Source organism: Hemiscyllium ocellatum, chromosome 5, assembly GCF_020745735.1.
Source record: "Hemiscyllium ocellatum isolate sHemOce1 chromosome 5, sHemOce1.pat.X.cur, whole genome shotgun sequence".
Lineage (NCBI taxonomy): Eukaryota > Metazoa > Chordata > Chondrichthyes > Orectolobiformes > Hemiscylliidae > Hemiscyllium > Hemiscyllium ocellatum.
This window is the reverse complement of record NC_083405.1, coordinates 89952104-90240461: the sequence shown is the minus strand read 5'-3', so window position 1 is coordinate 90240461 and position 288358 is coordinate 89952104. Positions and strand designations below refer to the sequence as shown.

At 41.0% G+C, this 288358-nt stretch overlaps 2 protein-coding genes across 2 annotated transcripts; both read right to left on the bottom strand.

Moving 5' to 3' along the window:
• Window positions 1-19657: 19657 nt before the first annotated feature.
• LOC132816213 (zinc transporter ZIP12-like) lies at window positions 19658-99666 on the bottom strand. The gene is made up of 14 exons (XM_060825708.1): window positions 99439-99666; window positions 73097-73384; window positions 71193-71400; window positions 69822-70012; window positions 66846-67023; window positions 62406-62578; window positions 60561-60698; window positions 59957-59968; window positions 58669-58687; window positions 57406-57497; window positions 55855-55930; window positions 50859-51017; window positions 45111-45298; window positions 19658-19786 (listed from the first exon to the last, which is right to left on the bottom strand). Exons 1-14 carry the CDS (start codon window positions 99664-99666, stop codon window positions 19658-19660), a joined length of 2079 nt encoding a protein of 692 aa, XP_060681691.1.
• A 22241-nt stretch (window positions 99667-121907) lies between these two features.
• Window positions 121908-276476, bottom strand: mrc1a (mannose receptor, C type 1a). The gene is made up of 30 exons (XM_060824977.1): window positions 276319-276476; window positions 274273-274674; window positions 269237-269407; window positions 238088-238252; window positions 233072-233185; window positions 230280-230426; window positions 222891-223073; window positions 216651-216808; window positions 208249-208362; window positions 202186-202301; window positions 198430-198581; window positions 197083-197282; window positions 193170-193297; window positions 188815-188899; window positions 186240-186384; window positions 181719-181760; window positions 178807-178964; window positions 178638-178702; window positions 169968-170068; window positions 167598-167740; window positions 158389-158503; window positions 151890-152053; window positions 150375-150480; window positions 145058-145293; window positions 140879-141044; window positions 138904-139056; window positions 135351-135467; window positions 131250-131417; window positions 131126-131161; window positions 121908-123198 (listed from the first exon to the last, which is right to left on the bottom strand). The coding sequence occupies exons 1-30, from the start codon at window positions 276383-276385 to the stop codon at window positions 122957-122959; spliced, it is 4359 nt and encodes a 1452-aa protein (XP_060680960.1). The 5' UTR covers window positions 276386-276476; the 3' UTR covers window positions 121908-122956.
• Between the last annotated feature and the right edge of the window lie 11882 nt (window positions 276477-288358).

Below are 288358 nucleotides of genomic sequence, written 5' to 3'. Positions count from 1 at the left end.
TTAATCGGGTACCTGGTGATTTCCGGTAACCGCTGGCTGTGAGGAGCCGTCATGTTGCTCAGCACCAAACTGTATCTGAGCACACCAGTCACTTGCACCTCTCGCCCACAGACATTGACATCCGACATCATGACTGTGAAGGCATCTCTCCAATCCACTGTCAGGATAATCGGGAAAAAGTGGTTTGTGTTGCAGGGTGTACCAACAACTAGCATTGGAATGTTGCTGTAGGGGCACTGTAAGCTCAGGGATAGGCACCCAGCTCATGGATTGGTCCTTGCTCTATCTCAGGACTGCTTGCTTGCTCTGTTAGTGCTCATACACTTAATGCCTATCTGCTTCTTGCAGTTTCCCTGTCTTGTCTTGTCGTGCCAGTTAGTGCAGTCACCCACAACCAGACAGTTTACCTACTGGTCAGTAATCCTCAGTTAAAGGGGTGTACATCTTGCTGTGTGGCACAGAGCTCCGACAATCTCACATCTACACCATGTTTGTTTTGTAAGCTGCTGGAACAGACCAGCCATTGCAGGAAGCAAGCAACCTTCTCTCATTGTCTTACCGGAATAGGTCTCACTAAAGTCTGCGGAATCACCTGTCAGTCAGGGGGTCCTGGCATAGTAAGTGAATGGCAGCCTCCAATACTGCTGTAAGTGATTGGCCACAGCCAGGCATCTGTTCAGGGCATTCTCAGTCAGAAGGTCCATGTCTCTGCAGACTGGGGTGTGGGTCACAATCAGTCTGAGTGGGTCGAGCTAATCCATTCAGGGAGATGATGTAACCATCAGTGAGGGACATGGACATTTCTTATCCTTGAATGTCCTATGGACCATGGTCAGTCCATCAGGTCTGTCCACGAGAGGAAAGTGGGAATAGGTGATGGAAGGTAACAAGAGCTGCTGCTGTGAGGAGGAAGCAGGGTAACCTATTAGAGTCATAGGGCAACAAATTGAAAGAGTAACAAATGAGAAAGGAAGACAATAGTATTTGTAAAGAAAGAGATAAGAGAAAGCATGGGTGGGAAGGGGAAGGGGATCATGCAGGAGAGGGGTTCCTATGCAGTCAGGAGCACGCTGACAGAGTATGGCCAGGTGAAGACAGTTTGGATGGGAACCTGGGAAGGTGCAAAGGCTATGGTGTTCACAGGAAGTACTGTCAGGAATGAGATATAGATGTTCGGGGTCCTACTGACACATAGTAGAAAAGACAGGCAACTACTTCCTGAAGAGAACTTACTGTCACCTACCGTCATGCTGGAAATCAAAAGTGCACAATATGGAAGAAAATAGCTACAAAGACATTCTGAGTGGGTAGAGTAAACTGATTCAGTCTGTGAGGGAAGACCTGCAGAACCCATTGATGTGAAACCTTTCAATGGGAAACGGCATATGCAGATCCACTCTACAAGACACAGACTCCTGTGGTGTCCCTAAGTTTTTGCAATCCGAATGCATTGGCTCCTTCTATGCTGTGCACCTTGCTGCCCCAGATGTCACTGATCACCTTAGTCACACCAACACAATTGGATACAGAGGCCAGGGAAACAATAGGGATGTTGCAGGATGTGGAACAGCGGTTTCAACATGACCTATTTTCCTTTACATTCCTGGTTCATCATGCTTCCACAAGCCGTAGCAGGCTCTCAATGCAGACATTAATCCATGGTATGTCCTGTATGGACATGCTATTAGACACTGTATTGGCATGGGTACATTCAGAATCACACAGGAACTTGAACATATGGACAAAACAATGATTTTGCATAAATGTGAAATTAACGTCCAATTCTACAAAAGTGCCCTCAAAAACTTTCCTTCTTTCTCTCCCTCCCTCTTGGTCTTCGACAATAAGATCATAAGACATAGCAACAGAAAGAGGTCATTCTGTCCATTGAGCTTGTTCCACCATTGAATAAGATTATGGTTCATTGATAACCCTCAACTCCATTTTGCTGCCTTTCCCCCATAACCCTTGATTACCTTACTGATTAAAAATTTGTCTTTTTCAGTCTTGAATACACTCAATGACCCAGCCTCAACAGTTCTTTATGGTAGAGAATTCCACAGATTCGCTATCCTCACAGAGAATAAATTCCTCTCCGTCACTGTTTTAAATGTGTGACCTCTTCTTCTGAGACAATGGCTTTGGTTCTAGACTCTTCCACAAGGGGAAGTGAACTTTCCACATCCACCCTTCAGACCTCTAAGGACCTTCTGATGAAGAGTCACTGGACTTGAAACATTAATTCTGCTTCCTCTGCACAAATGATGTCAGACCAACTGAGTTTCACAGGCAATTTGGTTTTGCTACTAAGGATCTTGTGTACTTCAATAAGACCACCTTTCAATCTTCAAAACTGAAGTAAGTACAAGTTCAACATATTCAACCTCACCTCATAAAACAGTCTCTCCATAACTGGTATCAACTTAATTAACCTTCTCTGGACTGCCTCCAATACTCATGTAGCTTTCCCTGGATAAGATGTCCAAAACTATTCACAGCATTTGAGCTGTAGTGTGACTAGTGCCTTGCATAGATTTAGCAAAGCCTCCCCACTTTTGTACTTCATTCCCTTTGAAATAAAAGTCAACATTCTATTTGCCTTCCCTATTATCTGCTGAACTTGATGCTGTCTTTTTGTGATTCACAAATGCGGATCTCAAAATTCCTCTATTCTGTAGCTTTCTGCAATTTTTCGCAATGTAAATAATATACAGCTCCTTTATTTTTCCTGCCAAAATGCATCATTTCTCATGTTATATTCCATCTGCCAAGAATTTGCCCACTCACTTAACGTATCCCTGTCCCTCTGCAGACACTAGATACTTGCTTTCCTACTTACTTTTGTGTCAACTGCAAATTTGGCTCTTGTATGTTCTGCGCGAGATCATTAATGTGTATATTGTAAGTAATTGTGGCCCCAAGGATTGATCCTGAGCCATTCCACTAGTTATAGGTAAAAACAATGACTGCAGATGCTGGAAACCAGAGTTTAGATTAGAGTGGTACTGGACAAACACAGCAGTTCAGGCAGCATCCGAGGAGCAGTAAAATCAACGTTTCGGGCAAAAGCCCTTCATCAGGAATACAGGCAGAGTGCCTGAAGAGTGGAAAGATAAATGAGAGGAGGGTGGGGGTGGGGAGAAAGTAGCATAGAGTACAATAGGTGAGTGGGCGAGGAGATGAAGGTGATAGGTCAGGGAGGAGGGTGGAGTGGATAGGTGGAAAGGAAGATAGGCAGGTAGGACAAGTCATGGGGACAGTGCTGAGCTGGAAGTTTGGAGTTGGGGTGAGGTGGAGGAAGGGGAAATGAGGAAACTGGTGAAGTCCACATAGATACCCTGGGGTTGAAGTGTTCCGAGGCAGAAGATGAGGCGTTCTTCCTCCAGGCATCGGGTGGTGAGGGAGCGGCAGTGAAGGAGGCCCAAGATCTCCATGTCCTCGGCAGAGTGGGAGGGGGAGTTGAAATGTTGGACCACAGGGCAGTGTGGCTGATTGGTGTGGGTGTCCCAGAGATGTTCCCTAAAGCGCTCTGCTAGGAGGCATCCAGTCTCCCCAATGTAGAGGAGACCGCATCAAGAGCAACGGATACAATAAATGATATTGGTGGATGTGTAGGTGAAACCTTGATGGATGTGGAAGGCTCCTTTATGGCCTTGGATGGAGGTGAGGGAGGAGGTGTGGGCGCAGGTTTTGCAATTCCTGCGATGGAAGGGGAAAGTGCCAGGACGGGAGGGTGGATTATTGGAGGGCATGGACCTGAATAGGTAGACACGAAGGGAACGGTCTTTGTGGAAGGCGGAAAGGGGTGGGGAGGGAAATATATCCCTGGTGGTGGGGTCCGTTTGGAGGTGGCAGAAATGTCAACGGATGATTTGGTTTATGCGAAGGTTTGTAGGGTGGAAGGTGAGCACCAGGGGGTTCTGTCCTTGTTACGATTGGAGGGGTTTGGCCTGAGGGCGGAGGTGTGGGATGTGGACGAGATGTGTTGGAGGGCATCTTTAACCACTTGGGAAGGGAAATTGTGATCTCTAAAGAAGGAGGCCATCTGGTGTGTTCTGTGGTGGAACTGGTCCTCCTGGGAGCAAATACGGTGGAGGCGGAGGAATTGGGAATACAGGATGGCATTTTTGCAGGAGGTATGGTGGGAAGAGGTGTAATCCAGGTAGCTGTGGGAGTTGGTGGGTTTGTAAAAAATGTCGGTGTCAAGTCGGTCGTCATTAATGGAGATGGAGAGGCCCAGGAAGGGGAGGGAGGTGTCAGAGATAGTCCAGGTAAATTTAAGGTCAGGGTGGAATATATTGGTGAAGTTGATGAATTGCTCAACCTCCTCGCGGGAGCACGAGGTGGCGCCAATACAGTCATCAATGTAGCGGAGGAAGATGTGGGGAGTGGTGCCGGTGTAATTACGGAAGATGGACTGTTCTACGTAGCCAACAAAGAGTCAGGCATAGCTGGGGCCCATACGTGTGCCCATGGCTACCCCTTTGGTCTGGAGGAAATGGGAGGATTCGAAGGAGAAATTGTTAAGGGTGAGGACCAGTTCGGCCAAACGAATGAGAGTGTCCCCTTTCCCCACCTCACCCCAGCTCCAAGCTTCCAGCTCAGCATTGTCCCCATGACTTGTCTTACCTGCCTATATTCCTTTCCACCTATCCACTCCACCCTCGTCCCTGACCTATTATCTTCATCCCTTCCCCCATTCACCTATTGTACTCTATGCTACTTTCTCCCCACCCCCACCCTCCTCTCATTTATCTTTCCACCCTTCAGGCACTCTGCCTGTATTCCTGATGAAGGGCTTTTGCCCGAAACGTTGATTTTACTGCTTCTCGGATGCTGCCTGAACTGCTGTGCTTTACCAGCACCACTCTAATCTAAACACTAGTCATAGGTTACCATCCTGAAAATACTTCCCTTTATCTCACACTTTGTCCTCAGTTAGTTAATCAATCTTCCATCCACACTAATTGTTGTGTGTAAATCTCCACAAATTATCTTTAATTTGGCTACTTATTAAGAAATCTCACAAATACTGAAACAATTATATAAACCTTATTGCATGTAGAACCAAAATAAAACACTTCAAGTAAGCAAGTTAAGCCTCACAACTCAACTTGGGTATTATCTGATTAATGGTGGAATTAAGCAATGATTCTACCAATAGAGTCCATCTCTGGATGCGTCCAAGATTCGATCCTTGTGCAGTGTTGTTCTTTGAAGTTCTGTCACTGAATTGTTCTGGTGTTGGTCCCCAAAATTGATTACACTTTTGGAGACATCAGGACTGTTGCTTCTTTCTGATTAGAAATAGCTCCCCCGTTCCTTGTTACATTTGGGATTAGCTGTCTGTTTGAAACACAGCTTTTTCTGCAATTAACCTCTTTACTTCAGGACATTCCTTCTGCAGGCAGACTTAATTGCCCATTTGTCATGAGGTTATTGAGCAATGTTATCTCCTCTCTCCCAGGAAACAGTTCGTTTATGTTCCTTCTTCCTAGGGATGGTTAATTTGCAAGTTGCTCTTAATTCCTTTATAACAATTTCTCCTTGTCCCTTGCATCTTTAGAAACAGTTTATTCCCAATGGAATAATTGTTGATTCTTTCAAAGCACAGATTCATTAAAGTTTTGAAGTTTTTAATACTACATACTACCTCCAACACCATGAACTCTTATCTTATTAAATAACCTTATGTGTAGTACCTTATCAAACCCATTCTGAAAATGCAATTGGTCAAATCCCTTTATTATTGGGCCTGATTCCACAACTGGAGTAAATGATGTCTGCTCAGTAGTGGAGCCCATTGACCCTGCAGGTTCAATTGGGTGACTCCAGGGAGGTTGTGTCTGGACAGTCCTGATATTCTGAGGGTCTTTGTCAAAGCCAAGTGAACCCTCCTAAGCTTGAACCTCCACAGGTCAGATAGGAGCAGCAAGGTGCAGGTGAAGGGCACAGGCATCTCTGGAGAGTTCTGAGAGGGGACACTCTCTTTGTGGTTCCTCCTCCAACTGGATGTCTCCTGCAGTTGCCCTGATTCCCTGTGAGTGCTCACCAGACTCCCCACAGCCCCGTCACATGGCTTCAGTCCTGATGACCACAGGCTAGGGCAGCAGAGTGCTGGTATGTGGGCCTCTCCAGCAGGCCCTGAGGGTGCCAGGCTCCAAACTGTCCAGGCAGCCAGACAGTCACATGACTTGCTGCACTGCTGCAGCTTCTGGGCAATGAAGGCCATTGTATCCTACACATCGATCTGCCTCTCCTGTTTTCCCTTGTGCAAGTAGACATATTCCCTTGTTGTTGCCACTACAGGCTCCTCTTCTGCATGCAGCTGAGTTGATGTCTAATCTCTGACAGACCTCTGAGAGGCTGTGGCCTGGGTATTTCTTCCTTGGACAGTTGTGGATTGTCACAGTGAGGTGCTTACTAGATTGAGCTCCCAAATGTTCTGATGCTAACATTCCCACTCAAGTGTGCAATACTGAGCTGATCCAAGGTTCTAGAGGTAGCCTTGCCAATTCTTACTCTGAGGCCACCAAACTCTCATCCTCAGAGGTTGTGGAGCTGGTTTCTGAGTGTAGTGGAAATCCCACTGGTATCTGTAAGTCACAAGGGAAAAAAGACATGACGGCTAGTTATTGGCAGTAGAGATGCCATGACTGAGAATGACAGCATGGCTACTGTGAGGGTAGCAGTGATTACAATGGGACATGGATACCATGCCATCACCACAACGGTAGTTCCAGTCTTTTTTCTGCAAGGGCCGGGATTCCCTCCTCAGCAGTGAGAGCCGAATGTTGGGCACCCCTCCATCTGTCCAAGTCCGTTCTGCCCCATTGTGGCTATTTTCTTCTGGATTGAGGGAAAGAGAGGAATTCATGATGTTAAAGGAGGTGGTGCAACTATTTCTGCTGGTGCAGATGGTCAGTAGGTGTTGAGAAGTGTTACAGACGAGGCCAGACCCCCTCAAAACATGTCAAGAAGATAGCCCAGACCCTAACCTTGCTAGTTGTTTTAAGGTGTAATACAGATATTCCAGGAGGGATGCAGCTGGTCAAACCACTTAGTTTTAAACAAGCGTTTTCAACATAGCAGAATTTATTTACAAGACAACTGAATGAAAGAGAACAGAATACAGAATACTCATCCTCTCCGAAAACCCAACAGATTCTACCAACTTAATGATGCTGTTCCAAATATCTGCAACAATCCCCATAAACACCCCTTGGCACAAAAGTAAAAGCAAACCCGGGGTCTTACAGAAGAGAAGCCAGAGAGAGAGGAGAATTAGTCTCGTTCTGCTCTTTTGGGGTCCAGCAACTTTTTCAACTCTCCTATGCTAAAACCAAGCCAAACCAGAGAACAGTTAAGCTGGGAGAACTGGCCACTCCCTTCTGTCTGAGGCAGTGTCTGCCAGCTATGTTCAAATTGGCCCTAAAACCCTTCAACTTAGACTTTTTGGAGTCTGTGTCTTTTACAACCTCTCTGAAAAACAAACCAAGGACGACATAACCTTGTTGAAGGAGCAGCATTGTCACACCTCCTCCTTTAAAATAAAGAACTATCAATATCCAAAGTTGGCTTCATTTTATAACCCTTTAATGCTAAATTGTTAGCACTTTACAACATACATATACAATACATTAACTATAAACCTGCAAACATGCACAACTACGTTCTGCTTCAGTCTGCTTTACTCCTGTCGCTGAACACCTCCATTTCTCATTCAAGCTTTGACAATGCATTGGCAATCATGTTTTCGCGACCTGCCACATGCACAAATTTCAAATTGAATGGCTGTAACAACAAGCTCCATCTAAACAGTCAGGCATTTTTGCCTTTAAATTTCTCCACAAATTTCAGTGGGTTATGGTCAGTGTATATGATTGTCTCAGATCCATTACTGGTAACATCAACATTGAAATATTGTAATGCCAACACTAACCGCAAAGTCTCCTTTTCACCTATCAAATATTTCTGTTGATGAACATTCAATTTCCTGGAGAAATATCTAATAGGTCTTTCTATTTTCTCGTCATCTTCCTGCAAGAGCACAGCACCGACACCCACATCACTAGCATTGATAGCCACCATGAATGACTTTGCATAATTAGGTGTAGCTAATACTAGGGCAGTGGTTAACACAGCTTTCAGACTGCCAAATGCCTTCTGACTGTCTGCTGTCCACTGAAACATCTTGCCTGTCTTTAGCAAATCAGTAAGTGGAGCAGCCACACCACTAACATTTGGTGCGAATTTTCGATAAAGTCCACTCAATTCCAGGAATTGTAGCACTGCTCTTTATATCGATGGAATGTGAAATTCCACAATGACCTTTGTTTTTGCATCCCGTGGGGCCATCTGATTGTGTCCAAAAAAATGGCCCAGGAAGGTGACTTTGCCTTTGACAAATTCACATTTAGCCAGGTTTATTACCAAGCCTGCATTCTGAAGTCGATCGAACAAGTCTGATAAACATTGCAAATGATCCTTCCGTATGTAAATAAAAATCATCAGGCCATCAATGTATCTGACACAGTTGAGTAATCCAGCAATGACCTTATTAGTTAGTCTCTGAAACGTGGCTGGTGCATTTTTCATACCATATGGCATTACTTTAAACTGATACAGTCCATTTGGCATTACAAAAGCCGAAATTGCCATCACTCTTTCTGACAAAGGTATCTGCCAATATCCTCTGAGCAATTCCAATTAGAAATATAAGTTGCTTGTCCCACTTTTCCAACACAGTCATCCGAACACAGAATTGGATATGCATCAGTCCTTGTACTTATGCAATATTCCACACATAACCGTTGGGTATAATCTGATTTTGGCACCATTATTATGGGTGAGCTCCATTCACTGGAACTCACTTCAATTATGCCATCTTAGAGCATGTGATCCATCTCATTTTGAACTTGTGCCAACTTTAGAGGGCTATGCCAATAAGGATGTTGCTTAATCAGAACAGCATCTCCTATATCTACATCATGCACAATTAGGTTAGTACTTCCCAGCTTATTTCCACATATCTCCCTACGCGATAGTAATAACTCTTTCAGGTCATTTCAGTTTTCCTCTGGAAGGAAACTCAACAATTTATCCCAATTTTTGACAACTTTCTCATTGTCTAAAATAATTTGAGGAATGTCCAAATCAGAAACCTCTGAACATGATTCTTCCTTCTGTGTTGTAACCAATAACACATTCTCCTTTGGTTTTCCTTCCCTAACAAAATACCTTTGAGCATATTCACATGACACACCGTGAGATTTCTTTCTGTCTGAAGTCCTTATCAAATAGTTCAACTCACTCAATTTCCTTTTGACTTAATAAGGTCCACTAAACCTTGCTTTTAAAGGTTCACTTACCACTGGAAGTAACATTAACACCTTACCTCCGATAGCAAAACTGCGAGTTTTGATTTCTTGTCTGCTTCTTGTTTCATTGTATGTTGTGATACTTTTAAATGCTGTCTTGCCAATTCCCCTGCTCTATTTAATCGTTCCCAAAAATTTGACACATAGTCCAAATGTATGGTCTCTCCTTACCAATTTCTCCTTAATCAATTTTAATGGCCCTCTCATTTTATGCCCAAAAATTAATTCCAATGGACGGAATTTGGTTGATTCATTTGGTGCATCTCTGATGGTAAAAAGTACAAATGGAATTCCCTTATCCCAAGCATCTGGAGAGTCTTGACGATAAGCCCTCAACATGGTCTTTAATGTTTGATACAACCTTTCTAGCATTCCCTGTCACTGTGGATAGTACACTGTCGATTTGAATTGTTCTATTCCTAAGCTGTCCATAACTTCTTTGAATAATTTTGATGTGAAATTTGACCCTTGATCTGATTGAATCTCTGTGGGTAATCCATATCTAGTGAAACATTTGAGTGACTCCTCTGCAATCCTTTCAGCTATGATATTGCATAATGGGATAGACTCTGGAAATCTAGTGGACATATCCATTATTGTTAATAAATACTGATTCCCACTTTTTGTTTTAGATAGGGGTCCTGCATAATCAATTAAGACTCTTGTAAAAGATTCCTCAAATGCAGGGATAGGTATTAATGGTGCATGTTTTATTACTGCCTTTGGTTTTCCATTTACCTGACATGTATGATATGTCTGGCAAAATTCAACTGTATCCTTATGCAGTCCAGGCCAGTAAAAATGTTTTTGTATTTCAGCTTGAGATCTTCTCACTCCAAAATGACCATCTAGAGGTAGTTCATGCATCACTCGTAACACCCTCCTTTCTATAACCAACTGGTAATATGACTTGATGAACTTCTGCTCATTTCTCATCTGCTTGAATCGGTGATGGTCTCCATTTCCTCATTAAGATATCATTTTTTTAAGATAATAACATTCAGGAATGCATTCTGTGTATTCAGGGATTCTTTTTCTGTGTATGCCTTTTTATACAATTTTTATCTTTCTGCTGTAACTCGGTTAATTTATCAGAGCTAAAGATGTCTGCTGTGTCATCTATCTGCTCCTGCTTTGTGTCAACCATTTGACCAAACAGGGTCGCTGCTAATTCTACTTCAACTCTCTCATCTGTACTCCTTGACTTTTCCTGTCTCAACTGGTGACTGGGTGACCTCGTTACCTCACAGTCTGGAAAAATTCCAGAATACATGTCCCCCAATAGTTCAGTTGTCTGGCTTTTCAACCACAGTAGACAGCACTCCTACCTGTGAACCTGCTACACGATTAGCAAGAACATATTTTATTCCTGGAGCTGAGACTTTGTCCAGTACTCCCACCATGACTTCTCCACTCTTCATTGGACACTCTGACCTCACTTTATGTAACTAAGCACTTCTTGTCTCACCCTGAATTCCCATTATCAGCACTTTTTTTCTGAGAATAGTCTTTCAGAAGTACATATCTTCTCACCTTTCAACATCACAGATTGACAGGATCCTATATCTCTTAATATTGTAACTTCTTGACCTGATGCCCCTGACCTATATAAGTAAACTTTACCTTCACAGGGATATGGTTTAAAAAAATCTGACACTTCCTCTTTAACCAACCTCTGACCAGCTTGTACATTCTGGCACAGCGTCTAGCCTCCATGATGCTTTCCATTACCATGCCAACAAAATTCGCTGACTTATCCTGTTTTCCTCCATCTGGCTTCACAGTGCTTTTCTAAACCCACCAAAACTGTGATTTTATGTGACCTACTGTATTGTAGTGAAAACACTAGTGCTTCTTAAATTGTCTTTCCCCTTTTTACCCTGTGGTAAGTTATCCTTTTGACCCTTCACTGAGATCTATCTTTCCGTTTCCACACAAGGATTTCTCTTTTCCCCAATCTCTCATGGAGTGAAGTTGATTTTGGAAACTAAACTTTCACTTATGGAGCAACTCATAATCGTCAGCCATTTCAGCTACTAGTCTTGCCATTTTAACTCTCTGCTTTTTCACATGAGTTCTCACTACTTCAGGAAGTGAATTTGTGAACTCCCGTCTAAGTGCCAATTTCTGAAGTTCAAACTCTCTCTTTTTCGTGCTTTCCTCTCTCTCCTTATCTCTCTCTTTCTCTCTCTTTTCTCTCTGTTTTTCTCTGCTTTTAATCACAATTCAAACAATACCATTTCTGTTGCCCTTTCCTTGTCTTTTGTCTCTAACTCAAGCTGCTTCATTTTCGAATGATTTTTAGCCATTTCTAAAGATTCTGATGGCGTTTCCAGCAAATTCAAACGCTGAGCTATTGCTGTAATTATCTCTTCCATTTCTCACGGAAGGAGACAGCTCCAACTCCAGCTTGGTCTGCTAATTCCAGCAGCTTGGCCTTAATTACCTTTTGTGAAACCCCCAAGATCATTTCTTCCACCACCAGAAACTTCTTGGTGTTTGGAAGCGCCATTGCTATCCCAAGCACAGTTTAAACCAACAGAATTCAACTCTCGGAACAAAAGACACTAACACCTGCCCTTTGGTTCCAACAACTCTAATCACAAATAGGAACTATAGAAAAAGTCCCTGAAAGAGCCCTCAATCTGTTATGGACCAGGCCAGACCCCCTCAAAACATTTCAAGAAGTTAGCCCAGACCCTTAGTTTGCTAGTTGTTTTAAGCAGGGGTAAGTTGAAAAGTGTGATGCTGGAAAAGCGCAGCAGGCCAGCAGCATCCAAGGAGCAGGAGAATCGACATTTCGGGCAAAAGCCCTTCTTCAGGAATGACGCTGGTGAGCCAAGCGGGTGGTGGTGGGGGGGTGGATTTGGGGGAGGGGCGCTGGGAATACGATAGGTGGAAGGAGCTAAAGGTGAGGGTGATAGGTCAGAGAGGGGGTGGGGGCAGAGAGGTCAGGAAGAAGATTGCAGGTCAAGAGGGCGATGCTGATTCTAGGGGTTGAGACTGAGATAAGGTGGAGGGAGAGGAAATGAGGAAATTGGAGAAATCTACATTCATCCCGTGTGGTTGGAGGGTTCCTAGGCGGAAGATGAGGCACTCTTCCTCCAGGTGTCGTGTGGCCAGGGTCTGGCGATGGAGGAGGCCAAGGACCTGCATGTCCTTGGCTGAGTGGGAGTGGGAGTTAAAGTGTTCAGCCACGGGGTAGTTGGGTTGGTTGGTGCAGGTGTCCCAGAGGTGTTCCCTGAAACATTCCGCAAGTAGGCGGCCTGTCTCCCAATGTAGAGGAGACCACATCGGGTGTAGCGGATGCAGTAAATGATGTGTGTGGAGATGCAGGTGAACTTGCAATGGATATGGAAGGATCCCTTGGGGCCTTGGAGGGAGGTAAGGGGGGAGGTGTGGGCGCAAGTTTTGCACTTTTTGCTGTTGCAGGGGAAGGTACCGGGAGTGGAGGTTGGATTGGTTGGGGGTGTGGACCTAATGAGGGAATTGCGGAGGCAGTGGTCTCTCCGGAATGCTGATAGAGGTGGGGAGGGAAATACATCCCTGGTGGTGAGATCTGTTTGGAGGTGGCGGAAATGACGAAGGATGATATGATGTATCCGGATGTTGGTGGGGTGGAAGGTAAGGACCAGTGCAGTTCTGTCCTGGTGGCGATTGGAAGGGCGGGTTTCAAGGGTGGAGGTGCGGGAAGTGGAGGAGATGCGGTGGAGAGCAACGTCAACCACGTCAGAGGGGAAATTGTGGTCTTTGAAGAAGGAGGCCATTTGGGCTGTCCGGTAGTGGAATTGGTCCTCCTGGGAGCAGATGCGGCAGAGGCAAAGGAATTGGGAATATGGGATGGCGTTTTTACAGGGAGCAGATTGGGAGAAGGACTGACTATGGGAGTTGGTCGGTTTGTAGTAAATGTCTGTGTTGAGTCGGTGGCCTGAGATAGAAATGGAGAGGTCTAGGAAGGGGAGGGAGGAGTCTGAGATGTTCCAGGTAAATTTGAGGTCGGGGTGGAAGGTGTTAGTAAAGTGGATGAACTGTTCAACTTCCTCATGGGAGCACAAGGTAGCGCCAATACAATCATTGATGTAGTGGAGGAAAAGATGGGGGATAGTGCCAGTGTAGCTGCGGAAGATGGAAAAGTTGCTGGACTCCAAAAGGGCAGATCCAAGCTACACTGGCACCATCCCCCACTTTTTCCTCCATTACATCAATGATTGTATTGGCGCTACCTTGTGCTCCCATGAGGAAGTTGAACAGTTCATCCACTTTACTAACACCTTCCACCCCGACCTCAAATTTACCTGGACCGTCTCAGACTCCTCCCTCCCCTTCCTAGACTCTCCATTTCTATCTCAGGCGACCGACTCAACACAGACATTTCCCACAAACCGACCGACTCCCACAGTCAGTCCTCCTCCCAACCTGCCCCCTGTAAAAATGCCATCCCATATTCCCAATTCCTTTGCCTCCACCGCATCTGCTCCCAGGAGGACCAATTCCACTACCGGACAGCCCAAATGGCCTCCTTCTTCAAAGACCACAATTTCCCCTCCGACGTGGTTGATGATGCTCTCCACTGCATGTCCTCCACTTCCTGCACCTCCACCCTTAAACCCCGCCCCTCCAATCACCACCAGGACAGAACCCCACTGGTCCTCACCTTCCAACCCACCAACCTCCAGATATATCGTATCATCCGTCGTCATTTCTGCCACTTCCAAACAGACCCCACCACCAGGGATATATTTCCCTCGCCACCCCTATCAGCATTCCAGAGAGACCACTCCCTCCGCAATTCCCTCATCAGGTCCACACCCCCCACCAACCCAACCTCCACTCCCGGCACCTTCCCCTGCAACAGCAAGAAGTGCAAAACTTGCGTCCACACCTCCCCCATTACCTCCCTCCAAGGCCCCAAGGGATCCTTCGATATCCGTTGCAAATTCACCTGCACCTCCACACACATCATTCACTGCATCCGTTACACCCGATGTGGTCTCCTCTACATTGGGGAGACAGGCCGCCTACTTGTGGAACTTTTCTGGGACACCCGCACCAACCAACCCAACTGCCCTGTGGCTGAACACTTTAACTCTCACTCCCACTCAGCCAAGGACATGCAGGTCCTTGGCCTCCTCCATCAGCAGACCCTGACCACACGACACCTGGAGGAAAAGCGCCTCATCTTCCGCTTAGGAACCCTCCAACCACACGGGATGAATGTAGATTTCTCCAACTTCCTCATTTCCCCCCCCCCCCCACATTATCTCAGTCCCAATCCCTGGATTTAGCATCACCCTCTTGACCTGCAATCTTCTTCCCGACCTCTCTGCCCCCACCCCCTCCTCGGCCTATCACCCTCACCCTCACCTCCTTCCACCTATCGTATTCCCCGCACCCCCCCCCCAAAACCACCCCCCCCCCCCCCCACCTTTTATCTCAGCCCGTTTGGCACACCAGCCTCATTCCTGAAGAAGGGCTTATGCCCGAAATGTCGATTCTCCTGCTCCTCAGATGCTGCCTGGCCTGCTGCGCTTTTCCAGCACCACAGTTATCAACTCTGGTCTCCAGCATCTGCAGTCCTCACTTTCTCCTACATAAGCAGGTGTAACACAGATATTCCAGGAGTGATATAGCTGGTCAAACCACTTAGTTTTAAACAAAACAGAATTTATTTACAAGATTACCAAATGAGAAACAAACAAAAGAGAACAGAATGCAGCGTAACTTAACCTCTCCTAAAATCAAACATCCAAATATCTGCAACAATCCCCATAAACACTTCTTGGCACAAAAGGTAAAAGCAAACCCAGGGTCTTACAGAAGAGACGCCGGAGAGAGAGGAGGATCAGCCTGGATTTGCTCTTTCAGGGTCCAGCAGCTTTTTCAACTCTCCTGTACTAAATTCAAACCAAACCAGAGGTAGGCTAAGCTGAGAGAACTGGCCAGTCCCCTTCTGCCCGAGGCAGTATATGCTGGCAATGCTCAAATTGGCCCTAAAGCCCTTCAACTTAGACTTTTTTTTGGAGTTTATGCCTTTTATAACCTCTCTGAAAAACAAACCAAGGATGACATAACCTTGTTAAAGGAGCAGCATCATCACAGGTGGCCCAAATGAATGAGTAGGTGGCATAGAGACTATGCAGGTCTAGTTGCCTGGGAGATTATAGCAGCCGAGAGTGTGGAGAGTGAGCAATAATGAGAGTGAAAGAGCATAGGATATGGTGGGATATCAGTGCAGGAGTAGATATAGAATGTGTACGGGGTAGAAGAGGAAAGGAGTGTGGCATTTACCTTGGAGAAGCAGAGAAGATCATTGATCTTCCTACAGCATGGCTGGGCGCACCTCCAGACTGTTGAGGTGGCACTGACCTGATGGTGACCTTGGACCAAGTCAGTGGCTGCCAGGGCCTGGCAACATAGCCTCCTCTGCCAGCCTTTTAGGAAGAAGCAGCCATTCTATGTGCCACCCCATTCACCACACTCTCCATGACGAGGCTGTTGGAAAATCACAGTGCTGTCTTCTGTCTGAATGCGAGTAGAGTAGCTGCACAATGTCACCGCTTCTTCAGGTGTACAGTGTCTTTTAAATATGGTGCAGACACCAGGGATGCTGGTCTTTCAGCTAATATCCAGTGAGTGGTGACTTGTACTGGGAAGGGCATGTGGTACAACAGGGCTAGAATCAGATGTAAGAGCCTCGTAGTGAGAGTCTCTCTAAAAATGCAACTTGCACTTAGCCAAAATAGTGTATTATTTATCTCACCATTGCCACTGAAGAGATAGTAGCTAGATCTGTGTTATATGAATGTTGACAGTAACACTGATGACAAATTAACAGGAAAACTGACTAGCTCCCCCAAGATTCTGGATTACTGGTGCTGGGACAGCACAGCAGTTCAGGCAGCATCCAAGGAGCAGCGAAATCGACGTTTCGGGCAAAAGCCCTTCATCAGGAATAAAGGCAGTGAGCCTGAAGCGTGGAGAGATAAGCTAGAGGAGGGTGGGGGTGGGGAGAAAGTAGCATAGAGTACAATGGATGAGTGGGGGAGGGGATGAAGGTGATAGGTCAGGGAGGAGAGGGTGGAGTGGATAGGTGGAAAAGGAGATAGGCAGGTAGGACAAGTCCGGACAAGTCATGGGGACAGTGCTGAGCTGGAAGCCTCTCTCTATAAACCCTAGTTCCAAACTTGCAGTTCAGCACTGTCCCCATGACTTGTCCGGACTTGTCCTACCTGCCTATCTCCTTTTCCACCTATCCACTCCACCCTCTCCTCCCTGACCTATCACCTTCATCCCCTCCCCCACTCATCCATTGTACTCTATGCTACTTTCTCCCCACCCCCACCCTCCTCTAGCTTATCTCTCCACGCTTCAGGCTCACTGCCTTTATTCCTGATGAACGGCTTTTGCCCGAAATGTCGATTTCACTGCCTCTTGGATGCTGCCTGAACTGCTGTGCTCTTTCAGCACCACTAATCCAGAATCTGGTTTCCAGCATCTGCAGTCATTGTTTTTACCTACCTGAGCTCCCCCAAGAGGCAGCATTTATATAATTGTGGACGGATCTGTTCCAAAACTTGAGTTAACCTTTTCAGGCCGATTGACTTGTTCAACAGTTTTAATGGGAGGTAACTACCTCTTGCTGATTTCTTTTGACTGGGAGATTGGACAGCTGGGTGGTTATGACTCGAGGCCATTACCTACTTGATTTCTTACTGACCCTGGATGCTGCTCCTGGCAGTATTGGCCTAGCAGGGAAGCCAGTGTGCAGGCTTTAGATTTGAAAAATAGAGTGGACACTAACAATATCACAGACATTTCAAGAGCGGGGCTCAGCTGACTTGGGATGGAATCCCTTTCTGTGTATAAGTTAAAATTGCAATTAGCCAAGTAAAGAGGGAAATAGTCATTCGCCTGCTCATGGATTTTGTTCACAAGTACATGATGCACAGATCTTCGAGATAAAGAGGGAGAAATATACTCAGCATCAGCCTCCATCCTGATTGATGCTACATGCAGACCACACCTTAAGACGTTACATGCACACTTTTCTGGACAGAGTTTTGCAAGAGTGTTAGGTGGTACAACACAATTCAGCTGCTTGGAGCGTCTCGTGGTAATGTGGCCAGACCCATCCTTTGCAACATTGGGCGCCGAGAGAGCCTCAGCACTGAATGACACTTGGTGTTTGTGCATCGACAGTCTGTGCACAGTTTGATACAGCCACACAAAAAAGGTACCAATCAGGATGGAGGCTGAGGATGGGCCTCAGAGTGAGGAGATCCTTGTTAGATGACTCCCTGACTATCAAAATGATTTTGCAGAATGTATCAGCAGCAGAATTTTTAAACAGACACCAAGACATAGCTGAGCTGGTGATGAGAAAAAAAAACCCATCAGATCTTTTTTGCAAATCCAGAGTCTCACCCTTTCGTGTATTGACCATGAGGTTGTTATGGTGAGCAAGAGGCCATTAATTACCTCTTTCTGGAATGTGTATTTGCAAGGAAGGTCTGGATGGAGGCACAGTGTTTCTTTTCAAAGTTTATCTTCACATGGAGCAGCCCTCTGACACATTACATTCTGCTCAATGGGCTGTCCCCAGGGTCCCACCCAGATATAAAATGACCAGCAATTCAGAAAGAACGTTTTTGGTTTGGCTGAAACTTGCTGTTCTTCCACTGCAAAGATTTCTGCAGACTGGCACATTCCAGGTCCAGGACTGTGTGCTCAGGGTTCCAATAAAGCTTGGGGCCTTACAACAGAGGGGCATAGGGAAAGGCCACTGATGAAGGCCTTTCAGCTGTAACAACACTAAATGGTTAGAAAATGTGTAAACTTGAAATTGTTTGCCTGACAAGGAATATTATGTGAACATCAACAATATTAAACTTGCACTGAGATACCTCAGACTGAAACGTGCTGCATGGAAAAATAAAAGTTGAATTCTATTATTTTTCACCAATATTCAATTTGAAAACTTTCATCCTTGCACCATGGACTTGATATTATTATCACTATCAAGACTGCTACAATTGTTTTGATGCATCTTACAGTATGGGACACGCTATATAAGTGGGCGGCACGATGGTTAGCACTGCTGCCTCACAGCGCCAGAGACCCGGGTTCAATTCCCGCCTCAGGCGACTGACTGTGTGGAGTTTGCACATTCTTCCCGTGTCTGCATGGGTTTCCTCCGGGTACCCTGGTTTCCTCCCACAGTCCAAAAATGTGCAGGTTAGGTGAATTGGCCACGCTAAATTGCCTGTAGTGTTAGGTGCAGAGGTAAATGTGGGAGAATGGGTCTGGGTGGGTGCGCGTCAGTGTGGATTTGTTGGGCCAAGGGCCTGTTTCCACACTGTAAGTAATCTAATCTAATCCTCTTTGAATATGGAGAAAAGTTGAATTTTATTGCACATTCCATTTGAAATCTTTGTAATGGCCTTTTACAACAGTTTTGGAAAGAAAGCAATATTCCCACCTCAGTTTAACTGACCTTACTTCCTGTTTCTAATTGTTGAAATTTCCACAAGATTTCTAATTTAATTCGATGATAAATTCACTGGATAAATTTTCAAAGCACTTGCAGTCATCTTGCCTGGTGCCAGCAAATCTCAAAAGTGGCAAATGGCACTGCTTGTAATTTTCTGATGTGCATTGGCAATCAGCAAGGTCTTTCACTGCCAATGCATTTTGGAAAATTAAATCCTGTTCGTTGGTGTAAAGAAGTGTGTTCCTTTTTGTTTCCAAGAGGGTGCAAAACCTCTACTGAGACAAATACACTTAATTGCAACCTTATAGCAAAAGTAAGATTTAAGTTTTAATAACATTTCTTAACATTACATGATTAGTCCAAATCCATTTGGTAACTAATGGAATAGAAGTTGATGTGAACTTGAATTTAAAAATATATTACTGACAGATGTCAAAATGCTACTCTGTTATTTTTGGAAGCAAATTAATTCTTAAAAACAGTAAGTAAATTATTTTGTTCAATTATGATTTTTCTCTTGTTCTTACAATGAATTTTGATAAACACATCGACCAAATGATATTTTCCAGTAAAAATGCTTCAGATTTGAGTGGTTAAAAACATGAATAAACACTGCAAAGTAATATTAAATATTAGTAATGATTTGTACGTCTTTCTTGATCTGAGCTTCCCAGTGCCTCTAAGAGCAATTTTTATTTTCAAATGTTCAGTGCAATACGTGAAATTGTAGTCAATTTTCTGTGCAGGCAGCTTTCGCGTCTTGCTGGGGATAGGACTGGAGTACATTTTATATGGTAAGCCTGTGTTCAAACAGGGCAAGAAGCAGTAGGAAAGACCAACCCAGAAGCAGTCCAATGTTCTGAAAGGTGAACATTAACCAGGGTTTTGTTGTTTTCACATGTGCCATTTCAGGAAGCTGTTACAAAGAGAAAAAAGATGAGATTAGGCTCTTATTATAAATGGTAAGCTTGGTTAAAAGATGTCTCCCATGTATCATTTCTCAGCTAGTGAGATGGAACAGTTAAAGATTAATTGTCATCCAATGGTTTGTCACCATTCTTTGAAACAATTGTCTAGATTTACTCTGGACAGCACCAAACACGGGGAGGATCTTGCACTCACACCCTTCATGGGTTTGGTGAAAGCTGTTGTCATTTACAGAGAAGAGTAATGGGTGGAAAGCAGCTCCATCCCATAAAACGTTTGTGGTGAGTGGTTTGTGGATAGCTCCTGGGGAGGCAGGAGCTTGTCACCAAAAGAGATGAGACAGGTTGCTGGCCACTCTGAGAGCTTGGAATGCAGGGAGGTATTTTCATGATGATAACCCATTGACATCAAATGCTTCGAAGAAAAAGAAAGAGCAAAGGCCGGAGGAGACTCCCAGTTTCATTGCATGTAGGATGCCTAGAAATAAGCCTAGTCAATATACAGCCAAAGTAAGGGACAAACTATTGCTCTCATGCAATGTATGATGTTTTGTTATTAAGACAAGTAAGTTCTTGTTGAGAATTATTAGGAGTTCATATTTTCTATCATTGCTACTGAACAGGTCCTTACAGCTGAATCGAAAGGAGAACTAATGGCAGTAATTCCCCCCCATTATTGAATGGAAGTAGTTTGTTCTGCAACAATAGACTACAAACTCCTTCCATCACTCATGCAATCAAAATGTTCTGAGGATTTACATGGGATCCAATGATGATCCTTAGCCTCAGGCAATTGTTGTATCAGCAGCACCACTTCCAACCCTGTGGTGCCATTGTGCAATACAGTTGCTGGCCTTTGATTTGCCAGTATGCCAACATTCATGGTTCATTTCTTTGATAATTCCTATCTGGCATAAAAACAAAATGGGAAAGATGGCCTGATCATGGACAACAAATGATATTAGGGATAGTGTATAAGATCTCAGGAGGGGGCATACAAACTGGCCAAGAAAAAAATCATGCCGAGGATTAGGCATTAGGATTAGGATTCTGAGGATTAGGAGCAGTTTAAATTTTAGCAAAGGAAGACAAAGATAAAATAGAGCATGAGAGTAAGCTTTCAGGGAACAGACAAACTGATTGTAAAAGGTTCTATAAATAGGTGAAAATAAGATTAGTGGTTCGCATCCAGCCTTGGGCAACTGCCTGTGTGGAGTTTGCACATTCTCCCCGTATCTCTGTGTTTCCTCTGGGTGCTCCAGTTTTCTCCCACAGTCCAAAAAGATGTGCAGATCAGGTCAATTGGCCATGCCAAATTGCCCATAGTTTTTGGTGCATTAGTTAAAGGGAAATGGGTCTGGATGGGTTGCTTTTTGGACTTGTTGGGCCGAAGGGCCTGTTTCCACACTGTAGGGAATGGAATCTAATCTAATGTAATCTAAATATAGGTCCCATGCATTTAGAAACAGGGTAAGTAATAATGGGGAACTGAGAGATAGTAGACTAATTAAATAAATCCTTCACAAAGGCAGACAAAAATACCATTCTAGAAGTACTGGGGAACACATCGTCTAGTGAGAAGGAGGAACTGAAAGAAATTAGTATTAGTTAAGAAATGGGGTTGAGAAAATTGATGGAATTAAAGGCCGATAAATCCACATACCACAGTCTTTAAGGAAGTGGACCTAGAAATATTGGATGCATTTGTGGTCATGAATCCATTTAAGATTCTGTAAATCCCTTTTTTAGAAATATAATTAATCTGAACATTGGGGCGCAGACTGCCTCACACATGGCGCCTCACACCTTCAATGCATTATGTGAGCTGACCTGACACCTATTGTTAAAGTTCACTTGAGAATGTAACTTTAAAAAAATTGTTCTGAGGATTTACATATGAAAGAACTGATACCAACATGGTCATTCTAAAAGACGAGAGACTCAACAAACAATCAGTTACATCACACTGTGGGCTTTTGCTATAAATGCTGTGTCTTACAATCTTATGCTCCACAACCACCTGATGAAGGAACAGCGCTCCGAAAGCTAGTGCTTCCAAATAAACTTTTTGGAGTATAACTTGGTGTTATGTGATTTAACTTTGTACCCCCTAGTCCAACACCAGCATCTCCAAATTATTATAAAGGATATATTAGTAGAACATTTGGAAAACAGTGCAGGACTGGACAGAGTCCAATCTGTGAATTAGAATCCTGCCTATCAAGTCCACATTTTTTGAGGATGTACCGAATAAAGTTGATCAGGGGTGCAGCAGATTTACCTGAACATTCAGAAGGCTTTTAATAACATCCCAATTAAGAGATCAATATGGAAAAATCAAACACATGGTAGAGGGGGTAGTGTATGGACTTGGATAGTCAACTGGTTGGCAGAGAGGAAAAAAAAGAGTAGGAACAAATAAGTCTTTTACCGAGTGGCAGGCAGTGATTAGTGGGATATCATGGGGATCAGTGCTTGGACCACAGGTATATATTAATGATTTAGGGTGGGTATTTAATTTAGTAGCTCAGGTTTGCAGATGACACAAAGCTGAGTGGAAGGCTAAACTGTTGGGAGGATGCAGGAATGCTTCAGTGTGAGATGAACGAGTTAGGTGAGGGGGCTAATGCAATACAATGTGGATAAATGTGAGGTTGTCCGTGTCGGTAGTGAAAGCAGGAAGGCAGATTATTATCTGAATGATGGCAGATTGGGAGAGGAATAAATGCAATGAAACCTGGATGTTGCTTGTATATCAGTCACTGAAAGTAAACATGTAGAGATGCAGCAGGCAGTGAAGTGCCAAATGGGCTTCATAATGAAAGGCTTCGCAGACAGGAGCAGGAATATCTTGCTACAATTTTACAGAGCATTTGTGAGACCACACTTGGAGTATTGTGTGTAGTTTTGGTCTCCTTATCTGAAGGAGGATGTTCTGGCTATGGAGGGAGTGCAATAAAGATTCACCAGATTGATTCCTGGGTTGGCAAGGCTGAAATATGACTGAATTGGTTAGGATGAATTTACTGGAGTTTGGAGGAATGTGGGGGATCTCACAAAAAACTATAAAATATGAAGAGACTGGGTAAATTCAGGATGGATGTTCCCAATGACTGGGGAGACCAGAACCAGGGATCTGAATTTAAGGATGTGGGTAGCACATTTAGGGTGGAGACGAGGAGACATTTCTTCACTCAGAGTGATGAGCCTCTGGAATCCTCTCCCACAGAAAATAGTTGATACCAAAACATTGAATTTTTCCAAAAAGAAGTTAGGTATAATTAGAGTCATAGAGATATCCAGCATAGAAAGACACACTTGGGTCCAACTTTTCCATGCCCACCAGATATCCCAACCCAATCTAGTCCCACCTGCCAGCACCTGGCCCATATCCCTCCAAACCCTTCCTATTCATATACCCATCTAGTTGCCTTTTAAATGTTGCAACTGTACTAGCCTCTACCACTTGCTCTGGCAGCTCGTTTTATATAGGTACCACCCTCTGCATGAGAAAGTTGCTCTTTGGGTTTCTTTTATATCCTTCCCCTCTCACCCTAAACTTATGCCCTCTAGTTCTGGACTCCCCCATGCCAGGAAAAAGACTTTGTCTATTTATCCTATTCATGCCCCTCATGATTTTATAAACCTCTACAAGTTCACCCCTCAGCCTCTGACGCTCCAGGGAAACCATCCCAGTCTATTCAACCTCTCCTTATATCTCAGATCCTCCAGCCCTGGCAACATCCTTGTAAATCTTTTCTGAACCCTTTCAAGTTTCGCAACATCCTTCCAATAGGAAGGAGACCAGAATTGCACGCAATATTCCATCAGTGCCCTAACTAACGTCCTGTACAGCCGCAACATGACCTCCCAACCCCTGTACTCAATACTCTGACCAATAAAGAAAAGCATACCCAATGCCTTCTTCACTATCCTATCTACCTGCAACTCCACTTTCAAGGAGCTATGAACCTGCACTCCAGGGTCTCTTTGTTCAGTAACACTCCCTAGGATCTTACCATTAAGTGTATAAGTCCTGCTATGATTTGCTTTCCTAAAATGCAGCACCTTGCATTTATCTAAATTAAACCCCATTTGCCACTTCTCAACCCATCTGATCAAGAGCTTAAAAATGTATTGCTGGAAAAGCGCAGCAGGTCAGGCAGCATCAAAGGAACAGGAAAATTGACGTTTCGGGCATAAGCCAGCAGCACATTTTTAAGCTCTGATCTCCAGCATCTGCAGTCCTCACTTTCTCCCATCTGATCAAGATCCCATTATGGTCTGAAGTAACCTTCTTCATTGTCCACTACACTTCCAATTTTAGTGTCATCTGCAAACTTACTAACTATACGTCTTACGGTTACATTCAAATCATTCATGTAAATAACAAAAAGTAGATCCTTGTGGCACTCCAGTGGTCATAGGCCTCCAGTCTGAAAAACAACCCTTCACCACCACACTCTCTCTTCTACCTTTGAGGCAGTTCTGTATCCAAATGGCTAGTTCTCCCTGTATTCCATCTAACCTTGCTAACTAATCTCCCATGGGGATTCTTATCAAATGCCTTACTGAAGTCCATATAGATCACGTCCACCATTCTGCCCTCATCAATCTTCTTTGTTACTTCTTCAAAAAACTCAATCAAGTTTGTGAGACATGATTTCCCATGCACAAAGCCATGTTGACTATCCCTAATCAGTCCTTGCCTTTCCAAATACATGTACATCCTGTCCCTCAGGATTCCCTCCAACAACTTGCCCACCACTGAAGTCAGCCTCACTGGTCTATAGTTCCCTGACTTGTCCTTACCACCTTTCTTAAACAGTGGCACCACGTTAGCCAACCTCCAGTCTTCCGGCATCTCACCTGTGACTCTTGATGATCTAAATATCTCAACAAAAGGCCCAGCAATCACTTCCCTAGCTTCACAGAGTTCTAGAGTACACCTGATCAGGTCCTGGGGATTTATCCATTTTTCTTAGATTAGATTTGATTAGATTCTCTACAGTGTGGAAGCAGGCCCTTTGGCCCAACAAGTCCACACTGACCCTCTGAAGAGTAACCCACCCAGACCCATTTCCCTCTGACTAATGTACCTAATACTATGGGCAATTTAACAATTCACCTGACCTGCACATTTTTGGACTGTGGGAGGAAACCGGAACACCCGGAGGAAACCCACGCAGACACAGGGAGAATGTGCAAACTCCATACAGACAGTCTCCTGAGGCTGGAATCAAACCCAGGTCCCTGGCACTGTGAGGCAGCAGTGCTAACTACTGAGCCACTGTGCCGCCCCAATTCTAATTCTAATTCTTAAATCTAAAGGAATCAAAGGGTATGGTGAGAAAGTGGGAACTGAGCATTGGGTTGGATGATCAGCCAAAGTCATATTGAATAGGAAAGCAGGTTTGAAGGGCTGAGTGGCTGCTATTTGCTATGTTTGTGTGTATCTATACCAATGCCAGCATATCCAGCAGGCAGGAGATCTTCCTCAGGAATTTGATCCGAGGCACTTTCCTGTCATTGACCTGTCGCGTGCTGGAATATGGGCCTTCCCTAAAGGTAATCTGGAGTTCTTAGCAGTTCTTCAGCCTCCACAAATGCCACTGTTGTTTCCACTCTTGTCACTTACATACAACAATACATTCTAGCTTGTCTAATGCAAAAAAAAGTCTGTCTCCAAACTGATGAGGTTGGGAAAGGCAAAAGTGAGCATTTTCAGTTGTGTGGTGGCAAGAATGTAGGGGTGACTCTAGATTTTAAAAAATTTCGAATGAAATGTTAAGAATTTAATCACACATATTCTTTATATATTATGATTGCATATCACAACGTAGCAGCTCACAGTAACAACATGCTTCTTAAAAAGTTACAGTGCAAATTTTTTCTTAATTAATTGTCAGTTTTGTCCCTCAACATTTTGATGATTATTTGGAGACATCGGCTGCAGTCCTGGAAGGTCTTCATGACAATATTACCATAACTAAGGGATACCATTAGGTGGTGCTAATATTGTATTCCTCTACTATGTTATTAGGAACTGATAAGGACCTAATTGGAAGCAAGCATAACATTGCAACTCTGCTGAAAGAATTGAGTTTTTCTTATGTTTTGTCCAAACTTACTCACAAACTGCTAACCCTGTCCCTATAGTGGCCCTCATGTCTGATATTAACCCAATTTTCCTGCTTGCCAAAGCTCGAAGTTCTCACTATCACTTGGGTATCTCAGGTACACTAGCATCTCTGGCACTAGTGCCATATTAAAAAGGCTGCTATACAAGTGGTTGAGCATTGACATTCTGGAGTGGCCTTGCATGGTTTCTGATATCTTTCCCAGTGAGCTCTGACGATGTAGAAATGGTGCTGTGACCCTCCTACAGGAACCTGTTCAGAAGTGCTCGTGAATGGGTGGTGCAGACGATGGCTGACTATTTCCCCAGGAACAACAGAGCAGGCCATGACATGAGATCCTGCCAACCTGGTCTGAGGACATTACCTGAGTCAGTGTTGCCTGCACAGCCTGGAGGAATACAGAGTAGTGCAGGAAGAAGATCAATAAGCTTCTCTGCTCCACCAGGGTAAGTGCAAGCTTCTGCTGTCTCCTATCTCACACTCTCTTCTACTGCACACACCTCACGCCAAGCTCATGCTCTGTCATTCTCACTGTTACATATAATATCCTTCCTCATTCCTCCTTATCCAATCAGTTCCACCAGCAAACCAATACTGCCTTGTTTCTACATTACCTACTCAGGCATTCAGGATAACTTTATCACCAGCACTAGTTATAGCAGCAGTGCCTCCACTTCCATCAGACTCAATTCCTCACCATGTCTCATTACAAATCTAAACAGTCTATAATAGGGCAGAAAGAGCTAGAAAGAGGATTCTGGCGTTTGCACATTGGGATGAGGTGTTGAGATATGCTTGTCCTACCAAATGAGTAAGTACCATTCCCTATTCCAGTTGAACTCTCATGTTAACCCTATTGTCAATGTTATTCATGGTACACAACTTCAAAGTCATGGCCACCATGTCTTTTGTGCATCGCATGTACCAAAGCTGGAGTCCACCCTGTTGTCAGGGAAGTGGCCCACTCCACAAGAGGATTCCCCAGGATCCCTGAGGGGGAGAGTTCAGCAGTTCCTTACAAAGCTGCACCCCAAACCCCAACTCAGGTTCCAATACATCAATAGGAACCTGAGCTAGAATTGCAAACTCCAGCAGGTAAGCACTTCACAGGGAAGTCTCCACAGATGGCTGAGCAAGAAACACTCCAGGTTGCTGGCATTTGGAATACCATCAGAGATCAGGCACACGCTCAGCCCCTGGCAGGAAAAGATTCTGTGCTGTCTGCAATCAGGGACTTCGTTTACATGCATAAGGAGACACAGAGGCACTAGTGATAGGGTTATGTTGGGTGGAATACAGTAGCCCTCATAGTGCAGAGGCTGCAGAATTGCAGCAACATTATGAGGATTCTACTGCCTTAAGTATGTGATTATCTTTCTATTTCCATGGACAGGATGAGAGTTGTCATTGAGAATCAAACAAAATCGGCTCAGGGTCTGCTGGATAAATGCCTAAAGCAGCACTCCTTTACCATAGTTATTGATATTTAGTATTAGCAGCAAGGTGACAGGGGACAGGAGGAATTAGAACTCACTCCAGGTTCTTTTTCCTCACAAATAGACAGGGCAGTGCCTTTGAGGAGTCAGTCAGAAGAAGAACTATTCAGAATAGGGCGGCACGGTGGCACAGTGGTTAGCACTGCTGCCTCACAGCGCCAGGGACCTGGGTTCGATTCTCGCCTCAGGCGACTGACTGTGTGGAGTTTGCACATTCTCCCCGTGTCTGCGTGGGTTTCCTCCTGGGTGCTCCGGTTTCCTCCCACAGTCCAAAAGATGTGCGGGTCAGGTGAATTGGCCATGCTAAATTGCCCGTAGAGTTAGGTAAGGAGTATATGTAGGGGTATGGATGGGTTGCGCTTCGGCAGGTCGGTGTGGACTTGTTGGGCCGAATGGCCTGTTTCCACACTGTAAGTAATCTAATCTAATCTAAAAAAAGTGTACTGTCAGGATATTCCAAAGTTGGCAAGGCCCTCCACCTTCAGGTTACCTAGCACCATCAGGCACGGGAGGGTACACCTGCCTCTGGCATGTCTGCCTCTTATTGACACAAATGTCCCCAGAGTCACTTGGCCAAACTCGACTAAACAGGCTTCACTGTAGGGCAGGCTCCCTCCACCTCAACTGCAGAAAACAGAACTATACTGAAACACAGTGAGAGGGAAAGAAAAAAAAGAAAGTCTCTTGAGGACACATTGGTAGCATGGGTGACACTGCACTGTACAATTGTAAGTATGTATGCATTGTTCCCAATTGTCTGTTTGCTAGAGCACTGCGTAACCCTTACTGTAACTGTCAAGCAAAGAGGGCAAACATCCTATTCCATACATGATGTACCATGGACCAATGTCTGACTTAACAATTTGCTGCCCCACATGCAGGTAAGGTCTACTTGCATTTACAAGGGACTTGGGTAACTGGGCAGGTGGACATACATTGTTATTGCATCATAGGCTTTACTGGGCAATGGTGTTGGTTTTGCATAAAATGTTCAGCAGTGTTTGAGGTGGGAGATGCATCACATATAATGAGATAATACAACAGGGACTGGGTATCCAGAGGGGTGTTTCCATGACAGTGTATGGTATAGAGATCTGTGTGAAATATTGCTGCCTTTTGAAGATCCTCCCATCAACTGGCTTTGAAGACCCTTCCCTCATATGTTGAGGCACCTTTGCACTCTGGGCAAATTTTGGCAGATGGAGTTTACAGTGGATAAGTGTGAGGTTATCCATTTTGGTCAGAAGAATAGAAGGCAGACTTATTATTTTAATGGAGGGAAAAAACAGAGTGTCTCGGTGCAGAGGGATTTGGATGTCCTTATGCATGAATGTCAGAAAATTGGTATGCAGGTACATCAAGTAAGAAAGAAGTCAAATAGAATTTTGGTATTCATTGCTAATGCAATGAAAGTAGCAAAGTGTTGCACCAACTGTACAAGGCTTTAATGAAATTACACTTGGGGTAATGTATACAGTGTACAGAATTATTTGAGGATGGACGGAATTATATTGGATGCAGTTCAGAGGACGTTCACTAAATTGATTCCAAAGATGAGGGGTGTGTCTTATGAAGAGAGATTGAGTAGTTTAGGCCTATACTCCCTAGAGTTGAGAAGAACAAGAAGAGATCTAATTGATATAAGATGTTAAAGAGGCAGACATAGAAAGAATGTTTCACCTTGTGGGACACTGTAGAACCAGAGGTCATAGCTTTAGGATAAGGTGTAGCACATTTAAATTTGAGATGAGAAGAAATTACTTACCTCAAAGGGCCATGAATCTGTGGAATTCTTTACCCTATTGAGGAGTGGATTGAGTAACTTTAAAGAGAAGGTAGACAGATTTTTATTTAATAAGAGGTTGAAGATTATGAGGAAAGGGCAGGAGAATTATCGAGGCTATGATGAGATCAGTCATGATAGTATTAAAGGCTGAGCAAGTTTGTGGGGCTGAACTGCCTACTCCTGCTCCTAGTTCTTATGTTTTTATGTTCTTCAGATCTGGTATACTAATGAGCCAAGGACCACTGTATGACCAAGCAGCCTGTACAATGCAGCAGAGGCGTGATGGAGGAAGTTGCATAAACAGTTATTGTTGGCTGAAAGTTAAGTTATGAGTGATTAAATAAACCAGTCTGGGTCATCTACAAGTTTGCTGATGACACCACTGTGGTAGATCAGATATCAAACAGTGACGAGTCAGACTACAGAAAGGAGATAGAGAGCTTGGTAATATAGTGCAAAGATACCAACCTCTCTCTCAATGGTGGCAAAACAAAAGAACTGATCATTAATTTCAGAAAGAAAGGAGGAGAATACGAACACATCTACATCAACAGAGTGAAGGTTAAGAGCACTGAGAGGGTCAAGTTTCTGGGAGTGAGGATAATCAACAACCTGTCCTGGACTTCCCATGTAAGTGTGTTGGCCAAGATGGCACAACAATGCCACTTTTTCCTCAGGTGGCTCAGAATATTCAGCATGTCCAGAAGGACCCTCACAAAATTTAACAGATGCACCATAGAAAGCATACCATCCGTCTGCATAACGGCTCGATATGGCAACTGCTCTGCCCAGGACCATGAGAAATTACAGATGGTGGTATGTACAGCCCAGACTATCAAAGAAGCCACCCTTCCATTCATGGACTCCATTTACCCTTGTTGCTGCAGACAGGCTGCGAAAATCAAAGACCCATTGCATCCCAGTAATGCTCTCCTATAACCGCTCCTGTCAGGCAGAAGATTCAGAAGCTTGAACACATGCACCAGCAGGTACAAGAACACCTTCTTCCCTGCTGCTATTAGATTGATGGATGGACTGTCTAACTTCAAACAATGCTGATCTCATTAATGTTGCTCTTGCCTCTCACACGTCCTATGCAGTGTAACCAGTATGCCTCAATCTGTCCAAGTTTTTCATCCTTAGATCTGTATGTCCTTGCTTATTATGATCTGCACGTACCACTTGGAAACAAAGTTTTTCACTATACTTAGGTACATATGACAATAAATCATCATCATCATCAGATTCAGAGCCAGAAGAAGCTTTAAATTTGCTGCTATATTATACTTCAGATAATTAGATTAGATTAGATTAGATTACTTACAGTGTGGAAACAGGCCCTTCGGCCCAACAAGTCCACACCGACCTGCCGAAGCGCAACCCACCCATACCCCTACATTTACCCCTTATCTAACACTACGGGCAATTTAGCATGGCCAATTCACCTGACCATATAATATGCAATTCCATGAATCGAATGTCCCAGCAAGGGCAATACTCACATACAAGAGAAATCTAAGAGTGAATGGGACAATGTAGAACATAATGACAAAATTCACTGTAGTTACATTATGCAAGCTCAAGAAAGGTGGCACAATCGGTGTATGTTTGGACTCTAAAACTTTAAACCTTTCTCTTAAGACATACCCACACTAAACTAAAACATTAGAGAATTGAATACCAAGTTCACAGGAGCAAAGTTCTTCTTCAAGCTGAATGCTAAACATAGTCAGTTCACTTAGGATAAGGGCTAGCAAATTTAAAACAGAGTTGAGGAGGAACTACTTCTCCCAAAGGGCTGTGAATCTGTAGAATTTGCTACCCCAAAGTGCAGTGGATGCTGGGACAGTGAGTAAATTTAAGGCGGAGTAAGACCAAGTTTTAATTGGTAATCAGTTGAAGGGTTATGGGGAGAAGGCAGGAAAATGGGGGTGAGGCAGCACATCAGCCACAATTGAATGGTGGAGCAGACTCGATGGGCCAAATGGCCTAAATCTACTCCTATACCTTATGAACTTGGCAAGGGAATCTCAAGAAATCATTACTTTCAGATCATTTGGGATGTGTCACTTCAGAGACAATGTTTTGGTCTATGTGTTAGTCAGAGTCTGTTACAACATCATATTGACAGAATTACAGAAAATATTCTTGGATATAAATATGTGCTGCTGATAATGTGGTGATGTGCAAAACTAAAGAACAGCACAACTGAAGTCTACATTGACTCATGGCTGCTGTTCATTATGAAGAACTCATCAGCAACAACAGAAAGTGCCAGGTGAATGTAAGTCAGATCAATGTTTTCAACTCTATCTATTCATGTTATGCCTATACACCAAGACAAGGACGGCTTTCAGAGATGTTTTGGATCTTTTTTAACTTCCCATCACTATTCATACCAAACCTCTCTGAAAAAGCTTAAGTGAATTGTTTAGGAAAGATATACCATATGTAAGGCAGGAGGATCATCAATACATGTTCAATCACTCAAATATGCACAGCAGCGGAACCTTGCTTCATATAGTGTAGAGCATGTATCATATAAAAATGACAAACCAATTGCATAAGTCTATTCACAAATGCAATCCAATTACTCTACCACTTCCTCTCGTATCTGATAACACAAAAGTCACTTTTATTTTTGTGTGCCATAATTGTATCTTGCAAAAAGAGAGTATAGTGTTTTTGCTTTAAGACCTATGATGTTCTAAGAGGTGTGTATGTAGCTGTTCAAGAAGGCAACTCATCATCATCTTCTCAAGTGCTGTTAGGTAGACAATAAATGCAGCAATAGTCTGCAACACCCATGTCATATGAATGTATTTACAAATATGCTGATGAGCTGAGGACTAGGCTGAAACCATGTGATTAATTAGTGTAGCCTCGCAAAAGCAAGCCAGAAGCATATTTGTTACTTGTACTCAGCTGTAACTAAAAGGTATAGTCGGACCTGTTAGATGATTATTTTCAAATAAACTGAATTCATGTTATTTAATCTTTCATTTATAAATAATGTAACCAAATGACAGATTGCTTGTGATCTTTTTTAAAGCTTTGAATACAAACTTATTCTCCTTCATAAATAATACACCAAAGAGTGGAGGTCATTTTAAAATTTGAAGTCAAGATATTTCAAAGTGAAATATGTTTTCAATATGTCCATTCCGTCAAAAATAGAATGTGATTTCTGAACTCTTCCATCATTCTACCATTTGCTACCCTGGATATAATTTGCAAATCAGCACAGCTTTTATAATGCTAGCTTCACTCTTTCTCAGTGAAGATTATATTGTCAAAGTGAGACAGCCTGCAGCCTTCACATTTAGTGGGGAGCTGTATCTAATTTTTCAACCAACAACCAAGGTTACTGCAGGCTTTAGTTGTCCAGAAGCCTAATCAAATTGAATTTGGCCATTTTATGAAAAATAAGCTTTAGTTTGCTCCATCCAATTTGGCACTAGTGTTGCCACTATATACTTGCACTGTTCAACATTTGTGTAATTGGAGAATTTGTTTATGAGGGCATACTGTAGGGTAATATTATTGATGTGATGCAGTTAGTTATGTATATAATTTTTAATTGGCATATTGTGCAATCTGAGTGACATAAATACAAGACTAGAACTTAAATGTAACAAATTATTGTAAGTGACATCAAGTCATAGAGATATACAGCATGGAAACAGACCCTTCAGTCCAATTCATTTATGCTAACTAGATCTCCTAAATTGATCCAGTTCCATTTGTCAACATTTGGCTCACATTGCCCTAAATGCTTCCTATTTATGTACCCTTCTAGACACCTTTTTAAAAGTTGTGATTGTACCAGGCGCCACCACTTCCACTGGCAGCTCATTCAATACACACACTACCCTTTGCATGAAAGGTTGTCCCTCAGGCCCCTTTCAAATCTTGCCACCCTCACCTTAAACCTATGTCCTCTAGTTTTGGATTTGCCTACTGTGGAAAAAAAGACTCTGGCTATTCATCCTATCCATGCCCCCTAATGACTTTATAAACATCCAGAAGGTCACCCCTCAGCCTTCGACGCTTCAGGGAAAATAGTCCCAGTCTATTCAGCCTTTCCCTATAGCTCAATCCCTACAATTCCGGCAACATCCTTGTAAATCTTTTCTGAACTCTTTCATGTTTAACAACATCCTTCCAACAGGAGGGAGACCAGAACTGAACACAATATTCCAAAAGTGGCCTCAACAATGCCCTGTACAGCCATAACATGACATCCATTCTCTGTGCACTGACTAATGAAAGCAAGCATGCCAAATGCTTACTGGGATACACATCAAACTGAAATACCAGACACAAACCTCCATCTTGTGTTTTACTTTGAAAGTGCTGCTGAAGCAAAATGTTCATGTGGAGAAGTTGCATTGTCCACTTTTACCATTCAGTGGAACATTATGCAGGTAACTTAGCTAGCTGTGATAAAGCGTTAGTGGAAATTCTCAGTTCAATTTTTTTTCCCATTTTTATTCAAAGACTTCTTTTCATCATGGTTATTTTATAAATAGTTTTACCTGAAAAATGCCTTTGTAACAGATTATCAGATTATCTTAATTACCCAGGTACATTCCCATAAAATTCAATAGGGATTCTTGTGGCTAATAATGTATCAAAATATTATTTTAGATTATAAAAATTACTGTTACTGAAATACTGTACCAATATTTGTAAGATTAAGCGTACTTTCTTGTGAACATAATAAGTATATCAATCTAAATATTTTAAGATGTAAGTTTGATTTAAGACTTTCAGATCAATTGCCTAGCAATATAACTACACTATAAAGGACTTTTTGTGCAATGATTTGCAGCAAGGAATTTTTGCCGGATTAAACCTGAAATAATAAAACTGACCTTGCTTTATTGCCTTGAAATTCCATTTCCCATTTAAACTGCCTATTAGTTAAATGAGGGTCACAAAATGTGACAATGTACATTTGAATTTATTTCATGTTGGAGTTTAATTTGGATAAATGCAAGGTATTGCATTTTGGTAAAACAAACAAGGGCAGTACTTATACAATTAAAGATAGAGTGTTGTGTAGTTTGCATCATGTATAGATAAGATGGTTATGAAAGCATTTAGCATGCTTGGCTTCATTGCTCAGACCTTTAAGTATCAGAGTTGAGATGTTGGGATGAGGTTGTACAGGATGTTGATGAGGCCTCTTCTGAAGTACTGTATCCAGTTCTGGTCACCCCCGTTGTAGGAACGGTAGTATTAAGCTGGAAAGGATTCAGAAGAGATTTACCAGGATGTTACTGGGAATGTGGATTTGAGTTATGAGGACAGGTTGGATTGACTGGGACTTCTTTCTCTGGAGCATAGGAGGTTGAGGAGTGACCTTATAGAGGCTTATAAAATCAGGATGGGATAGATAAGGTGAATAGCAAGACTTTTCCCTTGAAATTCCTAACATTTCAAAACTACTAAGCCCTATTTTTTAAAGTGAGAGGAGAAAGATTTAAATCTAAGTCATGAGCGGCAATGTTTTTAGACAGAGAGTGGTTCGTGTGTGGATTGAACTTCCAGAGAAAGTGATGGATGCAGAAACAGTTGCAATGTTTAAAAGACATCTGGATAAGTACATAAATAAGAAATGTTAGGAAGGAATTGGGCCAAGTGCAAGCAGGTGAGACTAGCTTAGTCAGGGATTATATTCGGCATAGTTGGACTGAAGAGTCTGTTTCCGTGCTGTATGACTCTATGTTCGAATTCCATTTTTACTTTGATTAAAAGCAATTATTGCCACTTCAAGTCAATAGCCAAAAGTAAAAGATTGCAGTTGAGAAATTTGGCTCAATCACTCTATTTTGTGGGCCTCACATGAGCATTTAGTCCTTCAAAATGCCATTGGCACCTTGCATGAGTACTTATGGGTGATATCATGGCAGATGCTTTGCTGATGTAAGGGTTAGCATATGTACAGCAGATAGCCACAGACCAGGCAGGACATTCGTCAGTCAGCATGCAACGTTAGTTTGAAGCCAGTTTTGACATTTTTGAGCTCAGTCGTTCATCCAGCACCTGTCCTAACCCATACACACCCATATACTTTACAAAAGGATCATCATCTGCATTCAGATTAGTTCCTGATTGATTTAATTTGTCTGTAACTTTGATTGTAAAGATGTTTTGGTGTTTTGTTACAGTTGTTTCAAGTTGCACTAATCTATAGGGAGTGTTGTGGTGGTTGATGATTTCAAGGCTTCAGTTGTTCCCAAATGAGGCAGCTCTCATAGCCATTTCTCTTTGACTTGAATAAAGGTCACAGAGGACAGGACAAACTGTAAACATTAGGGAAGAGGAATGGCATATCCACTCAGGGTAGTCAGAGAGCTATTCTACTGTGTGAACCTCAGTCAGGAACAACCTGTGAGATGTTTGCTTTTCAGTAAAGATGTCGCCTCTGAAATCTACCTTCTCCTGACAAAACATTGACCTCGGAAAGAGACAGGAATCAGTTCGCCGAGCTGGAAGTTTTTGCTGCAAACGTTTCGTTCCCTGGCTAGGGAACATCATCAGTGCTATTGGAGCCTCCTGTGAAGCACTGCTTTGATGTTTCTTCCGGTATTTATAGTGGTTTGTTCTTGCTGCTTCCGGGTGTCAGTTTCAGCTGTAGTAGTTTGTGTGTGGGGTCCAGGTCGATGTGTCTGTTGATGGATGTTCTTGCCGTTTCCGGGTGTCAGTTTCAGCTGTAGTGGTTTGTATATGGGGTCCAGGTCCATGTGTCTGTTAATGGAGTTTGTGAATGAATGCCATGCCTCTAGGAATTCCCTGGCTGTTCTCTGTCTGGCTTGTCCTATGATGGTAGTGTTTTCCCTATCGACCTGGACCCAATATACCAACCACTACAGCGGACAGCTGAAACTGACAACCGGAAGCGGCAAGGACAGACCACTATAAATACCGGAAGAAACATCAAAGAAGCGCTTCGCAGGAGGCTCCACAGCACTGATGATGTCGCCTAGCCAGGGGACGAAACGTTTGCAACAAAAACTTCCAGCTCGACGAACAGAACCACAACAACGAGCACCCGAGCTACAAATCTTCGCACAAATTTTCAGGTTGGAGCTAATGTCACATAATTTACCATCCACCGATATATTAGGAGAGGTCACTGAGACGTATTCAATGAAAACTCATTTTATTCTCTCTTGTCGGTGCCCAGCTGACAGAGTGAGCATACTGCTTTACTAGGACTGTAGGATCCCACTTGGTACAGGATGCCATTGAATGCAGACATTGGGCAGATTTAACACAGGCCTTCAATACAGGACACATGGTGAGAGAGATCATGCAAGCACGCAGGAGAGATGAGTCAGAATCCTCGTGATGAAAACTGATGGCCAAGTGAAACAGCTGGTAAAAACAGCAAAGCAACATATTCACATCAGCATAATGGGAAGCCAATTAAAATTGTGAAGAAGACAGTTAAGACATATTTGGATGCTGTTGAATGCAGCTCAACAGATCTTTTGGGACTAAGTGAGGAGTGATCACATGGAACTTGGATCTGTAGAGCTGTAGGTAAGATGTCCTCTCTTTTCATCCTGGTACATGGTTATGTTGAACAAGGCCTGCTGCTGTTGACCCGGAATTTCACATTATTACAAAGGGGCAATTGTCACCAGACGTTGTGATACATTGCAGTTTCTATTGTGATGTCTTGTCTGACAAGAATAGCAATGGCTCTACTGCCAATTATGTGCAACTTGATTCTCGCCTGAAATATAAAAAAGAACTGGAGAGAAAATGTATCATTCGTGGATAAATGGAATAGCAGCAACATGGAGACAAAGATGGCCAAGTGACAGGAAACAAATTGGTTAACAGCTGGATGATCTTTTGGGCTGGAAGAAGGTTTGTAGTGGAGGTGCCAGGGGTTGGTATTGGAACCCCTGCTTTTCTAGATTTATACTCACGATCTGGAACTTGACGCACAGAGGGAATTTTTAAAGTTTGTAGATGGTATAAAACTTGGAAGCAGTAGAAGTTCATTTAAGAACTGGTGGAGAAACAATAGGCCAAATGACCTCCTTATATGTTTAACTGGAAAGAAACAAAGCAAGCCTATAAAGGTGACACTGGAAAGAGTGACTTGTATGAATCAATGGCTGACATCTTTCCAGCTGTCACCTATTATAGGTTTGTTTTCTTTCCAGTTAAACACTTGCAATCAAAACAATTCAAATTCTTGCATTTAGAGCATAGCTTTCAAAATGCTGAATATGCTACATGTTCCTTTGTGGGGTACGTTCCACATGCTGTCCTCCAGTTTTGCTTTAACTCTCTGATGGCTTTTCTGCAAAATGTTTTTTTCTCTCTCTCCAGGTTGTTCTCATTCAGTCTGGAAGGCAAAATGTTAGCATATTGCAAAGCCTTATTTGGTGTCTTATTAATACACCCTAACTGATGATTGACAACCTCAGTTTCTGCACATGTTGATAGTGTTTTTGAGAGTAAGTTTTTGCTTTGTTGATAGATGTATTCTCATGGCAGGATCTCATGTCAAAGAAAATCTTTTCTCTGGTCAGTTATCCAAGCTCACAGCATTCAATTAGATTTATCAGGTCTAACAAATAGTAACTGACAATCTCCCATTCCTACTCGGCACTGATGGTGAACACTAGACCATATATGATCAACATGAAAATTGACTTTGCATATCTCCAAAGCCTTTTAAAATTTCTCTTGTATGTGCTCTCAGCTCCTCAGTGAGATGTAGGTACATTACAGCTTGTGACACTCTTTCCTCAGCACAGAACAAGAAAGGTAATGGTATGTCACCCTTATAACGGTTGCAGCCTGTGTGGTGCTGTTCAAAAGGCATTCTAGGATATTCATTCAGTTACAGTAAAGGAAGAGTAACATATTTCCAAGTCAGAATGGTGTTTGACTTGGAACTGACATTTGGTGATGATCCCATGTCTCTGCTACCCTTGTCCTTCTATGTAATAGGTATCATCATGGATTTCTTAGGATCTGTCGGAGGAACATTGGTGAGTTGCTGACATACATCTTGTAGATGGTATACACTACGGCCACTGTGCATCAGTGGTGGATGGAGTGAAAGTTTAAGGTGGTAAATGTGGTGCCAATCAAATGGGCTACTTCACTTTTAGGTTAACCCATTAACATCATCAATAGAACTGGCACCTATACCATTCATTTGCATTGGTCTGGTTGCAGGCCACTTGTGCACATTGTCTTAACATATGCAGAGCTTGGTTTTTTTTTGCTCGTGTCCACATTAGATGCAGTATCAGTATCTGAGCTGATTACTAGGGGTGTGAAATTGAATGATGCTCCCAGCATGCATTCTCACATTGATTTTATTGTTCTTCTGCCTGACAAGGTTGCACCTATTGGGCATCTGAAGTAAGAAAGATCCAAGGGTGAATTTACAGCCTGGGGAGTGAATGAACAAAAGGTGCAAATAGGTGCATGATCTGCAGAAGATTTGGCATGGATATAGTGAAATGTGAGAAGGAAGATTAGGTACAATGATGCCATCATCTTTGATGGCTTCATCTCCACAGCCACAGCAGTGGGCATGCCAATAAAGACCAGCATCTTCTCCATTGTGGCGAGGACATACAGGTTTAATTCAAATGCAAACAGGTACATGATCTGCAGAAGAATGTTTGGCATGGATGTGGTGAAATGTGAAAAGGAAGATTCGGTACATGAGGAAGTGCTGGATGTCTTGAAACGCATAAAGGTGGATACATCCCCAGGACCTGATCAGGTGTACCCTAGAACTCTGTGAGAAGCTAGAGAAGTGATTGCTGGGACTCTTACTGAGATATTTGTACCATTGATAGTCACAGGTGAGGTGCCAGAAGACTGGAGGTTAGCAAACATGATGCACTGTTTAAGAAGGGTAGTAAGGGCAAAGCAGGTAACTGTAGACCAGTGAGCCTGACGTCGGTGGTGGGCAATTTGTTGGAGGGAATCCTGAGGGACAGGATGTACATGTATTTGGAAAGGCAAGGACTGACTAGGCATAGTCAATATGGCTTTGTGCATGAGAAATCATGTCTCACAAACTTGATTGTGTTTTTGAAGAAGAATCAAAAAGGATTGATGAGGGCAGAGCAGTAGATGTGGTCTATATGGACTTCAGTAAGGCGTTCAACAAGGTTCCCCATGGGAGACTGATTAGCAACGTTAGATCTCATGGAATACAGGGAGAACTAGCCATTTGGATACAGAACTAGCTCAAAGGAAGAAGACAGAGGATGGTGGTGGAGGGTTGTTTTTCAGACTGGAGGCCTGTGACCAATGGAGTGCCACAAGGATCGGTGCTGGGTCCTCATTTTTTTGTCATTTACATAAATGATTTGGATGCGAGCATAAGAGGTACAGTTAGTAAGTTTGCAGATGACACCAAAATTGGAGGTGTAGTGGACAGCGAAGAAGGTTACCTCTGATTACAACAGGTACTTGATCAGATGGGCCAATGGGCTGAGAAGTGGCAGGTGGAGTTTAATTTGGATAATGCGAGGTGCTGAATTTTGGGAAAGTAAATCTTAACAGGACTTATACACTTAATGGTAAAGTCCTAGGGAGTGTTGCTGAACAAAGAGACCTTGGAGTGCAGGTTCATAGCTCCTTGAAAGTGGAGTCGCAGGTAGATAGGATAGTGAAGAAAGCATTTGGTATGCTTTTCTTTATAGGTCAAAGTATTGAGTACAGGGGTTGGGAGGTCATGTTGCGGCTGTACAGGACATTGGTTAGGCCACTGTTGGAATATTGCGTGGTCTGGTTTCCTTCCTATTGGGAGAATGTTGTGAAACTTGAAAAGGTTCAGAAAGGATTTACAAGGATGTTGCCAGGGTTGGAGAATTTGAGCTATAGGGAGAGGCTGAACAGGCTGGGGCTGTTTTTCCTGGAGCGTGGAGGCTGATAGAGGTTTACAAAGGGGCATGGATAGGATAAATAGATAAAGTCTTTTCCCTGGGGTCGGAGAGTCCACAACTAGAGGGCATAGGTTTAGAGTGAGAGGGGAAAGATATAAAAGAGACCTAAGGGACAACTCTTTCACACAGAGAGTGATCCGTGTATGGGATGAGCTGCCAGAGGAAGTGGTGGAGGCTGGTACAATTGCAATATTTAAAAGACATTTGGATGGGTATGTGAAAAGGAAGGGTTTGGAAGGATATGGACTGGGTGCTGGCAAGTGGGACTAGATTGTGTTGGGATATCTGGTCGGCATTGACGACTTGGACCAAAGGGTCTGTTTCCATGCTGTACATCTCTGACTCTATGACTCTTTATTTGCTCCATCTCCCCCTCGGGTTAGCTCCAGCTGTCACCAGTTGTGCATCATCCTGACCTGGAAGACACAGGAAGTGTGTTAATGGTCTTTGTACCAAGTGCTTGGCTCACGCAGTTGCCATGCATGAATAGCAGTTGGTGGGAATGTTTTGTGACATGATAATGTGATGTTTATTAAAAGTGCTGGATGATTGTAGTTGTTTAGCATGAGGTTTGTTTGACAGTGATTGTTGATAGTGATTGATGAGGGTGTGCTGAATTGAACAGTAAATGAGCACAATGGTCCCATTTGCATCCCCGAATGCTATATGATGCCTTCACTGATCTTGACTAGTCGTATGAGGTTACGATCCTTCTTGCAGCACTCCATCCAAGTCCGTGGGGCTTGATTCGTGGTTTGAACACCCATAACTATTTGCTGCCCTTGCATCCAACAATGTAGAGTTTGTATCTGTAAAGATCTCTATCACCCCTCAGAATAAAGGATGTTGTTCCTCCTCTCCCTGTCTTCAACCAAAAGCACCAAGCAGCTAATGCATCCAGCCAATGAATAGCATGGTTCGAGCCAGCTGGATTCAGAGATCATTCAAATGAGCGACTTGAAGCCTGCAGTGCAGTCAACAGGCAGAAGTTAATCATACATCATAATTCCCATGCCTGTTTTCAGGCACTATCCAATTCATCCCCTTTTATTTTTGCAATATATAAAATGTCATTCAAAACAAGTAATTAAAGTGCGTTTGTGGGAGGGAGTGTGGTTAAGTGACCTGTGTCAGTGTTTTCAAAAGCAGTGTGTGATGAAACAACAAAATCCTGTCACTGCAATATGAATCATCTTTGTGTTTGGTTTATTCATTCATGGGATGTGGGTGTTGCTGGCTCGGTCAGTGTTTATTGCACATCCCTTTGAGAAGGTGGTAGTGAGCTTCCTCCTTGAACTGCCACAGTCAAAGTGGTGAGGTTAGGAAGGGACTTTCAGGACTTCAATCCAGTGACAGTAAAGGACTGCTGGTGTACTTTCAAGTCAAGATGGTGAATGGTTTGGAGGGGAACATGCAGATAGTGGTGTATCCATGTTTCTGCTGAACCTGCCTACTGGGTGGCAGAGATTGTATGTTTACAAGGTGCTGTCAAAGGGCTTTTTATAAGCTATATATAGATAGCGTAAGTACTACACACTGCTGCGACTATGCCTTGAAGGTAAAGGAATGAAAGATGGTGACGTGGTACCAATCAAGCAGGCCATTTCATCCTGGGTGGTATCAAACATCTTGAGTTCCTTGAAGTTGCTCTCTTCCAGACAAGTGAGGAATATTCTATCATAACACTGACTTGTGTATTTTAGATAGTAGATAGACTTTGGAGAGTCAGGAAGTGAATTACTTGCAATGGAATTCCCAGCCTCTGACTCATTATAGAACATAAAACAATACAGCACAGAACATGCCCTTCGGCCCTCAATGTTGCGCCGACCTGTTAATTGTTCTCAGCTCATCCCCTACACTAGCCCATCATCATTGATATGCTTATCCAAGGATTGTTCAAATCTCCCTAATGTGGCTGAGTTAACTACATTGGCAGATTGGGCATTCTACACCCTTACCACTCTCTGGGTAAAGAACCTGCCTCTGACATCTGTCTTAAATCTATTACCCCTCAATTTGTAGTTATGCACCTTGGTACAAGCTGACATCATCATCCTAGGAAAAAGACTTCCATTGTTTACTCTATCTAATCCTCTGATCATCTTGTATGTCTCTATCAAATCCCTTCTTAGCCTCCTTCTTTCCAATGAGAACAGACCCAAGTCTCTGAGCTGTTCCTCATAAGACCTTCCCTTCAAACCAGGCAGCATCCTGGTAAATCTTCACTGCACCTTTTCCAATGCTTCCACATCCTTCCCGAAATATGGCAACCAGAACTGGACACAATATTTCAAGTGTGGCTGCACTAGCGTTTTGTATAATTGTAGCATGATATTGCGGCTCCGGAACTCAATCCCTCTACCAATGAAACCTAACACACTATATGCTGTCTTAACAGCACTATCAACCTGGGTGGAAAATTTCAGGGATCTATGTACATGGACTCCAAGATCTCTCTGCACATCCACACTACCAAGAATCTTTCCATTGACCCAGTACTCTGCCTTCTTGTTATTCTTCCCAAAGTGCATCACCTCACATTTAGGTGCATTGAACTCTATTTACCACCTCTCAGTCCAATTCTACAGTTTATCCAAGTCCCCCTGCAACCTGTAACATTCTTCCACGCTGTCTACTACTCCACCGACTTTAGTGTCATCTGCAAATTTACTAATCCATCCACCTATGCCTGCGTCTAAGTTGTTCATAAAAATGACAATCAGCAGTGGTCCCAAAACAGATCCTTGTGGCACACCACTAGTAACCGGACTCCAGGCTGAATATTTTCCATCAACCACCACTCGCTGCCTTCTTTCAGAAAGTCAATTTCTAATCCAAACTGCTAAATCACCCTCAATCCCATGCCTTTGCATTTTCTCCAACAGCCTACCATGTGGAACCTTATCAAAGGCTTTACTGAAGTCCATGTATACCACGTCAACTGCCCTACCCTCATCTACATGCTTGGTCACCTTCTCAAAAAACTCAATGAGGTTTGTGAGACACGACCTGCCCTTGATGAAACCATGTTAACCATCTGAAATCAAATTGTTGCTTGCTAGATGGTTATAAATCCTATCTTTTTTAATTCTTTCCAAAACCTTTCCTAAAACAGAATTAAGGCTCACTGGTCTATATAACTATCTGGTTCAGCTCTACTGCCCTTCTTGAACAAGGGCACAACATTTGCAATCCTCCAGTTCACTGGTACTAAACATGTAGACAATGACGACTCAAATATCAAAGCCAAAGGCTCTGCTATCTCCTCCCTAGCTTCCCAGAGAATCCTCAAATAAATCCCATCCAGTCCAGGGGACTTGTCTACTTTCACTCCTTCTAGAATCGATAACACCTCTTCGTAACTAACCTCAATCCTTTCTAGTCTAATATTTCATATCTCATTCTTCTCTTCTACAATATTCTCCTTTTCCTGAGTGAAAACCAATGAGAAATGTTAATTTAGCACCTCTCCAATCTCCACAGGGTCCACGCTCAACTTCCCAAATCTGTCTTTGACTGGCCAAATTCTTACCCTAGTCATTCCTTTATTCCTCACATACCTATAGAAGGCTTTATGGTTCTCCTTTATTCTATTTGCTGATGTTTGCTCATGTCCTCTCTTTGCTCTTCTTAACTCTCTCCTTAAATCCTTCCTAGCTGATCTGTAACTCTCCATCTCCTCATCTGAACCTCTTGTCTTGTTAACACACAAGCCCCCTTCTTCTGCTTAACAAGAGATGCAATTTCTGTAGTAAACTACGGTTTCCTTACCCTTATCACTTCCTCCCTGCCTGACAGGGACATACCTATCAAGGACATGCAATATCTGTTCCTTAAACCAGCTCCACATTTCCATTGTCTGCATCCCCTGCATTTTGCTACCCATTCTATGCATTCTAATACTTGCCTAATCGCATTATAATTGCCCTTGCCCCATTGATAACTCCTTACCTGTGGTATGCACTTATCCCTTTCCATCACTCAACTAAATGTAACTGAATTATGGTCACTCTCTGCAAAGTGCTCACCTACAACTAAATCGTACACCTGGCCTGGTTCATTACCAAGCACCAAATCCAGTGTGGCCTCGCCTCTTGTCAGCCATTCGACATACTGTACACATTGGACAAAAACTGATCCATCCGATGTACTAGAGTTAGAGCAATTCTAGTCTCAGTATTTATATAGCTGGTCCAATTCAGTTTCTGATCAATGGCAACTACTGGAATGTTTTCTGTGGGGCTTCTGTGATGGTATTGCCATTGAATGTCAAAGTGACTTGGACATATTCTTTCACACTGGAGAAGGTCTGTACCTACTTGTGTAGCACAAATGTTACTTGCTACTTATTAGCCTGAATCTGGATGTTGCTGAATCATGCTGCATATGGTTGATATATATTTACAAAGTAAGCATAATCTTCATGGCAGCATCTCTTGCTGTACATGACTTGCTTGCTCATCTTTTCTCATTTATGCCCACTTTCTTGAAATCTTCTCCTCTGTACTTTAACTGTAAAACCCAGTATATCCAGCTTAAACTATTAAGAAGGAGGTCCTGATGTCATTGTTATGTAACATATGATAATGTTTGACTCCACCCATGCTCCGTTGACTGAAATAGACCACAAACAATAGAAATACTAGAAACACCTAGGGCCAAACGTTTTGAAACCTCTCTAGGCTCTCAACAGATATTTTTCTTCAAGGAATTACTTTTGCCTCCTGTAAAAATCATCCAAAAGCTCATCTCTAGAAACAAACTTTTGATAGCTGCAAATATTCTCTCCTTCACCAGTTAGGAAATGTCTTGGAATTTTGTTTCAGGTTAAATCTACCAGAGTACAATTTATTGTTGGTCCTAAATAGGGTGCTAAAATACAATGCATCTCTCAAAGTTTTAATGAAGTTGGTAATAGATATTGGATGTCTTCTACTCACCATTTCCACCAGCGAAAGGTAAAGGAACATGCCTGCGGTTACGGTAAAAATCCACTGTTGAATATTAAGATCAGCTGACAGAGACAGACCAATGTAGAGTCCAACAAAAGCTGTTAGTGCACTTAATAAATTCATCAGCATGGCTAGCTTAATGGATAATCCAGAATTCAGAAGTACAGCAAAGTCCCCTGCATGAAAATAAGAAGCATCATGATTGGAAAATGCAGGCAATATAATGTACTTACTGCACAGAATCAATGGCCCAGAAATTCTGATAGTTGGTGAGATATAACATTACTAAATGTATTCAATGTGGTAATAGCAAGCTAGGGACAAAGAAAAGCTGCTCTGTCCACAGAAATAAACTGAACCTTCTAGTTGCTTCCAGTTCCATTATCTCTTTGATAGGGGGAGGTAACAGAGGACTCCTGCAGTGCCTTGCCACACTTACTCATCTTCCTGGTGGTCCCCAATGCTTTTCCATCTGTGTGGTCCTAACTGGTAGTGTGACTAGCTTGCCAAATGTGCTAACCACAATGTCCTCAATATCATTGATGTTCCATATTGAGTCCATTTGCACCTCCAGCTACTTTAAGAGGTCAATCAGGAACTTCAGATCACCATAGTTCCTACATACATGGATTTCCCACATATTGCAGGAGAACATTCTACAACAACAAGTTCTCCTGCTATTGTGTTCCTTGCTAACTACACACAATAACGTAAGAACAAATTACTCAACCTTAACCCCTATTTACAAACAAATTTCTCAATGTCTCTGTCCCTATTCCTAATAAACTACAAACTATAAAAATAAAGCCTTAAGATTGTTTTCCTCCCGATGCTACTCACTCAGTCCTTAAAGCTGGTTCTGAAGCTGCCCCACATTACTTTTTGAACTCTGATGCCACTTCAGGAGCTCAGCCTCTGGATTCAGGGAAGATTTGCTCCGCTCCACTCCATTCCTCTCCCGCTGCTACTCCAACTGAGTTTGATCTGGTCCTCACCCTCAGGCTTTTATCTGGAAGCTCTGCGTATATGTTCACTGTTTACTGCATTTCAGACTCTGGCTAGGAGGCAGGTTGCTTTCTTTCAGAATTATCCAGTACTTTTATAGCTATCAATAGACCCGCTAGATAATTTCTAGAGATACGGATGAAGAGTTCAATGGTGAAGTGACTAGAAGTGACTTGCCATTTCTCAATACAATAGCAAATTTCAAACAACTATTTTTCAACATCAATGTCTGAGCCCACCTAGGAAGTCATACCTTGCTGCTTAGGCAAAAGTTTCACAGGCAAGTCCCACAGTGGTTCACTCCTGTGGTTAGCTTACACTGAGGGGCACCTATTGCTACAGTAGTAATCAGCCACCTCTCATGATACTGGGCCACAAACTGCACTTAGAAAAACCACTTGATAGGAACAAAAGGTGAAAGTGTCAACTTTCAGTTACACAAAATGATCTGATGACAAATAAGAAACCAATTTTAGACCACATATCTGTTTTGTTTTCAATTTACTTTAAAGTCAGTGTAATAAATAATTTTTAAAGATATTACCATCACATTTTGGTACTAGCAGTGATCATTTTTTTCCCATAAGAAAGACATATTTTCAAAAATAGAGGAAATATATTATGAGAAAATATGGTTGGGTTCACGATCATTTGTATTTGTTTTATTAAAGGAGGTAATGCACTTACATAATCCACATTAATCACTCATACTCATTATATTTATAAAGGTCACTCATTCCAAGGTAATGTATTCAATAATAATAACTTTCATTGTCATAGAGGGTTAATGAAGTATGGTATGATGTCCAGTACAGTAATTGGTTGAAAGTTCTAAATCATTTATTTGAAGGTGTGAGTGAAACTCTTAAGACAATATGGGCTAAAAACAAGTCACAAAGTAACAAAAACATAAATTGCTAGAAAATCTCTGCAGATCTGATGGACTCTGTTCTGAAGAAGAATCACTGGACTTGAAATATTAACTCTAATTTCTCTCCCCAGATGCTGCCAAAACCATTGAGTTTTTCCAGCAATTTCTTTGCTTGCGGGAGGGTGGGAATTCTGAGTTGCTTGTGCTGTGCTTCCAGGTGTTCCACTTGGTAATGCTCAAAGTGCTTTCGCAGATGTACCTTTGCAATTTTGTACATTCTAGGGTAAGTAACTCCCATGTACCAGCAGAATGTTGCATTTGTTTCAATGTGTCCTTGTAGCATTTCCTCTGCCCTCCTAGTGGCCACCTACCATTGCAGAGCTCAGAGTAGAGCTCTTGTTTAGGGAGTCTCATGTCCAGAAGGTGATTCATCCATCGCAGCTGGTCAAGTCAAGCATGACCAGGGCCTCTATATTGGTCTTACTGACCTGGGAGAGGATGTTTACATTAGTACACCTATCCTGCTAGTGGTTTTGCAGAATGTTTCAAACACAATGCTGGTGCTAACTCTCCAGGGATCTGTGGTGTTTATTATACATTGGTTCCTGTTTCTGATATACAGAGGAAGGTGGGGACCACTGCTGCTCTGTAGACAATGATCATAGCATTATAGAATCCATACAGTGTGGAAACAGGCCATTTGGCCCAACAAGTCCACACTGACTCTCCGAAGAGTAACCCACCCAGACCCATTCCCCTACTCTATTGATCTTGGATTTGAGGTCTTGACCTTCAAGCATTCAGTCTGCCCTGCTGTTGGTGTTGATGTTGGATTTCATCGTCAATGTCCACTCACATCGAGACAAGGCTCCCATGGTATGGGAAATGATTCACGTTGCTCAGGGCTCATTTTGGATGTTGATAGGTGGGTTGACAGTGTTGTGTAGCAGGAGTAGACTTGTAAGGAACCTTAGTTTTCGGGATGTTTTGCCTGACGCCTATTTTCTCATACCCCTCAGAGAATGCGCTGACAATACAAACTTAGCTACGATAAGTTTGTAATGACACCAATTTATTGAAGAATCACTATGGGAACAAGTTATTTTGGACCTAATATTGTGTAAAAAGGCAGGAATAATAACTAGTAATCATATAATAAAGGATCCTGTGGGGAAGAGTGATTAAAAAATGAACAAATTTCATATTACATTTCACAATAATATGGTTAAGTATTAAATAATCGTTTGAATTTAAACAAAGTCAATTTAGATTAGTGATATGAGGATATTGCTGGCTGAAGAGGATTGTGAAATTGGATTAAAAGGTATGATGATAGATAAACAATGACAAACATTTAAAGAATTAAATCATAATTTTCAGTGATTATATATTCATATCAGGAATAAACTTCTCTGGAAAAAATGATATAACCATGCCCTAGCTAGAGCAGTTAAAAGAAGTATAAATTTAAAGAAGAAGCTTATTACATCACCAAAACTAATAAGCAGCTAGAAGATTTGAAGGGTTTTAAAATTTCATAAATGATGTGCAAGAAATTGCTAAAGAGGGAGAAAATAAGATATGACATCAAGCCAGCAAAAAATTTAAAACAAATAGCAAAGACATATAAAAGCTTTTTTTAAATTCACTCAGACACAGATATTGCTGGCTGGCTAGCATCAATTGCCTGTCCATGGTTCCCCTTCTCGAACAGTTTGTAAGCATTCAAAGTTTTTGAGAAGATTTGTAGCTCGGGTGCTCGTTGTTTTGGTTCTGTTCGCCGAGCTGGGAATTTGTGTTGCAGACATTTCGTCCCCTGTCTAGGTGACATCCTCAGTGTTTGGGAGCCTCCTGTGAAGCGCTTCTGTTATGTTTCCTCCAGCATTTATAGTGATTTGTATCTGCCGCTTCCGGTTGTCAGTTTCAGCTGTACACTGCAGTGGCCGGTATATTGGTTCCAGGTCGATGTGCTTATTGATTGAATCTGTGGATGAATGCCATGCCTCTAGGAATTCCCTGGCTGTTCTCTGTTTGGCTTGTCCTATATTAGTAGTGTTGTCCCAGTCAAACTTATGTTGCTTGTCATCTGAGTGTGTGGCTACTAAGGATAGCTGGTCGTGTTGTTACATGGCTAGTTGGTGTTCATGGATGTGGACCGTTAGCTGTCTTCCTGTTTGTCCTATGTAGTGCTTTGTGCAGTCCTTGCTTGGGATTTTGTGCACTACATTGGTTTTGCTCATGCTGGGTATCGGGTCCTTTATTCTGGTGAGTTGGTGTATGAGAGTGGCTGTTGGTTTGTGTGCTATTATGAGTCCTAGTGTTCGCAGTAGTCTGGCTGTCAGTTCGGCAATGCTCTTGATGTATCGTAGTGTGGCTAGTCCTTTGGGTTGCGGTATGCCCTCATTCCGTTGTCTAGCCAACAGTACCATTGTTGTGGTTCTGTTGTGGCGAACAGAACCACAACAACTTTGGTGAGGTTGTTTCTAAAATAAGGTCCAGAATTCTGGTCTCCTTACCTACAGATGTATCTACTTTCCTTGGACAAGTTCCAATAAAGGTTCCCTAGATTTCTAGAATGAGATATCTATCCACAAGGAGAGATTGAGTAGAATGGGCTTATATTGTTCGCTGTTGAGGAGTATGAACGATGATCTTTCTGAAATGTATAAAACTTGTTTTGACATGCCCTGGTTGATGAGTCCAGGACTAGGCCGAGATTGCTAGATTTTAGGACACAGAACATATGGGGATCATGCAGGGAATCAGAGTTGATGTTGAAGGTCTGCATTAGTCATCTTGAGTGATTTCAGCCTTTAAGTTCTGTGTTGACCAAATGAGAATGTTACATTAATAAAATGATCCCTACCAGTATGACCACAGACTGGTATGTTGATGTTCTATTCCATTCTGTTTGGCCTCAAAAAGGTTAGGACCAGTTTCCTGGGAATCTCTATGTCCAGGCCTTTGCAGATGGCAAATTTCACAAAACACTGTGAGCTCCAAATGTGTGCTATAGCCAAGGACATATTGGGAGAAAGTGAGATCAAAGTCAAGGCTATGGTGCTGGAAAATTCAGCAGGTCAAGCAGCATCCAAGGAGCAGGAGAATTGATGTTTCGAGCATAAGCCTTTCATCAGGAAGGGCATATTGTAAAGCTTCCCATGATCATTCTGGGCAGTGAGAGTGGACCTTAAGAATCCAATGAAAATGTCATTGAACATTTGCATAAAGGCATATCTTTAATTAGTAAATAGTTTTCAGTTTTTCTTTCAAATGTTATAAGGAGTTAATATTCACAGAAAACACAAGCTAACTGTTTATTTGATGAGTTAACTTGAAAAGATCAGAGGACTGAATTGGCAATAATGAATGCAACACAGCAAGTTCTAAAAAAAAAACTGGAATTCATTAAGAATTCTTTGCATCTGATCAACAATAGGTATTCATAAGCAAGTTGAATGAGTCAATAGTAAGTACTCAGTTGTATGAGTGCCATCTATTGGAAAAGACATTAAAGTTTAGGATCTGGGAACTGTAACACCATCTCACATTATGAATTATGCAATGTACTTCCAGCTGCAAATTTCAAACTACAGTTCAGCCATTGTGAAGCAAGTAGCACAGTGAGAGCAGCTGCCATCCCAGATTGGAGGCACGTTAATTTTAAGACAGCAACTTGACAAAAATAGCAAGGAATTTCAGGGTGTTCACTTTTTATCGCTTTAGAGAGGTTTCAATGCAATTATCTCAACTTTCAATCATTTCCATCATGACATTTGCAACAAAGTTAATCAATACAATTTGCGAGACTACATTTGCAAGACTTGATTTCAAGATAGAGTAGTTAACCAATAACTCACCCATTTCGTGGGGAATTTCATGAAACAAAATAGCAATGGTGGTGGTAATACCACTTTCAATTGATGATGAGAAAGCTGCACCAATGGCGAGACCATCAGCAAAGTTGTGCATGCTGTCACCCACCACAATCATGACAGCAAGTAGGTTAAATGGTTCCTCTGCAAAGAATAAATTGTCCTTGATGTTAGAGAAAGAAATGGGAATACACCTGTCATTAATTCACATGTTCAAACAGAAATCACAGAAAATCAGCAGGTCTGGCAGCATCTGTGGAGGAAGAAACAAAGGTTTCAGGTTGATGATATTTCATTAGAACTGGGAAATGTCAAAGATGTAACAGAATCTGAGCAGAAGATGACTGAGGAAGGTATTCTGTCGGGTTAATGACAGAAAATTTAATGACAGAAGTGTAAGTTGTGCAGGGCTCAGTGAAGGTGGTGGGCAAGAGAAGAAACAGAAACAAAGATGTACAAGAATACAAGTGTGACTGACTTTAACTAAACACAAGAGAAAATTTGAAATACGCAAAGTGAAGAAAACGAAATATGAGGCAGATTTTATCATCTGAAATTGTTGGGTCTGGAAGGCTTTATAGGGCCTTCTAAGTGAATACAGTCAACTAACTTGAAGGAAGTGATTGTAAAGCATTGCTTCACCTTGGATAGCCGGGATGCTGTTTGAAGAGTTAAGGTTTCTCTTTGAATATGGACCTGGAGCACTTCTGGGAGAAGGTCATGTGCCCTTTGGCAGAGATCAGGTACCTTTTGGGAGAGGAGAAAGTGAGGACTGCAAATGCTGGAGATCAGAGCTGAAAATGTGTTGCTGGAAAAGTGCAGCAGGTCAGGCAGCATCCAAGGAACAGGAGAATCGACGTTTCAGGCATAAGCCCTTCTTCAGGAAGAGGTCAGGCACAACTGTGCATAAAAGTGCATTTCCTGATGAAGCGCTCTGGCCCGAAACGTCGAATTTCCTGTTCCTTGGATGCTGCCTGACCTGCTGTGCTTTAACCAGCAACACATTTTCAGCTGAACTCATTAACTGTCAAGCTCATTGGAACTGACCACAGATCTATCAAAACTATTAAAAAGACCTATAAACAGCATCTGTCAAAGGTCCTTAAAAAACAAATGATTGATCTTGAGGAAGTGACAAAAATGATTGCAGAAGGTAAAGCAGCAGATGGTGCATACATGAAGCATTTGACAAGGTCCTTTATAATAGACTGGTCTAAAAGATTAAGATATGGGGTTGATGATAATGATTTATATAAAAATATACTTAGTAAGTTTGCAGACATCATGAAAATGGGGGGAGTTGTGAATTATAAGGAATGTTGTCCAAGGAGACTGTAGGATACAGATCAGTTAGAAAGTTGGATGGAGAAATAGCAGATGGAATTTAATATAAAGAAGTGTGAGGTAATGCATTTTGGGAAGTTAAATGAAAGGACCCTTAGGAGCATTGATTTACACAAGGATCTTGGACTCCACGTCCATAGCTCCCTGAAAATGGCAACATAATTGGATAAGGTGATAAAAAGGCAAACGACATGCTTGGCTTCATTAGGAGGGGCATTGAATATGAAAATTGGCAAGACGTGTTGCTGGATAAAATTTTAGTTGGACTTCATTTGGAGTATTTTGTGTAGTTTTGGTCACCACATGAAAAGAAATATGTGGAGGCTTTGGAGAGGGTGCAAAGGAAGTTTACCAGGATGTTGCCTTGATTGGTGTATATTAGCTATAAGAAGAGGTTGGACAAACTTGAATTGTTTTCACTAGATCATCAAAGATTGAGAGACAACCTGAGAAAAGCATATAAACTTATGATGAGCAAGGATAGGGTGGATAGTCAAAGATTTTTTTTCTCTCAGGATGGAAATATCAAATACATGAGGACGTAGTTCTAAAGTGAGAGGGGTGAAGGTTTAAAGGAGATGTGCAAGGTTTATCTGTTATACAGAGGAGGGCAGGTGTCTGCAATGAGCTGCCATGAGAGGTGGTAGAAGCAGATAAAAAAAGCAAAGTTCAACAGGCATTTAGACAGATTTGTGAATAGGCATAACATAGGGGCATACAGACCATTTACAGGCAAATGAGATTAGTTTAGTATGGCATCATGGTTAGCACATAGTAGGCTAAAGGGCCTGTTTCCATACTGTGTCATTCTATTTTTTAAAACAGTCAAAGGAACCTGTCAAGGATGTCAACAGAATTCATCAAAAGATCCTGTAAAGCTGTCAAAGCATTTTAAAGATGTGCCCATTGCATCTTTGGAAACAATCCAATGTGCTAAAAAACCTCTTGTTATTTTACTTGGTCTTTTGTCATAAGCCTTGGGTTTTCATTACTGGATTAGTGCTGCATTACTGATTTCACAGCCATGAATCATCACAGCAGGCTGACTGAAATTTCACTGTTTGACTGACAGCTTCACAGAGGTGTAGGATTATGAATTCAAATGCTTGCTGGTATAAGGAACTGTGTACTTGAATGAAATATTTGTTTTTAAACGTATTGCATATTTGAATGGGGAAGCTGAGGTTACCATGAAGGATAAAACTCCTCAACCTCTCCCCTCACCTGAGGCATGGTGACTCTCGGGTTAAACCACACTAGTTCTCTCTCTCTCTAATGTGGGATCGGCCCTATGGTCTGTTAAGACTATAGTGACTTTACCTTGCGGTTGAAAGAATACAAATGTAATAAATAGGCTTTTATGAATGAGTGTATGTTTTCCAATATAGTGTACTGAAGTCTAAAATGGATACATAGAACTTATATTATTTCATTTTTGGATGGGTCCAAATATCGGCTGGGTGTGTTGGAATTGTAATTGTAGGGAAAACAATTGTCGATGAGAATCATGGATTGGCACAAAGTATGAGGGCTAATGGGATGAGTGTTGGGGCATGTTAGCACATGGCTATGAGATGTCATGTCATTTCTGGGGGCATGATGTGGCATGGACAGGCACGGTTGAGACACAAGAGGCATATGGGAGGTGAGAGCTTTCATTCTTTTCTTTTGAAACTTTAATACATTGCTGGTGCACAGAGCTCTTAGCTCAGCTCCAATTCACCGCTGGCATCCTCTGATCTCATTCAGGGTCACCTGGCTCGAGTCACAGGGAACTCTGCCATCAAGAATGAAAATCTCACTTCTAGGCTGTTTTCCCAGGTCACGTTTAGTGGAGATGAGAAGTATTCTGATTCTGCACTCCCAACCTAGGAATGAGAAACCAGGTCTGGGTGATTCAGTCTCTCCTGTCTTCCATCCTGTCACAGATTTTGTTTTGTTTGTGTCCCATTCACCCATGACCAAAACATATCCCACCTCTAACTTCTCCCAGTTGTGAGGAAAAGTCATCAACATGAAGTATTAACACTTTTTTTCTCTCTTCATATGAAGTTGCTTGACTTGTTTGAGTATTGCAAGCGTCATCTGTTTTTATCTCAGATATTAAACATTTGCAGTATTCTGCTTTTTGATTAATTCTGCAATGTCTCCTTCTGCAAAAATTGAAATCAACACTTCATGAAGATTTCAATTGTCTTGAAGTAACAAACAAGTCTCAATACCATATTAGATGAAAATTTAATTAATCAAGTATTGTTTACATTTCTTTATCCCATATGCTTTAGAATATCTGTATTAAGCTTTAATGCCATTGATAACTTGTATATTGAGGAATTTATAATTAATAAAACATTTTTCAGTATGATACACAGTATAACTTGGACAATACTATTAACACATACTTCTAATTCACAACCTGAAACTTCTCTAGATTTGAGAAGATCATTCTTTAAGTTGCATGAAACATATGGAGCAAAGTATATGAAGATTGATTAAATGTCAAGAATCTGGTTAAATGGCAATTGCTTTAAAAATGAAATGTATGGCTGTGCTAAGTTTATGTTCTTTCTCTAATGAAATTCATTGGATGAAATATTTATTTGAGTAGTGTTGATTTCCTGGGGCAAACAGCACCCTTGGTCACTAGCTGCAGAGTCCATGTAAGATTTTTCAAATAGAGCAATGTAGAGTGTCACATGCATTCCCAGTCAACGTTTATTGGAAGAGAATTGGAATGTAGAAATAGAAGATGCCTACTGCAGCTATATAGGGCCTTGGTAAGACCAAATTGGGAGTACTGCATACAGTTTTTGACTTATTTGGAAAATGATATCAATGCTTTTAAAGCAGTTTGGAAAATAATCACTCAAATCATTCCTGGGGTTCAAAAATGGAAGTGCCAGTGTTGGATTGGGGTGGACAAAATTAAAAATCACACAGCACCAGATAGTCCAATGGGTCTATTTGGAAATACAAGCTTTTGGACTTCTAGGTCTGGCCTCATGAATAAACAAAAGCTTATTTGTCTGTTTCAGTTTTAACACAAACTGTTATCCACAGCCCAAAGTCATCTTTAGCTGGCAGTTTCCAGTTCACAGCTCCAAACCAAAACTGATAAAAGAATAAAATAAAAATAATGAGAGATCACCAAGTCTCTAACAAAAGTTCACTTATCAACTATTCAAAACTCTTTCATACAGATTAAATATTATCCCTTTATATTGTTATTTCTTTTGAATTGTCCTGTTGACTGCAAGACACAAAATTTTGGCAAAATGTTTTGTTTCCAACTGTATTCAAGTTTTATACCATCAGAATGATTAATTATGAATCACTGCTAATAACAATGTAAGTAAGAAATTGTTATGTACGGATTCTGCCAATTAGTTTTGATTGGTTGTCAATAATAGGACAATTGATCCATTTGTCAATCTAAAGTTGGTCTTGGTAGGTTAATGAGCTCAGGATGTTATATAACTAAATGTATCAGGTAAGCTTTAGAACCTACGTTAAGATAATTCCATGTGCATATTGTGTAAAACATTTAGATTATATAATTGTGAAAAACACTTGCATTACAAGGTGAGACATTGGAAATATTTGTATCTTCTGCTTTTATTCACAAAGTAGTACTTACTCCTGGCATTTTCGTCAGGAGAGTTTATTGCATTGTTTGTAGGAATTTCAACATTTTCTGAATCTTCTGGATTTCCCTATTTTCAAAAAGGAAATAAGCTTACATAAGGTAACAGAAGATGTCCTAGTCATTATCATCATATTTGCCAAATAAACATTAACTCATTGTTGTTAGCAAATATCAGAGCATATTGTGTTTGGAGAAGGTGTTGTATAATATTTTTAAATTAATGTGGAAATATTTCAAACTTCAAACAAGCTAATTCTTATTGGAGCTAAATTATCTATTATGAAGCCACTTTAAAAACATATTTAGGAATAAATAAGAGTCATTACAAAGATGAATAGCATTGATGTAGTTGATTCAAACCTAATTTAAACATTACACAATATAATATTTTGATGAAATCAAACAGACTTTTACAAGGAAAAGCTCAGATCCTGCAAACAGCTTTAAATTAGCAAAGGGTGGTGCATGAAAGTGGTATTCAGTAACCTAATGTGTTAATCTCTAAAAGATCTTACAAGTTCTTGCTTACTTTACTGTCAGGTCATCTGAATCAATGATACTTTTGCATGCCTTTGAATATTTTAAGGGCTAGGATACATTGCTGAATATTTGCAAAGCCACAAGGGCCATTTTGATTTATCCAAAGTTTCTATACATTTTTAGAACAACTTGCTTTACAAGAATTAATGCTCAAATAATTTCATAATCTGGAATAAAGTATCATAGATTCAGATAAGATTACAGTAAAGAAATGCAGTGCACAAGACAAGTATGGCAGTCATTGTTCATCACTGCACAGTGCAGTCAGTCTGGTATTTCAAGTATAGAGTATGTGTAGAGACTGATATATAAGAGGAACATCAGTTCCTTTGACAGCTCATGAATGAAGTCTGTCCCCACTTCCTGTTCATTCAAAAATTATGGAATGCAACCTGCAAGATTCCTTAGAGGTTAACACACTAGGTTGCTAAGTACCATTTGCAATGAATCATATTACAAAGACTTAAAGCTGATCAACCAATAAATCAAAAGGTGTAGGGGAATAATGCAGTTAAAGCATACTGGGCTCATAACCACTAAACCATTGTTCAAAACTACTGTCCACTTGGAAACTCTGAAGTTAAGCAGCCTTTTTGATCCAAAGTGAAAGAAGCTAGCAAACAGTAGGATGGGAAATGTTCCAGATGCTACCTTAATGTATAATAAGCCTTTTGGGGGGAAAATAAATCTTGTAAACATACATTCAATGGGTATGAAGAAACATGTTAGTAATTTGGTCACTACACATGCTCTTGGTTGAAACTTCTGAGAAAGGCCTATATGGTTCTGAGTTTTATAATTAGACATTGTGATATATAAGGAAGAAGATGCAGTAAGAAATGTGTATTTATCAGTTTTATTTCCTCTGGTCCATGATTTGGTTGCCTAATGTTCTGTGGCAATACTGAATACTTGTAAAGTCCAGTTTATAGAGTTTTCTTGTTGTGATTCAATAACCCACTATACAACATTAGCTGAGCATTGATCCAAGGGGTATCTTACCAGTTGCATTGTGGAAATAGACTTGCCTCCTTCTGAATGGATATTCAAGTTCGAGTCCATTGGAAGATCATGTGAATGTGCCAAGTGCCCAGCTGCAAGTCGCTAGTTTTGAAGAAAATAGTACAAAAAAGTTAATACAAATTCTACCAAAATTTAACAGCAACATTTGATTTAATTCATTGAATCAAAAGCAGTTGGTGGATGGGGACAGATGTACATCATGCCACAGTTCTGTGGTGCTCGGAAATTGGGTAGAAATTAAGCTAAAATCAAACAGCAAATTAGAACATTAATTGATCAATGCATTGATGCCTGCATGTGATTTTCAGGTGTACTTACCTTCTGATTGCCAGAGCTGCCCATTTGAAACTGATGGGAATTTCAAACGTGAATACAAATGAAGACAAGATAGACACACTCAGCCTCCAATCTGATATTGTCAATAACTACTCTCATCCAGTAACTATGAGAAGTGGGGAAAGTTAAATTGAAGGAAACTTAAACAGGCTATTATCAGTTTAAACGTTGAAGGAGCTTTTGGAGATGCTTCTGATAGTCACTTATGGACTTTTCTATCTTACAGATCTAAATCTGACATCATTGAGCCTGCATTCATCTTGCCTGCTGTGCTACAGTTTGACTTCTTTCTGTTATTGCTGCAAATCAACATGCAGCCTATATGGAATGCCATACAAGCTGGTAACTCACATGCTGTACTGTAACAACTGGATGCACAGTATTTATCTTGCACCAATTTATCCATTCCTCTATCCTGTTCAAGTTAGTGATGGGAATGTGACTAATACAGATATTTATGATATTATATGGAGTCTGCAATAAAAAAAAACTTAGAGTCACTCTCTACTTAGATTTCTAACCAAACGCTAAAGGATGTCATGATCCTCTTGGTATTAGTGGGGACATTGTAAAGTGGGGTTTAGGTATGAATGTGTTCCCAGTGAGGGCCAGGAAGGCAACAGCTGGCAATTGGAACACTATCCTCTGATCTTGATTCAAAGTCCTGTGATGATACTCGAGCTTTGAGAGGTGTATTTTGTCTTGGTTTTTTTAAAGTGATTTTGAACCAGAGGTGCTGAGTTGTCTCATCCAAGCAAATGAAGTAAAGAACTTGTGCACCTCTGGGGTTAAGCTAGAACAAGAGAAGCAGCATGAAGGTGGAGTCAGGTCTGTGGTTTTAACTTAGCTTTCAGTTGTTGGGGTTTTGAAGTTGATTGTGGAAGCTGTTAAACATTTCTTAGCCACAGCAAAAGACTGGAGTTTTCTGTCTCTCTGCCAGAATTTGCTCTTGGTGTATTTCTCTTCTGGATTAGAGAAACATTGCATGTGAGGCAATCTATTTTACTAGATTTTCCTTTGCCAAGGGTGTGTTTATGGGACGACACTATAGTTGCTGTTTAGTAGTTAAATAACCTATTATTCTGTTAAGTTTTTCCAATTGAGTTAAAGTCATACCAATTTTTTTTTTATTTTGGTGGTATTTTAACTGTGTGTAAGAATAAAGTGTGTTTTACGTAGAGCTGAGTAGCATGGCCAGTCGAATTACATCTGGAATGCAACACTTACACTTGCCTTTAAATAAAATAAAAGTTAGGCTTAGGCTATCTCCTTGATATATTTGAAGGGGTTTTAGTCAGTTTGTAATAGTTCTCAGCAGCAGTAAATGAGTCGTAGGCATGAGAAAGAGACATGGGACAGGAACGCAACTGAGATCATATCCTCAACATAGACTGTCATTGGGACACAGACTATCTGGAGATATTTGATTAGTTACCATTGGCTTCTCCAACCATCATTAACAGTATATATCAGTCAGTCCTCAGCAGCACTGTGGCTCTTAATCTTACCGAGGACTCAGTAAACACTTCGCACATACATACCATAGCTGGAACATCTGCATGAGATTGAACAGTCAAAAGCATGTCCCATGTTGCATTCATCATACCAGAACGCAGAAAGGCCACCAACATTTTATGGCACTGGACCTGATTTCTTGGGATCTCATTTCAGCCAATCACCTTTTCCCCACATGATACCATACGAGTTTTGTTTGGTTGATTGACCACCTCTTTCCACCCCCTCAAGAAGAGATTCTCCTTTCTCACCCTCATAGCCTCATGAAGGATGTCAATATTGGAAAAATCAAGGAATTGTCCTGTCCTGAGTGCCAACTCTGTCTCTCATCCTTGAATCCCAGCAGTTCCATTTTCTTTGGAAATGGCAGCCACAAAAATATTTGCCTTTGTGTCTTCCACTCTTCAGCTGTTCAATCCCATTTTGTAAAGCCAATTAGTGTTCATTTTCCCAATAATCATTGTGAACTATCAGCACTGAGGCCAGTATCCCATCACCAGGTCATCCTTTATTTACTTGTGCATAGTACACTGTGTGTAGCCAGCCAGCTTGGAGTCAGTCACATGACTGAGGAGATATAATCTCCTGATTATTCCTTTTTAAGAGTAACATACAGGCTCCAATCAACCAGTAAAATAAAAAATAAACAACAGTTCCCTAATAAGAATTGAAATATAACAGTGTACACTGGCTGGCCAGCTCAGAAATCAGTCATCAAAAAAGAATAATAGTAACATACTAGCTATGGCCAGTCGGCTCAGAGTCAGTCATCTGAATTGAGGAGATTCTTATCTCCTGGTTATATACTTTGTTTTCTCTGGAGACCAAAGTCAGTTATCAAAAAAGAATAACAGTAACATACTGGCTATGGCCAGTCAGCTCAGAGTTAGTCACTTGACTGAGGAGAGCTCATCTCCTGGTTATATCGGTCAGTCAGGGCTTTCCTGATTGGGACTGGTAACCTGGGTCAAACAATGCCCTTGTAGTCAACGAGGTCAACCTGGTTCCAATTGCTACACATTGACGGTGAAATTCCGAACCCCCAACAAGGAAATGGTTGCAACATTAGCTTCTCAACCCCAGTGCAAATCCCAATCCAAGTTTAATTCTTTTTCAAGACTGCCATTGCACAAACAAAATGCCAATTGTTTTCACTTGATGGTAATTAGCAATCGGAGGATTACTTTGGATAAGAACAAATATTGAGTGAACTCTCTTTTGAGGCACGTTGTTGAAAATTTTTCAGAGATGTTTATCTTTTGACTTACCTGACCTCTTAATGCCAATATGAGTGTGAACAGCTTTTCGATTAGGAAAAATGCATATATTCCACCAAGTACAGTAAGCATTTTCCAAATGTACTCTTTGTCGTGAGAAGAATGCTCAGTATATTTTTGATCATGCGTATGTAGACCAAGAACCTTAGCACAAGAGTAATGAACAAAAATGGTTGATTAGTTGGATTCACGACTTCATTGCACATTAGGGCATAATTTTTAACATTGCCACGTTTATCCAAATAGAGGCCTATAAAATGGAAATAAGACTATTCTATTCAGGCAACAATCCTTACAATGAAATAAGTAAGCCTTGGGTCTTCAATGAGATGGAACCATGCAGGATGATTTGAAGCAGCTGAATGAGAAATTTTACTTTGAATGACAATTAGCTGGCAATGGATCTCCCAAATAACCCGGGTAGAGCTGGAGAGAGGATGGTGCTAGGGAGCTGAGATGATCAAGATCAGGGAAGGGCAATCTAAAGGGTAACGTCCCTTACTTCACATACAAAAAGTACTTAAAAAGTAGTTAAATTGGTTGTGAAGCATTTATGACATCTTGAGATTGATTAAAAGCAAGTCTTTTTAAGATCTTGTGTTTTTGACAATATGTTGGAATGACTAAGCATGTAGCTCATCCCCATTTGTGTTATTTTATGTGCATTCTATACCAGCAATTCTGGCATGATGTCGACCAGTAGCTAGGCTATTGACTCCATTGTACAAAGTTAAAAATCACACAACACCAGGTTATAGTCTAACAGGTTTAATTGGAAGCACACTAGCTCTCGGAGCAACGCTCCTTCATCAGTTGATAGTGGAGGGCTCGATCGTAACACAGAATTTATAGCAAAAATTTACAGTGTGATGTAACTAAAATTATACATTGAAAAATTGATTGTCTGTTAAGCCTTTCATCTGTTAGAATACAGTGATAGTTTCACTTCTTTCATGTGTAAATCACAAAACCTTTTTGTTAAAAGTTGCATTCTCGGGTTAGCTGTTAACAATGGTGATAGCTAGACAATATGGTGAAGGTGATGACCCCCTTCTTCTGAGCTCAAAAACTGCATGAATTCATGTAAAACTCCGTTATCTCACTTTTTAGATTAGAATCAATCTAAACATCATGGCATAGACAGAGAACACAGGGGCCAACACCTTCAACATATTGTCTAGCTATCACCATTGTTAACAGCTAACCCGAGAATGCAACTTTTTAAAAAAAGGTTTTGTGATTTACACATGAAAAAAGTGAAACTATCACTGTATTCTAACAGATGAAAGGCTTAACAGACAATCAATTTTTCAATGTATAATTTCAGTTACATCACACTGTAAATTTTTGCTATAAATTCTGTGTTACGATCGAGCCCTCCACTACCACCTGATGGAGCGTCGCTCTGAAAGCTAGTGTGCTTTTAATTAAACCTGTTGGACTATAACCTGGTGTTGTGTGATTTTTAACTTTGTACACCCCAGTCCAACATCAGCATCTCCAAATCATGACTCCATTGTAAGCCTTAAACAGCAGTGATGGTGCTATTGCTGTATTTTATAAATGTGCACTGCTGCTGTCCATATTCGCTGCTGCCACTCAGTCAGGTTTAACACAGAAATATATTTTCAAAGTACATGTTACTACCAAGAATTGTAATTTGCTAGTTGTGCATCCTCAGGAAAACTAAGCTATAATTCCAAAGGTATAGAATTACCTTGCAACAACACAGCCACTGAGTATTTTTTTCATGAAGCTTTGATCTTTGATGTCAGGAATTTTATAAACTTGCTCTCTCTATAACCTAGCATGTCTTGCCAACCAAATCATGTCACTTTCTGCATAACATACCTGTGGCAAAAGATGCATCAATGCATCACCTGACATTGTTCCAACAGCAAGACCCACAAACAGTTGCAGAATAAGCTGGTATGTCTGTTGGCATGAGTTGAAAATAAATAGGGTGATGCCGCACATGGAGCTCACAGTAATTACCAAAACAGCCACTGTGCTATATCCATACTCTAAGAAAAAAAAAGACCACAATTAGCATTTCTGATGTGCATAGAAATATGTTGAAAATGCAAATACCCAAATGTAAAACAAAAGAAATAGGATGTTCTAGTCAAAAGCCATAACCTAATTATAGAAAACAGAGAGGGAAATCCTTTCTAAAGTGAAATATTAAATTCCATAGCAAATACTGTATAATGAAATTTAAATGAACTTTATTAGGTGCCATAATTAGTTGTTAGAAGTGGAATGGCCATTGGTGGCCCAGCGAGTAGTGGGTGATGGTGGCACCAACTATAGAGATAGAGAATTTTTCAGTTGCTATCTATTATCACCCTGACAGTTTATGTTGTCAGTGGCTTTCATGTCACCAGGTCAAATTATTTGTATGTGACTGCCTGTTGACAAAATTATTTTGTGCAATTGGAAAGGTCCATGATTTGGAGGTGCTGGTGTTGGACTGGGGAGTACAAAGTTAAAGATTACTCAACACCAGGTTATAGTCCAACAGGTTTATTTGGAAGCAGTAGCTTTCAGAGTGCTGCTCCTTCACGTGATTGTGGGCGTTAAGGTCACAGGATGCAAAATTTATAGTAAAAGCCCACAGTGTGATGTAACTGAAATTATATATTGAAGAAGACCTGGATAGTTTGTTAAGTGTCTCATCATTTAGAATTGGAATATTGGAAAGGTTCATGAAATTCACTTTTTTTTCTTAATAACAAATAATTTTCTTTCAGCTGCAGAATCCCATTGGGCTATGTGATCAATGACTTGCACTTTATCATTTAAGCCTTGCAAAGGACTTACATACAGTCTTTAAACAATAGGAGAATTCTCAATTCTGGTTTAATGTTTTCACTGACATGAACTTTTGAGTTCAGTCTTCATTAAAAATTATAAGCCTTGAAATTACTCAGGGCTACCCTAGTGTTCTGTATAAAGCAAACAGATTTGCAGCATTTCCAGCACTTATTTAGAGTAATATAATGGGCAAACTTTTAAGTTTCCTTTCTAACGGTCAATAAAACGGGAATATCCTCGGCAGGATTTCTCCATCACGGACCTGATGGCTGTACACCTGGTGAAGTGAGGCATGCTAGTTCCAAAAGGCTAAATGTGGACCCCAGCAATGGGGCTTTGTTCACAGATAACAAGATGGCTTATTATAAGAAAACAATAAGTACCACTATATTTAGTAAGATATAATTATTAGCGAGCTGAGACAGAAATGTCTAGCACATTCTGAAAAGTGGAGTACAGCTTCTTGTCACCTTATGTGACCCCAGTAGTATGAGTGGAACCAATGTACTATCAACATTAGTCTCATCAGAACCGTGAGCTTGTACAGCATCTCCACAAAAACATTTTTCCCATTGTTAGCTCATTATACAATCATATATGTAACTATATTACATTTACCATTGCTTCATTTTCCCCAAGTCACTGACAAATGTAGGCATTCAGGACAAATTCCTTCAGAAAGCATTATCTTTCAGCTTGGAAGAATGGTAAGTCTTTCCTTTCAGTACTGCTGACCCTGATTCTGATCTGTGGATTGTTTCTCAGCAGGAGGATACTTTATCTCTCAGATATCTTCACAGAGGACATCACTCATTGCAGAGCTTGTCGTTCTGTTACCTTGTCTGGAGGGCACCTGATCTCCTGGACTTTATTCTTCTTTGCTAAGATCTCTGTGTTTTCTATGTATAGCTGACTCATCTCTCTTTTCCAAGCCATTTTTTTTTATCTCTGTGCTTCTTACAAGTTTCTGAATGAAGTTGTGCTTTGGAGTGCTGAGATTGCCTGTTTGCTCCATCATGGCTGCTGACTGAATTCCTACTGTGATGATGGTCTTAATGCAATAAACTGACTTGCTTGAATAGATTTTTGTCTTCTGGATTTCTTCTTTTCATGGTCATGGTCACTTCTATATCACTGCAATTATGTGGTATATTCCCAGATGATTGCAGCTGCCACTTTGTGGTATTTGCTACCTCTACCAGTCTGCAATGCTGGGTAGGAGTTGATTAAACAAAGTTATATTTTCTGAGATTTCATCTTTGCTCTGAAATGCTCCCTTTCCATCATGTCATTTTTTTGTATAATTATTTATGATGAGTGCTTACATCAAGTTGCTTCTTTTTCCCAAGATGAGTTCCCTCAAAACAGAGTTAAGGATTTGAATTTAATGTGTTTTATGCCTATATCAATCCAATGTACTATTCATTAAATCACCTCTCAAGGACCCTATTTTACATTTGCACGTTGACATATTTACACAGAAATGAGTTATTGACCATACAGGATGTGACATGAATTGGGGCTGAAGAAACATTTAGAAAAATGGTCAATTCTACTCAAAATTCCTACTTTATTAAGAAGACAGATCAGAACTCTAACAATTTATTAAATATCTGACTGTTCAGCACCATTTTACTTTCAGCATTGCATTTGTTTCCGTGGCTGCTACACTAAGGCTTTTATTCATTGGGCAGAATCTTGGGCATTTCCACTTGTTGGGTTTGGGGGCAGGGGTGAACTTAAGCAGTAGAAGCACTGTGGATAAGGACACTGTACTCTAAGTATGTTCATCAGGAGAAAGCCCTTCCATGTCTTCCCCACCTCATTGCTGTTGCATTCTTTATGAGGCAATCAATACCAATTTCAATGCATCATTGTATGCTTAGTGTCTTACTGGCAAAAGATTCATTTAAATATTTGGAATTTAAATGTTTAATGATGACTGTGAAACCAGTGTCGATTGTCAGTAAAATCTATCTGGTTCACTCATGTCTTCCAGAGAACAAAATCTCCCATCCTTACCAGGTCTTGCTTACAAACCTATAACGATGAGGTTGACTCATAATTGCCAAAAGAGGGCAAATACATAGTGGCCTTGCCAGTGATGCCCACATCCCGTGAATGAATAAAAAAAAATTTGGCCACTCGAGGCATTAATCCAAGAGCAATCATTTCATGTTGGAAGCACAACAAGCAAACCCTCTATTCCCATAAAGGAGGGGCTGGGATGGTGCTACATCAATATCAATGAAGGACCTCTTTGAATGAGTGCAGGTACCACCACTTGCTCTAGCTGCTTACTCACCCCACCACAAACTCTATGCCTTCATGCCATTGTATACGTGTCATCTGGACTATCTCAATCCAAAGTCTGGTGTGTGTTGGAATAATAACCATAACAGCCAAAGCCTTCTTCAGTGACATCACCAAAGACAGAATACCTGTTGGCTTCCTGATTAGACAAGCAGGAGGCTGGAAGAACACAGCAGGCCAGACAGCATCAGAAGGTAGAGAAGTTGACGTTTTGGATATAACCCTTCTTCAGGATTGGCTAACAGCTCTCAGTGATGGGACTTGTACCTTCAAGGCCCTTGATCCTGGGCTAATGCTCACTGTTGGCCTGACAGGTGCCTGGGTGACACAAAATGCAGCAGGCCCTCATGAAAAGAAACTGTTCAGGTGCCTTACTGACTCTCCAGACACCAGCTAAGCTTTATGTCACTTCCAAAAGACTTTACCCAGCTCTTGTAGACAATTATTTCAAATAAAAAAATCTCAGAATTACATCATCACTACGGGGCAGAAGAAGGGGCCATTCAGCTCATCTCGCCTGCACTGACTCTACTATCTAGTGCCAATCTCTTGCCTTTTCCTCATATCCCTTACATAATTTCTGCCCAAGTAATCATCCAATGCTCAACAAATAGACCCAACCTCCACCAATTTCCAGGCAATACATTCCATCTTCCAAATATATTGCTGAAATCATCAAAGAAAAAGTCATGTCTTGTACACCATTGCCAAACACAGTACTTTAGCAGATGCACAAAAGGTATTGTAAGTTGCGCTTGAGAGGTTGGTTCTGAGTCAAATATTGATGCAAGCAGACTGCAACTTAGAACAGGGTTCAGCCGTCAGTAAATGTAATAGGCTGATGCATGCTTGGATCATGTGAACATTTAGTTTGTAATAGTCATAGTGATCCCCTTGCTGAGAAAACACAAGAAATTCACTATGATGGGGCCCTGTATTCCCAGATCTCTAAGATATACTATGTATTTCAATGAAAGATGTGTGGGAAAATATTTCCAATGAATCTGTGGAAGACTAGCAGAGAGCTTAATTGCAACAAAATGCATAAACCTAGTGGCTGGTCAACCCTACGGATCACATAATGGGATATATGTGTGTAAGTATTGCTTTTGCCATTGTAGAGATGCCAATTACAAAACCATGTTATTTAGTATGACTTACTCTCAGTGTTAGTTGGCAGGACAACAGACTGTGCATATTCCTGTCCACTGTGTTGACAAGCTCCACTAAGCAGCTGTTGAATAATTGCTGGGCTGATCTGGTTGAAGTGTTCTTTTGAAATTGCAAAATCACTGCCATTTACAAAGATTCCCATTAGTTGTTCAGCGGAAAAGCAAACCTAGTTGAGGGGATATGACAGTCAATTTATCTGTAGTTGAAGCTTTTACAAACCTAGAAAAGACCATATACAAGCCACACATTTTAATGAGGTACGGCAAAAATTGACAACCTATACATATTACATGTCTAAAATTGTTTTTATGGCAGGTCCATTCTGTAGAGACCAATAACCTTAAATCACAAAGAGGTAATCAGAAAGGTAGATAATATAAATAAGCCACAGATAATAAACCTTAATGTCTGACCTGTAAAAGGAGAATTTTTAATAATCAACGTATAGGCAACTAAAATGTCAGTGGTTATCCAATATCCCATTTTCAACCATTTTAATGAAATCTTTGATCAGGTCAGGCAGATCACACTCAATGCATTTTTACCTAGGTTAGGCCATGGGAATTGGGGATGGAGTGTTGAGGAGAAATCATCCTAAATACATCCATCTTTATGCAAAGATATGATATCACCCTCATGAAAACAATCTGGTGACTAATTTCTTTTTTTTTTAACTTTTCCTATTAAATTTAACAGTGTTAGGTGTATACCCTTTTGGCTATCGAGGTGAATAAATATAGGTAGCACCATTAGCAGAAAACAAATATTGCCTCTAAAAATAATTTCCATGGCAAAATGTATCTTGTTGATACTGTTTCCACTGAGCAGTGCTGATTGAAGCAAGACTGCAGAAACATTACTCCATCAAGTCATGCTGCAGCTTGTTTGCAGCCCCCACTGTACAATGCTATGGAACAGTGAGAAATGGGGAGAAAGTGAGGACTGCAGATGCTGGAGACCGGAGTTGAAAATGTGGTGCTGGAAAAACACAGCAGGCCAGGCAGCATCCGAAGAGCAGGAGAATCGACGTTTCGGGCATAAGCCCTTCTTCAGCAATCAAAACAGTGAGAAATGATCAACCATTCCGCTAAGGTGCTGATCTCAATTTTGCAGTTGTGTGTTAAGCAGAGGCATAAATTTTAATGGCATTCAAAGTACTTGTGCAACAGGCCAACTCATAAAACTGGTAAAAGCTGACCTGAGGCTTTCGAAAAGCTAGCAATTTAAGAATCACCATCGCTTGAAAATGATTTGTTACAGGCGGTTTCTAAGTGAAGCACTTGGTATATATAACTGTTCTTCACTTTCATATGAAAAACAAAAAAAAATGAGAAACAAAAAATGTAAAGAGGGGATCCAAATATTGGAGAGACACAAAAAAGTTATTTTCTTACTATAAAGTAATGCCATTTTTGGTAATTTTAGCCATTTCATGTTTCAGAGTTAATAAAACTTTTATCTTAAAGGGCTGACAAACAAGCTATACTTAAGACTTTTGCGATGTAATAGCCTGTCACTTAGCCAAAAAGATATCTCAATAATCATTGTGCCACATCAAACTCACATCCACTATAGTTTTTAATGATAATTTAATATAGATACAACAAGGCATTTTTATCCATTTGAAGCAAGATTGCAGAGACACTACTCCATCAAATTCAACATAGTTTCATTGTCATTCATTTCCCGCTCTTTCACTGCCCTCCATTTTCACATAATATCCAACTTCATTTTACTGCTATCCATTAGCTATGCTCTATTTCAAACAGTAAAAGGCGAGGGTTTGATAGTCACATTAACACGTAAACGATAGTACTTCTATCATGTGCGTGTTCATGTGACTGCGGTTCAAAGTATCTTCCCAACCCCAGATGATTAAATAGGCAGTTCAGGTCTGAAAGAGGAAAGAAGGGAAAGTAAATAGGCCACTTATGCCACAAACCATGTACAGTTTGCCTAGTAGCAATGTTTTTTTTTCGGTCATTTAAACTTTTTTTTCTTTTTCACTACTGTCCATTCTACATTTATCTCATATTTTCATCTTTCCCTTCAATGCTGTCCATCCAGGTTCCTTACCCTATTCTGTTTACATCTAGTGGCTAATGTTCAGGTCCCTTCTCATTTTCTGAACTACTTCACAATAGCATCTTCTGTATAACTATAGGCAGTAACTTCATGGAATGCAAGAGAGGAGCCTGGTGTATTAATGAATACACATAATATGAGTAGGAATTTAAAAAAAATGATTTGTCTGATATATAGCCAGAGGTGAATATAATCTTCAGGAAATGATATTGAGTCTAAAAAAAGGAAGGTTTACATTTATAAATATGTTGCACGAATTCAGAATGTGTACAAGTCTCAACACTGTGCTAGAGTGAGGGAATCCAGGCTTTGACATTAATGCAGAAAAGGCAGCCAAACTAATGTGCAACTTATGGCATTTGAACTATGAATAAAAGGTTGAAGAGCCTGGGATTGTTTACTCTGGAGAAATGATGGCTCACAGGAGATATTATTCAAACATTCAGTATTCTTAAGAGAATAGATTAATTTAATGTGTTCAAGATTGCCAAAACTATTAGGACCAAAAGATATAGGCTGAAGATTACAATATAAAGGCCACCATTGTTTAAATAACTTTACTCGAAAATGATAACATAGTGAACAAATGGCCTACTGATGCAATTAAGTTCAATAAGAAAAACTTGAAGGAAGAATTGAACTGATATTTGAATGAGTGGATGATTGTCCCATTGAGATTTTTGGAACTTTGACCTGCATAAACATCACCAGTTGTATCAGTTCCAATGCTCCACTGCATTTTTGGTACAAACTATGGTCAACTGTAATTTTAATAAAATATTATAATTAATAACAGAAAATCATGAGATTTAAAAACTTAAAATGATGCAACTCAGTGAAAGAAAAATCAATTAAGGTCATTAATTACATTACTTTTACCTTTGCCCATGTGAATCTATCATCCTCACGTATATGATTGCACTCATGATGATCTTGGCTATGCTCTACTTCAAACAGTAAAAGGCCAGAACCTTTGACTGGCTTCACAGTACTTCTATCATTTACGTGTCCATGTGACTGCTGTTCAAAGTATCTGCCCAACCCCAGATGATTAAGTAGGCGGTTCAGGTCTAAATGAAAGGGGAGGGAAGAGAATGTACATAGGTCATTTATGCCACAAACCATGTACAGTTTGCCTAGCAGCAATTACAACTTGCCTGTTTCACATTTTCAAGCAGAGAAAATCTACAAAAAGATAGAAGGATTCATTTTAAATTTTTAAACATGCAACCATCTGTCGCATTCAAATTGGCTGCTCCATCACGTGGCGGGAAAGCTGCTACAATTTAAATCTGATGGATGAGCTGCAGGACAAAAACCGTGGAGTTTTTATTGTGGCCTATGGTTGTGCCATCAGCAATGGTGAATCTTCTTGGCTATCTATGGTCCAGATTATTTCAGTTGGCCTTAAACTGCAAAGGCTCCGACTTGTTCTGGTCAAAGATAGTAATTGTGTTTGAATTACAGCATAGGGCCCCAGTTTGGGGGAGAGGGGAGCTAGAACACATAGTTATAGAATAAACATCCGCTCAATAAAGCTGAGATGTGAAGTAGTCACGTGAAATTCTGGAATTCTTTCTGCCAGATTGCAGAGGTTGGATTACTGGAAGTGTTTAAAGATTAGTTAGATAGATTTTGAAATATCATGGAGTTGACAGCTATGCTGAACTAGCAAAAAGATGAGTTGATGCCTGGAACCGATCAGCTATGACCTTGTTGAATAGGGCAGTTTGGAGCGGCCAAATGGCCTACTCCTCCTCCTATTTTGTAAGTTTTTATTAATAAGTCACTCAGGCTGTTGGGCCACTTTTATGTCCCTTATCATCAGGGAATGACAGACAAAATGTCACCCATATTTTTGTCCTTTATCTTGCCATTATTCAAAGCAGAAGCAGTGCCTTAGATATGTTATTTTAATGGTTATTTTACAATTATTTTAAATTTAAGTTTTCACAATCTCATTACAGCAATTTATAGAATTGAATTTTATAATTGTGAGCTGGAGAAATGGTCATGGAAACAAATTTACTGGAAGAACATTGGGCTAATAAAAGCACATAATAATTGGGGAACACATCTTATATGGTGGTAATTAGTATATTTTCAAATCTCTTCATTATTGCAATTATTATAAAAATTGTGACAGATTCACATAACTTCCATTACCATAAGTTTTCTCATTTGCATGGCAATAATTTTCCTTTAATTAGGTAAGACTATCACCACCGTTCTTTTGTTTAATTGACATACCTGAAATACTTATGGTACTTGTACTGTTCAGTGATCTGAAAATAAATTCAGTGAAAAAGTCTGGGTTGGGTAAACTTAAGCTTCTAAAACAAAGTCCTTGAAGAATGGAGGTAATGATTGCACTAGCCAATCGGGGGACAGTATTTTCATCAGCACCCTGGGGGCCCACTATGCCAGCTTTTTCTTTCAGCCAGTTGGCATCAATACACTAGAAAATAAACAAAACATGTTTTTTGTTATGCATTCATCATTGAAAAAGACTCATAAATATACTGCAACTTTAAAAAGATACATTTTAGGAGTACTTATTCTTTCTGAGTTCTCTACCCAAGGCAGGTCTGACCAATCGTGCTGCAATCTCCATCACAGTTGGGACAGAAACACCAGCCCATATCCACCCAGACAGAACAGAAAACTACTTGCCATTAGCACCAATCTGATCCACACTGGCTGTCCTGCAATCTGACCCCTCAAAATATTTAGTTGTTGTGGTACCATACACTTTTACATTGTTATTCTAATCTGGAGTTAAAATTGGCAATGGTAGAGGTTTTGATTTCTTTCCATGACCAAGAATCTCTCCCAATCTTACGATTTGCCATTGACGGATATTGTAATGATTTAAAAGTTGATACTCAACCTATTTGGCCATGTCATTAACACACCTTCCTTGGCCATCAAGTCCTGGAGCTGGACTTGACCCGGTCCTCCTGGCTCAGAGAAAATGATTCTGCAATTGCACCACAAGGTCTCCACTTACTAGTGCAATAGTTCCAGAAACAAATCATTTGCAAACTGGAAAAAGAATGTCTATTAACGATTCAGTTAAGTAAGGAAATCTGAGAATGAGATTCAAATCAGAATAAAATATGATTAAAATCTAATTTGACCAAATCTCATTTGGGGTGGCACAGTGGCTCAGTGGTTAGCACTGTTGCTTCACAGCACCAGGGACCGGGGTTTGACTCCCACCTTGGGTGATTGTCTGTGTGGAGTTTGTACATCACCCCCGTGTCTGTGGGTTTCCTCTGGGTACTCTCGGTTCATTCCACAATCCAAAGATGTGCAGATTAGGTGAATTGGCTATGTTAAAATTGCCCATAGTGTTCAGGGATGTGTAGGTTAAGTGTATTAGTCTGGGGTAAATGTAGAGCAGTAGGGGTCTGGGTGGATTACTCTTCAGAGGGTTGGTGTGGACTTGTTGGGCTGAAGGGCCTGTTTCCACACTGTAGGGATTCTATGTCATGCGATGTGGAATTTTTCAATCCATTTCCTAGTGGGTATAGGCCAAAACTGGAACTGACAACAAATTGGAAATCTCAGTGCTCATGTGAATTGAATGTGAAATTGACTCAAGTCTCATGTGAATTGAAAAATGTCTCATTATTGAACAGAGAAATTTGTCCTGAGATACATTCATACCTGACACAGGCAGACGTCATCCTGAAACTTTGGGAAGTAAAATTGGTTTTAGTCATGGCATATGATGGGCAGTAACAAATTGGCAGCCATTTTACACTTACATTGACCTCAATATGACCAGAAAGTCAGACACTCAACCAATTCGCCATTGACTGTTTTTTGTATCTCTTGAAGATTAATTTTACATACCCAATACGCAAGATGACAATACAGAGGTACCTTGATTATCCACAGGTGGGCAGTATTTCGTTCAGTTAATCAAATTCCTGATAATCGAATGCTGGATAATGTAGTTTAGCCAAGCATCTGGACCTTGCAACCTTGCCGGATAATCCAGGAGTCTGATAATCGGAATGCCAGATAATCAAGGTTCCTCTGTAATTCCATATTCTAACATCACATGTCACACCTTGATGAAAGCAATATTCATGACTGAATGTTTACGGTTTAATTTGACTTCGCTAAAAAAATTACTCACTCACCTGACTCCAGGAGGAAACTGTGTAATGCTCTTGAATGATTTCCAAAAGTTTTTCAATTTCATCATGGGAAAGATGATTTAAATCTTGATGCGGCTTTAAACTTAAAATCTTAGTGAGATAAAATCTGTAGTCCTCAACTTTTGGATGAATATTTGAAGTGCAGATATCTTTCATATTAATGATATAGTACAGAAGAAGAATCGAAAGTCTGTGAAAGGCATTCTCATGTAGATAGTGTTCCTCATTATCCTCCTCTACAATTGAGAAGGTTTCATTTGATAAAAGGCACTATAATTAAAACATAATGGGATTTGAATAATTCTATACCTTCATGCCATTAATTAATGTAATTACATACTGGTAGTCATTGCTAGACATAATGCAAATGGGCCCAAAGAATTCGCATTGGACCTTTGGTGAATTTAAAGCAATTTTTAAAAATATGTGTTATGGGATGTGGATATTGCTAAATCAGCCAGCATCCATTGCCAATTCCTCCCACTCCTGGTGAAAGTGGTGATAAGCTGACGTCTTGAGGTACTGCATGCCCTGGAGTGTATGCACATTCACAGTGTCATGAAGAAGGAAGTTCCAGGATATTGACTCAACAACAGTGAAGGAACAATAATATATCCAACTTAAGATGATGTGTGTCTTAAAGGGAATCTTGCAGGCGGTGGCTTTCCCATGCATCTGCTGCCCTTTTTCTAGGTGGAAGATGGTGTGGGTTGGAAGATGCTTTCAGAGAATCCTTGTAGCATTTTGTAAATGTCACTATGTGTCATTGGTGAAGGGACTGAATATTGAAAGCAGTAGATGGAGCAGTTGAAACAAGTGAAGCAGGTTGCTTTATATTGATGGTGTCAGGCTCCTTGAGAATTGATGAAGGTGCACCTATTCAGGCAAGTGGAGAGTATTATATTGTGTTTTGTAGATTGTGGACAGGCTCTGGAGAGGTAGGAGGTGAGTTTCAAATGAACCAGAGATGTTAATTTTAATTGAATCAGATATGATTCCATAGCTAGATAACATTTGCTACATAATCCTGAGTGTATGAAGAATTATGCTGAGAAGCAATATATGATTACCAATGGGCTCACAGTGTGGCGTACCAGCATGTATTTTGGTAGGTCAAACCAGGGCAGGCCTTACACAGTCAACTGTGAGGTTCTGGGGAGTGTTATAAAACAAAGAGATCTAGGGGTACGGGTTTAAGAGCTATTTGAAAATGGAGGCACAGGTAGATAGGGTGGTGAAGAAGGCTTTTGGCATGTTTGATTTCATTGGTCAGGGTATTGAGTATAGGAAGTGGTATGTCTTTTTGCAGCTGTACAAGATGTTGGCAAAGCCACATTTGACGTATTGTGTGCGGTTCTGGTTGCCCTACTACAGAAAGGATATTATTAAACTAAGAGTTCAGAAAAGATTTATAGGTTGCTGCCTGGATTGGAAGGTTTCAGTTATAGGGAGAGGGTGGATAGCATGGGACGTTTTTTTTCTGGTGCATAGAAGACTAAGGGGTGACCTTTTTGAGATCTATAAAATCATGACAGGCATAGGTAATGTAGATAGCCAACATCTTTTGTAGGGAAGTCTAAAACTAGAGGGCATATGTTTAAGATGAGAAGGGAGAGATACAAAATGGTTTAGAGGGGCAATTTTTTCACAGTGGCTGTAGAGTGTTTGAAATGGGCTACCAGAATTAGTGGTGTAGGCAAGTACAATTTTGTTATTTAAGAAACATTTTGACACATATGTGGATGTGATAAATATTGAGGGATATGAACAAAATGCAGACAATGGGACTCAATTAATTGTGAAAACTGGGCAGCATGGACTTGCTGGGCTGAAGGGTCTATTTCCATGTTGTAATTGTCTATGGCTCTTTGTTCTAGAAGTTACACAGGGCCCTTTTTTTTTGCAGACAGAAAGAGCACATACACATCTTGTATTTGCTTCAACATCATGAAATAGGTAACAGTCATTCACTGGTTCATGTCACAGGCCTTGATTAATCAGAGTCAACCTGTCCCTTTTTAAAATTTCAACAAAACTTAGCAGTTAACTGGCATTCATTGTTAACTGGTGCATTCTCCATGACACCACCACCAATCAAAGTCTACTTGATAACCAATCAGCACTCTCTTCTCATGCAGGATAAATGTTGTTTTTCCTCTATTTTGATAATTCTCCTGATGGTTGCAAGACAAAATAACTTAATTGTTATTAAGTATCCAATTATACATGCATTTAAAACAAAGTACATCCAAGGTAAGTTTAAAAATATATCTTGAATTGTAAGCATTGTAAAATTGACCCAAATAACCAATATGTATAGTTCTCTTGAATTGTGTATGATAGAAAAAATGAAATGTATAAAATATAAGGTGATTTTATAATATTATTTTTTGTGTAAATCCCCAAACTAGCTCTCCAGATGTTTCCATTTGCAAATGCAAATGCATAAAATCTCATCTTACATGTGGATATAAATAATGCAACATGGCATACGATCAATGGGTCAAGTTGCAAAACGAAGACAAATTTTGAACCAGTTTTTATGGAGAGACCTGATGGATTCAATCGTCAGGTCATGATAGAGCTTGGATGGAGAGTTTGGGCAGAAGGCAAATGTTGAGTCAAATATGGCAGCTTCTTTTCCTCTGGCTTTCAACTTAAGTTGATTTTGGTAAATGATTAATTATACAAGATGACTGACATGGTTCAGTCAGGATGTCCAAGGAGACTACTTCATCACAGATATACATCTATTGAGATATCGCCGGTACAGGCATAGTCAGCAAACAAGGTTCTAATTATGCAAAAGTGAAGACTGCAGATGCTGGAAATCAGAGTCTAGATTAGAGTGGTGCTAGAAAAGCACAGCAGGTCAGGCAGCATCCAAGGAGCAGGAAAATCAATGTTTCGAGCAAAAGCCCTTCATCAGGGTTCCAATTATGCCGAAGGTTGCTCTAATTGTCAGAATGAATGTTTTTTTTGTTTCTGCTCAAACTGGTTAGCACATCATAAAATGCAAACATTTCCATTAACGTTTGCAATTGGGCAACTATTTTATATTGTCTCTTCTTTTTCTTAATGCATCCAAAAATAGATTTATCAGAAAAAAAATGTGTCCAGTCCATAAGCTGGAAATGATGCAATAAGTGACTTTAAAAATCTGCAGAACTACTTATAGGTTTCATTGGTGTGTAAGTCAGTTCCTTAGTAAACTAAATATTTATAATATGTAAAACTTTCAGAAAGTGCCTGTTATAAATTAGTTTAAAATTAAGAATCTTCTCATGGGACCATAAATGTGTTTAATGAATCAAAGCTCATCACAGTTAAACCAGTTCAGGTGAGTGCCTAGTGTGTTTTTTTGGCAGACCATAAGATCATGTGAAACATGAACAGGAGTAAGCCAGGAATGGTCCAAGAATCTCCCATGAGGGGAAACATCCTCTCAGCATTTATCCTGTCAAGTCCCTTAAGAATCCTAAATATTTCAACGCGATCACCTCTCATTCTTATAAATTCCAATGAGTAGAGTCCCAACCTGATCAACCTTTGCTCATGAGGCAGTCTCTAAATACCAGGGATCATCCTAATTAACCTTTACTGAACTGCATCCAATGAAATGATATATTTTCTTAAATAAGGGACCAAAACTGCTCACAGTACTCCCAGATGTGATCTCACCAGGATCTTGTATAATTGCAGTAAGACTTTCCTATTCTCAAAATCCAAGTTCCTTGAAGTAAGAGTCAACATTCTGTTAACCTTCCTGATTACCCGGTGCAGCTGTGTGCTACCATTCTGTTTCTTGCAAAAGTCCCAAGTCTATTGGGTTGCAGCTTTCTGCAGTTTTTCTCCATTTAAGAAAGACTCTTATTCTTTTGTTTTCCCTTCCAAAATGAACAACTTCACATTTCCCCACATTATACTCCATGTATCAACTTTTTGTCCACTTACTAAACCTATCAATATCTCTCTGTAAAGTGTATCCCTTTCATAACCTGTTTTTCCACATGTTTTTGTGTTGTCTGCAAATTTAGCAAGAGTTCATTAAATTCCTTCTTTGAATGGATTAAGATATATTGTAAACAATTGCAGTCCTGGATCCCTGTGGTACTCCACTGGCTGCAGGGCATCAATATGAAAAAGAACCCCTTATCCCAACTTGCAGTTTGCTGACCATGAGTCAATTCTCTAACCTTGCCAAAATACTACCTTCAATACGTGGCTCCTTTCCTATGATTTTAATATTTTGTGAGGTATTTTGTCGAATGCCCTCTGGAAGTCCAAATACAACACACTGACTGGTTCACTTCTATCCACACTGGTTGAGACATCCCCGAAAAACTCTAATAAATTAGTCAGACACAATTTATTTTTAATGATCCATGCTGACGCGTCTTGGTTACATTATGATTTTCCAAATGTTCTGCTATTACTTCCTTAATAATTTGATTCTGATACACTTCCAACAATAGATGCAAAGTTAATTGGCCAATAGTTACCTGATATTTGCCTCCCTCACTTTTCGGATAGGGGTGACCTGTTAGAAGTTTTCTAATACTCTCCAGAATCCAGTGATTTTTGAAAATTTTAAGCAATGCATCCACTATCTCTGCAGATACCTTGTTGAGGATCTGAGGGTGCAAGCCATCTAGGCCAAGTGACTTATCTGCATTTAAGCCCATTGGTTTGTCTAATCCTACTTTAACAATGATGACATTTATTTCCTTCTCCATATTCTCTGATATTATTGGAATGTTCAAAGTATCTTTCACTGTAATGACTGATGCATAAAGACTCACCTGCCACTTCCTTGTTTTATAAAACCATCTCCCCAGATTCCGTTTCTAAGGGCCTTATGTTTATTTTGACCTTTTATTTTTATACGGTTAAAGAAGCTTTTAGTGTTAATTTTTATGTTCCTCACTAGTCCCCTAATAGTTTATTTTTTTCCTTTTATTATCTTTTTAGTCCTCTTTGCTGGATTTTGTATTCATTACAGTCTTCAGGGCTATTGCTGACTTTAAACTCCTTATGTTTCTTGCTTTCAACTTAATACTCTCCTGAGCTTCCTTGGTTAGCCATTGTTATTTTATTTCTCAGGCAGTGCCAAATTTTAGTGTTCACATTCTAAAAAAAAAGAGCAAAACATTGTGGAAATTTGGTAATGTTCTCCTACAACCCCTTCCATCAGGCAGAATACACACACACACACACCCATGCACACACAAACAGTTTAAGAACAGTTTCTTCCCTGCTGTTATTAAGCTGATGAATGGACTCTCTAACTTCAAATATGGTTGATCATGTTAATGTTGGTCTTACTTTGCACACAGGATCAAGGAAAACCCTAAAGCTTTCAATAGCTATATCAGAAATGAAAGAATGACTAGAGAAAGATTAGGGCCAGAACTGAAAATGTGTTGCTGGAAAAGCACAGCAGGTCAGGCAGCATCCATGGAGAAGAGAGTCGACGTTTCGGGCATGAGCTCTTCTTCAGGAATGAGGAAAGTGTGCCAAGCAGGCTAAGATAAAAGGTAGGGAGGAGATACTTGGGGGAGGGGTGTTGGAAATGCATTAGGTGGAAGGAGGTTAAGGTGAGGGTGATAGGCTGGAGTGGGGGTGGGGGCTCTTTTAGTTTAATAATATCCTTTCTGTAGTAGGGCAACCAGAACCGCACACAATACCTCAAATGTGGCCTGACCAACGTCTTGTACAGTTGCAAAAAGACATACCAATTCCTATACTCCTTGAAAAGACAAGGACAAAATAAACCTTGTTAAAGGGGCAGCATCATCACACCTCCCCTGCTTAAAAAATGAACTATCAATATTGCAAAGATGGCTTCATATTGAAATCCCTTAGTTTATCCTGTTAGTACATTACAATACAGATACGTTAAATATAAGTGTGCAAATATGCACTACTACATGCTATTTCAGTCTGTTTATTCCTGCCACCAAACGCCTCTGTTTATCATCCAAGTCTCAACAATGTATCGGTATCACATTTTCTCACCCTGCCATGTCCGAATGCCAAAGCCAATCTCAAAGTCTCCTTGTCAGTTGAATATTTATGCTGATGAATGTTCAGTTTCCTGGATAAATACCCAATAGGTCTTTTATCTTCTCATTGTCTTGTAAGAGAATAGCACCAATAAACATCACTTATATCAATAGCCATCATGGATGGCTTTGCTTAATTAGGTATGGCTAATATTGGGGCACTGGTTAACACAGCTTTCAGGCTGTCAAATGCCCTTTGACAGTTTTCTGTCCACTAAAACTTCCTGTTTTTTTAGTAATTCAGTGAGTGGAGCAGCCAAACTGCTAAAATTCAGTATGAAATTCTGATAAAACCCACTCAATCCCAGTAATCATAGTACTGCTCTCTTCATCGATAGTATGGGAAACTCCCCAGTAACTTTTATGTAGGGTCATTTGTCCATGTACATTGACACGCCCCAAGAAGGTGATTTGGGCTTTGGCAAATTCACTTTTAGCCAGATTTATCACCAAGCCTGTCTCTCAACCTCAATAGAATAATTCTGATAAATTCTGCAAGTTTTTCTTCCATGTATGACTAAAAATCATCAGGTCGTCTATACATACCACACACTTGGATAATTCAGAAATGACATTATTGGTTAGTCTTTAAAATGTGGCTGGTGCATTTTTCATACCAAATGGTATGAGTTTAAATTGATACAGTCCATTGAGTGTTATAAAAGCCAAAATTTTCTTTGCTATTTTGGATAAAGGTACCTGCCAGTATCCTCTGCTTAAGTCCAACTTAGAAATATAAGTTGCTTGTCCAATCTTTTCAATACAGTTTTCAATACAATCAGATATGAATCAGACTTTAAAAGTGCATTGACCGTTGGATGCATTTGGTTTTGACACCATTGTAATGGGTAAACTCCAGTCACTGTAATTCACCTTGATTATATTGTCTTGGATCATGCGTTCAATCTCTTTTCGAACCTGTGCCAACTTTAGAGAGGTAAGTCTATAAGGATGCTGTTTAATTGGAACAGCATTTCCTAATTCTACATCACACATAATTAGATGAGTATATCCCAGCTTATGTCCACATATCTTCCCATGTGGTGGCAATAACTCTCACATCATTCCGACTTTCCTCTGAAAGGTAACTTAATAATTTATCCCAATTTTTGACAACTTCCTCATTGGCCAAATTAATTTGAGGAATGTCCAAATCAGAAACCTCTGAACTTGGTTCTTCCCGCTGTGTTGTAACCAGTAACACATTCTCCTTTTGCTTTCCTTCCCTATCAAAATACCTTTTGAGCAGATTCGCATGACACACTCTGTGAGCTTTCTTTCTGCCTGGAGTCCTTATCAAATAGTTCACTCACTCACTCCCCCCACTCTATTTAACTGTTCCATAAAATTTTACACATAGTCCAAATATGTGGTTTCTGAATTCTGACTCACTAATTCCTCCTTAATTAATTTTAATAGTTCTCTCACTTCATGTCCATAAACTACTTTGAATGGACTGAATTTAGTTGATTCATTTGGTGCATCTCTGATTGCAAAAAGTACAAACCAAATTCCTTTGTCCTAATCACCTGGATAGTCTTGACTATAAGCCCTCAATATGTTATTTAATGTCTGATGCCACCTCACTAGCGCTCCCTGTGAATCTGGATGGGATGCAATGGATTTGAATTGTTTTATTCCTAAGCTGTCCATAATTACTTTGAATAATTTTGATGTAAGTTTGACGCTTGATCTCATGGTATCTCTTTGGGTAGTCCATATCTGGTGAAAAATTTGAGTAACTCTTCTACAATCCTTTTAGCTGTGATATTGCGTAATGGAATGGCCCCTGGAATTCTGATGGGCACATCCATTATTGTTAACAAATACGGATTCCCACTTTTTGTTTTAGGTAGGGGTCCTATGCAATCAATTAAAACTCTTGCAAAAGGCTTCTGAAATTCAGGAATGGGTTCTAAAGGTACGGGTTTTATTATTGCCTGCAGTTTTCCAGTTACATGACATGTATGATATGTCTGGCAAAATTCAACTACATCCTTATGCAGTCCAGGGCAGTAAGAATGCTTTTGTATTTTAGCTTGAGTTTTTCTTACCCCTAAATAACCTCCTACTGGGAGTTTGTGCGCTACCCACAAGACCTGCTTTCTATCACCCAATGGTAGTACAACTTGATGAACTTCTGCCATTTCTCACATGCCTGGAGATGTGATGGTTTCCATTTCCCCATTTAAAAAATCATTTTTAAGATAGTAGTACTCAGGGATACTCTCAGTTTCTTCTTAATTGTATGCTTTTTGATACAATTACTTCAGTTTTCATCTTTCTGTGGCATCTCTTTGAGCTAAAGATATCCAAGTTGTCCTCCATCTGTTCCTGTTTTGTCTCAACCATTTGATCAAATTTGGTCTCTGATAATTCTACTTCAACTTTCTTATCTGTATTCTTTGATTTTTTTCCTCCTGTTTCAACTAGTGACTTTGTGACCTTGTTACTACACAGTTAAGAAAAATCCCAGGATATGCTTCCCATAATACCTCAGTTGCCTGATTTTCCATTGGCCGTTCAACTTCAGTTGGCCGCTCTCCTACCTGTGACCCAGCTATACTGCTAGCAAGGACAAATTGTATTCCAGAAGGTGAGAGTTCTTCAAGTACTCTGACCACCACTTCTCCAGTTTCCATCCGACACTCTAACCTCACTCAGCCTAATTGAGCACTCCATGAATTTCATGTGCTAGCCCTTTTTCTGGCAGTAATCCTTCTGAGTTATATATCTCCTCATCTCTCAATGTCAAAGATTGACATGGGGTATTGTCTTTACCTGGTGCTCCTGTCCTATACAAGTAAACTTGACCTTCACAGGTATATGGTTTAAGAAGATCCGGCACTTCTTCCTTAACCAACCTCCAACCAGGTTGTACACTCTGGTGCAGCTGTTTAGCCTCGACTGTGCTTTCCATTACTACTCCAACAAAATTCACTAGCTTACCCTGTTTTCCAACATCGGACGTCTCAGTGCTTTTCCTAACCCAGCATCACTGATCTGTACGCAATCAGGTCCCGGACCTTCCCGTGGCTTGCCACTTCAACACACAACCCTGCTCCCATGCCCACATGTCTGTCCTTGGCCAGCTGCAATGTTCCAGTGAAGCTCAACGCAAACTGGAAGAACAGCATCTCATCTTCCGATTAGGCACGTTACAGCCTGCCGGTCTCAACACTGAATTCGCAGAAAGGGAAGACTGCAGATGCAGTCCTGAAGAAGGGCTTGTGCCCGAAACATTGATTCTCCTGCTCCTTGGATGCTGCTTAGCCTGCTGTGTTTTTCCAGCACCACACTTCTCAACTCAACATTGAATTCAACAACTTCAGATAATTTTATTTCATTTATTTTTTTTTCACTGTCCTGTACCTCTTATTTCTTGATTGGCTCTCTTTCTCTCCCTCCCCACTCTCTCATCACCTTTTTCCCTCCTCTTCCCCCTTTGCTACCCTTCTCCCCCGTTTTCCATTTTGCCTCTGCTTCACCCATCCCCCCCATCCCCCACATATTTTGTCACGTGGCACTAGCTTCAGCCTTGGTCATTCACAGCTCCTAATCTCCCTATAATCTCTCTATGCACTGTCATTATCACCTCTTTATTGCTACCTTAGCTTCTGGAGCCATGACTCATCTTCTCTCAGCCTCGTATAAATACCTATTTCTCTCCTTTTTTTAGCTTTGACAAAGGGTCAGTTAGACTTGAAACATCAGCTCTTTTCTCTCCTGATAGATGCTGCCAGACCTGTTGAGATTTTCCAGCATTTTCTCTTTTAATCACTGATTTCATGTGCCTACTTTATTGCAATGAAAACACAGGAGCTTTTTAACTTCGCTTTCTCTTTCAAGGGTTTCCTTTTTAACTTATAGTAAGTTATCCAGATGACCTTCACCGAGATCTACTTTTCCCTTACCACATGAGGATTTCTCTTTTCCCCAATTCTTATCCCACAGATTGAAATTGATTTTGGAAGCCAAAATGTTGTTTATGAACCAACTCATAATAATCAGCCATCTCAGCTGCTCGTCTTGCCATTTTAACACTGCTCTTCCACGTGAGTTCTCACTACTTCAGAAAGTGAATTTTTAAACTCTTCCAAAATAATCCTCTCTCTAAGTATCATACATTTGCTCTGTTTTTAATGCCCTGATCCACCTATCAAACTAACTTTGTTTGATCCTTTCAAACTCAATGTAAGTTTGACCATGGTCCCTCCTTAGATTCCTGAAACATTGTCTGTAGGCTTCTGGCGCAAGCTCATGTGCACTTAAGTTGACTTCCTTCACCTCCTCATATGCCCCAGATACCTCCTCTGATAGTGATGCAAATACTCACTGGCTCTACTTACCAGCTTTGTTTGGATCAACAAAACCCACATGGTCACTGGTCCCTTAATTTGTTTAACCACCTTCTCAAATGAGATGAAAAAGTCTTCTCCACCATTCTCATTAAATTTAGTCAATGTTTGGATATATTTCAAGAGATCCCCACCAGGCCTTTGGCCAAGGTGAGTTTGGTCATCCTCACTATCTTCCTCACTAAGCTTACCTTCTATCTTCGTCTCCATCCTTTAAAGCCAATTTTCCTGTCTGAGTGCTTCTTTCTGACGTCCAAACTCTCTGTCTTTCTCTCTTTTCCCTCTTTATTTGTACTGTCGTTTTCCTTTTGTTCTGCTCAAGTGATTCATTCTTTGTTTCTTTCCTCTGTTTTTAATCGTAATTCAAACTGTTTCAGTTCTTTTTCTCTTTCTTTTTCTTTTGCCTCTAACTCAAGTTGCTTCATTTTCAATTGAATTTTAGCCTTTCCAATGATTCTGATGGCATTTCCAGCAAAGTTAAATGCTGCTATTGCTGGAATTATCTCTCCTTTTCTCATGGATGAAGGCAAAGCTAACTCTTGCCTGCCAATTTCAGCAGCTTTTCTTTGTTCACCTTTTGTAAAGTCCCCAAAGTCACTTCTTCCACCCTCCCCATAAAACGCATAGTGACTGAAACAGCCATTACAACGGCAACATTGTTTAAACCAACCAAATTCAATACCTGGAACAAAAAACACTAACACCTACTACTCACCACTTTTGAGTCCAACAACCCTAATCCCAAATCGGAACTATAGAACAAATCCCGTAAAGATCCCCCACTCTGTTATGGACCAAGCCAGACCCCATCAAAACGCTTTAAGAAGGTAGCCCAGACCCTAACTTTTTCTTATTTTAAAGGCAGATCGAAAGTGGATATTCCAGGAGTGATGCAACTGGTCAAACTACTTGGCTTTAAGCAAAACAGAATTTACTTACACACTACACATGAAACACAAACATAGAAAACAGAATTTAGAATAAATCAACAATTTGGAAACCCCAACGACTCCAAATCATAACTTAATGAAGGTATTGTTCCAATACTGAAAATGTGTTGCTGGAAAAGCGCAGCAGGTCAGGCAGCATCCAAGGAGTAGGCCAATTGACGTTTCGGGCATGAACCTTTCTTCTGGAATGAAGATTCCTGAATGATGATTCAGAAATGATGGTTCCTGACGAAGGGCTCATGCCTGAAACGTCAATTCTCCTGCTCCTTGGATGCTGCCTGACCTGCTGCGCTTTTCCAGCAACACATAATCAGCTCTGATCTCCAGCATCTGCAGCCCTCACTTTCTCCTACTGTTCCAATACCTATAACATCCCAAAAACACACCTTTTGGCAAATGGTAAATTCAAACTCAGGTTCTTAAAGGCAGGAGAGATTACAGAGAGAAGAGTCAGGCAAGAAACATCTGTTGAAGCATGGAAGCCTGTTTAACTGTAACAGCTTCTCTGCTACCAACAATTTCTGACTGCCTGCTAAAAAAAAACTAGAAAGCAACCTGAATTGGGAGAACTGGCCATTCCTCTCCCATTGTTTAAAGTAGCCATTTCCAGACATATCAGCACCTCTGCCTTTTTGACCCTTCTTGAAGAAGACAAGGTCAAAATAAACTTGTTAAAGTGGCAGCATCATTACAGTACACAAGGATATATTTAGATATATGGTGTTTCTTGGCTTATGACAAGATAGTGGGATTCTAGCCACAAAGCCTGGTAAGATTTTTCATGTCTTACCAAAGATACTGCATTAACTACCTATCCCACACCATGGCCCCCCTCACATCCGATTTTAGTCTGTTTTACCTTGCAGCAATCTCAGTACAATTCACTACTTACTGGAAATCCAAGACCTTCATCACTGCCATCTTTCAGAAGTCAATGTGGTCACAGGCAATTGTTGGCAGTCCTGCAATTCTCCCTCACCAACCGTGTGATGGCTCAGCAGCCACAAAATCACGCTGCCCATGGCACAGAATTGGCTTGGTTAACTTCTTCTGCAAACATGAACTCATGTTTTTTTCACCATAGCCACCTTTTAACCTGTTCTTAGATAGATCCATAAAGAAGTAGATCTGGAAAGATTCCATTCAGCTCTTTGAGCCAGCTGTACCATCCAAGGGGATTAAAAGTGATCGTCTATCTCATTGCCATATTCCCATTTTTTCCGCATACCCCTTGATGCTTTTAAAGTCTAAGGATGTATCCAACTCTTTCTTGCTTATATTGAGGGATTTGGCCTACATAGCATTCTGAGTCCCTGTACCTCTCCCTGATGAACAGTAGTCATCCACATCTTGTTTTTGTTCCAGCAATGGAATATCACACACAAGCAAGCAATCTGATAAGTCAAAAGAAAAGCTTTCACTGACAGTCAACAAAAGGGAACACAAAGGAAGTGAGTAGGGTGTGCAATCAGAATGATATTTCGTACATTACAGCAATGTTCCCTTGTCCAACTGCACTTGCAAGTTCAACAAATAATGGGGCATTTTTGTTCATTGCTCACCTCCTTTTAACTTATTGTCACTAACTTCTTTATCACTGAGATGACGTCAGTTTAAACAGCACCAGTGGCACATCTTTGGGCAACACTGGATGTGTTAACACATTCATTCTGCCTGTATTGTGTATGGCTGTTTGCAAATGCAAAGCAGCTGAGTTTGCAAACACCCGCTTCATATTTTTGGCACTCTGGTGGGTCAGCATCCAGCAGACATGGTTCCTATGCTTCTGCCCTTCAACACGACACTGTCTGTACCAACCTTGGGCATTGTCCCAGCCATTTTTTAATTGCATTGTGTGTCTAGAGAATTGCAAGTGATGGCAGGGAGCACAGCTTGAGGCGGTCTTGGTTAGTCACCAGGACCAGTCCTCCAGCCTTCCGTGTTTCTTTTTACCTCACACTATCCCGATATATCCACCCATGGACTTCACCTCCTGCTTTCTGTGCCCAAATAATACTGACGTTACAGCTACACTGTGCTCCTCTGTACTCCCAAGGTGGCCACTGCCAATCATCTCCATATAACTGTAGCCTACCAGGCTCACTGATGTTGTGCTGAATAGTCCACTTATCACCATTCTTGTTTCTACTTCCACAAAAGACTCTGCTTCACTCCACTCACCCAGGCTTGATTCCCCACGTGAACCTCCCCGACTACTGCCCCTACTGGCACTTTCTGAAATGATCACTGGAGGAACATCCAGGGCTGTACTCTTCCCCACACCTCTGACCAATTTCAACTAGCAGCCTATAGACATTATCGACCACGTTTGCCACTGTGTTTATACCTCCTGACGATTATACACAATTCCCTTCGAATTATCGATAGTCACAGGTGAGATGCTGAAAGACTGGAGGTTGGCTAACATGGTGCCACTGTTTAAGGAAAGTGGTAAAGACAAGCCAGGGAACAATACACCAGTGAGCCTGAGGTTGGTGGTGGGCAAGTTGTTGGAGGGAATCCTGAGGGGCAGGATTACATGTATTTGGAAAGGCAAGGACTGATTAGGGATAGTCAACATGGTTTTGTTCATGGGAAATCATGTCTCACAAACTTGATTGAGTTTTTTCAAGAAGTAACAAAGAGGATTGATGAGGACAGAGCAGTAGATGTGATCTATATGTACTTCAGTAAGGTGATCGACAAGATTCCCCATGGGAGACTGGTTAGCAAGGTTAGATCTCACGGAATACAGGGAGAACTAGCCATTTGGATACAGACCTGGCTCAAAGGAAGAAGGCAGATGATGGTGATGGAGGGTTGTTTTTCAGACTGGAGGCCTGTGACCAGTGGAGTGCCACTAGGATCGGTGCTGGGTCCTCTACTTTTTATAATTTATATAAATGATTTGGATGCGAGCATAAGGGGTACAGTTAGTAAGTTTGCAGATGACACCAAAATTGGAGGTGTAGTGGACAGCGAAGAAGGTTACCTCAGATTACAACAGGGATTCTTGACCAGCTGGGCCAATGGGCTGAGAAGTGGCAGATGGAGTTTAATTCAGATAAATGCAAGGTACTGCATTTTGGGAAAGTAAATCTTAGCAGGACTTATACACTTAATGGTAAGGTCCTAGGGAGTGTTGCTGAACAAAGAGACCTTGGAGTGCAGTTTCATAGCTCCTTGAAAATGGAGTCGTAGGTAGGTAGGATAGTGAAGGAGGTGTTTGGTATGATCTCCTTTATTGGTCAGAGTATTGAATACAGGAGTCGGGAGGTCATGTTACAGCTGTACAGGACATTGGTTAGGCCACTGTTGGAATATTGCATGCAATTCTGGTCTCCTTCCTATTGGAAAGATGTTGTGAAACTTGAAAGAGTTCAGAAAGGATTAACAAGGATGTTGCCAGGGTTGGACGAATTGATCTATAGGGAGAGGCTGAACAGGCTGGGGCTGTTTTCCCTGGAGCGTCAGAGGCTGAGGGGTGACCTTATAGAGGTTTACAAAATTATAAGGGCCATGGATAGGATAAATAGACGAGATTGTATCCCTGAGGTTGGAGAGTCCAGAAATAGAGAGCAAAGGTTTAAGTGAGAGAGGAAAGCTATAAAAGAGACCTAAGGGGCAACGTTTTCATGCAGTGGGTGGTACGTGTATGGAATGAGCTGTCAGAGGAAGTGGTAGAGGCTGGTACAATTGCAACATTTAAAAGACATTTGGATGTGTATATGAATAGGAAGGGTTTGAAGGGATATGGGTCGGCTGGTGGTAGGTGGGACTAGATTGGATTGGGATATCTCTCGGCATGGACAGTTGGACCAAAGGGTCTGTTTCCATGCTGTACATCTCTATGACTCTATGATTCTATGCTAGTGCTGGACGTACTAAACAAATTGTGGCCCACTCCTTCCACTGCATTCAGATAGATCCCCTAATCTCCTGACAGTGAATGCACCAAGCTGAAAAACTCAATTTGGCTAAGCCCCTGTTCTGCGTGCGGACTGTGCTCATGACGGACAGTACTGAGCCCTGGATCTGACAGACGATCCCCTTCCACCACTGATTGAAATGAGGACTAGACCCACCATTTTCTGACGTGGCCATTTGATTGCATGAACATGCAGTGAGTGTACTACACAGGCAGCTGGCACATACTGTAGGTTTCCCCCACAGTCCCGACCCTCCCAATCCCTTAATCCACGGTCCCGACCCCTTCAGTCTCAGACACATCCTATTGATAAACATGACAGGCAGGCGCTAAGAGAGCAAGCAAGAATCCCTGAGGTGCAGCCTGGCCCAATCCATGAGCTGAGTGCCTGTGCTTGCCTGCAAAGTGTCCAAGCAGCAGCCTTTCAATGCCAGTTGCTGGTGCATCCTGCATTGTAAACCTATGCTTCCTAAGTGGCCTTCAAGTGGAACAGAGAGGTGCCCTGACGCCTGTGAGGTGTTGGAAAATGCTGGGTGAAGAGTACTTGTGGCTGGTGCCTATGGTTCAAGCCCTGAGATGTTGTTTGGTGGTGAACAACATGGAGTCTGGTCACAGCCAGTGACAAGCTGAAGTCAGCAGACACTCAGTCTGACTTCCATGTTGAGATCTAAACATAGAACATAAAACAATTCATCATAGGAATAGGGCCTTCAGCCTACCATGTCTGTGCCAACCATGATGCATTCTAAACTAAACTCATCTGCCTACACATGTCTCTTCCATACTCCACTAAATGCCTGATAAATGTTGCTGTGGTATCTGTTTCTACCAACACCCTCTGGGTAAGAAGCTTTCTTCGCACATCTCCATTAAAAGCTCCCACTCTCACCTAAACCTTTGCCCACTAATAGTTCACACTTCTACCCTGGGATAAAGACTTCAAATATGCACCAGGTTGGGCTGGGCCAGCATTTACTGCCCCTCCCCAGTTGCCCTTGAGTTTTGAGCTTGTGGAATTTTAACATTTTATCTTGGAAGGTTACATTTGTGAAAACTGTTTATTTATGTAACTATTTATTTATCCAATTTCATCTCTGATTGAATGGAATATATGTACTAGAGATGTTTTACGTGCATCGATGCTGCTTATTGATAATGACCTTCTTGAGCTGTTACAGCTCTTCATCATCTGAAGTATTTTATTTGCCCTGTTTCGCTGTGACCAAACGCATGAGATTATTGTTAAAACTATCTTCCAATTAAGATTTATTAATATTCACTAAAACTATAGTAATGTATATATTCTTAGGATTTGGTGTTTGGCTCAGACCATTAGAAATGGTCATTTGGGAAACTGGCTGGTATTGTACTTTTAAAGTGCTGAGAATGACCAGCTTGCCAAATAGATGTACATGAAACTGTTGCATCATGAAATTTAGAACCAGAATCTCTCTTTGAACATTGAAGTCTAAAGCTTGAGTTGTTGTAAGGATGTTAGAAATAAGCACAAAAGGTTGTTTTATCCTTTAGTAGACCTGCACTCAGGCCTTTCTAGGATGCACATTGAAGTAAACACTTCATGGAAAACAGAGTAGTTTTTAAGAGATTGAAATGCTGGTGATCTTCCTGCCATGTATATTATGTATTTTTAAAGGGAAGGTTTGGAAAAAGAATTGAATGGAGTTGAATGATTTATTATCACATATATTTTTAAAAATCAGTGAAAGGTGTTAAGTGTCAATACACATCAGTATCATTTTGAATGATTGAATATGTTAAAAAATATTACTGAAGTAGAGTTTATCTTTCTCTCCCCTTCTTGTTTTTCCTCCGCTTAACATCTGCTAGGATCTGTGTGACAGACTCTGGGTATTGGTTATAGGCCTCTACTGCTGCCACTACTACAACTGCTGTGTCTGAACTGGAGCGGTAGGTCAATTCTCATTCATCTGGAACCCAACCGATGCTCTTCCAGACAATGCCACCACACCTCGATCGCAATGGTCCTCTGCTATCCACTCTGCCGAAAGTGCCTCTCTTTCACCATCCAGGCCAAGCTGTGGACCCTGGTGCCTTGGCTGAGGCTGTGTGTCCAGGCTGGGGGATCCAAGTTGGGACCTGCTTCTCACTTGCCAGGAGACCCTGGACTGTGGTGGAGCTGCATTCAACTCATCCTGGTGTCGCTGCTGCTTGCATCTGCCAACTGAGGTATTTTTGTTCCAAAATTTGAAAGATACAGGGAAAAAACATTAAAGAATTTGAGCTACCTTTGTATGCCATTTTGCTCTTGCAAAGAAATTTGTTTTGGTTCATGTTGATTTGACATTTTTTATTCTTTTGTGCTGGTATCATACACTGATGGAGGTTCGTATGATGCACATGTTTGCTTCGGAGAGCTCCTGGAACTCCCTTCCTCATGGCACTGTGTGTGCATCTACACCAAATGGTCTGAGCAATTCAATGAAGCAGCTGACTAGCATCTTCTCAAGGGCATGTTGGAATGGGCAATACATGGTAGCACAGCCAGAGACTGGAAAACAAAGTTGAGATCTCACTTGTCATACAAAGATAAACTGGTGGATTCTTGGTGATATGATCAATGTGTCATGGGAATGATCTGGCTGACAGATCATCCCAAAAAGGACTTTCCTTGAAGATGAATGAAGCTAAAGTGGCAGGTGATCAATAAAATCCTGTTTTCGGTGCAGCTTTAAAAACATGTAGCTGAACAAATGTTGCAACTTATGATATACTGCCAAACTATGTATAACAAAACACTGATTCCAATCATTGGCAGAATCGCAGAGAAGTGCCAATACTCAAGCTCATCTTGGCTTCCTGAGATCTTCTACCTGGTTGGTTCCAACAGTCAAGTAGGGGCAGAACTATCAAGATGCGCAGATCTCAGTGGAGTTACAATTCACAAGATTCAAATAATAACCACTGGCAGAGCACATGACACAATCAAATCAATAAATGATTTCTGTACCCAAATGAATTTGACATGTTTGGAAAATTTAATGCAAGACTAATGCAATTGCATTTACCGATTGCCAATGAAATCCAATGTAACAACCAGGTGAAGAGTTAAGCAAAACTGAATGAGATGAAGTAAAACAACATAACTTGGATTGGTATCGCTCCATCAGAAACTTCTTTAAAGAATGGTTCACCATAAACAGTTGTCCAGATCCACATCAATCTTTCACTTAACATGTGTCCACTGAAAATACCAATGATTAGATTCCCTACAGTGTGGAAACAGGCCCTTCAGCCCAACAAGTCCACACCAACCCTCCGAAGAGCAACCCATCCAGACCCATTCCCCTACGTTTGCCCCTGACTAATGCATCTAACAACATGGGCAAATTAGCATGGCTAATTCACCTAACCTGTACATCTTTGGACTGTGGGAGGAAACCGGAGAACCCAGAGGAAACCCACGCAGACACGGGAAGAATGAGCAAATTCCACACAGATAGTTGCCTGAGGCGGGAATTGAACCCAGGTCCCTGGTGCTGTGAGGCAACAGTGCTAACCACTGAGCCAATGTGCTGCCCCTATCGGCAATTTAGCAAAGCCAATCCACCTAACCTACTGACCTTTGGGCCATGCAAGGAAACCAGAGCACCTGTAGGAAACCATGTAGACATGGGGAGAATGTGCAAACTTCACACATTGCCCAAGTGTGGAATTGAACCTGGATCCCTAGCGCTCTGAGACAGCAGTGCTAACTAAAGAGCTACCAGATTTGAAACTATGATGGAAGATGGAAGAATGATGGAAGAATTAAATCCCAAATTTTCCAAAACAAGGTTCCTTCCCAATCTCGATATAATATTCTGTCCACTTAGCAAGACAATCCAAGCACACATGTAATTTCAGATGCTATTAGGACAGTTCTGTCTTCAACGGTTACCATTTGGGTTATCTATTAGCCTTAGCATATTTTAGCAACAAATAGGTAAGACAATTGGGAATATATCTGGTTGCATTTGCATTGCTGATGCTATCTCAGTCCTTGGTAAGACAAAGGTAGAACACAACCTTAATCTTCACCTAATGACAATAGTAGTATGACGGTGAGGACTGGTATTTAACAGCACAAAGAGCCAAGTCAACATGGGGCAGGTAAATTTCAGCAAGTCCACTTACTCCATTCCTAGAGTCCATCCAATCCAGGGAAAGCAAAGTTGTTAAACAAATGCTGACCTAGCAGAATAAAGAGGATCTGTATGGTTGATGAGATTTCTTTAATTGCTTCTCACCAGACAATCACAACTTTGTTGTCAGGAGAGACTTATTCAAGAAGTACATCTCCAATATATGGCAAGATAACCATCAATATTTCTCCAATCCTTTTAATCAGGTTCTACCAGTGAAAATTTCTACGATTTTCTACAATTCAATACTACAACCCCAGTAAAGTCAGGACTCTCCTTGTTCATACAGAGTGGAAACTCCCAGTCACAAATCAGCAACAAGGCAAAACATTTATTGCTATTGGTTCAAAACACTGCCATCTGAGCAAGCAAGCTATCCCAATATAGAGCTCAAGGTACTAACTCAAGTATGAGGCTACATTCTGTTTTACATGCACTTATTTGGCAAGAGATTCATTATTGAAACAGATCATAAGTCATTGAAAATTTCCTGCTGCAAACAGATAACAGCTGCACTGCCACATTTTCAACATCAGATTGTCAAATGCAAGGATGTGTCTTTGATGTGAAATACTAGCTAGGTACTAGAATGATTATGTCTTGCACACAGCTTTGGAATTTGAAATATTTATAGAGTTGACCTTTGATCAGAGGCAATGTGAGCAGCTGAAATTAGCAACTGTCAAAGATAAGCAACTACAAGAATTTCAAACAATCATCATTCAGGGATGGCCAGAATTATTGAAGAAATACCTGAGAATATCTGTTCATTTTGGCCATATGGAGACCACTTTGGTGTATCATGGGGAGTCATTTTCAAAGACAAACAAAGCCTAATCCCAAGATTTTGCCAAGATATCACATCCATATTATGTCCAAATGGTTATGAATTCAAAAGACAATTAGTACATGGATTGGGATATTCAATGGCTCATGAATACATCTGCATTATGTCAAATGGATCAACCCGACCATGAAGGGAAACATCTACATTTACACAATGTACTATCCATGCATTGGAAAAAAGTAACACGACACCTATTCAAATAGATGGAGAAAATTACATTTTTGTAGTCAATCACTTCTCTAAATTTCTCTTTCTTTGCCAATTTATCAACATAATAAGCTCAACCGTCGCTGACACAGTCAATATTATTTTCAGTTTATTTGGTGTCCCAGATTGATTAGTGTCTCATAGTAATACAGCATGGAAACAGACCCTTTGGCCCAACCAGTCGATGCCAAACGTATTCCCAAAATAAACTCATCCCATCTGCCTGATCCTGGCTCATATCCCTGCAAATCTTTCCTATTCGTATATCCATCCAAATGTCTTTTAAATGCTGTAGCTGGGCCTGCATCCATCACTTCCTCAGGAAGTTCATTCCACACTTGAATGACCCTCTATGTAAAAGATTTGCCTGTTAGAACAAAGAACAAAGAACAAAGAAAAAGTACAGCTCAGGAACAGGCCCATCAGCCCTCCAAGCCTGAGCCGATCCAAATGTCCTCTCTAAACTTGTTGGTCAATTCCTAAGCATCTGTATTCCTCTGCTCCCCTCCTACTCATGCATTAATCCAGACACATCCTAAATGAATCTACCATGCCTGCCTCTACCACCTCGTCAAGGTTTGTGTGAAGAGTTTCTGCTGGCAACGCATTCCAAACGTCCACTACCCTCTGTGTGAAGTACTTGCTACGTGCATCCCCCTTAAACTTTCCACCTTTAACCTTGAAAGTATGACCTCTCATTATTGAATCCTTCACCCTGGGAAAAAGCTTGTCTCTATCCACCCTGTCTATACGCTTCATGATTTTGTAAGCCTCAAAGTTTGTGAGAAGATTTGTAGCTCGGGTGTTCGTTGTTGTGGTTTTGTTCGCCGAGCTGGGAATTTGTGTTGCAGATGTTTCGTCCCCTGTCTAAGTGACATCCTCAGTGCTTGGGAGCCTCCTGTGAAGCACTTCTGTGATGTTTCCTCCAGCATTTATAGTGGTTTGTCTCTGCCGTTTCCGGTTGCCAGTTCCAGCTGTCCGCTGCAGTGGCCGGTATATTGGGTCCAGGTCGATGTGCGTATTGATTGAATCTGTGGATGAGTGCCATGCCTCTAGGAATTCCCTGGCTGTTCTCTGTTTGGCTTGTCCTATAATAGTAGTGTTATAACATGGATTCAATCAATAAGCACATCGACCTGGATCAAATATACCAGCCACTGAAGTGGACAGCTGGAACTGACAACCAGAAGCGGCAGATACAAATCACTATAAATGCCGAAGGAAACATCACAGAAGCGCCTTGCAAACCTCAATCAAGACCCCCCTCAATCTCCTTTTTTCTAATGAAAATAAACCTAACCTACTCAACCTCTCTTCATAGCTACCACCTTCCATACCAGGCAACATCCTCATAAATCTTCTCTGCACCCTCTCCAAAGCGTCCACATCCTTTTGGTAATGTGGCGCCCAGAACTGTAAACTGTATTCTAAATGTGGCCGAACCAATGTCTTGTACAATGTTAACATGACTTGCCAGCTCTCATACTCAATACCCCGTCCAACGAAGGCAAGCATACCATATGCCTTCTTGACCACTCTATCCATCTGTGCAGCAACATTCAGGGTACAATGGATCTACACTCCAAGATCTCTCTGCTCATCAACTTTTCCCAAGGGTCTTCTGTTCATTGTATAATTCACTTCAGAATTAGTCTTGCCTAAATGCATCACCTCACATTTGTCAGACTTGAAATCCATCTGCCACTTTTCCGCCCAATTCTCCAGTCCATCTATATCCTCCTGTATTCTCTAACAGGCCCTTATGCTTTCTGCTACTCCACCAATCTTCGTATCATCTACAAACTTGCTGATCATACCAACAGTGCCCACCTCCAGATCATTTATGTATATTACAAACAACAGAGGCCCCAATACTGACCCCAATGTCTTTTTAAAGTCTCTCTCCTCTCACCTTAAAAATGTTCCCCCTAGTCTTGAAATTCTCCATCTTAGGGAAAGTCAACTACCACCAACTCTATTTATACCTCTCATTATTTTATAAAGTTCTTTCAGGTCACCTCTCGACCTCCTACGCTCCAGTGAAAAGAGTCCCAGCCTATCCAGTCTTTCTTTATAACTCAAATCTTCCATACCTAGCAAAATCCTGGTAAATCTCTTCTGAAGCTGCTCCAGCTTAATAATATCCTTCCTATAAGTGGGTGACCAGAACTGGGCACAGTAATCCCAAAGAGACCTCACCAACATCCTATACAATCTCAACACAACATCCCAACTCCTATACTCAAAGGACTGAGCTATGAAGGAAAGCATACCAAATGTCATTTTAACAACCCTGTCTCTATGTGATGCAAACTTTAAAATCCCTCTGTTCTACAACACTACCCAAGGCTCTACCATTAATTTATAAGACCTACCCTGTATTTTAACAAAATGCAATACCTCTCATTTATCCAGATTGAAATCCACCTGCCATTTTTTCAGCTCATTGACCCATTTTATCAAGATACCTTTGTAATCTTAGGAAACCTTCTTCACTATCTACTATGTCACCACACAGTCATAGACATCGTGTCATACATTCCTACAGCATGGAGACAGGCCTTTGGCCCAACTGGTCCACGCCAACCAAAATGTCCATCCACACTAATGCCATTTCCCTGCACATGGCCCATATCCTTCGAAACCTTTCCTATCCATGTATATGTCCAAATGCCTTTTAAACGTTGTTAATGTACCTGCCTCAACCAATTCTGTTAGCAGCTCATTTCATATGCTAACCACCCTCTGTGTAAAAAAATTGCTCCTCAGGTTCCCTTTTATACTTTCCCCACTAACCTGAAACTGATGCCCTCTCATCTCCAATTCCCCAACTCTGGGAAAAAGATGGAGTGCATTCACCCTATCCATGCCTCTCATGATCTTATACACGTCTATACAGTTCTCCCTCAGTCTTCTACATTCTAAACAAAAAGCCCCAGCTTGTCCAGCGTCTCCCTATAACTCAGTCCCTTGAGTCCTGGCAACACCCTTGTAAACTTCTTCTGCACTCTTTCCAGTTTAATAACATTCTTCCTATAACAGGGTAACCAAAACTGGACACAATATTTCAAGTGTGGCCTCACCAACGTCTTGTATAACTGCAACATAACTTATTTTGGTGTCTTCTGCAAACTTACTAACCACGTCTTCTGTATTCTCATCCAAATCACTTATATAAATAACAACAACAGAGGACCCAGAACTGATCCCTGTGGAACAGTGTTCGTCATATGCCTCCATTCTGAAAAGCAACCCTCCATCCTTACTCTGTCTCCTGCCCTTAAGCAATTATATATCTAACTGACAAGCTTACCCTGACCTAACTTTCCTAATTAGTCAACCATGTGGAACTTTGTCAAAGGCTTTACTTAAATCCAAACATCAATCTTTTTGTTAACTTCCTCAAAAAACTCAATCAGGTTTGTGAGACACGATTTTCCTTGCACTTCTATCCCAGAATGTTGTGGGAAGAAATGGAGGAAATTATGAGACCCCTTGCAGAAATACTTGCATCATCTATAGCCATGGGTGAGGTGCCTGATGACTAGGGTGCCTTTGTTTAAGAAAGGTTGGAAGGATTAGTCAGGGAACTGTATACCTGTGAGTCTGACTTTGGTTGTAGCTAAATTGTTGAAGGTTGGAATTTGTTAAAGGATGGAATTTATGGAGGGTGGCAAAAATTTATTCATGGCAGACATCGACACATTGGCAAATTATTTTCAAGACTCACAAACTTTGTACAGAGACCCTTATCATATCACCACCCAACTATGAAATGGTTCAGCAAGAATTATGGCATGCATTATCTAATCATTGATAATTATCAAGCAACAAAGCAATGTTTTTGCATTGCAGTGATACATTGTTGTGCAATACCAATGGAGAAAGGAGTATCATCCCCAGGAGAAAGTGAGGTCTGCAGATGCTAGAGATCAGTGCTGTAAATGTGTTGCTGGAAAAGCGCAGCAGGTCAGGCAGCATCCAAGGAACAGGAGATTCGACGTTTCGGGCATAAGCCCTTCTTCAGGAATCGGTATCATCCCCAACACAACTAATGCTCAAAAGACCTTACCCAGCAACCAATTATCTCTCCCTTCTGAGACACATGACATTTATCTTCTAAGACAGAGGGAACGGAAACAGGTACATGATAAGCAAGCAGATAGAAAACTATCACATTGTGTGCTGGGTAGAGTGTAAGTTAGAAATAAAAACATGCCTTTGAAAAAGAATATTGGAGATTCAAACTCTGGAACACTATAAACAATGGAACACCATAGGCACCAAAACTTCCCAAACACTGATCGCCACTTTAACCAAAAATTCACCTTACATGGAACCTAAATTTTTCTGTCTGGCATCTCAAATACAGAGACCTGCTTACACTTGAACACCACGAGTACTGGATGGATGCACACTGGAACATCTGATAGAGAGTAACCCATCTATACTAACATCTCACCTATCGCACCGCAGCGTACTGAATCTTGTTCTCAAACACTATAAATACTGAGTTCTAATAGTAGCTGAACTCAATAAGATGCAACACTACAGTCTCACATGCAATGGACACATGTTTGGGAACATAATGTGCTCTCAACGTAATATCCAGTCATTCAGTCAATAAAGTTATGACTGTCATTCTTTATCTGTGCTGAAAATAAGTTTTGTTTGTTCAAACTACAGCAAACTGACCTGAGGCAGTTGTAAGGTACATCAAGACAGAAAAGTTAAAAATCACACAACACCAGGTTATAGTCCAACAGGTTTAATTGGAAGCACTAACTTTCAGAGCACTGTTCCTTCATCAGGTGGTTGTGGAGGACACATCTCCAAATCAAAACAGGAAAAGCACTGAACAGTTCCATTGCTGTCAATATGTGTGATAAGCTTTAATTCATTTGAGCTCATTTCAGTATCATTCAAGATTTTGTGCAACGAGACCTTCCCATGTCAGTTCACTGGCTGTATTCATTCACGTGCTGGCTACTAGCTACTGCTGAACTCATTGCATGTTTGAAATATCTGTAGCAGTGTTCTCTCCTGCTGGTTCTGTGGGGAAATACTGACATCTTGTTCTTGCATAACTGGTTCACAAGTGTGAATGTGAGAAACTTTGCTTTTAGCCAACACATTTCTGGAATATTCTATGCAATTTGATCAGAGTTGGTTGGAGCATAAGGAAAACAATCTGCTGTTCTTCAAAATGATACCCTAAGTTCATTAAATCTCTTTTTTTAAAAAAAAGGATTTACGGCCCAGGCAATGACAGTCTTCTTCAATGTTGTGCTGAAGTGAAAGTTTTGGGTGATATGTGGTTTGCATCCAGGGCAGGAAGTGTATGTGTCTTATGTACCAGTGGGAAATTAGGAGCCAGGGACTGTTCCCCTGTGGATTCATTGGTGTAAATATACACAGCAAAAATTACTGAGTATCTTTTGTTATAAAAGAAGCATTCGTGTGGAATGAGGAGCAGAAGCACTCCCAGACTCTACAATATATCAGTGGATAACTCCTTCCCTACCTTTCCCCTTTAACACTTCATGCTCCTACCTTGGAGCAGCAGTCAGCAAGACAACAGATCAAGTTAAAAGAAAGATTTCCTTGGGCATGCATTGCAGGGCTCAGCAACAATCCCAGATTATCTCAATATGGTCAACAAACACCAGTTTGGGAATTTAGCAGGAGAAGGGCTGCCATTCAGTTCAACTGAGACACCTTTCAGTTGGTTCTGTGAAATCACACAATAACTTGCAGGGGCTAATTCTTCTTGAGAAAGCCATTAAAGCTTAAAATATAAACGTACCTTATCACATTGCTCTTTTGTGCTCGCTATTCTTTCTGAGCACTGGACTCGATCCCATAGTGTTTGAATCAGAAAGCTTGTCTGATTATTGGAAAATGTAACTCGATCATTTGGAGACAAATGATGCAGCAATTCACTCAGGTATTCATTCGCATGACTGTCAGTCTGATTGTACTCCTTGGTCTGTCCTGTGATGATGTAAATGCTCACTATACGAGCATAAACCATCCAAACACTGAAAGGTAAATTCCAAAGCAACATATTTTTCCTTTCTCTCCTTTTACTTCTCTTCCTAATTTATCCTTCTCCTCATGCAGTTCTCAAACCTAGAGGAAGAAAAGATTTTCATTTTAAGCCAGCTAAACAAGAGCTGAAATGAAGTGTAATAAGTTTAATGGTCAAACTGCTGCTCACCAATTTGATCCACTGCTGTTTTACACATTTGTATTCCTCAACAAGAACATGTTTTACTTACTCCATACTTTTCAATCTATAAATGTTTTAAGGATGTTTACTCTTTATGCAAGATTTTTAACTGATACAGGAGAAAGGGAGGACTGTAGACGCTGGAGAGTCAGGGTCTAAATGTGTGGCACTGGAAAGCGCAGCAGGTCAGGCAGCATCCGAGGAGCAGGAGAGTCGACGTATTGGGCATAAGGCCTTCATCAGGAATGGTGGGGTTTTGAGGGGGTGGGGCAGCATGGGGACTGAGAGATAAATAAGTTGGATAGGGATGGGGCTGGGGAAAGGTGGGTGGGATGGCAATAGGTAGATGCAGATGGGCAGTGATTGTGATAGGTCGGTGTGGAGGGTAGAGCGGACAGGTGGGAAGGCAGATGGACAGGTGTGACAGTTCAAGAGGATGGTGCCGATCGGAGGGTTGGATCTGTGGTGAGGTGGGGGGAGGGGACACTTGGATACTGGTGAAGTCAATGTTTATGCTGTGTTGTTGTAGAGTTCCAAGGTGGACGATGAAGTGTTCTTCCTCCAGTTTCCAGGTTAATTTAATTTGGAAGTGGAGGAGGCCCAGGACTTGAACGTCCTTGGGGAGTGAGAGTGGAAGTTGAAGTGTTTGGCCACAGAATGGTGGGATTGGTTGATGCGTGCACACCAGAGATCTTCTCTGAAACACTCCATAATTGGCATCCTGTCTCCCCGATGTAGAGGAGACCACATCGAAAGCAATGGACACAGTTGATGAGGTGGGTGGATGCGCAGGAAAATCTCTGCCAGATGTGAAAAGATCCCTTGGGACCTTGGATGGAGGTGAGGAGGTAGATGTGGGAGCAGGTTTTACACCTGTAGTGGCAGGGGAAGGTGGAGGGTGGGTTGGTGGGGGGCATGGACCTAATAAGAGTGTCACAGAGGGAATGGTCTCTGAGGAATGCAGATAGAGATGGTAAGGGAAATATATCCTTGGTGGTAAGTCTGACTTTAGGTGATGGAAATAGTAGTGGATAATGAGCTGGATTTGGTGATTTGATGGTGTGGAATGTGAGGACCGGGGGCTCTATCTTTTTAATGGTTGTGGGGGTGGGGTTTGAGGGTGGAAGTGATGAAGTAGAGGATATACGATGGAGGGCATTATTGATCTTGTGGACGGAAAAATTGCAGTCCTCGAAATAGGAGTGGAATTACTGCTCCTGGGAGCAGATACGGTGAAGGGTAGAGGAATTGGGAGTGAAGGATCTCATTTTTACGGGGGGGATGTCTGTGTTGAGTTGGTTGCCAGAGACAGAGACGGACAGGTCCAGGAAGGGGAGGGAGGTGTCTGAGATGGTCCAGGTGAACATAAGGTCAGGGTGGAAGGTGTTCAACCACCTCGTAGGAGCACAAGGTAGCGCCGATACAGTCATCATTATAATGGAGGAAAAGATGGGGAATGGTGCCAGTGCATCTAAGGAAAAAAAAGATAGACTGTTCCATGTTACCTACAAAGAGACAGGCATAGTTGGGCCCATGCAGGTGCTCATCGATTGGTGCTTTTGTCTGATGAAGTGGGAAAATTTGAAGGAGAAATCTTTGAGCATGAGGACCAGTTCCACCAATCGAATGAGAGTGTCATTGGAGGGGCACTTGTTGGGTCAGTGTGAGAGGAAGAAATGGAGGAATTTTAGGCCTTTGTCATGGTGGATGGATATGTACAGGGACTAGACGTCCATAGTGAAGATGAAGAGTTAGAGGCCGGTAAAACGAAAGTCATAGAGGAGGCGGAGGGCATGGGTGGTCTCCTAAATGTATGTGGGGAGCTCCTGGACTAAGGGGGACAGGACAGAGTCGAGATACAGGAGATGAGTTCAGTGGGGCAGGAGCATGTGGAGATAATAGGTTGAACGGAGCAGTCAGGTTTGTAGAATTTGGGTAAGAGCTAGAACCAGGCGGTGTGGGGTTGTGGAACTAAGAGATTGGAAGCTGTAGATGGGATCTTGATTCCATTCTGACAAAGGCCTAGAAACCCTCCATTTATTCCTGTCCCGCCGACCCATTCATTTCCTTTCCACCGACACTCTCATTCGATTGGTGGAACTTATCTTCACCTTCAACAATTTCTCCTTCAAATCCTCGCACTTCCTTTCGACCAAAGTGGAGATCATGGGCACCCACAAGGCCCCAGCCATGCCTGCCAATTCGTCAGGTATGTAGAACAGTCCATCTACTGCAGCTACACTGGTACCATCCCCAACCTTTTCATCCACTACATTGATGTCTGTCTTGGTGCTACCTTGTGCTCCCATGAGGAGGTTGAATAGTTCATCAACTTCATCAACACCATCCACCCTGACTTTATGTTCACCTGGACCATCACGGACATCTACCTCCCTCCCTTTCCTGGATCTCTCCGGTGACCAACTCAACACAGATATCTCCTTCCAACCCACCAACTCCCACAGCTACCTTGACTACACCTCCCCCCCCACCCCCTGTAAAAATATGATCCCTTACTCCCAATTCCTTCGCCCTTCACTGTACCTCACCCAGGAGCATCAAGTCCGCTCCAGGACACCCCAGATAGCCTGCTACTTTTATGATCACAATTTTCCCACCCATGTTGTCAACAATGTCCTCCAACTTCCCACACCTTTGCCCTTTAAAACACCCCTCCCAACCACAACAAACACAGACACCTCCCCCCCCCCCCAAGTTCTCACCTTCCACCTCACTAAATTCCAGATACACCACATTATCCTCTGCCATTTCTGTCACCTACAATCAGACCCCACCACCAGAAATATATTTCCCTTACCAACCCTATCTACTTTCCGCAGAGGCCATTCCCTCTATGACTCCTTTGTTAGATTCCCCACCAACCCACCCTCTACATCCAGTACCTTTCCTTGCCATTGCAGGAATTGTAAAACCTGCTCCCACACCTCCCCCACCATCTCTGTCCAAGGTCCGAAAGGATCATTTCAGATCCAGCGGACATTTTCCTGCACATCCACCCACCTCATTTACTGTGTAAGTTGCTCTCGATGTGGTCTTCTCTACATCGGGGAGACAAGAAGCCAACTCACGGAATGGTTCAGGGAACATGTCTGGTACACATGCAACAAACAACTTCACCGTCCTGTCACCAATCACTTCAACTCCCCCTCCCCCTCCCCCTCCCCCATGGACATGCAAGTTCTGGGCCTCTTCCACTGCCAAATCAAAACCACCCAACAACTGGAGAAAGAATGCTTCATCTTCAGCCTCAGGACCCTCCAACCACATGGCATCAACACTGATTTCACCAGTATCCAAATCTCCTCCCACGTCATCCCAGATCCAGTTCCCCAACTCGGCACCGCCCTCTTGACCTGTCACACCTGTCCATCTTCCTTCCCACCTATCCACTTCACCCTCCCCTCTGACCTCTCACAATCACCTCCTACCTGCATCCACCTATCACCATCCCACCCAACTTTCGTCCCAGCCCCACCTCCACCCCGCTATTTATCTCTCAACCCCCTTGCTCCTTCACATTTCTGATTGAAGAGCTTATGCCTGAAATATCGACTCTCCTGCTCCTTGGATGCTGCCTGGTTTCCTGTGCTTTTCCAGTGCCACACGATTTGATTTTAACTGATAACATCTGATATCTCATTCTCCAGTATGAAGGTTACATTTAGCAAATATTAAAGAAATAGTAGTGATGTTTCCTATTCTTAAATTAATTTGGCTTATGTTGAATCATATTATGTAAAGTTATTGATTTAATTTTTGTTTCATTTGCCAGATGAAAACTTTTTCATGTATTTATTAGCACTACATATTAGTAGACATTACAGTCTAAGTATTCAAATTGGAACAAATCAGATTACAATCTCTGTGTGTAACTCAGGTCATATCTGATTGTCAACAAACACTAAATAATACATTTGGCAAGTTTTTTTATTGCTGGTGTATTTACTTTTGTATTGAGGGCAAACTTTCCCATGCAGTTGATAAAATGTTCATACTTATTTCTTGATGTGTGGTACTGCGTGGAACCTTAGGTCAAACTCCTGAGGAGGGACAATGCAAATGAGTCTTTTTACTCTACACATTTTTGCTCATTTCCTGGCTCATCTGTTCCCTTTTCTTGTTGCATTATCTTTTTTGTTCTTTTGCATTGCAGTTGTGGATGCCTCGGCACAGCCATGCACAATTTGCCGTGAGGGCTGCTCCAAATTCGAAGTCAAGGACCAAGTGTCATTCCTTTTAAAGAACAAGCAAGTAGCATTCGCGAGTTTATTGTTGATTTGCATTTACTGTTATTTCATGTAGTGCACTGAATCTAGTCTGTAGAGGGACTGCAAAAGTGTTAGGAAAACAAGCAAGAAGTAGAGAAACTCAATAAACCCAGGTTAGAAAGAGAAAGCGTGACTAAATAGGAACAAGTCAAAAAGAAAACTAAACAAAGTGAAAGGAATTCAAATGAATACATAGGAAGAAAAATCCGAGGAAACAAAAGGATAGAGACAGAGAAAGATAGACTGCTTTGTGAGGCAATGATCTGGTGCCCCCTGAAGCTTTGACCTAAATACGCCACTGTTAACATTGTTAGTAATCCATCAGCCAATTGTTTATACATCGTAAGATCTTTTTACCTTTCAACTGAATGTATAGATTTCTTCTTCCGATCAAAGAGCTTTAATGTCCTCCTTAGCCTTCGTTCTTATTAGTGAGATTTGGATAACAGTTGAGAGATTAGCAGTCACTGCTCAGTGTTCTGGTTGCCATGGAGACACTTGGATTTATTTCTGTATTGAGTTTGAGTACTTCAGTATATGTCTGTGTGGGAGGGAGAGGGTGTGTGCAAGGGGGAAGTGGTTAAAAATGGGATCCTAATGGATGATTATTTTCTCAACAATATCTTTGCCGATAATTTTGGGAATACTTAACCATCCGTAACTCATGGTGTATGCAGTGCACAAACATACATCTTGATATTTAAATATCAATTATATGCCCTGCCTGTTTAAAATTTCAAATCTCTTCATCTAAATCTAATATTTGTTCTGTGAAAGCAAAATGTTCGGAAAATGTCGAGTGAAGTAAATAAATGGTGAAGTAAGTAAATAACATCATCAATAACTGGAACAGGAGAGGCCATTTGACTCCTTGAGCCTACTTTGCTATTCATGGTCATGTGATGATCATTTTTCTGCCAACCCCTATTATCCTTGATTCCCTTGTCAGTCAAATATCTGTCGACTTTCTTGCCCATGGTCTGAAAGTCTTATTACTTGATAAAGTACAATAATCAGGACTCATGTGATTATGTCATGAGCACTGGTAGGAGATGATCTTATGGGAGGTACATCCAGAATCTGTCAATATCCTGGATTTCTGTTGACCAGAAACTGAACTGGGTGAAAGTGAGGAATGCAGATGCTGAAGATTAGAGTCAAGAGTGTGATGTTGGAAAAGCACAGCAGGTCAGGCAGCATCTGAGGAGCAGGAAAATCGACATTTCGGGCAAAAGCCTTTCATCATGAATGGACTAGCCATCCAAATTCAATGGCTACAAGAACAGATCAGGGGTATAGGAATTCCATGGTGAGTAACCCACCTCCGCAATCTGTCTACTGTCTAAATGAGCAAGTCAAACATTTCATGGAATTTTCTCTATTTGTTTGGAAGAATGTAACTTCAGCAGAATCCAAGACAAAGCAGTGTTGCTCGATCAGTACCCCATTCACTCCTTTAAACATTTACTGTCTTTGCCCCAAATGCTCGGTGGCAGCAGTGTGTACCACCCACAAGATGCCATGCAGAAATTCACCAAGGCTTCAACGACAGTAACCTCCAAACTCACATCCATCTAGAAGAACAAAGACAACAAATACATGGGAACACCTCCACCTATAAGTTCCCCTCCAAACCACTTGCCATCCTGACTTAGAAATATATTGCTGTTCCTTCAGTGTCATTGGGCCAACATCCTGAAACTCTTGCTCAATCTGCTGTATGGCAGTAACCACAACAAAAGGACTACAGTGTTTCAAGAAGTTAGCTCACTACCACTTTCTTGAGAGCAAGTCAGGATGAGCAATAAGTGCTAGTCATGTCTGACAAATCAACACTTCTAAGCTACACGCAGTTGTGAATGGTCATGGACAATTAAACAACTAATAGAAATGGAGGTACCTCAAATATCCCTAACCTCAATGACGAGAGAGCCAACATATCGGTGCAAAAGCTAAGGCTGAAGTATATGCATCCATTTTTGGGCAGAAGCGTCAAGTGGAACTTCCCCTCCAAGTCACACACCATTCTGATTTGGAAATTTAACTGTCATAAGGCAAAATCCTTAAACTTCCTTCCTAACAGACTCTGGGTGTCTCATATTCCCAGATCTGCAGCGATTTAAGATGGTAGTTCACCACCTTCCCCAAGGTAATTAGTATTAATAAGAAATGCCAATTAGCTATTAACACCCGCAGCGCATGAACAAATAATAAAATCATACTGGTAACCCAGAAAACTTCAAGGAAAAGCAATACAGCTGATTTTAGAAGACAGGGAACTTCAAAAACCCTTATGGCAACATATTTCATTTTTATCTTTCAACATTGAAGAATCCTTCAAAAGACAGAAAGCATTGCAGGCTGTCTAAGAGATGCTCCAGAACAAAAAACAAATGCAACTCCCAGCTGAGGTACAGACTGAATAATGAGTAGGTGGTCTGTGGGAATAGTTCCGAGTCAGAGTTCAGCTGCTGAGTAAACAGAGAGTTAAAATTAAAAGTGTCTGGTACAAAGGGGAAACTTTACATGGTACAGTTATGCAGACTCACAGGCAAGCAATCCTACTAGTCTTAGTTAGTGCTGTGGAGCTAATAAAATCAAATGCTTTTATTGAAAAAAAAGGTCTTTCACAAAATATACAGCAGCAACACATAGCCATAGAGAAGCAAAAGACCAAAGAACCACCCACACAAAGAAAGCAATTGGATAGAAATGTCTCCAGGCAAACTGAGATTAATGTCAATGGGCAATCACAGTTTTCAAGTCAGACATGGGAGCAAGTGTCACAGTGACCCAGATCTTCTGCTTATTCTGCTCAGGGTCAGTAATCCTATTGCAGACTGTGGTCAGAGAGAAAATGTGTACTTAGCTCATGCAACAAACTCCCTGCAAAAGTCCAGGACTGGTATCTTCCCTGTTGAAGCAGTGTAATCCAGAAAAGGAATCTGTACAATCAGCAAGGGATTAAATCAATGTTGAAAACATACCCCTTTATCTTGATTCTAGTTACTGCATTTCACAGGTTAATGGACTAAAAAGCACTTTGACAGGGACTGAAAGCAATTAAGTCTGTTGGATAAGAAGCAAAGAGATAATAGTGCCAGGTGGGTTGGGGGGCAGGATTCCAGGCGGATAACTGGATGGAATGCCAGGTGGATGGGTGAGGTAGGGTGCCAGGTGGGTCAGTGAGGTAGAGTGCCAGGTAAGTCAGGGATAGAGTGCCTGGTGGATAAGTGGGTAGGATAGAAGATAGATATTTAACCCCCTGCAGTTTTTGAATGAGATTGAGGTCCAGACATGCCTTTTTACTCATGTGTGACACACCAGATCATTTGTGAGGAGAGGAATGGCAAGTAAATAGGGTGATTAGGTATAATGGTTGGTCTGGGTCATGGGTGCAGACATGGGATTTTGATGGGGGGGTTGGGGGGGTAATTGAATCAGGTGGAAGAACAGTTGTCAGGTCTGGGTCTGGGTAAAGTTCAGACCGGTGGGCATTGTTCAAGATTGGGTTTGGATTGGAGGAGATAGGCTACTGGGTCTGGTTTGGGGACTATCTGCAACTAGCGGGTCAGTAAATGCTGGGTCAGTTATATAATCAGGCAGGGGGTACAGTAAGTTTTAATTCCTCTAACTTTTCCTAGCTAATTATTTAGGTAAGGACAACAGAAACTGCCAAAGACTCTGGGTCTAAGTCAGAGCTGTGGACTTTATCAGAGGGCTCCAAATACTCGGTAATTGCAGATTGATAGTTTAAATTTTCCAGACACTTCCTGCATAGTTGGTGAATCAGGACTTCCATATGCTCCCAATACATCTTCCAACTATCTGGAAACCAGAAGATTTGGGCCAAGATTATCAGAGAGGGACTCTTGGTTGACATACACTGTTTAGGCCAACAGCAGTTCAACCACATGGTCTGGGAATCACTGCACTTAACGTTAAACTCATCCTGAAAGCAAATTTCCAACATAGATGACACCAAATATTAGAAAATTAATATGTTCTTCACAACCATTAAATATCACACATGAGTAAAAAGGTATGTTTGGACCTCAATCTAATTCAAAAACCAGAGGGGGTTAAACAACAACAGGCTGAGTAAAGCTGGTCAAGACACAACCAATCAAGGACAAACCTTTAGATTTACATGACCCCATAAATTCAAGGTGAAACTGACAGAAAATTCAAGATCCCCTGAGGTTAATTACATTGGAATAAGAAATGTGACTGTGAGATGGAAAGCTGAAACTTCATTAATTTGAGAGAAATGTTTTTCATTTAGCATCTACTCTGTCAATCCCCCTCAGAATTGTATCTATTTCAAAAAGGTCACCTCTCATCTATGTAAACCTAAGCTCAACCTGCTTAACATTCTCTCATAAGGTAAACCACTCATTTCAGGAATCTACTCAATGAATCTTCTTTGGAATGCTTCGAATGCAGTAAGTTCTTCCATTGAAAAGGTGATTCAAACTTTATACAGTGATGTGGTCACACCAATCCTCAGTGTAGTTGTCGCAAAACTTACCTACCTTTGTATTTCCTCCTGTAGGTTATAGCAGTGGCGTTCTGGAGAACTGGAAAAGGACTAACATATGATTTACTCTTAGTATTATCTGCAATAAGCAGGTATAGTGATTGGTCTTAGGTGCCTCTCTTTGGCATAAATCTGGCACTAACTGTTTGACAATGGAGTTGCATCATTTATTACCATATACATGGGTAGATTAGATTATCCACAGTGTGAAAACAGGTCCTTCGGCCCAACAAGTCCACAACAATCCTCCAAAGAGTAACCCACCCAAACCCATTTCCCTCAGATTAATGCACCTAACACTACAGACAATTTAGAATGGCCAAATCACCTGCCTGCACATCTTTGGACTATGGGGGGAAACCAGAGCACCCGGAGGAAATCCATGCAGACATTGGGAGAATGTGCAAACTCCACACAGACAGTCACCCGAGGCTGGAATCGAATCTAGGTCCCTGGCACTGTGAGGCAGCAGTGCTAACCACTGAGCCACCGTGCCACCCCTGTTGATACTTTGGTGACAGCCAATCTTGATTCATGGTTGGATTAAAATGTCATGTAAAAATGTCCCTCCAAGCCTAGTTTTAGTCATATGTTGTCCACCATGTGGCACAAACACCATAGCCATACATGTTCAGCTCATTTGACTGTTCATTCAACATAATTATGTGTCGTACACAAAGCATGGTGTCAGAAGTGGCATTGAGATGACTGTTGCAGAGCTATAAGTAGTACACCAATTGGCAGGGAGACACAGTTGTGCGTGAAGCTGTGAGAATCCAATAAAGGAACAAAAAAAATCAATCATAGTAAAATAAATAGTTTAAAGAAAATGGCTTTTTCCTTATCAGCTCATATTCAACTACCAGGGGAAATAATGCAAAACCAAATTTTCTTCCAGTCACATTTGCACAATTACTGAATAGCAACTGATCTGTTGAGCAAACTGGAACAACTATAAGTTACTCCACTTGTATCACTGTTCTTCAGAGACTTTTTCAATATACATTTCCTTCTGAAGCACCCTGAAGAGCGAAAGAAAAGCCTGCAGAAATTTTAGAAGCTTTGAAGAGACGCTTTGAGCCTCAGATGAATGATATTTAGAAACAAGGTAAAAAAAACAGTGTCTATTGTTCAATATGGAACATCGTTAGCCCAGCTGTCAGAAACCTGCAAATTTGCACAGCTGAACAATGGTTTGATTAAAGTCATGACTGTGTCAAACATAAAGGACCCAAAGGTGAATGACCAAAAAGAAAAGAAAAGCTCACTCTCTGAAAATCAACTAAGATATGCAGGAGTGCTGAGGGTTGTAAATCAGTAGTTGTGCATATTCATGAAAGAACAGATCAGGTCTTGCATTATGCTGACATATACTCCCAGCACACAGTGCAGGACAGTCACAGACAAAGGCTAGGAAGCAAATACTGTGAAGAATATCAACCAAAAAGTGAAGGAGCTTTCAGCATGGTGAAAGCCGTGTTCTCCCTACAAGCAGTCGGATCATTTTGCGCACAAGTATGTGGCTAAAAAGAACCACATCACGCAGGTGAAGATAGCCCCTAAGAAAACTTGCTAGGGATTTCAGAGAGAAACCTTCCACATCACTCACTAAATATTATACTTAGCCAGTTTCTGGTAAGATTCAACCATTGTGTTAGTAGACTGCTATATTGAAAATCTAAAACAGGTGGGGTTTTGAGAATGGCATCCAGAAAGGTTCTATGTCCCACGCAGGATGTGAATTATAATGTACCAGTTAGGATTGTTACAATCAAGGCCGGAGAAGGGCTTCATTCCTCTGGTCCCATTTCCCCACGGAGCATACTAGCAAAGAATCTGTAGTCTGTAACCAGGTTAATCAATTAAATACCTTATCTCGAGCAAGTTTTAAGCAACAAAATATATCAAACAGAGTTTGTCATAAACGCAATTATAAAGGTGTAATAATTGGTTACCATACAAACTCAGGAATAGAGAAGTAGAAATGCTTCTTCTTTTAAATATCACACATCATACTTGCAAAAAAAGCTATACAAATTTGCTTCAGTAACGGAGAAAAGTGTACATTTATCTAAGTGAACAAGTTTCTTGAAAAAATACTTTGGCCAATGTGCAATTCTTGAAGGCAAAGCGATAAAGCATAGAATGTTCTGGAGACTCCTATTTGGACATAAGTAATCAAGTCACTAATTATCATGGCTATCTCTGGAATTTGCTTAGGAAATACAAACTTCAGATGTTCTTTTAATAGCTCTTTCAAAAGAGCAAATACGTTTCACCCTTACCTTCAAAAATCAGGAGAATCAGCTGGGCTGCTTGTTCTTAACAGGTTTTCCTAGAGCTAATCCAGGTAAACCAGCAAACTCTTCAAGCCAATCATCATGCAAAAGGAGGTGCAACCAGCACGCAACCACTTATCATCAGTCACATGATTTACAGGAACATGAACTTTTATTTTTCTTTCAAATAAAGCACTCTATGCATTTCCATAGAGCTTAAGATAAATCAACTTTTCAAAATTCTTCTGACCTTGAGACCTCCAAGCACAATTAAACAGAAAGTGCCTTTGTAACAACATTCTTCAATATATGTAGTGTCTTAGCTAAACGTTTGATGCATTGATCTTGAGGCAATTAAAGAGTCATTCTTTTAAAAAACAGACATCACTTAAAAAGCAGCTACATAAAACATTAACTTCTTGAAAAAAATTATGGTACCTGGGAAAGCAACACAAACCACAGCTAACCACAGCCACCTGGCTCACTCAAACTGTGCCATCTAGTGAGCCAAAATCACTGGCTACAAAATCAAGCCCTTATCAAATTGGTTAGATCTGAAGGTGATTAAAAATGGAGTGGGAAAAGGAACACTTCACTTGTTCATGCTCTGTTATATGTGACAACCAAAGTACCTCAGATGCAACAGTGCGACAAATGATAGGTCTACACACTTTATATAAAAAACTGCTCTATTCCTCAGCTGTCTGAGATGCAAGATTTAATTCACACTATGTCATTGAAATGCCTCCAGACTTGAATCCATCTTTCATGTTTCATTCACTAATGCCCTTTAAGGAAGGAAATTTGCTGTCCTTATGTGGTCTGATCTGCGTGTGACTCAAGGTCAAGTGATTGTCTCTTTAATTTCCTCTGAACTGGCACAGCAAGCCATTCAGTTTTACCTAACCACTGAGTTCTCAAAGAAGTAATGAAACCAGACAGACAATCTTTATTTGGAGATGCCGGTGTTGGACTGGGGTGTACAAAGTTAAAAATCACACAACACCAGGTTATAGTCCAACAGGTTTAATTGGAAGCACACTAGCTTTCGGAGCGACGCTCCTTCATCAGGTGATAGTGTCGCTCCGAAAGCTAGTGTGCTTCCAATTAAACCTGTTGAACTATAACCTGGTGTTGTGTGATTTTTGACAGACAATCTGGCATTGACCAAATCACCAGACACAACAACTGCAAACTAAGTCCTGTGAACTCCCCAAATTCTTCCTTCCCAACAACTAGGTAACTCATGCAAAAAGTTGAAGAGCTGTCTCACAATCTAGTCATCAAAATATAATAATACTCATAACTTACGGTCAAGATCTCAGAAAACACCATTACCATTCCTGCGTCTGTTCTGCACATAAGCAGAACAGAGCCTGCAGAGGTGGCGCCACAAGGGTATACAATCTAGAGGGGGTTGCCCTGGGAGTCCTAAACATCAATTCTGACTCCAGCTTGTGTTATGATATCAGGTCAAGCATGGAGAAGGAAATATCCAGCTGAATACCAAGTACTGCACTCCCTATCTTTGGCTGATGAATTGATACTCCTCCATGTTGAACACCATTTAGAACAAGCAAGGGCATAGAATGGACTCTGAGTGCCATGGCAGCAGCACCACTGAGCAAACTAAAGGACCTAGCTGCTAGACTGTGTCTGTGGAAGATAGTGAAGGAGAGAACCAGAGGGAAAAACATACTTAAGCTCATCCTCACGAACTTGCCTATCACAAATGCATTCATCCATGACAGTATCATGGCTTTATCAACAGAAGTGACTATCACACAGTCCTGGTAGAGACTATTGCTCCACAAGGCTCCATGGTTTTGTGTGGCACTATTAGTGAGATAGACTTCAAACCGATCCAGAAACTCAAGACTGGGCATCCATGGGATGCTGTGGACTACCAAGAGCAGTAGAATTGTAACCAAATGTCATCTGAAACCTCATGGCCCAACATTATGAACAAGTCAGAGGCTCACACTTCAATGAAGAGTGCAGGAAAGCATGCATGGAGCAATATCCAAGCATGCCTAAAAATGAAATGCCAACTTGGTGAAACCACAAAACAGGACTACATGTGTGCTAAACAGCATAAAAAGAAAATCCAGGGCTAGATAAAACTAAACTCTGCATTCCATGTTCAGGCATAAATGGTGGTCAACAATTACATAATTCACTGGAGGAGGAGGGTCCACAAATATCCTCATCCACAATGATGGCAGAGTGCCACACATCAGGTCTCATTTGTGCCCTCTCAGGTCCTTGTCCTTCTCTACAGAATCTACAACCCAGTACAGTAAGTCAATCCTAGCAGAATTGACCCATCCTTCCTCCATGTGGGTGAGGTCAGTAAAGGATTCCTCATTTACATATCAGAGACATGGTAGATCAAAGTAAAAGGACAAACTCGCAAACTTTCTTTGATTGTTCATAAACTATGTTCAAATTATATAGGACTAAGAAGGTAAGAAAGGAATGTAGGTCTGAATATTTGTTCCATTTTTTAAAAATATTTGTCTTCGTCATTCTCCTGTTATCTCATAGGGATTAACAATTCAAATCTCAGTTTTATCAGTGTAAGACGTTAATCAAACAACTTTTTAAAAGACCAACAAAGCATATATTAGATTAAGACATTTTACATTTGCTAACAAAGGCCTAACCTGTGTTTTAAAACTCCTTCTTCACATTGGCAGGCTGGTGTTTCAGCATTTTCAGCATTTCTCAAGGCAACGTTTTCCATATATTTTCGAAGTGTGAGAATAAAAGTGTTTGATTGACAGGTCACCCTCACTGACATGATGACATCTCATACTGTTCATCATTCAGCTCATTGCTGAGTGAAGGCAAGTATCTCGTCCAACCATAGGCCTCGATACTGGTACCTTGAGTTACCAGGAGTTGTTGACCATGCAACCTTCTGGGTCTTAAAGCCTGCTGCTGGTGCCCTGATCCTTGGGAATGAAGCTGCAAAGAAGTAAGTTGTTTCTTTGCTATGATGGATTGGAGTGATAAATAGAGGGGGCTTTCAGAGGCCTTCCTCCTGCCACCATCTGTACCTCCAATTCCTTGTTGATAGGGACAATTTGAGTGACCCACCCTTCTGTCTCTGCAGGCAGGTCATCCTGGTTTGTTGGAGTGAGCCACTTTCCTTCCTTGCCAGGGAGGAGGAAATCAAAGAATTGGCAAATGAAGTGAGTTTAAAGTGAAAATTAGGTGAAGGAACTCTGAGGTGGCGGGTAGCCACAACACAGTAGATTTCACCCTGCAGTTTGAGAGAGCAAAGGTTGAATCAGTTACAGCAATATTATAGTAGCGTAAAGGTAACTACAAAGACTGCTGGCCAGAGTTGATTGGAAGGGGACCCTCGCAGGGGAGAGGATGGGATAGCGATGGCAGCAGTTTCTGGGGTAATTCGGGAGACAGCAGAAATTCATCTCAAGAAAGAAGAAGGATACTAGGGAGAGGACGAAGTAACCATGGCTGACAAGGGAAGTTGGGGACACAAAACAAAAAGCAGCAGTTGTGATGAAATTTAGTGGGAAGCCCATGGATTGGGAAGCCTTTAAAAACTAGCAGAGGACAATTTTTAAAAAAGTGATAATGAGGGGAAGATGAAACAGGGGAGTTAGCTAGCTAGTAATAGAAAAGAAGATTGCAAGAGTTTTGTTTTTTGATATCTAAAAGGTAAGACAGAGGCAAAGATGGACATTGAATCACTGGAAAATAAGGCAGGAGAAGTATTATAGAGGAACAAATAAATAGTGGAGAGAGGATGAGATTACAAAGTACTTGGAAGTGCATGGTTAAATAGAATAGAGTCAGCATGGCTTCATCAGAGGGATGCCATACCTGAGAAATCTGTTAGAATTCTTTGAGGAGGGAATGAGCAAGTTAAACAAAGAAGAGCCAGTGGACATTACCTATGTGGATTTCCAGAAGGTCTTTGACATGGTGCTGCACGAGAAACTGATAAATAAGGTTCTTATGGTGTTCAGGGTAAGGTACTGGCATGGACAGAAGATTGGTTGACTAGCAGAAGGCAAAGAGTTGGGATAAAAAGATCTTTTTAATGTTGGCAACTAGTGACTAGTGGAGTTCTGCAGGAATCAGGCTTGTGACCAAAAGTATTTAAGGAAGGATCGTCTAAAGTTGATGGCTTCCAGAGGAAGGTTCACAAGAATGATCCCAAAAATGAAAGGCTTGCCATATAAGGAGCAGTCAAGGACTCTCGGTCTGTCCTCTCAGGAGTTTAGAAGGATAAGGCGGGATCTCATTGAACTTTACAAAATACTGAGAGGCCTGGATAATGTGGATGTGAAAAGGATATTTCTACTCGTAGGAGAGACTAGGACCTGAGGGCACAGTCAGAGAGTGGAGAGACCTTTTTGAACTGAGATGAGGAGGCATTTCTTCAGCCAGAGGGTGGTGAATCGGTGGAACTCATTGCCACAGAAAGGTGTGAAGGCCAAGTCATTGAGTGCCTTTAAAGCTGAAATAGATACATCCTTGATTGATAAGGGGATCAAGGATTACAGGGAGATGGCAAGATAATGCCTTTGAGAAACACATCAGCCATGATTGAATGGCAGATTGGTCAAATGATCTACTTCTGCTCCTGCATCTTATGGTCTTCTAAGTAGTTATTCTTTGGCCTCTGAATTGCTGAGATGGCAAGATGGGAGTGTGTTCCTCACAGGCCAGTATTTCCCCATCTTTCCATGTTTCTTGCCATCTTCTGGGAAACAAAAATCACACTCTCAACTTCACAGATGTGAATGTTAAACAATCAACTTCAATGGAAATTAATGTCTCTCAACTTAGGCTACTAATTCTCTCATTTCACCCTTCCATAAAACTCCAATTAAGTTTTACCTCACAGTGGATAAAACTAATATCATTTAAACATAATGATCAGTTGGGTGCTTTGATAATACACAGTCAATCTGACATGACACCATTTTCCCCTTAAACTACCTCAAGGGTATCTAGTGAACTTTGGGCATGAGAATAGCAGAAGCTCTGCATAAGTCTTCCTACCCTCTCCATCTTCACTGAATGGATTGATCTGAAATTCTTTCCTAATGTTGTAGCTTGGCAGTATCTGATTTAGACAATAGACCATAGACAATAGCTGCAGGCCATTCTGCCCTTTGAGCCTGCACCCCACCATTCAATATGATCATGGCTGATCATCCTTAATCAGTATCATGTTCCTGCCTTATCTCCATAACCCTTGATTCCACTATCCTTGAGACCTCTATCCAACTCTTTCTTAAACAAATCCAGAGACTGGGCCTACACTGCCCTCTGGGGCAGAGCATTCCACACAGCCACCACTCTCTGGGTGAAGAAGTTTCTCCTCATCTCTGTCCTAAATGGTCTACCCTGTATTTTTAAACTGTGTCCTCTGGTTCAGCACTCACCCATCAGCGGAAACATGTTTCCTGCCTCCAGAGTGTCCAATCCTTTTAAAAATCTTATATGTCTCAATCATAGTGGGCGGCACAGTGGCACAGTGGTTAGCACTGCTGCCTCACAGCGCCAGAGACCAGGGTTCAATTCCCGCCTCAGGTGACTGACTGTGTGGAGTTTGCACGTTCTCCCCGTGTCTGCGTGGGTTTCCTCTGGGTGCTCTGGTTTCCTCCCACAGTCACAAAGATGTGCGGGTCAGGTGAATTGGCCATGCTAAATTGCCCATAGTGTTAGGTAAGGGGTATATGTAGGGGTATGGGTGGGTTGCGCTTCGGCGGGTCGGTGTGGACTTGTTGGGCCGAAGGGCCTGTTTCCATACTGTAAGTAATCTAATCTAATCTAATATCCCCTCTCAGTCTTCTAAACTCAAGGGTATACAAGCTTTCAGTGTAAGGTAATCCCGCCATTCCAGGAATTGACCTAGTGAACCTATGCTGCACTCCCTCAATAGCCAGAATGCCTTTCCTCAAATTTGGTGACCAGAACTGCACACAGTACTCCAGGCCCTGGTCTCACCAGGGCCCTGTACAGCTGCAGAAGCACCTCTTTGCTTCTATACTCAATTCGTCTTGTTATGAAGGCCAGCATGCTATTAGCCTTCTTCACTACCTGCTGTACCTGCATGCTTACCTTCATTGACTGGTGTACAAGAACACCCAGATCTCTCTGTACTGCCCCTTTACCTAAATTGATTCCATTTAGGTAGTAATCTGCCTTCCTGTTCTTGCCACCAAAGTGGATAACCATACATTTATCCACATTAAACTGCATCTGCATGCATCTGCCCACTCACCTAACTTGTCCAGGTCAGGCTGTAATCTCCTAACATCCTCATCACATTTCACCCTGCCACCCAGCTTAGTATGATCAGCAAATTTGCTAATGCTATTACTAATACCATCTTCTATATCATTAACATATATTGTAAAAAGCTGCGGTCCCAGTACTAATCCCTGCAGTACCCCACTGGTCACTGCCTGCCATTCTGAAATGGAGCCGTTTATCACTACTCTTTATTTCCTATCAGCCAACCAACTTTCAATCCAACTTAGTACTTTGCCCCCAATACCATGCGCCCTAATTTTGCTCACTAACCTCCTATGTGAGACTTTATCAAAAGCTTTCTGAAAGTCCAGGTACACTACATCTACTGGATCTCCCTTGTCCATCTTCAGAGTTACATACTCAAAAAATTCCAGAAGATTAGTCAAGCATGATTTCCCCTTAATAAATCCATGCTGACTCTGATCTATCCTGTTACTACTATACAGATGTGTTGTAATTTCATCCTTTTTAATAGACTCCAGTACCTTTCCCATCACTGAGGTCAGACTAACTGGTGTATAATTTCCTGCTTTCTCTCTCCTACCTTTCTTAAAAAGTGGTGTAACATTAGCCACCCTCCAATCTACAGGAACCAATCCTGAATCTATCGAATTCTGGAAAATAATCACCAACGCATCCACGATTTCTTGAGCCACCTCCTTCAGTACCCTGGGATGTAGACCATCAGGCCCCGGAGACTTAGCAACCTTCAGACATAATAGCCTCTCCAACACCAATTCCTGCAAATATAAATTCCCTTCAGTTCAGGTCCTTCGGCCACTGTTACCTCAGGGAGATTGCTTGTGTCTTCCCCAGTGAACACAGATCTGAACTACCAATTCAATTCTTTTTCTGTCTTTAAGGGCCCAATTTTAGTCTTAACTATTTTTTTTTGCCTTTCACCTACCTAAAAAAACTTTTACTATCCTCCTTTATATTATTGGCCAGTTTACCTTCGTACCTCATTTTTTTCTCTGCGTATTTCCTTCTTAGTAATCCTCTGTTGTCCTTTAAAAGCTTTCCAGTCCTCTGTTTTCCCACTTTTCTTTGCTATGTTATACTTTTTCTCTTTTAACTTTATATGTTTCTTAACTTCCCTAGTCAGCCACGGCCACCCCTGCCTCCTCCTGGGATCTTTCTTTCTTTTTGGAGTGAACTGATCCTGCAACTTCTGCATTATACACAGAAATATCCGCCATTGTTCCTCCACTCTCATCCCTTGCTACTTTTTCATCAAGCATTTAAATGTATGATGTTATTTTGCACAAGTTTTGGCAAATTCATAAATACTAATGACACCAATGTTTAGGGGATCATGCTTCGCCTGTAAAGAGTGAACTAGTGGATCTTATAATTAATATCCCAGAATACTGTTTGAATTTAAATTCACGTAATGTCCACTTAATATTCAACTGTTGTGGCAAAGGATAATTGATAGGATACATTAATTAAAACAAGAATTGAACATGATAGTGCTAGTTTGAGTAGCAGGAGTACCTCAGTTTTAACTTTGAGATTTGAAACAAACATTTGCTCCTTATCTTTATTCATCATTGAAATAGTTATACAAAAAATGAGTTTAAAAAGTATATCACAGTGTCTGGATGAATAAGTGACATCAATGGTAATCTTTAGGGAAGGAAAGCAGGTCTATTTGCGAGTCCAGATCCACAGTAGTAAGGTTGACTATTAACTGTCCTCTGTAATGGTCTAGAAAGACATTCAGTTGTGTCAGCAACTAAAATATCTCAGAAAAAGAATGAAACGGAACAGACCATTTGAATTGATCAAGGCACCAGAAATGTCAAAAGCCATGTTGTGCTTGAAAAGTCCTCCTCATCACCATCTGGTGGATCGTGTCAAAATTGGGGAGCCGTCTCATAGAGAAGCCAAATAACAGGCTGACATAGAAACATGGAAGTTAGGAGCAGGTCTGGGCCATTCAATATGATCATGGCTAATTGTTGAGCTCCATACCCTAATCCCGTTCTCTCCCCATATTCCTTGATCCCTTTCGCCACAAATTCAACATTTACCTCCTTCTTGAAAACAAAATGTTTTGACCTCAACTACTTTCTGTGGTAGTGAATTCCATAGGCTCTGGGTGAAGAAATTTCTCCTCAGTCCTAAAAGGTTTACCTCTTATCATTAAACTATTACCCCTGGTTCCAGAATCCATCGATAACATATTTCCTGCAACTAACCTCTGTAGTCTTATTAGAATTTTATAGAATTCCATGAGATCCGGTGCTCATTTTTCTAAACTTCAGTGATTATAATCCTTACTGACTCACCCTCTCCCCATAAGTCAACCCTGCCTCCCCGCATCATAGCAACCCCTTTATAACAGGAAAATCTTTCCTCGGATACAGAGACTAAAACTGCGCACAAATTCCAGGTACGGCCTCACCAATGCCCTATATAATTGCAGCAAGACATCCTTGTTCCTTTACTTAAATCCTGTCACTATGAAGGCCAACACACATTTTGCCTTCTTTATTATTGACAGCACCTATGCACTTACTTTCAGCAACTGGCACACAAGGACATTCAGGTCTCATTGTCATCCCCCTCTCCCAATTTGCATTCAGGTAATAATCTGCCTCCCTACTTTTGCTATCAAATTGGACAATCTCACACTTACCCACATTATACTGCACCTATCTTACATTTGCCCACTCAGTCAGCCTGTCCAAATCACATTGCAACATCTCTATGTCCTCCCCACAGCTTTCCCTTCTACCCAGCTTTGTATCATTTACAAATTTTGAAATATTACATTTAGTTCTTTCATCTAAACCATTAACATATGTTGTGAATAGCTGAGGTCCTGGTGCCAATTCCTGAAGTACTACACTTGTCACTGCCTGACATTCAGAAAAAGGCACATTTATTCCTATTATTTGTTTCCTGTTTGCTAACCAATTTTCTATTCATCTCAACACACCTACCCCTAATCCTTTGCGTGAGTCAAACTCATGGAATCAGACCTTACAGAAAATGTCAATGATGTCACTACCACTATCCCTGGATATGTCCTGTCCAACCAACACAACAGCTTCCAGTAGATGTGGCAGCATGGTTGTTTATAGCAGGAAGATAGTTGCCCTGGAAGATCTTGATGTTGACCTAACCTTAACCCTAACCCTAACCCCATCAGAGACCTAATGAAGCATAATTACATCAAGTCAAGCAAGGTCAAGGAAACCAAAAGAAATTACAACATACCACATAACACCCTCTATTCACTCCCATCATCACTGAGACTCAAGTAGCCACAGTGTATGCTATCTACAAGGTGTAGTACATAAATTCACCAAAGATGCTTAAATAGCACCTTCCACCTCCTTGAACATTACCATCCAGAAGGGCAAGTGCAGCTGACACAAGGATCACCACCTGCAATCTCCCCTCCAAACATCTCAGCATCTTGATTTGGAAATACACTGATGTTCCTTCAGTGTCGCTGGGTGAAAATCCTGGAACTCCTTCCCAAATGGCACTGTTGGTACAACTACATCAAATGAAATGCAGCAGCTCAAAAAGGCACCTCTTCACACCTTACCAAGGACATTTAACAATTAGCCACAAATTCTGATCCAGCCAGTGACGCTCACATTCTTGAATGAATACAATAAAGTATTCACACATGACCACTGCTCTGGGGTTTATGTGTTCAAATTCCATCACAACAACTGCGTAGATGAATTTAGTTAAATCTAGAATTAAAACCTTGTCTCATTAATGGCCCAGAGACTAGCCTCAATTTGCATAAAAATCCATTTGGGCTCATTAATATCATTTATATCGGGTGTACATGTGACTCAGAGGACTCCCTGAAATCACATGTCAGTCACTCAGTTCATTCAAGGGAAACAAGGGATAGCCAACAAATGCTGACAGTGACACTCATTCTTTGAAAGAATTTTTTTAAAAAATCATGGGCTGACTTTTCCAAGGAGTAGCAACCATGTTTAGATTGTCACTCAGCTCTTATATTATTACGTCAAAAATGAGCTCCATATTTCTGTGAAGAAATTCTGATCACGACTCTTGCAGAAATGCAGGCTATATCTTAAATACCTGGACTTCAGGGGTAGGTTATGAGGAGAGATTACAGAAATTAAATCATTTCTTTTCCAGCATTTAGAAGCTTAGGAAGTGATCTGGTTAAAGTTTTCAATACATTAACAGGAAAAGACAGGGTAGATAAAGCTAAACTACTTCATCTGGACATAGATTCCAGAACCGGGCAGTATAGTCTGTGAATTAGGGCCAGATCATTTGGAAGGGATGTAAGGAAGTATTTCAACACACCAAGGATGGTAGATGTTCACAACTCACCTCCACAAATGGCAGTGGATGCAGGCTCAGTTATTAATTTTAAATCTGAAATTGTTTTTTGTTTAGCAAAGGTAATAAGGGTATGGGCCAAAGGCAGATACTGTACATGGAGCTAGGCAATAGATCAGCCATGATCTCATTGAATGATGGAACATACTCCTATGTTAAATCCAGCTGTATCCTCATAATGAAAACTGTGAACTATCGGTTTGAGGTAAATATTCAAGAACAGGTTGTATGATTTCTAAAAACTGACTATACAAATATAAAAGGCATTTCACATATTGCTCATGTTTACAAATAACAATTTTTATTAAGTGCCTTACTTATAACTATGGTTTTAAAACAATCTGGATACAATTAATTCCTTCTTCATATGTAGTTCACTGAATGGCAAAATGATGGGTGGCATTTTCAAAATACATTTGATTTTGTCTTTATTGTGTCAAAAAATCTGTAAGTCAGCTCACTTTAAAAAATGACATCCCTTTGCTATATTTAGGAACACTATCATTACACATTAGATATTAAAACATTTTCTTTTTTCCAGATTCTGTTGTTTAAAGTGTTACACTCAAGGTTTTGAGAGTTTTCCACACAATTTCCCATAATGCACATGCTTGCTATAAAAATGTAGATTGGGAACAATATACAAACTATCTGGAAGTTCATTTTAGGTAAACCTATTAAACTGGTTATGTGTGACACGTCATTTTTAAAATATTGAACGAAAGTTGATTGAATAATTCAATTTGTTGCCTTATTTAAAATTAAATAAGACATTATTTAGTTTCATTTAGGTTTTCATGTTTGTTTTCAAAACTATCTAGGGATCAGTGGACTTGCAGCTCTTTTTATGTGATGTCATGTCTTTTGTTTATGCTTTTATTAACATGTTGATTGCATGTTTTCTTCATTGGTCCAGTAAACAATTATGATAATCACTTGAGCAATAGGTCAAGAAGCCAAAGAACATCAATATCTGTGTTTTAATTGTATGGTGGTGTTTGGTGTCACCTTTTTAATATTTACACAAGAACTGAGTATAATAATAAAATTGCAGTGTAATAAAACTGCAATAATAAAAATACTAAGGTATTAAACATATTTATTCTATAAGCTTATACCAGGATGATCATTCATTAATGAAACAAAAGTAATCAATATATATATATCTCTCTAAACAGGTAGTCATACAGCAGAATAATTAGAGTTCAGTGCAAAGTACTACGGCAAAAGCATGCTTTAGCCAAATACTGATTTCGCTAAAGCCGTTTTCCAGTCTAACTGCATACAGTTTATAGATTTATTTCAACAACTTTTAAACATTTTGCAAATTACATTAAACCTTGTTCATTTTGTTCTATGTTTGGGACAAGAGATTTCATGTCACAGGGTGCAATTGTACTCTCTCGATTGAAATAAAGAGAGTTATCGAAATTGGTATCCGTTTCTGCTGTCTTCCTCCTCCGCTTTTGAATGAAATAGCCTGCAAGAACCACAGCTACAGCAAGGGCAATAACCAGCACCACCACAATCCCCGTCATGCTGTGCGATGGGGTCTCTTTTGACTGGATGACTAAAGAAGGAAAAGCAAACAACACAATGAATTCCCAAAGTAATATCATACAGATAGCACAGAGATTGATGGAAAATGCTGGAAGTACTCTATAGTACTACAGAGAGAAAAACAAAGTTTCCCATTGGTGACCATTTATCAGAATTATCTTTAACATTAATGCAAAATATTAACTTTGTTTCACTCTCCACAGCTGATCCTTGGCCTGTTGAGTATTTCCTGCTTTTATTTTGGAGACCCAGCATATGCACCATTTTGCTTTTGTATGTCTGTAGGCACTATGTACCTACTGTAAGGTAATTTTCCTGTTACTTAATGAGAGCTAAAGAATGACAGGAGTTGTGAGTCAAGTGTGCTCTGCCATTCAATAAGATCAAGGCTAAACCACAACATTGACTCCACTTTTCTGACCCTATCTCACTATACTTTAATTTTATTAGAAACCAAAAATATTTAATCTTAGATATTAATGCATCGAACAACCGAGCAATCATAGTCCTCTGAAATAGAGAATGCCAAAGATTCACAATCGTCTGAAAGAAGAACTTTCTCATCCCAACCTCCTTATCGTGAGCATATAATTGTTCCACACTCACTCATCCAAAAAAAATCTATCTCTCAGCATCTTCCCTCTGATGCTTTCTAACGATCTAATACATCACAATTCAATCACCTCACATCCTTTTAAGTTCCACAATATGCAAGCCCAGTCTACTCAATCAATGTTCATAGGATCATTCTCAGGGATCAGTATAATGAACCTATATTTCATGCACTCAAAGGCAGTATATCCTTCCTTACGTAGGCATACCAAACCAGAAACAATACTCTGGATGGCGTTTTGCCAATCCCTAAACAATTTCAGCCACAGCCAGGGGAGAAATATTGGCCTCTTGTGTTTCTCCTCCAGCCCATTATTCCTCCAGCCCCTTTAATCACCGCAGTTTCTGTTGAGACCTCCAGGATGTACTTCAGATCCTTTACAATATAAGAGTACAGCACAGAAGAAGCTCATTTAGTCATAGAGTCATAGAGATGTACAGCATGGAAACAGACCCTTCGGTCCAACCTGTCCATGCCGACCAGACATCCGAACCCAATCTAGTCCCACCTGCCAGCACCCGGCCCGTATCCCTCCAAACCCTTCCTATTCATATACCCATCCAAATGCTTCTTAAATGTTGCAATTGTACCAGCCTCTACCACTTCCTCTGGCGGCTCATTCCATATATACCACCCTCTGTGTGAAAACGTTGCCCCTTAAGTCTCTTTTATATCTTTCCCTTCCCACCCTAAACCTATGCCCTCTAGTTCTGCACTCCCCGACCCTAGGGAAAAGACTTTATCTATTTATCCTATCCATGCCCTCATAATTTTGTAAACCTCTATAAGGTCACCCCTTAGCCTCCAAAGCTCCAAGGAAAACAGCCACAGCCTGTTCAGCCTCTCCCTATAGCTCAAATCCTCCAACCCTGGCAAGATCCTTGTAGACCTTTTCTGAACCCTTTCAAGTTTCACAACATCTTTCTGATTGGAAGGAGACCAGAAATGCATGCAATATTCCACCAGTGGCCTAACCAATGTCCTGAACAGCTGCAACATGACCTCCCAACTCCTGTACTCAAAACTCTGATCAATAAAGGAAAGCATACCAAACGCCTTCTTCACTATCCTGTCTACCTGTGACTCCACTTTCAAGGAGCTATGAACCTGCACTCCAAGGTCTCTTTGTTCAGCAACACTCCCTAGGACCTTACCATTAAGTGTATAAGTCCTGCTAAGATTTGCTTTCCCAAAATGCAGCACCTCGCATTTATCTGAATTAATCTCCATCTGCCACTTCTCAGCCCATTGGCCCACCTGGTCCAGATCCTGTTGTAATCTGAGGTAACCCTCTTCGCTGTCCACTACACCTCCAATTTTAGTGTAATCTGCAAACTCACTAACTGTACCTCTTATGCTCGCATCCAAATCATTTATGTAAATGACAAAAAGTAGAGGACCCAGCACCGATCCTTTGACACTCCACTGGTCACAAGTCTCCAGTCTGAAAAACAACCCTCCACCCCACTCTCTGTGGTCCACTGCATCTGCACCAGTTCTTTCAACAAGAAATCCTATCACCTTCCTCTCACCCACCAGTTGCTAAACCCCTTTCTTCTCCCCAAATTTACCCAATTACCTAATGTGAATATATGACCACATGGTAGCCTCACTAATGTTACCATCAGCAGGATGCAGGAGAGAACCAGCCTGTGATCAGAGGAGCATAACAGTGACAGAATATCAGATGGGGAAGCAACTCCTTACATGTTTGTCTTGGTCTTTTACAGGTTCAACATGAGCCCCAGGAATTAGTGTCTATTCTTCAATAAATTTAAGTTACCCAGTTACTGTCATGGCATTTGAAATAAGGAGACCAAATGTAATGTATTGAAATTTACTTACAATACAAAACTAAGTGTAGGTTTGAGTTACCATGAGGACACAAAGAGGCTACAAAATGGAGACAGTGAAATAACACCCACCTCATGTTGCAGCATGGCTGCCTTACTGCTATACTCCCTTGGAATAAAATTAAATATGCCGTATGTATGTTGTATATGCTAAAAATCCTGTGATAAATGAACAAAGCCATCCAAATCCCTTTGAATACTAACATTTCATCATCTAAAAATATTATACTTTACCATTCTTCCCATATTATACTCCAACTGGGCCATCTTACTTAACCACTTCACTGTCTCCATTTTGTAGTCTCTTTGTGTCCTCATGTAAACTCAAACCTGCACTTGGTTTTGTATTGTCAGTAAACTTGAATAGATGCTGAAGAATAGATGTTTGGCAGATAAATTCAAAGAAGGTAGGTGTGAAGTAATCCATTTTTGACCAGAACTGGTTGGAAATGAGCAGTGTTATAGTGAAATGCTGGGAAGAGTTGGAAATCAAGGAGATTTAAAAGACAATGTACACAATGAACAAAAATTATGTAGTCAGGTACAAAGAAAAGACTCAAAGAAGGACCAAACCTGCAGAACATGAGGTCTAAAATAAAAAGCATGAAAATATTGCAAAAGCTGTACAAACTGTTGATTGGACTGTGTCTAGAATCCTACATACTATTCTAGGCATTGCACCAGAGGACTTCTCACAAGTCCTTTGGAAGGAATGCAGCACAAATTCACGAGAATGTTGACAGGACTGTAAGGGGTGAATTACATAAATGAAACTTGCATGATATAGATTAATCTTTCTCAAATCCCCTCCAAACCTCCACTATTTTAGTTTAAAGTTATGCTCCCTGGTTATTGACACCTTAAAGGTAACAGCTGCTTTCTATCCACATTGTCCATGCTTCTCATCATCCGATGCACTTCATCAAGTCCCCACTCAGCCTTCTTTGCTCTATATAAATCAACTTGAGCCTATCCAGCCTCCCTTCACAGCTAAAATGCTCCATCCCAGGCAACACCCTGCTGAATTTCCTCTGCACCCCCTCCAGTGCAATCACATCCTTCCTATAATGCGGCAATCAGAACTACTCACATTATTCCAGCTGTGCACTAGTTTTGTATAGCTCCAATGTAACCTCCCTGTTCTTATAAACTGTCACAACTTATAAGGGCAAATGTCTGATATGTCCCCATAATTACCCTATTAACCTGCCCTGCCACCTTCAGTGGTCTGTGGGCAAACATGCCAAGATCGCTCTGTTTCTCTGAGCTTCCTAGTGTGTCACTATTCATTTCATACTTGCTTGTCTTGCTATTTCATCCCAAACACTTCATTTGACACTTAACAGGGTTAAAGTCCATCATTTGGTGATCTGCCTGTCTGACCTATCTCGGCAAAAGTGAGGACTGCAGATGCTGGAAACCAGAGTTTAGATCAGAGTGGGGCTAGAAAAGCACAGCAGGTCAGGCAGCATCCAAGGAGCAGGAAAATCGACGTTGTGGGCAAAAGCCCTTCATCAGGAATAGAGACAAGAAGCCTCCAGGGTGGAGAGATAAATGGTGGGGGGGGGGGAGTAGCAATGAATACAATAGGTGAATGGGGGTGGGGTGGAGGTGATATGTCAGAAAGGAGGTTGGGGGAAGGTGGCAAAGAGTACAATAGGTATAAATGGGGGTGGGGATGGAAGTGATAGGTCAGAGACGAGGGTGGAGCGGATAGATGGGAAGGGAAATTGGCAGGTAGGACAGGTCATGAGGACAGTGCTGAGCTGGAAGGTTGGAACTGACATAAGGTGGGGGGAGGGGAAATGAGGAAACTGACAGCTCAGCACTGTCCTCATGACCTGTCCTACCTGCCAATCTCTCTTTCTGCTTATCTGCTCCACCCTCCCCTCTGACCTAGCACCTCCATCCCCATTCTATTGTACTCTTTGCTACCTTCTCCCCAGCCCCACCCCACCCCCATTTTATCTCTCCACCCTGGAGGCTTCCTGCCTCTATTCCTGCTGAAGAGCTTTTGCCCAAAACGTCAATTTTCCTGCTCCTCTGTCTGACAATCTGTCTATATCCTCCTATAACCTAAGGACTTCTTCCTCATGTGAACCACTCAGCCAATCTTTGTGTCACTGCAAACTTACTTAGCAGCCAATCACACAAACTGCCTTCTACCATGACCCTCTATCTCCTGTCACTAAGCCAATTTTGGATCCATTTATTTTGCCACATTTATCAGTCGACCATGTGTGACCTTATTCGAGGCTTTGTTAAAATCCATATCAACTGTACTACCCTCATCTATTATACCTGGTCACCTCCTCGAAAATATCAATCAAATTTGTTAAGCATAACCTACCTCTGACAAAGCCATGCTGACTATGCCTTATCAAACTTGTGCCTCTGAAAGTGGAAATTAATTCTGTCCTTCAGAAATTTTTCCAGTAGTTTACTTACCACTGATGTGAGACTCACTTGTCTATAATTGGAACAGTTCCACAAACACCAGAGAATGTGAACTCAGTTAATTTTAAATCTGGGATTCACATAACTTTGCTGACTAAGGATGTAAATTAATATGGAGCCAAGTCAGGTGGGTAGTGTTAAAGTCATGATCAGCTCTGAGCTTACTGAAAGGTAAAAAAAAATACTTGAGGAGCTGAAAGACCTACTCCTATTCCTTTGCTGCCTAACTTGTCAAATATTTCTTTCCCAGCTACTCTTTTAACTTAATCTTGACTCTTGGGATCCTGCATCTTCATCAACCTTGTACTTGAGCTGAAGTCAAACATGCGATGTTCCATTCCATATACATACATTTCCAGCCTGGTAGGCCTCCAACCCTGCTCCACTCATATTACCATGTTACCTTTCCTATTGCACAATATTCTACTTATCCTCTCTTTTCCACACACAGAGAAAATGGGCAAACTCCACACAAGACAGTCATCTAAGGCTGGAAAAAACCTGGGTCCCTGGCACTGCGAGGCAGCAGTGCTAACCACTGCGCTACCGTGCCATCCAATTTCACTTCTTACCCCACTTTATCATCATTGATTATATCAAACCACTCGAGGAAAAGGATAAAACCGGATAAACTATCAAGCATCAACCTTGACATTGAGAACACCAAAGGCCTAGCATGACTGGTCAATATTGCAAAATCCTCCTCACCTACATTCCTACAAGAAAACCAGTCCTTGAATGAAAGTATCAATACCTGCAGTTTTTGTAGCTATTTCTTGGTTTGTTGATGTATGACTGTTTCCACAATTTATCACATTGAAGATTAAGTTCAACAATTTGATTATTAATTTCAAGAGTTTATTAAAGCGATAGGTATCTTTATTGTGTGACTACAAATACAATTTTTAATAAGGAATTAAGTGTCTAAAGGGATTTGAATGGCTTTTCTCAGCAAGTGTTTTCTCTGCAATTAAGTCCATAATGGATACTTAGAAATTAATTTCATCACATCATGACCCTTGAAGTCTGTCCATGATGGCTGCTGGGTGATTTGGCATGGAGAGTGTAAGGGAAAAGGATGGTGAGTCAGAGGACATGGATTGCTATTAATTTAGATATAACAGCTATAAAGGAGCCTTTGGTTGGCATGCAGGCTATGGTGGCTATCAATCCGGTGATATAAGGGCATTACTTGACATGGAGGGTATGAGCTGCCATGGGGGAAGGAGGTATTGATGCATGGGTTGACATGGAGGGTAAGAGGCTCCAAGGGGCATGATTCAACATGGACAGGTTGTCACAAATGACCAGCAAGAGCAGATGGGTGCTGAGGGAATATGAGTGATGAGGGCTAAATGGCCTGACTAATTTTATTATAGAGACAAAGTCCCAGAGCACCAAGTTGAAACAACCCTTATTGGTCTTCAGCTCCTTCCATGGCTGTCTACACACTGACTTGAAAGCCAACATGTACTCATCCAGAATGAAATACTGACATATGAAATAGTAGACAAGCTACTCCAATACATGTAAAGCATGATATCTGGATGACAAAGTGGAAAATGATTCTGGTTTGTCTGTCTACAGAAAGTAGGAGAAATCTATTCCCAACAGTCTGAATTCAATCATTGAGAAAATGATGGAAGCTGTCATCGACCATGTCACCAATCAGCAAGAACCTGTTGACTGATGCAGAGTTGACATTACCATAACCATAATTCATGATACCATTTGTTGAATCTTCATAATACCTTTTCCTTGGGATTAATATCCTTCTTACAGTATGTACATAGAGCCATACATTCTATATCAGATCTGAAAGTTTATAAAGTATTCCTCTTAATTAAAACATTAAAAATCTAACTGTAAGAAATTACAAGTAGCATAATGCAATCAAGAATTGTCATGTTGCTATATTTGTAACTAAGAAGTAAAACAGATGGAGTTAGAAACATTCAAGTTGTGATAACAAAGCCTTGTCCCATAAGGTGTTCTCCCACCAATTTAATTCACTCATTATTGACACTAATTTATCACTGTTCACAAAGCTGATTTATTTAATTTCTGCTTTTAATTTTTTGATGTTAAAAGTTTTTACATTTTCCCCTTTTTTTGTGATTTTAGCCATTCTTTGTCCATATGACACCTTTGCAACTGAGACTGGATGAATTAGCTCTATTCCCCGGCCTTCATCATTGGCTGGGGATGCCAAATCAAACATACGATGTTCCATTCCACATATTGGCAGATAACTGTGGTGTTCAAAGCAGCCAAGATTTTTCCCTGGAGCGTCGGAACCTGAGGTGCGACCTTACAGAGGTTTACAAAATTTTGAGGGGCATGGATAGGATAAATAGACAAAGTCTTTTCCCTGGAGTTGGGGAGTGCAGAACTAGAGGGCATAGGTTTAGGGTGAGAGGGGAAATATATAAAAGAGACCTAAGGGGCAACTCTTTCACACAGAGAGCGGTCCGTGTATGGGATGAGCTGCCAGAGGAAGTGGTGGAGGCTGGTACAATTGCAACATTTAAGAGGGATTTGGATGGGTATCTGAATAGGAAGGGTTTGGAGAGATATGGGCCGGGTGCTGGCAGGTGGGACTAGATTGGGTTGGGATATCTGGTCGGCATGGACTGGTTGGACCGAAGGGTCTGTTTCCATGCTGTACATTGCTATGACTCTATGACTCTAAGATTAGGATCTAAGCAATGAAATACATTGCATATGATCCTGGTCTGTGTCACAGAGTATCAGCAATATTTCATACCAATTTTTCCCTTAGAGAATATATGAAAACCACTTCCTTGGTTAAAAGTAAAATCTAGCACTCTCTATTTACTGCATTATATTGAGCTATTTTGGTAGTATTGGTCAAATCATTCATAATAAGCATAAAGAAGTTAATTGCTGGTGCAGAGGAGAATGATATTGAGCATCAAGTAGATTTGCAAAGTAAATCAAATTTATAAAGAACTGACAACAATAATATTTCGTTCACTACAAATAGGTCTTACCTTCCAGCTGTGAAGGTGCCTCAGTTAGTTCAATAACTGTAAAAAAAAACAAAATCAATTAACTTTCAGTGAATCTTGCTTCACGGAAACATTTCTCTAGGAATCACTGTATCATTCAACTTACTTTTCGGCATTTTGCAAATGAAATTTTTATTCATTGAACACACAGCATTGTTCCATTTACTTGAATCTGAGTACATTTCAACGCAGTTTTCATTTTTATGATCTGAAGGTTCTCCTTTATTCCAGTTCACAAAATCCACCACATTATTGTCTATCCATAACCATGCCCCTGAAATGAGAAACCACACAGTTCCATATGAGTAGAAATCCTGCAATCTTCTCATTTCACTAAGATGCCATTTCAATTTCATCAATAATAAGTTGCATCTATATAAAAACTTTAACATAGCAAAATATGCCAAACCATCATACAAGAGGATTTCTAATAAATATTAACATATTATACATAAAGAACCTTAGGACCTTCTGGAATATCTTGAAAAGGACAGGGAGTGTTTCAAATTTGAAGTTTAATAAAAACAAATTAGGGAAGTGGGCCATCTTTAATGAATGATAAAATGGAGGAATGGAGCAGGTTATGTGATCTGTTCAGAATCCTGTTGTCAGTAATCCTGGGTGGATGGGCATTAAAGATTAAAATGAGACCCAGGTTGTTTCACTGTAAAGAAGGCGTGTGCCTTTAAAAGGTGACACAAGCAGCTATGCTATTGGCTGAAAAATTGTTCGTCCTCAAATCCAAGAGAGCTACGACAAATACCAAGGTTTCTCAACAATTATACTTTAACCTGTCTGGTTATTTTCAAGATGGGATGAGGTTGGGGTCCAGGTGATAACAATTAGCATTTCTACCTGAAGACAAGGCCCAAGTCAGTCATGTTTCCAAGGAGATAGACTTTGAAAGAGGAAGAATCCTTAGGACTCTATTATAGGCTTTTCAAAATAAAAATGACTGGAACTCACAGATGTAATCAGTCTGCAAAAATCTGAGGGAATGCTGAAAAGAAAGCCCAAGCGAGAGATGGTCAGCAAGTCTTTATTGTTCACCAAACAAAATATTGGTAGAAGCTTATGCTCTAGTTGAAGAGATGAAGGCTATGGATGTTCAAATAAGTTTGAAGGTTTGCCTGCTCTGTGCTACAGGAATGCATCTGCAATGTAATATACACCATGAAAGTCTGTTTTGGGATCAAATATTATCCAACTTGAAAAGGATAAAGGAACAAATAATCACTTTGCAGCAGTTCCCAGTGAATAAAGTGTCTACTTAAGGGACAGAGTAAAGTTTAAACTATGGAGGGATTGGTTTAATTAGTTTAATGTTAAATTAGAGATGTCTTCTGCAGTTTAGAGTATGTAACCCACAGTAAAAGTCTGTAGCCACTGTTGCTTTCAGGCACTGGAAATAACACCAGCAAACTCAGCTCTGCCAATGCTGTAAAATCCTCCTTACTAACATCTCAGAATTGGTACCAAAATTGAGAGAGTTGTCTCACAGCCTCGACAAGCAGGGCTTAACAGAGTCACTCTCATAGAACCTCCTTACAATATCCCAGACACCAGCAACACTGCTCTGTCACTGGGACAGCACAGTGGCATAGAATTGGAAGGGAGTTCTCAAAACCTACTCCTTTATCTGATGAGGCCTCATGGCATCAGGCAAAGGCAAGGAGACCTTCTAATAATTACTAAGCACCATCATGTGACACCCCAGCAGCTAATAAATCAAAGAACTTCAGCAGGAAATTCCATGTGAAAGATGCACAAAGTGTGGCACAGGCTCAGAATGTAGTCTAGGTGGGGGTCTTCAATGTCTATTAGCAAGAGTCACTGGGCGGTGACAGTGGTCCCTGTCCAAGCTGGCTGAGTCCTGAAGGACATGACTGCTAGAGTGGTTTTGCAGCAACTGATGAGAAAAACCAACAAGGACGAAAAGCCCACTTCACCTCATTCTTATCAATCTGCCTGTCATAGATGCATCTCTCCATGACAGTATCCTCCATAGCTGTATGCCACTATCACACTGTGCTAAATGGGATTTAGTTTAAACAGATCTAGCAACTCAAGACTGGGCATCCATGGGGTACTGGAAGCCATCAGCAGCAGCAGAATGCTGCTCAAAGACAACCTGAAACCTCATGACCCGGCATTCCACATTCTACCATTACCATTTGCAGTACCAGGCGTATGTATAAGTGACATGTCAAACTAGAGATGCGCCAATACAGGGCAAATGTGTGACAAACAGCAAGTGATAGACAAGGCAACATGATTTTACAACTGACAGATCAAGTCTAAGGTCCATGCCCCTGCCATGTTTAATGTTGTTAATGGTGTTATACAATTAAACAGCTTACTGCAGCAGGTGGCTCCATAATTATACCCATTCCCACAGATGGGGAAGCTCAGCACATCAATGCAAAGCATTACCCTGAAGGATTTGCAACAATTTTCAGCCTGATAGGCCAGTGAATGATCCACCTCAGCCTGCTCCTCCAGAGATACTCATCAACATAGAGGCCAGTCTTCAACCCCTTTGATTCACTGCACACAATATCAAGAAACAGCTGCAGGGACTGGATATTGTGAGCCGAGGGACCTGACCATGTTCCAGTCAGAGTACTGAAGATATGTTCTCCAGAAATGGCTCCACCTATCACCCACTCTTCTCATACAGAGCCATTCAGCTTACAGCTTTGATTCAAACATGGATCATGCTACAACTAAACTGGAGTCAATCAGAGAAAACCCCTCTGTTGTTTGGAGTCGTACCTGGCACAAAGGGAAATGTTGAAGGTCAGTCATCTCAGCTCCAGGACATCTCTGCAGGAATTCCTCAGGGCAATGCCCTGGGCTCAAACATCTTCAGCTGCTCCATCAATGGCTTCCCCTCAATCTTGAGTTCAGGAGTGGGGATGCTTGCCAATGATAGTACAATGCTCAGCACCATTCACGACACCTCAGATACTCAAGCAGTTCAGGTTCAAATGTAACAAGATCTAGATGATATTTGCACTTGGGCTGACAAGTGACATTCTCGCCACACAACTGTCAGGCTATGACCAGCACCAATAAGAGACAATCTGATCACTGCCCCTTGACATTCAATGCATCACTATCACTGAATCCCCGCTATCAATATCCCTGGGGATTATCGTTGACAAGAAACTCAGTTCTATTCGCCACATAAATACAATGCCTACAAGAGCAGGTCAGAATCTAGGAATACTGTGATGAGTAACTCAGTTCCTGACTTCCCAAAATCTGTCCGCCATCTTTAAGGCACAAACCAGGAGTATGATGGAATATTTCCAATTTGGATGGGTGTAGCTCCAACAATACTCAAGACATTTGACATCATCCAGGACAAAGCAGTCCACCTGATTGGCTCCACATCAACAAGCATCCACTCACTCCACCACTGACGCTCAAAAGCAGCAGTATGTATTATCTACAAGATGTACTGCAGAAATTCACAGCACTTCCAAACCCTCAACCATTTCCATCTAGCAGAACAAGGGCAGCAGGTACAAGGGAGCATCCTAACCTGCAAGTTCCCTTCCAAGCCACTCACCATCCCAGCTTGGAAATATCTTGCCATTCCTTCATTGTCACTGGATCAAAATCCTGAAATTCCCTTCCTAATGGCATTATGGGTTAATCCACAGAACACAGACTGCAACAGTTCAAGAACACACCATCTTCTCAAGGGCGACTGGGAATGGGAAATAAATACTGGCCCACTCAGGGATGCCCATGCCCCTTGAGTAAAATTATAAGAAGGATCTTATTTGTAAGTACAAGCATTCATAAGTCTGATGTTTGAAGGTCAGAACCATCTGTAACAACAATATGAACCGTCAACAAGGTGGAATTTCCCAAGGTTCTTTAGAGAGCACCTTCCAAGCTGATGACCATTATCATCTTGAAGGATAAGGGCAGCAGGTACATGTGAACAATACAACCTGTAAGTTTGCTTCATCCTGACTTGAAAAAACATTGCTGTTTTTTTCAGCGTCATTGGATCCTGGGAACTCCCTCCTTAATGGCAATGTGGATCTGCCTCCCGCAAAATGACCATATTGGTTCAAAAAGTTCACCATCACCTTCTCAAGAGCAATTTGGGACCAGTAGTAAGTGCTGGCCCTGCCAAGGAGGTCATAACCCATGAATTAATAAGTCTAAAAAAAAGGAAGATTTTTACCTTCAATGTTCTGATACATTCCTACCCAGAATGATTTTGCTTTGTCGGCCATCATTTCTGATATATGGAATAAGAAGTGGCTTTCTGCAGCATTGTCTATACTTACTAATGTAGCCCCTGAAAAATTAAAATTGATACATATTATAATTGAAGTGTGAAGAGGAAAAATAATTGCCTCTTAATTAGGGAATTATATTTTTGTAAGAATGTGTTACATTGACAGATGGATTACCAAAGAATGTCAAATATATTATTTCAGTTTAAAGTAAAATATCACAGATGCTGGAAATCTGAAATGGAAGCAGAAAAAGCTGGAGTAAATCAACAGATATGGCAGGAACTCTGGAATATTCTGAACAGTTATATCAGAATCAAAATGTTAATTCTGTTTCTCTCTCCAGTGATGCTTCTCCAGATTATTTCACTTTGTTGTTTGCAGTAATTTCAACTTGCATTATAAAATTCCAGTTGTAGTAATATTTAAAATCGGCTTAGATTATCTGCTTTGCTGGTAAAAATTGACTTATTTGGAAAGTTTTTGATCTTCACTTTCCTTTTTAATGTTGGAAGAAAGAGATTTAGTCTGTGAAGATGTGTGAACTCATATATTAGAGTCAAAGAGTTGTACAGCACAGAAACAGACTCTTCAGTCCAACCCATCCATGCCAACCATATATCCCAAAGTAACCTATCCCATTTGCCAGCACCCAACCGATAGCCCTCCAAACCCTTCCTAGTCATATAACCATCTAGATGCCTTTTAAATGTTGCAATTGTACCAGCCTCCACCACTTCCTCTGGCAGCTCATTCCATACACACACCACCCTCTGTGTGAAAAAGTTGCCCCTTAGGTCTCTTTTATAGCTTTCCCTTCTCACACTAAACCTATGCCTCCAGTTCTGGACACACAAAGCCCAGGGAAAAGCTTTTGTCTATTTATCCTATCCATGCCCCTCATGATTTTATAAACCTTAATAAGGTCCCCCTCAGCCTCCAATGCTCCAGGGAAAACAGCCCCAACCAAAAACCTCTCCCTATATCTCAAATTCTCCAACCCTGGCAACATACTTGTTAATCTTTTCTGAACCCTTTCAAGTTTCACAACATCTTTCCAATAGGAAGGAGACCAGAATTGAATGCAATATTTCAACAGTGGCCTAACCAATGTCCTATACAGCTGCAACATGACCTCCCAACTCCTGTACTCAATACTCTGACCAATAAAGGAAAGCATACCAAACGCCTTCTTCACTATCCTACCTACCTACGACTCCACTTTCAAGGAGCTATGAACCTGCACTCCAAGGTCTCTTTGTTCAGCAACACTCCCTAGGACCTTACCATTAAGTGTATAAGTCCTGCTAAGATTTACTTTCCCAGGTGAAGATCCTGTTGTAATCTGAGGTAACTTTCTTCACTGTCCACTACAATTTCGGTGTCATTGGCAAACTTACTAATGAGACCTCCTATGTTCACATTCAAATCATTTATGTAAATGACAAAAAGTATTGGAACCAGCACTCATCCTTGTGGCACTCCACTGGTCACAGGCCTCCAGTCTGAAAACAACCCTCCATCACCACCCTCTGTCTTCTATTTTTGAGCTGGTTCTATATTCAAATGGCTAGTTATCCCTGTATTCCATGAGATCTCCAATGGGGAACCTTGTCAAACACCTTACTGAAGGCCATATAGATTGCGTCCACTGTTCTGCCCTCATCAATCCTCTTTGCTCCTTCTTCAAAAAACTCAGTCAAGTTCAAGAGGCATGATTTCCCATGCACAAAGCCACATTGTCTATCCCTAATCAGTCCTTGCCTTTCCAAATACATATAAATCCTGTCCTTCAGGATTCCCTCCAACAACTTGCCCACCACCGACATCAGGCTCACTGGTCTACAGTTCCCTGGCTTATCCTTACTGCCTTTCTTAAACAGTTAGCCAACCTCCAGTCTTCTGACACCTCACCTGTGACTATCGATGATACAAATATCCATGCAAGGGGCCCAGCAATCACTTCCCTAGCATTCGAAAGAGTTCTAGGTTATGCCCAATCTGGTCCTGGGGATTTATCCACCTGTGTGCATTTCAAGACATCCAGCACTTGCTCCTCTGTAATATGGACATTTTTCAAGGTATCATCATCTATTTCTCCACATTCTATATATTTCATGCCCTTCTCCACAGTAAACACTGATGCATAATATTCATTTAGTATCTTGCCTATCTCATGCGGCTCCACACAAAGGTCACATTGCTGATCTTTGAGGGGCCCTATTGTCTCCCTAGTTACCCTTTTGTCCCTAATGTATTTATAAAAACCCTTAGATTCTCCTTAACCATATTTGCCAAAGTTATTTCATCTTCCCTTTTTGGCCTCCTGATTTCCCTCTCAAGTATACTGTCTTTATACTCTTCTAAGGATTCACTCAATCTGTTCTGTCTATACCTAACTTATGCTTCCCTTTCTTTTAACCGAAACCTCAATTTCTTTAGTCATCCAGCATTCCCTGCACCTACCAGCCTTTCCTTTCACCCTAACACGAATATACATTTTCTGGACTCTCATTATCTCATTTCTGAAGGCTTCCGATTTTCCAGCTGTCCCTTTACCTGCGAACATCTGCCCCCAATCAGCTTATGAAAGTTCTTGACTAATACCGTCAAACTTCACCTTCCTCCAATTTGGAATTTCAACTTTTAGATCTGGACTATCCTTTTCCATCACTATTTTAAAACTAATAGAATAATGGTCGCTGGCCCCAAAGTGACACCTCAGTCAACTGCCCTGCCTTATTTCCCAAGAGTAGGTCAAGTTTTGCACTTTTTCTGGTAGGTACATCTACATACTGAATCAGAAAAGTTTCTTCTACACACTTAACAAATTCCTCTCCATCTAAACCCTTACCACTATGGCAGTCCCAGTCTATGTATGGAAAGTTTAAATCCCCTACCATAAATACCCTATTATTGCCACAGATAACTGAAATCTCCTGACAAATTTGTTTTTCAATTTCCCTCTGACTATTACGGGTCTATAATACAATCCCAATAAGGTGATCATCCCTTTCTTATTTTCAGTTCCACCCAAATAACTTTCCTGGATATATTTCTGGGAATATCCTCCCTCAGTACAGCTGTAACGCTATCCCTTATCAAAAACGCTACTCCCACTCCTCTTTTGCCTCCCTTTCTATCCTTCCTGTAGCCTCTGTATCCTGGAACATTAAACTGCCAGTCCTGTCCATCCCTGAGCCACGTTTCTGTAATTGCTATGACATCTCAATCGCTTGTTCCTAACCATGCCCTGAATTCATCTCCCTTCCCTGTTAGGCCTCTTGCATTGAAGTAAATGCAATTTAATTTATCAGTCCTGTCTTGTTCTCTGCTTTGTTCCTTCCTGTCCTGACTGTTTGACTCGCTTCTTTTCCCAACTGTACCAGTGTCAGATTGATTTCTTTCCTCACTATCTCCCTGGGTCCCACCCCAACACCTGCCCCGCAGCCCCCCCCCCCAGTTTAAATCCTCCCCAGCATATCTCCCTGTACTTACCAAGACGAATGCATTCAAGACTGGCGGACGCCCAATTTTTTTTAATTGCTCCTTCAAATAAATAGCAATGGCCATGGAATGGAATCCAGGATTTGGACAGTGTTGTTTCTGGGCATTTTCCAGGGAGCTGAGGTGGATCCACAGGTGGTTTCACTGACAAGAAAAAAATCAATTTTTTTCCTGCTGGCTGATCTTGTCTAATGGTGACTTTAGTTAAAGAAATTAATCAACTGTGTTTTTCTCACATTTAATAAGAAAATCTTCTTTCTCCCCAACCCTTCAAATTTTGTAACATGCACCAATTGCTATTTGAAAGGATCAGCAAATAACCAGTTAGGAATCTGCCATTGCTGTGCTTTAACTGATCGCTAGGAGACCTATGAAAGATGGCGGCAATAACTTAAATCAACATTCAATTTTCCCTTAGCCTCTGTAATGACAAGGGGCACATGACAGGAGAGATATCTGATCTGTAGTGATTGCTTTTTAGGTATTAATGTTACATTAAGCTCCAATCTAATGCTGTCAAACAATTGTGATAGACAGTTGAAGAGTCCGGTTCAAAACCCCAAAGAAGCCAACTATATCACCAATGTCTCCAGATAGTCTTTGTCAGTATGCATAACATGTACTCATTGCTAATGTGCAATAAATGATGTTGTTAAGCCAAGTGTTTTTATTCATTAAGACTCATTCGTGACTCATCTTCTACCACTGTTAACTAAGTAGGCTCTTGGTCTCAGTTTAAAGAGAAGAGTTGGGGTGCTTGTGGTGCAGGGGTAGTGTCCCCACCTCTGAGCCAGAAAACCTGAGTTCAAATCTATTCAAGAGGTGTGTTACAGCAGATCTGAACAGGGTGATTAAAAATATTGAGGAAGGAGGAATAAGGATAGCACTCTACCCTAACAATTAGCTGATGGTGGTTGGTTCCATTACAGTACATACAATAGTTACCATGTTACTAAATATTTGGAAATGGTATTCAAGATGTATATGCACACTACCAATGCAATGATGTTAGATGTTCACGTGGTAGGGTGAATTGACACAAGCATCTATTGGCTTTAGCATCACCCACTGCAGTCAGATAATTATAGTAATCCATGTGCAGTGCTCATTTGATACCAAAACTCCATTTTCAAACAGCACGCTATAGTCTAATTTGCATAACATGCCCTACCAACACCCACCTGTACTATTTAAAGGGATCAAAGATATAAATGAGAATTTCAATAGAGTTGGGCAATGTTATGAGGGTGGAAATAGTCATCGTGATAACACAGATATCTAGTTGATGTGCACATTTATCTTGATGACTTAAAAGGTCATTTCAAACACTAATCACAGTCAGTCTCCAAGCTGAAACTGAACATTTAAAACTGAAAAAGGCTCAAAATCTATTCTATCACTTGTCTCCTGACTTCATATTCTCTGACTTTATTTATTGATCTCAAATGGAGCCCCTGATTGAAGGCCTTTTGAAAATCCAGATAGGTTACATCTACCATATTACCAATACTGTCTGTTACCTCCTCAATGGGTTCACTGAGATGTTTCCCTTTGAAATCTGCACAGACTATTCATAATTTACTGCTCATTTCAAATCTACTTATTTGAATTCATCCTGGAAAGCCATTCCCACTGTTACAACTTTTCTATACATTCTGGGTGGGCCAAACCAGTGTTGACACTTAAAAACCCTGCCCTTGGCCACAACTTAGGTATTTGGAGAATAGGTAAATTTGAGAGCAATATGCTTTTAGAAATTACGAACACAAACCAAAACAATGCGATATATTTTTCTTTACTGATGTTGACCTTCCCTTTATTAACGTAATTAAAACTATGACTGCTTTAGAAATAATTGTAAAATAGTTTGTGTTGCTAAGTTCTCATTTTCATGCCATTAAAACCTCGAGTAAAAAGCATGTTTACCACAACTATAATGAGATTTGGTGAGCTAAATGTTTCTTACCAGGAGACTTTTTACAAACAGCATAATACTCATTGTCACAGGTTGAAGTTATCCATTTTCCATTTGTATTCATGAAGACACATCCATCATTGATTTTGGGCTCATCCACATCCCATTTAGAAAAGTGCAGTCTCCATCCATCTATCCATCTGAACTGTCCTGAAGTCTAGAAATATTTCAGTATTAAAATGTTGCATGATTTTCCTTAATCATTTCTACTTATAAGATTATGAGCTTTGGTTTTGTTGATGAACAAGGGCAAATAGAAATATGCAATATGATCCAGCCAGTGAAGCCCAGATCTTCTGAATGTATCAATAAAAGTGATGAAAGTTGGTAATCTTTCTTGACCCTGATTAACACCATCTGACTCTCAAACTCTCAAAATAAAACTTAAAAATCCCTCATACATATTGCTTCCAATCACGTGTCACCTACATTTTCTATTCATTTAATATTGTCATTCTGGAATGAATTATAATTCTTTAAAGCTATATCTTAAATGTTACATTTCATAAGGCTGTAAATTGAGATAATTTCTGAGGGTCACCAGATGTCTGTTGTGAATTAGAAAACAATTTTGTCTCTTGAGACAATAAACAGGACATTTTTTTCTAATGGGACTCAATATAGGTTAAGCCAAAAGGTAAATTAAATAAGTTAACACTTTATTGTAATATGCTGGTTTGCCTGTTGAAAACAATGGCTGACTGAAATCCCAAGGGGTGAGATGCCGCAGCCCAGACTTTGTTAGATTACCACAGCAACTTACTTAGACAGTGACTCAATATTTCATGGAAGATTATATGATAAAGTGGCCATCTTTGCTTCCTGATAAAAGTGATGCTAGCAGTAGTCAAACTAGCTTTCAAAAGAATTCCACTACAGAGAGAGATTTTGCCTTGAAGGAGGGAAAATAAAATATTCTCTCATCTAACTTGTTCAAGATTGACTGAGAAATCCAACTCAAGACAGATCAACTACAAGAATGCTCCTGCCAAAGTATCAACTCAACTGTGATACATCAACACGACACTGAATAGCAACTGAGTTAACATCCATTTTTATAATTATCCTTTTATCTTAATCTGTAGTTTTCTTTGCATGTGCATAAAAGTGTGTGAGAGTCATTGGACTGTGGTGTAGATTTTTGTCATAACAACTGTGTGAGAAATAGTATAACGTACTTAATTTCTGAACAGAAAATGTGTTGCTGGTTAAAGCACAGCAGGCCAGGCAGCATCCAAGGAACAGGAAATTCAACGTTTCGGGCCAGAGCCCTTCATCAGGAATGAGGAGAGTGTGCCAGGCAGACTAAGATAAAAGGTAGGGAGGAGGGACTTGGGGGAGGGGCGATGGAGATGTGATAGGTGGAAGGAGGTCAAGGTGAGGGTGATAGGCTGGAGTGGGGTGGGGGCGGAGAGGTCAGGAAGAAGATTGCAGGTTAGGAGGGCGGTGCTGAGTTGAGGGAACCGACTGAGACAAGGTGGGGGGAGGGGAAATGAGGAAACTGGAGATATCTGAGTTCATTCCTTGTGGTTAGAGGGTTCCCAGGCAGAAGATGAGGCGCTCTTCCTCCAACCGTCGTGTTGTTATGTTCTGCCGATGGAGGAGTCCAAGGACCTGCATGTCCTCGGTGGAGTGGGAGGGAGAGTTAAAGTGTTGAGCCACGGGGTGGTTGGGTTGGTTAGTCCGAGCGTCCCAGAGGTGTTCTCTGAAGCGTTCAGCAAGTAGGCGGCCCATCTCCCCAATATAGAGGAGGCCACATCGGGTGCAGCGGATGCAATAGATGATGTGTGTGGAGGTGCAGGTGAATTTGTGGCGGATATGGAAGGATCCCTTGGGGACTTGGAGAGAAGTAAGGGAGGAGGTGTGGGCGCAAGTTTTACATTTCCTGCGGTTGCTGGGGAAGGTGCTGGGAGTGGAGGTTGGGTTGGTGGGGGGTGTGGACCTGACGAGGGAGTCACGAAGGGAGTGGTCTTTGCGGAATGCTGATAGGGGAGGGGAGGGAAATATATCCCTGGTGGTGGGGCCCGTTTGGAGGTGGCGGAAATGACAGCGGATGATACGCTGTATATGGAGGTTGGTGGGGTGGTAGGTGAGAACCAGTGGGGTTCTGTCTTGGTGGCGGTTGAAGGAGCGGGGCTCAAGGGCGGAGGAGCGGGAAGTGGAGGAGATGCGGTGGAGGGCATCGTCGATCACGTCTGTGGGGAATCTGCGGTCCTTGAAGAAGGAGGCCATCTGGGCTGTACGGTATTGGAACTGGTCCTCCTGGGAGCAGATGCTGCGGAGACAAAGGAATTGGGAATATGGGATGGCGTTTTTACAGGGGGCAGGGTGGGAGGAGGTGTAGTCCAGGTAGCTGTGGGAGTCAGTCGGTTTATAATAGATGTCTGTGTTGAGTCGGTCGCCCGAGATAGAAATGGAAAGGTCTAGGAAGGGAAGGGAGGAGTCTGAGACAGTCCAGGTGAATTTAAGGTCGGGATGGAAGGTGTTGGTAAAGTGGATGAACTGTTCAACCTCCTCGTGGGAGCACGAGGCAGTGCCGATACAGTCATCGATGTAGTGGAGGAAAAGGTGGGGGGGTGGTGCCAGTGTAGTTGCGGATGATGGACTGTTCCACATATCCTACGAAGAGACAGGCATAGCTGAGGCCCATGCGGTTGCCAATGGCAACTCCTTTAGTTTGGAGGAAGTGGGAGGGTTGGAAAGAGAAGTTATTCAGGGTGAGGACCAGTTCAGTCAGTCGAAGGAGGGTGTCAGTGGAAGGATACTGGTTGGTGCGGCGGGAAAGGAAGAAGCGAAGGGCTTTGAGTCCTTCGTGATGGGGGATGGAGGTGTACAGGAATTGGATGTCCATCGTGAAGATAAGGCGTTGGGGACCGGGGAAGCGAAAATCATGGAGGAGGTGGAGGGCGTGGGTGGTGTCCCGAACGTAGGTGGGGAGTTCTTGGACTAAGGGGGACAGAACCGTGTCGAGGCACGCGGAGATGAGTTCGGTGGGGCAGGAGCAGGCTGAGACAATGGGTCGGCCGGGGCAGTCAGGTTTGTGGATTTTGGGCAAGAGGCAGAAACAGGCGGTGCGGGGGTTGTGGGACTATGAGGTTAGAGGCGGTGGATGGGAGATCCCCTGAGGTGATGAGGTTATGGATGGCCTGGGAGATGATGGTTTGGTGGTGGGAGGTGGGGTCATGGTCAAGGGGGCGATAAGGGGAGGCGTCCGCAAGCTGGCGTTTGGCCTCAGCGTTATAAAGGTCGGTGCACACACAACAATTTGCCACTGGCTTATTAAAGAATGAATCACTCCCAGAATAAGGAGTGACAGATTTCCACATTGGCAAATACATTTCTCAGGGTGAATTAAATAAAGCACCTAAATTTTTTCTGTGATATCATTTCAATCAAAACGTGCCCAAAATTGCAGCACGAAATCAAAAAACACCCTAGTGCATTCTTCCTTTTCAGACACTACTGCTGACAATTATGGGATGGTTAATAATCCATATACTCTACGAGTCGACAATCATTGCTACTTACTGCTAGTTCTGCTGCTGCTCTGGTCGTAAACAGGATTTGACACTGTTTTAAGGTGTGATAAACCCCAAAGTGATACAATGTTGGCATATGCTAATTTAGGGGCTGTGATTGGGGTTGTTATCCAATTGGTTTACCCTCAGAAGAGCTCAGCTAATTAGCTTTAGGAACGGCATCACCAATGGTGGTCGATGCTAAAGCCAAAACTCCAAAGAGAGGGAACATTAACTAAACTAACAATTGACTTCAAAGACTAATCAGTGGAGATCGAAATGGAGGGAGCTATGGAGCATGAGCACAAGGATCATAATTGACACCAGGTCTCACTGATGGGCCACAACGCACTCATTATGGAGTCCAGAACCCAATTCCAGAACCCACAGGAACACCACCATGATATCCCCGGCAACTTTTCCAGGCCAAAAAATATCCCTTACACATACTCATTATTTTTCACGTTTCACTCAGATTCTTATTCATTGCCAAGAATTCTGTCAAATTGTGACATTTTCAAGTTTAAAATGAATGTGCATTTTCATCAAATATAATTTAAAGTATACTACAATGTATCAGAAATAATCATTTTTGAAATGCAATACATTTAATATTTTTCTTCAGTTTACACTGTTAGTGTTTGTTTCTTACCTCTTTGCCATTTAATCCAATCCACATTTTCTCTCCAAATTTAGTAGTTTCTAATGTCAGGAAGGCATGTTCAAAGCCATTTATGATACTGACAAGCTGGGCCCCTTCTGCCTCACAAACTTTACGAGCATCTCGCCATTTCAGCTTGACGGTAATTATTTTGTATGAGCCGTTGGCGTACTTCATATAGTTTGATGGCACAACTGCTGTTGTGGGCCCTAACATTAAAGCACGATCTGTGGAAGGAATCATATTCTTGTTATCATGTTCTTGTTATTTCCATTTACATTTCGAAAGGTCATTTGTTGTTTTTTCAGAACATCAAGATAACATTCAATTCAGTCACCTGGGCCAGAGTGTGCTTCAGTAAATTTGTTATGAGTTGCTAGGCACTCAGTATTTGAAATTATGAGGCTAATGTTTTGAATCTACAGTCAGCAGTGAGTCTCGATCAATACCAATACAGATCAGGAAACCATAGGTTCATTGTCCCTGGGCAGAATTTTCAGTTATCCAGTTTTGTCAAGTAAGACTCATCGTCCGCCATGGCTCTGAAGGACTTGTATCATTCCATCTTCTACCCTCCACCTCAACAACCAAGTAATGGGTCTCTCGGACAATGATCTCAGGAATGGAGTGACTAGAGAGAAAGAAGTCTTCACATTGACGGGACCTGCAGCTCTCCCATCACTGGCACCCCCATATTCAGACACTAGAATCCAGGAAGGCCTTCTCATTCTGCGGAATTTGAGACACTACATTCAGGATATGGTCTAGAGGAAAAAGTGAGGACTGCAGATGCTGGAGATCAGAGCTTAAAAATGTGTTGCTGGAAAAGCACAGTAGGTCAGGCAGCATCAAAGAAACAAGAGAATCGACGATTCGGGCATAAGCTGGTGGAGAAGATGGTGATGTCCACAGAAGATCACGCTGTCACATCAAGGCTGACTGGACTCAAATTACAGCATGGGTCAGAGCTGTGTCCTGAGTGAAGTGGCCACCCAGCAGTAAAGAAAGAAGATCAATGGCCTCTGAACCCTGCAAGGGTAAGTGTCACCGTCTTCTCATTGCTACTCATACTGACACTTACCCTAACTCTGCCACTGCATACACATCCAAGCAAGACTCAGGGACTACAACTCTCACTATTGCATGTAACATGTTTAATAGCCCTCATTTACCTCATCCTTCAATCTACTGGCCTGTACTTTCTATTCACTCAGTGGGGACATCTCACCACCTCCCATCCCCACTCATAATCACTAACTGTTCTGGCATCTACTTTCATCGGATTCAGTCCCTGCCCCATCTCATCGCACTGCTCTGGACTAACATCTCTCTGACTGACCTGACCTATCTTGCCTTGCCTTTTTAGTACAAACACAAAGCCAGAGATCTTGGCATGGTGGTCAGCAGTCATCAGCCAAACTGTGTGGCACTAATCTATGTCAAGCTCACATTTGGAGCATGTGCATTGTTGCCTACATCCTTGAGTTGGAGATGCCGGTGATGGACTGGGGTGTACATAGTTAAAAATCACACAACACCAGTTTATAGTCCAGCAGGTTTAATTGGAAGCACACTAGCTTTTGGAGCGATGCTCCTTCATCAAGTGGTGGTCAAGGGCTCAATCTTAATACACAGAACCCTGCAAGTACAAATTCACCGCACAAAATATGTGTGTGTGTGTGTGTGTGTGTGTATAGTGAGTGCAGAGTATCTTAAGTCTGTGAGGGGGTGCATGTGCGAGTGTGGGAGTGTGTGTGTCTGTAAGGGTGTGTGTGGGTGTCTGTGTCCGTGTGTATGTGTGTATAGGAGTGCCTGTGTGTGTGTGTGTTGGAGTGTCTGTGTGTGGATATAGTGCAATGGTGGTCACCTGTAATGTGACATGAACCCACAGTCCTGAGGCCTTCCCTATGGGTACTGAACTTAGCTATCAGCCTCTGCTCAGCCACTTTTCGCTGCTGCCTGTCCCAAAGTCCGCCTTGGAGGATGGTCATCCGAAGGTCTGAGGTCGAATGCCCTGGACCACTGAAGTGTACCCCAACTGGGAGGGAACACTCCTGTCTGTTGATTGTTGTGCGGTGCCCATTCATCCATTGTTGTAGCCTTTGCTCGGTTTCCCCAATGTACCATGCCTCTGGGCATCCTCGCCTGCAACGTATAAGATAGACAATGTTGGCTGAGTCACATGAGTACATACCATGTACAAGGTGGGAAGTGTTCCCACGCATAATGGTGGTATCTATGTCCACACTCTGACACGTCTTGCAGCGTCTACTGTGACAGGGTTGTATGGAGTTGTCCTGAAAGCCGGGCAGCTTGCTACGAACAACAATCTGTTTGAGATTTGGCGGTTGTTTAAAGGCAAGTAGTGGAGGTGAGGGGAGGTCTTGGTGAGGTGCTCACCCTCATTGATAACGTGTTGCAGGTCACGAAGAACATGGCATAGTTTTTCAGCTCCTGGGAAATACTGAACAACGAAGGGTATCCTGTTGGTTGCAGCACGTGTCTGTCTCCTGAGGAGGTCATTACGGTTCCTTGCTGTGGCACGTCGAAACTGGCGTTGATGAGTTGGGCATCGTACCCCATTCTTGTGAGGGCATCCCTGAGTATTTCCAGGTGTCTGTCACCTTCCTCCTCATCTGAGCAGATCTGGTGTATGCGTAGGGCTTGTCCATTGGGGATGGCTGTTTTAATATGCTTTGGTTGGAAGCTGGAGAAGTGTAGCATTGTGAGGTTGTCTTTGCATTTGCAGTAGAGTGTGGAGGTGAGGTGTCCATCCTTGATGGAGATGCATGTATCCAAGAATGAAACAGATAGTCGAGAGTAGTCCATGGTGAGTTTGATGGTGGGATGAAACGTGTTGCTGTCACTATATATTTTAATCAGTGACTCCTCGCCATGGGTCCAGAGGAAGAAAATGTCGTCAACGTACCTGGTGTATAATGTTGGTTGGAGATCCTGCATAGAGAAGAAGTCTTGTTCGAACCTGTGCATAAAAATATTGGGGTGCAAATTTGGTCCCCATGGCTGTTCCATGTGTCTGGGTGAAGAACTGGTTGTCAAAGGTGAAGACGTTGTGATCAAGGATAAAGCAGAGGAGTTATAGGATGGTGTTTGGAGATTGCCAGTTGTTGGTGTTGAGTACTGAGGCTATTGCCATGATCATTGTGGGGGATGCGACTCATCATGTGACTCAGCCAACGTTGTCTACCTTATACGTTGCAGGCAAGGATGCCCAGAGGCATGGTACATTGGGGAAACCGAGCAAAGACTACGACAACAGATGAATGGGCACTGCGCAACAATTAACAGACAGGAGTGTTCCCTCCCAGTTGGGGAACACTTCAGTGGTCCAGGATATTCGACCTCGGACCTTCTGGTGACCATCCTCCAAGGCGGACTTTGGGACAGGCAGCAGCGAAAAGTGGCTGAGCAGAGGCTGATAGCTAACTTCGGTACCCATAGGGAGGGTCTCAACCGGGACCTTGGGTTCATGTCACATTACAGGTGACCACCATTGCACTACACACACACACACTCTCACATACACACAGGCACTCCTGTACACACATACACAAGGACACACATATACACAGACGCGCACACAGACACCCACAACACCCTTACAGACACACAAACACTCCCACACTCGCACATGCACCCCCTCACAGACTTAAGACACTCTGCACTCACTACACACACACACACACACACACACACACACACACACACACACACACACACACACACACACACAGATCCACATGCATACATATATTTTGTGTGGTGAATTTGTACTTTCAGGGTTACATTATACTTTGCTCAAAAACTGCATGAATTTATGTAAAACTCCGTTATCTCACTTTTAAGATTAGAATCAATCTAAACATCATGGCATAGTAAGAGAACACAGGGGGCTAACACCTTCAACATATTGTCTAGCTATCACCATTGTTAACAGCCAACCTGAGAAAGCAACTTTTTAAAAAAAAGGTTTTGTGATTTACACATGAAAGAAGTGAAACTGTCATGGTATTCTAACAGATGAAAGGCTTAACAGACAATCAATTGTTCAGTTACATCACACTGTAAATTTTTGCTATAAATTCTGTGTGTTAAGATCGAGCCCTCCACTACCACCTGATGAAGGAACGATGCTCCGAAAGCTAGTGTGCTTCCAATTAAACCTGTTGGACTATAACCTGGTGTTGTGTGATTTTTCACTTTGTACTTGAGAACTCTCAGACTTCTGTTTCACTTCAAAGGCCAGATGCTTAACAAGGACAGTTGCTTGGAGACAAGGTTATCCTCTGCAATCATGGCCTCTATTATGTAATTCCCTGACTGAGGCTGAGAGTAGATACAATGAAAACTATTTTTCAAAAACAGCCATCGTTGACTCCACACAGAATGTGCTGCAAAATCATAATTTGCTGTGCTCTGAACAACCAAGGAAAGAGGGGACCTGATGATTTCTTAAGAGCTGGGAGAGAAACAGCAATATTCTGAAAAAGGAAGATTAGGACTTTGAGCAAGGGGAACATCAACTTCAATATAATAAAGTCGTGCAGTGTCAGTTGAAATCAGCCAAATAATACTCGGTTCTAATAGACAACAGTCACTCATTGACTGGAAAGGTGTGGGTGCTCAAACAGTAGCTCTGAGAAGCAAATGCAGCTTTTAAAATGTTTCTTTTCTTTGCTTTTGATATTATCGATTAAGTTAGTGCTTTCAACCATTTGAAGGTTTTCCTGTATGTGATGGTCCTATGATGAGCAATGAGAAGATCTTGAAATATAATGCATATTGGGGGAAGACAAGCATCATTTAAACAGAGTTCTAAGATGAATGAAAATAAGGATGGGTCACCTGTGCAGCTCAGTTCTTAAATAGCAATTGATTTATGAATGTGCCCTTGTATTCACGGTGAAGTGTTTGTTGTACCACTTTGTGCTCTGAGAAGCATTTGTGTTTGATACCTCCCCACTATTTGCACAATGAGGGTTGTCAATGTTTGACCTGGTTCATATCTGGGCTTTTAAATGGTGTGGCTCTATGAATCCCATGAGTTCCCCATATTGGCAATTACTTCTGTCTCTTGCGAGAGGGAAGATAGGATAGGTGGAGTGCTGTAGAGGTGGGGTGTATGGATAATGAGGAGGATTGCAGAGAATAGTACAGAGAAATAGACAGAAATCCTCCATGAAACTCACCAACATTGACACTTAACCAATATCTGGTAAAATTGAGCTTAATGAAGTTCTTAATAACATGTCTTGAAATGCCATACAGTCAGCAATCTAATGCTCACCTTTGTACTTTTGGCAGATAAAGCTTCTTTTAAGATCACAATAGTCATCTCTCCAAGATCCAACATCTTTCTTTGTATTCACACTCACAGTAACACAGTCAGTTGCCCATATAATAAAAACAAAAAAAAAGTCAGGAATGAGTAAGACACCAGCATTTTTAGAAAAGTTATGAATGGAAGTTCATAATTAAGCTATGAGTGTCAGACAAAACCTAACTGATAATGTGCCCTGGGAGCATTACAGACAGGGTGTGTGACAAAATGTCAAAGAACTCCTTATTAGTCCTACAGACTTTGTTTTAACACAAAATAAATCATTGGAGAAACCTAATAAGGTGCATGTTAGGCAGTTATGAGGGGCCGAACGACTTATGCTTGCTCCTATTTCTATGTTCTTACATTCCTAAGACATTCAAAACTGGTTTTGTGGAGACACTAACTGCAGGCACTGAAGCACATAAGAAGGTAAAGAAGTGGAATTGTTAGGTATTAAAGATTAATTTTGTACATCGGGTGGTGAAGTTCACTTGCAAGAAACAGTTATCTAAAATGTGCTGCCTACAAATGGATAGTTAGTTGCAAATGCAAAAGTCACGTTCAATGTTGTAATGCTGGTAAGTGGAGTTGAAATGCCCATCAGCCATGATTGAATGGCGGAGTGGAGTCGATGGGCCGAATGGCCTTACTTCCACTCCTATGTCTTATGGTCTTATAATTGCATTACTCTTCTCACAGAGTAGAAGGGACTCATGTGGTGTCCAAGGAAACAGAGGCATTTAAAACTTTGCTCTTGAATTCAATTGCAATACAAAGAATTGCAGTTGCAATAAAGGAAAGTTACTGTAGTCTTACCAAACCTACGGCTGCTCGCTCTTTGGGGAAAGATGACAGGGGATGATTTAACTTGAGGGTTATCAAGCCTCAGGAGAGGGGAGAGGTTCAAGAAGAAGAGTCCTGTATGGTTACCTCAGTAATGTGAGAATTGAACCCACAGTGTAGGCATTGCCCTGCATTACAACCAACCGAGCTAACCAGCCCAAGTTAAATATAGAATGGACATTATTAAAAAAATAAATTAATTCTTCTTTGTTTAAATACCTTCAATGCCAACAATCTCCACCCAATGAACCCCCATTACAGTACCACCATTCTCATTCACCTAATTCTTGAGGCCAGTTCCTGGTTCCCTGCATTAATGGTGTGAATATTCATCTGATCTATACAAGTGATCCTGGGGCAACAAATGAGTTATAGAGTAATCCTTGATTCCACATCAAATTCACTTCTCAAAGGTTTTGTAAGGAGATTCATCACATGCATAGTTATATATTTAACTGACCAATAATATTAATGTAAGTTGTATTCCAGTTTTAACCACTTCTCTTCAAGTTCTAAATGTTGCCTGCTATTGCTGTTTCTATAGCCCTAACAGCCTCCCTCAAGAGGCTGAAGATTACACACAGGTGAATACAATTTCTTCACACTTAGAGAATTTTCGGTGTGTTTGCTCCTTACTGGGTCATCGTAGGAATGCCTTTGTCCGGTCGGAAAACCCTTGGCCCAGTTAGTATACTTTATTCCTCTTCCATTCGTCCACAGATATTTACTCTCTTTATTAATATCATTTAATCCAATCCAAGCATTCACAGGAAACCCTTCCAACTTCATGGTAATAAATGCTGCAGAGAGAAACAGATTTAAATTTGAGATTATGGACACTCAGCACTGAAAAAAAACGTGCAATTATTATAACGCCTCTAATGTAAAAAAATGCCTTGTATTACTTTTCAGAGCAACACATTTACAGAGTAGAAAATTAATCCCAAATTTGGGGGTTAGTAATAAAACTATGTCCAGTGTACATATAATCATTCTCATAATGTTCGAAATGATCTGACTTGTGGAACTTGAAATGGGAATTTGAGCTATGAATATGAACAAAAAGAAGCCACTTAGCCCATCAATACTGTTCTGGTTCCTTCAAAGAACAATTTGTTTTGGCTCATTTTCCTGCACATCCTCCTCCTCTTTTGAATTTCTACGTTTTCAAATATTTATCTATATCACTTTTAAAAAGTATAGTTTCTGCTTCGCCATCATGCTGGTGCCTCCTAGACTTTCTGCTCCATTATTTTGATGCTAATCAGAAGTTTGTGCCCTCATGTTACCAACTCATTGATGACTGGAAGGTTTTATGTCAAGAACTTGATGCGCTTGTCTATCTTACTGGACTATTATTTTAGTGTCATCTTCTACATATCTCATTACCATATTTTATCTGCCATTCTTTATTTTGTGATCCTCATGCAAATTGCTATCCAGGTTTGCATTTGTCTTTAACGTTGTATTTCTACCTTAATTTTGTTAATTAATTTCTGTACAAAGTCTTTAAAACAACAAGGGAAGATTTATACTTGGTACAGATGAAGCCTTCAATTACTGAGTTATTACATTTATATATTAAATAATAAGCCATGAAATAATTTTCATATTGGCTGGTGTTCATTGCTGAAACAATTCTGGCTTCTAGTGAATGAGAAAATGCTTCCAAAATGAAAGGAGATTTAAATTAAAGGTAAGCTTCTGAGTAAGTAGAAACTCCAAACATATAACATTATTGTGGATAATTATCACTGGCTGCAACTGATAAGCTTTAAAGAGGAGATGTTTCAAATATAGCATATTTTAGCAAAGCTGAAAGATAAGGGAGCCAATGCCTTGGACAATTTTGGAGAGATCATGATAAAATAAAAACAAAAAGGAGTGTGATCCATTCCATTCATTTATTAAAGTGAAAAATAGTCAAATCTAATGGCTTGAGAGAGGAAACAGAGTGGAAAATGAGACTGAAAACAGACAATGAGAATAGAATGTTAATATAAAATTAACCCCAAATTTTCTACTGGCATATAATGTGGCAAAGGGCATTGGGAAACCAAAAGATAGGGAAGCTTAGAAAGACCAGCAGAGGGCAACAAGAAAAGAAATAAGGTGGGAGAAGATTAAATATGAGGGTAAGCTAGCCAGTAATATAAAGGAAGACGTAAGACTTTTGTTCGATATATAAAGGCCAAAAGAGAAGCAAAACTGGACATTGGGCTGCTGGTAAATCACAGTGGAAGACATGAGCAATTTCCCAACATTTCAAGAGAGTGAGGGGACAGAGCTGAGTATGGTGGCCATCACCAATAAGGAGGTGTTAGAAAAATTGAATGGCCTGAAAATGGATAAATCATCTGGACCAGATGGACTACATTTCAGAGTTCTAAGGGAGATACCTGAAGAGATAGTGGAGACGTTAGTGGTGATCTTTCAGGAATTGCTAGAATCACGGAAGGTCACAGAGGACTGGAAAATTACTAAAATGACACCCCTACTTAAAAAGTTACAGTCTTCCTTTATATTACTGGCTAGCTTACCCTCATATTTAATCTTCTGGTTTAAAATTATAGACTGATTAGCTTAAACTTAGTCATGGGATTCTGAAATCCATTGTGAAGGATAAAACTTCAGAATACTTGGAATGTGTGGTCAAATAGGGTAAAGTCAGCATGTTTTCATCAAGGGGAGGTCATGCCTAATAAATCTGCTAGAATTCTTTGAGGAAATAGTGAGCAGATTAGACCATGAGAGCCAATGGATGTTATCTATCTGGACTTCAAGAAGGCCTTTGACAAGGTGCTGCCAGGAGGCTACTGAGTAAAGAAAGGGCTCCTGGTGTCAGAGGCAAAGTACTAGCATGGATAGACATAAAGCAGAGAGTGGGGGTAAAGGGTCCTTCTCGGGATGGTAGCTGGTGACAAGTGGTGTTCCATAAGGCTCAGTGTTGGGACCACAACTTTTCACTTTATACATGAACAATCTAGATGAAGGAACTGAGGGCATTCTGACAAAGTTTGCAAATGATATGATATGTTGATAGACAGGTGGCATTGAAGAATCGGGGAGACAGTTGAAGGATTTGGACAGGTTAGGAGAATGGGCAAAAAAGTGGCAGATGGAGTACAACATGGGAAAGTGTGAGGTCATGCACTTTGGTAAGAAGAGTAGAGGCATGGACTATTTTCTAAATGGGGAGAAAATTCAAAAGTTTGAAGGACAAAGCGACTTGGAAGTTCTAGTTCACGATTCTCTCAAAGTAAACTTGCAGGTTGAGTCAGTAGTTAGGAAGGCAAATACAATTGTGGCATTTATCTTGAGAGGACTTGAATATAAAAGCAGGGATGTACTTCTGAGGCTCAATAAGGCCCTGGTCAGGCCACATTTGGAGTATTGTGCACAGTTTTGGGTCCCATATCTCAGGAAGGATGTACTGGCCCTGGAGCCAGTTCAGAGGAGGTTCACGAAAATGGTCCCAGGAATGAAAACCTTACCATGTGAGGAACATTTGAGGACTCAAGGTTTATACTCCATGGAGTTTAGAAGAATGAGGGGAGATCCAGTTGAAACATATAGCATTCTGAACGGCCTGGAAAGAGTGGATGTTGGGAAGATGTTTCCATTGGCAGGAGAGACTAGGATTCAAGAGCACAGCTATAAGTAAAGGGAAGACCTTTTAGAAGGGAGATGAGGAGAAACTTCTTCAGCCAGAAAGTGGTGAATCTATGGAATTCTTTGTCATAGAAGGCTGTGGAGGCCAGGTCATTGAGTATATTTAAGACTGAGATAGATAAGTTCTTGAGTATCAAGGTGATCAAGGGTTACAGGGAGAAAGCAGGAGAATGGGATTGAGAAACTTATCAGTCATGAATGAATGGCACAGCAGATTTGATGGGCTGAATGGCCTAATTTCTGCCCCCATGTCTTATGATGTTAGGGCATGTGAATACAAAATGAGAAGCAGAAGGTGGAATGGGTCCTCTTAAGGAAAAAGAGGAGGATTATTGCTTTGACACTCAGGACTAGGCTAGAATATTTAGTGAGCACTTTTCATGTCAGCACTTTTTAAGAGAAAGACATGGGTGGAGGGTTGTTTTTCAGACTGGAGGCCTGTGACCAGTGGAGTGCCACAAGGATTGGTGCTGGGCCCTCTACTTTTTGGCATTTACATAAATGATTTGGATGTGAGCACACGACGTACAGTTAGTAAGTTTGCAGATGACACCAAAATTGGAGGTGTAGTGGACAGCGAGGAGGGTTATCTCAGATTACAACAGGATCTGGACCAGATGGGCCAATGGGCTGAGAAGTGGCAGATTGAGTTTGATTCAGTTAAATGCGAGGTGCTGCATTTTGGGAAAGTAAATTTTAGCAGGACTTATACACTTAATGGTAAGGTCCTCGGGAATGTTGCTGAACAAAGAGACCTTGGAGTGCAGGTTCATAGCTCCTTGAAAGTGGAGTCGCAGGTAGATATGATAGTAAAGAAGGCGTTTGGTATGCTTTCCTTTATTGGTCAGAGTACTGAGTACAGGAATTGGGAGGTCATGTTGTGACTGTACAGGATATTGGTTAGGCTACTGTTGGAATATTGCATGCAATTCTGGTCTCCTTCTTATTGGAAAGATGTTGTGAAACTTGAAAGGGTTCAGAAAAGATTTACAAGGATGTTGCCAGGGTTGGAGGATTTGAGCTATAGGGAGAGGCTGAACAGTCTGGGGCTGTTTTCTCTGGACCGTCGGAGGCTGAGGGGTGACCATATAGAGGTTTACAAAAGTATGAGAGTCATGGATAGGATAAATAGGCAAAGTCTTTTCCCTGGGTTCGGGGAGTCCAGAACGAGAGGGCATAGTTTTAGGGAGAGAGGGGAAATATATAAAAGAAACCTAAGGGGCAACGTTTTCACGCAGAGAGTGGTACGTGTATGGAATGAGCTGCCGGAGGAAGTGGTGGACGCTGGTACATTTGCAACATTTAAGAGGCATTTGGATGTGTATATGAATAGGAAGGGTTTGAAGGGATATGGGCCGGGTGCTGGCAGGTGAGACTAGATTGGGTTGGGATATCTGGTCAGCATGGATGGGTTGGACTAAAGAGTCTGTTTCTATGTTGTTCATCTCTATGACTCTATGACATATGACAAAATGTTAGTCGAAGCAGACTTGGGAAAAGTAATGGAAAAGAAGAAAATTGAGAAGCCGTAATTACTGTATTGATTGGCTATGTTTTGAGTGGATAAGTCTTCTGTTCTGGCAAATGAGACATCATTATTTCAGGACAAATGAAAGGACAGTGTTAACAAATACAAGCCAATTACTTGAACATCATTGGTGGGTAAGAATCATGGACTCAAAGAATTATTTAAGGAACGAAAGAAGGTTATTTGGCCCATCAAATACATAATGAACAATCCCATCATTCCCATTGTCCCTACTCAAACCCCATGTCCCTTCAAAGTTATCACCCCCAGGTAAATCTAAAGTAAATCTAAACAATTTACTTTGACATCATTGATCGTTTCTGCTTCTGCTTCCATTAGGGTAGTAAGATCTAAGGAATTAGATTTGCTGATTGTACCAAATTTACAGTAGTGTCATGAAATGAGGATGATAGTCATCCATTGCAATGAAACATGGGGCAGAATGGATAGACAAGTGGCAGATGGAGTTGAAGATAAAAAAAAGAACAAAGTGAAGATTTTGGCATAAGGGAAAAGCAGAGACAATATTAGCCCAATTGCAGAATTCTAAAGAGAGTACAGGGACAGAGGGACCTGAGGGTGCATGTACATGAAGTTTTGCAGTTGTCAGGATATATTCAGAAAACGTTCAATGAAACATATGGAATTTTGAGCATCATAAAAAGAGGCATTGAATACAAAAGCAGGGATGTTAGAATGAACATTCATAAAGCCCAAGGTTACGCTCCCATTGTAGAATAGCATCCAATTCTGGATGCCAAGCCTTAGGAAGGGTGCAAGGGCCTTTGAGAGGATGGAGATAATCAGAATTATTACAGGATGTGGTCTTTAATTACAAGGTTAAGTTGAAACTGATGATATTATTTTCTTGGAGCAAAGGAGATTGAGGAAAAATTTGCAAGATATTTACAAGATTATGGCAGATTTAAGTAAAGGAAACCTTTTCTTGTTATCTGATGGAATCTGAAAGACAAGGAGATACAGATATAAGATTTTGGGAAGAGATGCAAGGAAAGTGCAAGGAAGAACATTTGTATGAGGGAAGTGGTAATGACTAGGAACTTGCTGCCCATGAGTTACAGTGGAATGATTTACAGTTTCCAAATTAATTTCATTGGACACTTGCAGGAGATCATTTGGGTAGCTACAGGATTAGGGAAAAAGAATGGAATCAATGGGCTAACTTGCCTACTTCTCATCAGTATATGGCTCTATGGGCTGGATTTCATGCACCCCCATCGGAGTCAGAAGCTGGGGCCACCTAAATCCAGAAGGAGGCCTGACCACCATTACTGTTTACAGACAGTGCCCAAGCTGTCAGAAATTTTACAGTGTGCAGAGAGACGACAGGCAGTCATCCATCTATAGGCCTGTCGAAGCTCTGGAATGTCAAACTAATGGCCGCTTAAGGGCATCATCACACAACTGTTGTCTGTAATTTACTGGTTTTTATGTGGGGTGTGGATGGTGCTGGGGGAAAATCACAACACGTAAGAAGTCTGACCTGCACAAGCTGGAGTTTGGTAAGGAAGAGTGGGTATCCCTTGTTTAGTGCATTCTGTCAGAACTCCTTGAGGCCTTTCACCAGTCTCTTGAAACTGCGCACTCCATCCTCACTGAGACTCTCCAAACCTGGATTGACCTGAGCTTTTTGCTTATATGGAAATGCTAGTAGGCCCATCATTTGCTGCAATCAGTGTTACTGGCACAACAGAGCTGGTGGTCACTCAGACTGGCTGGTTACTCAGAGTGGTGCACCTTCTTGAGAAAGTGGTGTATTGCCTTCAATCAATTAAATCTACTCCTACTATTGAGTCATGGTGGGGCAACTATCAGAAGCCTGGGCATGTTCCTCATTAACCCTGATATTTTAGCTGGAGCAGGTGAGAACCAAGAGGCCTTAAAAAGTCCAGCCCTCTGAATTCCATTACGTACCTTGTTCTTTAGCATTTTGAATTGTCACTAGGTTTCCCTCTTCTTTTATACAAATATCTCTCGCATCTTTCCAAGACAGTTGCTGTGCTTCTTCCTTTCCATAAAACTTGAAACACTAGAAAAGAGCATTAAAATGTGCCAAGTTATTAGACTGTATAAAGCAAATTAATATTTTTAGAAATGTGCAGCAATATCATGTCAGAATTGAGGTTCATCACTGAATATTACTGAAGATTTGCATTGTTATCAGTAACTCATTATTATAGTTTCTGGCAGGCCCTGTTTCATCAAACAATATTGAGGAATTTCAGTTAGGAGGCATACTCATGATACGAGATACAGAGAACTGGAAAGCAATTGAGGAAAATTAAGAAGCAGTGGTAAAGTGATGCCAAACTTGTGTTTGTTAAACAAAAACAGAACTTGCTGGAAAAGCTTAGCAGGTCTGGCAGCATCTGTGAAGAGAAATCAGAGTTAACGTTTCAGATCTGATGACTCTTCCTCAGAACCAGTCACCAGACCCGAAACACTAGCATTGATTTCTCTTCACAGATGCTGTCAGACCTGCTGAGCTTTTCCAGCAACATCTGCTTTCGTTTCTGATGTGCAGCATCCACAGTTCTTTCAGTTTTTACTGAGTTTTTTAGGGTCTGTGGAGTCAAGAAGAATGGAAGAGGAAGAAAGTCATTGAGTTGTTCTGCTCCTAGATGAAGAATTTATTTGAGTCACAGTAAGTTCTGATTTCAACATATAGCAATACAATAATACAGAAGAAAATGTAGCACATTAGAGGTGAGGAGAAACAGGAGAGGAAAGTTCAGAGAATCACCCAATATTATGGCATTTATGAAAAGGAAGTCAAAGATGTTTCAATAGGGAAAAAAGAAGCCATTAAAGATGACACAGAGGTTTCTCATCAGGACATTTGTATCTTATCACAGGCTATTGCTCCAAATATTTTGTTTATTAAATAGACTCATGCTTTGAGAGAATTGGGAGTTGTTGAAGGACAAAGAATTTGATTCTCTGACAAAGGGGCCATGGTTGTGTCACCATAGTCTTACCAGACCATAAGGGCTGCTCTCTCACTGGTGGTGATTTAACCTGATGGCCACCAGACCTCAGGCGAAGGAAGAGGTGAAGAAGGAGAGTCCTTCATGGTAACGGTGATGGGAATTGAACCCACACTGATGGCATCACGCTGATCTGTAAACCAATAATCCAGCCAACTGAGCTCAACCAATTCTCAGGACAAAGAATATGGGTGACATATCATTTTCTTTTCTATTAGCAGAATTTTATTTAAAAAGTTAGAGGCACAAATTGTGAAGCTGCTCTTGCATTTCCTGCAAGTGAACGTATATTGAAGATTTCCTTTCATTAATGGAATGAGGGCATCACTGGCTGGGCCAGCACTTATTTGCCCATCCCTAATTGCCCAGAGGACAGTTAAGAGTCAACCACATTGCTGTAGGTCTAGAGTCACATGTAGGCTAGATCAGGTAAGAATGACAGTTTTGTAAAGGACATTAGTGAGCCTTCCAGACTTTTCCTGAAAATTGACAACGATTTCATGGTCATTATTAGATTCTTAATGCCAGGTATTTTATTGAATTCAAATTTCACCATCTACCATGGCAGGACTTGAACCCATGTCTCCAGAACATTACCTGGGTCTCTGAATTAACAATCACTCGACCATCACCTCACCTGTTTTAGATCAGAAAGTTGAACCTGGGAATGGAAGATCTCAAAACTTTCCCACTAATATTCATGGCTTCATTTATTACCTTTGTTTTGTTTTACCCAGTTATTCTGCAATTTATTGGGGCAATTTAACTTCTATTCTGCAATGAAAACAAATCATTACGTGCAGGGATCAAAGTCATCAATAAGATTATGCCTTGCGATGTGATAGCAATTCCCAAAGATCCTTTCATGATATCTTGGCTTCACACCGGCTGTAATATACCTAACCAGGCAGGGTTGGGTAGGAAACTGACTTTCAATTTGTAAGATTTCAGTTTTGATATTCCTTTTACTAAGTCAGATTTTGTGTAAGCATGTGTGCATTAATTTATGAATGTGAGGTGAACAGTGGAAGGCAGCCACAAAACTCCATTCCTGAAAAATTATTGATTTAACTATTTAACTTTTTTTAGAGTTTATTTTTGTTGGGATGCATGATCAGTAAACTTGTAAAAGTAAAGCCATTTAAGTAACTATTATTATTGGCTTTGTGCCGGTTTCAGCATTACACTGTGTTGAGCAAAATATCTGACCAACCCGGGATGATTGGGATTTTCCTGAACCATCAGTTGTTTATGGATTAAAAGACTGACTAATACCTAATCTACACATTCCTGAACACTATGGGCAATTTAGCATGGTCAATTCATCTAACCTGCGCATCTTTATTTGGATTGTGGGAGGAAACCGGAGCATTTGGAGGAAACCCACGCAGACACAGGGAGAATATGCAAACTCCACACTGACAGTTACCTGAGGCTGGAATCGAACCCAGCTCCCTGGTGCTATGGGGCAGCTGTGCTAACCACTGAGCCATCATGGACAACAAGAACACCTATGTCAGACTCTTGCTCATCAACTACAGCTCCACCTTCAGCACCATAATCCCCTCCAGACTGAACTCAGCACTCTGTGACCTTGGTCTTGGCTCCACCCTCTGCAACTGGATCCTCAGCTTCCTGACCCACAGACCACAGTGGCTGAAGGAGGCACCTCCTCCACCATAACCCTCAACACTGGAGTCCCTTGATGATGCATTCTCAGTCCCCTACTGTACTTCCTGTACACTAATATGTCGCCAAATTTCGAACAAATGCCATCAATAAGTTTGCTGACAACCCTACTGTGATAGGATGGATGTCAAACAACAATGAATCAGAATACAGGAAGGAGATAGGGGGCTTGGTAATGTGGTACAATAATAACAACCTTTCTGTCTCAATGTTGGCAAAACATAAAAACTGACCATTGCCTTCAGGAAGAAAGGAGGAGGACATGCTCCCACCTACATCAACAGAGCTGAGATAGACAGAGTTGAGAGCATTGAATTCCTAGGGATGATGATAACCGCCAATCTGTTCTGGACTTCCCATGTAGATGCAATAGTCAAGAAGGCACAACAATGCCTCTTCCTCCCTCAGGAAGGTTAGGAAATTTGGTATGTCCATAAGGACCCTCACCAACTTTTACAGATGCACCATAGAAAACATACTGTCTGAGCACATAACTGCCTGGTACAGCAACTGTTCTGCCCAGGACCATACAAAATGACAGAAGATTGTGTGCAGAGAACCAGAGCGTCACAGAAGCCTACCTCTCATCCATGAACACTATGAAGACTTCCCATTGCTGTAGAAAAGCTGCCAACATTATCAATGACTCCTCCCACCCCAGTAATGCTCTCTTCTGACCTCTTCTGTCATGCAGTTGATACAGAAGCTTGAACACATGCACCAACAGTTTCAAGAACAGCTTCTACCCTGCCATTATTAGACTGATTAATGGACTCTCTAACTTCAAATAACGTTGATCTTGCTAATCTTGCTTTATACACCTGCTGTGCAGTGTAATCTGTATGCTTTGCTCTGTCTAAGCACCCTTTGATCTCTATATCTTTGTTTACTATGATCTTCCTGCACTGCTCAAAAACAAAGCTTTTCACTGTGACAACAATAAATAAAATAAAATAAAATCAAAGCTACAAAGCAAAATTTGCCTTAACTATTGGCAGAGTGATCGAGAACATTGTTGCTTTTATATCCTCGCCAATTTCTCAAGTTCAGTGTCACATATACAGACAATGATGGGTGGCATGGTGGCTCAGTGGTTAGCATTGTTGCAGGGTCCCAGGTTCAAATCCAGCCTCGGGCGTCTATCTGTGTGGAGTTTGCACATTCTCCCCGCATCTGCGTGGGTTTCCTCCGGGTGCTCCGGTTCCCTCCCACAATCCAAAGATGTGCGGGTGAGGTGAATCGGCCATACTAAATTGCCCGTAGTGTAAGTGCAATGCATGAAGGGTAGCCAATAATGATTGTTCTATTTTAGAGTCATAAAAAGTCTACAGCACAGAGAAGGCTATCAATAAAAAAAACAAGCACCTAACTATTCTAAACCAATTTCCCAGCAGTTAGTCCAGAGCCTTATAGGCCTTGGCATCTCAAGTGCACATCTAAAGATTTCTTCAATGTTATGACAGTTTTTTCCTCTACCATGCCTAAAGGCAATATGTTCCAGATTCCCACCACCTTCTAGTTGAAAAACAAATCCTCACATCCTCATATCTGAAAGTCCTGCTCCTTACTGTAAATCTATTCCCCCGATTCCTCCATTTGGGGAAATCATTCCTTCCTGTCTAACCTGCCTACACCATTCATAGTTTGATACAGTTCAATGTACCTGCACAAAGGAATACAATCCCTGTCTATTCAATCTCTCTTCATAAGGTTGTCAAGCCTCAGAAACAGATACTCAAGGTTCCACTTGAGTAGGCGTAAATGTGTCAAATCTCGAGCATATCAGAACCTGGTGTGTGATTAGGAAGATTCTCATATCAGATTGGTTGTGACCATGTTATACATATGAAATAATGTGAAATTTCAACTTATGCAAAAATAATGTTTTTTGACAAATGTTATTTCGGATTACTTGTGCATAATCCTAATTACACTTAACATCACAGGTTGCCATTGTGTGGTCACCTTGAAGGTGACTATTCTGATAATAGTTCTCTGCTGGTAGATGTTAACCCTTTACATTCTGTTTTTTGCAGCACAAAACATAACAATTTTTTTCATAATACATTATTATGGACCTGCCTGACTGGAGAGTAATTCTGCAGTGGATGGGGAACAGCAAGTGGGAATAAGGGATCGTTACCAAGCTGCCAAACTGTAACCAATGGGATTCCACAGGGATCAGTGCTGGGACTGCAACTGTTTACAATATATATTAATGACTTGGAGGAAGGAAGTGTATGTACTATCATCAAATTTGCAGATGACACAAAAGTAGATTGAAAGGCAAGTTGTGAGAGGTATGTAAACAGTTTACAGAGAGATGGTGATACACTAAGTAAATGCACAAAAAGTTGGCAAATAAAGTATAATGTGAAGTTTACGAACAAGTTAATGCAGATGCTGGAATCTATACTGAAACACCAAATGCTTCACTTCAACTCTGATAAAGCACCATCTAGACTTAAAACATTAGCTTGCTCTCCCTCTATGGATGTTGCCGGACCTGCTGTGTCTCCAGCATTTGTTGTTTTCAGTATAAAGTTGTTCATTTTGGAAGGGAAAATAAAAGAACCTAGTATCAACTTAAGTGGACAAAAACTGCAGCAAGTTGCAACACAAAGGGGCTTGGGGTTACTTGTACATTAAATGCAGAAAGCTAGCACAAAATATTCAAGTTAGGAAGCTTTACTACAACTGTACAAAGTGCTGGTGAGACCAATTCTTGAGTCCTGTGAGTAGTTTTGGTCACTTTATGTAAGGAAAGACATATTTCATTGGAGGCAGTTCAGGGAAGGTTCACTGGATGATCTCTGATGTGATGGATTATCTTAGGAGACAAGGCTAAACAAGTTGGGACTCTACTCATAGGAGTTTAGAAGAATGAGAGGTGATTTCCTTGAAGCATGGGAAATTCTTAAATGGCTTGACAGGGTAAATGTTGAATGGATGTTTCACCTCATGGGAGTATCTAGGACCAGATGGCATAGTCTCAGAATTGTAGGTAGTTATTCTATAATGCAATGGCTGTGTTCTTGTGTGACCCCGCACTATATAAAAATTGCACAATTAAAAAAAACATTTTAACCATTGGCAAAGCAATCGCATTGCAGCAAACGCTCATTTGAAAAGTTCATGCTTTAGAAATAGCGTCCGTATTCATCAAATGCATTACAACCAATTTGCCTTGATGAAACACGTGTTCTAGCAAAACAACCTGTAGTGGGTGTCATTTTAAGACTGGATGAAAAGGAACATTTCTATCAGAGGGTTGTGTGCTTTGGAACTCCTTGCCAAAGACAGCTGTGGGGACATGTGTATATTGAAGGCTGAGGTAGATAGATTCGTGATCAGTGAGGAAATCAAGGGTTATGGGGAAAAGGCAGAAAGTGGACATGAGGAATGTCAGACCAGCAAACATCCTACTGAATAGGTGGAGCAGGACCAAGGCCTACTCCTTTACCTACTTCTTGTAGTATTATGGACGTCAATACATAGTCTGGAAAAAATATTTAGGCCATTGCAATCAGAAACTTTAAGTTTATGACATGGTTACTCGATATCTTTGTGTCTTAATGCATAGATTTAATTTGAAGTAGTTATTAATTCCTATGTAGACTTTATTTTAGTTTTAGAGTACTCCATCAATTCTGCAACTATTGTAGTAATTGTAGTGAACCATAATTTAGATAAATCCCAAAGCACTGAAATGGACTGCCCAAACACTTCAAGTGCAGTTAATATTTCAGCAGACAGTTAATTTATAGCCCATAAAGACATTCTGTTGGGATGGATTTCTCCAGGGCTTCAACCCTCACTGGTGTAACTTTGGAGAAAGAGACTTGGAAATTGGTATAAATCATGACAAAATCATCCAGCAAGTGTTTTGTCTGTTGTACATCTGTTGTGACATTACTGGGCATTACATGTGTATACATTGAGTCAAAGGAGAATAGTAGCATAGTTGTAATGCTACTGCATTAGTAAATTCAAAGCCCAGACTAATGGTCCAGAGCTGCAAGTTCAACATATAGCAAGGCAACTGGAAGACATTTAAATTTCATGAGATTATATATCTGGAATCATTACTAAAAATCCTGAGATTACCAGGTTGTTGATAAAAATAAAACGTGTAATTCAGTAATGCCTTTTAGATGAGGAAATCAGCCACCCTTTCTAATTCAAAGCAATATTTTATGACCTCAAGGAATGGCACTGTGCTTGTTAACTGACAGAGTCCTCACCCAGCATCATTTATCATCTATTTTCAGCAGATGTTACTGGTTTGTGGTCAAAAGCAGAATGTTTGGAAGTCAACAGTCATTCTTCAGTTCAACATATTTCTGATTTCCTCAAAACGTTTAACAAGCAAGGCGGGTATGATAGTTATTGGACCAGTAATCCAGAGCTTGGATTAATGCTTCAAAGACAAGTTCAAACACTGTCAGGCCAAATGGAGAAGTGAAATTCAATTCATTAAATCTGGAATAAAAGCCGATCTCAGACATGGATACCACAAAATTACTGGATTGCAATACAAAAGCATCTGGTTCATTAATGTCTTTTCTGAAAGGAAATTTGTTATCCTTAAAATCTAACTTACACATGATTCAATATCCACAGAAATGTGATTGACTCCATACTGTATTTTAAACTGTCCTAACAAGCCATTGAGTCGACTTCAACTGCTGCAGAATTCACACCTGGGTCATACTCACACCAGATTGGCAGCAACAGTTCAAGAGGGCAGCTCACCAACAAGGGCAGTTCATGATGGGTAATAAATGTTGCCTTGTCAGTGTTGCTCAGATCTCAAAATCAAATAATAAAAATAAAAAGCTTAATGTTACACTTGATTCTGATTGGCATAAATTTCATATTCATTATGCAATAATCTAATAATTTTTTTAGAACAGACTGAAGTTCCACATTCCTGGATTCATCCACAGTCAAACATCCATTTTGTGTGAGGCATTTTCTTGGCCCCAAGGTAGTGGGCTTGGAGGCAGGGTAGTTGCTGGGAAAAATGGAAAAGCCATAACAGGAAAGTACCCTAGTACATTCCCAATATCAGGAACCTTTCTCAGCTGCAAGCCAGGAAGCAGGTCAGCTGTCCAGCCCGCAGAAGTGGATAATCAATTTGCATTATTAAGCCCCAAATATGAGTTGGTTTGTATCATTCCTATTTCGCTATTTGCAGAGTTTACCAGCTCAATGGTAGCAGATTTTCTCCAGGCCATGGAGCTATCAGAGTCAGAGGCTGGAAGACACCAAAACAAAGGCTACCGTTGTGGAGTTTGCACATTCTCCCTAAGTCTGTGTGGATTTCCTGGTTTCCTCCCACAATCTACAGATATGCAGGTTAGATGGATTGGCCATGCTAAAAATTGTCCTGTAGTGTCCAGTGATGTGCAAGCTAGGCGGATTCGCCAGAGGAAATGCAGGATTACAGGGAGAGGGAGGGGAGTCTGCATCGGAGGGGCAGTGTGGACTCGATGGGCTCAGTGGCTTGCTTCCACACTGTAGGGATTCTATAATTCTATGATTATCAAGGAATGATTGTAGTATTAGCTGGTATCTATTGACTGGAGGGGTTTTCCTTCCAAACGATTTGCTTACTATTCTATATCCCAGCATTCCCCTCATGATGTGTAGGCTAACCACGATACCTTCACATTGAAACAACTTCAAAATTTATGACCTGTTTGAGCAGTGCCCCCTCACCTGGTAAGACTCCTGAGAATCTTAGATCTGCTGGTCCTCTGGATCTCAGCCAGCAGCATTGAGCCTGCCTCTCCTCTGCTCATCTCCCCTATCCTTAATTGGACAGCAAGCCCAGAGAAGAACAAGTAGGAGTTCCCCAATATGAATATTCTTCCACCGGTCTGGGTCCAAGTAAATCAGGACTTGGGAGCACCAATTCGATCCCAGAATCAGGGTCCTGCAGTCCATAGAAAATCCAGCCTTGTATGTTTGATGAGTAACTGAGGTCAGAGCTTACTCATGGCGCATGTGGGATCTGAACATAGCTTGTACATATTAAAATGCCAGCAGCACAAACTGGTTTACCCTCTAATTTATCTTCAAACAAAGCGACATCATGATGCACTCTGGTCATATTGACTTATACATTTAATCTCACAATCCACATATTCTCTCAGTGATTAACAAATGGATCATCAGCAAATCAGAGTGCCTCAGAACAGCACCAAAAACTTAGCAGGTGTTCATTCCTCTTATCCCTCACCAACTGTCTTTCTGCAGTTTTCTTACTTATACCTTTCACTGATACTTGAGATATGGGTGTCACTAGCAAGGGAGGATTTATTGTCCATCTCCAATTTCCTCCCTGAGGTGATGGAGAAGAGGAGAAAGTTCAGCTTATTCTATTTTGTCAGTGGCCCACTGAATGGCTTCTTAAATCTTCACAGTTTTGTAAATAAATACCTTCCTTCCAAACGGAATCCAGTCTTGAGGGCATCCTCCTGGGCCAGGAGCTTCCGTGGGAGCAATTGTTGAGTTGATTGAACTGTTACTTCTTTCACATATAAAAGGGAATGGATGCCCACAGTTCATGTCATTCCAGAATCCTTGAAAAACAAAAAAAAAGAGCACTTTCATGCTCAGCAGAAAATGTACTTTCACCATTAGGTGTGTCATTCTTGAGCTAGAATTTGAAGTGATGTATGATAAAATTTAATTTTGCTCCCACTCATGGTCATGAAAATCACTTATAAACTGTTTTGTGTTCAAAGATTCAATGAGTCACAAGGATATGTTCGTGCTTTCATTTACGTATTTACTTTCACAGAGTCATAAAGTCAATATGCCACAAAAGAAGATCAATGCCTCCTCCAAGTCCATCTGAACTCTCTGTACAGCAAACCAGTCATCTGTATTCTTCCATTCCATCATGTTATCCTTCAAGGTTAATTTCCCTCAAGAACCTATTCAATTTTCTTTTCAAGTTATTAATCATCTCTGCTTGTATGGAGTGAGTTCCTTGTTTTTAACATTTGCTGCATTTAAAAACAATGTTCTTCCACCATCATCCCTTCATCTTTCGTGTAAAATCTTAAAATTGTGTCCTTTCGTCCTTGTGCTATTAGCTAATGAAACCAGATTATCTTCGTCTACGTCTACTCTGCCTTGTACACCCGGGTCAATCTCCCATCAAAACATTTTACTCCTAGAATAGAGCTTTCCTTAACCTATCCTTATAACTAAGGCCCTTCATGTTCTTCCTCATACATAAGGCTGACTTAGATCTTTAGCTTCTCACCAAATTAAGGGCTATTGGGATTTAGCTGGCAAGTAGAATTAAGTCAGATGGTCAGCCATGATTGCATTAATAATAGAGAAGGCACACAACCAATCTGTCATAGAGTCATAGAGTCATACTATGCAGAAAGACACTTTAACCACATCAAGTCTGCACCAACATCATTACCACTAAAGGCACACTAATCCAATTTCCCATGTCCATGGTCTTCTAGTTCTTATACCTTGTATATTTGCAAAGAGTGGCAACTAGAACTGGACACAATATTCAAATTATGACCAAGCAAAATGTTTATAACAATTGAGCATAACTTTCCTGCTTTTATATTAAATACCCGTATTCATAAAGCTCATAGTTGCCTTCAGATGACTTTCAACCCACTTTCTTTTCCCTGTTGATAATCATTTAGCCCTCTTTGAATCATAGAAATTTACTGCAAGTAAGGTAGCCATTTGGCCCATCAAGTTTGCACTGATCATCAGGTAACCTTACAGCCTAATTCCAGTTTCTAGTTCTTAGTCTATAGTCATGTAGGCTTTGTCCCTTATCATGAAAATTCAAGTTCTTCGCAAAAATGTCATGAGGATGTTAACTCTGACCAGCCTTTTTGACAGAGAATTCCAGATCGCCCACCATAAAATCCCCTCAAATCCTCAAATCCCCTCTAATTTCGCAATCTAAATTTATACCTCCTAGTATGGGGCCCTCAACAAGGAGAATGGAGCCTTCTTATATATATCTATACTTACTTAATTTGATTAAAATTTGATTAAAATCCCCAGTCAGGTGGCACAACAGGCAATTAGACACCCCCTTCACAAAATCCTTCACAAACTCTTTCACTACAACCAAAGTGGATGACGACCTCCTTACATGTACTTTGCCAGATCTTCTTTTGCCAGCCCATATTCTTTTCCCTTCCAATAGTGTACATCCAAAGTACATGTCCTGTCTCTCTCAGCCACCTTTCTATCATGATGCTGGTCAGTATCTTTGACCAGACCCATGTAGCACATAACAATTTTATACACTTTAGTTAAATCCCCCCCTCAATCTCCTCTGTTGCAAAAGAAAATTTTAGACTATCCATACTGTCATTATTATTAATATTCTCCAACCCTGGCAACATCTTCATAAATCTTTTAATATCTTAATAGAATCTTAATAGGCTGAACACTGTACATTCGGCATAACCTCCCAGCTCTTATGCTCTATGGCATGGCTAATAAAGATAAATATCCCACAGGCCTTCTTTGATAACCGTCGACCCCTTTACTACATCTTTCTTATACTCCTACTCTCACCAACGTACCTTAATTAGTCTAGCCCTCCCGTTTAATATAATGCTACTGGTTCATGCCCTCCAGGTCCTGTTCAGCTCTCAAGATGGCAAAACTTTATTATATCATGAAATGCACATGCACTTCAGCAAAGGAATTTGGCTTGACTCTCTCATTAACAACAGCAGACAGCTATTTCATCCACACCTGGTAAATACATGCTGAAGTCTGCAATCAAGCACAGTATTTTCTTACCCAAGTTACTATACATGGTAACACAGTTCTCGTCATTATTTGCAAAATTCGGTTCATGATTTTCCCAGGCGAGATAATCCACTGGAGTATTGTCTATCCATCTGGAAAAACATTTCAAAAACAAGTGTCAATATCTGAGAAAATATCAGTCATTTTACTTCATTCTACCTTACAATATTTGAAGTGTTTGCAATCTTCTAAATGAGACTCCAATTGCTTTCATTCTGCTATGACAATACTTTGTAGGGTCAAATTGAAACCCCTGTATTCTATCCCTCTGCTGAAAAAGTTAGTCCCAATGATATTTGCAATTATAGTATTGGCCTAAAATCCAATAATCCAATGTTGATTTCCTGTGATTGATGGTACAAACAACAGTTTTTACTGCTAAACTTCTGTACTGCATTGCGTCAACTTTGACCCGCATTTGATTTTCAAAAATCAATAACAAAATCTGCTTGATCATTATCACAAAAACACAACTCAAAACTGCAGGTGCGCTGTAATTCAGTGTCGGTAATGCTATGAGCAGGTTAGAAGCAATGGATCAGGTCCCAGTTTATTTTAACTTCCTTGTTCAGCCACAGTAAAAAAAAATTTTAAACTTTCTACTAAGCATGTAGCTGTATCCCATTTTAAATAAATGTATAGAACTCGTTCAAAATTAAGGAGCCAATTACATGGTATTCTTGAAAGAAAATAATTTTATACTATACTTTAAACACATACAAATATGGGTATGACTTTTGAAAGGGAGGAGTGTAGAATAAACATGGAGACAATAAGAATGTGCAGTTTAAAGTTCAGAGAGTCACAGAGTCATAGAGATGTACAGAGCAGAAACAGACCCTTCGCTCCAATTCATCAACGCTGACCAGATATCCTAACCTAATCCAGTCCCATTTGCCAGCACTTAGCCCATATCCTTATAAACCCTTCCTATTGATATACCCTTCCAGATGCCTTTTAAATGCTATAATTGTACCAGCCTCCACCACTTCCTCTGACAGCTCATTTCATGCATGCACCACCCTCTGTGTGAAAAAGTTGCCCCTTAGGTCCCTTTTAAATCTTTCTCCTCTGACTTTAAAATTATGCCCTCTAGTATTGGACACCCTCACTCAGAGGACAAGACCTTGGCTATTTACCATATCCATGCCCCTCAGCTGCTAATGGTCCAGGGAAAATTGCCCCAGCCTATTCAGCCTACTCTTGTAGCTCAAACCCTCCAACCCTGGCAATATCCTTGTAAATAGTTTCTGAACCCTTTCAAGTTTCACAGCATCCTTCCAATAGTGGGGAGACCAGAATTGCGCACAACATTCCAAAAGTGGCTTAACCAATGCCCTGTGCACACAATAGTCCAAAAATGGCCACAGCATGACCCTGCAATTCCTTTACTCAATGCACTGACTAATAAAAGCAAGCATACTAAGCATCTTCTTCACTATCCTATTGACCTGTGACTCCAATTTCAAGCAATATAATCCTGCACATCACGATCTCGTTGTTCAGCCGCAGTCCCCAGGACCTTATCAATAAGGCTATTAGTCCTGCCCTGATTTGCCTTTCCAAAATGCAGCACCTCACGTTTATCTAAGTTAAGTTCTATTTGCCAATCCTCGACCCATTGGCCCATCTGATCAAGATCCCATTATATTCTGAGATAACCTTCTTTGCTGACCACGAAGCTCCAATTTTGGTGTCAGCCAAAAACTTATTAACCACACCTCCTATATTCACATACAAATCATTTACATAACTAATGAAAAACAGTGAACCCAGCACCAATTCTTGTGGCATACCATTGGTCACAGGTCTCCAGTCTGAAAAACAACCCTCCACCACCGCCTTCGGCCTTCTACTTCGAGCCAGTTCTGTATCCAAATGGTTAGTACTCCATGTATTCCATGAGATGTAACCTTGCTAACCAGTCTATCATAATGAATCGCGTTGAACACCTTACGGAAGTCCATACAGATCATGTACACTGCTCTGCCCTCATCAACCTTCTTTGTTACTTTTCAATAGATTTTAACCTGAGACTGTAGCTGTTAAATTGATGAGTTGTTTGGTTGGCATTAGCAAAATTCTTAGATATTCTGGCGTTCTTGGAGAATTTGGTTCATCACATGTTTTTGGAGAGGCAGAGAGAGATAGACCATAAGACCATAAGATATGGATCATAGAGTCACAAAGGTATACAGCATAGAAACAGACCCTTTGGTACAACTCCTCATTGCCAATCAGATATCCTAAAATCATCCTAGCCCTATTTCCCTGCACTTGGCCCATATCCCTCTAAACCCTTCATATTCATATACCCATCCAGATGCCTTTTAAATGTTGTAATTGTACCTGTTTCCACCACTTCCTCTGGTAGCACATTCCATACACATAGCTTCATCTGCATGAAAACATTGCCCCATAGGTCCCTTTTAAATCTTTCTCCTCTGACCTTAAGCTTAAGTCCTCTAGTCTGGACTCCCCCATCCCATAAGACTTTGCCTCTTTACCTTATCCATGCTCCTCATGATTTTATAAGCCTCTGTAAGGTCACCCCTCAGCCTCCAGGGAAAACAGCCCTAGCCTATTCAGCCTCTCCCTATAGCTCAAATTCTCCAACCCTCGCACATCCTTGTAAATGTTTTCTGAACCCTTTCAAGTTTCACAACATCCTTGCAGTAGGAAGGAGACCAAAATTGCATGCGATATTCCAAAAATGGCCTAACCAATCTCCCGTACAGCTGCAACATGACCTCCCAACTCCTGCACTCAATGCTCTGGCCAATAAAGGAAAGCATACCCAACACTTTCTTCACTATCCTATCTACCTGCAGCTCCATTTTCAAGGAGCTATGAACCTGCACTCCAAGCTCTCTGTTCACCAACCTTCCCAAGGACCTTACCATTAGATGTATTAGTTCTGCCCTGACTTGGGACAGAAATCAGACCATTCAGCCTATCGAGTCTCCTCCACCATTTCATAATGGCTGATAAGTTTCTCAACACCATTCTCCTGCCTTCTCCCCAAAACCTTTGATCCCCTTAACAATCAAGAACCTCTCTATCTCTGTCTTAAATATACTCAATGACCTGTCCTTCACAGACTTCTGTGGCAATGAATTCCATAAGATTCACCACTCCCTGGCTGAAGAAGTTTCTTCTCATCTCTGTTCTAAAGGGTCTATCCTTTACTCCAAGGGACTGGAAATGAGAGAGAGTGAGAGAATGAAGGCAAGCTTTCCAGTTCTGCTATTATGAAGCCATCATTTTTCTATCTGTTCTGCACAAAAGCAGCTGCATGAAATGCAGTATTCCTGTGTTCATCTTCTTCATCTGGACAAGCCCAGCAAAGGTGGAAACACAGCGGTATACAATCCCAGAACCCATGAACTCTCATTGCACCAGGTTTAAGATGTGTAAGGAAACGTCCTGCCAATTACCATGTGACTATCACATATTTAAAATGCACTATTATCATGCTAAATGGGATAGACTTCCAACAGATCTCGCAATTCATGACTGGGCACCAATGAGGTTCCACGGACCATCAGCGGAAAAATCTACTTCAACATCATACGTTACGGCCTGGCATATATTGCACTCTACATTCCCATCAAGCCAGGGGAACAAACCTGGTTCAATGAAGAGAGCAGTAGGGCACGAGCAGCACCAACCATATAAAGTTATAGAATCATAGAGATGTACAACATGGAAACAGACCCTTTGGTCCAACCCGTCCATGCCGACCAGATATCCCAACCCAATCTAGTCCTACTTGTCAGCACCTGGTTCATATATCTCCAAACACTTCCTATTCATATGCCCATCCAAATGCCTTTTAAATGTTGCAATTGTACCAGCCTCCACCACATCCTCTGGCAGCTCATTCCATTCACATACCACCCTCCGCATGAAAATGTTGCCCCTCAGGTCCACTCTCACCCTAAACCTATGCCCTCTAGTTCCAGACTCCCCAATGCCAGGAAAAAGACTTTGTCTATTTATCCTATCCGTGCCTCTCATGATTTTATAAGCCTCTATAAGGTCATTCCTCAGCCTCCAATGCTCCAGGGAAAACAGCCCTAGCCTGTTCAGCCTCTCCCGACAGATCAAATCCTCTAACATTGGCAACATCCTTGTAAATCTTTTCTGAACCCTTTCAAGTATCACAACATCTTTTCGATAGGAAGGAGACCAGAATTGCATACGATGTTCCAACAGTGGCCTAACCAATGTCCTGTACAGCCGCATTATGACCTCCCAATGCCTGTACTCAGTACTCTGACTAATAAAGAAAAGCACAACAAACACTTTCTTCACTATCCTATCTACCTGCAACTCCACTTTCAAGGAGCTATGAACCTGCACTCCAAGCTCTCTTTGTTCACCAACCTTCCCAAGGACCTTACCATTAGGTGTATTAGTTCTGCCCTGACTTGGGGCAGAAATCAGACCATTCGGCTTATCGAGTCTCCTCCACCATTTCATAATGGCTGATAAGTTTCTCAACACTACTCTCCTGCCTTCTCCCCATAACCTTAACAATCAAGGGGATTCCAAGGTCTTTGTTTAGCAACACTCCCTAGGACCTTACCATGAAGTGTATAAGTCCTGCTAAGATTTGCTTTCCCAAAATGCAGCATTTCACATTTATCTAAATTAAACTCCATCTGCCACTTCTCAGCCCATTGGTCCAACTGATTAAGAGCCCGTTGTAATCTGAGGTAGCCCTCTTCGCTGTCACTATACCTCTACTTTTGGTGTCACCTGTAAACTTACTAACTGTACCTCTTGTGCTCGCATCCAAATCATTTATATAAATGATGGCAAGTAGAGGACCGACCACTGATCTTTGTGGTACTCCACTGGTCACCAGCCTCCGGTCTGAAAAACATTTCTCCACCACCACCCTCTGTCTTCTACCTTTGATCGTTCTGTATCAGTTGGCTATTTCTCCCTGTATTCCATGAGATTACTGAAGTCCATATAGATCACATATACCACTCTGCCCTCATCAATCCTCTTTGTCACCTCTTCAAAAAACTCAATCACATTTGTGAGACGCAGTTTCCATGCACAAAGTCATATTGACTATCCCTAATTAGTCCTTGCCTTTCCAAATACATGTACATCCTGTCCCTTAGGATTCCCTCCAACAACTTGCCCACCACCGAAGTCAGACTCACTGGTCTATAGTTCCCTGGCTTTTTAAACAGGGGCACCACATTAGCCAACCTCCAATCTTCCAGCACCTCATCTGTGACTTTCGATGATACAAATACCTCAAGCAAGAGGTCTAGCAATCACTTCCTTACCTTCCCGCAGAGTTCAAGGGTACACCTAATCAGGTCCTGGGGATTTATCCACTTTTATGCGTTTCAAGACCTCTAGCATTTCCTCCGCTGTAATATGGATATTTTTCCAAGATTTCACCATCTATTTTCCTACATTCTGTATCTTCCATGTCCTTTTCCACAGTAAATGATGATGCGAAATATTAGTTTAGTAATTCTCCCATCTCCTGTGGCTCCACACAAAGGCTGCCTTGTTCATCTTTGAGGGGCCCCAATCTCTTCCCAGTTATTCTTTTGTCCTTAATGTATTTGTAAAAACCCATTGGATTCTCCTTAACTCTATTTGCCAAAGTTATTTCATGTTCCCTTTTTGCCCTCCTAATTTCTCAAGTATACTTCTACTGCCTTTATACTCTTCTAAGGATTCACTTGATCTATCCTGTCTATACCTGACATATGCTTCCTTCTTTTTCTTAAACATCACAAACATCCAGCCTTTTCTTTCACCGTAACAGGAATATGCCATCTCTGGACTCTCGTTATCTCATTTCTGAAGGCTTCCCATTTTCCAGCCGTCCCTTTACCTGTGAACATCTGCCCCCAATCAGCTTTTCAAAGTTCTTGCCTAATACCTTCAAAATTGACCTTTCTCCAATTTAGAACTTCAACTTTTAGATCTGATCTGTCCTTTTCCATCACTGTCTAAAACTGAGAGAATTATGGTCGCTGGCCCCAAAGTGCTCCCCAACTGACACCGCAGTCACCTGCCCTGCCTTACTTTCCAACAGTAGGTCACATTTTGCACTTCTCTGGTAGGTACATCCACATACTGAATCGGAAAATTTTCTTGTTCACACTTAACAAACCCTTCTCCATCTAAGGTGCCACAGTGGCTAGCACTGTTGGCTCATAGCACCAGGGTCTCAGGTTCGATTCTATCCTCAGGTGACTGCCTGTGTGGAGTTTGCGCATTCTTCCCGTGTCCGCGTGGGTTTCCTCCCACAGTCCAAAGAGGTGCAGGTTAGTTGAATTGACCATGCTAAATTGCCAATATTGCTAGGTGCATTAGTCAAAGGGTCCAGTTTGGTTACTCTTCGGGGGGTTGGTGTACGCTGAATGGCCTGTTTCCATTGTGTATGTAATCTAAATCTTAACACTACGGCAGTCACAGTCTATGATTCTACCATAGCCACCCTATTATTTTTACAGATAACTCAGATCTCCTTACAAATTTGTTTCTCAATTTCCCTGACTATTAGGGGGTCTATAAAACACTCCCAATAAGATGATCATCCCTTTCTTATTTCTCAGTTCCACCCAAATAACTTTGCTGGATGTATTTCTGGGAATATCCTCCCACAGCACAGCTGTAATGCTATCCCTTATCAAAAACACCACTCTCCCTCCTCTCTTGCCTCCCTTTCTGTCCTTACTGTAGCATTTGTATCCTAGAATATTAAGCAGCCAGTCCTGTCTATTCCTGAGCTATAACTTCTCTGATATCCCAGTTCCAATGTTCCTAACCATGCCCTGAGTTCACCTGCCTTCCCTGTTGGCCTCTTGCGTTGACATAAGTGCAGTTTAATTTATCAGTCCTCCCTTGTTTTCTGCTTTGTCTCTGCCTGCCCTGACTGTTTGACTTGCCTTTGTTCTCAACTGTACCAATCTCAGGTTGATCTCTTTCCTCATTATCTCCCTGGAACCCCCCCACCCTTACTAGTTTAAATCCTCCTGAGCAGCTCTCGCAAACCTGCCTGCCAGTATATTAGTCCTCTTCCAATTTAGGTGCAATCCATCATTCTTGAACAGGTCACTTCTACCCCAAAAGAGCTTCCAATGATCCAAAAATGTGAATCCTTCTCCCATAAACCAGCTCCTCAGCCATGTATTCATCTGCTGTATCCTCCTATTCCAGCCCTCACTAGACTGTAGCACCAGCAGTAATCCTAATATTACTACTCTCAAGGACCTCCTTTTTAAATTCCTGCCTAACTGTCTGTAATCTCCTTCAGAATCTCAACCTTTTCCTTTCCTGTATCATTGGTTCCAATGTGTACAATGACCTCCTGCTGATCCCTCTCCTCCTTGAGAACATTCTGTACTCTCTCTGAAACATCCTTGATCCTGGGACCAGGGAAGCAACACACTATTTTGATTTTTCACTGCTGGCCACAGAAACATCTGTCTGTACCTCAGACTAGAGAGTCCCCTGACAACATTGATCTCTTGGAACCCAACGTACCCTTCATTGCATTAGACTCAGTGTCAATATCAGAAACTTGGTTATTCATGCTATGTTTCCCTGGGAATCCATCACCCCTACATTTTCCAAAACAGCATACTTGTTTGAAATGGGGATAGCCACAGAAGATTCCTGCACTAACTGCCTACCTCTCTCACCTTTCCTGGAGTTAACTCATCTATGTGACTGTGTCTGAGACTTTCCCCCTTTCCTATAACAGCCACCCATCACATCCCATTGCTTGTGTAAATTCTTCATTGCCTCTAATTGTCTCTCCAACTGATCCATGTGATCTGATAGGATTCACAACCAACAGCATTTATCTCAGATATAATCCTCAGTAACCCGTAAACTCTCCCTAAACTCCCATATTCGACAAGAAAAGCATATCACTCTACTAAAGGCCATTTTTGCTTCTTTAAATGTACAGGTCCAGAAAATAGCACTGTCTTATTCCTCTACAAAACACTACTCCAGGTTAAATTAATAGTTATGGCTTATATTTTAAGTTTAATCAAGAGACATCTAAAAAGTAACTTCCTGGTCTATATGGTTTACAACACAGCAGGAAGTGTATTTGTGCAGTGACAATGCCATTTAGCCAATACATAAAAGAAAGTAAGATTTGACTACTTTCAAATCACTTCACGGGCCCAGGAGCACTGAGGCTAACTGCCAGGATAGCACCTTATTTTAACTTCCAATTTTCAAGACTTTATTGGGATCAGGTATGATGGTTGAGGTCTTCTTTAAGGAAGAAAATCTGCTATTCTTAACTGGTCTGGCTTGTATGTGACTCTAGACAATTGCAATTTGGTTAATGCTAAGTTGCCCTTTGAAATACCCTAGCATGTCTCTCAGTTCCAAGACAATTAGGAATGGGGAACAAGTGCTTGTCTCATCAGTAATGCACACATCTCGAAAATGAAAGAACAAACTGATTGATTTTGAAGGTCAGTTTAGATGGTTTTATTTCCCCTATTTTCTTGGTGACACAGATAAAGTTCTTTATATTTATTGCAACAGAGAGAGTTCTATTCCAATACCACCAAAAAGCTAATTTATCACAGACCAGGGAACTAAGATGTCAGGGTAAAGACAGAAAATATTGTATGGCTTTTCACTTACTTAATGCTTTTGTCAAGACCCACAAGCAAACCAATGAAAAATTGAGTGTTTTGGACTTTCGAAATCTGCAATGATATTTTAGATTAATAATGAGGTAATATAATTCAAGAAGTTATAAAAATAACCAACAAATAAATATAAGCATTTTCAAAAAAGAAAACTCAATTACCTTTTTCCATAAAAATAATCTTTCAGAAGCACTGTTAATTATAGCAAGATCACCAAATCCTTTCCTGCAGAACTCCCTTGCATCATCCCAAGACATTGCCTCTTGGTTAATGTAGTACTGTGATTCACCATATACAATCCATCCATCTTCAGTGCTGCCTGTTGAACATGCAGATCAATATGCAAATTTACATAACTCTTGGATGACATACATTATTGACATCGCATATTAATCAGACTGCAGATGATCAAGTATTCTGAATATAGTTAACTGTTTGTTGTTATACGATCACAATATAAATAAACTAATTAAAATAATTTCACATAGCATTCAAATGCTTCATAATAAGTACCATCCCTTTGAATCCAAAACAATGGCCAAATTTTACTTTTGGAAATCAATATAACTTTTGGTGTTCATCCGGCGTGCAGTTGCTGAGAGAACCTTTGCACCTTGTCACCAGGGGCTTCTACTGATTTTATTTTACTGAGTCTGATACAATGTAAAGGGCACCTTTGAGCAGGAAAAGCAACAAGGAGGCTATTACATCAATTGAATCATTGAAATACACAACACTGCAAACCAAGAAGCAAAAGCAGGAACCACAAATTGTATGTTTGTACAAGAAACAAAATAATAGACTAACAGAAAAGAAATAAACAAGAAAAGCAGATAAACTAGTTTTTAAAAACGTATGTGCTCAGTGATTTTCTTTTATGGCGATGAAACTATGCACCCATAAAATTAATTTTTCAGATTCAGCATTGTTACCCAACAATCCAGGGAGGCAGTAGTGTCGTGTTAAAGTCACTGGAATAGTAATCCAGAATCCCAGGGACAGGAACATCACTTTGAATCTCACTGCGGTAGATGGTGAAATTTGAATTCGATAAAAATCTAGGATTTAAAGCTAGCCTAATAGCAAGTGTGGAATGATTGTGATAAAAACCCATCTGGTTCACGAACATCCTTTTGTGAAGAAAATCTGTCATCCTTGCCTAGGTCTGATTTTAATGTGACTCTGGACTCACAGCTATGTGATTGGGTCTTAACTGTCATAGAGTCATAGTATGGGTATTGCGTGAAAACAGATCATTTGGTCCAACCAGTACATACTAAACATAATCCCAAGCTAAACTAGTTCCACCTTCTGCTCCCAGCACATATCCCTCCAAATCTTTCCTATTCATATACTTATCCAAATGTCTTTTAAATATTATAATTGTACCCACATCCATCATTTCCTCCAGAATTCATTCCACATATGAACCACCCTACAAAAATTTGCCCCTCATGTCTTTCTTAAATCTCTCTCCAGTCACCTTAAAAAATATGCTCCTTAGTCTTGAAATCCCCCATCCTAGAGAAAAGACAACTACCCCATTAACTCTACCTATACCCCTCATTATTTTATAAACTTCTATTAGTTAACGTCGCAACCTCTTACGTTCCAGTTAAAAACAGGCCCAGCCTTTCTTTATCACTCAAAACCTTCCATATCTGGAAACACCCTCGCAAATCTCTTCTGAACCCTCTCCAGCTTAATAACATCCTTCCCATAACTGGGTGACCTCTGACATAGATTGAGCAAACATTGCAAGTCGAGGAGCAATTGGGGCTGGGCAATAAATGCTGCACCAGCCAGCAAAACCTACATCCCATAACGAAAATGAATCATATATTGTGCTGTTAAAGATTCACTTACTTCTGAATGCACTAGCCCAAAAGTTTCAAGTTGCTTCTCATGTGCAACTATAAGGTTCATGCATTACAGTGGGACTGTTGTGGCACAGTGATAGTTTCTGTACCTCTAAACCAGGAGGCTAGGGTTCAAGTCTCACCTACTCTAGAGGCGTAGAGATCCATGAACAGCTTGATATAGAAAATATCTTCATGCTATTATAGTGATCAATGCAGTTTTTCATGGAAGGCTGTCACAGTGCACCCTGAGAGTGATACACAGAATCTACAGAAGAATACAGATCTGCTCAGTGAGTGGGTAAAATCTTGACAGACGAAGTACAATGTGGGGAAATGTGAGGTATGCATTTCAGCATGGAGAACAGAAGAGCTCAATAATACTTAAATGGAAAAAAAGGTTGTGGAAAGCTACAGAACAGATGGATTTGGAAGTCCTAATCTATGAGTCACAAAAAATCTAGCATTTTGGTTCAGCAGATAATAGGAAAGGCATTCAGAATGTTGGCCTTCATTTCAAAGGGAGTGGAGTGATTTTTATTCATTCACAGGACGAGGATGTCATCAGCTAGCCCAGCATTTCTTGTCCATCCCTAATTGTTAAGAGTCATTGCTGAGGGTCTGGAGTCACATTACGGCCAGATCAAGTAAGGATGACAGTTTATTTCCCTAAAGAACATTAATGAGCCAAAGAGTATTTTTTTCAGCAATCAGCAATGGGTTTGTGGTCTCTTAATTTCAGATTTGAATAGAATTCAAATTTAACGATTTGCCATGGCAGTATTCACACCCAGGTCTCCAGAACGTTATCTGAGTCTTTGGATTAACAGTCCAATGATAATACCACTAGGCCATCACCTGGATAAAAGTAGGGAAACTTTGCTAAAATTATACAAGGCAATCATCAGATGACAGTGGGAATACAGTGAACAGTTTTGGTGCTCTTATCTAAGAAAGATGTATTGGCATTAGAGGCAACCTGGAGAAGGACTGCCATGTTGACAAATTAATGAGCAATGTTGATAATGGAAAGATTGTAGGCACAAACTTGAAAATGGATCATAACAGAGGTTTCATATGAGAATTCTGTTTGTTGTATTGGAAGTATCACCATGCTATTCTGTTCAGTTCTGACTATTTGATTTAATAACTAATAAACAATTTAATTACCAATTGTAGTTAAAACAATAAATTTTAATGAAGTGTTGACTCACCCTGTGTATTTGGATTGAAGGGTTCAGGCTTTACAGGTTGTCCTATGGAAACAACGATGATTTATTATTAGATACTAATTGAAGGTATTTGTTAATAAGATTGCTAATTCTTTAAGAAGTAATTTTATTTTCTGGGATAATAACAATAAATATTTTTATTTTAACTGCACTTATAATATTTATATGATTTACTTTTTAATTAAAATAGATTATAGAACTAATAGATTACAGATGTGTGCGCACTCAAACTTTCAATCTCAAATTACACCACTTTCTCTCTCTCTTTTTATTGGCATACATTTGTTCTTAATTTTCCTCTTTGTGACTATTTTTCCTTTCACACTCCTCACTTCACAGTCATGCATTTTCTTCTTCAATTCTTCTCTCAAAGCCCCACCGCACAAAGACTACTCTTACATAAAATTATTTTGCCTGTTGTACACAAGAAACTAGAATTCTTGTTCCAACAAAGAATCCCTCAGCTATGTATTCGCCAGGTTCACTTTAAACAGTGGTCTTGATTTGGAGTGGCATTGAAAGACCTACTGAATGTTGAGTTTCATCAGCAAAACTGTCTGCCTGTGTGAATACATAATCATTAGAACGTATAATTAGCTGAATATACTCCTCAAATGGCAGAAAGTGGTTGATGTAATCATAGCAAATATCAATACTTAGTTGTCCTCAGCTTTCCTCACATCACTACGAGAGACTGTGACATTTAAAAAGCTAATACTGCATAAAATACAAATACCACCACTATATCAGTCACTATGGCAATACAAGTGCTATTTCAAGTGACCTTAGGATGGAAACAGCCCCTAACAAAACTCCACTGCTGAAAATGGTTAAACACTTCAGTTCTTTCACTCATGAGCAACACCAGTGTAAATGCCATTCATTTAGTTAATACCTAGAAGAATCAGCCAAATGGAAAACTATTATCTCCGAATTCTTTCTTGTTCATCTTTTTCGCAAGTAGAATTAACATTTAAGCCTAGACCTTATTGAGAGTGATTTTATTGTAAGAAAATTTAAAGAGTGTGCACTAAGTTTTTCACTTTGATATTTTAATTCTGTTATTAACCAAAATATAAACTATATTCCTCCTTCATCTATGTAGGAGAGAGGATTACCAATCACAGCGATCTCAAATTGTTTTACAATCAATTAATTGTTTTTAGGTGTATAGTAGGCATCATTATAATGTAGGAAAAAGTGAGGACTTCAGATGCTGGAGATCAGAGCTGAAAATGTGTTGCTGGAAAAGCGCAGCAGGTCAGGCAGCATCCAAGGAACAGGAGAATCGATGTTTCGGGCATGAGCCCTTCTTCAGGAATGAGGAGAGTGTGCCAAGCAGGCTAAGATAAAAGGTTGGGAGGAGGGACTTGGGGGAGGGGCATTGGAAATGCGATAGGTGGAAGGAGGTTAAGGTGAGTGTGATAGGCCAGAGTGGGGGTGGGGGAGGAGAAGTCAGGAAGAAGATTGCAGGTTAGGAAGGTGGTGCTGAGTTCAAGGGTTGGGACTGAGACAAGGTGGGGGGAGAGGAAATGAGGAAACTGGAGAAATCTGAGTTCATCCCTTGTGGTTGGAGGGTTCCTAGGCGGAAGATGAGGTGCTCTTCCTCCAGCCGTCATGTTGCTATGGTCTGGCGATGGAGGAGTCCAAGGACCTGCATGTCCTTGGTGGAGTGGGAGGGGGAGTTGAAGTGTTGAGCCACGGGGTGGTTGGGTTGGTTGGTCCAGGTGTCCCAGAGTGTTCTCTGAAACTTTCTGCAAGTAGGCGGCCTGTCTCCCCAATATAGAGGAGGCCACAGCGGGTGCAGCGGATGCAGTAAATGGTGTGTGTAGAGGTGCAGGTGAATCTGTGGCGGATATGGAAGGTTCCATTGGGGCCTTGGAGGGAAGTAAGGAGGGAGGTGTGGGTGCAAGTTTTGCATTTCTTGCGGTTGGAGGGGAAGGTGCTGGGAGTGGAGGTTGGGTTGGTGGGGGGTGTGGATCTGACAAGGGAGTCACGGAGAGAGTGGTCTTTTCGGAACACTGATAGGGGTGGAGAGGGAAATATATCCTTAGTGGTGGAGTCGGTTTGGAGGTGGCGGAAATGATGATAGATGATATGATGTATATTGAGGTTGGTGGGGTGGTAGATGAGGACCAGTGGGGTTCTGTCCTGGTGGCAATTGGAGGGGAGGGGCTCAAGGGTGGAGGAGTGGGAAGTGGAGGAGATGCAGTGGAGAGCATTGTCGATCATGTCTGGGGGGAAATAGTGGTCTTTGGGTTGTTCGGTATTGGAACTGGTCCTCCTGGGAGCAGATGTGGCAGAGACGAAGGAATTGGGAATATGGGATGGTGTATTTACAGGGGGCAGGGTGGGAGGAGGTGTAGTCTAGGTAGCTGTGGGAGTCGGTTGGTTTATAGTAAATGTCTGTGTTGATTCGGTTGCCCGAGATAGAAATGGAGAGGCCTAGGAAGGGGAGAGAGGAGTCTGAGACGGTCCAGGTAAAGTTGAGGTCGGGGTGGAAGGTGTTGGTAAAGTGGGAGCACGAGGCAGCGCCAATACAGTCATCGATGTAGCAGAGGAAAAGGTGGGGGGAGGGGGTGGTGGCAGTGTATTCTGGGCAGAGGAGATGACCTGGGGTGTGCAGTGAGAGAGCGCATGGGCCCCAGCTATGCCTGCCTCTTCATAGGATATGCCCTCCCGCATGCGCCCCAGCTATGCCTGCCTCTTCATAGGATATGTGCACTCGCATGGGCCCCAGCTATGCCTGCCTCTTTATAGGATATGTGCACCAGCATGGGCCCCAGCTATGCCTGTCTCTTCATAGGATATGTGGAACAGTCCATCTTCCGCAACTACACTGGCACCACCCTCCACCTTTACCTCTGCTACATCGATGACTGTATCGGTGCTGCCTCGTGCTCCTACAAGGAGGTTGAACAGTTCATCCACTTTACCAACACCTTCCACCCCGACCTCAAATTTACCTGGATCGTCTCAGACTCCTCTCTCCCCTTCCTAGGCCTCTCCATTTCTATCTCGGGCAACCGAATCAATACAGACATTTACTATAAACCAACCGACTCCCACAGCTACCTAGACTACACCTCCTCCCACCCTGCCCCCTGTGAATACACCATCCCATATTCCCAATTCCTTCATCTCCGCCGCATCTGCTCCCAGGAGGACCAATACCGAACAACCCAGATGGCCTCCTTCTTCAAAGACATCAGACGTGATCAATGATGCTCTCCACCGCATCTCCTCCACTTCCTGCTCCATCACCTTTGAGCCCCACCCCTCCAATCGCCACCAGGACAGAACCCCACTGGTCCTCACCTACCACCCCACCAACCTCCATATACATCATATCATCCGTCGTCATTTGCGCCACCTCCAAATGGAACCCACCACCAGGGATATATTTCCCTCCCCTCCCCTATCAGCGTTCCGAAAAGACCACTCCCTCCGTGACTCCCTTGTCAGGTCCACACCCCCCACCAACCCAACCTCCACTCCCAGTACCTTCCCCTCCAACCACAAGAAATGCAAAACCTATGCCCACACCTCCCCCCTTACTTCCCTCCAAGGCCCCAAGGGATCCTTCCATATCCGCCACAAATTCACCTGCACCTCCACACACATCATTTACTGCATCCGCTGCACCCGATGTGGCCTCCTCTATATTGGGGAGACAGGCCGCCTACTTGCGGAACGTTTCAGAGAACACCTCTGGGACACCCAAACCAACCAACCCAACCACCCCGTGGCTCAACACTTTAACTTCCCCTCCCACTCCACCAAGGACATGCAGGTCCTTGGACTCCTCCATCGCCAGACCATAGCAACATGACGGCTGGAGGAAGAGCACCTCATCTTCTGCCTAGGAACCCTCCAACCACAAGGGATGAACTCAGATTTCTCCAGTTTCCTCATTTCCCCTCCCCCCATCTTGTCTCAGTCCCAACCCTTGAACTCAGCACCACCTTCCTAACCTGCAATCTTCTTCCTGACTTCTCCTCCCCCACCCCCACCCCCACTCTGGCCTATCACACTCACCTTAACCTCCTTCCACCTATCGCATTTCCAACACCCCTCCCCCGAGTTCCTCCTCTCTACCTTTTATCTTAGCCTGCTTGACACACTCTCCTCATTCCTGAAGGGCTCATGCCCGAAACATCAATTCTCCTGCTCCTTGGATGCTGCCTGACCTGCTGCGCTTATAATGCAAGAAGCATGGTAGCCTATTTGCAAATAGCAAGTCACACAAACAACAATGTTACAAACATCAGAAAACAAGGGTTAAACTGGGGATAAATGTCCTTTTGCTATGAGTATAAGCATTTCCATATCAGGTAAAATACCCAGCCGGGGGCAAAATCACAACAGTAAAGCCTAGGCTAAACCATTCAATAATTCTTTCATAACTCCTGCTTTCAACAATTTCATTTCTAATTATTCCCAATCGAGCCTTAACCATAATTCAATATGACATAATACAAATGGAGAAAACGTTTTTCTTGCCTTTCCTAATCTTGCAAATCCAATCATGTAACGCTTCACAGTGTATGTCATTCCATTGCATTTCATAGCCTGTTCCTGCTTCAACACAATTCTCAATCCCACGAAACTGGTTGGGCTCGCCAGGATTCCAGTTCTGAAATGATACCTATCACAAAGACATAAACAGCTACCATTTTAACCTTGTCATTTTTTTGAAGTAGTTGGAAATACATTCAAAATAATGATAGATGCATTGAATTAACATTAACAAATGGTAAATAAAGGTAGTTTGAGTTACACTAAGTCAGTTTACTATAATAAACCAAATCTGAAGTTAATTCTTTTTAAAAAATGTTTGTTTTGGATGGATATTACATGGAGAAAGTGTGTGTGTATATATAATATATATGTGAATGTCAGGGACAATCAGAAAGGGCAGAAGAGAGATGAAGGATGTTGTTACATTGCACAGCGTTACTTCTTTATTAGGGCAGGAGAGAGAAAAACCATTGTAAAATGCTTTTGCTTCACAACAACACTTTAAGAACAGTGTGGCTATCAGTTAAATTTCGAATAAGATACTAGCCAAATACCACAGTGAAGTATGGCTAGACTTTTTAAGTCAATCCTGGCTACAACCCATATAATGACAGTGGACTGAATTTTCTTGCCTTTAGTCTGTAACTGGAACAGAATCTGCCTGGATAGGTGCTCAAATTGAAGGCCAGACTTTGCAACTTTTCCACCTCCAAAAATCTCCAGTTGATAAAGGCCAATTGCATAATATACCTGTTCACTACCAGACAGACTTGTGCTGAATAGCAATGATATCATTGCTATGCTTGCCACAGTAACCTAGCAACGCTGGGTTAAATAAAAGCTTAGAATTTGTGTTTGCCTAGTAAACAGAGTTGCTAAATGCTTCAAAAGGGAATGTCATGGGTAAAAATTTACCCTTTGGTTCAGGACCCTGAACTGGGGGCCAAATCGGGGTTACAATGCTTGACTGGTGGGAAACAGCACCTGACTCTGATCCCTTGAATCGGGTAATTACTAGCTGGATGACAAGTTCCCAACTAATTTAAGATTTTAGAAAGACCCTTGAAGTCGGAGGGCCAATAGCAGGTCCCTGAGGTCTGAGGTTCAGAGGTCTTCTAACTCAGAAAGCAATGAATCCTGCAGTTCATGTAATAACAAGAGGGCTTCTCCATCTTGACGTGACTTCTCTGCAAACAACTTTCAAATCTTTAAAATAAAAAAAATGTCCTCAGTAGCCAATTGACCATTGTAGAGAGGGAAACACTCAATGACTGCCCTCAGTCATAGCTGTAGCTAGGTAAGAAGGAGTAGGACTCAAAGCACCCTGGGAAGATTAGCCATGCCAGTCTATGATCAGACCCCAGCAGCGGATCTTCAGCATCGTCAAGAGCAACTGAAAAAGTTGCAAATGACCTCTGACAACAGGTCTTTACAGATCATTAAGAATCCTCAACTAGCTATCTGCTTCCTCGAAGAAAGCCTCTTGAAGGGATGGTGCCAACAAACTGACACGCTAGCTGGCAGCATGGGTTTTTGTGCCTGGTCACGTCTTTATCTTCTCCAATGGAAGTTGAAGATCCTGCCCTAACATTTCAAGAGCTGATTACTTGCAACCAGTGGATCAGTGATCACAATGTGATGCAATGCCGCAGGAAAACTTGACTACAAGAAACCATTTTTAAGAAAACAAAAGGGATTTGAAACTTTTCAGCTGACGTTAGTAGCTAACTCATATCACAGTTATTCATTGCAATGAGTTTTCTCTCTCCATTTGGTATGGAGCCCATGTCAATACTGTAATGGCATGGCATCAAGTCAATATATGATAATGCTTCGGAAGTCTGAAATTTGAACAGAATCAAAGATAACCAAATAGATGGATTGGTGTCCCATTCCTACTGTGCATACAGTAGTGGAATAGGGCACGAGGAAATATTGGCATTAAATTTTTAGTTTTTTGTGAAAAATCAATTGAACTGGCAGTGAGCTTCATTATGTAAAGGCACTATTCAAAAGTTGGAATATTCAAAAATACCTTTATATCTTCTTGGTTTGGTGAAACTTTTCAGTTTGGGAATTACAATGTGAACAATTAAGAGAACAGGTAAATATTTGGTGCTGATGAAATTCTTAACGTTTAAAATCACACAAAACCAGGTTATCGTCCAACAGGTTTATTTGGAAGTACAAACTTTCGGAGCGCTGCTCTTTCATCAGGTAGGATCCTGCTCCGCTAGTTACCTGAAGGAACAGCGGCCCGAATGTTTGTACTTCCAAATAAACCTGCTGGACTCTAACCTGGTGTTGTGTGATTTTTAACTTTGTATATTCCACTCCAACACCATCACCTCCACAACATGAAATTCTTAATGATCTAATCTTTGTTACACAAATAAACTAGAAATGTAGCACACTCCCAAGAGATTAAAATAAGGAGTAAAAATGGATAGTGTTACAATTAAGTGGAAAATTTGTGATTTTGACACGTGGGCTCATTTATTTGATAAACAACATTGGAATTTATTTTCAGTCACACATTTGATGATAAAACACTTACAGGACTGTCATCACTCCAGATAAATCCACCGTTTGGTTTTGGTTTATATAATCCAATCCACACAGGTGAATAAGCCATAAGTGACCTATATACAATAAAAAGCAGAAATTGTATAAAATATTGAGGTTTAGTTAGATATTGATTGCTGAATTAGTTCTGGATGAGTGGGACAACTGTGGTATTCACCCAGAAAATCCATGGGATGATTTTCAGGGTTGCCTTCTGTCCTCCTATGTCACACAGTGTGCCTATAAGCTTTCAAATATTGATGAACAAATGAAGGTGGATGAGATTTCATTTGGACTAGGAAAATGGGTTGCACTTTTTAAAGCAAGATGTAGATGTCTTCTAATGGACCTGTTCAGAGATGTTATTACATACCTCTGGAGCTTGAAACCAGACCTTCTGACATGACCACTGCACCACAGATGTCCTTGAAAGCAAAAGTACTCTCTCTTAAAGCAAGGAAGTTTGTTATAATTATGATGTTTATAAGATTATTGTGTTTTGGCAATTGGTCTTTAAAGTAAAATATGAGGGCATGTGACCTGATCTGGGGTCAGACTGATCAGGAAACTGTGTGTAACTAATTAATTTGCGTTTTTTGAGGAAATTTCAACAGAGTAGATCATCAAGCATTCATCATCAAGTATTTGGACCCTACAAAGAGTTCAACAAGATACTTCACGATATGTTAAGTCATAAGATTAAAGCCCACAGTTTTGAAGGTAGTGTATTAGCAGGGATAGAGAGTTGGTTAATAGACAGGAAACAGTCAGTGAGGATAAGGGGTTCTTTTACAGGTTGGTGAACCAGTGAGATTGCACACAGACCAATGCTGGGATTGCAATGCTGACAATGCATATTAATGACTTGGAACAAGGAAGCAAATCTTCTGTAGCCAAATTTGCAGACAACACAAAAAAAATGGAAAGGCAGATTGTGAGAGGGACACAAACAGTTTACAGAGAGTTCACATAAAGGTGCAAAAATGTGGCAAATGGATGAGAACGTGAGAAAATGTGAAGTTTGGATGGGAGAAAAACAGAAGAGAATATTATTTAAATGGAGAAAAACTGAAGGAAGCTGCAACACAAAGGGATTTGGGGGCTACTACAGAAAGCTAGCACCCAGATGCAGCAGTAATCAGGAAAGCTGATGGAAGGTTGACCCCTACTTTGAGAGGGTTGGAGTATAAAAGTTAGGAAATCTTACTGCAAATGTACAAGGTGCTGATGAGACCAAATCTAAAGTACTGTGAGCAGTTTTGGCCCCCTTATTTAATGAAAGATATCATTTTATTGGAGGCATTTCACAGAAGGTTCACCAGGTGAATCCCTGGTCTGGAGAGGTTTTCTTATCAGCAAAGGTTAAATAGGTTGGGACTCTACTCACTGGTATTTAGAAGAATGAGAGTTGACCTCATTGAAACATACAGGATTTGTAAGGAGCATGAAGTGGTCAATATTAAGAGGATGCTTCCCCATATGGAGAGTCTAGGAACGGAGGGCATAGTTTCAGAATTAAGGAGTGGCAATTTAAGACTAAATGAGGAGGAATTTCTTCTCATAAAGGTTTGTGAGTCTCTGGAATTCTTTGAGGATTGGGATTCATAAACAAATTCAGAGAATTCTGGAGAAACACAACAGGTTTGGCATCTTCTCTGAAGGGAGAAACAGAGTTCATGTTTCGAGTCCGGTATGACCCTTCTTCAGAACGTCTTCTTCAGGTAAATGCTGAGAGGATGTTTCCCCTCAAAGGAGAGCCTAGGACCAGGCAGTCTCAGAATAAAGGAGCATTAGTTTAAGACCAAGATGAGGAGGAATTTCTTTGCTCAGAGGGTTGTGGGGGTGGAATCCTTGTGTAAATTTAAGGCTGAGACAGATAGATTCTTGACCACTCGGGAAATCAGGCTTACAGAGAAAGGGCAGGAAAAGGGATGTGAGGATTGCTGGATCATCCATGGTCCTGTTTAAAGATGGAGCAGGCTCAAGGGGCCGATAGGCCTACTCATTGAAACATAATATCATAGAAACATAGCATTTTAGAGTACTGTAGGAGGGCATTCAGCCCATCGTATCAGGACAGGTTTTTGAAAGTGCTACCCAGCTGGTCCCATTCTGCTGCCTTTTCTCTATAGCCCTCTAAACTCATCACTTTCAAATATATACCCATCTCTCCTTTGTAACCTTCTATTGCATCTGCCTCCACCACTCTCCCAGGCAGCAAATTCCAAATCCTAACAACTCTCTGAGTAAAGAAGTTCATCCTCATCACACTCCCAGTTATCTTGCTGACAATCTTCAAATTGTGGCCCCTAGTTACCGATATATTCCTGTTCCTATTTCTTATAGTCGTGTGGACTCGGCATGAATGGAGTGTTTTTCCTCAACTATCATAAGTGGTAACTTTGTTACCCATCATACGTTTATATTTTGCATATCCTGATGGATTTTACTTTCACAGGGAGCACTTCAGAACAGGTGCAGATTTAGAATCATAAAATCCCTACAGTGTGGAAGCAAGCCAAACGACCCATTCATCCACACTGTCTCTCCGAAGAGGGACCCGACCCACCACTCTACCCTATCCTATTCCTATAACCCCACAGTTTACTATAGTTAACCCACCAAGCCTGCATTTCCCTGGACACTATGGGCAATTTAGCTTGGCTAATCCACCTAGCCGGCATATCTGTAGGAGGAAACTGAAGCATCTAGGGAGAATGTGCCAACTCCACACAGATAGTTGCCCAAGGGTAGCATTGAACCCAGGCCTCTGGGGCTGTCAGGCAGCAGTGTTAACCACTGAGACACTATGCTGCCCATGAACTGCCTAGGTTTTACCTTTGAATTGGAGAAGGGGCATTTCATTGTAGTTGGGAAGAGCAGTTTTGCTCCTCCTGGCCTCCTAGCTATTCTGTAGGACAGATACTGCTTCTCTAAAGGTGTCCTCATCTCCCTTATGCTGCCTGGTTTCCAGAAACCCAGTTAACCACACAAATGAGTAGCAAGTTAAATCAGAGATTGGCAGCCTTATTAAGATGTCAGCCAACCAGTGTCCTGTAAGCAGCAAATTGAAACCAGCTTCCTGCTCAGGTGTGCGGTGGGATCCTGTCCACGCTCACCCTCAGTCCGGACGGAATTTCACATTGACCCCAAGGTCCTGTACTTCCCGCAGGAGCCTGTGCGCCACAACCTGAGCCGCCTCTGGAATTTTCATTTTGTCCCTTTTAAGGATGTAAAAAGGCGGGGCCTGTATCGACTGCTGCTGCACACCGTACACCTCTTCTCCCTCATCCACCGTCCGGACACACCTTGGCATGCCCATTTGCCACCGGGCAGTGGGGATCCCCAGTGGAGGGCTCTCTACACGGGAGTCCTCCCCCTTTCTCTCGGGGATCTGGGTGGAGGGTGTTGCACGCAGCGGTCCCCTGCAACCGCAGATTGCAGTGGTTCACAGACTCCCAGCCCAACTGCTTGTTCTGTGGTGCTGTGGAGTCCGTGGACCATGTGTATATTAGGTGTGGTCGTTTGCACTCCCTTTTTTATTTTCTTAAAGGCCTCCTCCTCTGCTTTTGGTTGCACTTCAGTCCCACGCTCCTGATCTTTGGGCACCCGGTACGGAGGAGGGAGGGCAGGTCTGAAGACCTCCTTGTGGGTCTGCTCCTGGGCCTGGCCAAACTGGCCATAAACAGGTCCAGGCAACGGGCTGTGGAGGGGGTTGTTAGGGCCGACTGCCTGCCCCTCTTCCGCGGTTACGTTAGGGCTCGGGTGTCCTTGGAGAAGAAGCATACGGTCTCCACCGACACCCTGGAGTTGTTCAGGGAGAGGTGGGTGCTGCAGGGAGTGGAGTGCATTATTTCCCCCTCCAACTCTATTTTGATTTACTCCCTGCCCTCACCTTCGCTGTTTGATCACACAGCATTGCCTTTTGTGAAGGACACTGCTTGTCACTGGCCACTCGGGCATTTTTCTATCTTCCTGGTGGTGGAAATTGATTAAAGATTCATACACCTTGTGTCTCTCACTTGTCTCACGCCTGCACACACACAACGTGGGTGCTGGGGAAAAAATAAGCACTACCACAGTTAGGCGGAAGTGTGGGGGTTTAAGAAAATAAAAAAGAAAAAAAATAAATAAACAGGAGTGTTAGGGGTTCTGCTCACTCTGAGAGCTGGCTCTCGAGGGAAATAAAAGAAAAAAAAGAAAAAAAATGAAACCACCTTCCCAATCTTGCCCAACCTCTTGTGTTAAGATTTCTCAGAATGTAATTCATATTCGATTTGCCTTTTCTGTCATGGACAATACACCTGGATGGGATAAGAAGGGAAATGGGATACATTGAATACTTACACTAGCTTCCTCCAGATAAATCTTTCTTCAGTATAATCGTGGATGCTGATAAGATCTCCACCAATGTCTCGGCAGTAATTACGTGCTTCAAACCATGATTTCTGAGCTTGCATAGATTTTATAAAAGTCTGGATAGGAAAGCATATCTGTTATTAATCTTCAAATACCTTTCGGATAAAGTCTATAGAAAAAGGACAACCTTCACTAGTGGCTGAGTTGTGAAATGATTTAAAATGAAGGATGTGGAAGATTGAGTTCATATCACATTTGACAAAAGGGTTGTTTATTAGATATTTAAACATAGTCTGTGGCACAGATTCTCCATTCTATCTGACTGATGATCCCTTAAAGGGCTTGCATTGTGCTTTCTGAGGTTAAGATTAGAGTGATGCTGGAAAAGCACAGCAGGTCAGACAGGATCCAATGAGCAGGAAAATTGACATTTCAGGCAGGAGCCTGATGAAGGGCTCCTGCCCGAAACGTTAATTTTCCTGGTCCTTGGATACTGCCTGACCTGCTGTGCTTTTCCAGCATCACTCTAATCTTGACTCTGATCTCCATCATCTGCAGTCCTTACTTTCCCTTTCGGAGGTTAGCCTTGGTCTGTTTGCTGGCAAAATGAAGCTTAAGGTTTACACAAGCTGAGATTTGCCAATCGGTGCAGTGCCACAGAGTTATTGAAAGAATATCAGGCTAGACCTTGCATCTGAGCAGCACATTGCATGGCTATTTTCAGCAATTTGTTTTTCTGCAGCTTGAAAGATTTTACAACATGACTTTTTGGCGATGCAAGTTATTAACAGCAATGCAAACACAATAGGACATCTGAAACCTTAGGGAATTGCCGGACTGACAATGTAATTGTTTAAATAAAGAAATTTAAGGATTAATAAGAAAGAGAACCACAACAGAAAAAGAAAATGAAGTATATTCAAACCTGGGACAGAAATGGAGATAAAGAGAAGGAAGGAAAGATCGGATTAAGAAAAACAAAAATGGCACAGAGGAATGACATTAAGGAAAAGAAGGAATAAACTCTGAAAATAATTTACTACATACAAGAATAGTACTGAGCTGTTTCAATTAGTCTGTTTCCAGGCTGAGAAATAGATTGCCAATGTATTAACAATTAGATTGTTTAAAGGATCCTTACACTCTTGATTATAAATCCTCGCAGTCTGCACTGAACATAATTGGCAATTAAATTGTAAATCCACAATCTCTTAAAGGTAAATGGATGCTCAAGGTCAGATCAAATTTGTGAGAGACAAGTGATTGAAGTGCACAAATTCATACTTGTCCAGATGGATTTGGGTGATAGGAAGTGAGTTGATTGGTTCAGAACTCCCAGTTTAGTCTTTGCTTTTGCAGCCAAAATATCTGTATGGCTGCTCGCGTAAGTCTAATGCTTATTGATAAATAGAACGGTGATGGTAAAGGATTCATTGATGATGAAAGTTAGAGGAAATGGTTAGATGCTTTTATTATTGAAATAGAAAAACAGAAAGTGCTGGAGAAACCTAAAAGGCCAGACAGTATCAGTGGAGAGAAAAACCAAGTGTAATCAAAATGGTTGACAGTGCTCATGCTCAGGAGTTGTTTAACTCCATGTTGAGTCCAGCTGGAAAGTGGCTAAGCAGAAATGTTGTGCTGTTCCTTCAGCTTTTATTGGGCTTTTTGGACTACTGCAGTGGGTCTTGAGCAAGATGATGAATTAAAATGACAAGCAGCGAGAAGAGTGGAGTTAATCTTACACCCCTCCACCCTATCGGCAAAAGCAGAGATGTATTGTTGAGGCTCTTGTCAGACCACATTTAAATATTGTGACCAATTTCGAATTGAGGGACAGATGCACTGGCATTGGAAGCAGACTCGATGGGCCAAATGACCTAATTCTGCTCGTATGACTTATGGTTTATGTTCCACTCCGTCCATCTCCCTTTTTGTCAACAGCACAACAAGTCATCATTTTGTAGTCCTTTTCACTTCTGAAGAAGAGCCATTGAACTCAGGGCATAAATTCTGTCTTGATGGCAGTGTGGAGGCATGGGAATCGGGAGATTGAACCCAGTGCGGGAGAAAGCTTGGGGTGTTTTTTAAAAATCTTCCTACTTCTTACCAAAGATTTTGAACTAGTTACATTGTACATAAGATGGCACTGTGAATGGAAACATTCTAAACTTTTCATGGTATCCCTGTACTTGAGCGTACATGACAATAAAACCTAATTCTCTCACTTTCTGTTTTTATCTCCGATCTCCAGTACCTGCAATGTTAAAATTTTTCTCTGGTTAGAGATGGTTAATGCTTGGCATCTGGGTGCCACTAATGTTGCATGTTGTTTATCAGCACAAACCTGAATACTGCTGCACATGTGTTTGGATTGCTTCTTCATGTGAGGCGTCACAAATGGTAAAAACAAAATGCAAAAGTAACCACGTTTTTGACTTGATTTAAAAGGAAGGTCACTAGTGAAGCAATTGGAAATGTTTTCTCCGAGAGCGCTATCCTATGAAACTCCAACATTGATGTCCTGGGCCTGTGGAACTCATTGTCACAAAGGGCTATGGAAGCCAAGTCATTTAACACAGAAGTAGATAGGTTCTTGATTAGCTAGTGGATTTTTTGGCTTCTTTCTACCATTCATGGAATATAGGAGGTAGCATCGTGTCCTAACATTAACTGCCATACAGTTTGACTTTTAATCCTTTGATAGTCTGGAATAATTACAACTCCTTGAGGCTTTCCTTTTCTGGCTGACAAACGATGGAGAGAAGAATAGGAGCAATAAAGAAAAAATACACCAAGAGTGACCAAGAAAGGCTGATTGAAAAAGCTACTTGTGAACGCAGCACTTAAATAGGAATGGGAGGCAATCTTACTGAAACAGATAAGATCCTGAGGGGTTTTGGCACGGTATTTCCTCTTGTGGCAGGGACAAGAACAAAGGGTCACACTTTAAAAATAAATGTCATCCATTTAAGACAGATTGAGGAAAAATCTTTCCTCCGAGCATTTTTTGAATCCCTCTTCCCAGATGAGCAATGGAGGCAGAGTTATTTAAACATGGGGGTAGATAGATACTGGACTAAGAAAGGAAAGAATTGTGGAGTAGTGGCCACAGAAAGGTAAGCCATGATCATCTTGAACCTGCTGGGTGATTCAAGAGAGAGAATGACCTACTCCTGCTCTTATTGCTGTGTCTGTAAGTTCATATACAATGAGGACAGCTTCAGTATATCCCCACAGAGCTTCACAGCCTTTAGTTCCCTTTTTAAATTTGGAGACTATCATTTTGTAGCAGCTTTCTTTCCACTGAAGCTGCTTGACTGTAGGTGTCATCTAAGTCTTAATCCAAACTTGGACTAAATGGCTAAGTGCCTGAGAAAAAGAAGACAATAACTGAATTCAACAACATCAGGCACCATTTAACCACACATAAGGATTCACTAGGTCAATACAGGTCAAGGAGAAGGTTCTCTAGTGATTGTTGTAATATCTATTGTAAAAGAAAATATTCTAGCCATTAGAAGTAAGTCACAGAAACCCTACAAGGCAGATAAAGACCTTTCAGCCCATCCACTGACCCTACAAAGAGGATCCCACTTATTCCCTTAACCCCATATTTACCATAGTTAACTCACCAAGCCTGCACATCCCTGGACACTATGAATAAATGGGCATGGCCAATCCACTTAACCTACACATCTTTGGACTGTGGAAGGAAAGCAGAGCAGCCAGCAGAAACCTACCAAGTCCCTAGCACTGTGAGGTAGCAGTGCTAACCACTGTGCCATCCTGAGTGAGAGGGCAAGCTCTGATGGTATACAGCCGTCCACTTCTAAAGAGTTGGCACATGATTTCACTTTAATAGCATATAAAAATACAGTTTATAAACATTTAGTGGTCTCACTTTGTAACAGTACCCAGAATTTTCATATGTCTCCCAGCCTTCTGAACAAGTTGTTGCGAGAGTTGTCGGAATTGTTGGAGGAGATGTTGCACCAGCTGCCCACTGTTTGCAGATGTATTTTGCCTTGTTCGAACAATCATAAACATTCCATAAACCAGCAGCACTTTTGGTTGCCATACCAACACAGCCAGCTTTTCTCCCTACAATTAATAATTCAAACATCAAATTCTCCCAGTAACCAAACAGATAAACGGTTAAGATGCAGACCAACGCTCTTCAAATAAATTAAAACCATTGGTTTTTACTTGAAAATCAGCAATAACCTTAATAAATGAATGGTAGTATAACTACATAATATTATTATTATCCAGTTACAAAATTAGGTTTTAAGATCTGGTGATTAAGACCAGGTCGGGTTTATTTTCTTTTTGTACGATGGAGAACAGAGGAACAATTTTAATCTATTATCCATTTATGTACTAATGATAATCTCCATCTAGTCTTAATCCCCAGTAAAGTCAAGGGAGTCTATTATTAGGTGATAAACAAAACGCATCTTTTACCCCCATCTCGTGGGTTTCCCCAATGTGTGGAATTTAATCCCACCTCAGAGACACATTTGGAGAGAGTGAGGGTCTTTTGATCGGGTGGTATAGTGCAGGTTGAGGACCCTGCTGCCTTTCCATGCCTATCAAGCTCAGGGTTGGAAGGGTGTACTGTGACCTTTACACCCAGAGTCTGATTGTGGATACTTAAAGGGCTACTTCAGGGCCACCTAAGAGTCCTGTTCTATCATTGCTGGGATTCAACCAGTGATGCCAGCAGGGTCACTCCACCTAGGGAAATTGCCCAGCAAACCGATCGGGTTGCCTACCAAGAAAGGTGCCCAGTTTTTTGCTCCCAATCTCACTTGCCCTTCCTTGCTCTTGAATCCCTTGACCCAAACTCCACATCCTCCTATCTGGGAATTAAGGGCCGATTGCAGTTACAGTCCCAATTGCTGTGCAGGCAATAGCTACCACCCAGTCCTAGGACATTGCTTGGAACTACAGTCTTTGATCGTTCTCAGTAATGGGGAGAGTGGGGGATGTTCATCATATTCAGGGTCTGATTGCATGCTGACACTATCTAGCTTACTGCCTAGTAATTGAGCTGGGCCTTTCAGACAGAAGCAACATGGGTTCTACCAGCTTTCCAACAAGTGCGAAACACCCATCAAAAAAAATTCCACTGAAGGTTTGTGCTTGCATTGCTACCTAGTAGTGGAAAGTACAAGTTACAGAACAGTACACAATAAACGAAATTCAACAAGGTGCTATATTAGGGGATGCAGAGCTTAAAGCCCACCTGGCATATTGATATTCCAATTTGTAAAGGACACCGGCTCCCCATTCACAGACAAGAAAGCCCCTTGGTTGTTTGGATCAGATTTTATGCCAATCCAAAAATAGGTCTCTGGTCGCAGACCAATTAAGCTTGTCAAAAAAGCTTGCTCATATCTGAAATGGAGAAGGAAGATTAAGCAATAATAAAAATATTTTTAAAAAAGGCAAGAAAGGCTATTCCATATATGATATTTCAATTTAACTCAATTCAAGTTCAAGACTCATTTGATCTACCATGCCTTTACGAGGCCAACATAAATGATTTAAAAACTTTGCAAATATATATTACACTAGATTTACTGAGCAATTTGTCTCAACAGTAACCTTACATTAGACCAATTGCTTAAGAGTGTGCCCAATGTTCATTTCTTTTAGGACTGTTTAAATCATATTCTTTCACCATGTACAGATTTACTATTAATCAATATAACCTAGATACATTATCTCACATAAACATTAAAGTCCATCTGATATAGAACATAGAACAAAGAACATTACAGCACAGTACAGGCCTTTCAGCCCTCAATGTTGGTTTCACAGGTCAGTGCAATCTGAAGCCCATCTAACCTACTATACCATTATCATCCATATGTTTATCCAATGACCATTAAATGCCCTTAAAGTTAGCGAGTCTACTACTGTTGCAGGCAGGGCATTCCACATCCTATTACACTTTGAGTAAAGAATCTACCTCTGACATCTGACCTATATCTATCACCCCTCAGTTTAAAGCTATGTCCCCTCATGCTAGCCATCACCATCGAGGAAAAAGGCTCTCACTGTCCAACTTATCTAATCCTCTGATCATCTTCTATGTCTCTATTCAGTCACCACAACCTTCTTCTCTCTAACGAAAACAGTCTCAAGTATGCCTTTTCTCATAAGACATTCCCTCCATACCAGGCAACATCCTGGTAAATCTCCACTACACCCTTTCCACACCTTTCCTATAATGTGGTGACCAGAAATTTACACAATACTCCAAGGTGGCCACACCAGAGTTTTGTACAGCCACAACATGACCTCATGGCTCCAAACCTCAGTCTCTTTACCAATAAATGCCAACACACCATACACCTTCCTCACAACCCTACCAACCTGGGTGGCAACTTTCAGGGATCTATGTACATGGAAACTGAGATCTCTCTGCTCATCCACACTACCAAGACTTTTACCATTAGCCCAGTAATCTGTACTCCTGTTCCTCCTTCCAAAATGAATCACTTCACACTTTTCTGCTTTAAGTTCCATTTGCACCTCTCAGCCCAGCTCTGCAGCTTATCTATGTGCCTTTGTAACCTGCAGCATCCTTCAGCACTGTCCACAAGTCCACCAACCTCACCAGTGTTTTGTACAGCCTTACCATGACGTCCCAACTCTTGTGCTCAAAGCTCTGACCGATTAAGGCAAACACGCCAAATGCCTTCTTCAAAAACCTGTCAACCTGCAACTCCACATTCAAGGAACTATGTACCTGCAATCCTAGGTCTCTCTGTTTGACAACACTCTCCCAAGACCATACCATTAATTTTGTATGTCCTGCCTTGGCTTGTCTATCCAAAAGTAAAAAGTGAGGTCTGCAGATGCTGGAGATCAGAGCTGAAAATATGTTGCTGGTTAAAGCGCAGCAGGTCAGGCAGCGTCCAAGGAACAGGAAATTCGATGTTTCGGGCAAAAGCCCTTCATCAGGAATGAAGGGCTTTTGCCCGAAACGTCGAATTTCCTGTTTCTTGGATGCTGCCTGACCTGCTGCGCTTTAACCAGCAATACATTTTCAGCTCTTGTCTATCCAAAATGCAACACCTCGTATTTATCTGAATTAAACTCCATCTGCCATTCCTTGGCCACTGACCCAGTTAATCAAGATCCTGTTGTACTCTTATTTAACCTTTATTGCTCTCTACTTTTGGTGCTGTCTGCAAACCTAACAATGCTTCCTATTTTCTCATCCAAATCATTTATATAAATAATGAACACTAATGGAAACAGCACCAAATGTTGCAGCACATCACTGGTCACAGTCCTCCAGTCTGAATAACAACCCTCTATCACCACCTTCTGTTTCCTACCATCAAGCCAATTTTGTTTCCAGCTGGCTAGGTCTCCCTAGATCCCATGTCATCTAACCTTACTAACTAAGCAACCATGCAGAACCTTGTCGAAGATCTTGCTAAAGTCCATGTACACAATGTCTGTCATTCTGTTTTCATCCATCTTCAAAAAAAACTCAATCAAGTTTGTGAAACACAACTTCCCACACACAAAGTTGTGTTGACTATCCATAATTTACCTTTCTGAATGTATGTAGATTCTGTTGCTCAGAGTCCCCTCCAATAGCTTACCCACCACTGACTTTAGGCTCACTAGTCTACAGCTCCATGGCTTTCCTTTGCAGCCTTTCAAAAAAATGGCACAGCATTAACCACCCTCTGGTCTTCTGGCACCACACCTGTATCTGCCAATCACACCAATACCTCCACTAGGGGGACTGCAATTTCTTCTCTAGTTTCCCACAACGTCCTAAGATACATTTGATCAGGTCCAAGGAATTTATCTCCTTTATGCATTTTAAGACCTCCAGCACCTCCTCTTTTGTAATTTGAACTTGATGATATAAAATAGTTTCTCTGTTCAAGAATAGTGGAATAAAACAGAAACCAGACTGAGCTGAAGTCACAGCTGCTAAAAGCATTTCCATGTCTTTATATATAATATATAAATATACAAAATATATATCTGTTGTGGAAACAATACATTTGCTCATTGAAACTTAATTATATTTTCAAGGCAAATGCTGATTCCTGATCAATAGCTTTGATAAGTATCAAGGTTTTCCATTGGTATACAGTGACTGAAAGATTTTTCTTCCTGTTATTTTCTGGCTAATAGTTTACATCACCTGACCAAACTTGAATACAATTAATATAATACATTTTTAGAGCAAATTAGGGTCCCTAAGAAATGAATCAACAAAATAAAAATTTTGTTGTAAAATAGGTAATCTACTCCATCAGATTATTATTGAGGTGCTGAAGATGAATATTTACTCCAATATCTTCACCTAACTCTTTGATTTTGATTCCTAATTTGATTCATCCACAGAATTGTCAATTCACAATTATTCAGTTTCTGGTCAATTATACAGTTAATCCTAATTCTGGCTTTAGCTGACATTGTTTATGTACAATCAACATATAGCTATTAAGAATATGAGGCTTTCATTAGTTATTGTCAGATACTTGGAAGTGAAAGTTCACCAGGAATTAGAATATATTGTTGAATTATTAATATTAATGAATTGTTTATCAGCAGAGTTACTGACTTCACTTTTTAGACAGCGGTAGTGTTTGTAATTATAGTAATAGGTTACTGTGTGTAAGATGGTTGATTTACTAAATTAAAGAACTACCAATGCATTATGAATGCATCAACCAGTTTTTACCTACAATTTCCATCTAGAAACTAACAGCTCAAAGTTTAGTGGAATTCAATAACAATACTTCACTCAGAGTGACACAAAGCATAAAAATGCATGATCTACTTCGTAAATTCTCCAAATGAAGTGTCAAGTTGAAATATATCTCAGATATGTGTGAGCAGCGTATTGGTGTTTATCCATTCATAAGGTTTCCTAATACATCATTATGCATTACATTATTTTGCAGTAAGGTTTCAGTATAACGGTTTCGCACTAGACTTCAGATGCAACATTACTTACCTTTCTTGAACATTGACAAGGAATGCATTCTGAGTCCTGCACATCTTAGATGCTTCATTGAATGCCTTTGCAGTCTGCCCAATGAAATAGCAGTATGTCTGATACCGCTTCCAGCCCTGTTAATAAAATCCACATATGGTCATTTATTTCTCTTATTGCTTCATGAGGCCACAGACATCAGCATCATTGGTAATAAATCCCTAATTGTGATGAGGCAATGGTGAGCCACCTTCACAAACTGTTACAATTCACCTCGAGTAGGTACATACATAATCGTTTTCGAAAAAGGGAGTTTCAGGATTTCTAAAGAAATGGTGAGATATTTCCAGATCAGGTATGGAGAGGAATAAAAAGGGTATTCTCCAAACCAAAGGGGTAGCCATGGGTACACGTATGGGCCCCAGCAATGCCTGTCTCTTTGTTGGCTACGTAGAACAGTCGATCTTTCGTAATTACACCGGCACCACTCCCCACCTCTTCCTCCGCTACATTGATGACTGCATTGGCACCACCTCGTGCTCCCACGAGGAGGTTGAGCAATTCATCAACTTCACCAACACATTCTACCCTGACCTTAAATTTACCTGGACCATCTCTGACACCTCCCTCCCCTTCCTGGACCTCTCCATCTCCATTAATGACGACGGACTTGACACTGACATTTTTTACAAACCCACCAACTCCCACAGCTACCTGGATTACACCTCTTCCCACCCTACCTCTTGCAAAAATGCCATGCCGTATTCCCAATTCCTCCGCCTCCGCCGCATCTGCTCCCAGGAGGACCCAGTTCCACCACAGAACACACCAGATGGCCTCCTTCTTTAGAGACCGCTATTTCCCTTCCCACATGGTTAAAGATGCCCTCCAACACATCTCGTCCACATCCCACACCTCCGCCTTCAGACCCCACCCCTCCAACCGTAACAAGGACAGAACGCCCCTGGTGCTCACCTTCCACCCTACCAACCTTCGCATAAACAAATCATCCGCCGACATTTCCACCACCTCCAAAAAGACCCCACCACCAGGGATATATTCTCCTCCCCACCCCTTTCCGTCTTCCGCAAGACCGTTCCCTCCGTGACTACCTGGTCAGGTCCAAGCCCCCCCTACAACCCACCCTCCCATCCTGGCACCTTCCCCTACCACCTGTGCCCACACCTCCTCCCTCACCTCCATCCAAGGCCCTAAAGGAGCCTTCCTCATCCATCAAAGTTTTGCCTGCACATCCACTAATATCATTTATTATACCCGTTGCTCCCGATGCGGTCTCCTGTACATTGGGGAGACTGGACGCCTCCTAGCAGAGCGCTTTAGGGAACATCTCCAGGACACCCGCACCAATCAACCACACCGCCCTGTGGCCCAACATTTCAACTCCCCCTCCCACTCTTCTGAGGACATGGAGATCCTGGGCCTCCTTCACTGCTGCTCCCTCACCACCAGAACACCTCATCTTCCGCCTCGGAACACTTCAACCCCAGGGCATTAATGTGGACTTCAACAGTTTCCTCATTTCCTCTTCCCCCACCTTACCCTAGTTCCAAACTTCCAGCTCAGCACTGTCCCCATGACTTGTCCTACCTGCCTATCTCCTTTTCCACCTATCCACTCCATCCTCCTCCCTGACCTATCACCTTCATCCCCTCCCCCACTCACCCATTGTACTCTATGCTACTTTCTCCCCACCCCCACCCTCCTCTAGCTTATCTCTCCACGCTTCAGGCTCTCTGCCTGTATTCCTGATGAAGGGCTTTTGCCCGAAACAACAATTTTACTGCTCCTCGGATGCTGCATGGACTGCTGTGCTCTTCCAGCACCACTAATCCAGAATATTAGAATATCATGGCATACAGACATTGTACTGATCACCAGAAATGAAGAGTTTTTAAAGCTTTCTATTTGGACTGCTATTGACACTGAAGAATAAATCAAAATTTCAGTTTGCCATGCCGTGATGTGGAGCTGCCAGTTTTGGACTGGAGTGGACAAAGTCAAAAACTCACAACACCAGGTTGTCGTCCAACAGGTTTATTTGAAACTGAAAGCTTTCGGAGCCCCCACCCCTTCCTCAGGCAGCTAGTGAGAGAGAATACATTGGACACAGAATTATAGTAAAAGATCAAAGAGTCATACAACTTATGCAAATGTATTGAACAAACCTAGATGGCTTTTAAGTATTTAGTCATTTAGAATAGAGTTGTGGGTATCGATTTATTCATATGTAAATCCCTACTCCAAGATAATTTCAGGTTTTATCAGAATAAAGGTGGCACCTCAGGTCAGACAATGCATTTTGGGCATGAGGCCATGTTTCACGTCTGTTTGTGTCTCAGCGTGCAGCCAGACTGGTTTTATTTCCAGAGTAGGAATTTATAAAACTCTACATTGACTGACTGTCAACAGATTGTGTGATTTTGAGCAGAGTAGAATATACCTGCAAATTCAAATCTACAATCGCAATTTCCCCCCACTTAGATGTGTGTGTGTTTGTGAGAGAGAGGGAGAGAGTGTGTGTGTATGCTCTGGAGATGGAGTGTGTGTGATTGTGATGGAGTATATGTGCGTGATAGCTTATGTGTGAATGTGTGCGAGAGTGTGCATGCTTGAGAGAGAGTGTGCATGAGTGTGAGGGAGTCCATGCCTGTTGAGAGAGTGTGAGTGAGAGTGTGTCTATATGAGAAGGGGTCTATGTGAATGTGTATGAGTGTGTGTGTTTGAGAGTGTATAGTATGGTGGGGTCACCTGCAGTGTGACATGAACCCAAGATCGCAGTGGAGGCTGGTCTCATGGGTACTGTCCAACAATCACCAGACAGTGTGTTCCCTCCCAGGGGGAATAGTTCAGCTGTCAAAGACATCCAGGTTTGGATCTTCAGGTGAACGCCCTCCAAGGTGGACTTCAGAATACTCAACAACGCAGAGTTGTGGAGCAGAGGCTGAGAGCTAATTTCATGAGGACGGCCTCAACTGGGATCTTGAGTTAATGTCACACCACAAGTAACCCCATCACACTATAATCTCTCACACACACACACAAGCACACTCACACAGACCGTCTCTCAAAGATATGCACTCACAAACGCACAAACATACACACACTATCTCACACAAAAACACAAGCATACTCACACAGACTCTCTCTCATACACACGTAGTCTCACTCATACTCTCTCACAGGTATATACTTCCTCACACTTGTACACATTCTGTCTCATTCACACTTGTGCACACTCACACATACTCACACACATATGCACCTTCACACTCACACACACTCTCTCAAGCACACACATTCTCTCTCTCATACACGCGCACACATGCACGCACACTCTCTCTCTGTCTCTTTATCTATCTATCTATCTATCTCTCTCTCTCCAGCATGCACACACATGCACACACTCTCTCTCCCTCTCCCTCACACGCACACAAATACACACCAATCTATGGAGTGAAATTGCATTTGCAGATTTGAATTTGCAGGTACGTTCTATTTTATTCAAAAAGCACATCAACTGTAGACAGCCAGTCAATGTGGCATTTTATACATTCCTACTTTAGAAATAAAACCAGCACCTCCATTCTAACTGACTAAAGACTTAATAGCTATCTAGGTTTGTTCAATACATTTGCATAAGTTGTATGATCCTCTGATCTTTGACTTACAAATTCTGTGTCAAATGTATTCTCTCTCACTAGCTGCCTGAGGAAGGAGCGGGGGGCTCCAAAAGCTTGCAGTTTCAAATAAACCTGTTGGACTATAACCCGATGTCGTGTGAATTTTGAATTTACCATGCAACAGAATGCAGCAACGAAACAGATGGAAGTTCCAATAACAATCTAGTATATTTCGAGCAAGCTCTATAAACATGCCATCATAGGCTGATGCAGACTGTTCACATGCAAAACCTAGAGAGGCCAAAGCTGACTTCCATTAACTTGTTTGCACCCATTTATGATCCAGGTACATTTCCTGGAAAACATTCATGAGTATGAATTAGATAACAATGAGATTTGATTTGACTGAATTAGTCCACATTTTCATGCATACTCTTGTATATGATGACAAAGAATTTGGGCAAAGACTCATTCAACAACTAACATTCAAGAATGTCAAGGGGCAAGAGTTGGAAATGAAAACCTGACTCCTCTGTGGCAGAAATATTACTTGCCCCTTATCAATGAAGATCCACACTGCCCATCATATTTTGGATCTAAGGTTATTAATGAAGCAGATGAAGAATGTTGGAAATAATCCTTGCCCATGTTTGACCTGATATAAGACCTTGTGGGGCCCAAAGTCAATGTTGAGAACTTCCAGGGAAACTCCCTCTTTGCTGTATACTGCTGTGTTACCACCTTTGGTGAGTCTGTCGTTTCACAGGCTCATGAAACTCAATATTCTGGGAGGAAATTGTTAAAGGGTCCACTTTTAATTGCCATTTATATAAACAATTTGAATGAGAATATAGAAAGTATGGTTAATATGTTTGCAGATAACATCAAATTTGGTGGTGTAGTGGACTGTGAAGACGGTTATCTAAGATTACACTGAGATCGTGATCAATTGGATCACTTTGCTGAGGAGGGACAGATGGAATTTAATTTGGATAAATGCAAGATATTGCCTTTTGATAAAACAAATAAGGGCAGGACTTATACAATTATTGGTAGGGCTCTGGGTAGCGCTGTAGAATGGAGAGATCTAGGGGTTCAGGTACATAATTCTTTGAAATTTGCATCACAAATAGACAGGGTGGTTAGGAAAGTCTTTAACATGCTTATTGCTTAGACATTTGAGTATAGGAGTTGGAACATCATGTTGAAGTTGCACAGAATTTTAGTGAGGCCTGTTCTAGAGTACTGTATCCAGTTCTGGTCACCATAAGACCATGGGAGCAGAAATAAGGCCATTTGGCCAATAGAATCTGCTCCAACATTCAATCATTTTTCCACTTTTTCTCTGTAACCTTTGATCCCCTTGACAATCAAGAAATTATCTGCCTCTGTTTTAAATAGATTCAATGACCTGGTCTCCATAGCCTTCTGTGTCAATGAATTCCACTATTCACCCTGTCCAGGAAGGATATTATTAAATTGGAGAGGATTTACCAGTATGTTGCCAGGAATGGAGAGTTTGAGTTATAAATTTTGGTTGGATAGGCTGAAAGTTTTAATACTGGAGCATAGTAGTTAGAGGGGTGACCTTATACTGATTTATAAAATCATGAGGGGTATGGATAAGGTAAATAGCAAGGGCATTTTCCCAAGGATGGGGGAGCTCTAAACTAGGGGGCATACTTTTAACGTGAGAGGAGAAAGTTTTAAAATGCCATGAGGGCTACGTTTTTTACACAGAGACTGCTTAGTGTAGAATGAACTGCCAGAAGAAGTGGTGGGTACAGCTACAGTTACAATGTTGAGAAGACATTTGGATAAGTACACAAATAGGAAAGGTATGGAGGGATATGGGTCAAATGCAGGCAACTGGCGCTAGTTTGTGAACATGGTTGGTGTGGACTGGTGAATGAAGGATCTGTTTCCATGCTGTGTGACTCGATGACTCTGTGACTCTGTGACTCTGTGACTCTATGACTCTATAATTGCATTTATTCAAGCTTGAAAGCTTAAATTGCAAAATGTGCTGAATTATTCTGTCCAGTTGGTACTTATTAATGCCAGCATATAAAACAAGCAGCCATGCCTTGAAGGACACCTCTTTTGGAAGGAAATTAGTTTAACTTTAAATATGCTTTCTTATCAGTAGGTAAACAGATTGACTCATACATGAGTCAAGTATTTTTTCTAATGTTAGGGTCACTGGAATCAGCATTCCACTCGAACAAATCACGACTTTTCACCAGGAATTTGGGGAAGGCTGGGGACTTACATCACTGTAACCCTTTTGCTATAAATCTTATTCTCCACAACTACCTGATGAAGGAGCAGCGCTTCAAAAGCTAGTAGTTCCAAATAAACCTGTTGGACACTAAGCTGTTGTTGTGTGGTTTTTAACTTTGTCCACCCCCGTCTAACACTGGCTCCTCCAAATAATCCTTACCTTCAAACATCCTTCTTCCACAGGAATCACCTCCTCCTGCCCTTTTGAAAGTGGTTTACGTTTGCAAATATATCCATGCTGTTTTTCACACACATGATCTGCCCAGTAGCCAATCTAATAAAGACAAGCATTAACTTTTACTTTAATATCTGATTACATATGGATATAGTCATTACCTGCAGAGGTCCCTGTACATTAGGTTACAGAAATACACATACATATAAACATAGCAGAAAGAAGCGGAAGTCAGCCTTTTAGTCCCTCAAGCTTAATCCACCATTTGAAAACATCGTAGCTGATTTATGTGGAACCACAAATCTATATTACTGTCCAAAGTTACCTCATGCTGCATGGCTGGAGATTCTGCACACACCAATCAGTGTGCTGACACATAGACTTCCAGTTCCAGAGGCTACTGCCATGCACATATCTCAGAGCTCCATGTAATGGCAGGAAGAATCATATGAAACATTGTTCCAGCATACTTCTGATAACATTTCACCCTTAGTCTACCGCAAATCAATCCACCACCTTAAAAATATCCAAATGCTCTGGTTCTACTGCCTTTTCAAGAAAAGTTCAAGACTCATGACTTTGTGAGAATTCCTTTTGCTGCATCTCTGTTTTAGGTAAGCTACTGATTTTTAAACATGAAGAATAAAGAAAAAAATATTTTATCTAAATGGTGAGAGATTGCAGAGGCATAAGTTGCAGAGGAATCTTGGTGTCTTAGTACTTGAATCACAAAAGGTTAGTATGCAGGTAGGCCATGCTTCAGTTATATTGGCCCCTGGTGAAATGATACCTGACTACCACATAGAATGTTGGTCACCTTTTTTTTAAGGAAGGATGTAAATATGTTGGAAGCAGTTCACAACAGGTTTACCAGTGTAATACTTGGAATAATGAGAAACATTGTCTCTATACCTGCTCTGTCAAGAACTTTCAGCATCATATATATTTTAATCAAGGCAACCCTTAATCTTCTAGACTCCAGTACATTCAAACATAGTATATCCACCCTTTCCTCATAAACTGTCCACTCCAAGTATTACACTTGGAGCCTTCTACACACTTACTAATGAAGTCTGTGATAATGGTAACATGCTCGCTTAGGTTGGCCGCTGAGTTCTTGAATATAGACCAGTCCACTCTAAGTAGTCCCATAGAAGCTTTTAGATGTGATTATCTTCAGTATAAAAACAGGCCCTTCAACCCAACAAGTCCACATCTATTATCCAAAGAGTAACCCACCCAGACCCATTCATCTACCATTTATTTACCTCTGATTAATGCACCTAACATTATGGGCAATTTAGCATGGCTAATTCACCTGACCTGCACATCTTTGGATTGTGGGAGGAAACCGGAGCATCCAGAGGTAACCCATGCAGACATGGGGAGAATGTGCAAACTCCACACAAAATGTTGCCCGAGGTGGGAATCCAACCGAGTGACTGGTGCTGTGAGGCAGCAGTGCTATCCACTGAGCCACCATGCTAAAGACCTTTTTCATTGCTACTGATCAACACTGCACTACTCTTTGTACTGGGTCCTCAAGATTCAATTTCTGCTTGTAAGCCAGGAGGAGGAGCACAGTGTTGTGAAGTGATTTTCCAAAATGCAGATGGGGACTGGAGCAGTAGACATCATTGATGGTTGTATAGCAATTAATCATGGGCTCAATTCCCCCACTAGCTGAGGTTAATATGAAGGACTCTCCTTCTCAACCTCTCCCTTCATCTCATACATGGTAACCCTCAGATTAAAGCACCACCAATTGTCTCTTTCTCTCATGGGAGAGCTGTGCTATGGAGTCCTCTAGGACTATGTCAACATTACTTTTATCTAATAGACTTAACATTTTCCCAATAACTGATATTGAGTAATTGACCTATAGATACCTTAATTTTGTCTCCTGTCCTTTTTAACTAAACATGTTATGTTGTCAGTTTTCCAATTCTCTGAGACTTTTCCAGAATCTAAGGATTCCTGGAACATTACTACAAGTACATCTGCCATCACTGTCGCCAATTCCTTTAAAATTCTAGGATAATCCCATCAGTTCCAGAGGATTTTGAGGACACTAGGATACTTTAGATCCATTAGTTTCTCAGGCACTTTTTCTGGAGTGATAATTATTATATTTTATTCTCCTCCATTTGCCCCTTGAAATTTTACTAATTTTGGAATGCTGTTAATGTCAACTACCATGAAGATTGCGGGATGGGACCATTCGCCGCTGCCAATTAGCCACAGAGGATGATTTGCGACTGCAAGTGTTTGTAACTCATTTTTATGTATAAACCAATAAAATGGTATTTATTTCACCTTTTTTTTAATCAGTATGTACTATGTTGTTGTATAAATAAAGGGGACTGAGAAGTATGAAAGAACAGGCGGGAGGGAAAACAATCAGTACATATATATCTGTCCGGTGGTGAATAGTCTCCAGAGGGCAAATGACCCTAGTGGAGAAACGCTGGTGGCGAACCGGCAGTGGCTAACCGGCGGCAGCGAATCCTCACCAACCCGAAGATTGATGTAAAGTACTTATTCAACTCCTCTGCTATTTCCTTGTTCTCCATTATTGTTATTATCCTTCTTTTCTGAAGAGTGAAAGCTAGGCTGCAGGACATAGTACAAAGATCAAATGCTTAAGGCCTACACATAACTGCCTACCTGATCATTATGCAAAGGTTTCAGCACATACGTGCAAGTGGTATGCAGGGGCAAGGTAATACAACCAATTTTGACTGGCATAATGCTGTCATCTATTATCCTTTGTAAAGACTAGTTATAGTATCCGTCATAGCTGATGATGCACAATTTGTATACACAATATGTGTGTGTGTCTGTTTGTCTGTTTGGTTTTGTTTTTACTGTAATTGCTAATGGTATGTATTTTCTGCATATATCACACTGCCTTGGGACACAGTGTCAAATTTCATTTTAAGAAAAAGAATGCTAGACATTTTACTTTTCCTCTGACTAAATACACTGGCCTTTTCCAGTCCTATACATTCCCAGGCTAGTTTTTAAAAAGTGGAATATGCTTATTTCATGGAGCTGGAGAAACAAACATTCAGCAGGGCCAGTTGCTCCAAGATAAAGTACATTGTTTATACATTAACTTTCCAGGACAGTGATCAATATATTCCAGATGATAATGATCTTTCTTTGCCATGAAATGTCCCTGTTGTCTGTACAAATATGTGAAAACTATGCTCATATTCTGACCTGGATATAATAGAACACTGATTCAAATAAAAGTCTGTCATTGGAATTTGTTTATTTTGTCACAGATATTCTAGATTTTATCATTGGGTCAGAGAGATGTACAACATGGAACCAGATCCTTCGGTCCAACCTGTCCATGCCGACCAGATATCCCAACCCAATCTAGTCCCACCTGCCAGCACCCGGCCCATATCCCTCCAAACCTTTCCTATTCATATACCCATCCAAATGCCTCTGAAATGTTGCAATTATACCAGCCTCCACCACTTCCTCTGGCAGCTCATTCCATACACATACCACCCTCTGTGTAAAACAGTTGCCCCGCAGGTCTCTTTCATATCTTTCCCCGCTCACCCTCAGCCTATACCCAAGCAGGACACCTTGGATCCTGAATTGTTGGTTCAATGACAAACGACATCTTGGACCTTTGCAAAAAGTGAGGAGATCATCCCAATAACATTCAACCTGGTTTTACACACTGTAAGTACTAATACTAGCAAGGATTTATGACGAAAAATAACAGAGTCATGGAAAGAAACAGTGCAGGAGACCAGTCAGCTCATGACAGAGCCATCCAATTAATCCCACTCCCTAAATCATCGCCCCCAAAATCTGCTTTCACCGTGCTTTCAGTTCGTGCAGTCCAGATCAGAACAACTCAACACGTTAAAAAAAATCCTATTTCCTTTCTGATTGTTTTGCCACTTATTTGTTTCAAGCATTAGTAATTTTTGTGACGTGATTTTAAACTTATTTAAAATAACTTGTCCATTTTGCCTGCTGGATCTTATATTTGTCAGGCTCCAGACCCCTGGACATCCAAACATTAATTATTAGTTTTAAATAAAGTCATAGAGTCATAGGGATGTACAGCATGGAAACAGACCCTTCAGTCCAATTCATCCAGCCGACCAGTTATCCCAACCTAATCTAGTCCCATTTGCCAGCACTTGGCCTCTATCCCTCTAAACACTCCCTATTCATTTACCCATCTTGATGTCTTTTAAATGCTGCAATTGTACCAGTCTCCACCACTTCCTCTGGCAACTCATTCCATACACGCACCACCGTCTGTGTGGAAATGCTATCCCTTAGGTCCCTTTTATATCTTTCCCCTCTCAACCTAAATCTATGCCCTCTAGTTCTGGGCTTCCCCAAAGGGGACCTTGTCTATTTACCCTCTCCATGCCCCCTCATGATTTTATAAACCTCTATATCATTGCCTCTCAGCCTCCAACACTCCAGGGAAAACAACCCCAGCCTGTTCAGCCTCTCCCTATAGCTCAAATCCTCCAACCCTGGCAACATTCCTGTAAATGTTTTCTGAACCCTTTCAAGTTTCACAACATCTTTCCCATAGGAAGGAGACCAAAATTGCACATAATATTCCAAAAATGGCCAAATCAATGTCCTGTACAGCAGCAAAATGACCTCTCAACTCCTATACTCAATGCTCTGACCAACAAAGGAAAGCATACGAAACACCTTCTTCAGTAGCCTATCTACCTGCGATTCTACTTTCAAGGAACTATGAACCTGCACTCCAAGGCCTCTTTGTTCAGCAACACCCCCTAGGACCTGACCATTAAATGTATAAGCCCAGCTCTGATTATTGTACTGTTTCCTTCCATGACCCTGTTATTTTCCAAAATGCAGCACCTCGCATTTATCTAAGTGAAACTCCATCTGCCACTCCTTAGCCCATTGGCCCATCTGATCATGAATAGTTTTGCTTTTTCTTTGGGCCCCCTTGCTTCCTATCCCAGTTGACTACAAGATATGGTTTGCAACTTAGGTATTTAAAAGTTACATTTGGTTCTGAATTCATGCTGCCTCCTTTTGCCTACAGCTCCATCTCCTGTTGCAAATGTGCATTGACATGTTATTGGATAAGTAATACTTATCTTTCATGTATGGGTTTAGATTGTGTTGAAACATATTTAAATTATTTTCCTTCTTCAGTATTTCCCACACCAACTTTCTGTAGCTCTCTAGCCAAGATTCTCTAATGGTTCATTCCAATCTGTGTTGTAAATCTCTCCTTCATGGTTCAATAAGCCCGAAATCTGTCTCTGTTGACTTTCTGTGTGATCCCAACCCATTGCCCATGGTAACCTAGATCTATTTGAGTCCAAATGCTTGCATTCCTTGTCAGAGATTTTGATACAAATTTTCGCTGCCCTCCAAATCACACTTCGTTCTAGCTTGGATTTATATTGGCTTTACCAGATTAATAATTTGATCGCCTCAGTTGAACTGTCACATAGCAAGTTTGAGAATTTGAATGCAGTTAAAATATTTTCAAGTGAAAACACAAACTAGGGTTTTCAGTTGCCGATGGACAGCCCAATACATTTTGAAATCAGTGCTCCCAGTTCATGTGTCAGTGCCCCTGTACCACCAGGACACACATTTTCAACGTGAGGGTGAGGCAAGTGGAATCAGGAATTCATCAATCTTTCAAGTACCTTGAAGAATTTATTAGCAGACCAGGGATGACAAGAAAGTTATTGTTAATCAGTAATGAAAATTACCGAATCCAAATAGTCTGCTGTGTAATATTAGTGCACAGTTGTCAGATTCAATGTGGGGACGAATTATTATTTCTTTGACTAAAACATGTGAAAGGTAGGGGTATCTAAGCCAAATCAGGAGCAATTTACTTCATTGACCATTTTCCCACTTCCATGCTGGAGTGAGGCTCTGAGGTGCTGTTTGGTCTCTTCTGTAAAGTAGTTACAGGCCCCATTCAGATTGACATCAGATTTGCTGTTAATATTTTGCAGGCAGCTGCCCTGTCCTGATAACACTCAATGCCATTAATTGGATGCTGTGCTTGCTTTACATATTGTGGACCCTAAAATTTATCTGAGGCTTAGATTCCTAACCCTAAATTGAAAATTAAACATGTGACATAAGTGAAAGGGAAAGTGACACCAAACTATTCAATGATCATTAAAGCTCCAATGGGTTCTTTAATATTCTTTAGGGAAGGAAACATGCCATCTAAAAAGATATAGCTACTGTAACTCTAGCCCCATTTAACTGTACTCCCAAATGGCACTGCAAGTTATTCAGTTCACCAAAAGTTGCCTTATTCGGAAATCTAAGGTTGGGCAATAAATGACAAATATGCTGGTAATGCTCACATCCAAAACAAAACATAGAATGTAGGAATGAGAGTAGGCTATTTGGTCCTTCGAATCTGTTCCACCAGCCAATAAGGTCATGTTTGATCTGGTTGTTGACTCATTGTTCAATTTCCTTTCTGATCCATAACTACTGACCCCCTCTTCTATCAAAATTAACTCAGCCTTGATAAGATATACAGACTCAGCCAATACTGCTTTCTGGGGAAGAGAAGTCCACACTCAAATAATCCTCTGAGGAAAAACAATTCCCAATATCTTTGTTTTAAAGAGAGAGCTCATTCTTGAAGTCTTGAACAAGAAGAAACATCGTCCTGAATTACACCCATCAAGTCCCCTCAAGATCCCTCCATCAGAATGAGCCTGATCCTTAAAGACTAAACAATGAATACAAGTGCCACTCCATTTGAACAAGACTTTTCAAAATATAAAAAATATTGAACACTTTTCAGCTGGTAATGCCTCACAGTCTAGAATTCTAGCCAGTTATTTGATAGAAATGCCATTTAGCATTAAATTAATAACACTGATGTTCTGTCCTAAACCCTGCTTTGTCATTTTTGCAGGTCACATTGCCACAGCCTATATCTTCATATAACCGATGTTTTCAGCTGAAAAAGAGTCAAGCAGAATGTGTATAAATGAAGCAAAGTCTCTCTCTCTCTCTGTCTCTCCCTCTCTCTGTTTCTCTCTCCAGAACATCTAGCAGAAAAATTTCAAATTAACTTTAATATTCACAGAAAATGATTAAATGGAGGAAAACTGTAAGGGTTTCGTCTCTCATGTCTTATTCAAATTTGAATATGTCTTAAACAGATAACCTGAGTGTGATTTTTCATGCTTTTTTTCTCTTGTCCAGCTGTTCTACCTTGTCTTTCAGTCTATTCTCAGGGCAGCTGGAACTTTCCTTGGCAGATGTTGAACTGGTCTTACACTCGAGCTTTAGTTTGGAGATCATATTCTCCAAGAAGACATCCTAACTGTATTAACACCGCTCTCAGAATCCTGTGAATTTGTGTAACTATAAGGTGATCTGATTAAAAACCGAATTGTATTGGGCATAAGAGATCCCACAGTAACAGCAGGTCAACTGAGAGAGGAGGAACTTATTCTCACAAACGTTATCAACATTGAGGCTGTAGTTAACGCATAACAAAAAAAGGCCAAACCTTGCATTAAAATCAAACAAAAAAAAAAGCAGATGCTGGAAATTCAAAACAAAACCAGATAAAGTCAGCACATCTGACCGCATTCTGTGAAAAGAAAGCAGAGTTAATGTTTTGCGTCGGGTGACCAGCTTCAGAAATACTGCCAGATCTGCTGAATTTCTTCAGTAATTTCTGTTTTTGTTTCAGACCTTGCATTATGCTGTTAGCCATTCTAGAAAGATCACAGGGAAAGGATAGGATACAAACCCATCTTATGAATATATTATATGGGGTCTTTACTAAATTGAAATGGCAGATCCATGCAGATGAAAACATCTTATACTCTGTTCACCATTGACACTAGTTGCCTTAAAAGTCGGGTGGCACTGGGGATGTGGTAGTCAATGTTTCACCCCTTTGAGATTACACAAGAACTTTGGCACTGCTGAGACTTGGATGTTTTCAAGTGGATGCTGCTGGAGCTACAGCATGGATCTGGAAGAACCCACAAAGGAAATTTAGGGCCTTTTATTGTAGAATCGGTCATTGGTTTTAATAAGGTCATTCAACTGACCTGGAAAGTAATCCACTTGAACTGAAAACAATCACTGCTAATTTAGCACACAGCCAGAGTCCCAATTAAAATGAATTGTGCCCTGCAATCTACTTTAAGAGAATGTTAAGCTGGTCTTTTTTGAAATGACTGGCAAAGTGCCCCTTCTCTTGTCCACGTCTGGTTCCTCTACTATGTATCTTAGCCTTTTATCACATTTTTAAAAATCAAAGTATCCCTCACTTATTATATATCAAGTCATGCAAAACATGGTTTCACTATAATTTGCTGAATGAGTAGATTTACTATAACCTTTGTCTTCATGATGACACAGTCCTCTCGCTTATTATCAAAGTGGCTGGGTTCATTATGCAGCCAGGCAGTGAAGGTCACTGGGGATCCATCTGTCCATTCAAACAGCATTTGCGTCTTGAGGTCATTCATCCCAAGCCATAGTTCATCATTGGCTACTGCAATAAATACACAAACAGCTTTTTTTTAAAAAAATCTTAGAATAGAAGCATTTAAGGAACTGGCATCCTCTGGTAAAAAAAAAGCAGGAAACTCTGACAGGTGTCCTTCTTGCGTGGGTTGCCCTGGTGTTGCACATATCTGCATGAATCTGTCAGTAAAAAGAGTGCAGGCCCACAATGAGATTTTTAGGAAGGCTGGATAAGATATTTTTGCTTTTCCATTCTTTCTCCTAACATACTTATTCAAGGTCCCGTTGCAGGGATTTCTTTAAAAATTATTCGAGCAGTGATCTCCACCTGGCCCCTAATAGAGCAAAGGATCGGTAGCAGCCATTGATGCTGTAACATCATTTTGATGGTGAAGTCCACAGCATACCCTGAACATTAACTCTATATCCCCCTTCACAGATGTTGTCAAAGACACTGAGTTTTTGCAGCACTGTTTTAAATTCATTGCACTTCTTCTATCTTCCCAAACTCCCCTATTGTGATTCCAAGCATTAAAAGCAATCTTTCTTGCTACAGCCCTCCGCCAACAACCTCATTGGGCCAGAATATAACTGCAGAGTCATGTTTGGATTTCCAACATTAGATTAAGGGAAACAGCTCAGCAAGGGAGTCTGTAAAGTGAGTTCCTCTGGGCCTTGTCAACAAACCAAAGGACAAAAATATTGACACCTCTCTGACAGAGTGAAATACATGGGATCGGTAAGAAACTGAGAACACCAAAAAATTTCCAAAAATCATAAAGACCCTAAAAACAATTCAGTGGAATATCCTGCTTTACCAAATATTTCTGTTGGAAGAAGCTTTTGATCATTCACTTTCAAGTCAAGTGTTAAAAGCTTAAAACAGTTGGTGATGTTCTAAGGACAAACTAGTGTCTTTGAGAATCACTACATGCATTGGCTCATTCCTCCTCCACTATAGAACTTTCTAGAACTGCAATAAATGTGCTTTTTAAATCTTGCATCACAGATTACCCAATGAAACAGCAAGTGGGAATCCTGACAACTAGCTGTGAATTGCAGCTCTGACCAATTCGAGACAGCTAAAATGACAGAGGTGAAAGAAATGTATTCAAAATGGCAAGCTCTAAATGGCACTTATATTTGACAAAGGTCTGATTGACATATGTGCTGAGCTAAGTTTAAGTTTTCAACCTATTCATGTCATGGTTCAGTAGCTTGGTCATGAGTGTTATCTGTTAAGTGTATGTTAAATACAATTGCATGTTTAATGAGCTATGAATACTGACCTCGACATGTAAGAATCTATTGAGGAGTAGATAAATGAGTGAATCATGAACAGGTACAATTACTTTACACATGACATATAGCTTTAAGAAATGGTTTTGCTGTGGTAATCATTGCCTGTCATTTTGAATTCGTGCTTGCTTCATCGGTTTTCCATGTGCATCAGTGGTACAGAGCTTGTTCTTCACTCTTCCTGTGCCACAACTTTTCTCATCATGCAGCAAGGTATATTCACCGCGTGAAATGTGAAATATGCATCAGCTACTATTATTCAAGAAATGGTTTGTATGAATTGCATTTTAAGATGTTGGCACATACTTATTCAGCCAGTCCCTGAATAGTCAAGACATCAAAGACAGAGCCAAATTATACGTTCAATAATCATTCTGGCTATTTGCACTTAGTTTCTGCCATGTGACGACCACAAAAGTGTGCTGTAGAATTCAAGGTACTGTCCTTCCATTCTTCCTTCCTGTTCAAGACCATAGTGATTGCCTTTAACATAAAGGTGTCTTTGATGTTCTGAGTTGTAGGCTTTTACTGTATGGTTTTGTGTAGTGGTTGCATATCAGTGACATATTGAAAGACTGAAATCCTGCCATAGGAGGCAATGGTACGCATTGGTACAAATACAATGCTGGTGGATAGAGAACCTCCTGAACTCTGGGTAAACCAGCATATTGCAGATGTGTTTTGCCATCTCAGTGTTGCCATCGATCATCAACAGTAAATATAACGTTAAACTTATTGATTAATATATTTTGTGACTTCTTTGATGTCCATGTGAACAGAAAGCTAGTTACTATTGTCAAAGTCCAAAGATGCTAAGAGAGAACCATACACAAAGATTCTGAGCATTATTAACAGATGACATTCATGGGTCTTCCTGAAGGTGATTGCAATGCTGTGCCCTAGCTCCCCTTATTACAGTCTTATGTCTTTTGGCTTTGCTAGGCAGCTTTGTCTGGTATCGCTGCCATTTTAGATCCCAGTAGGGTTTTGTTGTCTGTCTAGTGTAGGACTGGCCAATAGATTCAGATGCCCTTCAAACCTGTGTCAATCAGGTCACCTTGGTCATACAATGCAAAATATCTGCAAAAGTTGGGGTGAATCCAGTAGCAATCTCCCAAAGGTGAATTGGGATTTAATGTCAGAATAAAGGTAGAATCATAGAATCCCTATAGTGTGGAAGCAGGCCATTCAGCCCATCAAGTCCACACTGACCCTCCAAAACGCATCCCACCTAGACCCACCCCATCCCAGTAATCCTACATTTCCCATGGTCAATTCACCTACACATTCTGGACAATCTAGCATGGCCAATCCAGCTAGGCAAAAGTGAGGACTGCAGATGCTGGAGATCAGAGTCTAGATTAGAGTGGTGCTGGAAAAGCACAGCAGGTCACGCAGCATCTGAGGAGCGGGAAAATCGTGAACGGCCTTTGCCTGAAATGTCGATTTTCCTGCTCCTCACATGCTGCCTGACCTATTGTGCTTTTCCAGCACCACTCTAATCTAGCATGGCCAATCCACCTAACCTACACATCTTTGTACTTTGGAAGGACACCAGAGCTCCCTGTGGAAACCCACTCAGACAGAGAGACAATGTGCAAATTCCACACAGAGAGTCACCCAAGGCTGGAACTAAACATATGTCCTTGGCACTTTGAGGCAGCAGTGTTAACCACTGAGCCACCATGCCACCCACAATGATGTGCTGCAGTGAGATAGCTGCTCTATCGAAGAATATCTTTAGAAGCAACTAATCACTGCGCAGCATCTGACTGTGATGTAGCATCTAAAATATGCTTTCACTTACTTCAATGGGGATTGCATTATCACGTGCCTTAACAGGCAAGTTTTTATATGATCAAGATTGCATTTTACTGCAGGTATTCCTACTTATCATTGTCATGGCCATGGATTATCCTCAGCCACATAGACATCTGTTTTAAAATCTCTGACTTCATGTAGAAAATCATTTCACCACACATTTGGCACTGACTTACCGCATGTGGCTACTGGCAAGTGAATTAAATAATATGGTGTCATGTGACATTGGCGTCTCTTTCAGCAAATGATGTAGCATAGAAGGAGGCAATCTAGTCCCTAATGCCAATGCTGGCCCATTTTGTCAACTAATGCACTATTGCAAGAGAATTGGTAGTATCACATTACACTCTGGGATTTTATGACCATGGAAAGCATGTCATGACATGGCCAAACATGATAATCAAATCTGTAAATTCTTCCAATATGCCTGTGACAGACAGAAAGAAAGAGTGGGGGAGCTTCCTTTTTGGAGGGATCATGTACCAGCTGCAGTGCAAGATGCTGCATGTAGATTTTTCCATGAGCAAGTGACTTTTTTTTTGTTGGGAGGTGATGGCGTAATGTAATTACTGCCCTAGTAATCCAAAGCCCCAAGCTGTAAATTTCTGGGGACAGTTTGAAACTCGCAGATGATGACATTTGAGTTCAACAAAAATCTGGAGTTAAATGTGAGTCTAATGGTAACCATTTAACTTATTTCTTAATTCACCCATGAACTGTAGGCACTGGGGGCTCGGCCAGCATTTAGTATCCATCCCTAATTGCCCAGAGGGCAGTTAAGAGTCAACCACATTGCTGTGGGTCTGGAGTCACATGCAGGTCAGGATGGCAGTTTCCTTCCTTAAAAGACATTAGCAAGCCAAATGGTTTTTTTACTGGACAATCTTTTTGTTGTTATTATTAGACTCTTAATTACAGATTTCTTTCCTTATTGAATTCAAATTCCATCAACTGTCCTACAAGATTCAAACCCAGGTCCCCAGAACATTCCATGAAGTTAGAATTAGAGGAGCACATTTTAAACATGGGACGGATGAGACTGCTGAGGGATTTGGAAACATAAATGAGAATTTTACAAGGTGCTGCTTAAATTGGAGCCAGTTTAGACCAACAAGCATAGGACTTATTAGGTTAGATTACCTACAGTGTGGAAACAGGCCCTTCGGCCCAACAAGTCCACACCGATCCACTGAAGCGCAACCCATCCATACCCCTACATTTACCCCTTACCTAACACTACCGGCAATTTAGCATGGCCAATTCACCTGACCCACACATCTTTGGACTGTGGGAGGAAACCGGAGCACCCGGAGGAAACCCACGCAGACACGGGGAGAACGTGCAAATTCCACACAGTCAGTCGCCTGAGGCGGGAATTGAACACGAGTCTCTGGCGCTGTGAGGCAGCAGTGCTAACCACTGTGCCACTGTGCCGCTTACCGTGCCGCCCAGAATCTATAATTCTATAGATTAATAGAATTTGATATGAAAAGTATTTGGACAGCAGAGGTTGGACACTACATACAGAGGATAGAATTTGGGAATCTGGCCAGGATAACAACATTACAGTCAGTTCTAGAGGTAGCAAAATATAGATGATACTGAGCTGAAGCACACCAGAGCTGAGTGAGTGGAAACAGGCAATCTCAGTGGTGCAGGTATGTGGTCAACAGTTCAACTCATGATCAAAGATTATCCGGACCTGGAGAGATATTTGCTTCCTTCTCACCACCTCTACAATTAATTCATGGTCCATTTGGGACTTTCCCAACTCATGAGCAGTCACCTGAAGGCCACAATTCACCATCTGCCATATTTACCTGCCTTCTCAGCAGGCAAGAAAAGTGACTCATTTCCTGATTGGGAACCCAAGTAGCCCTTCCTGTCAGGTTTGGGATAGACGTCCATTTGCTCCAACTTGGAGCTAATTGAGCACAATGAAGCTGCAGGGGTGACCCTTGAAATTAAAACCCCTGCCTTTTCCTTCAATCGCCCTGATTCTCTTCTTCCTATGAATCCTACCCCATATAACCTGAAGGAAATAAAACTTCTCAACTCTCTTTCGCATCCCCAATGATGAGGCTGCTACTGACAATCTCGCAGACCTGAGGCTACAGCCTCTGACTGGCAGCTTCTCACAAGGCCATATTTCAAATTCGAAGTCTACAATGCACTGAGAAAAGCACCAGTCAAAAGTTAACAAGCTGCTGCTCTTGCTCGGAAGCTTACTGGTTAAGGAGAGTGAGTCATTCACTTGGAACATACCCTTCTCCCAGACTTGTCTACCATATCTGTCTATTTAAGTCAGTGAGATTGATGGTTCAATGGCTAGGGTGAGAGTCGGTAATCATTTTAGAGGGCCCAATGGCATCAGAGCTATAGGTGATGAGGTTAAGCAAATCAGTAGGTGCATAAATGTCACGGTGTATAAAGGAGAAAAGATGAAACAGTTGAAGTTCAAATATCATCTTATAAGACAAAAGGAAACAGGAGCAGAGGAGTCCATTTCGTTCCTATTTAATATGATTATAGCTGAACATTTACATCAACTCGTGGTCAGGATGGATCTTTTAAAAGGACCAATGACCAATGGTCATAGTTTTAGGATAAGTGGCCGGAATTTGAGAGGGGATATGAGTAAACATCTTTTTCACCCAGAGAGTGATGGGATTCTGGAACTCTCTGGCTGAAAGAATGGTAGAAGCAGAAACTTCCATAACATTTAGCAAGTTGTTAGATGTGGACTTGTAACACCAAGGCGTACAAGGCAATAGGCCAAGTGCTGGGAAAATGGGTTTAGAATAGACAAGTGCTTCTCTTGACCAGAACATTCTCTGTGGGCTGAAAGATCTTTATCTATACTGTGGACATCTACATCTCAATCTCTCAATTTATGCCCATCAAATAATAAAGGGAGCAATTGTTTCTTATAATTCCTCTCAAATATATACTTGTTGTAGAAAATCAAAGTTATAGTATTTAGTACTCACAATATCCAAGCTGGGTAACGATAAAGCTATGTTCTTCAATATTATGAATGCTAACCAAGTCTCCTTCCTCCTTTCGACAGGCAGCCAAAGACTTTTGCCATGTCTTGCGATCTCTGCATAGGATGTAACAATAACCTGCATATGACTGCCATCCCTTTGGGCATGAAATGGGTGCATTGTTCACTGAAAGACAAATTCAAATTTAGTTTAAGTCCAACACAAGTCATTGCACAACAAAGGCATTGAGTTCAAAGGCACTTTCATTGAATCCATATTTTTGTCAGCCACTCACACCACTGATCTTATTGCAAACATTATTAATTTGCCTTGTGTTGGCATGAAGCAGGTGATTTTATCCTTGAGGATACAGGAACTATTCATAAGCCAGCACAGACCCCACATGACTAGATTATCAACGGTAATGTCGATAACTGTGGAAACAATCAAAAAAACACCTGCAGAGTTGGGTTGCATTTATTCTATATTAATGATAGAACAAGATTTATAAGAAAAGAGAGAGATTTCCAATGATTCAGTGAGTTTAAATTTTGAATTTCAGTTTCAATCCACAATCTATATTAAGCAGGATGGTCCTGGATTTAGTCGTATTTAGGCCTCAATATTCTAGGACAATGGAGGGAAAAGTTTGGCTTGGGTATCTCTTTCTGAAATCAACTTATCAGGAAACAAGACGTATTCAAGTTTTAAATGTGAAATGGATTGATCTTAGCCGTTTACTGAATCAGTATGGAGGGACTCACAAATATTTGATACTTTTGGTGAGCGGTTTTTTACAAGGTAGGGAAATAAACACGAAAAAGAAAGTAAGGATATAAATGTGCAGAGAAATCTGTGGTTCCTTTTAAACACAAGTACTCTCAAAACTTAACAGAATTATGAACAGAAGTTGAACAATGAATATCACTTCATTAAAAAGCTGAGGAGGGATGTATTCCACTTGTACCATCCGGACACAGTGGGTCACCACTTCATATGGATTGGATCGAAAATAGCCTTTATGCGCCTTCCCCTACTACTAGGCAATTATTCTATTAGAAAAATTAACACTTATATTTATCTAATAACAAAGAAACCTTTTAAATATTTCAAAGGCCCCGCAGAAATCTGGTTGCTGTTGCAAAGGTGAGGAGTTAAGCCAACAACTGGCACATGACTTTTGTAATCTTGTATACTAATGTACACTCTAGTCCCATAGTTACTACCCAAATTAAATAGCTTGCAAACAGCAAGTTGATACATTTTTACTTGAAGATTTTGCTTAGTTTCCTTTTCATTTTTTCTGTCAAAATTAATTCTGCATCTTGAGCATTTCTTCATACCTTAGTCCCCTGTACTCACCCTGAGTTCTCCTCCTATGAATGCTTTCTAATCTATCTCAATCCATTTTGAGATCATGATCAAAACTGCAGACAATATTACAGAATCAAGTTCACCAGTTATCAAGAGACATTAACTTAGGTATGTCTGCTTTCTCAGGTGTGCATACAAAAGTCCAACATCATCATTTTGAAGAAAATGAGGATAGTTCTCCACTATCCTGCTTTAGACATATCTTTTAACTGATGTCAATTAAATACAAATTATCTGGTTTTTTTAATCAAACTCCTGTTTATGAGATTAGCTGCTGCATTTAGTACATTACAACATTGACTACTTATAATATTAAAGGTGCTATATCAATATGGGGTAGTAGAGTGCTCTGGCACACCTAAAGATTATGAAAGGCGCAGAAAAATTCTAATTCTCTTCATTTTCTTTATTTATTATGTCCTTGATTTGTTCTAATTTCTATTTAATGCCCTCAAAAATTTGCAGAAATAGTAACCGCCTGTATGCCTTCACCGTATGATTAATGTGTCCTCAATTCCTTTCTTTTAATGACTTATCCCAATTACTGGAAATATGTAAGGGGTAGGAGGTTCAGAACAATTCTATCACATGTATGTTTCTCATGGAAGCTGATGAAAAAATTGGATAATATGACTTGTTCTCATGGTATGTATATATCCACATATGAATGGGTTGCCTAAAACCACACAAGATCCCTGATCCCATTTTACCTATGATTGTTCTGCACAACATGAATTTTTTAAATGGTTGAATGAGTTACAATAAACAGTTCTGTGTGAGTTTTTCACGTACAAGATGGAGGATTCCTCAAACTAGGCCAAAACCATACAGAACCTAAAGCAAAGCTGTGACCATGTGATCAGTGGACGTTGCTAGTCTATTCATTAATGTGATACTCAAAGAAGCCATAAGCAAAAACAGAATGCCATTATATCGTGGTACTCCAGATTCACAGCCATTATCTGAATTCATGAACTTAGCAATTCATGCAGTTGGGCTCAGTTTTAATGGCACTGTGTATTTCCAAATAAGTGTGGCCATTTGATCCCCTTTACAACAGCTCTCACTAATATCTCTGTTAGTATTGAGGAAAAACACATAGTCATTTGAATGATCTTTAATCTCAAAATCTTGCAAATTTCTACAATATAAGTGATATACTTTGAATCTGCAATTTATAATCACCTTATTTCAAAGGTAATGATGTATAAGAATAGGGAAATCTTCATAAAACTATACAGGCACTAGTTAGGCCGTCACTGGAAGACTATGCACAGTTTTGGGACACTTATCCAAAATGATATACAGCATCAGAGATAGTCCAAAAAAGATTCTCTATGCTGACACCAGGTAGGGAGGGAGTGTTCTTTGATGTAAGGTTGAATCAGTTAGGCCTGTACTGTTTGGAGTTTAGAAGAATAAGTGGCAACAATAAGAGGTGGCATTCAAGATTTCTAAGGGACATGACTGAATAAATGCAGAGAATGTTTCACCTTGTGTGAAACTCTAGATTCAGAGGCCATAATATCAGAATAAGGGGTCACTTATTTAACACTCAGATGAAGGGAAATTTCTTCTCTCAGAGAAGAATGCGTTACAATAACCAGTTCAGTGTGAGTTTTTCACATACAAGATCGAGGATTCCTCAGACTAGGCCAAAATTACTCAGGACTTGATAGGGAAATTCTTTACAGCAGAGGGCTGTTGAGGCTGTTGGGTAATTTTGTATATTTAAGGCCAAGATAGACAAGTTTTTAATCAGTAATGGTATGAAGTGTTTTGGGGAAAAGGCAGGAAAGTGGAGTTACAGATAATCAGATAAACCACGATTTCATTGGGAGGGCAGACAGCATGGCCTGAGTAGCATAATTCAGCTCCTACATTACATATGTAAATTATCAAAATAGTTCTGTAATTTGTGCTGCGGCTTGTTGCTCTTCCTTCTTTTGTTTAGAGCTAGGTTGTATAAACCATTGCTCCCTCCCAATGGAATCACATTATTGACCTAAACCTTGTCAAAATTAATATAAACCCACAATTGCCATTGTAACACTTAGAGTAGAATTCCTTCAAATGGATATAATGCTATTGAATTCCCAAGCTGGAGAACTTTCCAGAAAAACAATTTATAACATAGAATTAGATGTTTCCATGTATTCTGTTCAGATGAAAAGCAGGATGTGAATGAAAAGCACAAGATCTCGGAGGAGGAGCAAACCATTCAGCCCCTCAAGCTTGTTCTGCAATTCAATAAGATCATGACTGATTTGATTGTGGCCTCAACTCCACTTTCCTGTATGCTATCCATAACTTTTGCTTCTCTTGTTGATCAAACACCAGCTAAAGTCAGCCTTCAATATTCAGTATTCAATGACCCAGGCCAGCCTCCTGGGGAAGAGGATTCCACAGACTAATGTCTCTCTGAGCAAAAATAAAAACATATCCATCTCCAACATAAATGGGAGATGCCTAATTTTTACAGTGTGTTCTTTGTTGTAGACTCCCTCACAAGAAGAAACACCTTCTCAGTATCCATCCTATCCGGTTCCCTCAGGAACAATGTTTCAATAATGTCACCTTTCAGTCAACAAAACTCTACTGAACACAGACATAGCCTTTCCAACATTTCCTCATAAGACAATCACTTCATTCTAGGAATCAGTTGAGTTAAACCTTCAATGAACTTTTCAATGAAATTACATCCCTTCTTAAGAAAAGAACATGTGGCTAATTCAGGGGTTACTTATAATGACTTGGATGTGATTCAATATAAATATGAGCCAAGATTCTCCAAAATATTGACATTTATGTTGTAGTCAGCGTTAGGGAATCCTTGCCTTGTATTCCCTGCCTCCATTTGTTGATCACATGCTTTGTATTATCTATATTCCTGTTTCCTTCCTTTGTCCTTAGCAAACTCAATTAATTCAGAATTGTTGATTACTAGCTGATCTTGCAACAATTCTAAATATTGCTAAAGTTGCAACTAGAGTGTTTTGTGTAACATAGGTGATCTACTTTCGGAAGGATAGAGCATAAACAATATAGATTGACTCAGATAATACCAGAAATGACAAACTGCAGATATGAGAAGAGATCAAGATATTGAAAGGAGAAATTACATTGATAGGGTAACTAAAATTACTCCTGGATTTGAGTTTTAACAATAAGGGATCATCAATTTAAAATCATGACCAAAAGGATGAAGAGGTAGGGAGATTTCTTTACATGTCAGTTGTTGGAGCATCAGTTGGTTTGTCAAGCTTGAGGCAGAAGCTATAGTTTGCTTTGACAAAAATTGAAAGAGTATTTGAATCACAAGATGGTAGCTTTTTAAGAAAGATGAACAAGTGTAGCTTTGGTTTGAGGTGCTCTAGCAAACAGCCTGGACAATTAAGATGGGTCAAATGGACTCCTATTTAGTGAAGCAATATGGCTCTGTGTCTTGTTTACCATTCTGTCAGTCTGTTGTCTAGGTACCTGAAATACTCAGCACTAGAGAAAGGAAACAGAACATGACACATATCCCATAAAAAAGCTATAACTCAAGCAATAAGGAACAACATAAACCAATAACATAAAATGATGTCAGTTTTGCAACAAAGAATAAATAAAGTGTCTGCCTCTATACGGATCAAGTCAATAAGGAAGGATGTATTCTATGTACAATATCCAAGAAAACAATTTAAACAAAATGCACTTCTACCTATGGTACACGTAATGTATCTTTTTCTAATATCTATTGAGAAAAGTCACCTTGAGGCACCTCAGTCCATTTGGAATTTCCTCCTAAGGACATTGTGGGTCAAGTGGATTGCAGCAGTTCAAGAAAGCAGCTCACCACCACTTTTTCAAGGGCAGCTAGGGACAGGCAATAAATGCTGGCCCAGCTATCAACATCCATATCCCAGAAGTGATAAAAAAAAGAATCAGTAGTTATGTCTTAAGAGATGTACTTGAAGCACAAGAAAATAGATTTTGAGAGGTACAATTTTTTTTTAAAAGTGTTTCAAAATCAATATGTAGATCAAATTTGTAGAGATTATGACCGGTCAAGTGTGTCATCTATTATTAAATATCAGTCAGTGAAATTCTGCAGAGCCGGGTTGCTACAGATGTGAAATACAAAGCTGCACAACGTGCATTGAGTACCTTCTATTATGTTCTGAGCTTGAACAACAGGAGGGAGCAACGATTTATGCAAGCTGTTATAAGTTTATAGAATTCAAGACCACTATACAATTCTGAAAATTTTAAACCACAACATTTTACTTCTTACAGCTGCAGATTCTGTTAGCCACTTCACCCGTGGCCATCCATCATACAAATGTCTCAGCAAGGGGTCCAGCAATCACTTTCTGAGCTTTCCACAAAGTTCTGGGAAACAACTGATCAGGTCCTGAGGATTTATTCACCTTTATGCGTTTTAAGACATCCAGCATCTCCTCTTCTATAATATGAACTTTTTTCAATACCTCACTATTTATTTCCCCAAGTTCCTTAGCTTCCATATCCTTCTCCACAGTAAATGCTGAAGTGAAATATTCATTTAGTGTCTCACCCATCTCCTGTAGTTCCATGCATAGAAAGCCACTTAGATCTTTAAGGGGCCCTATTCTCTTCCTAGTCACTCTTTTTCCCTTAATGTATTTATAGAATCCCTTTAACTCTATTTGCCCTTTTTGTCCTCTTGGTTTCCCTCTTCAGTATATACTCCTGCTACCCTTATACTCCGAGGGATTCACTTGATCCATTGTCTATACCTTTTTCTTGACCAGAGCCTTAATTTTTCCAATCATCCAGCATTCCCTACCCTACCAGCCTTGCCCTTAACACTAACAGGAGCATACTGTCTCTGAACTCTCATTATTTTATGTTTAAAGATCTCTCACTTCCCAACTATCCCTTTACCTATTCCAATCGGTTTAGGATTAGAGTCAATAGCACACAATCAATATTCTATGATTTTACCACTGACCAGAAACTTAAATAGTTCAGTCACACAAATAATTTGGGCATAAGGCCAGATCAGAGAGACTTCTGCTGAAATTAACTCACCTCCTGCTTGCCCAAAGTCCAGTCACCATTTAAAATGTGCAAATCAAGAGTGTGATGGAATAATCTCCACTTAACTGAAGCATGCAGCTTCAACAAAACCTAGACAGCTTCACATCATGCAAGTCAAAGAATCCCATTCAATCAACATCTTATTCCTCCTCTTACACATTCCCTCTGCCACTAGTGCATAATGACACCAAGCTATATAACCTACAAAATGTACTGCAGCCACTTGCTAAGGCTCGTTCAATAGCACCTTTCAAACCCAAGACTTCTACAATCTTGGTGGACAAGGGCAGTGTCGCACGGGAATGTCATCACTTGCAAGTTTCCCACCAAACCATGTGTCATCCCAAAACAATATTAGCATTCCCTCACAATTGTTGGGTCAAAATCATATAATTTCTTCATTGTACTCTTGGTGTAAGGTGCTAAGCAATGTTTCAATAAAGTGGCTAACTATCAACTCCTGAAGGTTAATTAGGGATGGATAGTAAACGCTGGCCTTGCCAGTGACGCTCATACTTCAGGGATGAATAAAATAAATAAACCTATGTGAGGAGAAGTTCTGTTTAGTTATTGATAATGATGTTGGTATCTCCTAGTCTCCTGATGTTATACTGGCAGATGATCAGTAGAGCTCCAGGAGAAATGGCATATGCTCTCATTCAGCCATTCATATTGTTTCTGTGGTAGCTTCATCAATCTTCCAGCAAGGTTATAACATTTCAGAGGAAAAGCCAGGCTGAAATATGAAAATGCTAATAAAAATTACCTCTATTTGGTTTTGCGAGATAAATCTATAATATGTTCTAAGAAGAAAACTTCCCGACCAATACACTAACAGACACAGGAATTCTTAACTCAATTAAAGCAAGATCTTAAAAACATCTATCCATGTGAAATTTGTTGTTCTGTGTTCAAACAGTATCAGTTTCAAATGGTTATAGAAGGACTAACCTTCAACAGCTTTAGAAGAATTTCTGTTTTCAATATCATTCTGACAAATATATCCCAGTTTCAGAGAACAAGCATTGTTTTCCCACTTTGCTCCCACTAAAGGATTCATAACCACGCATGCATGCTCCGGCTCAGATGATGGATATCCTTGAGTTTACAAAGAAAGAAAAACAAAGTTAATGCGCCATCAACCAGTTTGCATATGACACAAACATAGATGAGAAGGCACGAGGTAAGGACAATGCAAAGAATCCATCGATAGATATAGACTGGTTAAATGAAAAGGCAAAAATTCAACCAATGGGATATCATGTGAAAAAAATGAGCTTGTGCACTTCAATGGGAAGAATAGACAAGGTCAATATTATTTAAATGGAAAAAGACTGCAGAAAGCTGCTGGACATTGGGATTAGAAGTTCTTATGCATGAATCACAAAAGGTTTGCATCCAAGTTTACAGAGTTATAGGTAGGGAAAGAAAGAAAATTAATTTTGGCCCATATTTCAAAGAATTTAAAGATTGGGAAGTCTTATTAAAGTTATTCATGGCATTAGGAACTTTCCCCAATTTGGGGCAACTGGAGCCACAGATGAGAAAAAGTGAGCTCCTGTAAACCAATTCCCATTCTTGCCTCACTCCTCCTTCTGCCTATGACCCCAACTCCAGAAGAAAAATAAAAATAAACTTACTTTCTTGAATGGTAGACTTCAAGAACCAAATATCTGAAAGGCACCCAGCCACCAAACCGCAAATTGGTGAACAATATCTCATCTTCCCCTTGGGCAGCCTACAGCCCAGAGGACTCAACATTGAGTTCTTTAATTTCAAATAACCTCCCGATCCCATCCCCTGACTCCCTTCCCAGCTCTTCCCCTTTCCTTCCACTGCTTCCTGTCACCTATCAGATTAATTCCTCCCATTGAGCAACCAGGTCGTACCCACTACCTGTCTTCACTTATCCCTACTTCACCACCCTGCCCCTACCAACCCCCTTTATCTGCAGCTTCCCCCAGTGCTGAAGAACGATTATATCCATAATGTAGACTTCATAACCTCCTGATGCTGTGTTCTTCCAGCCTCCTGCCTGTCTACTTTGAATTCCAGCATCTGCAGCTTCTTTTGTCTCTTAAAGATACTTGACCTTAGTCGCCTGTCAGCTCTTAATGAGCTGACTTGCAAAATGATGAACTGATTAATAAGTCAATTTTGTAACAACACTCCATGAACATAAAATTAAATTTTCAGAGCCAATTTGTTGTTTCTCAAATGTGATTGATCTCAGCACTGTTGAAACTATGATTGGACAAGTTATAATATTTTATGAATTTTAATAAGGGTATGTGATGGGCATGCTAAAATTTGCACTGATTTCAATAATTCGCAGGTCTGGGGAAGAGTTCAGCAAATCACAGCCTCTATCTGAACCATGAATGACAGACCAAAACTTCAGGATTTCCATATCACTCTATACACTACTCTGATGTGGAAGAGGGCACTGTTGGTATAATCAGCAAGTTTGCAGATGACACGAAGATTGGTGGAGTAGCAGAAAGCATAAGGGACTGTCAAAGAATACAGGAGGATATAGATAGACTGGAGAGTTGTGCAGAAAAGTGGAAGATGGATTTCAATCCAGACAAATGTGAGATGATACATTTAAGCAAAACTAATTCTAAAGCGTATTATACAACGAATGGAAGAGTCTTGGGAAAAGTTGATGGGCAGAGAGATCTGGGAGTGCAGGTCCATTGTACCCTGAAGGTTGCTGCACAGGTGGATAGAGTGATCAAGAAGGCATATAGTATGCTTGCCTTCATTGGATGTGGTATTGAGTATAAGAACTGGCAAGTCATGTGAAAATTGTACAAGACATTGGTTCGGCCACATTTAGAATACAGTGTACAGTTCTGGTCACCACATTACCAAAAGGATGTGGATTCTTTGAAGAGAACACTTATGAGGATGTTGCCTGGTATGGAAGGTGCTAGCTATGAAAAAGAGGTTGAGTAGGTTAGGTTTATTTTCACTAGAAAAAAGGAGATGGGGGTGGGGTGCAGATCTGATTGGGGTTTACAAAATCATGAAGGGTATAGACAGGGTGGATAGAGACAAGCTTTTTCCCAGGGTGAAGGATTCAATAATGAGAGGTCACGCTTTCAAGGTGAGAGGTGGAAAGTTTAAGGGGGATGCACACGGCGAGTATTTCACACAAAGGGAGGTAGGCATCTGGAACGCATTGCCAGCAGAGGTGGTAGAGGCAGGCACAGTAGATTCAATTAAGATGTGTCCGGACAGATGCATGAGTAGGTGGGGAGCAGAGGGTTACAGATGCTTAGGAATTGGGTGGCATTTTAGACAGTAGATTTGGATTGGCTCAGGCTTGGACAGCCAAAGGGCCTGTTCCTGAGCTGTAAACTTTCTTTGTTCTTTGTTCACATGCCCAACTTCCACAAGTTGTGTTCTGTTGCAAATGAATGATTATGATAAATGGTAATAGTTTACCAAAATCCCCTAATCCACCCATCTTAAAATCCACATATCCTTATGTTCAAATTTCATTGCACGCTGTTCGTTCTGAAATATCAACTTACCTGTGTGTCCACAAATGGTGCTAATCCAAACCAAGACTTGTGATCTAATTATATGGTGCGCAAATCTAGTGATGCTCAGTGTGAATGCCAACATTTGTGACGTTGGAACCCAGGAATTCTAGGGCACAGGCAATCAGCTCAAGAATTAGTTATTATTTTTATTTCCATTTTGTTACATACTGAAACATTTCTATTACTTACCAGGAGCCCAATTCAAGTATCTGAAGGGACTTTGATCACTCCATTGCCAACCTCTGTCACGATCCAAGCTATTTAGTCCTATCCAAAGTGATGTCTCAAAATCATTCATCAGTCCTAAATGAAAGATAAATGCATTGCTCAGAACAGTTACTAATAACATCATCTCATTCTCATGTTTTGGGACAATTGATTTCCTAAAACAAGGTGAGGGTCTGCAGAATTAGAACCTTAGTCAAAGTAGGGCCTGTAGCAGCCTAAGGAAAAAATGATTGATTATTAGTATTACAGTGAAATTGAATACATTCCCTTAACGAACAAAACAGTTCTGTGTGCATTGAAATTTATATCCCTCAAACAAAGCTGAAAACAGGAAATGACAAATGTTTACACAAACTCTCAGAGTTGTAGCCAAATGGTAGATCTTACCACATAGAACTGCAGAGGAAAAAAGAACAGCTTCAATTAGTATTAACTAACCCAAAGCTAAGAAGAAATGGCACACAGAAGAATGAGAGTTACAAGGACCAAGCTCCACATGACAGGAGACACAGAAGGGTCAACAGCAATCCAATAAGTGAGGTCACAGGTCATTGGAAGTTGGCTGGAAGCAATTTCATGAAATGAAACTTGCTGCCAAAATCTTAAGGAAGTTGGTGTCATCAATATTGGGACATTTGAGCTTTTAGCATTGCAAATGCCCAGAATTGGATACAGAGAATCACAGAATGATTACAAAACAAAAGGAAGTCATTAAGCCCATTCTATACAGGCTTTCCAAAGGTGAAATTCACTAAGTGTTACTGCCTGACTGTCTCTCCTCAGATGCACAAGTTATTCTTTTTCAGATGATGACCCACTTTCCCCTTGGTTGTCTTTAGTGAAGCCACCACCATCACACTTTAAGGCATTCCAGATCCTTACCATTCACAATGTTAAAAAGCTTTTTCCTATGTTGTCATTACTTCAGGGATCCTTTGTTCTTGATTCTTCCACCAACGGGTATAGTTTTTCCCATCTACTCTGCTTATACTCCACATGGTTTTGAATCTATCAAATCCCCTCTCAACCTTCTTTTCTCCAAGGAAAGGTTCCCCAACCTTTCCAATCTATCTATGTAACTTGAGTTCTTTTTCCTTTCAACCATTCCAGCATATCTATCCTGCATTCTCTCTAGTTTCTTCACAGCCTCCCTGAAATGTGATGCCCAGAACTGGATGCAATATTCTATCTACTACTTGCCTATTCCTTCATTTTGTCAATGTGTTTTAGAAGTTTCTACATGATATTCTTTAGAGTTAACAATACTTCCAAGTTTTGGATTGAAGCAAATTTTTAAGTTGTGCTTTTCCACCAAGGTCTAGGTCATTAGGCTATATATGAGAAACAGCATAGAACCTAACACCAATTAGGGTGAATGCCGCTCAGTTTTTTTTCCCAGGGTTGGGGAATCAGGGACGAGAGGGCATCAATTTAAGGTGAGAGGGGTAAAAATAAAAGGGAACCTGAGGGACTTTTTCTTTATAGAGGGTGGTATGCATGTAGAATAAGATGCCAGCAGAAGTGGTTGAGGTGTGTACATTAACAAAATTGAAAAGGCATTTGGACAAATACATGGATAGGAAAGGTTTAAAAGAATGTGGGCCAAGTGGAGGGAAATGGGTTTAGCATTGATGGACCGTTTGGTCGGCATGGACCAGTTTTGGCCAAAGAGCCTGTGTCCGTGCTGTAGGACTCTATGACTCTACGACTCTCTTCTATGGTCTAACTCTGTTCACAGATCTGTTGTGCAGAAACTTATCAAATAGTGCACTCTATATTAACAGCAAGAGTTCTGGGCTGCATATTATTTAACTAAATAAGTGATTTTGTTTTTTTTAATGTCGATACAGTGTGCAAGTTATTAACTGTGAAATATGCAATTTGTAATACCCATGACTTGCCATCAAAACATACAAGCTAAGTAGATGCATTTCAAAGAGAAATAATTACATTTCAATAATACTTTATTGGATGCAAAACAACATGATACCTCTAGAGGTCATAAAAGACACTGTATAAATGCATGTTCTTTTTATTAAGGAAACTTCCTCACATTATTTATAAGAAATTGGTAAAATATACACAGAAATGATGGTTGGAAATTTAAGAACAAAATGAATGTGTAATTGGATTCCTTTCACCGAATAGCCATCATGAGACACACAGGTACATTTTAATTCAATTTATTCCCCTGGACAGGGGAGATCATAATCTGTTTGCAGTTGAAGTGGGCTTTATTGTGAGTTTATTTTAACCAAGCTATGAAATTAGCATCACCAATGAGTACAGGCCCAATCAACTCACCACTCTTCAAAAGACATCCTCATCTACTTGTCATCAACCTAGTGAACCTTCTCTGGCCTGTCTCCAGTACAGTAGATCATTGCTGATATAAGGGGACCAACTGTTCACAGTATTTCAGCTGTGGTCCAATAATGTCTTGTACAGTTTTAGCAAGCCCTCCCTATTTTTATACTCATTCCCTATGAAATAAATGTGGACGTAACTTGTAAAACATTCAAGTGGCACCCCTTGCTGATTCACTCTTTCCTCACTCTCTGTAGATACTTCATATCACTATTTGAACTGCCAATGCATGAGGCCAATACAGGTCTTCATTTCATTTTAACATCTTAGTCTCTCAGTCACACTCCACTACTTCTCCCTTTCACATAGTCTCTTATCAGACTCAGAACCCTCTATTTTATTCCTTCAAGATTTGGAGGTGCCGGTGTTGGACTGGTTTGGACAAAGTTAAAAAGCACACAACACCAGGTTATAGTCCATTTGAAATTTGAAAGCACTAGCTTTTGAGGCACTGCCTCTGTGTTTGTGATTTTTAACTTCTTTCTTCAAAGGAGAAGATAATGCAGGGCCTCCAGCTGAGAACTGAGATTGATAGATATCTCCTCTGATACTTATTGTGGCTACATTTGACTCAGAGGAACAACACTTTATCTGCTGTTTGAGCACCCTACAACCTAGATGACGCAACATTGAGTTCCCCAATTTCAAATAACCTCTCTCCCCATCTCCTGACTCCCTTCCTAGACCCTCCCCCTCCATTCGACTGCTCCCTGCCACCAACCAGATTCATTCCTCCCCTTGACCAAGCAGATCGTACCCTCCACCTGTCTTCACCTATCCCCAGTTCACCACCCTGTGCCCGCTTCCTTCTTTATCTGCAGCTCCCCTTACACCCACCCTCAGTCCTGAAGAAGGATTACACACAAAACGTCAACTTCTCTACTTCCTGATGCTGCCTGGCTTGCTGTGTTCGTCCAGCCTCCTGCCTGTCTACATTTGACTCAAAAGTAGGAAAGAATGATGGAGAAGCAGAAAAGTCTTCTGGAGGGAATTGCAGAACATAGGGCATAGGCAGTGGAAAGCATGGACAGCAAGGATGGCTCAACTAAAATTGGGGATGGACAAGAGACCAGACTTGAATGAAGTGCAGATATCTCAGGGATTTGTGGCGTAAAGGAGAGTACAGAGATAAGGAGATCAAAGAACATGGAAGGATTTGAAAACAAAGATGATCATGATTTGTTGACCCAGGAACCAATTTGGTCAGTGAGTGCAGGGTGATGGGTAAAGAAGACTTTGTGAAAGTTAGGATACCGGTGCAGAGTATTGGTGAGTTCCCATTAATTGATGGTAGAATGTAAAGGGCCAACAGAAACTTTGTTGCAATTGTCAAGTTTAAATCCTTAAAATATATAAACATAGAAACTGTAATATAGGAGCAACAGTAGGTCATTCATCCCATCGATACTACAACAATGATTCATCCTCTATCTCAGTGCCAAACTCTTGTCACCATTAGTGTCCAGAAAACTATCTCTTTTGTTACAAATGTACAATGACCTGGCACCACCCTGAGCAAAGACATTTCTCCTCAACTCAGTCCTAAGTGATCCACCCCATTTCTTGAGACCATGACTCCTTGTGCTGAGCCTCATGGCCTCATAGGGAAACATCATTGCAACCAGTCTGTTTGGCTCTGCTGGAATTTTACACATTTCATGAGACTCCCTCTCATTCTTTTAAACTCTAGTAAATAGTGGCCTAGTTGACTCAATACCTTCATGGATGACAACAATATGCTATTCTAACAATTATTCTGGTGAACTTTTGTTGCATTCTTTCTATGGTAAATATAAGTAATAGAGCCATGGACGAAAACATCAGAAGGAAATAAATTGGAATAAGGGTGGAATACACAATGTGCTCTGCTTTCTAACTTATTTTTAGCTACAAACTTGTATGCATTCCTGAATCCAAGTCATTGATAGCCATGTTGAAAGTTAAGGCCCAAGTGAGGTGAGGTGAGTAGGGAACATTACCTCGTTACATACCACTAATTGCAAGTCTCCCTAATTTCCTAACTGTGAACCAGTTATCAAATGATGTGACACAATTAGATTCATATCTATATATTTTCAGTTTTGCGAATAATTTCTTGTATGAAACTTTGACAAGAGTCTATTTGGGATCTACACAGATAAGCATGCATAGACACAACCTTCTCCGCCTGAGAGTGACCTCTTTAGAAATCCAATTCAAATATGAGCTAAACATCCTATTGATGCTGCCTGTCTTTGCAGAGCTCAAACTTGCCCAATATGTTCAATCAACAGGATGCAATGCAGCAACTCACCAAGATTAGAGTAACAACAGCTGCCTCAGCAACAATCCTTACAGTCTGAGAATTAGAAATAAATGTTTCAGCTTTATTTCTCATATTTTTAATCTCATTTAACACAAATAAATGCTCTAAACATAAATATAGTCCATGTTCAAACAAGAAATAGCACTGGATACAACCTAAAAATATAGGTATTGGAAAGATTTGGTTTTCACAAACTAATAATAGATGCTTTTGAGACCATTCCTGCAGCAAAAAATCAATAAAATTAATAACTGCTTTGCTTGAGAATAACATTTGAAAAACATTTTTGTTCAATAATTTGTTACCTGCGAGGTATGTCTGTGTATGCAGCTCTGTCACACTCAGCAAGTCTGCATTCTGTTGCTGACAACTCCTTCTTGCTTCATGCCATGTTAAAGCTGAATTATAGAGGACTTGGTAGCAGGTGCCTGTTAAAGGATCTTTCTTCCATAAAGTACCACAGGTACTGGCTATAAAAACAGACAGGTTTTACCATTAAAACTGTGTATGTCTAGAAACTATTTAATTTTTCTGTAAAGTAAAAGAAAATCTGTCTCTTCTGGTATGAAGTTAAAAATCACACAACACCAGGTTACAATATAGTCCAACAGGTTTATTTGGATGTGATAGCTTTCAGAACGCAACTCCTGCACCAGCTACCTGATGAAGAAGCAGCGCTCTGAAAGCAAGTGCTTCCAAATAGACCTGTTGGACAATAATCTAGTGCTGTGTGATTTTTAACTTTGTCCACCCTAGTCCAACACCAGCACCTCCATGTCTTCTGGTATATACATAAGCAACACATACCTATTTGCATCCACAATTAATTAAATATTAAGTCCGTTTGTCTATGATATTTTTTATGTTTCAGCCAGCATGCTCATACCATGCAGAATTGAAGGAAGTTGCAAGACTTTATTAAATATTTCCTCCAGAAATGAATGAGAATATGATTGAGAGTTACTAAAATGGAGCATGCCTTAATAAAAACATTACTTCCAGTGCAATGTTCCACAAGTGGTCAAATGGAAAAGTCAATTGGGTTGATACTTCATGTACTGTGAATAGAGATTAAAGACAGTTCATTTAATCATAAAACCATCCAACCACCATCGCCTTAAATATTCCTCCTTCAATATCACTTGGTGTCAGCAGTTTGTGCCATCTATAAAAGACACTGCAGCAACCCACCAAGGCTTCTCCAGCAGCATTTTCTAAACCCATGACAGAACTGCAAAGAGTAGCTTGGAAAACTAAAACCTGCAGGTTGCCCTTCAAGTCACACACCATCCTGAGTTGCAAATATGTAACCATTCCTTCACCAGTCACTGGTTCAATGTATTGGAACTTCTTTACAAACAACCTTCACTCTCTTTGGGTCAAAATCCCGAGCTCCCTCCCTAACAGCACTTTGAATGTAGACCATGTAGATTGCAGTAATTTAAAAATGTCGAGCACCAGCATTTTGTGGGATTAAGGATGAACAACAAAATGTAGTTTTTGCCAGTGATATCACAGAGTCCATAAGTGAACTGAGAAGAAGGAAACATGGATGATGGAAACGCTTTTTAAAACTTTTCACAAAATGAGTACTCAGTTGAGTGATATGACTTTCAGAACAAATCATTCATATTTGTGTATATCATGCCTTACAAATTAATTAGAACCTCTAAAAATTGACAGAAATTGATTATGAATAGGTACTAATATAAGAATTTCAGAGTGCCAGAGCAAACCATTTTAATACTGAGTCTATGAATGAAAATTTGGCAATGATAGGCCTCATTTCCAAGATATAAGGAACATACAGCCTCAAATTATAATTACACTCTGCAGTGACAGGATGGGCAGATGATTTGCACAGGTCTCTGCTATTCTCTACTTAACAGTACAACAGCTAGCCCAAATCCATCCTTTACTGTTCAGTCTCACTTCCTGGAGGGAAAGGTCTGACTCTGTTCAGTACTGAGCCCCACCACCACCATTTCCTGCCAATAACAATAGCTAGACAAATTACACTTGCGCTGAAAATTAGTACACATTTGTACATCAACTTGTACATCAATTTATCTTGATACTGTCTTTGTTGTTTCAAAATCAAGCAAGGAACAACACTTCATAAAATATAGGCTTTCCTCTACATCCAAGAAGAAAATGGTGCAAATAGCGAATAAAGATACGCAGGATATGTTTGTGAAACTATGAATGGAATCTTTTCCTCTTCCTGTCTCCAAACAACTAACGCTGCTCTGATCCTAAAAGGGAGGAAAGCTGTGCAATAGATTAAGAAAGAAAGGAAACTGCAATTTCTTGGAGAAACTTATAAAGTGCTAAGTATTATAAACAGGAAAATAAAGTGATTGCAATATACAATCAGTAATCAGCACGAAATGTCAGTGAACAAAAGAATAATGCGTGTTTGCAGATTTTAAAACTCTGTTAATCTTAAGCAATGTAACATTGCATAGACAAATTCCAAAATACTTCCACAGCAAAACAATTTCAATTTTTTGATTGCATTGCATAATATCGTGCAGAATTGGTATTATGCGTTGAATATTTAATACAAAATGACTAAATGGTGAACAAAAAAAATTGCTATTAAAATTTTTTAGCTAAAGATGAAGCAGATCTTTGTCACTTTCAGTAACAAGGAACTATTCTGAAAACTAACCTTCACTGCCCAGACACTCAAGGGTGGGTGGCAGGAAAGAGCCTCGTGACCGGTCAGCAAAACCAATAACTTTACCATTTTTATATTTGTTGGCTGGAAATTGCTTTCAAATTTCGGAGACCATTAGTTTGTTAAAGTGGGATAACATGGGAAAGAGTTATATGGAGCCTGCATTCAGAAAGCTGTAAGCTACTATTTAGATTGTTTGTGCAGTTCGAAGGCAGAATCTTATGGGATCCTGAGTGATGCAGGCAATATTGAGATTTGTGGCCGAATCAGAATGAGAAATCCAGCAAGGCCCATTGATAGCAATTTGCTGCATTTTTTCTGCATTTGTGAGCAGTGAGATGTGTTACTTGCTAAGCAGGGCAAATTGTTGATTAAGGGGATTATAGCTTGCTAAATGACATATAAACACTGCAATTCACCTCATTAAATTTGCAGCTTCCTATCTTACCAATTGCATTAAACAAGATAGCCTTTGAGCATTCTTGACAAGAAATTCAGAGTGGGTATTATTATTCAGTATCAGACAGTGTCTCCAGGTAAGGTCTATGGCCACCAGCTGGGTGCAGCCCCCTTACACAGATGTTGGCATCCAACATTTGTGAACTTTTCACAACCAAGATGGCATCTCTCAGATCCATTAAATATCTCTCTCACACACGCACACACACACACACTTTGAATAAGACAAAAGATGGAAAATTATAGGCCAATTAGCTTAACCTTGGTTGTTGGTAAAATTCTAGAATCCATCATTAAGGATGACGATTCTAAATTCTTGGAAGAGCAGAGTCTGATTAGAACAAGTCAACATGGATTTAGTAAGGGGAGGTCATGCCTGACAAACCTGTTGGAATTCTTTGAAGATGTGACAAGTAGGTTAGACCATGGAAACCCAGTGGATGTGGTCTATCTAGACTTTCAAAAGGCCTTTGATAAGGTGCCACACGGGAGGCTGCTGAGCAAGGTGAGGGCCCATGGTGTTCGAGGTGAGCTGCTGGGATGGATTGAGGATTGGCTGTCTGACAGAAGGCAGAGACTTGGGATAAAAGGTTCTTTTTCAGAATGGCAGCCAGTGACAAGCGATGTCCTGCAGGGTTCAGTATTGGGGCCACAGCTATTCGCATTATATATTAATGATTTGGATGAGGGGACTGGGGGCATTCTAGCGAAGTTTGCAGATGATACAAAGTTAGGTGGACAGGCAGGTAGTACTGAGGAAGTGGACAGGCTACAGAAGGATCTAGACAGTTTGCGAGAGTGGTCCAGGAAATGGCTGATGGAATTTAACGTGAGCAAGTGCGAGGTCTTGCACTTTGGCAAAAAGAATAAAAGCATAGACTACTTTCTAAATGGTGAGAAAATTAGTAATGCCAAAGTACAAAGGGATCTGGGAGTGCTAGTCGAGGATTTTCTAAAGGTAAACATGCAGGTTGAGTCCGTGATTAAGAAAGCGAATGCAATGTTGTCTCTTATCTCAAGAGGGTTGGAATATAAAAGCAGAGATGTGCTACTGAGACTTTATAAAGCTCTGGTTAGGCCCCATTTAGAGTACTGTGTCCAGTTTTGGTGCCCATATCTCAGGAAGGACATACTGGCACTGGAACGTGTCCAGCGGAGATTCACACGGATGATTCCTGGAATGGTAGGTCTAACATATGAGGAATGGCTGAGGATCCTGGGATTGTATTCATTGGAGTTTAGAAGACTAAGGGGAGACTTAATAGAGACGTACAAGATAATACATGGCTTGGAAAGGGTGGATGCTAGGAAATTGTTTCCATTAGGCGAGGAGACTAGGACCCGTGGACACAGCCTTAGAATTAGAGGGGGTCAATTCAGAACAGAAATGCGGAGACATTTCTTCAGCCAGAGGGTGGTGGGCCTGTGGAATTCATTGCCACGGAGTGCAGTGGAGGCCGGGACGCTAAACGTCTTCAAGACAGAAATTGATAGATTCTTGCTGTCTAGAGGAATTAAGGGCTACTGGGAGAACGCTGGTAAGTGGAGTTGAAATGCCCATCAGCCATGATTGAATGGTGGAGTGGACTCGATGGGCCGAATGGCCTTACTTCCACTCCTATGTCTTATGGTCTTATATGATAGATATCTGTGTGTATGACCACAGCTGGCATGGTCACCTCATATGTCAGAGGCTAGGGAGAAAGGTGGACAGCTTCTGCTCATTTAGACAGGCAGAGTGAGGACCTGGGCAAGGTCAAAGCCTGTGGGATTCAGGGGAAGGCCTATCAGGAGGGACATCATGATGCTCAAGTCATTATCAAAACATAACAGCAAAGGCTGGAAACTACTGGTTGAAGAGTGCTATCTGTCACCTTCCATCATGCTGGGAATACAAAATTACATAATGGAATGGAAAAAGGCTGTGACCATACCTGGAGTGGTCAGGGTGTCTCAGCATTGAGGGAGAAGGCTACAGGACCCTTCTATGTGAGGACTTTTAAAGAGAAACATTAAACATAAATCCATGCACTGTGTATGTCACAAAATGGCATATTCCCTAATTCTGGCTGATCCTAATGCATTGTTACCCTATCTACTGTACACCTCACTGCCCCACACATCATTCATCACTTCATTCACATCAACTTTTCTAAACACAGAGGTCATCAAAAAAAGAGTGATGTTTTAGAATGAGGCACATTAATGTTAGCAGAACTTATAGCCCTAGGCATACATTGTTTTTCAAGCTTCCCCATGCTGCAACAGGCTCTCAGCATTGATCCATTGTACATACTATGTGGACATGAGGTTGGACATCACACGGCCACAGTTACATTTAGACATACACAGAAATTCAAACAAAACAACGTAGGACAAACATGTTTAAATTCATGCAAGTGTGATACTTGTTACCTGTGCCACCAAAGTGGCCTCTAAAGGTTTAGTTTTACTTTCTGACCTTCCCGCTATGTCTCAATGCAATCCCTGGTTCTGCAGCTGAGATGAAGACAGCCACTTGCCCATTAGCAAGTGGAGAGGTTTGGTCTGGCGATCCCTGGGGTATGCATATCTGACTGTACCACGTATGTTGACGGTCTTCTTTCCAGAGGCAAGTGGACTTACTAAATTATCATTTACTAAAGAGCCCATTGGGCAGAGTTAAAGCTGATGTGCCTTGTAATGTACATTTGTGATTGCAAATTCGTGTTATTGAATTAACTGATAGTTCTTTCTGGATTTTAATAAATATTAAATTGGTAAAATTGCCTTTTAACAAATTTACAGTGGACATATTTTGCATGGTTCATTTCGTCCCTAACCTGGCTGCAAGTGAAAAAGGTCAATGAATCATCAACTTTGACTTCCACAAGTACTTGTTTGGAAGCACAACAGCACAGATGAGATTTAAATCTGGAGCTTGTGCACTCCAAGATCAGTTTCAGTGTTTCGGGTAACAGCTTTATCTTTTTGAGCACATCACAAGTGAAGCTTCCTGCCTGACCTTCTCCAGAGTGCTAATCCGTCAGTTTCTGGGAAATCTAGATAGCTGTGAGCCTTTTGCTGCCTGGAGTATTTTGCAAGCATGCCATGTCAGAAGGACAAACTCACTAGTTTCAAACTAACAGTGCAGAAAATACTGAAAATGTTTCAGAACTTATAATAAACAACTTGTGGAAAGTCAGATGACATCGATAGAACAGTTACCTTTGCACTTGTCATCAACTCCATCACTATTACATTTTGCCAAACACAGTTTTGTTGTTATAAGCCATTACCAACTTATGGGTCATTAAGGCAATCTAGCAAGTTGGCTGTATAAACATTGCATTAATTATTTTAGCTCTTATCAATGGCTGCTAAAGGAAGACCATCCTGAATCATTGAGAAAGGATATACCATCAGCAATTTAACCTACTCAAGTAAGCAATTAAAACAGCTGACTTGCAAAATGCAATTTGTTTACACAAAAGTAAATGATTCAACACAGCAGACCTCAAAGAAATGCTTGCGTTAACTGATATCAATCTGAACAAGAAATCAGATGACTGAGTGATTTCACTTTATCCTAATTTTATGCAACTATTCATGCATCATTGGCTGAAGACAATAATGACCTATAAGGATCAATTTAATATTATATTTAATGTGAGTCTAGCTCCATTATTGTAGGAAAATTAGTAAACTAAAAATCATTGACAGGTCCAAATGGTCACAAATATGCCAAATCAATTCATTTAAAACTGGTGTGAGCTTTCAGATGTGTCCATTAATACAAGTGTATCATATTTTTATGAGGATTCTGGAGAAAGGTCAGAATTGAGTGATAGGATCTGAAAAGTCTATGCATAATTTATAATACATAAATGATGTTGTACAATATAGTCAAGGCACAATGAAACTACATAACATGTTACATAGCTTGAAGGAATAATTGAATAAATCAATTATTTTGTTTTGCAAATCACGAGCAAATTACAGAACATAAAACATAGAACAATACAGCACAGAACAGGCCCTTCGGCCCATGATGTTGTGCCGAACATTTGTCCTAGCTTAAGCACCTATCCATGTACCTATCCAATTGCCGCTTAAAGGTCACCAATGATTCTGACAAATTATTTCAACTGTTAGCTAAAATCACTAGCAGGTATATTTTTTCAGTATTATATTGGCACTGGCTGCCACTCCTCTGTGTGATATTTGCCAACCATTGAAATTCCTCACTTCCTTCTTGGCTGAACTTTCTGACACAGTGCAAGTTATAAGCTGTGACAGGAAGTAGTATAATTATGAGCATCCAGCGTTCTTGAGAATTCCCAGGCCAATTACCTCTCAAGTGTATACCGCTGTGCTGGCATCTCTGCTGGGTTTGTTCTGTTGGTGGAGCAAGACATACCCAGGAATTCTGATTATGTTGTCTGGTACAATGTGTGTAAGTTATGACTATGTCAGGCTTCTGCTACACTAATCTGTGAGACAGCTTTCCCAATTTTTGCAGTAGCTGCCTGATGTTGGGAAAGAGGATTTTGCAGCGCCAACAGGGCTGGGTATATCATTGGCATTCCTAGTGCATTAGACAATGCCAAGCGGTCTAATGGGTTTCATTCCTGTTTTGAGACTTCATAGTCATTGATACAACTGAGTGGCTTGCTAAGACATTTCAGAGGGCAATTAAGACTCAATCAGTTTCTATTTTGGTCTAAAGTTACATGTAGCCTGACCAGGTAGTTAAACGTTAATAATCAGGATGAAGTAACTTAGAGCATTGTTGCTAAGTTGCCAGATGACATAAAGATGGATTGAAGGACAGCTAGTGTTGAGAAGGCGGGGAAGTTGCAGGAGGACTTGGACAGGCTAGGCGAGTGGGCAAAGTTGTGGCAGATGGAATACAATGTGAGAATGTGTGAGGTTATGGATTTTGGAAGAATGGAGGCATAGGATATTTTCTGAACAGGGAAAGGCTTCAGAAGTCTGAGGCACAAAGGGAAATAGGAGTCCTAGTTCAGGATTGTCTTCGGGCTAACACGTAGGTTTAGTTGGCAGTTAGGAAAACAAATGCAATGTTAGCATTCATTTTATGAGAGAAGGCTAGAATACAAAAGCAGGGACATAGAGCTTACTGGTGCCCAATACAGGGTCCTGTTTCTAATTAAGAAGGTACTGGCATTGGAGGGGATCTACAGGCAGTTTACAAGAATGATTCCGGGGTTAAAGGGCTTGTCATATGAGGAGCATTAAGAACTCTGGGTCTGTGCTCAATCTGGATAGAGATCTGGATAGAGTGGACATTGAGAAGATATTTTCATGAGTAAAAGAGACAAGAACCCATGGGCATAACTTCAGAGTTAAGTGACGACCTTTTAGAATTGAAATGAGGAGGAATTTCTTCAGTTGGAGAATAGTTAGTCTGTGGAATACATTGTCATAGAAAGCTGTGGAGGCCAAGTCATTGAGTGTAATTAAGATAGAGTAGATAGGTTCTTGATTAGTAAGGGGATCAAGGGTTATATGGAAAAGGCAAGAGAATAGGGTTGAGAAACATATCAGCCATGATCAATTGGTGGAACAGGCCTAATCCTGCTCCTCTATGTTGCGGTCTCCTGATCTGATGGTAAGAGTGGCAATGCTCCTTTACCTATAAGGTGTTAGTGAACAAGATAGGGTTTTAAGGCAATCTACAATTGTTTCACAGTCATCACCTTCCTGAAGGCTGAGGGAAAATGCATGAACTTTCACTTCAGAAAGTTGAGAATGAGCTGCAATCATGGCTGCTGCTCCCCTGTTGAAGGCCTGTGGATGCTGTGGTCAGCAGGCTAGAGGACACATACTCACTGTGGCATCCTGCAATTTACTGAATGACTGTTGGCCTAATCCTCCATTCCCCTCAATTCCCTCACACACCCCATACTCTATCAACTCTCCTCATATACTCCATGCTGTTGCCTTATGATTATGTTCACTCTTCACCCTATCATGCCCCCCAAGCCCCTTTCATAACCCATTCTCTCTCATTCCCCTTCATATGCCCACTCCATTCCCTATGCTCTTTAATCCCTCTCAGAACTCCCTTACTAACAAGTTTTGAGAAGACTTGTAGCTCAGCTTGAGGTTCTAGATGTAGGTTTGCTCACTGAGCTGGAAGGTTCATTTCCAGATGTTTTGTCATCCTACTAGGTAACATCATCAGTGAGCCTCCAGATGAAGCACCGATGATATAGTCCACTTTCTATTTATGTGCTTGGGTTTCCTTGGGTTGGTGAATCCATTTCCTGTGGTGACGTCATTTCCTCTGGTGATGTAATTTCCTGTTCTTTTTCTCAGGGGGTGGCAAATGGGATCCCAGTCAATGTGTTTGTTGACAGAGTTCCAGTTGGAATGCTGTGCTTCTAGCAATTCTCATGTTTGGCTTGTCCCAGGATGGTTGTATTGTCCCAGTCGAAGTGGTGCCTTTCCTCATCCATATGTATAGATATTAGTGATAGTCATGTCTTTTGGTAGCTAGTTGGTGTTCATGTATCCTGGCGGCTACTTTCCTGCCAGTTTGTCTAATATAATGTTTGCTGCAGTCCTTGCAGGGCATTTTGTATATGGTACTAACACAGGTACACAGGTGAAGAGGGGCACCAGTTTGACTGGGACAATGCATCCATCCTGGGACAGATTAAACAAAGACTCACATGGAAATTCTTAGAGGCCTGGCATTCAAACCAGGACTCCATTAACGAATATGTAGATTTGGACCCCATTTACCGACCTCTCAGAAACAGAACCAGAAATGATATCACCCATCACAACAAATCGCGACAGATAAATAGCAAGTGGGACAGAACACCAATGCTTCACCAGAGGCTCACACAAGTTTGATTAAGAAAAAGAAGGAAGTACATGTAAGGTATAGACAGGATAGATCGAGTGAATCCTTAGAAGAGTATAAAGGCAGTAGGAGTATACTTAAGAGAGAAATCAGGAGGGCAAAAAGGGGACATGAGATAGCTTTGGCAAATAGAGATTAGGAAAATACAAAGGGTTTTTACAAGTCTGTTAAGGACAAAAGAGTAACTAGGGAGAGAATAGAGCTCCTCAAAGATCAGCGAGGCAGCCTTTCTGTGGAGCTGCAAGAGATCAGGGAGATACTAAACAAGTATTTTGTGTCAGTATTTACTGTGGAAAAGGACATGGAAGATATAGAATGTAGGAAATAGATAGTAGTCGTGATTTGGAGATGCCTCGTCAAGACCTTTCCCACATCTCCACTGCTTGCCTTTAAACAACCATCAAACCTCAAACAGATCATTGTTCGCAGCAAGCTGCCCGGCTTTCAGGACAATTCCATACAACCCATGGTAGGCGCTGCAAGATGTGTCAGAGTGTGGACATGGATGCCACCATCACACGTGGGGACACCTCCCACCATGTACTCATGTGACTCATCCAACATTGTCTATCTTATACGAAGCAGGCAAGGATGCCCTGAGGCATGGTACATAGGGGAAACCGAGCAAAAGTTACTGCAATGGATGAATGGGCACCGCACAACAATCAACAGACAGGAGTGCTCCCTCACAGTTGGGGAACACTTCAGCAGTCCAGGACATTTGACCTCAGACCTTCGGGTGACCATCCTCCAAGGCGGACTTCAGGACAGGCAGCAGCGAAAAGTGGCTGAGCAGAAGCTGATAGCTAAGTTCGGTACCCATAGGGAGGGCCTCAACTGGGACCTTGGGTTCATGTCACATTACAGGTGACCACCATTGCACTATACACACACACAGACACTCCTACACATGTGCGCACACACACACACACACACACACTCACTCTCTCCTATACACATACATACACACAGACACACGTATACACAGACATGCACACAGATGTTCACACACACCCCTACAGACACACACACTCCCACACTCACACATGCACTGCCTCACAGACTTAAGACACTCTACACTCAACACACATACACACACACACACACACACACATATTTGTGGGATGAAGTTGGACTTGCAGAGTTACATTGCACTTTGCTCAAAAACTGCATGAATTCATGTAAGACTCTGTTATCTCACTTTTTACAGTAGAATCAGTCTAAACATTATGGCACAGAGAGAACACAGGAGGCTAACACCTTCAACATACAGTCTGACTAACACCAATTGTTACAGTTATCCTGAGAATGTAACCTTTTAAAAAATGTTTTGTGATTTCCACATGAAAGAAGTGAAACTATCATGGTAGGCACACAGATGAAAGTCTCAACAAACAATCAAGGTATTTTTCAATGTATAATTTCAGTTATATCACACTGTAAACCTTTGCTATATCTTCTGTGTCTTACAATTGCGTCCTCCACAACCACCTGATGAAGGAGCGACGCTCCAAAAGCTAGTGCTTCTAATTAAACCTGTTGTACTATAACCTGGTGTTGTGTGATTTTTAATGATACAGATGCTAACATTTTGAAAAATGTCCATATTACAGAGGAAGAAGTGCTGGATGACTTGAAATGCATAAAAGTAGATAAATTCCCAGGACCTGATCAAGTGCACCCTAGAACTCTGTGGGAAGCTAGGGAAGTGATTGCTGTGCCCATTGCTGAGATATTTGTGTCATCGATAGTCACAGGTGAGGTGCCAGAAGTGTGGAGATTGGCTAATGTGATACCACTATTTAAGAAAGGTGGTAAGGACAAGGCAGGGAACTATGGACCAGTGAGCCTGACGTCGGTGGTGGGCAAGTTGTTGGAGGGAATCCTGAGGGACAGGATGTACATGTATTTGGAAAGGCAAGGACTGATTAGGGGTAGTCAACATGGGAAATCATGTCTCACAAACTTGACTGAGTTTTTTGAAAAAGTAACAAAGAGGATTGATGAAGGCAGAGTGGTGTATGTGATATATATGGACATCAGTAAGGCATTCGACAAGGTTCCCCACGGGAAACTGGTTAGCAAGGTTAGATCTCACGGAATACAGGGAGAACTGGTCATTTGGATACAGAACTGTCTCAAAGGTAAAAAAACAGAGGGTAGTGATGGAAGGTTGTTTTTCAGACTGGAGGTCTGTGACCAGTGGAGTACCACAAGGCTCTGTGCTGGGACATTACTTTTCATCATTTATGTAAAGGATTTGGATGTGAGCATAAGAAGTGTCGTTAGTAAGTTTGCAGATGACACCAAAATTGGAGGTGTAGTGGACAGCGAAGAAGGTTACCTCTGATTACAACAGGATCTTGATCAGATGGGCAAATGGGCTGAGAAATGGCAGATGGAGATTAATTCAGATAAATGTGAGGTACTGCATTTTGGGAAAGCAAATCTTAACAGGACTTATACACTTAATGGCGAGGTCCTCGGGAATGTTGCTGAACAAAGAGACCTTGGAGTACAGGTTCATAGCTCCTTGAAAGTGAAGTCGCAGGTAGATAGGATAGTGAAGAAGGCATTTAGCATGCTTTCCTTTATTGGTCAGAGTGCTGAGTACAGGAGTTGGGAGGTCATGTTGCGGCTGTACAGGACATTGGTTAGGCCACTTTTGGAATATTGCATGCAGTTCTGGTCTCCTTCCTGTCAGAAAGATGTTGTGAAACTTGAAAGAGTTCAGAAAAGATTTACAAGGATGTTGCCACGGCTGGAGAATTTGAGCTATAGGGAGAGGTTGAATAGGCTGGGGCTGCTTTCCCTGGAGCATCGGAGGCTATGGGGTGACCTTATATGGTTTACAAAATTATGAGGGGCATGGATAGGATAAATAGAAAACATCTTTTCCCTGGGATCGAGGAGTCCAGAACTAGAAGGCATAGGTTTAGGGTGAGAGGAGAAAAATATAAAAAGAAACCTAAGAGGCAACATTTTCATGCAGAGGGTGGCATGTGTGTGGAATGAGCTGACAGAGGAAGTGGTGGAGGCTGGTACAATTGCAACATTTAAAAGGCCTCTGGATGGGTATATGAATAGGAAGGGCTTGAAGGGATATGGGCCAGGTGATAACAGGCGGGACTAAATTGGGTTGCGATATCTGGTCAGCATGGATGGGTTGGACTGAATTATCTGTTTCCATGCTGTACATCTCTATGACTCTAAGATGTCACCTCACATTGTGACAAAATCTCTGAGAACATATCCACAAACTCAGCGAGCAAACTTACAACCAGAGACATTGCCATAGTAGGATGAGTCTTATTCTGATGGAAATGCTACTTCCTGCTGAATCACCTAGTCCTATATATGGGAGGTCTATAGCATTTTGTAGAACACTCACTTATGATTTCACCACTGTTGGTAATTCATGTATTTGGTTAGACACTCTGGAAATCAATGTTCTGGTGTAATGTCCGAAGAAAGACAGAATTGGTGACATGAAAACGAAGAAAGTATTTGTGGGTTGTCCTGGTATGATTCAATGCTGTTCAGAATTTTTCACAGGCACCAATGATCAAAAGTATCAGGTCTCTTTTCGACATTTCTTGTTAATTATTCATATCTGGGAACCAGATAATTGCTGTCCAGAGTTTGGTACTGGAAAAGCACAGCAGGTCAGGCAGCACCTGAGGAGCAGGAGAATCGATGTTTCGGGCACAAACCCTTCATCAGGAATGCGGCTTGAGAGCTGAGGTGCTAAGAGATAGTTCGGAGGGAGTGGGGCTGAGGGAAATGAAGATGAGAATGCAATAGATAGATGAAGGTGGGGGAGAAGGTAATAGGTCAGAGAGGAGGATGGAGTGGATAGATGGGCAAGGCAATGAACAGGTCAAGAGGGCAGTGCCAAGTTGGAGGTTTGGATCTGGGATAAGGTGGGGGTGAAGGGAAATGAGGAAACTGGTGAAATCCGTACTAATCTTGTGTGGTTGCCGAGTCCCAAGGTGGAAGATGAGGCGTTTTCCTCCAGACATCTGGTGGTTAGGGTTTGGTGATGGAGGATGCCCAGGACCTCCACGTCGTTGGTGGAGGGGGAGTGGGGATCAAAGTATTCAGCCACAAGGCGGTGGGGTTAGTTGGTGTGGGTGTCCCAGACATGTTCTCTGAAACGATCCATAAGTTGGCATCCTGTCTCCCCGATATAGATGAGACCACATCAGCTGCAAACGGGTACCATAGATAACTTTGGTGGAGGTACACGTAAATTGCTGTCGGATGTGAAAGGATTCTTTGGGTTTCCTGTCTCCCTGTCTCCCCAATGTAGAGAGCACAACACTCTCAACTCTGATCTCCAACATCTGCAGTCCTCACTTTCTCCTACCAGATAATTGTTCCTGAACACAACATGGCTTGTCTGTATCTAGATTATACAACAATGGTGCAGTTCTGCAGAACAATGAAAGGAAGAAGTCTTGGATACACTGGAGACAATTGCTGCTGCTGATGAATCAAGGATGCTGTTTTATTTCTCAATGACTTCCACGTTTTTTTTTATTTTGCAGTTGACTTTTTGTGAAAGAACGGATACAGCAGCCATCTGTACAAGATTAAACTGTTTGCTATGAAGTTCTGCCAGAAAACTTCGATTTTCACTGTAATTTCCCTTTCAGACACTTGAAATCAATCTTTCATTTGGATGGCCTGTACACTGTTCGGAACTTTTTTCCATCTGAAACAATGACCAAAGCAGCTTTGAAGATGGTTGTAGGGTTTCCTACACTTATATCTTCAGAAAATCTCACCATCTCCAATAAGATTTTATATTTAAGCATACACCTTCTGTAACTTAAACAGCACGCCGAAACAGCAGTACACTACTTTAACAATTACATTATTTTCTTTCATTTAAATGCAATGCTCCCTTCAATGCTGAATCCCTGCCTGTTTCCTTTCCTCCTTTTCTGAAAGAGCTGATTTATGACCTAGCTCTGCATGTTGCAATCTTTAACACTACCAGCAAGCACACATTCCACATGACATCAGATGAAAGAGTAGGGACCTTGTCTACTTTGACACTTTCTCACTCCTGAATGTCTTATGGCTACAACAAGGAAGAGTATCTTGGGCTTGAAATGAGGGTGTGATTTTTCCCACTTTGGAGGTGGTGGGAAAGATGGAGAGAAAGTGAATTAATGGGATTTGAGTTGGCCTTAGATAATTTCTGCAATTAAGCACCACTGGGAAGTACTATGGGAGATTTAAATAGTTAACTAGTGGTCACTTAAGGGCCATTCACCTCCCAGTCATCTCCATCCCTGGCAAATGAGAAAAGTAACTATTTTTTAAACTAGGAAACCTTGGCAAATTACTTACCAAATTTTGAGAGGGATGTGGGAGACTCAAGTTGCCACAATCTGGGGACAATTGGAGGTATGAATGTATGGATGGAGAACAAGATGATGACCTCAAAAGCTTGTGCCATTTTTCTCTGTCTCTCTGTCTGTCTATCTCTCTCTCTCTCTCTTTCCACAATTTTCACCATGGTGGTGGTGTTTTAGTCATCACACTTAGAAAAATTAACAGAGAGTTGTACCTAATTAATTATTTTTCTCTACAGATGTTGTCAGGTATGCCAACTTCTTTTTCCAGAATTTTCTGGGTTATTTTCTAATAGATGTAGAATCTTGCTTTTATTTTTGCATCTCCTTTCATGTTGGCTTGGAGATAAAGCTGACAGATCATCATGTTTTGCACGCAAAAACAGTGTCTCTGAAAGTTTGCAAAGGGAAAGACAGAAAAATAGATCATCGAGACAATGTCCAGATGTGGATGTCAAGAGGAAGTTTCCTGTACAACAACGCCACGTGCATGTCAGTGCATTCAGCTTTTTTTTTAGTAATCTTTGTGCTATGCATAAGTCTCCTTTGATGCAGGATATTTATGATGAAACTCAGTTTAGAAATGAAGCAACAAAGACAATAGGGAATCATGAATGCTTTTTAGGAAAGAATAATAATAAAATATTAGATTACTTACAGTGTGGAAACAGGCCCTTCAACCCAACAAGTCCACACCAACCCGCAACCCACCCATTCATCCCTTTTACCTAGTACTACGCGCAATTTAGCTTGGCCAATTCACCTGACCTGCACATCTTTGGATTGTGGGAGGAAACCCACACAGACATGGGGAGAATGTGCAAACTACACACAGTCAGTCGCCTGAGTTGGGAATTGATCATGGGTCTCTGACGCTGTGAGGCAGCAGTGCTAACCACCGTGCCACCCTGAATGGATGGGGAAAAAGAGACAAGAGTATAAATATTAGAGGAATTAACATGTTTCAAAAGTGATAAATTACCAGCTCTATATGAAATAGATTCTAGACTGTTAATGGAAGAATGGAATAACTGTTGGAGGCTTGACTATCATTCTCTAATCTTCTCTGGAAACAAGCATAGTGTCAGAGGACTAGATAACAGCGAATGACAGCTAGTGTCTACCATGTTATAAAGGAATAGACTAAGCAATTAGAGATCAGTCAGTCTAAGCTTGGTGCTAGGCATTCGTTGAGAAAAGAACATTATCAGAGACAGTTCTAATGGTAATTTAAAAATACCCAGATTGATCCAGGAGAACAGTGTGGAATTGTCAAGGATAAGTTGAGGCTGACTAATATGTTTTAATTTTTTGAAACGGTGACAAGAATGAGGGAAGCACATTTGAATTAATTTATCTGTGTTTTGACACTGTTTTTGACAAGATTCCACAAGGCGTATTGGTCAGGAAGTTAAAGTCAATAAAAGTTAGATTGAAAATGGATTCAGTGGCAGGAAGCAAAAAGTAAAGGTGATAAGAAGGCAGTTTCCAGCAGGATTCTATAGGATTTTGTACCAGATCATTTACTTTTTGTGATATATATCAATGACTTAAACTTAATTGTAGTGGACATGATTGAGAAGTTTGCAAATCATAAGAATATTGTAATTTATGATGAGGAAGAATGTGGTAAACTGCTAGTAATAATAAAAGAACTGGCACATGATATCCAATTGGGTCTTATGGAAAGTAATGCATCTGAGAACCAAAGGAAAATAATGTGCATTGTACAATTTTTTTTTTATTTTGAAGAAGTAACAAAGAGGATTCATGAGGGCAAAGTGGCGGATGTGATGTACATGGACGTCAGTAAGGTGATCGACAAGGGTTCTCATGGTAAACTGGTCAGCAAGATTAGGTCACATGGAATACAGGGAGAAATAGCTATCTGGCTGCAGAACTGGTGCAAAGGTAGAAGATGGAAGGTGGTGGAGGAGGGTTGCTTTTCAGACTGGCGGCCTGGGTCCACTGCTTTTTGTCATTTATATAAATGATTTGGATGTGAACATAAGAGGTACAGTTAGTAACTTTGCAGAATGATGCCAAAATTGAAGATGCAGTGGATAGCAAAGAAGATTACCTCAGAGTACAATGGGATCTTGATCAGATGGGCCAATGAGCCAAGGAGTGGCAGATGGAGTTTAATTTAGATAAATACGAGGTGCTGCATTTTGGAAAGGCAAATCAATGCACTTAATGGTAAGGTCCTGGTGAGTGTTGCTGAACAAAGAGACCTTGGAGTGCGGGTTCATAGCTCCTCCGAAGTAGAGTGACATGTAAATTGGATAGTGAAGAGGGTGTTTGGTAAGCTTTCCTTTATTGATCAGCACATTGAGTATAGAGGTTGGGGGGTCATGTTGTGGCTGTACAAGCCATTAGTTAGGCCACTTTTGCAATATTGTGTGCAATTCTCACCTCCCTCTTATCAGAAGAATGTTGTGAAACTTGAAACAGTTCAGAAAGGATTTACAAGGATGTTGCCAGGGTTGGAGGGTTTGAATTATAGGGAGAGGCTGAATAGGTTGGATGTCTTTGCTCTGGAGCACTGGTGACTGAGGGGTGACTTCATAGACATTTATAAAACCATGAGGATCATGAATAGGGTAAATAGATATGATCGCTTCCCTGGTGTGGGGAGTCCAGAACTAGAAGGCATAGGTTTAAGGTGAGAGGGGTAATATTGAAAATGGACCTCAGGGGCAACATTTTCATGCAGAGGCTGGTGTGTGCATGGAATGAGCTGCCAGAGGAAGTGGTGAAGGTTGGTATAATTGCAACATTCAAATGACATCAGGATGGGTATATGAATAGGAAGGATTTAGAAGGATATGAGCCAAGTGCTCGCTAATGGGACTAGATTGATTTCGGATACCTGGTTGGCATGGACAAGTTGGGCCACAGAGTCTGTTTCTGTGCTGTACATCTCTATGACTCTATGACTTGTGGGACGTGAGCATCACTGGCTAGGCCAGCATTTATTGTCTGTTATTGAGAAGATGGTGGTGAACTGCTTAAACAACTGCAATCCATGTGCTTTAGGTTGACCCACATGTTGTTCGGTCAGGAATTTCAGGACTTTGACCCAATGACACTGAAGGAATGGTGATATATTTCCAAATCAGGATGGTGACTGGCTTGGAGGGGAACTTCCAGGTGATGATGTTATGATCTATCTGCTACTTCTAGATGGAAGTGGTCATGGGTTTGGAAGGTGTTGTATCAGGATCTTTGATGAAGTGATAGGACATTCGGAAGTGTATAAGAGTTGAAGGGCATAGAAGTATATGCCCAAAGAAGCCTGAAAGTAGTAACACGGGTAGAAAACATAGTTAAGAATGCATTTGATATAGTCTTAGTAATCAAGGAATGGACAAAAGCAAGGTAATTATCCTCAACACAGATAAAACACTAGTTAGACCAAAATTAATTAAAATTCTAGTCAGTTATGTGACCACCATAGAGCAGATGCAGTGGAGACGAACATTGGCAGAACTAGAAAATGTTACTCTGGCTGGAGTTTGATCCTTGGAGCTAAGGAGGCTGAGAGGAGATTTATTGCAGATTATATAGTAATCAATGATCTTGCTAACTTAATGTAAACAGTTATATCATTTAGCAAAAACAGTCAATAACTAGGAACATAATTGTAAAGCATTTGATCACCGAATTAGAGAGGAACTAAGGCAACTCTTTTCACCCAGTCCTTGGTGGGGGGATGTATCTGGAACACAGAATGAATCGGTCCTGGAAGCAGAAATCCTTGCTGTACATGGAAAAAATTTGGTTACTCACTTAAATGCTTAACTTATAAGGATCAACAGCTGGAAAATAGGACTCATTTCTTTGATTATATAGGAACATTCTAACAGGGGTAGGGCACTCACTCCTTCCAACCTGCTTTGTAATTGAATTAGATGATTTATATCTATACCCTCACTTCCTCTATCTGGCTTGAACAGTAGCACACACAGCCGCTACATCAGCAAATTGAGAGTACCACTCTCACACAAAGCAAAGCTGTAACATGTTATCAAAAAGTTGATTCAAAAGGGAAAAAGTTAAAATATGAGAGTAAACTAGCCAGAAATAAAATTGGTTTCGGAGTTTTGGGAAGTGCATAGAAAGAAAGAAACAGGGTAGCTAAAGTAAATAGTGGTCTCTTAAAAGCAGGGATTGTCCAAAATGTTCCCAACAGGTTGGAAGTTAGCACATGTAAAGTTGCTGTTGAAGAAAGCAGAGAGATAGAAAATTAAAGAAAAAATGGCCAATTAGCCTAACTTCAGTTTTTGGAAAAGTGTTAGAATCTATTATCAAAGAAATCTTAACAATGCACTTTAGTGGATTAGATTAGTAGTTAACTGAGTTTCATTGTTTTTCTTTCTTCTTTAGTATCATTCCTTTGAATTTTGATGATTATATATTTAAGATCTATTTTTATATTAATGTTTGTGCTTGAAAGTTCTGTTTATTTTTGTAAATCTGTCAAAATATTAAATTTCTAATAAAAATATCTTTAAAAAAAAACAATGCACTTTAGAAACTCAGAGCATGATTAAACAAAGTTACATGATTTTATACAAATGTCATTAAGTTTGACAAACGTATTAGAGATCTTTGAGGATATAACATATAGAGTAGATGAAGGTGAACTATTAGTTAATGAAGTTAGATGGATACTTGGATTTCTAAATGTCATTCAATGGGGTGCTGCACACAATGTTAATACTGCAAGAATGTAACAACTCAGAGCAGGAGTAGACAATTCAGCCTTTAATGCCTGCTCCATCATTTAATATAATCATGGCTCATCTCATCCCTGCCTCAGCTCTGCATTCCCATTCATTCTCCATAACTCTTTAACCTATTACTAACTAAAAATCTATATCCTATTTAAATTTACTCAATGTCCCAATATCTGCCATACTCTGAGGTAGTGACTTTTTAGATTCGTGATCTTTTGAGAGAAGTAATTCTTCCTCATTTCAGTTAACTGAATATTATGACCTTTTTTTCAAGATTGCCTCAAATGAGGAAACATCCTCTTCAAGACTACTTTGTCAATCCCCTTTAGCATCTTACATACCTTAAATCAATCTCTCCTCAGTCTTCTAAATCTCAGAATGTATATGTCTTAACTTATCTCTGGAATCAATCTAGTTTATCTCCTCTGAACTGCCTCCAACGCAACTACATTCTTCCTTAAGTAGAGTCATAGTGTCATAAAGATGTACAACCCGTCCATGCTGACTAGATATCCCAACCCAATCTAGTCTCACCTGCCAGCACCCAGCCCATATCCCTTTAAACCCTTCCTATTCATATACCCATCCAAATGCCTCTTAAATGTTGCAATTGTACCAGCCTCCACCACTTCCTCTGGCAGCTCATTCCATACACGTACCACCCTCTGTGTGAAAACATTGCCCCTTAGGTCTCTTTTATATCTTTCCCCTCTCAGCCTAATCCTATGCCCTCTAGTTCTGGACTCCCCGACCCTAGGGAAAAGACTTTGTCTATTTACCCTATCCATGCCCCTCATGATTTTATAAACCTCTATAAGGTCGCCCCTCAGCCTCCAATGCTCCAGGGAAAACAACTCCAGCCTGTTCAGCCTCTCTCTGTAGCTCAAATCCTCCAACCCTGGCAACATCCTTGTAAATCTTTTCTGAACCCTTTCAAGTTTCACAACATCTTTCCGGTAGGAAGGAGACCAGAATTGCACGCAATATTCCAACAGTGGCCTAACTAATGTCCTGTACAGCCGCAACATGACCTCCCAATGCTTGTACTCAATACTCTGACCAATAAAGGAAAGCATACCAAAAGCATTCTTCACTATCCTATCTACCTGCAACTCCACTTTCAAGGAGCTATGAACCTGTACTCCAAGGTCTCTTTGTTCAGCAACACTCCCTAGGACCTTACCATTAAGTGTATAAGTCCTGCTAAGATTTTCTTTCCCAAAATGCAGCACCTCGTGTTTATCTGAATTAATCTCCATCTGCTACTTCTCAGCCCATTGGCCCATCTAGTCAAGATCCTGTTTTAATCTGAGGTAACCTTCTTCGCTGTCCACTACACCTCCAATTTTGGTGTCATCTGCAAACTTACTAACTGTACCTCTTATGCTTACATCCAAATCATTGATGTAAATGACAAAAAGTAGAGGTCCCAGCACCTATCCTTATGGTACTCCAGTGGTCACAAGCCTCCAGTCTGAAAAACAACCCTCCACCACCACCCTCTGTCTTCCACCTTTCAACCAGTTCTGTATCCAAATGGCTAGTTCTCCCTTTATTCCATGAGATCTAACCTTGCTAATCAGTCTCCCATGGGGAACCTTGTTGAATGCCTTACTGAAGTCCATATATATCACATCTACTGCTCTGCCCTCATTAACCCGTTTTGTTACTTCTTCAAAAAACTCAATCAAGTTTGTGAGACATGATTTCCCATGCACAAAGCCATGTTGACTACCCCTAATCAGTCCTTGCCTTTCCAAATACATGTATATCCTGTCCCTCAGGATTCCCTCCAATAACTTGCCTACCACTGACATCAGGCTCACTGGTCTATAGTTCCCTGGTTTGTCGTTACCACCTTTCTTAAACAGTAGCACTATGTTAGTCAACCTCCAGTTTTCCATCACCTCACCTGTGACTATCGATGATACAAATATCTCAGCAAAGGCTCAGCAATCACTTCTCTAGCTTCCCACAGAGTTCTTGGGTACACCTGATCAGGTCCTGGGTATTTATCCACCTTTATGCGTTTCCTCTTTAATATGGACAAGTAAAACCAAAATTCCATAACTTGCAAGGTGCAGACTCACTATTACCTTGTACATTTGCAACAATACCATGCTATTTTTAAAGCCATTTCCTTTAACAATAAATTACAAAATTCATTGCCTTCCTTATGACTTGTTGTACCTGCATCTGCCATTTCCATAAATCATACACAAGGTCATCCAGATCCCTATGCACCGAAGCACTTTCTCTCTAATTAGATAATAGGTTGCCTTCCTATTCTTCTGACCAAAATGTATAGCTTCATATTTATCCACATTAAACTGCATATTTCAAATTTTTGTCCATTCGCCTAACTGATCCATTTCTATTTGTAAATTTCTTGTTTCTTTATTGCAACTTACCTTCCAACCTATTTTAGTGTCATCTGCAAATTTGGCTATCATACTTTGTATCCCTATATCCAAGCTATTAATATAGATTGGAAATATAGAACTGAACCCTGTAGCACTCCACTAATTACATCTTGCCAACCAGAAAAAAAACAATTTATCCCAATTCACACCTTTCCTTTGGTTAGACAATCTGCTAGCCAAGCAAATAATTTATCCCGAATCACGTGATCTTATTTTTATATTAACCTTTTGTGCAACACCTCATCAATGTGCTCCGGAGCTCCAAATATACTACATCTACAGGATCCCTGTTATTCACTTTGCTTGTTACAGCTTCAAACATGATTTACCCTTCATAAAATCATACTGATTCTGATGGACTGCATTTGACTTTCTAAATGCCTTATTATTACTTCCTTAATAACAGATTCTAATAATTTCCCAACAACAGATGTTAAAGCATCTATTCTATAATTTCATACATGCTGTCTCCCCTCCCTTTTTGAAAAAGGGCTAATCTGCTGTAACCTAGTCACAGATGGTCTGTCATAATATGCTGACTCAGCTGCCTTCAACCGAACCTCAATTATACGTTGTTGTTCTCCTCTCTGACTCCTCCAGGTCGCTGAGTGCGAGATAATTATACCCCTTGAATAGGCCTTGGCAGTCTCCCAGAGTACCGATGGGTTACTGGCTGTACCCGCATTAATATCCCAGAAAGTCTTAAACTCCCTGGTGAAATACTCAATGAACTTACTGACTTTCAAGTGAAAAGAATCCATCTGCCCATGCCACATATCTGTCCTGTTACCCCGATCTCAACCTCCAAATTTACTGCCACATGGACTGAAATGGCTATATTCCCAATCTTACAGGTTCGTACCGAATCCAAAAAATGTCGGCGGGGCATAAAACACATTGATCCTTCTGTGGCACTTGTGTGGGTTGGAGAAGAAACTAAAATCCCTTCCCTTAGGGTGAAGTCATCACCACACATCCATGAGCCCCAACTCCGCACATAGGTCTACTAATTATTTGGATTGTGGGGAGATGCCTGAAAGACCCGTTGGCATCAAGTCTCCCCTTATAATCGTGTGGCGCACACCAAGCGCCATCAGCTGGAAAGTGCATCAGTTAAAGATTTGAGGACATGTGCCGGGGCCAAAGTAGACATTCAAAATGCCATACTCCTCCCCATGTATTAGGGCTTTGAGGACCACAAATCACCCATGCTCATCCTTAATTTGGTCTATCAACTGGAATGGTATATTCTTCTGTATTAGTATAGCCACTCCTCTGTTTTTGGAATTAAAAGATGAGAAAAACACCCAGCCGAACCATCCCTGCTTTAAATTTAGATGCTCCTTATCATCTAAGTGAGTTTCTTGTAGTGGAGCAACATCGACCCTCTCCTTTCTGAGACTCAAGAGCACTTTCTTTCTTTTAACCGGTGAGTGACTCCCCTTTATGTTCCAGGTATACCATCTAAATGAACAATCAGCCACAACTGTCTAAAGCAGTCTGTGATCCCCCAAGAGGAAGAACCCTACTCATAATGTGCCAGGTGAAGACAAGATTCACAAAATCTATAAAAAACTACAAATACTACCAAAGCAAAAATTCTAATAACTACTCTGAAAATGAACAAAATCAAATAACTGGAGACTTACCCCTTTGGCCACAGGGAGCACTCACCTTACTCATTAACACCTCCAAGGCTCCTTCCAGCTGAAGCACACCCCAAACCCAGGCAAAACGAAACAAAGAAAACATATATCTTATACAAATGGAAATTAAAAGTGGGCATCCAACCCATTCCACCCATACATCTACACCGCTTGTTATCAATAAAAGAAATGACCGCCCCAACCAAAACAAAGAGATAAAAGGGACTCACAAAAATAACAAGAAAGGAAAAAAATCCTACCTGACATATTGCAGAAACAAAGCCAGGCAAACAAAATAAACAACAGAGAGAATAAAGGGAATACTACTTACCATAGTATTTGATTCAACCAGTCTATTATAAAATATCTAGGAAAACTTTTGCCTTCTCTGCTGAATCAAAACTATGCAAGGACTCTCCATGGCTGAAGTGCAACACTGCTGGATACCTTACAGAATATTGAATGTTCAAGTCTCTTTGGGTCACAGCCCTAGAAAAGTCTTTCAAAATTCATGATTTTCAACCCCTTATAGATAGGACTCTGCATCTTTCCCCAGCTTTCTGGAAACTTCCAAAACAATTTGTTTGTCTGTGTAACACTGAAATCACACTCGGATTGGGTGGGGGTACTGGTCCGGTCCAGGTCAGCGCACCGCAATCCGGTGAGCCCGCTCAACTTGCACCTGGCCCGATTCGGCTCCCAGTCCCAGGAGCTGTGGGAGCCATTGCTCCAGGAAGCTAACCAGCTGATCTCCCTCCTCTTGTTCTGGCAACCCGATAATGCAGACATTTTTTCTCCGACCTCGATTTTCAAGATCGTCGACCTGCTCGATCAAGGCCCGCACCTGTTTTTCCAGAGTCTGAATCCACCATGCCAAGGATTCCACTGTGGTCTCTGATGCTGCAGTACACTGCTGCACCTCCTCCATGCACTGCCCAGAATGTTGGATCTCCTGCTCATGCTTTTGTATCATGGCCGAGATCGGTTCCACTCTGGGCCAGGACTCCTCCAGTGCGAATTCAATCCTCTCTCAGAGTTTGTCAAACTCCGAGATCAAACTCTGCTACTTCGGTAAGTTCAAAGGAGCCTCTGCGTGAGTTGGTGCTGCGGCCACAGGCTGGTCAGTTGCTACAGGGATGGTCTACATGTTGCAATCTACTCAGCCCCTTTCTCTGAACATTCAAAGTGATATTTAGAGAGTCTGGGGACTTTACACTGCCAATTTTTACAAAAATGCCAAGTAAGGGGAGGGTGAAAGTACCATTTTGCCTGGATTGTGGTGCAAAGATCAACAAGGCAGACCTCTTAAATCACCGCCATCTTGACTCCCCAGATGCAGCACATCCTATTGTCAAAGAAGCAATCCAGGGAGGAAAGGCTTTAATTATCTGAACCACTTTAAAACCAGACCCAAACGATGCTTCTCACAGAGAGCCAGCAAAAGGAAGGATCCTGACACAATATGGCACCAAGATTTTGGACCAGGTTTAAACATTGCCAGGAGGAAATTTGTAGCTGACAGAGTTTTGGGCAGGAACTGAAAATAATGACTTCTGGTGTCCTCATATTTAATTTGAGTATTGCTGGAAAAAGATGCATGCTGTCAAAGTATTTGTTTTGTTTTCATCAGTTCAATTCAAAAGAACTACCAATGTAAAGAGAAAAAAAATAATACTATATGAGAAGAGCTTATTAGTTTCTAAGTAGAGTTTGATCACCAGCTTTGTTTAAATTTTAAATTAGGTATGTTTACCATGATTGATCATTGCATTACTCTGAGAATTGATCCAGAGAAAGGCAATCATCCATTTTGTTGAGCTGAAACAGGTGCGACATTTATATGTGTTTTTTTCTCAGGCTGCAAAGAACAGGTCCCTGTGTATTAACATATGTAGCTTTCATTATGCACAAGCGTGCTATATGGTGAGCTTGACTGACATGCCTAAGTTGGTTGTCAGAGTAATTCTTAGCTCACTCGAGATTGTTTAACTATTGTTGACCAATCATATAATCAAATCAAACATCAATCAATATGTATTCAGTTGTGAAAGCAAGGGTTGGTTGGTTATGGTCAACCCTTTGCCAGTTGCAAACAGCTGAAGGCACAAGCTGCTTGAAATTTCTGACAGTCTTTGGGATCAATAGCCTTTATACCTCGCAGCACATCCACACTGAAATTCATATACTACATGATTCATTTGTGTGAGAAGCAGAACAACTCTTTGGCTTGACTGCAGCATCCGTTTCTGGCAAATAAGACATGAATTGCTACTAGCTTCTCCCGTAGCTCAAACTTTTGAGATAAATAACCCAACCTGAAGCTGACCAGGCACATTTCAGACTGCAGTGATCACCTTAGGGCGGTTCATGAGTTTGTGCTGTATAGAGCAAGAAATTACTTGATAAGGACAGCTGTTATTCTGCAGGATAGTTTTGATGAGGCCTATTTCAGCATCAAATTTGCACAGTGAATGAATGGCTTGGGCCCTATTTACAAGGGTGCCGAAAAGGCCAGTCTTCCAGCACATAGAACAGTGGGAATTCCAATATGCACGCTGACCAGTGAAGGCTGGTTTGCGATAGACAGTAGCAGAGACCGCTTGCTGGTTTCTCAGGACTTCAAGGAAAATGAGCTCATTTGACTGCTCCAGTGTCAAAGGTGAATTAAAGCAAAGGATGGAATACATTACTATGTGAAAAGAAATTCATCCATACAGCTGTGGATTCAAATTTAGCAAACATGTCAACTGTACATCAGAAATGTTCACAGAATAGGAGTTTAGATTAGTACTCTTGCAATGTGGGATTCTGGACAAACTGTCAGATAATTGAAAGAACATGGAAGAATCGAGAGGTAGATTTAAATCCTAAGTATGGAATTGTCACAATATTTTCTAATGATGTTGTTGAGGGGTAACGTGTGGACTCATATGCGTTCATCTTTGTTATTAGAAGAATAATTTCAATCGTATATGTCTATATAGATAATATTAATAATTATTATTGTTCAGTAGTTTATTCTGAAATCCAAGATGGTGGCTGAACATGGCAACATTATCCACTTTTCACTATATCTAAAGGCAATATATTAAACAAGTCTACCATATTAAATAAGTAAAGTTCATCAGCAATAAAAAGTGAGCTGCACTGTAAACTGTAATAACCTGATTAATAATTCCAAACATGAGATGTGCAGAGGCTACAAAAGAGCAAACATATTTACTGATCATTTGTATACATTTTCCTAGGCTTTATTAACATTTATAACAAGAACATGCCTCTGAACACTTTATTTTCTATGTCATTAATTTACTCATGCTGCTTCACAGCTGCTTACAGATTTAATGAAAGTGGCTTTGAAAGACAATGGTGGACAATAGCTAATGTGCCAACGAAATGACCTTCAAGTGAAGCATGAAGCATTCTGCTTATGGAATAGCTATGATAAGGCACCACTTTTTAACTTCAAATGCTATTAACTGAAGCTAACATCATCAACGGAAGAAAACAGGAAATAACAGCTGAACTATCCGATAGGATAACTTTAAGGAAAACACACACAGCATCATACAAGTACAGGTTTTTACCTTACAGTTAAAAGCTATTCATCCTACTGTCCCAACGCTACTTTTCTAAACAAATTCATCACAGTAATTTTCCTGTGCCCCTTTCATTTCTCATTTTTCAAATGTTACCTGCCTCTCTTTCAAATGCTTTTAAATATCCACTATTACTTCAATCTGTGTTTGCTTTAAGATATGCTTTCAGCCACTGCCATAGAGACTTGTGGTTTCTGAACCTTGGAGTTTGAAGTTAGCAGCTCTGACTCTCACAGACTTCAGCCATTGCGCAGTAACAGCTATAACACAGCTGCCCCTCTGCTGAGTTTAAATTGCATTTCTAATCCAAGGACTATGGTGTTGATTGTCCAGAGTCTAATTGATTCTCTTTAACCTGACTGAAGAATGTCTTCTCTATCTTTTATCCTGTATCTTTAACTCATTCAGCATTTTCTTTATCATGTAATTTCCAGTTCTCTGGCAAATGTCCTTTTGCAGGACTTTTCCTGTTTTTGAGGTGATGAAGGTGCTGTTACCTTACAATTAATTGGATTTTTCCAAGCCCTGAACGAAGTGGGAATGGTGAATCAATTGGAAAAATGTGGTGAGATTGGAAAAATGAAAGAAATTTAGACGAATCTAACCCATGAACAGCGAGTGGCCTACTTGCATATATTTCCATTTTATTGGTACCTAATCTCGGTGCATTTATAAGCAGTTTTCTATTTTTTGTCACAGCAGAGAGAAACATTGAAACATAGAAAATGTATGCAGGAATAGGTCATTTGACTCTTTGAGCCTGCACCACTGTTCAATATGATCATGACCAATTATGCAATTTCTGTATCCTACGCCCACCCTCTCCCAACACCCCTTAATCTGTCTAACCCACAGGGTTATGCCCAGCTCCCTCGTGAATGTATCTAATGAACTGGCTTTCTGTGGTAGAGAACTCCATAGGTTCACACCTCTCTGAGTGAAGAAATTCTTCCTCAAATCAGTTCTGAATGGCTTACCCCTTATTCTTAAACTGTGACCCTTTGTTCTGGACTTCCCCAACATCAAGAACATTCTTCCTGCATTTCGCCTGTCCAGTCCCATCAGGATTTTATATGTTTCTATGAGATCATCCCTCATTCTTCTAAATTGTAGTGAATACAAGGCAAGTCAATCCAGTTTTTCTTCAAATGTCATCCTGCCATCCCGGGAATTAGTCTGGTTAGCCATCCATGGACTCCCTCAATAGCAAGAATATCCTTCCTCAGTCCAGGAGTCCAAAACTGTACACAATACTCAAGATGTGGCCTCACCAAAACCCTGTATAACTGCAGCCAGACATCCCTATACTTACATCCTCTCACTATGAAGGCCACCGTGCCATTAGCTTTCCTCATCACCTGCTGCACCTGTATGCCAACCTTCAGCGACTGTTCCACAATGACATCCAGGTCTTGATGCATCTCGCCTTTCCCACCATTCAGATAATAATCGACCTTCCTGTTTTTGCGACCAAAGTGGATAACCTCGCATTTATCCACATTATATTGCACATATCAAGTATTGGCCCACTCAGCCAGTCTGTCCAAGTCACCCTGCAGCCTCTTAGCAACCTTCTCAGAGCACACAGTGCCACCCAGCTTAGTGTCGCATGCAAGTTTGAAGATATGGCATTCAATTCTCAAACAGTAATCCTGACAAGACATTGAGAGCAAATTCCTGGCTGATCTGGCTTACTGCTCACTTCTCTGAGCCCCCAGCTTGGACAGTGGTCTCCAAGGCACCCTGGGCAGTGACCACTTGCATCTTTCATCCATGAAAGTTGGCATTGGACACACACTTGCCTGACCACATCATCATGGAACTTCTCTAACTCACTTAGAATACATTTCAATGTTGCACTTTGAAGTGTACCAACACCTTATATTGTGACACTGCTGTCAAACAGCTTTGTGCTCAAGGATAGACAACCATCTCATTTATCAGAGCCTATTGCACCTTGGGGCTTTTCACAAGCTCACTTAGCACATGCTCACTTCGTGCCTACTTGCACAATCAAAGCATCTTTGCCTTCCTTGCTTTGCAATTTTGCACTTTGCCATCTCATTGATAAATTAGATGCTCAGAGTAGTTCTGCCTTACCTTGCGCTTTAATGGAGAAATAAAGGCAAGCAGTTGGTTGTGATTGTCAGCAGTGCTCAGACAAGGGTGGACATATTGCCATGCAGCACCGTGTTATAACAGCATCATACACACAGCACGTACTAGCAAATTACATAGTAAACACACTGCTTTTGCTTCAACCAAATGACACACCTCAAAGTTGAAGTGGACCTCAGTTAAGTCAAGGGGGTCTGTGATCAGTCAGGAGCAATAGTCAGGGGTGTTGTCTAGTCTCAGTCTTAGGCTTATAGGGGTCAGCATCTGGAATTGCACATAACTGCCACTCGTGGAGTGGGCATTTGCAGGAAGTCAATTGGGGAGTTGCACAGGAGTCAGTCAGGAGTGTAAGTGTGCGTATGTGTGTATGACAGGTGGTGGTATGAGCCAGAGGGCAGAACAGCACATGACAGTGATTGGCAGGGCTAAACCTGGGGCATTTGGGTCATGCTGAGAGATGAAGAATTTTTTTGAAAAAGTAACAGAAACAGAAATTGCTGGAGAAACTCAGCAGGTCTGGCACCATCTATGGAGAGAAAGCAGAGTTATCTATAGTTTTGAATTCAGTGACTCGTCTTCAGAACTGATAGTACCGTGGTACGTAAGCTGAAGACATGGGGTGGGGGGAGGTTGCGAGGGAGAGAAGGCAAGGGTAAAGAAATGAGTGGGTAGGTGCAGCCAAAGCCCAGAGAGAGAGAATGACAGCTGGCGGATAAAGGTATGGGTGATAACACACCAGGAGAATGAAAAGCTGATAATGGGGAGCATTAGTAGTTAAATGATCGAATTACACTTCTCTTGGGTGATTTGGGTGTAGGGCTGGGGCACATGTTTCCAATAATCCTATCACATTCACAATCTTGCACTGTGTGAGCTGCATGCATTGAAGTAATGTCCACGATGTTAAATATCCATATAGAGACATTCCATGGCCCTTGTTATCTGTACAGAGGAGCGTGCTAAACCTGCCTCTGTAAGTAATGGAAATTCCAACCATGACTTGATCTCATGACTTATATTCCCATTTAGCTTTATATCATCATCATATTTAGATCCATTACTCTCTCAGTATTTGTCTAAGTCAATAGTAGGCAAAGAGACATAGAAGCAGTTTTATTTACCAAGGATGGTGTTATCACTGAAGAGACTGTTGATTTATGAAATGGAGTTTAAAGTCCTGAATGACAGATTCACATGATGGATAGATCATAGATAAATTTTCAAAAACACTCGTATTTTTACTTGTTTAACTCAGTAATTTGAGAGAAAGTGAGGACTGCAGATGCTGGAGAGTCAGAGTTGAAAAGTGTGGTGCTGGAAAAGCACAGCAGGTTAGGCAGCATCAGAAGAACAGGAGAATCGGCGTCTTGGGCATAACCCCTTCTCAGAAACTCAGTATTTTGCTTTATAAATTATCTTGCATCACTGGTGTGCAAGTCTTTTTGTCTAAGAAATAGAGCAGCAGAGATTTCAACATTCAGTGGGGATTGCATTAAAATAAGGTATTTATGGAACTGATGATAATATTTCGGTATACTTACATTTTACTGGGCAAAGTCCCCATTGGCCATCAGCATAGTCTGAAGTAGTTGCACACCATAGGAGACCATCAGTTCTGCCATCAGTAGTGCAGTCTGCATACCATTTCTTCTGGAACTTAAAGGGAAATATACATGGCTGTCCATTTGAATTTCCATATATTGTAAATAAATCTGAAAGAGAAGCAGAATTCTTAAGAACTGATAAATAAAATAATTAGAAATGTTGCTTTAAAGACCATTGGATTGTTAAATAGAATTTAGTAATCCTAATTACTCAAATGTTTCTTCTGCCCCTTCTTGAACAAATACGTTTCAACGTGTATTCTCCACTCCCATGATACAATTTGTCTATTTTAAGAAGATTAAAACATTTTGGCCAGAACCTTTGATTTTTTTTTAATGGAAGAGGAGAAATGACCGCAGTGAGGTTTCCACTTTGAGATTTAATTTTTCAAAACTAGTATCATCCTAAAGTTATATTAAATAATTGCTCCAAACTCCTTTCTAGTATGTCTACTTTCTCCCATCCTTCATTTGCAATTGTACTCAGGCATTCAATATTGATTCTCGGCTTTATTTAAATGTGCTTTTTTACCTTTTAAATCTTTAAATAAACTCTGATTCTTTCTTTTGCTATTTTCCCTTGTAATCAATTTAATTTCTTTCAATATACACTGATATTTTTCTCCATATTATTTATTAATTTATCTAGTATTATTAATCCTAAACTGTAAGATGTGTCTCTTCTTCTTCAAGTGCCATTTTTAGAGTTTGTCTTGGCTATTTACCAACAGAGCTCTTGTTATTTGATGCATTCCATTTTCACATGAGTGGTCCTGTGTTGTAGTTTACCATGTTTCGGGCAGCACGGTAGTACAGTGGTTAGCACTGCTGCCTCACAGCGCCAGGGACCTGGGTTCAATTCTCACCTCAGGTGACTGACTGTGTGGAGTTTGCACGTTCTCCCCGTGTCTGTGTGGGTGTGCTCCGGTTTCCTTCCACAGTCCAAAGATGTGCGGGTCAGGTGAATTGGCCATGCTAAATTGCCCGTAGTGTTAGGTAAGGGGTATGGGTGGGTGGCGGGTCGGTGTGGACTTGTTGGGCCAAAGGGCCTGTTTCCACACTGTAAGTAATCTAATTTCATTTTTTTCAAGCATGTCTTAGCTGCTTCTAGCATGTCTTCCTGCACTCTTTATTGAACCAGAAACTATAACCATCTTCCTTTGTGCCCAGTATGACTCCAGATAGTGGAAGGCATTTTCCAGTGATTCCAATACATTCTCATTGACAATAATGTAGTGATTTATGAGTTCCCTGTTTGGGACTGTTAATCTGGTCTAACCAGGGGACCCTGGCTGACAGATAAGAACAGGAGTGTCAGACATTCTGTTCACTCTGAGAGCTAGCTCTGAGGGAACTGGATCTGTGTCAAGGACTCTCCACATGTAACTAAAGGGTGACTTGGTGACTGGATATCAGCCACCGTGAGTTATTTCACATGATTAATCAAAAAATTGAAGTCTTTGCTGAAATTTCCACTTCCATTCCTTACCCTCCTTTCTATCTTTTTTCTTATCTCACCTGAAATGTTAGAAACAGGAACCTCAAATTCAGATGTGCTCAGATTAATTAAATGGATTTGTACTCTAAACTCAACAATGATTCATGATAAATATATCTTTGGTGGATATTTAATTTGCATTTAAGAGGACTGTATAAAATATTGCTGCAATATCAGAATTTTGATTCGGTTAATTGTGACATTTACAAAGATTACAGATATTTTAAATTTTTTAAAGCAGATTTTGTTTGGATATTAATACACTGTAAGGTCTAACAGTGTTTCTGAGATTATGGTAACATATTCTTCCACAAAAACCCTAGGATTATTTACATTCCAAGATCTACAAGTAATAGCATAATAAAATTCAACCACAAATGACATAATTGTTATTTTTATGGAAGCTTGAAAAGCAGCTAATATAAACACTTAAATCTGAACACCAAAATTTCACACTGAGACAATAAACTGGCTGCAATCCAACTCTCCATACACAAAGAACTGACTGACATTTGCATCACTTATTAAAAATGAAGCTACTAAAAGAGCTCTTCAATGGTAATAGTGTCTGTCTGATGGAACATTAATATAAGATTAGGTGTTAAAGTGTGTATAAAAGCAGCAGATATAATCATCCCGCCCTAATAGGGGCTGGTATTTAATGTGCCATTATAACAGCAACATGCACACTCATCCCAAACTGATGTCTCTGGTATTTAATGTAGATGAAGAGGTTCTCACCCTACAACTGGTGAGAACCTGTCCTCTGTCATCTCCTTTAGAACTGCTGCCTCACAGGGCCAGGGACCCATGTTCAATTCCAACCTGGGGCGACTGTCTGTGTGGAGTTTGCATATTCTCCCTGTGTCTGCATGGGTTTCCTCCCACTGTCCAAAGATGTGCAGGTTAGGTGATCTGGCCCATATTAAATTGCCCATCGTGTTCGGAGATGTGTAAATTAGGTGCATTTGTCAGGGGCATATATAGGATAATTGGGTAGGGGAACAGTTGAGATTTGTTGGGCTGAAGGGCCTGGTTCCCCACTGGAGGGATTCTATGAGCTGTAGGCCTCTGCTCCACAGCATCACGAGGTATGTGGAGGCAGCTGCCAGTAATGCATTGATTCAAGGGATCAATGAGAGATACCAGACCATAGATGAGTTGTTGAATGATGGAAAGAGAGGAAAGGGTTCAGCATGAAAAGAAGGGAACTAGTTCTCAAGGTCTCATTCTGATGCTGGGTCCATCAATCAGACACTGAGACCCTTTAAAGGAGAATCTCCTCTCCTAGCATCCCACATGTTATTGGCTTGACCATTAATTGTTCATTTAAAGACCTCATTTAGTCCAAAGCTGGTTAGGCCATCTGTTGCTGATAAAATACGAGACAATGTGAATGGGGCAACAGAAATAGTGCCTTAACCAATGCACCCAATTTTACATACCATACCAACTCCAGACCACCACACACATTTGCCAATCTGTCCCAGTAGGGAACAATATATAATTTGAGTTGAATACTGCGAGAACACATCAGTAAACATTCCAAATAATAAATATGATCATGGATACTGCAAATAACAACACAAAAGTTCAAACATTTCATTATAAGTTAGATGTTTAGGGATAACTAAATACGTGGAAACAGAACTGGTTCGAAGATGGTGGTGGAAGGTTGCTTTTCAGACTGAAGGCCATTCACCAGTGATTGCCACAAGGATCAATGCTAAGCCAACTGCTTTTCATCATTTATAATATAATGATTTAAATGTGAACATTGGAGGTTTGGCTAGTATGTTAGCAGATGAGGTGTGGTGGACAACGAAGAAGGTTACCTCAGATTGCAATAGGATCTTGATCAGATGGACCAATGGGCCGAGGAGCGGCAGATGGAGATTAATTTAGATAAACATGAGGTGCTACATTTTGGAAAGGCAAATCAGGGCAGGACTTACACATTTAATGGTAAGGTCCTGGGGAGCATTGTTGATCAGAGACATTGGAGTACAGGTTCATAGTTCCTTGAAAGTGGAGTCGTAGGTAGGTAGGATAGTGAAGGTGACGTTTGGTATGCTTTCCTTTCTTAATCAGAACATTGAGTAAAGAAGTTGGGAGCTGAAAATGTGTTGCTAGAAAAGCGCAGCAGGTCAGGCAGCATCCGAAGAGCGGGAGAATTGACGTTTCGGGCATGAGCCCTTCTTCAGGAAGAAGAAAGGCTCATGCCCGAAACGTCGATTCTCCTGCTCTTTGGATGCTGCCTGACCTGCTGCGCTTTTCCAGCAACACATTTTCAGCTCTGATCTCCAGCATCTGCAGTCCTCACTTTCTCCTATAGGAATTGGGAGGTCATGTTGCAGCTGTACAGGACATTGGTTAGGCCACTTTTGGAATGCTGAATGCAGTTCTGATCTCTCTGCTATAAAAAGGGTATTTTGAAACTTGAAAGGGTTCAGAAAAGATTTACAAGGATTTTGCCAGAGTTGGAGGATTTGAGCTATTGGGAGCAGCTGAATAGGTTGGGGCTGTTTTCCCTGAAACATCAGAGGTTAAGGCGTGACCTTACAGAGGTTTATAAAATCATGAGGGACCTGGATTGGGTAAATAGACAAGATCTTTTCCATGGGGTGGGGAATTCCAAAACTAGAGGCCAAAGGTTTAAGGTGAGAGGGGAGAGATGTAAAAGGGATCTAAAAGGAACCCTCAGCCAGCAGAGGGTGGTACGTATATAGAACAAGCTGCCAGATGAAGTGGTGGATGCTGGTACAATTACAACATTTAAACGCATCTGGTTGGGTATATGAATAGGAAGGGTTTGGAGGGATAGTGACCAAATGCTGGCAAATAGGGCGAGATTCATTTACGATATCTGGCCAGCATGGATGAGTTGGACCGAAGGGTCTATTTCTGCACTGTATATCTCTATGACTCGCTATATATTCACTCATGAGCTGCGACCATCTCTGACTCAGCCTCATTGCTCATTCCTAATGCCCAGAGGGCAGTTAAGAGTTAAACACATTGCGGTGGGTCTGGAGTCACATGTAGGCCAGATCGGGTAAGGATGGCAGTTTCCTTCCCTAAAGAACATTAGTGAACTAGATGGGTTTTTCTCATAATTGAACATTTTTTTCATGGTCATCGTTAGACCCTTAAGGCAAAAGTGAGGACTGCAGATGCTGGAAACCAGAGTCCAGATCAGGGTGGTGTTGGAAAAGCACAGCAGGTCAGGCAGCATCATAGGAGCAGGAAAATCGACATTTCGGGCAAAAGCCCTTTAACGTTAGACCCTTAACTCCAGATTATGCATTGAATACAAATTCTACCATCTGCCTTGGTGGGGTCTGAACCCATGTCCCCAGAACATTAGGTTCTGGATTAATAGTCTTGTGATAATATCAATTGATCACTGCCTCCCCCAAGTGTATTGATACAATAAATAATTTCTTTAATTCACTTGTTAGATAATTTTCCATACCTTCATAATGTATCGAACAAAGATCATTTACGGTGCCATAAACTTTCCACCTGCTCCAACTCCCCGATCCTCTGTACAGCATAATGTTTCTCTCATTCCTATTTCCATAATTGAAGTAAAGATCAGCCCCATCAATTGCCAAGAGTGTGTCATTCCTGCATCTCCATGACTGCAGATCACTTGTTTCATTGCATGGGAAGAGAGTTACTGGAACCCAGTTTACCTTGCTGGGAACTCCAAGGCATAGTTTGAATTTAATGCTCATAATCCTCTGACCAGAAACCCATCTAAATTTCTGTGACTCAGCAGCAGGGTCACAACTTCTTGCTGATACAGACTGTTCATTTTCTACATGCACACACTTCTTATGGTCTTGATTATATATTAGGAAAGCGTTGGGATCTGAAACATAAGCAGGAAGATGGTTATGTTTCTTTTCATATCTTGTTAATTAAACAGCATTTTTAGAAAATTGCTGCTTTATGATTCAAAATTATCTTGATGAAAAATGACTATATTTTAACTCAAATTGGAATGATTTCTTTTTCTGTTACATGCCACCTAAACACACAACAAGACCAATTACATGAGGTTTATTTGTACAGTTTACTTGCAGCACTTCAATTTTTAATCCACTGAGAAATTTCAGTATTTTCAATATTTTCACAGAAAAATTAGACAAAATGGAAAAGTATTTCAATGGTACCATATGCTTGACAAAATGCCGAAAGCTAGTCATAATTTGATCTGCCCATTGTTGACTTATACATGACCTTAAATGGATTTCTCATTTACGTCAACCATATTTTTTACCATCTCATTCAACCCAACTCCTTCTGATTTTAATTCATAGTTAACACACAAGCAAGTGTAATGATATCAGGAAATAGCTGGGATAATAATGCTGGGAAACATCAACATCTTCTATAGCACACTCTATGCATATTTTTAAGACCATTACTAAAATTCCATCTGCCAATTTTAAGAATTATATTGATATCCTATTTGTTTTTATCTGATATCAAGCGATTGAGTATTAAATACTTCATATCTGTACATTAATTATTTTATGCTTCTTTGCAGATGTAGATACAAACATTTCTAACATTAAGTCAGTTATATTGTTCTTTTTAGTAAATGTTCCAAATAAAGCTTAATTTTACTAAATGCAAGCCTCTCTCTCATTAATGGAAGACATTTGAAGTGCATCATTTTGTAGCCTGTGCATAAATCAATGTGATTTGACCCTAAATAAAGAACTTATTCTCAATTTTATTTACTTTCCAAGTAATCACCTGTGCAAAGGAAACTTTCACAAGTAAACGTTCATTTCTTGGCAACATAAGCTGACAGAGAGAAAATGAGGACTGCAGATGCTGTAGATCAGAACTTAAAAATGTGTTGCTGGAAAATGTTTGCAAGCATTTTAGGCTCAGTACTTTTCAGAAGATGGTTAAGTATATTGTCAGCTTATGATGCTTAAAAATGTGTTGCTGGAAAAGCGCAACAGGTCAGGCAGCATCAAAGGAACAGGAGAATCGACGTTTCGGGCATAAGCCTGAAGAAGGGCTTATGCCCAAAACGTCGATTCTTCTGTTCCTTTGATGCTGCCTGACCTGCTGCGCTTTTCCAGCAACACATTTTTAAGCATCATAAGCTGACAATATACTTAACCATCTTCTGAAAAGTACTGAGCCTAAAATGCTTGCAAACACTCTACAGCATTGCAAGATTGACTAAAAACAAATCTTGAGCCTAAGAAGAGCAAACAATTGTTGCATCATGGGTAATTATAGACTCATTGATATTTACAGCTCACATATAGACCATACAATGTAACTCGCTTATGTTAGGTCTCTGAAACAGCCATTCAATTAGTAAGAGTTTTGATATTGTTCCATAAAGCAAGCTTTAAACAAAGGTCGATGCCAACTCCAATATGCAAGGCTGCTTGGGGAAGAAAGTTGTAAAAAGAATTATTCGTTTCTAAAGTTGCTTAGAGATGTACTAAAAAGTACCAGAAGAAATAAAACTTAAATAACTTACCCCCACATCTGACTGTTTGAATAAAACAAAGTAAAGCAGCAAACAAAATTCCACACATCATAGGCATTTCAATATTTTGTTTTGTCTCGGTAGCAAGGTTTAAAATGATCGTGCCTTCCCAATAAAAGGTAGTTGGTGATGAAGGAAACTCCTAATGAAAAGTAGCACTAACTCCTAGCACTGACTGAGCTGATAAGTATGGATGCCCAAGTTGAATATCCTGTCACATGATTGGCCATCAACAACAGGAATACAGTCAAGAAAATTTGCTTTCATCAGCTTTGTTTCATATTTACATTTCTCTTCCTTTACCCTGTCACAGGAGATGAGATATACATCATTCAGGCAGCAAATTGTTTCAGACTTATTTTGATGTTTCTCCTTATTGTGATTGAAAACACTGCTCCAGTACTTCTTGAACAGAAAAAAAATCATTCTTTTAATCTCTTTAGAGAGTTTTGTACATTAATTCTGTTTAGTAATGAGATTAATGTCAGAAGCATACATAATGATGACATAACAATGCCTTCAGAGACATGAATGAGAGGCAGACACAGAGAAGCTCTAAGCTTGTGCACAATATGCCACACATTCAAATTCCAAATTTGGCTACACAACAAAATATTGTTAAAAAAAAATACATCCCAGTCCAGCACCTCCACATCATAACAAAATATTATGGCTGTGGAAAAGGCAAAAAGAAGCTGCAAAGCCAGCAGTTGAAGAGAATCTCGAGGTTAAGAGGGGAAACAAAAAATAAAAATGAATAATCACTAAATAAAAAAAACAAAAGGACTGTGGATGCTGGAAATGAGAAACAAAACCAGAGATTGCTGAAAAATCTCAGCAGGTCTGAAAGAGTCTGTGGAGAGAAATCAGAGTTAACATTTCAAATCCAGTAACTCTTCTTCAGAACACATGTTAATTAGGAATTTTTTTATATATGCAGAGGTTAGTGGTGAGGCTGGGGTGTGGGAGATTTAAGGAGTAAGTGATAGGTGGGGATATAGCCTAAAGAGAGAGAAGAACACTTCAACTGACAAAGGGGTGGATAACAGTCAGCCGAGGAGAATGAATAGCTGCTAATGGGGACTATCAGTGGCTAACAATGGGTAGTGTGTAAAAGCAGACCATGTGATAGCAAGGCCTGGTGTGTGGGGCTTAGGGTAAGGACATGGAAGGCTTACAGACTCTAAAATTGTAGAAGTCAATATTGAATCCTGAAAGCTGTGGAGTTCCCTAAGTGGAAAATGAAGTGCGATTGTTTCAGGTGGTGCTGAGCTTCACTGGAACACTGCAGCAAGCCTAAGGCAGAGATGTTGTGCAGGGAACAGGATGCTATGTTGACGTAGCAAGTAACTGAAAGCTCAGGGTCTTTTTTTGTGGACAGAACATAGATATTCTGCAAAGTGGTCACCAAGTCTACACTTTGTTTTCTCAATGTAGAGGAGATCACGCAGTGAGAAGCAAATATAATAGACTGGATTGAGTGAAGTGCAGGTAAAGCACTCCTTCACATTGAAGGTGTGTTTGGGACTTTGGATAGTGAGGAGGGAGGAAGTAAATGTGCAGCTGTTGCAGGGGAAGGTACAGTTGGGCTGTGAGGAGAGGGTAGGGGGAGGTGGATGTTAAGAATGAAGGAGTGGACCAGGATGTCCCGGAGACAATAGTCCTTGCAGATGGCCTTTTGGGTTCTATCTCCACCTATCATTTACTCCTCAGAACCCTTCCCTCCCACCCCCTTCCCCCTCAATCTTCTGCTTAAAAACCAACCTTTTTCTAGCTGCCATCAGTTTTGAAGAAGGGTCACTGGATCCAAATGTTAAAGCTGATTTCTCACCTATGATGTTGCCAGACCAGCTGAGATTTTCCAGTAATTTCTGTTTTTGTTTCTGAATATTCACTAAGACAGCAAGGTTAACCATAAATCTGGAGACCTGTCAGCAGTCAACAAAGGCCCAAAGCCACAGGAAACAGGACAGGTACAATGGCAGATGCAGGAACATTTCCCCAGCTCAAAAGAACCATGACAACCACTTAATTAAATGACGAAGTAGAGGGTGAGATTAATCCGATCCATGTGTGCATGAAAGCCTAGCCAAAACTCGTCAAGAACATCTTAATTACCAAACTGGAGTTTAACAGTGGATTCTGGCAATGACCTCTGGATGAAGAATCCAGTTGTTGACTACGCTCATAACTCCTTTTGGTCACTTTTCTTTTAGCTCATTATCTCTTGAAATTGTGCCTTTCCAGTAACTTCTCAGAGAAAGTTATTCAAAACATTAGAAGTCATTGATAGTGAAAACAAAGCTATAGTCCAAAGATGTGCAGGTCAGGTGGATTGGCCATGCTAAATTGCCCATAGTGTTGGGTGCATTAGTCAGAGGGAAATGGGTCTGGGTGGGTTACTCTTCGGATGGTTGGTGTGGACTGGTAGGGCCGAAGGGCCTGTTTCCACATTGAAGGGAACCAAACCAAACTAAATCTAAAATGAATCATTGGGGAAAAGAAAAATGAGCAAGGAAGCAGAACAGTCCACAGAGTCGCAGAATGTTGGACTAAATCCAAATGAAAAATGTGAGTCAAGTTATATGAATCAAAAGTTATGGGAGAATTTGTATCAAATAGGAATGTCACAGAACTTCAAAGGTTCTGTGGTATGGTGACTCTAGCAGGCCATGCTTCGAGAATACTTGGAAGAAATCAATGTGACAGCTTCTGGGACAAGATCAACAATATTGCTGGAACTTGGACCAATAACATTCTTTTGAAAAGATTGTGCAACCCTTGGTCTGTTCAAAAATATTAGTACATTTTCAGTTATACTGATATGACAATATCAGTAGCAACGGCATCATCTACAGAACTGGAGGCAGTGCTATTCCAAGTGCAGAAAAGTTCTACTGTGCCTTTGCATCATCACTAGAGACAGAACAGGTGCTATGTTATAATCAAGGAATAAAGGTTTAGTAGCAACATGGGCACGTGAATTTTTTTCAGATTGTGTAATGGGTTTATGGTTCAAAATTGAACTCATTATTCACTCTTCTGAACAGGACAGAAATGCCCAAGTTGCTACCCAGAATCCAATGATTTTGATTTAGACGCATGGGGTATAATTCATTTAGCAGTTTCTACTGAGAAAAAAACCAAGGAGCTGACACATTCACAAGGATGATAAGTTATGGAATTTAACAAGAAGACTTGGACTTCACTGAGATGGTTGAAGTTTATACATCATCAATCACTCAGAAGCTACCAGCTACTGAAGGGAAGTTGCAAGAAATAGGACAAGTCCAAAAAGGGATATTGAGTGCTTTCAAATCAAAATTTTAGTTTGGAAGCATTGTCTGGAAAGATGGTCAAACTTTTTCCAATGTTGCGATATTACACCAGTACTCTGAATCTCTATCTCGTTGAGGACCCACTAGACTTCGACATCAGATTAGATATCCCAGGGGCTATTGCAATTGATACTCTTCAAAGTATTCAACATTACACTCCCATATCATTGCATTCCTTCCGCTAAAAACAGTCATGAGTGAAAGGAACCATTATTGCCTTCTTCCTTTCCAGCTGCAGGAATATCTGGGAATGGATTTATTCATGTCCAAGGGAAGAATATTCATTATTGTTATTGATTGTATGATGGATTGACATTAACTATTTTGCAAGTATCAAAGCAGACGCAGTTATCCAATTCCTCAAAGGAATTTATTCCACACATGGGATCCTGTACATTGAAGCCTCAGATGATGTACCTTAATTTACAAATAACCTTTTCCAAAGTTTGCAAGTTAATATGTCTTCTTTCGTGCTACCAGTTCATTTCACTATCCTCAAGCAAGTGGTAAGGTTGAGAGAAGGTCACAAATAATTAGAACTTTATTTAAGAAGATTGAAGACCTCAAACTTGCACTGTTGAGTTAATGATTCTCATCTCTACATAATGTGATATCACTTCCAAGCTTACCGGTAGCTTAGAGATTGACACCACAGCTTCTGTGTCCATCACACATTTAAAATACTAACTTTACAGCAAATGATCACAAGTTAGTAAAACAATGGGAGGAAGAGCAAAAGCCCCAAGTGACGAAAGGTAGCAAGCTCCCAGGATGGAGCCTACTGATGCCTCGCTGAAGAAGCCAGGCAACATCCCAGAGGAAGTGAGGACTGCAGATGCTGCATTCCTGAAGAAGGGCTCATGCCCGAAACGTCGACTCTCCTGCTCCTTGGATGCTGCCTGACCTGCTGCGCTTTTCCAGCAACACGTTTTCAGCCAACATCCCAGGGGACCTCACAGCACACAAATTGGACCAATGGCCAAAGGCAAGTTAAAATGTGTGAGCCAACACATGATTCCCCGGGTCCTCAGACTGTTCAAACAAAAGCTCTCACTTTTCTCTCTTCACTGAATTGAACCATCTGTTCCTTGAGATGGTGGCCTTAGAGGCAGAAATGGCAATTAATAAAGCAGGGTGGCCACATGCTTCAACCCTGATATCTTCTCACTTCCACTGAAAATATATTCTGGGTGGGAATGTTCATACCACACCGCCACCAAGTAAACTCTTAAATATCCATCTTTCAGACACTTGATGCTAGAAATAATGGGCAGGGGTGCTCGTTTTTAATTCCCAGCATATGGTTATAAATAAACATGGAAGAACTAACTCTAAACCACTGTTTCAAACTAACATTTTGTAGTAAACGTTAGAGTTTGCAAAGAAATAAAATAGAAATATTTAATTAATGCATTATCTGCAGGCTCGGTGCGACAACGATGTAACATGATGCTTAATTGTGAAGGATGTTAGGTCTCAGGTATCACTTTAATAAGACTGTGTAATGTATCTTATTTATTTTAGAGATTTGTTTCAAGCTGAAAACTCAATGGCTGAGAACGCAAGAGTCCAGACAGTACCTTACAAATACCAGAATCCCACAGATGACAGGAGACATTTCATTGACAAGCTCTGATTACATTTCTGCAAATTGCAGGCAGCCTTCCATTGGCATATTCCATATTTATGACAGATTTCCTCATTTCTTTTGTTCATTACTCTATTCAATTAAGTGTTCAGTTGTGGATCTGATGTCATCATGCTGTGAAAACTGAACTGTGTGCACAAACTTTGTTCTCGACAAAAATTAGCAGTGAAGTAGCTGTGATAAAGGAGTAGCTCCACGACATAACACTTCCAGATACTTATGCCTAAAATGGTCCTGGTGTCAAAACATATGGTTCACATCTGGCAGTTCACTCCTTCATGAGGACTGCCAAGTTGTGATTCATCCCAGCAATGCTCCTTCTGAGCATTTCTCAATCACTATCCATTTACTGCTTCAAAGTGCTATGAGCATTCTCAGTACCTTTGATAGGCCTGAATATACTCTTGAACAGTTCTTAAGGTGTAATCACCTGTTACATGTTCATTTGTTTTCTCCAGAGAGTTGAACAATAAGGAAAATTGAACCTGTGAGTTGAACAATGGTCATTTCATAGCTTTGAAGATTACACCCTTCCTTTGAAAAGATCAGACACAAGGCAAACATCCTCTGTGTGGAAATGGTTGAAAGTATCACAGATTCTTCCACATCTCCCGTAAGGTGCTGGTGGGAGGTGAACAGTTTGGACATCTGAAGCCCTGACTCTTCACCCAAACCTTTGCTTTAACCTCATTGTCCCTGACTTTCATTTATACCATCTTAACAGTGGTCCACAATTTACAATGGTTCCCTGACCAAAGAGCCTATTAAAGTTACCACTTTGTTGATTATCAGAGAAGATCTAATGATTGGCAATTACAACACAGTATATTCTGTTATAATAAAAACGGGAAGTGCTGACCAATTTCTGGTCAATGGTAATCCCTCAAGATGTTGATATTGAGGGATTCAGTGATAATAATGCCATTGAATGTCAAAAGCAACAATTAGATTCACTCGTTGATGGTAATCATTACCTACCAATTGTGTGGCACAACTGTTACTTGCCAAATATCAGTCCAAGCCTGAATATTTCCCACATCTTGCTGCTTTTGGACATGGCTGCTTCAATAAGGAGTCGAAAATGTGTTGCTGGTTAAAGCACAGCAGGTCAGACAGCATCCAAGGAATAGGAAATTCGATGTTTCGGGCATAAGCCCTTCATCAGGAATAAGCCCTTTCCTGATGAAAGGCTTATGCCCGAAACGTCGAATTTCCTATTCCTTGGATGCTGCCTGACCTGCTGTGCTTTAACCAGCAACACATTTTCAACTGTGATCTCCAGCATCTGCAGACCTCATTTTTTACCCTTACTGCTTCAATAAGGAGTTGCAAATGGCGTTGAACATTGTGCAATCATCAGTGAACATCTCCATTTCTGCCCTTATTTTGGAGGAAAAATCATTGTTGAAGCAGTTGAAGATGGTTGGGCTGAGGAGTTCCCTGAGGAACACCTGCAGAGATGACCTGGAGCTGAGGTGGCTGATGACTGACCTCCAACAACCACAATGATTTCCCACTGTGCCAAGTATGACTGTACGCAGTGGAGTAGTTTCCTCCAGATTGCCATTAACTCCTGGATGTCATGTTCAGTCAAATGTGGATCTGATGTTTAGGGCTGTCTCTCTTGCCTTACCTCTGGTGTTCAGTATTTTAAAGAGATCAGGAGCTGATGGTTCCTGGTGAAACTCAACATGGGTGTCACTCAGAACGTTATTGCTGAGCGGGTGCTGTTTGATAACACTTCCATCATTTTACTAATGATCGAGAATAGACTGTTAGGATGGTGATCGGCTGAGTCGGTTTTGTCCTGTTTTTTGCATATGAGACATATGCAAATATGCCAATTTCCACATGGTTGGATAGATGCCAGTGTTGCAACTGTACTGGTAGAGCTTGGCTAAGAGAGCAGTATGCTCTAGAGCTTAAGTCTTCAGTACTATTGCCAGATAGTTGCCACAGCCCATTGCCTTTGCAGTGCCTTTACCTGTTGCTTGATATCACGTTGAGGGAATTGAAGTGGCTGAAGACTGGCTTCTGTGATGCTGGGGATCTCAGGAGGAGATGAACATGGAGTATCCAGTCAGTACTTCTGGCTGAAGATTGTAACAAGAACTTCAGTCTTGTCTTTTATATTGATGTGCGCCTCCCTCGTATTATTGAGGATGGGGATATTTGTAGAGCATCCTCCTCTAGTGAGTTGATAATTATCCTCTATCATTCATGAATGGGTACGGCAGAGTTGCAGAGCTTAAATCTGAGTGGCTTGTTGTAGAACTGCTTAGCCATGTTTATTACTTGCTGTTGTAGTAAAACACAATTAGTCCTGTGTTTTAGTTTCATCACGTTGGCACCTGTAATCTATGATTACCTACCTACTTTCCAGAGCAAAAATGTATCTACCTGGTTCTGTCAAAACCCTGAATAATTGTGAATACCTCCATCAGCTCTCCCCTTAATTTCTCTACTGTAAGTATAAGTATCTCAATTCACTCAACATCTCCACATAAATAAATTCCCTCATCCTTGGTTCATTCAATAAATCTCCTCAGCACCCTCTCTGAGATCTCTGTAAGACATCCTTCCCAAAGTTTTGTGCCAAAACTACAATACTGCAACTGAAGACCAGCCTGTGTAAATGCTTATCATTTTTTCATGGTTTTTGTTATCCAAGTATATAACACTACTCATTGCTATAATGTACCACAAATCCTTTAGTCAATAAATAGCCAAGTTATCACCATCATTTTGAGATTGTGATCTTCAATGTTATGTGCAACCTTATGACATATGAATACATTGAAACATAGTAAAATATAGGAACAGGAGTACTCCATTTGGCTCTTGAGCATGCTCCATTATTCAACATGATCATGGCTGATCATCCAACTCAATACCTGGTTCCAACTTTCACCTTTGGCCCTTAGATCCTTTAGTCCTAAGAAGTTTTTCTATCTCCTTCTTGGAAATATTCAATTTTTGGATTCAGCTGCTTTCTGTGGTAGACAGTTCCACAGAATCATCTCTCTGGGCAATGAAATTTCCCCTAAGCCCAGACCTAATCACCTACCCCATATCCTAAGACTGGAATTCTGGACTCACTGGTGTTCGAGAACTTCCTTCCTGCATTTACCCTGTCTAGGTTAGATTTCTATAGGTTTCTTCGAGAGTTCCCCTTATTCTTCTAAACTCATGAGTATAGTCCTAACCAATCCAATCATGTGTCAACCCAGCTGTCAGTCTGGTGAACTCTCATTGCATTCACTCAAATGCCAGAATATCTTTCCTCTGATAAGGAGTCAAAGAGTCATCCAGAAGCAGACCTTTGGTTCCAACCAGTCCATGCTAAACATAATCCCAAACTAAACAAATCCCATTTGTCTGCTCCTGGCCGATATCACTCCAAACCGTTCTATTTATGTACTTATCCAAATGTCTTTTACATGTTGTAATTGTACCCATCACCATTTCCTCAGGAAGTTCATTCCACATGTCAACTACCCTCTGTGTAAAACATTTGCCCCAATGTCTTTTTTTAATTTCTCTCTTCTCACCTTTATAATATGCCCCAAGTTTTGAAATTGCCCATTCTAGGGAAATAACTTCTAATAACTCTATCTATATCCCTCATTATTTGATAAACTTCTATAAAGTCGCTTTCCCACCTCCTGTACTCCAGTGAAAGAAATCCCAATCTATCTAGCCTTTTTTTTTAATAACTCAAACCTTCCATAACTGGCAACATCTTGGTAAATATCTTCTGAACCATTTCCAGCTGAACAATATCCTTTCTATAACTGGGCAAAGAGAACTGGACACAGTACTACAGAAGAGGCCTCACCAATGTCCTATACAACCTCAACATGACTTCCCAACTCCTGCGCTCAAAGGATCGAGCAATGAAGGAGAGCATACCAAATGCCTTTTTAACCACCCCATTTCTATATGACGCAAACTTCAAAGAATTATGCATCTGAACAAAACTTCACCACGTACCCCAGGTGTGGTATCACAAAGGCTCTGTCAAATTGCAGCAAGATATCCGTGCTTCTGTACTCAAATTCTTTCACTATGAAGGCGAACAGATCAATTGACTTCTTCACCATTTGCTGCACTCACATGCTTACCTCACTAACTGGTGAACAAGGATATCCAGGTCTCGTTGCACCTCCCCTTTCCATATCACCATTCAAATAAGAATCTGCTTTCGGTGGGTCGGTGTGGACTTGTTGGGCCGAAGGGCCTGTTTCCACACTGTAAGTAATCTAATCTAATCTAATCTTTCCTGTTTTTGCAGCCAAAGTGGGTAACATCACATTTATCCACATTATCTGCCATGCTGAAGCATCTCAGTATCCTCCTCATGTCACTCTCCTACACAGCTTTATATTGTTTGCAAACTTGGAGATATCACATTTATTTCCCTCATTTAGATCATATTTCAGTGTTCAATATTTTAACAATGCCTAATGAAAAGCCACATGTAAAACATCTACTGCTTGATCTTCATGAATCCACTGTCACTTTATCAAATAACTCCAAATAGTTAGTCAGACACAATTTTCTCATTGTCCTTAATTAACCTATGCTTTGCTAACTAAGTTTTATTTTTTTCTTTAACAATAGCTTCTGGTAGTATTTTCATTAATAATGTCAGACTAATTCACCTGTAGTTAAGTGGTTTTCCTTCCTCACCCTTTATTTTGGACTGTCCTTTTTGCAGCAATCCTTTGACACCATGCCCATAGTCCAGGAAATTTGAAAGATTGTTGTCAGATTTCCTACTCTCTCCATCCTAAATTACTTCAGCCACTGAATATATCCCATCAGAACCAGGGAATCAGTTAGCTTTAAGTGATTTCAACCTGGTTAACATTTCCTTCCTATCCTATTCAATGCATCTACAGCCTCCTCCTCTACTATAACTTTAATCACAACCTCTTTTGTTAAAAACAGATGCAAAGTATAAATTCAGTTATGTTTTATACCTCTGTTAGGTTCCCTAATTGTCCCTGATCAGCTCATTATTTCTCTAATTATTGTATTAATAAATATTACCCAGTAATACTTTCTTCTACTTCACCTTTACTTTTCCTACGTCCTTTTTAAATTTCCCCTTGCAGTCTGTGCATTCTACCTGTTTTCAATTGTTTCTAACATGTCATTTTTGTAAACCCTATTTTCCTATGTTGTTTTAACCTTTATTTCCTTTGTCACCCAGGGAGTTTCAGCGTTGAATGCATCAGATTTCCATTTTCTGCTTGGTTAATACCCAACATATCATCACATCGAAGGTTTCCCAATACTCATTCATTATTTACCAGGATAATCCTCATTTCCAGTCTAACAACATTTAATCCCTTTTTAAATCACTGAGCCACACTCTTTTATGGTGGACATTTTTACCTTTAATTTGCTTTGATTCCTATTTTGGAACTAAGTAAAACATAGCTATATTATTACCCATTTGTATCTATATGTTCTCACACAGAAACATGTTGTACTTCCTGTTTTACACTTGCTGTGACAATACTATTCCCTTCTCAAAAGGCTAGATCTATATTAAGAAAGGTCTCCAATCTACATTTTGTGAATATTCATTTTCCTTGTCCTTTTGCTTGAGGAACTCTGGCTCGGAGTTGATGAGCAGGAGTCTGAGCTTTGAACACTGTGCCACATCAGGGAGGGGGACAGTTACCTGGACGCAGTATTTCAGGATCAAAAAGTGTGATGCTGGAAAAGCACAGCAGATCAGGCATCATCAGGAGCAGGAGAGACAATGTTTCGGGCATAAACTTTCATCAGGGCTGAGGAAGGACTTATGCCAGATGAAGGGCTTATGCCTGAAACACCAACACTCCTGCTCCTCAGATGCCACCTGACCTGCTGTGCTTTTCCAGCACCACACTCTCAACTCTGATCTCCAGCATTTGCAGTCCTCACTTTCTCTTAAACACTGTGTTTCAGAAGGCAGTCACACCCTTTAGATTAACTATCTCAAATTCAGTCAATGGTCAGTAACAGGATGGTGTGACTAACAGCAAGGTAGGTAGAGGGATCCAGGAGGTTGTACCGAAGGAATCTCAGCCTTTGAGCTTGTCAAACGGGGTTTGAGATTCTTGTTCTCTGTCTGGATGAGAGTAGGGTACTGTAGGGAGGATGAGCAAACCAATCATAGCACCATGGTACAGGAAGCCATTCAAGAGCTTAGTAGAAAGATAAAGAAGTTGTAATCGGGGACAGTATAATGGGAGAATAGACACTGTTCTTTGGCTGGGATCAAGAGTTCAGAAGGCTGTGTTGGCTGCCAGGTCATGTGAGTTCAGGGGTATTTCAACTGGGAACTTGGAGTGGGAGGGGAAAGATCTAAGAGGCCTAACAGGGAAGATGGTGGAGCAGAAATGGCAAGAGTTTCTGGGGGTAATTTAGGAGGTGCAGGAGAAATTCATCTCAAGGAAGAAGAAACATACTAAGAGGAAGATGAGGCAAGGGTTCACAGCTGACAAAGGAAGCCAGGGATAGCATACAAACAAAAGAAAAAGTGCACAGTTGTCGTGGTCCAGATAGGTACCAATGATATTGGGAGAAAGAGGAAAGAGACTCTACTGAGGGAATATGAGCAGCTGAAAGCTAAATTTTTTTTTTAAAAAACCAAAAAGCTAATAGTCTCTGGATTACGACGTGAGCCACAAGCAAATTGGCACAGGGTCAACAAGATTAAAGAGGTAAACACATGGCTTAAAAATTGGTGTGGGAGGAATGGATTCAAATTTTTGGGGCATTGGCACCAGTGCAGGGGAAGGAGGGAGCTGTTCTGATAGGATGGATGCTACCTGAATCATGCTGGGACCAGAATCCTGGCAAATCACGTAAATCAGGCTTTGGATAGGCTTTAGATTAAATGGTGATAGGGTAGGGTCAGTTGCATAGTAAATTATGGAACAAGTTAAAGGAGGGGGAGGGCTCAGTAAAGATTACTAAAGTTTCCAAACAAGTAATAGCAAACAGAGTATGGTTAGGGTCAAGAATCTAACATCAGGCACAGCAG

Coding starts and splice junctions, on each gene's coding strand:
- LOC132816213 (XM_060825708.1), bottom strand. CDS start 99,666: ATGGTTTATGCTCGTATAGTGAGCATTTACATCATCACAGGACAGACC. Junction 73,385..99,438: donor CAAAAGAGCAATGTGATAAG/GTACGTTTATAT, acceptor TTTTAATTATAG/TGCCTTTTATCAAATGAAAC. Junction 60,699..62,405: donor TGATGCATCTTTTGCCACAG/GTATGTTATGCA, acceptor TCTTGTGCTAAG/GTTCTTGGTCTACATACGCA.
- mrc1a (XM_060824977.1), bottom strand. CDS start 276,385: ATGCCTATGATGTGTGGAATTTTGTTTGCTGCTTTACTTTGTTTTATT. Junction 238,253..269,236: donor GGGACTTTGCCCAGTAAAAT/GTAAGTATACCG, acceptor CTGTTTTTATAG/CCAGTACCTGTGGTACTTTA. Junction 158,504..167,597: donor GGATTCCGTTTGGAAGGAAG/GTATTTATTTAC, acceptor GCTCTTTTCTAG/TGTTTCAAGTTTTATGGAAA.